We start from the raw sequence: 275,005 nt of genomic DNA on the forward strand, positions 1-275,005 counted from the left end.
ACATTAAATTACATTATGTGAAAAGTTAAAATGTTCTGAAAGCTGTATGCTGATCTTGACCTTGTTCTACAGAATCATTCATTCAACAGTCCTTTCCATTTCCTTCTCCAGATTAGAAAAGAAAAATCTATACATTTAAAATATTGGTGTATTGTGTATAATAGCAAAGAAGGGGTTGATTTAACAGGTATGATCTTAATTGCTTCAGTGTGACTTATTTTTGTTCCAAGATTAATGTGTAACAACACAAATACACAGAACCGTAAACAGGCTGGCAATAACCTCCAACATTTTTCATTATTATTATTATAAAGTATTACAACTGCTCCCTCCTGGTGCTTCCTATGCCACTTTGTTGCTTTTTAATGCCATCCCACTGGCAAAATTTTCAGGGGGTAACTCCGATTCCCACAACAGGTCCCTCTTAACTTGCAATTAGTGGACCAAAGCAACTGGAATACTTTTCAGTTGTGGAACTACAAAACTCAGCATGCATTAAAGATTTGCAGTCAGTGACTCTCCAGGCATTGTGGAATAACATGTTTCAGCATATTGATTTGTAGAGCATAGGCCTTTAATTGCTAATTGTTTTGCTTGCTTGAGTGATGAGTAGTGAGTGTATGCTTATGTAATGAGGCAACCTGAGACAGCTGTCTCAGGCAGTACGTTTTTGGGGGGCAACAAAATGAATGGAGTTAATTAAAAAAAATAATGCCATTTTGATGCAAATGTAGAAATTAGTGGTATAGTATTTACCTGGTTGGCAGATATAATAACGCTTACAAATTGCAATATGTATTATTGTTTATTGATATAGTGCCATCATATTACGAAGCAGTGTACAGATAATATTTAACACCCAGTAACTGCGCCAGTCCAAATTCTTTACCACATATGCAAACGTACTAGGGTCCATTTTTTGCCAGCAGACAATTAATGGGAGGAGAACATACAAACTACACACAGATAGAGTCCTGGTTGGACTCAGACACATGAACCAGCAGCGTAAGGCAGCAATGCTAAACACTGTGCCCCTGTGTCCTTTAACATGCACACAACTCATATACACATTTTTTACAGTCCTTTTTTTATAAGGGAAGAAAATGGGCCCATTTCAGTTGCCACCTCAGGCACAGCCGAATGAACTGCCTTATTACGAACACCACATATGACATTCTATCTATATATTTACAATTCTTTTTGTCACAAAATTCTCTTAAGTCGGGAAAATATAAAAAAAATAAAAATCCAAAGATTCCATTTAAATATAAACGTAATATACGTCATAGCAAGAAATGTGAATAATACTGTACATCACATGCTCCAGTTCTGGGACTGTAACATCTGCTGTTCTCACATAAATAAGGACGTGGGAGATAACTTGTACCATACAATTACATACACAGTGGAGGACGTAGAATGCCATCATCTGGTGAAATGCTACACGATGACTGCCAAGAGCAGCACAGCTATATACACACATTTGTCACAACATGTGACACACAGAGGAGTACAGGCAAGTGCATCAGAAACGGCAAAGACCTAGTGACCGTCATGTGTAAGATCCCACAGATTGGGGCAGTAGATAATGGAGTCTTGTGACAAGTTGTATAAAATGTTCTCAAACTTTCAGTGACAAAGGCAAATAAATATAGATAGAAAACATTATTGATTTTAGTAGGTCAACAGAGTAATCACGCAAAGTAAATAAGGTCTTACCATTCAGTCTTCTGGTGCTAAGAGCTGATATTGTCAGGTGCAAATGTATGTAGAGAATAGTTCCTCTCCCAAAATCATAATCAAGTTAGATTTAGTTCATGGAGTGCCAAAGTGGAGGATATCTCCTGCAGAACAACAGTTACTCATTCCTAGATGTTTTAATATTTGATATTTTAAATAAGTCATGTTGTCTAACATAAAGTATTCTGAAAAATATTTTGTTTGTGTGCATATATATTATATATGTATATATTTTAGTTCTCTGCTTTCCCATTTCTCTTCCGTATTTTGGCCCCGATTCATTTGCATGCCATATCTTGAATTAGCTCTGCACATGCTACGAAACTAAATGTACGCCAGTGAACACAACCGCATACAATTCACGTCTGGATGGAAATGACACTTATGACTCTGTGGGGCATATTCAATTCCGATCCGCGGTAACGCGCGTTACCGCGGAAAATGCGCACTACTGCCGGTAATACGGTATCGCAATAACACGGATTTTCGTACGCAGCCCTATGCGAACGAAAATCCACGTTATTGCGGTACCGCAGATTATGTTCGCGGCCGCTACGGCGCGATCCCGCGAATCGGGATCGGAATTGAATATGCCCCTGTGTGTCTTAAAGAGGCAGAACTGGGGTGGAAAGGAACAGACAGACGTGGGCAATGTACAGTATAGGTGTACCGTGGGCGTTCTAAAAGCAGATTCGATTGATTCAAGTCCTGGCTTTTTCATAAGTTTGCTTGTTTTAGCCGTATCATTTTCACCAGCTACAGGGAAGGGGTAAGTGCTAACTGATAGTGATGACTGACACTTCATTGTCTTTGTATTAAAAACTGCACGTATGCCGCCATTTTTATTATTGATTATAGCAGTGGATCCCAAACTTTCTCAGTTTGAGGCACTCTTAGATTCTCCATATTTTTTTCAAGGCACCCCTACGCCAAAATAATTACCAAGTAGTCCCCCGCCTTGCTTACCACAGGCCCTGGCCGTGACACCCCTGTGAGATCGTTGCGGTACCCCATGGAACCGCGACGCAGTTTGGGAACCACTGGATTATAGTATTATGAGTTGCTCATTTATTTTCTAAAATATTTTATTTGCATGCTTTCTAAAGTGACTTTACTTTGCACATATTAATGTGCGTATCCTGCTCTCTGTTGTTTCTGCAAGATATCAAGACTCCCTGGACCTTCTGTTAACAGACTCATTTGATTGTGGAACTTTTGCGTGGCTCAGGTGGGTGGGGAACCTTGCTTTGACTCCTATTCTCACTGGTGATCTGCTGAACTATTGTTTAAAGTGTGCAGTTGTAAATCCTGTTGTTTTACTATACAAAAGGTAAAGATAGCATTGTATCTTTCCTTCGCTTCATTGCCAGAGTGATTTCTGAATCTAAGAGGGGTCGGGTAGCCTAGTGAATTTCGGTTATTAAACCCTGGTATTCTCACATATGACAATAAGTGTTTTTACTCTTTCTATGTTGTACAAGTATGAGGATAATGAGTGTCCATTTGCTCATACTTCCATACTTGTACAACATAGAAATGGAACATTTGACAGATTTTGCAAACTGGAATATGGATGATATTACCTGAACAGTTTAGAATGCCTTGTTTATTTCAGAAGCTTGTTTAGTGGCACATAGCATTCAGTGGAAACAATGTTTATGGGTCAAATGACAGCATTCCAGCTATAAAAGCACTGCCTGATGCTTGTAATGTAACAGGCAAATAGCATTTCACATTGAATACTACATGTCATGAAACAAGGTTCTGAAGTGTTTTTCCGCCAGAAAACCCATCTTGTTGACACCTACACTGCCACTAAATAATACTTCTAAAAGGTATTATTTAGTGGCAAATGCAAATCTGCAATCTTCATTGCAATCACTAACAAAGATATTTACATAAATGATCTTTGACTCAATACTTTACCCACTTTGTGTGCTCTGAATACACAGTGGATAAAGCACTGACTTAAAGGACAATCATGTAAATTAAATTTCTATACTGGTGATGTAGATTTGCAAATTATTACAAGTAAAGAGTTTTAGAAGTTACCCTATTTTTGTTCCTGTTTTCAATGAGGTTGTTTCCACATGGTGAGCAGAAGATCTCTATCCTACACTGATGAGCTCCAAACAGGACCAAGCAGTCTAACCAGTGGGCAAGACATTGGGGTAAATTTACTAAACTGCAGGTTTGAAAAAGTGGAGTTGTTGCCTACAGCAACCAATCAGATTCTAGGGGGTAAATGTATCAAGCTGAGAGTTTTCTGGCTGGTTTGAAAAGTGGAGATGTTGCCTATAGCAACCAATCAGATTCTAGCTGTCATTTTGTAAAATGTACTAAATGAATGATAGCTAGAATCTGATTGGTTTTTCAAACCCGCCGAAAAACTCTCAGCTTGATACATTTACCCCCAGATGTCATTATGTAGATTGGTTGCTATAGGCAACATCTCCACTTTTCAAACACGAAGTTTAGTAAATATACCTCATTGACTCAAAGTATAGCCATATGAAAGGTGTTCTCAGAGCTGAGAGCAATATGGATTCCCTTTACCTTACAAGCTTAATCTACAGAGCTTTCCATGTTTATTAAAACATTACCCAGAACTCCCACTTTTGCATTATTAGGTCGCAGACCCCCGACATGTCTGCCAGACATGATATGCAGTGCAGTGTAATCTAGCATGCCAGAAACTGCTTTCGGCAAAGTTGAAGACGGATGAAATGGATCTGTTACACATGCGCAGCAGACCTCCCCAGGTTCCATTATGGAACTAAAGACACATGTGAATCGGGGACACTTATGTGTGGCAATGTGAATTGGGGCACTAGTGTATCATAGTATGAACTGGGGGCAATACTCTGTGGCATAATAGGAATTTGGGGTACAAACACATGGCATAATATGAATTGGGAGCACAACTATGTGGCATAATATGAATTGGCATATTAATTTGGGGCATTTCTGTAGTATAATATGAACTGGGGGCAATTATGTGTGGCATAATGTGATTTGAGGGCAGTACTGTGGCATAGTATGATCTGGGGGCAATACTATGTTGCATAATATGAATTGTGGGCACAACTATGTGGTATAATATGAAATGGGGCACTTATGTGTGGCATAATATGAAATGGGGGCATTACTGTGGCATAATATGAACTGGGGGCACTATTGTGTGGCATAATATGAACTAGGGGTAATACCAGGGCCTGATCAGCCAATAGGTTGATCAGGCTGCAGCCTGGGGCGCTGGAGCCTGGGGGGCACAGCGTTGCTGAGATTAATTTTTTTTCCCTGACATTTCTTTTTTTTATTATGGCAGCGACGGTCCTGGAATCATCGGGACGGGGGGCGGTCCAACTGTCACTACTACATGACAGGCCGTCTGGCAGCGATCACTGCTAGCTACCAGGCTGCCTGCCATGTATAGCACTGGGGAGAAGACTGCTGCTCAGGAACAACAGGTAAGTCCTAATGTCTGGGGGCGGAGGGGCTGGTAACAATGCTAAAGGGAGGTAGGTGAAGAGGCTAATGGTGGCAGGTGAAGAGACTAATGGGGGCAGGTGAAGATGCTAATGGGGGCAGATAATTCTAAAGGGGCAGGTGAAGAAGCTAATGTTGCAGGTATCAATACTAATAGGGCAAGATTACAATGTTAATGGGGGCAGGTGAAGAGGCTAAAGGGGCAGCTGACAATGCTAAAGCTGCAGTTGAAGAGGCTAATGGGGGTAGGTAACAATGCTAATAGGGGAAGGTAAAGAGGCTAATAGGGGCAGAAAATTCTAAAGGGGAAGGTGAAGAGGCTAAAGGGGTCAGGTGACAATGCTAAAAAAGGGGACAGGTGAAGAGGCTGAACTGGGCTGATGAAATGGTTGAGGGGACTATTTAAAAAAAAAATAGAGCAGCTTTGGGGGTCATAATCCTTGTATTGTGTGGCGGTTATGAGGATGGTCTCTGTGGTTCTAAGGTCATTAGAATGTTAAATATTAGTCAGGTGGGGCTGATAAAGGTTTATATTTGATTATAGCTCTTTGACAACAATTGTCATTTATTGTATTGCCTACATATGCCTGTGCTATGGGGCAGTTTTATCTGGCCACAATGGTTTTGGAGCCTAATCATTCAGGATTTGTTAACATTTTGTATTATAATACAATTGCTGCATATTTTCAAATCAGGACCTCAACCTTCCAGAAGCCAGCTAGAAGCAAAGCTGCAAGAACGGAGAAGAGCAAGAACAGGTAAGAGAGAATGCACAATATGTCTAAATTTGAATGCTGGCAAATTCTCCTGAATATACATATTTAGGAGTATTCCTATAAGCTTATATTGCGGGGGAGGGGGGCTGCGTTGGTAATATCCTAGGGCGGCTGGAACCCTTATTTGGGCCCTGGGTAATACATGAATACATTTTAAACTGCACAACTATGAATTTTGTAGGTATTAATTACATAAATTAAAAATATTCATTATGTTGGTCCCATTACAATAAATAATTAAAAGTAATATAAAGAATATATATATATATATATATCTATCTATACATATATACATACATATAAAGTATGTCCAACGGGCCCACCTGGGCTTCACTAGATTTTAGCTGGCACACAAATAGAAAAAGGTTGCTGACCCCTGGTGTAAAGAACACTATATTTTACTTACTTAGCAAAATTCTCCAATTTTTTTTCAATATTAAGCTATGTTGTTCTTTGTATAACCATATTCAAATTCATCGGATTAATCTTGCTGATAATTTCCGGTGTAAAGAGAAAGATGGTTGATTTTAGGCAAGAATTTCGAAAAGAACGACAATGAGTTGTCTACTGTCTCTATGAGCAGGGAAGCTCACCCATCATTCTCCAAAGCAAGAGACTCCTTTGCCTAAATGAAGAATGTTATCCCATGGCTCACTACCAAATTCATCTTTTATCTACCTAGTCATACTATTTACATCCCAGAAAGTCTCATAGTTGCCAAACATTATTGCAGTCTAAAACGTTACAGGCACCCTACAAATCTAAGTTGTTGTGGAGAATCCATTTCGTGTCATGGTGCTTTTAGGATACAGGTGCTGTAACCCATAGCAACCAATCAGATTAACTGTTACTCTAGCACAGTTTAGAACAGTGTTGGCTAACCTGTGACACTCCAGTTGTTGTGAAACTACAAGTCCCAGCATACCCTTCCAGCAATAAGATGCTCTATATTGGCAAAGCATGCTGGGACTTGTAGTTTCACAACACCTGGAGTGTCACAGGTTAGCCAACACTGGCTTAGAAAGTGCAAGCTGAAATCTTATTGGTTGCTAATGATTACAGCTCATGTGTACACATTGTATGTTATTAAGTAGGCACGCAAATATTGTTTTAAAACAACAGAAAAAGATTTGCCTTACAATTCATTCATCCTCTAAATCAACAATAAAGTGACAATATTCCTACTGGCGCTCTATAAATAAAGGATGATAATGCCAATCACATGATGACAAAGTATAGGGAGGATACAGGTAATAAATAATATAAAAAAGTGAAAAAGTTTGTGAATCAAATTGTTAGTATAAAAATGCATGCTCAGCCTCACCCAAATGCCGTGCCTTTAATCACACAACACAGAGGGTGGGATAACACTGTGGAAATGGAGGAAGTCCATTGCTTTCACCACATTAAACAGGCATTTATTCAGAGAACATAAAATAAAAACATAGCACATTCCACACGGAACATCCGGTCGTGTTCGACGCATAGAGGTATTATGACAGGTTACTGTACTTACTGTTACTCTACATGGTGATTAACATCACACAAACCATTTGCTGACAAATCACATTATTAGGAAAGCACCTACAGTACAAAAGTGGTATCAGCAAAGACGAGCAATGTGAGATCTAAAGTCCACTTGGTCTTAGCCATGTATTATAGGAGATTAGAATATGCAATAAAGAGAACAAAGTATCCTACTTAAAAAATAAGCAAATTAGAAGTCACTACAAACACAATAACCTAACTAAAAATGATGGAATCCATCACAGAACAATTTTAAAATAAATCAATCGACACAAGTGACATCTCCAATTACCAGCTATACATTTCTCTATATGTCACCTGTGTATTGAAACCTCACCAGGGTCATGTCATATGTAACAGGAAGTTGTTGACAAGTAACATTCATTTGGTGTGTCCTCTCTTGTACATCATCTCACTCAGAATTCAAATCACAATAATGTGGCACTATTGATTTCGAGTGTAGTATTTTAGTAGGGTGATATTCCACTAAGGTTGAGTACACACTACAGAACATTTCTCCCGATTCAATATCATTAACGATTCTACCAACGACTGAAAGTTCCGATCAGCATCATTCATGTTTACAAACTATACACATTTTACAAGATTTACCTTCAGATCTGTGCTCATCATGTGTCATACCATGGGCTAAAAAGATCACGACTCTGGAGATATGGTCGTGAGTGCATACACACTGCAGAATTGGAGCGACATCGTTCCATCGTTGAACAAGATTTTTGGTCAGTTTATAAAATAAAATGATACGATGCAGTTTGGAACAATAATCGTTCATTGTTTGAGCATTACACTAATGTAATATTGGGCCGAACGGTCGTTTATCATGTGATTGGCCTGATAATTGGGTGAATAACCTGTTGTGTGTACCCAGCCTCACCTATAGAGCAATTTAATAGAAGTGGCATTTATCATGTTCGCTGCATGTACAGTAAGTCATTAATTATTCTTCCCACCCAAATGGGCTTTATTTACATTTCTATGGGTGAGGCTTTGTTTTGGTGTCATAACTGAGTAAATAGATTTTTCATTCATGAGCACTGTATAGGGAGATACAGGAAAAAGAAAAAACAAACGAAAAAACCCACCCAAAACACTTCCATTGTTCTTCTCATAGCAGCTTTTACACAATTACCTCTATGTAGTTTAGGAATGCTGAATATGTGTACTGTACAAGAGGTTGGATCTATGTTTGTGGGTTACAATAAGGGAAGTATATACAGTCATGGCCAAAAATATCACCAGCCTTAACTGTATATTAGAGCATGTCGGTGTCCCACAAAGCTGCTATTGCTCTGGGAGTATTTGAAGAGCTGTGTGCAGGTAAGATTCTGAAAAAGTGAAATTCTTATTGAATCTTGTCTATATTGAGAATCAGGACTGACCAGCAGGGAAGGGCTTTGGTATGTTATTCAGGTTAGCATTGTAATATATGGGGTATACCGAGCACAGGCTTACTTTTCCTCTGGTTTGGTCTCAAAATTTTGCCTTATGTTGTCTTGGCAACTGTCCATCAAGCTTATTGAAGGCCCATTTGGGTGTGGCTCACAAGACAGCCCTCGTTAGATGTAATCCCCTATACATGAGAGGTGAGTATCTGATTTTACCTGCATTTTACTGGTGTTTAAAGCATATAGGTCAGAGTAGGACCTACATATAATGAGGTGCCCCTGACGCTGGGATGCAGGCTTAAATGTTTTGATCAAAATATGAACTAATACCACGTTTTCATTTTGCTAGATACACACAGATATGCAGTGTTAAGGATAAGCACTGACAACTGTCTTGTTTTGTAATACATGGATCTAACATTCCCTGTTATAATTCAGAATGCACCGTGAAGTAGCGATAATAGGAACACAGAATGTAAGCCTACTGTGGTTTCAATACCTCTTTATCCTCGAGTATTATGGTATTGTGAGATGCTCTCAGCTTTCCATCAGGTGCAGATGTGCTGTTTCTTCTTAAAATGTGAAATTCCATTTCATCCATTGCAGCTGATACTACAGAAATAATCCGCATACTTGCTGAAGACAGGCAGTCCCTAGCCAGGATTTGCTTTTATGTCGTTATGGCTAAACCTGGGGATAGAGACTCTCTTCACATTAAACGCTAACTGATCCCGGTCCAGGACAAGAGGCAGTCTGTTACCCGCAAGGACTCAGGCAGGTTAGCGTTCGAGGGAAAACAGACATTTTGAACAGTATACAGAAACACAGGATACAAACATAAGACATAGGGCAGAGGACCCTATCTGTGAGATTTAATTAGTCTTCCATCCAGAACCATATTTAGAACAATTATTTCTCAGAACAGGAGAGCTTATAGTCAAAACTGCGTACCACACACACCCAAGGCAGCCAATTAACTTACCCATGTTTTTGGAATGTGTGGTAGGGAACACACACAAACATAGGAATATACAAACTACACACAGATAGGACCTTTGTAGGAATCTAACCCATGACCCCAGCATTGTGACGTGGCAATGCCAACCACTGTGCTGTCTATATCTCTAATAATAATGATAATAAGTAAGCTTAAGCTTATGGCTTAAGTAAACTAATAATCACCATGAATTGTATTGCTAATTTAACTTGCTCTTTGGTATCTGCTGCCATGGAGGGATAAAAAGGTAACAATTATTACCTGGTAACTGAATTTCATTGCGTTCCTCAATGGCAGCCTAAGGTCCACCCCTTTTTACACACTACTATTATTGCTATTTATTTTATTATGGTTATTATGCATGACTTGGTGTTTTCTTATTATATGCAGTGTGTGAGACACTGGAGGAGAGGAGGAGTTAGCCTTTTATGCTTCTACTACTTGTTCCTGTCTACCCTTCAGCAAGTATTAACCTTTTACTATATGCTGCCATGGAGAGACACAATGAAATATAATTTGCAGGTAATAACTGGGGCATATATTTTGATTCTATGGGAGTGTAATTTTATCAGATAAATGTATACATAACAATGACTAGTCACAAGTACACAGTCATCCACATGCCTGAAATCTATGGTTCGGCCAAACAACCAGATCACAAGTTGCCCTATGTAGTGCACTCAACATTTGACCTCATGCACAGGTCAACGTGTAATCAGATTTCCAATTCTATGTGATGCAAACCTAAAGCTATGTTCCACTGAAGAATTTTCCGACCGACCTGTTATCTGAAACGATTGTACCTACGACTGAAGGTCCGATCAGTCTGACGATTCATGCGTACATACTGACACGATTTACCTTCAGATCTGTGCTCTTCATCTGGTCCTCTGGTCTTCAGAGAATGACAGCACAATAGTCATTCATTCCTGTCACATTAAACCGGCCTTGTTATAGCTATCCGCATTGTGACGAAATGTAGTATATCTAATGACTGATTGTTATTTTCTGTTGAATCTATACATAACACTGTGAATATTTTATGTAACCTTCCAAAGTGTATTTTTTTTAACTGACCAGAGTCTGACCTAGGCAAGTGTCAATGGTCTTTTGAAACTAGTCAGGCCCAGAGACAGATCTGGGAGTAATTTGTGGATGCAGAGGAGTTGGACTTAGCCAGGCAGAAAGCGCAGAGGTGAGAGATTCTCTGAGGTGCCCAAACATATATATAAGTGATATATAATTTACTTTGGAAAGCTCTGTAACATTTGGGAGATCAATCTGTCTTTATTGACAAACTAAATTCCTAAGGTGGGGTGTGAAGAGCCAACAAGGAATGGTTTAAAAATCCCTTGTTTCAGACATCAGATTGTCCATTTCTTTGCGGAGGGTCTACCACGACTGAAATGTGCCATACTTCTAAATGTGTACTCCTCACACACCGATTCCTGTACTTGTAAGTAGGGATTCTGGTTTTATTTCCTATTTTATTTTCTGAAACTCATTTGTGCAACCTATTGTATGTCTGTTTATTACCTTTTTGTAAATAAGCCTTGGAAACATTTTTTAGATTAAACATATTTTATCTAGCATACTCTCCGTGATTCTTTGTGAACTTACAAAGCCCAGGGAGGCTCATACTACATATGTATGTGATTTAGGTGTGAAACATTAATAATTGGTTCTGGTGAACGTAAGGACACCATAATAAATCCTTTGGGGTGGCAGAAAAGGTGTATTCATTGTTAATTAACGAAGGTAACACCAATCACAGCCAGCTGTTCCGATTGCTGTATCTGGGACAGGCTGGGCGTTTGTGACACGCATGTCCTAACGAATTTCGTTGGCTTCTGTGACTCTGAAACGAAACATTCTGTCTCAGAACGGACAAATGAATTATTCCTTCTACAGCTCTCTCTACTTTTATTCACCGGGACATTCATTGCTAGCATCAGCTGAAAAGAACACAACTCTGTAAACTCTATGGAGATTGTGAGCATGAGTGCATACACACTACATGATCGGTCGGAAAATATTAAACAGTACAACCAACCAAATGACCCGACAGTCGAGACTTTGGAACGACTTTCGACTATCATGTCCCTACACACACTAACCCGACTTCCGATCGCACAATCGCATGTTGGCTTATTTGCCCAATTATTGGATGAAACCGCTCCAATGTGTACCTAACCTAAGTTAGGCACCTGCAGGCTATAAAGAGGTACATTTGAGTTTTTAATGATTTATTTGATAAAGGGCAGCAGATAGCATCATGGCACAGTACATTTTTTAAAAAGGTATTACACAGCTTTTATTTTTTAATAAAATCCAAGCAGATAGTCAATAATTAATTTAATAAATGAATAAATATTTATAGTAACACTCTAAATAATTAGCAGGTATTTCAAGATGAGTGTGCGCAACCCCATATGAAATAATGCCATTTATAAGCCCTTGGCATCAATGGGAGTATGACAGGCCTTCACTAAAGGTTATGTATGACCTTCAGTGTAACTCGATGAGTGGAATAACCAATTAACTTAGTAGTCTGCATTTCCTTGACCAATCATAATTTTAGCTCTACACATACTTCATCCATGACAGATATGCCTACATTGTAAACATTTCTCTGAATATATTTATACATGCTTTATTTCAGAAAGCCTGTTTTGTTTTTGTTTTTCTCTATGGATGTTTAACATACTGCCAACTATATTACAGTGTGTCCCATTTTTGGTGATAAACAAATAAATAGCAATTATATCAGTGAAACAGGCACTCTTCCCCCTCAAGTGCTGAACCTGAGCTATAACCACCTCCCACAGACAGATGCCTCTGTAACCTCTCTCTCTGCAGTCCTTCTGTTGCGGTATTATTTTTCCAAAATAAGTGCGCACAAGGAGAGCATCTATTTCAGAATACAAGTGTTCTTTAACGGAACTAAAAATAATTTTGGTTTTGTGGCCAGGGGAAAAAAAAGGTGCTATATTTACTGAAACTTGTTCCGTGAAGCAACAGCATGTAAGCAAGATGTACAGCAAGTTAGGAGAATTTGCTGTACTGGAAACACGTACTGCACATCACAAGGCTTGAGGGTGGTCACTAATCTTTATATAGATAAGCTAGGCAGAGGCTGATGGTACTCTCAGCACGTTCTGCCAGCTGAAAAACAGCAAAGTGGATCTGGCGCTACTCAGTACCGCATGTGCAATATGTCATGATGTAAAATATGATCAAATTCATAAAATGGAAACATATTAATGAAAGTGTGATAACTTGGCACCAAGCAAAACATTCACATAAAGTTAAAAAAAAAAAAAAAAAAAAAAAGGGGAAAATGTCCAAATACACCAATATTTGCACTGTGTACGGCGGGTTTTTCTATTAGTTTTTGAGTTGAACTGGGTATAAACAATTAGTACTCAGAAGAAGTGACAAAGCATGTATGTGAAAGTACACAGAGATCTAATGGCAATAAAACAGTGCTTTCATCCTGAAAATATTTTTACTTACTTTTTGCACACTGAAACACAATAAAATGAATTGAAAAAGGTCTCCCTAAACAGAGTGGTAGGACTCCTACCAGAGATCGGTAGTCAACAGGCAAGACAAAATGGTATATAGATGTTAAATCCCGGTTATACTGGTTCTTTCTGGTCTATTCATATCCTCATCTGATAGAAAGGCCACTCCTACAGCCATCCAACGGGTTTCAATTAGTATATAGTCTTTAGCAAGGTGGTGAGGACAATCTCAAACATCACCATTTTTAAAGCAGTAAACGCCCATCATTGTAGTTCAAAGTGGCGCCAAAAATACAAGCCATAAAATATAATAATTCATATGCATACAGTAACAAAATATGTATACAAACATTACAAATATACATAAAACAATATCTTAAGTATAAAAATATGATGTGCGTTTGTACTTCTTTCTACATAGATGTAAGATCTATAAATCAGAAGAGATTTAGAAATAAAATCCATATAGGAAAAGGGAAAAACCAAATTGGATCCAACACTCAGCAAACATCTCAGTACTTCTATATACCAAGGTTCCAGCGATACGTCACTTCCGGAACATTAAGCGGGGGATCTTCTTATTTTTCCTCCAGTAATATGGCCACATTTCTCACTTCTTAAAATCCGGAAGAGACATATGTAGCTGGAGCCTTGGTATAGAAGTACTGAGATGTTTGCCTTCAGTAAACTGGCTGCAACAAACAATCTGCACATATGGCTCACTGCGGTGCCTCAATGTACATTAGTATCATGGCCTGCCTTATCCTGGACTCATCAGCTCTGTAATCTCATGCTAGGTGCAGGAATAAAACACTCATTAAAGAAGTGTCTGCTGTGGGCAAAATAATTACAAATAGATTATTTATAACAATATGAATTGCAATTAATTTAAAATCTCCATTTTGCAATTATTCTGTGATCCAGTATGCTCCACTCCCACGCTTCTATTCTTGTACACAATCATGATTATCACGGTCTGAGCTAGTTGGGTTAAAATGGTTTATTCTGTTTTCTGAACATAGAGTCATAAGTTATGGCTTGAGCAGATACTCCATCAAAGAAAACCACCACATATACAACTTTTGATTATGAATTAGATAGATATTTTAATAAAAAAAAACCTCAATAAAAACAATTTTAATACAAAGTTTAACATGGAACTCCTCTTTATTTTAGAAAAAAAAACTAAGGAAAAATACAGCATCATATAAGTACAGATACAAAGAAAACAACATATGTCTACAAAACTTCCATGTACCTTCACTGTGGAACAACCAAGTACAACTTATGATAGTGTTCACTTAACATCTACATAAGGTTCAGTCCCCTACTACACAAACATGTAAACATAGCCAGGACCATCCATCTACTGCTCCTGGGCAGTCTAGACACAGCTTTACAGATGGATTGAAAACAGAGCAAATGTTGCATGTGCTCAATGTATTCTAGAGTAAAACAATTACAAATATTTACTGCACCAATTGTATCTGCATATGAAATATATACATTTCTTCTATTTTCCAAGCTGACAATGGAGGATTGATGTTACACTATAATCGATTTGTTTTTAGCTACTTAAAGAACAAAATGAAGATATGGTTTATTTATTGAAGGGATTTTGTTTTCAGCCCTTTGCTTTGCCAGCTTGGCAGAAGACCTTATCCAAGCAGCAGACAGCGTGTTCACTGTACAATGTCAGACACGGGTGTTTGAGTGTCCCCCACAATGGTCACTTTCCTCCTGAAGAAGGGGTGAAGCCCAGGAGCTGCTCTATCGGTGTGTATCTCCATTCATCCGCCTCTAGTTCCTCTACTAACCCAGCCAACTTCTCCATGCGAGTCACTTGTTGATCTGAAAAGATTAGACCTAAACAAATGTTACTGCAATTAGAACAGGATCCACCCCTTTCTCTCAAGGTAGCTCCATTATTTCAGCTCAGTTCTGCAGAGAAACAGGATGAATCACAGCTTTTATCAGTGACTACTCCATTAGGTTTACTAGCAGCTCTTCAGCTGGTGACAGTCTGAACAATCATTAGAGAAACTCGCAAAGAGTGAAGGGGTGGAAAGAGATACAAGTAACCACACACTGCCTGTTCCTATAGCTCCAATGATACGGACAGCTCTTGTGCCTAAAGTATCACAATCAGGGAAAAACAAAGCTTAAACTGCATTTCTAGAGTTATAGAATTGCATGTTGTTTGACCTTAGCAATCATCCATATCTATAACAGAAATAATAATTACTTCAATAATCATTAGATATAATGCACACACAGAACATGAACAAGGGAAAGGGTTGGTAACTGTAACATTCCTTTGAATTTGACCCAACACTTTGGTACATTAATTGCTGGGTAGACGGATGGCCCAGATGCATCATACCTTGATTTCTGATCTGGCTGCTGTGCAATAAAAAGCAATTGCTGGAACTTCTCTTTTGTTTCTGGCCATTGAATGGGACCATTTAGGAACATCAATAAAACAAAGCAGATCTGGGGTAAATGCATTAACCTGCACTTTTTTGCAAATCACCGATATTCAGCGACTTTGCAGTAGAAATATAAAGCAGCAATGGCTTTAAAGGCAAAACATGCAAATCAGAGACTTGCAAAAAGCGCAGGTTAATACATTTACCCCTTGGAATGTGTTTCTTTATCCTGCAACAAACTGCAGTTTTGCTATTATCAGAATCTACATAACTACACAACACGGTGGCTCAGTGGTTAGCACCTCTTTCTCACAGCACTGAGTTCAATTCCCAACCATGGCCTTATCTGTGTGGAGTTTGTATGTTCTCCCTGTGTTTGCGTGAGTTTCCTCCGGGTGCTCCGGTTTCCTTCCACACTCCAAAAACATACTGGTAGGTTAATTGGCTGCTATCAAATTGACCCTAGTCTCTGTCTGTCTGTCTGTCTGTATATATGTTAAGGTATTTAGACTGTAAGCTTCAATGGGGCTGTGACTGATGCGAGTGTGTTCTCTGTACAGCGCTGCGGAATTAGTGGCGCTATATATATGTATATCATCATCATCACCATTTATTTATACACACACACACTATTTGTTTACTATTTCATGGTGATATTAACAAACTCCTATGGATTTTCAGATAACCTGTATTTGATAATACATTATGTAAATTAATCCATCATTGTACTAGGTGAATATATATTTGGAGCATTGCTATTTAAGTTTTTTTCAGTGAGACCAATGACATGTTAGAGGCCACTCTACTATGTCCATTTAGATTGTCATCATTATTTTACTGCAAAGGTATTGTAATTTCTTCACAGTAGATTTTCTCCCACACCTGCTGAGGGTATACGTAATGTCTGCCACACAAACTATGATGTTGCAGACACTAGCAAACAAAAGGCCGTGTGTGTGTGTGTGTGTGTGTGTGTGTCGGAACAAATGAGACAACAGTGAACATGGACCTTTTTTTTTTTTATTTTTTTTATTTCTTTAAGCGTAATGACAACTCTGCGGTGTCACATGTTTGTTTTATTGCAACGTTTATAAATATCAACAATGGGCATATAATGGTGTAAAAAATCCAGAAATGCCTATGGATCTTGGCAGTAGGATTTAAGTTTATTTTCCTGTACCAGAGTGTGTGGTTGCTAGGAAACAAGTGGCCATCCCTGTTACCGTCACCGGTGTGACAGGAAAAACTATTTGCATTGATTTTATTAGGCAAACAAAATGGGCTAACTGCTGATTTTGCTTTGTTGGCTTTGTGGTACTTCTATAATTGTAATGTCCTTTCCTGAACCTTATGGAATTGACTAATATTTTCTCTGACACTTCACCCCCCTTGTGTGTTTTTTTTTTGGAAACATACATGCTTAAAGCAGCAATCCCATGGAAAAAAACAAAAAAGGGTTTCTTTTTTGTTAAAAGTAATCACTGTGGTAGGCTATAAGAAGAATCTTGGTAATTACCATCCTCCTCTGTATAATTCTTTAGGTTGCTTTTAATGATTTAGAATTATGCAGGCTTACCACAGTGTTACTGCCATGACAACCACACGCACATGATGTAATAAGCAGATATAAATCAATGGTGATGATGATGGCGATAAGCAGAGTGCTCAATCTGCTGTTCCCACTGTAACTCCCCCCCCATCACATAACATGCTGAGAGTTATGAGTTTGTGATTGGCAGCCATACTTGTCTGCCCTGCTTGTGAAAGTAAACAGGACTGTGTGGGATTGCTGCTTTAAGAATGTGTACTATATGTGTTACACTTCCATGAACTCACATTAAATTACTAAAATATATGTTTCATTATCACTTGTGAAGAAATATAGCCGTTTGTAGCTCTTTGTAGCTCTTTGTTAGGGAGCACGCTATATTCCAGTTCGTTTCATATAGTGAGTGCGACTAGGACAGTGTTGGCTAACCTGTGACACTCCAGGTGGTGTGAAACTACAAGTCCCAGCATGCTTTCTCAATATATAGCAGCTTATCGCTGGAAGGGTATGCTGGGACTTGTAGTTTCACAACATCTGGAGTGTCACAGGTTAGCCAACACTGGTCTATGATGTGTAAAGAAAGGTAAAGCAAATAGTTGCTAGTTTTGAGTTATTTTAAAACAGCCTCCACCAAAATGAAAATTCATAGTAAGTTTTCATAGCAAGGTATACGTGTCCTGATTCAGGGATGGTTTTGCTTTCTAACAGTGTAAAAGGAATCAGGAGACAAGCTTCTGTAACGCAGGTCTAGATTCTTCAGTTCCTTTTGTCTCGGGAATCAGAGAAGAAAGCAGGGAGACTAGTTCTAATCCATTTACATTTAATTATACCCATCAGGGGTGTTGTGTGAAAATGTGCTGCCCTCAAGGGAATGAAAAGAAATGAAAGTAAGAGAGGATACAGTTGTTTCCTGTGTCACTTTCTAGAATGAGTCCTATTACCAATGTGCAAAGTCATGGAAAGTCGAAGATGGGGGGGGAAGATTTAATTTTCTTACAAGAGATTATACCTACATAAAATACGATAGGGATCCATGTGAGAAATGCATTACAAATGTCAATGCATCCTTTCTGTGTTTGTGTGGCCAATAGAAAACAATAAAATAAATGTCTGAACTGCATGCTAAATAAGAAGTTACATTTAATCGATCATTAATAAGTGGCTCAAAAAAATCCCAGAAGCCAGGAAACAAAAAGCACCCACAAATTACTGCTGGGCCCTAACTCTTATGGGTCATTTCTTTTTTGGGGAGTGGAAGCCTATCATCCCTGGCTCCTAGAGATTTAACCCACTGGCTCCGTAATTCTACGCAGGGGCGGATCTAGAACTTAACTGTCAAAAAGGGGGTGGGGTCTAAATCCCCCCTCCCCCCGTAAAATTAAGGCTGCGGGCGGCTCCACACTATGTGCAGGTCTGTTCGGCAGAGACAGGTAGGGAAAGTGTGCTGCCCGGCCGCTCTGATTGTGTTTAAACACTCTCCCTGCCTGTCTCTGACGAATGGACCTTCCCATAGTGTGCAGCCGCCGGCAGCAAGCCCCTGCTAGGGAGGGCAATCACCCGATCGACTCCCCCCTGGATTAGCCACTGATTCTACATGATCTTACCCACGACTGTTTAAAAGGACAATTAAACCTAAAATACAAGTCCACTTCTACTGTCATACATAAATATATTTTAGTCTTCACACCTTGACAGAACTGGAGAGGTTTGACTTTAAATCTGTTAGGCAGATTTCTACAATTTGTAACCTGCAAAAGATTGAATAACTTGAATTTTCTTCTATTAACATGGCAGTGTGTTTACTTCTACTGTACCGCCAAGTGCCAGCCAGTGGTCTCTGTGGGGTCATTGTGTAGAAAAAATAGCTAGTGCTCAAGCTATGCATCTTAGGTTTAGTGGACCTATAACTGACAGGAGAGAAAATGCGTACTACCATCTCCCTCTTTGTGGAGGGCGTTCAGCAGAATCCTCCGGGGGGAGGGGGTGTCTCCACATGTACAAACTCCCCTTACAACAATACACACCTTTACTATTTCTAAACCAAAAGAGCCACTTTTGGGGCAAAAAATAAATAGATTAAATGAAAATAATAAAAAAAAAATCTGTTGCAAGAGATCATTACTGGAATGCATGAAGAAGGACCGTATTAGTGGAGTCCCGAAGCATCAGCATACATGGGACCCATCATGAATTAGTTACAAGAAAATGGCCTGGATTTCAGTTTTTCCTTTTGCCAAATTCAATAGTTCTCCAGCATCACACCAGGGGGAGATCTTAGGAGGTCCATATTATATACGCAACAATTTTATATATATATATATATATATATATATATATATATATATATATATATATATATATATATATATATATATATATATATATATATATATATATATATATATATATATATATATCCTCAACAATTTTGCAGCGCTGTACAGAACAATCCTGAATATGTATACGCACAAAAATAACCCAGTTAGGACCTTTAATATTATCGTTCCAATGATATGGTGTGCAATAGACAAACATAACTATTGGAATGCTTTGCACACTAAGTAATAGAAGTGATTTGTGGAGAATATAAAGCTGGGTACACACCTATGCAATTTCTGTAACTACTTCATCAACGATTGAAAGTCGCAATGAGCACAAGTACACACCAACACAATTTACCTTCAGATCGGTTATCTTCATTGCATAACCATCCGCTGAAAAGTCTGTGACTCTGTGCACACTATACAGATATCTGCCTATGCTGCTGGTCATGTGTGGATACGAACTTCCTAAAAGTCACGATCATTGATGGAACGCTATTGATTAAATGTGGAAGTTTGCAAACCAAATTTAACAGAGGCGATGTATTGCGGTATGATAAAACATGATCTTGGGAGTGTACACACACTCGCAATACATGAACAAACGGTCATGAATCGTGTGATCTGTACGATACTTGCACAGATGTGTACCCAGCTTAAGACCAGGCATGAGATGCTGTTTACATTAGCTTACAATTAACCTTGTTCAGAGACAGGACTTCAACATAAGAATCTGTCTACAGTCATCTACTTACCATGCTTCACCTGCTTCAGAGTCGATGCTACTTGATAGCTGAACACAGACTCGCACAGGAATCTCTCAGAGCCATCTGCAAACAAGAAAGAAAGTTTAGTCAGAAAAGGACCTAGCACTATTATTTTTACTCTGAAATGGGGCCTGATTCATTAAGGAAAACCATGTTGTATTAGAGGGAGAGGTAAATTTAAAATGTGGGAAACAGATTTATAGTTGGGGTATAGCATGTCCTAGATCAACTTTCACCATCATTTATTTATACTTTAAATGTCAGTGCATAAAACTATTTCCTTATGTGCAAAATAATAAACTAAATTTGCACCTTGCTTTGTAACATGGTTTGTCCAGGAGCAAACTTACTCCTTTTTTTTTTTGCTTTGTTTTCCTTAACGAATGCGGTCCAATCAAAATCACAATGTATGTTCTGACTGCAAATTCAATAGCAAAACTGGAATCTGGTCAAGCTATTATTTTTGTTATCATACTTTATTCATATAGCACTACCATATTCCGCACCGCTTTACAGGGAATATTTAATCACTTAAATCATTCTCTGCTCCATTGGAGCTGACAGTCCAAGTTCTCCACCACACAAACATCTAGGATCAATTTTTTCAGAGGCTTAATAACCTACGAGAGTGTTTTTAGACAGTGGGTGGAAACAAAGCACCTAGATCCCTGTCTAGCCCCCAGGAGACAAGGGTTGCCAATCAGGTAGCCAGCGGAGATAGCGCCCTCCCTGTACCCAGAAGCCAAGAGCGTGGGGACCAGAGCCAGGATAAAAAGATGTGTCTGGAGTCTTCAGTGGTGGAGATCCTGGAAGCTAGACATCAGGAACGGCTACAGGTTACAGCTACTGCTGGACTGATCAAGTTATAGTGAGGGACTGCAAGGACCAGCAGTCTTCTTCTTTCCTCAGACATGCTCTCCCTTGCTAAATTAGCCTGTACTGTAACCGCTAAGCTTGAGCTTATCCCTGAAAACTCTACTCTTCAGAAAAACTTACACCATTTCCACACTACGCTATTTATCTCTGTGTCAAGACAAAAACCAGTGGAGTGTCCTATATTAAAACTCCTGAAAACGTACAATTTTACATCCTCATAGGCCCAGTAATTAATTTTTTAAATCCCTTACTAAAGTTTCCCCTCTGTTGCCTACTCCCCTGGCTCAGTTAGAAGCCATGAAGGAGAAAGAGAGGTTCTCCACTGACAACTTACCACATCTTCAGCTCACCAGCCATGCAAGAGATGACTGAGCAGAGACAGGGAATAGGAGGAACCTATTGGGGTTAAATAACAATAACTGAAATTTGCATTTACTAGTCCTTTAAAGTTCAGGTGTCTGTCCCTTCTGTATAATTCCCTTGTTTCCCATTACAACATAAGCTCTTGAGAGCAGGACAGTCTCAGGTTATGCCCCTGTATTGTGATCAGTGTATCTTTGTGTTATCTCTCCACTGTACACAACTATGTAGGTGGTTTATAAAAATTGATGACCATTATAATATTACAATAATATGCTTTTGTGCAACAGTATGGTTATTACTGTCACATCAATACAGGTAATTTCTCATCTAATAGCATGTGCACAGTCATTTTATGTTTTAGCCAACATCTATTTTTATTAAAATTATAAACAATATGAAATGAAAGCAACATGAATTTACTGAAAAATAGGAGATATCATTGAGCTACAAGCCTGCTTTCCCTTGTACATTTGTAAACACAACAGCAGTTGTGTGCTGTATTCCCTCTCCCTGAGACTCAGTCTTTGGGAGAAACTAGTCCTGTTTCTCCTTAGGCAGACACCCATTACACTATAACGGGGGCATTATTCTAGTTGCCAGACTGGCAACCACAGCGCAACGCAAGACTACAATATCTGGTCTTAGAAATTGTCTTGATTTGCATTAGCGATTTTCTGCACCTCCAGTAATTCTATTTCAATGGACACAACATGAACACACACGTCTTTGGAAACACGCATGTACAATTAATCTGCTCCTACGTTTGCAGGTTTGTGGATCCACCACGTCCATGATGGAAGAATGTGACAACAAAGGGAAACCTACTTTCACTTTAGGACCATCCCTTTGTTAGTTTCAACTTGTCAGTTTTTTCTCCTAAAACCCGTGAGGACGGCCTTTGTTACACACACATTTAGGTGGATTTCCAGCAGCTCAGACCTTTTGCATGGAGGAAGCTGTGTCTCTACCCATACAATAGGTAACACTTTCCTACCGCCACAAGTTCATTTACATTATACTATACCGCAAAACTAGACTCATAAGTGCTCCTAATCCACACTTAGCAAGGAATGCCCCTGATCTGTCCAACTTCTCACATCAGACTATTGCACCCCTGCACATGCTGCCATCTTGGTCCACAAATTCATGTGCTTACCTGTAAAACGGGTGCAAGACATCATAAAAGAGCATTTTTACTTTTGCAGATGGTACTCATTTATCAATGTTGTTCTAGGGTGCTCTGAACCATAGCAACCAGACATTTGTTTTCATTAACTTGCCTGCACTACAGATAAAAGCCAATTGGTTGCATTGCACCTAAATTCAATGCGAGTAAATATAAAAATGTGACACTTCAGTTTCTAAATTGTAACATGCTTGATGAAGAGACCCATGTTGTCTGAAAAGACTGCAACAGAAATTTGCTTAGTTAGCAATGTTTCCTTTGCTGTCCTAACAGACATGGTTGAGCTTTAAAACTTTCTTGGAAATGATGGCACTGCTCTCTAGTGGTAGATTAACTAACACACATGTTGAACAGAAGTAAACTTGACTGAAGGAATGGAACAATGCATAGTTATGGATGAAAAACACCCCCCAATATACTGCCTATAAATAAAGGCCAGATATGTCAATGGAAACCAGAAATCCAGGTGACCCATTTTTAAAACCAAATGATGCCTGTACAAATGACACAAGTATCAATCAGCGGTCACTCTCCTGAATCAAGATCAGGCAATGGCAGAAATACAGTGTCTATTCTTTTATCGGGTGGCTCTGTAACCGGACTCTGTGCTTGCTGCTAATATACTCAGGGCTCTCCGATGTCCAGGGCTTTGCTGTTAGGCTAGCAGATCACCGATATTAAACTTGGCTGCGGCTAGTGGAGTAAATTAAGGTGCAGGCATTTATATATTGAGGCACATTGCACATATTCCAGCCCCTGCCTCCCCCTTTTTTCAGGGCTAAAGTGTTTGACATTTCAAGTCTAAGTATTCCTGCTCTGCTCTGCTACATCAAACCAGCGACCGTTACTAATCTAGGCAAGGGCTTTTGGCCTACTTGCCATCTGATGTCTTCTGCGATCTTTGCCTTATGTCTCAGCTCCTGGTCTGTTTTCTTCACCCTGATGCCCTCCTCCTGTGCTCTGACTCTGCCCTCAGATTCTCTTACACTGGCTCATCTCCATGTGTCAACCATTTGTCTGCCCCTTTCCCATTAGATTGTAAGCTCTAGTGAGCAGGGCCCTCTTCCCTCTTGTTCTCATTACCTATAACGTTTGCTCACCAGCTACACTGCGCACCTCCTCCTTGGGCTCTCTGCCCATTGACACCACTCCTCTATTGTCTTTACACCTCTTTCAGTGGCTCTAAGCCTGTTAATTGATCCCCCACTAATGGGCATAGGTTTCAGCTCGCATTGAATATACCTCTTGCACCCCATTACCCATACAGGCTATCGGTAGCTGTGTTGAGCGTTGGTCTTGTTTACTGTACTGTACTGTCTTTGTTGTTTGGCCTCTACAGCGCTGCAGACCACATGTTGCGTCCAATAAAGGATAATAATACCTAAACAGCATTATTAACAAGCACTTTATTGTACTTGTATATTTTAACTAGCAGTTAACTGTGTTTTAAGCAATCTTTTTGCAAATGCAAAAATATGCTATATGATCCATCATAAATTGACAGATGATTACATGCTAGAGAGAATGTTCAGAACTGAAGGACTTAAGGTCTTAATTAGGTTATACAAAACGTACAGCTGACACAACCTGTAAATTGTTCTCTGCCACAATTTCAATGCAGTGCTTTGAATTGTTGTATTTATATAGCAGGAAACAATCCATGTTGTTACTTAGTGGAGATGATCAACTACTGTCAGACAACATGGTGTGGATCATCTACTTTTCACAGATCACTTTCTAGCTTGTGTGGGGGTATATCCAGAGGATGTTTTATTTATATTGTTAAAAACAGGTGTTCCCCCTCACATTGTGTTCTGATGTGTGGAAAAGCTAGCAGATAAGGCACTTCACGAGAATGGCAAACATCCCTATAGCCTTGTTTTGAAAGACGTTAGTGCTTTCATCAACTGTTCCCTGTACCTCCCAAAGAGCTCAAGGTATTTTTGGACACTTGTCATATCCAGTTTATTAGTAAGTTAAGACATCTATCAAGCAAACCTGACTGTGCAATCTTTTATATTGTGCACAGCTTTCAGTGTTCTCCTCGGCAGCCGGGTGGGGGCAGTTGTAATACTTTGCAATAATGTTGAAGAAATGTTGGAGGTTATTGCCAACACCTTCCAGGACTGGTCAGACTGGTGGTCAGTGGTGTAACACACACTGCTGGCTGTAGTGCTCACATTGTGCCTATTCTAATAGGAGAAACAATGGTTTATTCTATTATAATAGGACTCTGTTGGACTCCAAGAACTGGGTGACAAGTAACAACAGCGGGGTGGAGCACCTGGGAAAAAGGTGCTGGGGAGAACACCGGCTTTACATTGTATATAATCTTATGTTCAGGTAAAAACCTTCAAAAAATCATATATACATTTCTGTTTGTTCCAAGTTTACAGTTCAAAAGCTTAAAACATCATGCACTACAGGTGCACAAGAGCAGCAATAAGACGGTAAATTTGTTATGGTGTTGCTGCAGTAACAAAAAAATAAAATAATCCGTATGTCACGATTCTTACTATTAAAAAAACAAAAACTACTACATTTTATAGTACACACCATGGATCAGAGATTGCTTTCAGATTAAAAATCCACTTACCGTTAATTATTTGACTAAATAACTATGTTATATATTGTAATTCTTATGATGTGTTAAGAGGCTCCTTATATTTTCCATAAAAGTAAAAAAATTAAAGTCTAGAATGTAGCTCTATATTAATACAATAAGGTTCTTAAACAATAACTAAGAAGAGTAAAGACTTTAGATGTACAGTATGTGGCTCCTAGTTGGGAAACATGTTCTTCAGTCCTTTGTGTAGTAAACCAGGTTTGTGGGCTAGGATCAGATTCATGTTCAGGCTAAGTAGCTGTCATTAATTGGGTGTAACTGGTGAATTGTCAACTATATAACCAATTAGTTACCAATAATTACAATGGATAATGATAATAGTGAAACCCTATGATCAGCGCATTGGCTGACAGCAGTAGAAGAAATGCTGACATTAACATATGACAGTTTTTACGAGGACTGTTTACCTTCCAACATCTCCCCTGCTGCTTTCGGGCAAGTGAAGAGCGCTTTACGTGGAGGAGCCAGATCTGAAACACTGAAGCCAGACCCAGTAACAGAGCTCCCGCTTACACCACCGGCTGAAGAGGATGAAGACGAGGCAGCCATGATAAACAGCCTTTAAAAGAAAAACACAATAAATAATTGCAACCCACAACTTGACTAAAGTCCAAGGCAAACAATTTATCCAGCAACATAAACCTAAATTGTTTCTTGCATTAAGAGGTAATCATTTTACCTGTTTTCAAATGAAAAAAATTGTCATTTTCCTGTTAATGCTGTGCTCCACTAGCCAATGATTATGATGGCATAAGAGCAAATACAGGAGTTGTACTCCAAGCAGCTCATTCTGTAAGATAGTGGCGTTCATGTTAAATCTATTGGCTATAGGCAACATCTCCACTTTTTCAAACCCGCAGTTTAGTAAATCTACCCCTATGAGTGCTTTAATTTCCCCCCAGAATCGGGTTAATTTCGATAAGTCCCACCAAATATAAAGAATGAGTCCAGACTAGAGCATAAACGCCAGCATCTGTCAGAGGAGTCGAGTAACATTTCGTGAAGGCGAGTAGGGACATAGTACCAGCGAAACAAGAGTTTGTAAACATTTTCTTTTATTCAAGCACAAATTGGGCTGGAGGCGGCGTTATCCAGAATTTCAGTCCAGTCTTCGTCATCAAATGGGTTTCTCAGGTCACTTTCCCAACAGTATTCCCTGATGACAATGTCCTCCAGCAGGATAATGCACACCGCCACACTGAAAACAATTGTCATGTTCCTCGAACCATTCCTGAACAGAGTTCAAGGTGTTAACTTGGCCTCCAAATTCCCCATATTTCAATCCGATCGAGCATCTGTGGCATGTGCTGGAAAAACCGAACCATGGAGGCCCCACCTCGTCACTTACAGGACAAAATCTGCTGCCAATGTCTGCAAGAAAAACACAGGACTCCTTCACAGGTCTTGTGGAGTTAATGCATCAGCGGGTCACATCTGTCTAGCGGTACGAGAGAGACTTACACAATATTAGGCAGGTGGTTTTAATATTGTGGCTGATCAATGTATGTAGGTCTAATTATTAGAACCATATACCTTGCATATATTATTGTAAAAACAGAAAATGTATTAAAGTGCTGACTTTCTGAGGCAGAAAGCCTACAGCATGTTTGCATAATTATGCAACACAGGATATGGCTGTTTTAGCATCTGGTCTGAGCATGGGAAGGGGGATGGTATTACCTTGACCACCACATCCCTTTGCCAAACATATTGCTGTATTGAAAGATTTCATGTTTGCAAAAGGAGAGTCTGTCCTCATGAGTTACCAGGGGAGAAACGAAATGCACATGAGCAGGGACTTATGAGTGGTTGGCCCGGTGCAGTCTATCCCCTCTCCCAGAACCACGCTGTTCACATCCACTGCAAGGACTGGTAGAGTAATTCTATGACCAATTCAAATTATTGTAGCAGTGAAAACTGCTTCCGCCTCTGAATAAAAAGCACACGTCGCCACAAATGGAGCACAGGAGCAACAGGACACTGTCAGCAGGAAGGAGCCTATCCCAACAGCTGAAAATAAGCCCCTTGTTTTACGGATTTGAGTTAGTTAGCTATAAGCAACACTCTTCCAAACTCTGTATACTTGTATAGCTTGTGGAGGGGGAGAAATAAAGTAAAGCCAACAGCATCGGATCTGTGGAGCATGTGAAAAGCCATTATTTATTAATTAAGATGGAGTCTTTTGAGCAGCATGTAATTTCCAGCTCTAAGGAAGTAATTTCCAGCCCCCTGCGCAATTTATGGAGCTTATAGGTTGGGTGGTGAAATCATTTATCACTAAAGAAGATTTGTATGCTACGCAGGGGTGAAGAGAGCGAGGTCCCAGACAAGTATGGACTTAGAGAACACGTTTTTCAAGTCAGAATTGGATTCTTTGGAAAATGTGGATGAATCTTCTAGTAGTGAATCTAGGAAAATAAAGAAGAACTCAGACTATTTAATGTGGCTATTCTGCTCAGACACATCAATTAATCAATGGGGATAAATGATGCATCAACATCCACAGTAGGTCAGGAGTCCTTTTTTGAGGATCGTAGTAAAATAAGAAGTTTTTCCCGTGCACCAGGCAGTAATGTATTTATTTCAGAAAGAAATTAACCAAGTGGAAAAATGTCAGTCTAACCAAAGCAGATTAGAACATGAAACATGGATCCCTTCAGTGAGGAAGAGGCACAGAAATGGAGCTCAGTTACAAAACTGGATGTAGCAGTAGCCAGTTTACCAACCAGGACCACTATTCCTTTAGAAGACGGTGGTCCTCTAAGAGATCCTATCGATAGGAAAATGGAAAGTCGTTTTAAAAATCTTCATATTTTTTCTGGAACTACCTTGAAATCAGGGGTAGCTATGGCTTCAGTGGCTAGAGCACTCAGACTATGGAGTTAGAGGCTTCATACAGATGTCTAGGAAAGTATTTGCTGAAGTTCATTGTTTGTATACCATTCCCTTTTCAGACAGAACTATGGCTTCAATGGCGTTAGATAGAATAACTATCTGGCTGCATCCATAGGCAGCAGATGCTCAATATAAAATTACTCTAGCAATACCTGCGTTTGAAGGCTCTTTGGTAATACTAGAAACCATGATTAAGTAATTATCTAGGGGTAAATGTAACAGACTAACGCAAAATTGAAATGTGGAGTACTCCCCATCCTCCTCATCTTGCCAACACTTCAAATATGTAATAATTTATAAGCCTGGGAGACAATACACCTGACAAGGTGGTAAACCTGCATCCAACAAAACCTTTCAGGCACAAAGAGGGGAGATCAGATCAAAAGACCTGGCAATGACTACTGCCTGGCTCAGACCCCACTAATACCTGTGAGTGGCAAGATAGTGCTTCATCATGCTCCCAGGGGAATCTGCTTTAAAAGATCCAGACCCCTTCAACTTCAGCAGAGTTGGCAGCTTTACACTTAAGTCTGCAAATATTGCAGGAAGCTTGTGAGATTTCACTTGTTACTTCGACCCAGATGGGCACAGGCTTTTATACCAGATACTTCCTAGTAAAAAAAAAAAATCTTTGGGTGCTTTTAAATACATATACGTATGGAATCTGTAAATTCAATTCTCACTGCTTTAATTGAAGGGGATTTTCTTGTATCCATAGATCTTCAGAACACTTACTATAAATTCCAGGGGTTCTTTGTCTTAGGACATCATTTCCAGTTTCATTTGGCAACATCCCTAAGAACTTTCACCGAGGTATTAATTCCACTGGAATTTCACCCAGGAATTATTGGCAATTCCACTGGTGGTAGAATTCTGGAAATAAGGACTTAATCTCTGGTCCTATTTGAATTACATCCGAGTGACAATAGTCAGAACACAGCATCCAAATCCAGGAGAGTTCAAGGAATGACCTTTCTGCAGGAACAAGCCTGGATTATAAACAAGGCAAAGAACCATCTACCATCACAGCAGATACAAATTCAGGATCCAAATAGACACTGTACAAAACATCTACAAAAAGAGAAGCATCAAGATCCAGTCCCTGTAATGTCAACTATAAGCCCAACATCATATTACAGTGTGAATGGGCCTTTCCTATGCCATGAAAACTCTCCCCCGGGCAAGGTAGCACATGTGAAATGTCCAGTTAAACTTACTCACTCAGTGGGATCACAGACAAATATCACGGGATCATGACATTCAATTAAGAAGAACCACCAGGGAAAGTTTCAGAATTCAAAACTAAGAGAATGGGGATTCTCCTTTTCAGAACCACAAGACACACTCTAGTAAAACATAAATGGTCATTCTCACTTACAGGGAAAGCACATCAGGGTATTCTTGGACAACAAGACAGCAGTTGCCTTTATAAATAGCAGGACATATCAGGAGCAGGACCGTGGTGGAAGAAGTAGCTAACGTCATGGGCGGAGAGACACCTCTTAGCACTTCATGTGGCAGGCAGACAGGATATCATAATAGACAACCTCAGCTGTAAATAAGTTTATCCAGGAGAGTGAACTCTACACCAGGAAATATTCCAGTTGCTTACAAGACAGTTCAGTCACCTTTAAGTAGACATAATGGTGACAGATCAGGACACCAAAGCGCCCAGGTTTTCTGCTTGCCAAAAAGGTCCAAGAACAGGGGGAATAGATGCTCTTGCAATCCCATGGACCTTTCAACTATGTTATGTCTTCTATTACGGTAAATCTCATGACTTGCACCATGAAAAATATTAAAACCTCTTCTACCTCTTCAGCTGGACCTCAAGCAACATGGCCCAAATCTTCATCCAAATCCAAAAGGACTATCTTTGATGGCAAGGTTATGAGCAGGCACTGTTCAGAAATAAATTAATCTCAGAGAAGGTGATTGACTATTTCTACAAGCAATAAAAAAAAGAATTAATGGGTGTCCCATTATAAAATTTGGAAGAAGCTCATCGTTTGAAGAAGCAAAGAGATGCTGCAACAGCTACAACCCAACCCAGAATAAGTGGATCCAAGTGCTGGCAACAACTACTCTCCTACAACAACGGTAAGCAGACGAGGCTGAAGTTCGCTTCTTATTCACGCTACAACTTCTTATTCAGAAAAGGATTAAATCGAGTTGGATCACGGATTTCACATCATATTAACACTAAAAGGGGTCCCTTATACAAACTACAATAGTATTAAGCCTGACCCAACAAGGTTTTGGACATGAAATCAGGGGGCAAATTGGGCAAAGTCACCATATTTTATCATTTTGAATAAGTAGCTGCAGTTTTACAAGGGTTAAATGCCGTTGGGCCACCAATTTGACAGTGGGAATCAACACAGGGTGGTCAGATACATATAAAACACCGGTCTTTTGGCTGCCCCAACACTGTTTTGGGCATACAATCAGGTGGCAAAATGGGCACAGATAGCATTTTGAATAAGTAGCTGTAGTTTTGCTAGGGTTGTTTTTTTCTTTTTTTTTTTATTAAAAATTTCAACAAAAATAAATCCCAAATCACTTTGCCCAAAATAAAATAGACTATATATAACATCAAGGGGTAAAATGGATCAATACGACTGAAACTTCACATTATCATAACACCCAATTCTCCTACAATCCCTCCACAAAAACTACTGCATCATTTCACAAATGAGAATAATTATATACATCAAAGAAACAGGACATCCTCTAACACAATACTCTGCATTTTAACAACCCCGTCACCAATCTAAAATAGCACCCAGACACCCTTTACATTCAGGAAATGAAAATAAACTTTAAATGTATGGAAACTTTGCTAAAAAAAACAATTTCCACAAAATCTATTAGTGAAAGATGTTAGCAACCACTTAGGGATGTCTCAACCTTCGTCAGAGTCTACCCCAGCTCGCAGCATCTATCCGACCCCTCTCCATTTCCTTTATTTTTCAAACCTCAGGCAGAATACTATCCACCACCTCACTACAGGGAAGGGTTTTGCCCCTATTGGGAACTAACCACAGTGCATTCCACGTGTAAAATCTAATGTATATAAGTATTCTCATTTGAGAAATGATGCAGTAGTTTTTGTGGAGGGATTGTAAGAGAATTGGATGTTATGATAATGTGAAGTTTCAGTCGTATTGGTCTATTTTACCCCTTGATGATGTATATAGTCCATTTTATTTTGGACAAAGTGATTTGGGATTTATTTTTGTTGTAATGTTTAATTAAAAACAAACAAACAACACTTGAAAAACTACAGCTACTTATTCAAAATGCTATCTGTGCCCATTTTGACACCTGAATTCATGCCCAAAACAGCATTGGGCCAGGCAAAAGACTTCAGCCTCGTGGAAAGCAGTTGGTAGAGTAGCACCAATAGGAACCAACAGCTAACTGCAGCATGTATGTATGGCAACTGTCATCTCATATGTACAAATTAACAACAATGAGCTAAAAACAAAACAAAACAGAGAAGTAAAACTAATTCCAGCCTCAAGTAAGGAGAGCCATGCCAACCTTAACCATTACAGAAAGTGATAACAATCTTCTCCCATGTTTCCCATTGCAGTCATTACAATCATTTCATTCAACCAAATGAATTGCAAAACAAGTGTGAAAAGCAAGATCAGATTATTATACGACTATGCAGAAATGTAATCAATTATTAAACAGACTAACGTAAAAAAAAAAATAACACTTGATGAATAATGGTCCAAATACTTAGAAACACTAACCCACCTGACCGCTCAGCTGTCACAAACACTTCCAGGCCTTTCTCCCCGCTTTGTGATAGAATCTGCGCGTCCCACCAACTACGTCATCAGATGAGACTCCCCACGCTGCCATCTTTCATCTGGGCAGGATTCTGTCACTCAGTTGTAAATATTGTGTTGGAAATAAATTAAACTATTAACCGATCAGATTAAACTGGATAGTAAAGTATAATAGCATTACACAGTTGAAACGTACAAATTAAACTATTGTATTACATTGTAGGTCATCTAAGGGAGATTTTCCAGAAACAAATATGGCGGCGTGGTGCGCCTTTAGCCTCAGCCGAGGGTTGGATGCTCTCATTAGATTCCGGCTCTAGGAGGTGACGTTGTGAATGTGTCATTAGTCGGTGAGCATGTATGGGGGTTATTAGTGTGTAAAAGGGGTAACGTGGTCTGACTAGGTTTATAAATGTGAGACATCTACAACATATATGTATTTTAATTTTAAAACTACATAAAACTAGTTATTCGGGTACGTATTTCTTTGAAAACATGGGGTGTTTGTGTTACTAATTTCATTTACCAGTCATTGTTAGTCTTGTTCTGTTAAGTGATATTATAATTGCATTTAGTTCTTCTTAGTGCTATAGCAGATTAGTCTGATTCTTCAAGTTATGTAGAACTAAAAGCCCAATTATAACCTTGTAGTTACTGGTAAAACACCATGTGACTTTTATCAATTGTGAGACTACAATTCCAGGGATGGAATTATAGTTCCACAACTGCAATGGAGTCACGGGATACAAACTTATGAATCCATTTTTTATAATAACACCACAGCATTTTTAATGATTCAAAATGTGGTTCTGACCGGTTCCTTGCTAAAGATGACATCATGTTAAAGTATTGGGGTCTCCTAAGTTTTGAATGGAGGGCTGCTTACACAAAATGTCTTTTTGCAAATAAAGGAACCCAGGATGCTTAATATTAATTTATTGTCCCTGATATACCAGACATGCCAACTGTAATGGTCTCCACTTTGGAACCTGATATATTTCAAGGGCTAAATGTGTGTCTGTCCAACCATTAAAAGGGGTTACCCTTAATTTCTAGAATGTAAACATAGCCCACAAACGACCACCGCATCCACATGTACTGAGTCTCCCACATGCCACGAGTGGGGGAGAGCTTCTCACACTTCCCCCACATGTCTTTCTGAGAGGAGGCTTTGGGTCCTATGAGCTATCCGAGCACAGCAACCCGAAGAGTCAATGATGCAAAGTTTCGATTCATTCATCTCAACATGATTTGCTAAATGGAGCCATGGATTTGGATTGCAGGGTTATAGTTAACTGTGTATCTGAGTAGTTCATACACATTTCAGTTGTCTGGGCAGCACAGTGGCTTAGTACTTAGCACTTCTGCCTCACAGTGCTGGAGTCATGAGTCGATTCCCAACCAAAGCTTTATCTGTGTGGAGTTTGTATGTTCTCCCCGTGTTTGCGGAGGTTTCCTTCGGGTGCTCCAGGTTCCTCCCGCACTCCAAAAACATACAAGTAGGTTAATTGGCTGCTATCAAATTGACCCAAGTCTGTGTGTCTGTTTGTGTGTGTGTGTATTAGGCATTTTTCTTTCTCGCCCCAGGCGCCAAAATTTTAAGTTACGGCTCTAGTGTTAGGGAATTTAGACTGTAAGCTCCAATGGGCAGGGACTGATGTGAGTGACAAATATCCTCTGTACAGCGCTGCGGAATGAGGATGGTGTGGCAGCAGTGGACTCTAGGGAACATTTACAAGCTTCCATTAAGCTACAGCAGTGGTTCCCAAACTTTTGCAGTTCGCGGCACCCTTGGAGTCTCCATAATTTTTTCAAGGCACCCCTCCAAAATAATTAAGCGAGTAGTCCTGTTTTATAAGTAGCTGGGTCAAAAAACCTAATAAGTATTTAGGTCAGGACAGAAATATTTATTTAGTTGTATGCAAAAATACACATAAATCCAAGGGAAAATAATATTTTTAGATATTTTTTTCAATTAGATTTCTGTCAAAGAATAATTTACAGCTAACTGACACTGTTCCCTCCTTCATCTCCACACACTCTGCCGCCCTCCTTCTCCACACTCTGTGCCCCCTCTGCACATAACACACTCTGTGCCCCCCCCTGCATCCACACACTCTGTGCCCCCTCTACATCCACACACTCTGTGCCCACCCTGCATCCACACACTCTGTGCCCCCCTGCATCCACACACTCTGTGCCCCCCTGCATCCACACACTCTGCGCCCCCCCTGCATCCACACACTCTGCGCCCCCCCTGCATCCACACACTCTGCGCCCCCCCTGCAGCCACACACTCTGCCCCCCCCTGCATTCACACACTCTGCCCCCCCCTGCATCCACACACTCTGCCCCCCCTGCATCCACACACTCTGCCGCCCCCCCCTGCATCCACACACTCTGCCCACCCCTGCATCCACATACTCTGCCCCCCCCCTGCATCCACACACTCTGCCCCCCCCCCCCTGCATCCACACACTCTGCCCCCTCTGCATCCTCGCTGTGCCCCCTCTGCATCCTTGTTTTGCCCCCTCTGCATCCCGCCATGGCCAGGAAGAGAGAAAAAAAAAACACAAAAAACCCCCCAAAAACGTACCAATCCGGCAGGGCCCGGGACACAGCATCCTCTCTCCTGCCGCTTGTCACTGAATGTCGGGCGTAATGACATCACGCCCAACATTCAGTGAGAAGGGAGGAGGATGCTGGGTCGCCAAATTTATAAATTGTTTTTTGTTTTGTTTTTTTCTCTTCTTGTCCACGGCACCCCTGGGAGACGCGGCGCACAGTTTGGGAACCTAGGAGCTATAGCAATTAACCAGCCACTTGCTTTCATTGCCTCACTTTCAGTAGACTGATGAAATCTAAAATGTTTGAAGTGGTTCAGTGCAAATTGTCACCTAAATATTAGTAAATCAACAATATAATCCGCTTAATTTCATGTGATGTTATCTTCTTTATAACACTCTTTCACTAGAGTGGCAGTTTTGACAGCAAGGTTACTTAAAGATGTATTATAGTATGAAACTTTCAATAGGAATTTCATATTGATCATCTGTGAGTGGAATCAAAACCAGGGGCTTATTAATATAAATTAGTCTCTCAGTTGAATTAAATTGCAGTTAAAAATAAAGTCCACAAAACTATATTTCCATAGTCCGTTAATATTTAATAATAGATGTAAGGAATAATCCTTAGAGGCTTTATTAAATAAAACAAACTAATTTAAATGCTTACGCCACATGTTCTTGTCTACCTCCTATAAATGAGTTTTTAGTTTTCTTAATAGCACCCTCCCAATTTAGTTTTCCAGTTAGAGGTACCAAGAGGTAGTTGTAAATGTCTCCGGATTATAAAAGGCTTCATCCTGTTTGTTAGGACAAACTTGTTTCCCCTGTATATGGCTGTGTATTGGACCCATCCTCTACTGTGTTATTCACCCAACAGTACTGAATGCAAAGTCCCAGTTCTATTGGCTATTCAAACTTTGAATTTTTTGATGTTGGGTAAATGATACAGCGGGTTCCATATATATATTCATATGCATAAAGAGCGGATTTTCTGTGTCTATTTTTAGGTTCAAGTAGAAAAGCTAAATGAGCTCCTGTAGTTAGTGGTTTTCTGTTTGGGAAGATTAAGTAAGCTAACTAATAATGGATCTGTTAGTAAACATCAAATACATATATTTGATGTTCATTTGTAAATTGTAATGTGTCTTTCAATTACACATACGGCAGCCTTTAAAAAATACAGAAACCACCTACAGGTGAGCATACAAACACTGTGTATAAGTATCTGCCATAAAATCATTGAGAGAAAATCCTTGAAGCAAATGACTTTATTGTGGGTTATTTGGGCTCTGGTATTGTCTATATAGTTTATAGTCCTCTCGGATTGTTTACTTTATGACAATACAGGCAGAGTTATTTACCTTCATTTAAACACTGGTCTACCATCATATTTTATGGTTTTGGTCTTCAACAATGTGAAATTGCCTGAATATAATGGAGTGTTTATGATGTTTTGCTTTATTATTTTGGTGGTGTTTTTTTTTCTTCAAGACAGTACAAAAAATGTATTGTGAAATGTGTGTATGTGTGGGAGCAAGACAAGGTGAATATGGTGTGAGCAGCCCTTGCGATCACAGAACTTGTGATTGAGGTCCATTCTTGAATGTAAGTTGAACGGAATGCAGCTCAAATAGAGGGGATAACACAGGCCTAACACACGTGTGGATGCTGTTTTCAGATTGTATTACAATGCCTCAGCGGAAATTATTTGTAACACATTTGTATCTTTTACGAATATGTAGTCACTTGTGAGGTAATCGGTAAAACATTAACCATTGGAGGTCATTGTGAACTGGTTTGGAAACCTACGAGTTTACATATACAGTGTCCCCTATACCACCACAGCAAACTCCAAAACTGGTACTATATAAAAAAAAATATATATATATTTTCTGTTTAATTTAATTTTTATTTTTGTGAAAGCAAGAAAGGACATAACACACATCTAGGGGTATATTTACTAAACGGTGGGTTTTAAAAAGTGGAGATGATGCCTATAGCAATCAATCAGATTCTAGCTGTCACTTTGTAGAATGTACTGAATAAATAACTATCTGGTTGGTATAGGCAACATCTCCACTTTTTAAAACCCGCAGTCTAGTAAATATACCCCCTGAACTGCAAATGCAGAGAGTCATTTGTAAATGTCTAACCTTGTGATTGAGGCCAGGAAATTAATCAACCAGTCCCCTGTGGCGTTGGCAGGTAGGAATACTGTACCTGGAGTCTCTGTGCAGTGGTCATCCTCGTCTGTTTTGTTCCCTTGCAGTTGGGTACTAATATATAGGTCAGAGGCTCACTAATGCCTAAAATATACTTTATTGTTTACGTGGTCAGCAATGCTTTACAATTAGGGACACACAAGAATAGGTATTAACAAACAGACAAAGAAGTAGGATAATGTGAGTTTGATTCATGAGGTTAAGTGCCATAAACAAGTGGCATATATTAGCCCAGCTAGATAACAATGGAAAAAGTGCTTAGTGGGGCTATGTGATCTAGTCAACAGTCAGATGGTTTTGTAATATGGAAGAAGAATAAATATAAGTTTGAGTGCACTGTGTAGATTAATTGTAGTGTTAATTAGGTAGAAAAGTTAGGATTATAAGGGGGGAATTCAATTGGCCACGTTACGGGTAAAAGTAACGCGGCCTGTGCATTATTACCATTATTACGGTAGTTTCAACGCCAGCTGAGCAGAAAGCCAGGTTAAAACTACCTTAATAACGGTAATAGTTTTAACACAACGCAAATTCGGGGGGAATTGAATTCCCCCCTAAGAATGTGGCTGAGGAATTTAGTAAGCTTGCCTAAAGAGCTGATTTTAGGGAACTCTTGGAGGCAAGGTTAGGATCTGGTTGTATGTGGGAGGGAATTCCACAGTGTGAGTACAGCCCCCCCAAAAAGTGCTGTAACCAGGAGCAGGTAGTGTAGTGTGGATGAGTCGAGATGGGAGAATGTTTGCGACAAAGGAAGAAATGTATATTGTTGCAGGTTTGATGATGGCTTTGTATGTAATTAGAAGTACGTATTTTATATTTGAATCGGTAAAATACAGGCAATCAATGTAGGAACTGATGAGGCGGAACAGCAGAGGAATGTTTTGCAAGGAAAGTTATTCTTGCCACTATATTCACAGTAGATTGTAAGGGTGAAAGTTTGGTTAGAGGAAGACCAGTAAGGATGGTATTGCAATAGTCAATGCGGGAGATGAGTGCATAAATTACAGTTTTTGCAGTGTCTTGTATGACATATGTGCATGTTTTGTAAATGTTTCTTAGAAGAATGTAACAGGATTTGGTTACAGATTGGAGGTGGGGAACAAATGACTGTATCAAGCTTGGATGGCACCTAGGCAGCAAGCTTCAGGGGATGGTTTAATTTTGTGTTGTCCACAGATATAAAGGCATCAGGAAGGCAGCTTCTGTTGACTGTTTGGAATATTAGCATCTCAGTTTGTAAAAATTGAGTTTTAGGTGGAGCGAGTACATCCACGATGAAATGGCAAAAAGACATTCAGTAACGCAGGCTAATACAGATGGTGAGAGATCTGGAGGGGATAGATACATTTGGGTATCATCTGGATAGAGGCGATACTAAAATCCAAAGGAGCTTATTTATTTTCCAGGATTAGTGGTATAGGTAGAGAACAATAGATGGCCTAGCATCAAGCCTTGTATCCTTCATTCAACTGATGTGGAAGTGGAGAGACGGTAGATATAGAGACACAAACAATGAAGGAGCGGTTGAGTAGGATGCAAACAAGGATAAAGCCATGTCCTGAAGACCTAGGGAATGTATAGTTTGTATGATGAGAGAGTGGCCAACAGTTCCAAATGAAGCAGAAAGATCGGGAGAATCAAAAGTGAGCAATGGCCTTTATATTTAATAGTGGAGTCTCTGTGGAGTGTTGGGGAGGAAAGCTTGGCTGAAGAGGCTCCAATAGGTTGTATGATGAAAGGAATTGTGAGGCAAGTGTAGACAAGCCTTGGAGGTGCATGGAAAGATATTCTGAGAGAGTGTTCGGGTCAGAATATTTTTCAGAGTAGGGTTAATTACTGCATACTGCATGATTGAATAATGATTGAAAGATACCAGTAGAGAGAGAGAAAGAGAGCGATTATGGATAGTTAAGGCTGCAGTGAGCGCAATAGGCAGCAATCATTTGTGAGGGTGGAGTGGACAGGTAGTGGAGTGGGAGGAGAAGCAGAGAGTGGATACTTCTTCTCCATTTGTGGTATTGAATAGGTGTCCAAGGATGTGGGAAAGGAATTTAGCAAGTTATTGCTTGGGAAAGAGGATACAATTTAATATTAGGTCTTGTTAATTTTATCCTTGAAGTAGGAAGCAATATCCTCGGGCAGGTTGGGATGATCGTCAGAAGTTGACGTTTCAGTTTAGAAGTCTGAGTAAAGATGACCAGTGTCTAGATATTTTCAATAGCAGTAGTAGATAGATTTTTTGCCAATGATGTTCTAGTCTGATGGAGAGTTTTTGATGGCAGCACGTTTCTTTATTGTGCAATGGCTGAAATTGTGAGACCTTGTTTAAAAAAATCTAAAATATATATAATATAAGAACATAAACGCACCCTTCAATTAATAAACGTTTCACTGGCTGTCCTATTCTCTGTTTAAACTCCGATTCCAAATAATTTTTAAAACTGGGAAATGGTTCCATTTTTAAAACTGTGCCCAGTATTTGATAGGTTTGACAGTTCAACTGACGACCAATAGAATGCGTCAGCACAGCTTTAAAATTAGTCCCGCCAGTTCCAAAGGCTCTGGTTGAATGTTGCTGGACCAAGAAAAATATGGAATGCTAAGTTATTTTTGAAGAAGCCCTTGTTTAATCGTTTACTAGTCCCTGGCAATGCTTTCAGATCATTGACTGCTTATCCAGAGGACAACACAGTCAGTAAAAGGTGAGGTCACAAAACAAATAGATGGTGCTGCTCAAACAGGGAGAGTTATTGCTAAGGGTAGCCAAATGATGTTAGTAAAAAATTGATAGGTCTAGTGAATTGTTTGTGCCATAGTAAGAACACCATTTCTTCAGAAGCTTGGAGCTACAAGCCAATTCCTAACGTTACTATGTCAGTAATACATATATGAAGGGCTTTGTACAAATTACAAACCATTAGTATACCTAGGCATAAATAGATGATTTGCTGATGTTTTTCGTGACTTCATCTCTTGCGTTTCACATTCCAGTTTCCTCTGAACAATGGAAGTTTTGCGTCCTACACTGATCAACATTGGAGGGCGTATATACAGGAAGAACACAGTCCGAGAGGTTTCCTATCAGAATGAGGAAGAGGATGATTTTTACAGAGGTAAAATGTTTTGGATTGTTCTGTAAGGGCTGCATCTGACATATTGAACACAGGCACTAATTATCTGTTACCATGTATTCATATGGGCTCCATGTATAAATATAATGTCTTTTTCTGCAGAATCCATGCAGTGTCAAGATGAACCCTGTGATGATTTCATGGTGAAGGAAACGGAGAAGGGATTCCAGTGTTCTATAGATCTTCCTAGTCAACTTTTTAAGTGAGTTTATGCTTATTGTGTTTCACCTTTTTGATTTATAAATGAGTATTGATTTCTACCGTCTCAGTCTTTGAGAGATTCTGCCAAGTGAACTAAGTTTACAACTTTGATATCCTTAGAGCTGTAAATAGGCCAATCCCCCTCCCCCCCAAAAATAACTGCTGCAATATATAGTTGCTAACATTAGAGTTTATATATTGAGATATGGCAACATATTGTGATCAGGAAGGTTAAAGTAATATCTGGTTACAGAAAGCAATCCTGTCAGGAAATGAAAGATACTATCATTTACAATGTGTTATAGAACGAACACTATGTATTCCCTCTCCCTCTCTCTCTCTCCTCCTGCCCCCTCCCCCAAAGTATTTGGTCACACCTGTTAATTATTGAATTGAGGTGTTTCAAACAGACCCATTGTCAGAGGTGTATAAAATCAAGCACCTAGCCATGTAGTCTCCATTTGCGATCATTTGTGATACAAAACGGATCGTTCTGAAGAGCTCAGTGACTTCAAGCCTGGATGCCACCTTTGCAATAAGACGGTTCATGAAATTTCATCCCTACGCACTGCTGATTCCATAGCTGAAGAGTTCTTAACTTCCCCTGCCATTAATATAAGCACGGAAACTGTGCAGCCTGAGTCTAATGAAATGGGTTTCCAGGGCTGAGCAACTGCATGTAAGCCTCACATCACCAATTCCAAACATCGGATGCAGTGGTGTAAAGCACACCGACACAGACTGTGAATCAGTGGAAACGTGTTCTGTGGAGTGACGAATCACGCTTCTCTCTTTGGCAGTCAGATGGGCGAGTCTGAGTTTGGCCGATGCCGGGAGAATGTTACCTACCTGACTGCATTATGCCAACTATGAAGTTTGGTGGAGGAGGGATAATGGTATGTGGCTATTTTTCAGGGTTTGGCCTAGGCCCCTTATCTCCAGTGAAGAGTAATCTTAATTCTTCACCACACCAAGTTATTTTGGACAATGCTATGCTTCCAACTTTGTGGCAACATTTTGGGAAAGGCCTATTTCTATTCCAACATGACTGTGCCCCAGTGCACAAAGCAAGGAGGACTACAAAGACATAGTTTGATGAGTTTTGTGTGGAAGAACTTGACTGGCACACACAGAGCCCTGACCTCAACCCCATCGAACACCTTTGAGGATGAACTGGAATGGAGATTGCGAGCCAGGTCTTCTCGTCCAACATCAATGACTGACCTCATAAATGCTCTTAAGAATGAATGGGCACAAATTCTCACAGAAACCCTCCAACATCTTGTGGACGGCCTTCCAAGAAGAGTGTAAGCTGTTATCACTGCAAAAGAGGGACCAACTCCATATTAACGTATATGTATTTGAATACAATGTCAACAGTCCCTGTTTGTTTAATGGTCAAGTGTCTGAATACGTTTGTCCATATAGTGTGTATGTGTATATCTATCTATCTATCTATCTAGAGAGAGATATAAACGACAAAGAGAGTAGTCTAGGACAGGAATTACATATTCAGTTGACAGCCTGCACAGCGAGGTTGCAGACATTACATACTTAAACAGCAGTGTACCTAGTTCATAAAGGGGAGGACATAGGTATGACAAAATAATATTATAGACTGTGATTTAACTTACATGTTTTGATATGGTTTAAAAGTGTCTTTTCCACAACTAACAGCAAAGCGGACAGGTGTGTCTGCAGTGAATAGTAATTACAGAACAAGGCAAGGTGGGAGTGTCAACTGTCCATCAAACTAGGGCTTTGGGAGGAATGTTAAGTATATAAACCTGTCTTTTCCTTTGTTCAGGGTGACTGATGCCAAATAGTGGACGGTGTCTAGACAGAAGGACTGTGTCTAGTTAGTGTCAACTTAACTGGTGTCATCCTGGCAAAAAGAGTGCTCTCTATATGTGATATGAACAATAAAAGCACCGTTGGTTCAACAAGAAGTTGTTTGTGTGTGCATCACCAGAAGGGTGCTTGTGTCAAAAAAATAATAAATATATATATATATATATATATATATATATATATATATATATATATATATATATATATATATATATATATATATATATATATATATATGGCGATTGGGATACTTTGCCACCTTCTACTAGAGGAAAGAGTGGTGATTTCCCTGGGAAACCACAGCCTATAGGTGCAGAGAAAGTTAATTCTGCACACGCACACCCATCCACCACAGGAGACCAGGTGGAGCACCTGGGTTTAAGCAATCAAGGAATCAGCTAGAGTAGTGCTGGGGAGTAGGCATAAATAGCTATCTTGTGTTGTAGGTGGGAGACTGGTGACAAAAAGTGGCCAGTGACTAGTTAGGGACCTACCTGTGATAGCCAGTGTTTAGGGCTATGTGACTGTTTATTTCTGTGAATGATTTTATTTGATTGCTGAAGACACTGCCAAGACTGTTTATCTGACAAGTACATAAACGTTAAGTGGTTCAGCTGAAACCTGTGTGAGGAGCCATCTGTTTGCACGCTTTTCACTACATATATATATATATATATATGTGTGTGTGTGTTATTGTCCATGTATTTACTTTTCTTTACAGCTTTAGCAGCTGTTGCACATTAATGTTCACTAGTTGCTTACTGCAACATGAGATGTTTTATAAATATTCACTGCAGTGGATGGAATTTGTGCTGCACTCTGAATAAACTGTACCAGCCATATTCACATACCTACACATTTTCAAATCCTGTAAATAATATTTCTCATTGAAAGCACACATTGTTATCTGATTTATGAACATCATAATTATTGATTTCAGGAGAGTGACTTTTACAAAATGTATTTCATATTTTCTTCCTGATTGTCTTTATTCCACAGATACATTATAGGTAAGAAAGGGGAGACAAAGAGAAATCTGGAATCAGAAACTCGTACCTCTATCAATATTCCCAGACAGGGGATGGAAGGAGAAATTGGTGAGTTTAAATTTGAAATTGTGTCTGAAATTGTTATACAGCGTTAAAGTGATTTCCAACTTCAGATCGATTCATTGGCTCGTGCACACCATTGTGCAAACTTTATTAAATATTTTGCTCTTTCTTTCCTGCTTCTTGGTTAGGGGCAGCACAGTGGCTCAGTGGTTAGCACTTCTGCCTCACAGCACTGTGGTCATGAGTTCGATTCCTGACCATGGCCTTATCTGTGTGGAGTTTGTATGTTCTTTCCATGTTTGCGTGGGTTTCCTCTGAGTGCTCCGGTTTCCTCCCACACTCTGAAAATATACCAGGTAGGTTAATTGGCTGTTATCAAATTGACCCTAGTCTGTCTCTCTCTCTCTCTCTCTCTCTCCCCCTCTCCCTCTCTCCCTCTCTCCCTCTCTCCCTCTCTCCCTCTCTCCCTCTCTCCCTCTCTCCCTCTCTCCCTCTCTCCCTCTCTCCCTCTCTCCCTCTCCCTCCAGTGGGGCAGGGACTGATGTGAATGAGTTCTCTGTACAGCGCTGCGGAATCAGTGGCGCTAAATAAATATCTGATGATGATGCTTCCATCCCAGATTTCAGTCATATTTTCATATAAGCAATCAAATTGGTCTATATATGTATATTGTATGTTCTCCCATTGTTTGTGTGGGGTTCTTCCTGGTGCTCCTGTTCTCACAGTCCAAAAACATACTGGTATTGGTATTGTTAGTGTGGTAGAGAATGTAGACAGGGACTTGTGTGACCATTCCCTGTACAGCGCTTCGGGCACTATATAAATAAATAAGATAAAAAGCTATTCTCTGAATGTAACTGCGAAACTGGGTCATATCCCAAAGCAATAAAAATAAATTTATGCTCACACAAAGAAAAGCACATAAGGAACCACATTAGGAAGATTTAGAGAAAAATGTAGTAAAAGTTGCAGTAGGGCACGTACAAGCTTTTATAACATTTAATGTGATAAAATCCTCAGATTTATTTGTACCTTTTGTGCTTCTGCCCAGTTTGTACAAGGTGTAAGGTGGTTATGTCACTGAAATAAACCAAGGAAAAATCCCACTGCTTCCCCCTGCAGTTACACACTCTGTATTTATTGATTCTATGTAGTGCCTGCAATAATGATATACACTCTGAGTGGCTGAAAAACCCAATTGGGCTTTCAGCCTAGTTTTTGGGACACACAGAGACAAATGTCACCAGGTGCTCTCGTCGGGAATCGAACTGGGGTCTTCAGCATGTCTTAGCTGTGGTTTAATTGTTGAGCTACTCTTTTTCCATATTACACTTCTATGTTACACATTTGTAAGTTAAATATTTGCTAGCATTTCCAATGTCAAGGTATTTTGCATTCAGGCCTGACTCAACAAATGTGTAGCTTAAGTAATAAAAAAAATAATAGATACAATATAATTTAAAATATTTATATTTGCCTAATATGACTGATTTAAGTTAAAAAAAGAAAACCAATTAAATTGATGAAAATCACTTAACCTGATCAGGAAAGCTCATGGAACAGTGCTCAACCTACCACTGCAAAGCCATGCGTTGGTGTGTAGTATACTTTATATACGATAAGTGCCCATTGTTGGGCTTCACATTGTATTCTGGTCTTTCAGGCTACTGATGGGTTCCTCGCTCCCTATTGGCAGTGTTGTAGCTTAAATACCAGACTGCTGTATGAGAACCATATGTTCAATGTTTCACCAGCTGGTGGCAGAATAACATCACACATGAATCTATTTGTTAGGCTCATGGTGTATTTCCTCTCTTGCCTTTTCAGCCTGTTGTTGGGTTCAAGGTGTTACAGTAGTATATTATATTGGTCTGTCGATGCAGTTTTGATTATAGTAGCATATTGTATTGCATTTCACTCTACGTCGATAACATAATATCCTGTATGATTTTTGACATTCGCATAAAATATCCTATGAAATTGAGAGCTGCGTCAATCGGCAGTAAATGATGAGGTGGATGAGAACATTAGCAGACTATTATGAAGATTATTCAGTTTCTGCACTATCTACAGCAAGCACACATGTTGATGTATGAGGCTTCTGTACTAATTTGTTATGTAGGTCATGCAGAAAGCAATTAAGTGAAACTTTAAAATAAATGTTCTAAATTATTACATGCGATTCGCTACATTTCTCCAGATAGAAATTGTTTAAATTTTGATTAAGCTGTAAAAATGTAAGACAAAGCAAAATGTTGCATATTTAATCACAGAAAAAAATTATTCAATTAGGAAAAAATCTCCCATCCACCAGTGTTTTTAATAAATGATTTGGTGGATTTTATTGTTTCAGCAATAACCGTTCAGTAGGAGCCATCACACCAGTAAAAAGTTTCCACTGATCTTTTTTAATCCAGTTTTATAAAATCAGTATAACACGGTCCAGTTATAATCACAAGTTAGTGTTTTTGTAGAAAAATGTTTTTTTTTGTTTTGCAAAGAAACTAATTTTGTGCTGTCAGCACTAAAAGTATAATTATCTTCCGTCTGCTGCTGTCATGCGTTCTCTGCATTAATTTGGCATCAATTAAATTTCATTGATTTGCATACCTATTTAAATGTGTGTTATAACAATAAGCATTTTCTAAAGTATTCCCTTTTTTTATTTTTTTTAATAGCACTTTTGGTGACGCTGTTGATAGTGCAGTTATTGATAGTAGCAGTATTGTCTCTTGTAGCCTAGATTTTGAGCTGTCGGTGGGGGATAGTGAATGTGGTCATAAAAACAAGACAGTGATGCTCTGGTCAAGTCATGGTTGGTTAGCATTTACTGCATGGCTATACTATGCCTGTTGTACTCATGGGCATTTGTAGAGCTGGCAGCCGCTGTGCAGCATATCACAGTGGTAGTAGAACTCCCATTGAATACAAGCCCAGCAGCTGTGCAGCATATCACAGTGGTAGTAGAACTCCCATTGAATACAAGCCCAGCAGCTGTGCAGCATATCACAGTGGTAGTAGAACTCCCATTGAATACAAGTCCAGCAGCTGTGCAGCATATCACAGTGGTAGTAGAACTTCCATTGAATACAAGTCCAGCAGCTGTGCAGCATATCACAGTGGTAGTAGAACTTCCATTGAATACAAGTCCAGCAGCTGTGCAGCATATCACAGTAGTAGTAGAACTTCCATTGAATATAAGCCCAGCAGCTGTGCAGCATATCACAGTGGTAGTAGAACTCCCATTGAATACAAGTCCAGCAGCTGTGCAGCATATCACAGTGGTAGTAGAACTTCCATTGAATACAAGTCTAGCAGCTGTGCAGCATATCACAGTGGTACTAGAACTTCCATTGAATACAAGTCCAGCAGCTGTGCAGCTTGGTACACAGTAACTGTCTTGAAGAACTTGTGAGTATCATTAGGAAACCTCACTGTGTATGAGCCACTGTTATTGCAGGATGCGCACATATAATTCACATTAGGAGCTGAGCAGTGATCGATATACTAGCTCTATCCGATTGTAAAAGGTTATGTGACTAATTACCAGGATAAAATCAGATCATCCCGGAGAGGGTTCATTATTTCATGGCTTGCGAGGTTTATAGTGATCAAAACAAATCTAATTCCAAAAATGCTATATCTTTTTCAAATCCTACCTGATAGCGATCCAAATGAGGCGTTTAAGGACGTTCAATTAGCTTTTTCCACATTTGTATGGAATGCTAAACCCCCAAGAACCTCCTTGTCTACACTCAAAAAGCTGCTGTTACCCTTGCACCCCATAATACCATTTCCTGGCTGGATATTGAAGTCCAACAGACCACCCCAACTCCATACCATTCCTTCTCTTAAATTTTGTTTAAATATGTGGGTCTTTTGTATACTCCAATTTAACCTGTCTTCTGCAGTCTGCCTATTGTTCCTATATGGGACATACCAGAGTTTCTACCAGGATCTTCTACCCTTCACTTCAAACTATGGATGCAAGCAGGGGTTATATTTGTTTAACAATCTCACAATTATAGACATCCTTAGATGATATCCAGCAAAAATTCTCATTTAGCCCTGTTTATATTAGTTTTTCTCAAGTTAGACATGTTTCATCACTCTACAATCATTAATAATCATTTACTCTAAGCGACGTCATGAGAGAGTGGGAACTGGGCGATGGTAGAACCACTTGTTCCATCTCTACTTGTATTAAACAAATCATGTTACTACAGGCGGTATTACTACAAATCTGATTGTTGGCTGTCATATCTGAGGGACCTGCCCACGAAGCCGTCCCTTTTGGGATAGTGTGCACTTCTTTAATAATTCAATAATAAAACAAATAATACCAAAAGTCACATATAGTGATAATCAAGTAGATGTCTCAGAGAGCATTGTCCAATTTTGATCACCCAGTACTTAAAAACAATTGTATGACTATGTATGTGGACAGCTTGAACACTCTTAATTAAGTGATTTTTCTTGTGATCACTATATCCAGCTTGTCAGATTTAGATCATGTTATGTGTTTAAATAGTTTAATTACAAGTTTGCTTGAGAAGACATCTTTAAATTAAAATTCATAGAATTGGTACATGTGTGGGTACCTTTAAACTGGCCACACACTACAATTTTACAGACGCTATTGCACAACTGACCCAATATCACAGAGTGTGTGGCCGCAAAACAACTGAAGATGCAGATCCCATAGAAATCAGTAGGTGGGAAGACACATTCATTAAAGTCAGACCAGAGCCGCAGATGTGGCTTCAATGACCGGATTCTACTTTTATCTTCTTTTTTTCCTTCTTTTTTTTTTTTTTTAAGTAAAGTATTTTTATTGAGTTTTTCACAACAAACAAAGGACATAGACAAACTCTATAATGCCTAGCTAACTGGCTATGCATAGACAGGTCTAGCTATAACCATAACCAATGCCGTGAGAACATATCATAGCAACTGAATATACACGTCACATATATCCAATCAAGTCTGAATACTGGGCTTCCTCCAACATTATTATTATTATTATTATCATTTATTTGTTGGGCGCCACAAGGTATCCGCAGCCCCGCACACAGTACTAACAGTAGACTATACAGGGGGAAACCATACAGAACAATGAACAAAAAGTACCAATACTTCAGAAACTCCGGCCAGTCATATGCAGTAAAGACGGAGCGGAAGAACAGGTATGGAGACAGGAGGGGAGGGGGCCCTGCTCATACGAGCTTACATCCTAAGGGAGGGTAAACAGACCAGGCACAAGAGGAGCCAGTTGAGGCAAGAGGAGAGAAGGGAGGACGAGCTAAAGGGAGGAGATGGGGGTTAAGTACATGGTTGGTAGGCTTTGAGGAAGAGGTGAGTTTTGAGTGCACGTTTGAAGAGCACAGAGTAGGAGAGAGACGGATGGAACAAGGGAAGTCGTTCCAGAGAAGGGGGGCTGCACGGGAAAAGTCTTGGATTCTGGAGTGGGAAGAGGTGATAAGAGTGGAGGAGAGGCGCTGGTTGTTGGCCGAGCGCAGGGAGCGGGCAGGAGTGTGAATGGAGAGGAGGTTAGAGATATAAGGGGCAGTAGAGTTAAAGAAAGCCTTGTAAGTGGTGGTGAGGAGTTTGAAAAGGATTCTGTAGGGGAAGGGGAGCCAGTGTAAGGCAAGGCAGAGGAGGAGCAGCGTGAGAGGAAGATGAGTCTTGCGGCCGCATTGAGTATAGAGCGGAGGGGGGAGAGACGGGAGTGGGGGAGGCCAGTGAGGAGGAGGTTACAATAATCGAGGCGGGAGATGATGAGTGCTTGGATGATAGTTTTGGCGGCATCCTGAGAGAGAAAAGGACGGATGCGGGCGATGTTGCGTAGTTAGAAGCGTCAGGATTGTGCAAGGGAATGAATGTGAGGGGCAAAAGAGAGAGAGGAGTCGAGGGTGACACCCAGGCAGCGAAGTTGGGTGACAGAGGAGATGGTGGTGTTATTGACGACAATAGAGAGGTCATGGTGGTATGGAAGTCTGGGCGGAGGAAAGACAATGAGTTCAATCTTAGAGATATTGATTTTGAGAAAGAGCTCGGACATCCAGGAGGAGATGGCGGAGAGGCAGTCGGATACCCGAGCGAGAAGGGTGGAGGAAAGATCAGGAGAGGAGATATAGAGTTGAATGTCATCAGCATAAAGATGATACTGAAGACCGAAGGAGGAGATGAGAGCACCAATGGAGGAAGTGTAGAGCGAAAAGAGTAGAGGGCCAAGAACAGAGCCCTGCTGGACTCCTACGGGGAGAGGGTAGGGGGAGGAGGAAGAACCAGACGTGGACACAGAGAAGGAGCGATTAGTGAGGGATGAGGTGAACCAGGCATGGACAGAACCAGAGAGGCCGAGAGAGAGAAGAGTTTGCAGCAGGAGGGGGTGGTCCATGGTGTCAAAGGCTGCAGAGAGGTCAAGGAGGATGAGAGCAGAGAAGTGACCCTTGGATTTGGCTGATAGGAGATCATTAGTAACCTTGGCCAGGGCAGTTTCAGTAGAATGGAGGGGGCGGTAGCCAGATAGGAGAGGGTCAAGAAGGGAATTGTCCATGAGGTGCCTGGTTAGGCGGCTGCAGACAATTCGCTCAAGTAATTTGGAGGCATAGGGGAGAAGAGAGAGAGGGCGATAATTAGCAAGACAGGTGGGGTCAAGATTAGGTTTTTTTGAGGATAGTAGAGATAAGAGCGTGTTTAAAAGAGGAGGGTACTACACCAGAGGAGAGTGATAGGTTGAAAAGATGTGCTAGGTAAGAGCAGGCAGTAGGAAAAAGAGAGCGAAGGAGGTGAGAGGGGATGGGATCGAGAGGGCAGGTAGAGGGTGGAGAGGAAAGAATAAGGGAGCGAACTTCTTCACCGGTTGTAGGGCTGAAGGAGCACCAGAGTTGGTTGATGGGGGGAGGTGAAGCGATGAGGGTGGCGGGAGAAGGGGAGGAGGAGATGTTCAGTCTGATGGCCTCAATTTTGGAAGAGAAGAGCAGCAGTCAACCATAAAACAGCAGTATTCCCAGTACAATAACTCTTATAATAACCTGGCAGCACTGGACCGGACTGGAAGATAACACCAGAACAAGGAGAAGAAACACTGTGGGGGCAGTCAAGCGGACTCCAAGTCACACTCCTGCACCATCATCATCCTGGTGAAGATGGATGACAAAATTAGACTCATGCCAAGGATTCCACACCTTATGATATTTGTGTAGGGCCTCCCTACTCTCGTACATAAATCTTTCGCATTTTCAGACATAATTTACCAGGGCAATCCAAACAGGAACACTGGGAGGTTTTGGTGCCATCCACCCCATTGCTATGATCACCTTGGCAAGTGAGGTTAAATTGAAACAATGGCTTACTAAATTCACGGACAGATTCACGGACACAGAGCAGGGGCAGCATCTAAGGTAGACTAGATGCATCGCCATACCGATCTCCAGAAGGCATGTACATGTATACCAAAAAGTGCTAGAGGGTGCATTACATTTGGGACAATGAGAAATACAATGGCGCCTCAGCCTGTGCAATCTAGCAGGAATAAAACACACTCTGACCAATATAGAAATGCACCTGCTGTAAGACCAGATTCTACTTTGTAATTCGGCCAAACACATGCTCTTGGTTTGAGGGCCAGGATCAGCAAGTGTGTGGCCCCTTTAGTAAAGTAATGTACTGGCACAAGGTGCTCCTCCCATTTATTATGTATTTCAGGTATTACAGCACAGTTTGCCTCTCTGATCTTACTGGTCATATAGAGGGTAGTATGGACAAAAGGCAGATGAGCGCAATATTCAGCTCTAGACTCAATCGCAGGCATCACTGGTGCGGCTGCCAACAAAGGCTCTCGGCTTCACTAGCAATCCGGAGTAAATACAGTGGAGGAGAATATTTTTATCTTAATATAATATTAAACATCATTACTTATCTCTTTATGTTTCAGGCTGTGACCCTCTATGAGATACTGACAAAGGGCCATGATCTAAACTATATAATAAGAAGATTAAGGGACTAGGATGATCTACTGTAAATTGTACTGGTCACAAATATTTTTGCATCGGACTCACAAGTCAAATATGTTGTTTTAGTAATTACAGGGCAACACCGCAATGGGGTTATTTCTGCAAGAACTCGCATTGAACTGTTAGCAGAGACATTTCGGAAAAAGCAGCCATTCACCCACTTTCTGTCCTTCGCTCTCAACCAGCAAGAAATCCAGGAGAGGTTCTTACAGTTTAAAGAAGAGGTCCTGACAAAGTGCTCCAAGGTAGGAATGGAATGTGTGCGTGTGTGTGTATGTATGTGTGCGTGTATATGTGGGTGAGTGTGTATGTGCATGTGTGTGTATATGTATGTGTGTGCATATGTGTGTGTATGTACATGTGTGTGTATGTACATGTTTATGTGTGTGTATGTGTGTGTGTATATATATATATATATATATATATATATATATATTCTAGTGAGAGATAGCGATATATGTGTGTCATAGTGAAGTAGGCGATGCCTATTTTGTTGTGTGTAATATAAAAGGTTGCAGAAGACATTGATGTAAGTGGGAAGGAAGGATTCAAAAGATGTCCTCATTCTAAGCTGTGATACAGTGAAGTGCCACTGCAATGCCGCAAAATTCAATTATATATATATATATATATATATATAATATATACTGCTCTGCAATGCATTAAAACCTCTATTTGCTAAGGTGTGGTGCCCATTGCTGGCAAGACACTTGTGAGTTTCATTACTTTCAATACATAAATGGCCTGCTTCACTTGTCAATGTAATTGAGGCATATAATTGTCCATGTTTGGCAATCCAAGAAGAAAATGATCTATTGTGAATGTCTCTCAGGCAATGCTTCCTCAATACAATGAAAATATTAATTTGAAGGAAATCTTGTACTGGGCAGTCTAGACTATATAGTTACATAATCAATAGATTAATTCAGATAATGTGAAGGGGAGTCCCAATTAAAATTAAGTGGGAAAGTATAGTATACCGTCCAGGTATGGCATGTGCACACATTACCCCACTGATATAGTCTACACAATTTAGTCAACTGTTCTTCCTCTGTTGTCGTGATTACTATACTTCTGAGGGCTCTAGAGCTTCAAAATGCAATTTAAATCCTTGTTGATATTGTTTACATCCTACAAATATTTCACTTTATTAGTGGCAGTTTATTCAACAGATGAAATCTGAATGTCCAGCATCATGTTACTCATTCTTCTCTAGCAGTTTCACTGTGCACACTAGAGGCTTATCAAAGATATTTTAAGCTAAAGAAATATATTCTTTATTTAAGGAAGGTGTATTTATAGGTAGTGACCAATGGCAATGCTTTGTTTATAACAAACCTTCAGTAACAGTAATTCACTAGTCATTTACCTCTGGTAAGATATATTCTTCCATTGCTTTTGGTTCCTGGGTAGGGGATGCTGATGTCCTGCTATGGAAATGTTGCTGTTCTAGGTACTTTAAGATGGTTTTATGTCAGGAGAATCCTCACTGTACATCACTGATGAATATGAAGGTAATTTGGTCATGTTGTTTATAACTTAGGTGATGAACTGGATCTACAGATGACCTCTGTGGCCTTCTGCTGTGTGTTTGCATTCACTCCTGCTTTAGTTATTCTCTTCAGGGGCAAACTTTGGTCACCTGGTAATTCTTTAACCTGTGGCTAACTTAGTATGCATCTGGTGATATCTTCCAGTGCAGCTAGGTTCTTGCCCTATTTATACTTGGTGTGTTAAACACAGTCTCTGGTGATTTAGACTTCCAATAAATGCACAATCTGGTAATTGGAGTTTTCAGTTGTTAGTAGCTAAATGTCCAGAAATCCTTTATTCAGGATTTCATAGAATCTTTTAATAAATGAGCTCTCATCTTTCAAGCTGTTGGCTACCAATGTAACATGCAATCGTCGGATTATGCAATAAACCTTCACATATGATTCATTTGAGATGATTGGTTTATTATATAGTATGTAATATGTTCTTTCCTGCGTAAAATGTAATGTGTTCACATGAAGCATAGCTAAACTGATTTCTAATTGGGCCTGACATCCATGTCCCTAGATCCCCTATATACAATTTCTTAGTGATACATCAAAGAAATTCAAGACAAATATTTATGCACGTATCAAACAGCAGATGTAAAATGTATTGACATTTAAGGGTGATTTATATACTACACCTGTCCAGCCTTAGCAAGACCATATGTAGAGCAAGGAACACTGATCAGAATTCAGTATCCTAGCATACCTGTATATCCCTGTTGTTAGTAAATAAAATTCCTCTTTAGCCGCATTGACCATTGTTATACCCTACAGTGGAGCAGAGGACATATACTTTATATGATGTAGCTTCTAAAGCATGCACAGCGATTGTTGTATCCATTCTGATTCCCGTTGTAGCAATTAAAGTAATGCCACTCATATCATTTACACCGTCTGATGCAAGTATTTGTATTATTGCAGTGTACAATATGAACACTTCTTGTTACATTAATAATTTATCTATCTATGAGCATTGTGGAATCCTTTCATTCTGACCATAACAGCAAGAAAATGTGCATTTGTTTCCCTATACTGTTCTTTTGTGGCTTAAGGCCAGCTGCATTATTCTGCCTAAGTATAAGAGCATATATCTGCATATATTCTATATGCATAACTGCCTGCTTCATACAAAGTCAGATCTATTCAATTCCAACTCAAGCAGCTTTTGTGTTTTTTATGTTGGGTGTATCACTCATTTAGTTCAGCTTGCAGGTCACCAATAGCCACCATGGCCTGTTGTAACTGTGTATGTTGTAAATGTTTTCTATGAACCAGTAATGTCACACAAATAGCTGTAGTCAGATTATGTTAGTTATGTCTGTAGTGGAAAAGTATCATTCCTCTCCTAGTTTAGTTATGGATTATGTATCAGACATTCCTGTATTAGCCTGGCAGTAGATTGTTGGCCATCAGTGAACAACATCTCGGCAGTGTCACAGTAATGGAATACAACCATCATTACGTCTTCTGTTCTCAGGACTGGAAGGGAATATGTTGTACTTGATAGGCAAAATAATACGCTAAGAAGAAGCAGATTCACATGATATTTATGCAGGAAACCATATGTCTCTGATCCTGCTATTTGAGGGGAAATGGCAGATGGATACATGGGAGAGATAGCAAGACAGAATAAATCTGTAAAAGAAGCTCACAGCAAAATATCATTTACATCAACAGCATATGTCCAATGCTTGTTTATCTTTATCCAGCCGTGTTGTAAAAGATCAGGACAAAGTCTCCTTGGACCTGGTATATTTATTTGATTTATGGAAAAAGCCATCCAATCTTTACAGCACATGGCTCTATGCATTTTCTGTGCCCAGCGACAGAGTTTGTCAGTCAGTTCAATTCCGTAATAGTTCATTCTGTTGAACTGATTCATCCTACTGCCTTCTGGCTCCCTCATCTTGATGAATTGGCCTTGTAGGAAATGGCAAGATGTTATCACTGTTATAAAAGTCCCATGGCATCCAGAGAAATGTTCTCACTTCTTGATAAAGGTTTTGACACCTCATAGGTTATTTACTTCCTGTGATGAGCTACTTATTGTTAATATTTATACAGGGCCAGTGCAAGGTTTCTCAACACCCTAGCCTACCGCCCCTCCTCCCCCCAATTCTCACGTCCTAGCACCTCACACACTTGACATTTGTAAAATAAAAATAGTAACTCTTGCCTCCTCTTGGCTGACTGGTAAGGCTGCAGTCCAGATGCACTGATGACCAGATGTCTGACGCAGAATGCTGTCCAGGCTTCACTGCTGCCCAGGAGCCAACGCAGGATACCTAGATGGGAGGCTCTGAATGTTAGATTTCTGTTACATACTGACATATCCCCCGCTGCCTACCAGCTTTTTTCACACATGACCCCTGCCCACCAGCTAGACTTTCATATGCTACCCGCACCCATCAGCTTTAGTCACACGTTCCACCATTTTTTCCTCATATGCCCCCCCAGCCCACTAGCTTTTCACATGCACCCCTGCCCTAGTTGCACTTGCCAGCTTTTTTCACCCGTCGCCCTGCCCAGCAGCTTTTCTTTTAAATGGCCCTCTACCCACCAACTTTTCTCAAACATGTTACCATACCAAACAGCTTTTTTTCTCACATGCTCTCTTGCCCACAAGACTTTAATAACTAAATAGTTAAATGCTGTATGTATCATTTAGATTACCGATGCCCCCATGCGACACGGCCACACCCCTCCGATGCCCCCCGTGTGTCACGGCCACACCCCTCCGATGCCCCCCGTGTGTCACGGCCACACCCCTCCGATGCCCCCCGTGTGTCACGGCCACACCCCTCCGATGTCCCCCGTGTGTCACGGCCACACCCCTCCGATGTCCCCCGTGTGTCACGGCCACACCTCTCCGATGCCCCCCATGTGTCACGGCCACAACCCTCCATGTTTTGATTCAAAAAACGTGAATGTTGGGAGGTAGGCAGTGCCTCCAACTCCCATCTGCTGCCTTACAGCCCATGTTATACATGTGCTTTAATCTGCACCTTCTGTGGACTTAGAAAAAGGATTATGAAATATATACGCAAAGTCTATTACAAGATCTTTTCAGAACAACCAGTAACTAACTCTTCCATGATTTAATTTAAAGCCTCACACTAGTACTATGTTGTATGGTTCAAATGTCACACAATATTTTTTCCCCCAAAAACAGCTAGATTTGTACATTACTGTAAACTTGCAGTTCATGAGTATTTGGCTTGTGACATCTCCTAAAGATTTCTAGAGGCGTTTATGCATGAATATTGGATCTGTTAAAGGTGAAAAGTACATCTAAATATGTGCAAACCCATTCACACTTCCTTAACTGATGAGCACACAACTCATTTCAAATCACTGTATAAAGTACAGACTCGTGTTGAAGTGACATCTTTTTTTTTTGTACTAAAATACAGAGATTGCTGTTTTTGTTTAAAAAAAAAAAAGCATTCTGTAAAAAAAATTGTCCATTTGGAAAACAAAGCTCATTGGGCCCGATTCATTAAGGAAAGTAAAAAAAAAAATTACTGAACCTTGGCAAAATTATGCTGCATTGGAGGGGGAGCTAAATTTAAAATGCGGGGACAGATTTATAGTTGTGGAAGGGCATGTCTTAGGTCAACATTACATGTCAGTGTACAAATAAAGTTATCAAGTATTTGTGTGCTACATGAAAAATCAGCCAGTATTTAACTTATGTGCAAAATAATAAACTAATATGCACCCCTTCCATTGTAACATGGTTTTGTCCAGGACGAAACGTGCTCATCTTTTTGCCTTACTTTCTTAATGAATCAGGCCCCTTGTGTACATCCAGGAAATTTTTATGTTCAACAGTTATTGCTAGGAAATAAACAGTAAGCTCTATACCATTTTCTCTTTTTGTAAGGTATTTGGTAATGTCTCTTTACTTTATTTGCATGATATTTAATTTCACCCTGGAAGGACAGCAATATGACGCAGATCACTTGTATGATCACTTGTATCACATGCATGCTTGCCGAGTTATAGGGTTTTTTTCAGAATAATCTATAAGTGCATTCTTTACTGGACAATTGCAGGAAAATAATAGAAGTAGAAAAGTATTACTAACTACATTTATTTAAACTGTATTTATCACTTACACTTAGTGAAACGTCTTAAGTCACTTGCCCTTAAAGCTGCAGAGCCATCTAATAAGAGATTTTACTGAAGTGTTCCTAGCCGGAGCCCAGAGGGCTGCCCCGTTACTCTTACGGGTAGGGGAACAGATAGGGGACGGAGAGGACGAGTAGATGGCCCATCACAAGCCACAATAGAATGTGGTTTGGAAAGTTGACAAACAAAATTGATTTGCTGGTTCTGTATTATGGATTTGGCAGAGCCCCCATAAAAATCACTGCAGGGAGGGGAGGCACCTTGGTAAGTCTTGTTGGTGGTAATATAGCTTTAACATAATAGTTCTTACTTGCTATAACTACAGACACGTAGTGAAGGGCAATTTTTAGGGACAATACTTAGCAAAAAAAATGATTCACGCATCCATTAAGAGAACAAGTATGCTTGCTTAGGAATATCTTTCCATGTCTAGCTTCCACTAGAACTGGAGTGGAGATTGATTGTGATATATGGCCCATGGGGTCCAAACTTTGTAGAAGGAGACGGAGGAGCTCCTTAGCACACTAGTAATGTGTTCCATCTGGTAAGTGTGCCAGATCCGACTGCAGACCATCTGGAGTGTTGGTGGTGTGGAGCTTTTCCAAGAGGCCGCTATTTGACATGTGGCAGCACTGATGATGTGCCTAAAGAGTTTGTGAACAGATTTAGTGAGGTCTGGAATGGGTAGTGGCAGTAAGATGTACTTAGGGTCAGGTGGTATGTGAGCATTTAGGATTGTTGAGGCTAGAGCAAGAACTGCTGCCCAGTATGGGCGGATCCCGGCACAGTCCCACCATATATGCATGAATGTTCCCGTCTGACCACAGTTTCTCCAACAATCAGCGCTGGTCTGTGGATATATTTTTTGTAATCTCGAGGGGACATAATACCATCTGTGCAACAATTTTCTTTAATGCGAACATTTATAGAACAGTGAGCCGTACCATCAAATACATCTGACCATTCTTCCTCATCCAGTACAGTCCCCAGGTCATCCTCCCACTGCGTCTGAAAGCGATCCTTAACAGGCGGAGTGGTAGGAAGTAAAGTATTATATAGAATAGAAATGAGTCCTTTGGAGGTTGGGCCCAAAACATAGATTCTCAAATGTGGTGGATGGTCTGGAAGAGAGTTGAGCTTTGACTGTTTGGTGGTAGTGCCTAATCTGAAGATACTGATGGAACTGCCTCGGAACAAAACCACACTGTTCCACCAACTCCGAGAATTGTGGAAATATTTCTGTTCTGGTTATATGGTTGAGTATCAGCAGCTTGCCTCTACCTGCCCATTCCCAAGAAATGTAGCTATTTTTAACTGTGGCGAATGATTGCTGAAACTTTATTTCCCTCATAACGTATTTAACACTGACCGGTTATGTGAAAACAGCAATATTATCAACCCCGTCTACAGATAGACTTCATATAAAGGTCTCGTGTTAATGGTATAATTTTCATTTTCAGAAACCTGTGGCTGTAGTACAAGAAAGCATTGCTTACTTCTCCTTGTTTACTGCTTTGTTTGCTGTACACAACCAATTTGAATTCTAACATGGTGCACATACCGGGGCCACTATAAATCTAATCATTGTTCTGTGTCCACTTCTATTTCTGCTTTCATGAAAAGATTATGGTCTATCCTCAACTTGACAAAATAAAAGCCAATGTATTATTTAGGCCCCAAGACAAGGCATTACAGCCCTTTAATTCGTACATTATAATACCGAGCAATAAAACCGGTGGGCTGAGAGGCACTCACTTTGTTTGTTCTGTGTAGTATTCCTCTGGCAGCTGTTGTAGGTTTAATATTCTGCAGACTAATCATTCTCAGTGGCTTCTTGGGACTGTGCTGGAAGGTATGTGTAAGCCTGCCATTGTAAAGCAGAGGTAATCAATGATCAGCATCTCCCTGCTGAGAGGTGAGAGAGCAAGCTTGCTGCAGTAATGCATTGTTTGTCTTTAATGGCAAAACCAGCAGCAAAGCCATCATATCACATTCATTGTAGAATCATTCATTTGTAAAGCAACATATACTACTTCTCACGGTGCAACAGTGTAACACCGTAATATACAAAGAACATTCACAAGCTGTTCCCCAAGAGACCAGCTTGTCAGATTTCACTTCTCAAGAGTCACCACTATCAGACTGGTTAAGCAAAGAAAGAATTTGATTTTGTGATAAGGATTTATATCTGAAACATAGGTTTACCCTTTGGATGTGCTCTTCTTTGTTTTGTTTGCATACTGTATTGTTTTATGTATAGGTGACAAATGACTGGAAATAATAAAATATGGCAGAAAACAATTGAGCATCAGGGACAGGGAACTGATGACAAACCAATGGCATCATTTTAAACAATTTCTACTGAACCAATTACTGTTAAATGCAAGTTCTGAATATTGTGTGAATATTGAGGCTCTTTCTTAATGTGTTTCATAAAACCCATATTATTTATGAAGTTGTTACCTTCCATATATAATTTATTTTTTTACCTGGTGAAGGATTCCATGGAAGGGTCTGGCTGTAGATGACCTGCCACAAGTGGAGACCCTGGCAGAGGTAGAGGAGTATAGTGCCAGTATAGCTTTCAGAATAAACCCCACAAAGGCTCATTTTCTGAGTGTGTTGGATAAGAAAGCTCAATGAAGACGATCTGCATTTAGGGACATTAGTAGAGAAGGACTTTGTGTGACAAAAGCTGATGTAATTAATTTGATTATGCTTTGAGTATTTCTGGGGGCTTGTCTAGCAGAGAGAGATAAACCCCACTTGATTAGTTGGGATCAGGTCTGGTAATTTTATCTGTTAACAATAACCTTTGCATAGATTTTGAGGTCAGTGTTTAATATTGTAATTGGTCTATCGTGTGCACATATAGTTGGGTCTTTACATGACTTAAGAATAGTAATTAATATCTATTAACATTAAAACAATATTAGTGTTTATGCTGGGAACACCATACATCTGGGATCAAAGTAAAGTTTTCCAGGACCAGGAGAGGCCCTTTCTTATGTGTATCAACCAAAACCTATTGAAGGAACCAAACTGATTTATATTCTGACAGTATATTTGTAAACATTTATATAGCGCCTAAATCTTATGCAGCGCTTTGCAGAGAATATTTAATTATTCACATTAGTCCACAAGAAAGTAGAGCTTACAATCTACACTCCCCACCACCCGGACATATATTCTTGCTTGTTTATTGCTTTGTTCTGGTTAGTAAGGATCTCCATCTCTGGGGAAGAAAACTGTTTTGATGATCTTTGTGGTTATTCAACCACTGAATGCTGAGTTAACATTATCATACAAAATAACAAGATAAACATTGACATCCAAATGACAAGGAAACATAACGGTGTTGTGTAAGAGACAACATTGTTAGAGCATTTTAATGGCTGCATTGGATGACCCCAAGCCAAGTCCTGAACAACAAAATAATAGAATGAGAGAAGTATCTTGTTGCTCCCTGCATCCCATATTTGAGGTGAAAGCCCACCACACTTTCTGAAACACAAACCCTGTATGACTCTTTTTTCCTTCCCTGGGTCAAGAAGAGTTTTGTCAGCCTGTGGTGGAGGAATGTTCCATTTCTGCACAACCTTTAATACTTCTTCTGGCAAAAGACTTGTGGGCATTCGGTTATTCCATGATACCAATAGTTTCACTGGGAAAAACATTTATAGAAGATGCCTGCTCTCCAAAGTGCCTTTGTCACCTGGGCAAATTCCCATCTTCTAAAGATTTTTTCCTGTGTTGGGTTTGGATATAAAGTCCTTGAGTTGCCCTTCAAATATGTTAGCCATTTTCATGAGATCATCCTTAAAAGAAGGAGAATTGGATCTGTAGAAAAACATTGTTTGGTACCTTGTTTTTGGATATTTTAGTTTAGAGTTCAAGTAAATTCAGTTCAAAGGCCTTTTGTAGGAGCTTGACAAATAATAGGTGGGTAGGGATTCCAGATCTTTCATTAACATGCTTTCAGGGGCAATTAATTTACGACTATTATTTCTCCTTGCTCCATCTTCCAGATCTGAGACTTTATCTCTCAGAGTTAGAAATGTATCTTTACCTGCATTTTCTTCAATTAGAGCATTGTGATCTACATTTGGACAATTCGTTCTTCAGGTGCTCTGTGCATTCACCCAAGTCTTATTTGTCAATGCTCATCTATTTGAGCATGGAGTGTATGTCCTAATTTATCTGATTCATAGTCAGGGGAGACCTGAGAGGATTTGTGTTGCTGGGTGTCATTTTGTGCCTGCTCATGTGCTCCCCTACTTTGGGATTCAAAGGATTGCTCTTGTTTCTTCTGATCTCTGATTGATGATGTTCTACAGTGAGAATCATTGAGTCTGGGTGCTGACATTCCTAGTTTCTTGACCACTCAGCAAACATGGTGCAGAGAGCTGTGATAGCAACTATCCATTCTGATCAGATGCTGGCTCTGCCCTAAATGCATTATTTTAACATTGTCTCTTTAAAATCCGGTCAGTATATATCATTTTGTTAAAAAAACAACAACCCTGTTTTAGAAGATAGTATTACAAGAGGAACTAATATGACATTTCTTCTCCTCCTCTGCGGCATGTTTCCGCTGCCAATAGTTCATTCTTTACACAATGACAGCTTGAATAGTTTGTTTAACATTATCCCAATATCTACACCTCAAAGGGCTGTTCAAAAGAATCTGCCTGTCGGAGTTTATATATAGGGCAATACAAGGAATACCACAGTGTGTGGCATTTAAATATTGTATTTTAAAAGCATACGTACAATTTCACGTGAGAATTCCTCTTCACCTTGATGATGATGTATACCCTTTGTTTTCATGTCTGTGTTTATTTTGTCTGCCTTGTATGTCCTTGCCTTGTTCTATGTATGTCCTTGTTTTATGTATGTCCTGTTTTCCCTACTGTATGGCGCTGCAGAGCACGGTGGGGCCTTAAAATTCTACAATAATAATTTATGCAATTATAGATTTCAATATCCTGAAAATCAACTATTAATTTTGTAAGACTACTAAAATAGATGGAAAGTCGCACTTTATGCCTAGTTTCCCCTAGTAAATAACCAAAGTGTGATGGATATGGTATCAGAGTAAGACATCTAGCTGTCAGAGTGGAAGGAATTGGGAGTATAGGCAAAAGTGGAGTCGGTACACCAGGACCAATAGTAGAAATAGCAAGGTAAGATCACAGGTAGAAATCACCATAATCTGACAAGGGATAATAGAAAGATCCTGAGAATAAAATGTGCAATGTATTTTATGATTTGCCACAGATTAGGAACCGGTGAATCTCACTGAGTATGTAGCCCTCTGTCTGTTGGGAAGTGTACTTTGCCACCAAGTCTAGCTAAGTCCTCTTCTTCCAGGATACCGTGGGTAGTTAACCAGACAGGTGTAGGTGACACATGTAGGTTTAGTAACAAGTAAAATTTAAATATGTAGCCTACGCAGGCATGGTAGTGCAGTACAATTACATTTGAGAACATGCAAATTATATAACCTAATACATAGCTCTATTGTTAAGGGAATTTCAGTTGGAATTCTGCGATTCTGCTTTTAGCATCTGCTTTTGTTTGGATTGCTTTGAATTGTAGCATTTTGTGGAGGATTTAATGTGCTCTAGTCATATCATACTTGTAAGGTAATCTATAGATAATTTTGCACAAAAATTAAAAAGCATAGTAAACATACTGTAAGTATAATAACAAATTCTATCAACTGTGGTTCTCTTGTTTCCTGAAGAAGATTTCTTCTTGCCCACTCTGGAAACCTCTTACGAGTGTCTGTACCCAGGTAGAATTACAATTTTGCACCCCTTCTGTGTCACTGAATGGTTGGATTGTACTCTTCAAGAGCTAATTTGTAACTCAAGTTTTACTAATTATAACTTAAGAATGAATTCATGCTTATCTCATTCCAGTTGTCATACAGTTATACTTCATCTTTTATGTTATTGTTGTTAAACATGTCCAAAAGGCTTCAACTTCTTCTGGAAACTGTGCTGCTTGGTCCAGATTATGTGTGTAATATTCTCCAGATTTTGCTGGAAAGGTCAGACTCTGTGCACTCTCTTGACCACACAGTCTTGATGGCTTGTGGTAAGCCCAATTCATGAGGCAGAGTTTGGTCAAATAGATGTTCCAGTGACTCTAGTTTTATGGATTCAGACAGCCCTATAACATGTACATTGCTCATGCAGTAATACATTTTCCTGCTCCTCCATTTCTCTCAAAATACTTTATTCTTTGTTTTATTTTTAGAGCTCTGTAGATCATTTTCTCCAATTCATCCTGTGACTGTCAATCTCTGTTCAGCTTCCCTCAGATGCTCTTCATAAACGTGTGGTTTAGTCGTGATAACTTTGTCTGTTTTGTAGTATTTTTTATTGAACTGGTAATGTTGGGCCTTTTGTTGCTTGTGTACCCCAATGAACACAATTGCATGCAATTCATGTCTGAATGCAAATGACATGACTGCCTACGACTTGGGCGGTGGAATGGGGGAGGCATGGGGCGGACTAATGTAGACCATGTATAATAAGGCTTTCCGACTTGACGCGGCATAGTCTTTGAATTAAAAAGTACACATATGCATGTCGGTAACAGTCACAGAACAACTGTATGCAACTAAGGTAGACTATAAAAGTGGATTGTATGTAGAGTACACATTGAAATCATCTTTATGTAATTAATGTAAAAAATATCTTTTTGAAAATAAATATTTCTATAAATGATTATATTGTTAAGAGTTCTTTTATTTTATGTTAAACCATTTCTTATGCATTCAGATGTGAGCTTTTTTTGCAGTTGCGTATTATGCAGTCTGTTCTGTGTGTTTATGTACAGCAAGTATTGTTTAGGGCAGTGATGGCTTACCTGTGACACTCCAGGTTTTGTGAAACTACAAGCCCCGGCATGCTTTGCCAGTAGATAACTAGCTGATAGCTGGCAAAGCATGCTGGGGCTTGTAGTTTCACAACACCTGGAGTGACACAGGTTAGCCATCACTGGTTTAGGGTGAGCATACTTGCATTCAGATTCAAATCAAAACGTATCTTTAAATATGATTGGATTTGAATATGGTCGGAACTATGCACAAGTTCTGTGCTCTATTTTTAAAATGCAACTTACGTACAAGTTGTAGTCAAACTTGAATCAGGCCCTTTATATTTTTGACTCTTTTCTATGCAGTGCATAAAATGACTATACATACCCCCTAGATCAGTACACCATGCTTCTAACTTACTTCCACCGCCACTTTACAAGTGTGATTATATAACATTATTTTTGAAAAGTTCTATTTTACAAAGATTATATTATTGGCTGTTCAGAGCTTGTTAGCTGTTCTCACAGGCTGGTGTCAAACCAGAAGTTCTTTTCTATTATTAATACCCAGCTAACTAGAAAATAAATAACAATGCATTAATAGATCACCTACCGCTGCAGGTTTTGGGAGAGAGTATAGTAACACTGTTACTTTATGCTTCTAAAATAAAGTTCAGGGTCCTCATGCTTATTATGGTGGATTTCTATTTTTGCAAACCAATTATGTATTTCTAACTACTAAACTAATTGTTAAGCATATTTTGATTTTTTAAATTGTTTCCTATTTATTATATGTATTTGGTTGTGGATTATGACAATCCCTCAAAGTTTCTTCGCAAGCTCACTGCTTGTATCTTAATTTGTTTAGATGAGATGGGGTTGCTGCTCTCTAATAAAAATGTAAACTTAAACGTGGTGCAGAGGGCTTCAGAGAGGATATTAAACAACTGTGAGTGTTTCAGTTGGTGGACAGACATATGTGAAATGTATTTAAGTAGTGTTCAAGATCCATGACAGTATCCATGGCCACTGTATGTATTAACAATGATATACCTAAGTGACCACATAGTTAATTCACAGACATATTTTGTGTCCCTGTTGAAAGTGGTTGAGAACTCCTGATACAGATAAACCATTATTAGATGTTTTAAAAGCACCAATGTAGTTATCTGAGGATGACCGGTTCACCTGACGTGCAATCACATCATCTACGCTGCTTTGCCAAATAGGAGATAGAATTACCTTTGTTGAATTTATATTGCACTCTATAATTTTATTTTATGCTTTTGAATTTATGTGTAGACATTATTATAAACTGTCTTATTTATCACCACTGTGCAAATAAAACACGTGTGCGATAGTCCATATAAAGCTTAACAGATATTATTATAGAGCTTTATAGCTTGCACCAAACGATGAAATAAAATGTTTGGTGGATATATAGCATTGGTTCTAAATTGTGGTGAGAGGCCAGATTTTAAATCTTTATTTAAAACTAAGCAGCTCAGCAATATTACTGATTTAACTCTTTAGAGTCCAATTAAGAGTATTCCAAAAGCCTTACCTGTGTGTGGACACCAAGGACTAGACTTTTGGTTTGCAGCAAATTGTGTTGCTTTTTTCTTTTATGTAAATAAAAGCCTTTAGGTGTTGGCTCCCACAGTCCATCTGGAAAGCAAACCAGCCAATTAATCAGAGTAACAAAAATCCATTTTAGTGAAATGTAGCATTACATTTTGTATTGGACAAAAGTCTATACAGTCCAAGGAGGTGCAGCATCAAGAAGAGGTTTGTTAGCAAAGAGCTTGACTGGATATCTCTGAAGATTCCTAGTGAAACTCCTAAGGCTGGGGGGAAGAATGGCAGACCAGTGCACCCATAGGGAACTCTTTTTGGATCTGCTATGTCACCTGACACACACACGCACATGCCCAGTTTGACCATGCTACCAGATGCACATTGAAAGTGATACTTGAAGACCATAGGGAAGCGATACTGTCTATTTACCTTATCAGGAAGAGAGTTTGACCAGACTGAACAAAGCATTCATGGTAAGAGCTTTCTGGTGATATGAACTTAATCTGTGTGACCTTGTACTGAATGTGTTTGGATTGTAGCTGTGCTGATATATGCTTTAAGCATAGGGTGACTGAGAGGTCAAATTTTTATATTCTTCACTTCTCAGCACCAAAATGACTTAATTTCAGATTCCCCTATCCGTTGTGCAGCAACGCCTTTGACAACCATTTGTAGTTTATTGACAAATGAAAATACAGTGCAGTGCTGCATTTTATTGTGTATCTACTATGGCGTCCTCTTTTTGTTGTCACTAATTGATAAAGTGGCATATTTTTGCTAATCTTAAGTGCCATCTTTAGTTTCTCATCTGGTTTGAAATAGTCAGTGTTGTAGTAGAGTAAGCCTCCACATGTGTACCTATGTAATGGAATCCTGTTCATTTAGTGTTTTGTTGGTGTTTGATATGAGGTATTTCATTAGTCTAGACAGGATATGATAAAAGTGTAGAACAGTACTTTAGTTGTCTGCAATTTGGACAGCCAGTTAGACTTTTTCAGGCCCCATTGGCCACAAATGCAAAACACTGCCAATTCCAATCAACATCTTTTCCAAATCTATCGGATGTCAGTCAGGATGTTAAATCCACTGGCATGATAACCTCGTCTGACAATGTATGTGTTAATCATCCAACCGTGCTAATTATGTCCCATATTTTGGCACGTTAAGATATGAGGAAGGGCTGATATGGAAGTTTCTAAGTTGAAACAGAAGGTTTTAAATTGAAAATAACGTCTAAGCAGCAAGCTTGGAGAGATGAAAAATGTGGTTATGTTGTCAGACAGGGGAACATGTATACAAGTGTCACGAATCACCCTACTACAGTGTTTCTCAACTCCAGTCCTCCCCTAACAGTGCACGTTTTCCATATCTCCTTGTTTAAGCACAGGTGTATTCAGATATGTTCGCCGGTACTCTGTTGTCCCCAGGACTTATTCTCAAGTAGTGATAACTCAACTCTGGTAGGTAGGCACCACAGATCACTTGACAGTGGGATGCTGAGCAGAGATAGTCCTGGACCAGATAAAAAGCAGAAACACTGTTACCAACAGGATGCAGTACCAACCTCCACCAGTATAACAGATTGGCAGTGTGGAGTAGAGGATGGTGTAGTACCAGCTGTGGCCTGAGTAAGATGGAGCTAGAGAGCAGCACAGTGACAGGGAAAATGCTGGAGCAAGATAGAGCAGTAAATCTGTACTGTGAAACACTGAAGACAAAGGTGAGTCTGATGGAGCGAATCGCTGGCGCCATGATCCTGCGGATGAGAGGAGAGATCTCAGATGAAAAGGCAGAGTTCGAATCCAAGTAGAAGTCAGGGCCACAAGCAAACAAGCAAGGTAAGTATTCAGGCAAAGGTCAGGGTCACGAGCAAACAAGCAAAGTTGGTATCCAGACAGAGGTCACGGGTATCAATCAGGAAATTGGCAGACTAATCACAGAACCAGGAGCACGGAGAAGAAAGCGTGTGAACGCTATAACCGGCAAAGGCAGAGTGAAGCTGACACGTATTTAAACCAGTAGTAGCCAATCAGGGCAGGTGTCCGATAGAGCTGCAGGTGAGAGGAGTTCAGGTGAACACACTCCGGCTGAAAACAACACTGCATCAGCCAAAAAGGAAACTGCAGTTACCTGCTGTTCCTAACAACAAGGTGGGTAAATAGCAAGTTTTGTATTTTCTAAGTTTTAAGCAGCAAGATAATATATGAGGAGACAGCTGGAAGATGAGTAACAGGAATCTAGAGTGATAAAAATTCTCAAGAGGAGGGATAGATTTATGTATAATCAGTGCATAGATAATACAGGAAGTCAGAGGAGTTAATGAGCTGTCTAAGTCCAAATGTGTAGATGAGAGATTCCAGGTACCAGGGCAGAGTCTTTTATACACCAAAAATAGAGAGGACACAGTGTGGTGGTAGAGCTGGAGTAGCAGAAGTTTTGGTCAGGAAGAGAGGAATAGCTAGCACAGTGTAGTCCCCGGCACTGCTTTAGCAGTAAACATAACAACACTGTGTAAAGCTGCAGATGGGTCTAGCAGAATCAATAGGGATTAGTTCACTTATGGGATGTAGTAATAAGTCTTCATCTCATTGGTCCTTCCTTCACGTCTATCTTTCTAATTGTTTTCTCTTTTTTTCCCATGCGTTTTTGTCTCCAGTTGGTTTTTTCATTCCACATTTTATCCTTTCTGTAAATGTCTTCGCTTCTCTGTCTCCATTCTTATCAATTCAGGACGGTTTGAGAACCGCTCCTTCCTCCAAATCATCATTACATGAAGGTTTATTATTGCATACAGGTGCTTGATGACTCAGCAGCTGTACTATTCCCAATCACTCCATGAAACAGAGCAGTGTAAAGCTGGGTATACGCTTCAGAAAATTACTGCAGATGCAATTTTACCAACGACTAATAGTCCTAATGTGCATGCAGATTGATGTGTACACATCTACACATGGAAACATAGAATTTGATGGCAGATAAGAACCGCTTTGCCCATCCAGTCTGTCCAATATTTAACCTATGGTAACCTCAAACACTATTTGATCCTTGCATCTTTGTAAGGATATTCTTATGTCTATCCCAAGCATGTTTAAATTGCTCTACACAAATTACTGTCCTATCTGTGCTCTTCATCTGTCATAACCATCTGCTGAAAAGATTGTGACTCTGCACACTCTATAGAGCTATGCCTACAATGCTGGTCATGACTGCGTACACACTTCAGAATTTGCCCAACATCGTTCCATTGTCGATAGTCACTATCGAACAGTGTCTGGCAACAGTGGAAGTGTGTATGCACTCATGACCAGCAGGGGTTGGGCACTATTTTACAATGCTGGATATGCCGACACTACTTACCCCGGCAGGATTACAATGAAGACTGCATCGCCGACTCACTGGAAACACAGACAACTTGATACGCAGACTTTACTAAATTGCGCCAGCTCAAGAACCTGGCAGCAGTCCATAACATCACATTGAATTGAGTCACACTGTCATCCGAGGTCTTAAGGTAGTAATTTAAGGAGGGCGCTGCCTGTAGAATGTACATGGCTTAGTAAAGAACCTTGTACAGAAGGCGCCTCCTTAAATTACTACCTTAAGACCTCTGATGACAGTGTGTCTATTCAATGTGATGTCATCGGACGCTGCCCCGTTCTTGAGCTGTCGCAGTTTAGTAAAGTCTCTGTTTCAAGCTGCCTGTGTTTCCAGTGAGTCGGCGATCAGGTTATTCGCTGTACTCCTGCTGGGGTAAGTAGTGTCGGGATATCCAGCACCATAAAAGTGAGGACCACCGACCAGCAGTGTAGGCAGATCTCTATAGAGTCACACTCTTTTCAGCAGATGGTTGACAGATGAAGAGTACAGATCTGAAGGTAAATTGTGTAGGTGTGTACACATAATCGGCATACTCATCGGGAATTTCAGTCGTTGGTAAAATCGTTACAGAAATCATATATGCAGTAATTTTCTGTAGTGTATACCCAGCTTTAGCCCATTTATAAAAGCAAATGATACAATTTGCCTTGATACAATAAAACTAAAAGAGTATACACTAATGCCATATAGTGCCTAACAGCCATTTATCCTGTAATCTGCATGATAATTGGATGAAAAACCTGTAGTGTGTACCTAGCTTTCAGATTACTGCTCTGTCACTGCACTGACTATGTAGCTAGGATCTAGAGCTGCTGCATCTTAAACAGTGGGAAATAATATATCAATTTCTCCATTGTTACTCTTTCTAATCATAGCTGAGCAGAGGATACAGATGAGATAGAAGAGAGAATTATCATTAGCCAATGTTCAGAGAAACACACAATAGAGTAGAATGCCTACCTACATTGTTTTTCTTTTAAATTGACTTCAATAGCAGTTCTAGATTAGATATGCGCAGGAAATCAACAGGCAGGCTGGCGCTTTCACTTGCAGAACCGGTCCTTCTGTTGGAAACTCATTTCTCTGTCATTTATTGTCATGGAATCTGTAGACTTCTTCAATTTCCATACTAATAGAAGATAAAAGATATCCCAGACCAGAGCACAGCTTTCATCTGCTTTGAATGTTGTTGATGGGAAGGCCAATCAAAGTGGAGACAAAAAGGGAAGAAGGGAGGCTGCTGTACAGCATAGCACTAAATGATTAAACAGACTTTGAAGACCGATTTTCCTTGGAAATAGAGCCTTGAAATGCGGCTTCTCAGATACAGAATCTTGAAATTGGGGTCACGTATGAGAGGGCTTTGGTGGGAGAACTGCATTACACAGCTACACCTAAGTCTATGGACACACAATTATTTACAGTACATGCCAAGTGCTTATACTATGATAATCTCTTGTCCATGATATTGATACATTTGCAGAGTAATTATGTAATTGATTATCAAACAGGAATAAAAACAACCTACCTTAGATAATATATCACAAGCCACAACCTTCCAAACATAGAATTCCTGTTGTCCTCATGTTATATGCAGGTAGTGGGGATCATTTTATACTGACAATTGTGGGTAAATGGAGCTATTTATTCTATCTTTATATATGTGCATTGCACATTCTAATGTGATGATTTTTCTGTTTCCCTTTCTGTGTAGGACATTAGAATATTTGACTTCCTTTAACCCTCTCTATGTATCCACAGACATACACGGGGCATTATAGTTAGCCTCTCTCATATTTCATGACGTCCCCTTCGACACAAACACAGTTTGTGTGTGAAGGATGGGAGGGATTGCAAATAATTAATAAAACTATGGAATTGGTGCTGAAACAAGTTGGCATGTTTTAGTCTTATGCAGTGTAGATGGAGCCCTTAAGATGCATATTCTAGTAAACCCATATTTTTAGCTTATTTAGTACGAACTTGACAATTTGTTTGTTCTCCGTTCTTAAAAAGTAGTCTTCCTTGTCGTAGTATGGTGTGAAGACAAGGAACCCTAAAGGCTAAATGAAATATATATATATATATATATATATATATATATATATATATGTTAACCCGTGCATGATACTCATGCATTCTAGTCAAATCAAGCTACTTAAGGTGTTAAAAAGGTTGTTGTCATGCATTTGGGGCTAGGCCAGGCCTCCTCAGGGGAAGAGCGTTACTTCCCGACGCAAGCGCCCTTTTTTAACGTGGTTTTGTCCACATGTCACCACCTCATCATTTTTCTCCATCACCTCATCCTTAATCTTCATCGCCACATCCTTCATCGAGCTACTTAAGGTGTTAGAAACTCCCCACTGTCACCCCCGGCAACCACCAACCACTCCCAACTGTCACTTCTCCTTCAAGAAATATATAGGTAAGTGTATAACTCTGCCCAGCAGGTGGCGCTGCAGCTTGGTTTTTCTTTTCCACACACGCCACAAGGCATTTATATAGTAGATAATGTATGTATGTTTATAGGTGCATCGTTTTGCACACTGCGCACACAAATAGACTAACTCTATTTTTACATTGAATTGTAGAATTGGGCTAGGCTCTACTCTATCACCTCACTACTCTAAATTAGGATGTGTATTTTGCTCCTATCTCTAAATCAGCCCATATGACTTTTTTATTCATCTGATTTGTGACTGTGGAAGAAAAATCATGGTTAACTAATTGCTAGTGGCAAACTGCAAGTATAGAAAAACAGGGGTAGGTGCGATAATCCCATAAAAGGATAATGGATAAAAGCTCCATCACCTTTAGAACCATAGCAAAATGAAACCTGCAGTAGTTGCTCCCATGTAACGCTACCTTACTAACACAAGCATGTCACACCTCTTCCTCATGTTAGGAGCTGGTCACTCCCACTTTCCTGCATTGTACACCTCACATTCAGAATACCAGTCTCACTATTTAGCTATAGATATACACTATATGGACAAAAGTATTCGGCCACACCTGTTATCGAATTGAGGTGTTCCAATCAGATCCGTTGCCAGAGGTGTAATCTTGATGCAACAGCACACATTGATATTCTAGAGAATTGTGTGCTTCTAACTTTGTGGCAACAGTTTGGGGAAGGCCCTTTCCTGTTTCAGCATGACAGTGTCCCATGGACAAAGCAAGGTCCAACATAAAAATGGTTTCCAGAGTTTGATGTAGAAGAACTGAATTGTGCCCAGACTCAACATCATTGAATACCTTTGGGATGAATTAGACCACAGACTGTGAGCCAGATCTTATCGCCCAACATCAATGTCTGACCTCATAATGCTATTAAGGCTGAATGGATGCAAAATCCTCGAAACCATGTTCCAGAATCTAGCGGACCACTTTCCCAGAAGATTGGAGGCTGTTATAGCAGCAAAGGGTGGGACCCACTCCTTATTAATGCCCACGGTTTTGGAATGAGATATTCAACAAGCACATATGGATGTGATGATCGGGTGTCTATATACTTTCGATGATGTTAGTGAAGGCTATATTCATAAAAAATAACATTGTATATTTAGTTACATGAAGTGTAACTAAACTGAACAACTCTTTGGGACAAATGACAATGAATCCAATTGGTTACATTTTATGATTAATAAAAGGACAAGACTAGACTCTCAAACCAACCTACATTAATAGTGTATTGTGTGATGTGATTGGATGTGCTATGTTAGGTAAGCAAAGGATGAATCACATTGTAGTAAATCTGTATGTAAGTCTTGGAGAAGGAGCTGACTGCATGCAGCAGTGGATGCTTTCCTGACTTAAAATTGCTCCATATTTAGCTCTTTGCGAATACATATTGGTCCTTCATATAGAGGTATATTCCCATTATCTGATATCCAGGCACTACACATGCAACACCCCAGTAAATCCCCACCAAGCTGGTATTTGAGGTACACAGCTGTTGCGAGAGATGTTCTGTGATAATGTGATGGATGCCTTGAGGTCTCCACAGAGGCCTACGTCTGTTGGCCTTGCTTCGATCTTCTTGTCACTGGACTCTGCGGCACCTCACCCCACAGCATAGAGGCACTTCCAGACGCCCAGACAAACAATATGATACCATAAGAAGCGGGGAGTTTTGGACAATCCGATAGGCGGCTTTAGTTGCTAAAAAATGTATTTATTTTTTAAAATTATTTATTTAATAAAGTTTTGATTTTAATTAAGTTTTACCAAGCTTACTAATACTACTGTTATAAATTATCCTCCCTATAACCGATTGCACTATTCTCAAAAAATTAATCATACTAAATTTCTATAATTTAAACACCCCTATTTACCCAAGCAATTGCACCATTCCTTATAAGTTATTTAAAGCCGTATCTTATATCATATATACACCTTTTCCAACATATAAGATTTCCTTCCTGTTACTCCTTTCCTCAAGCAAATCAATATGATTTTTAACAATACAATGCTTATATTTAGAACACTGTTCTCTTGAGTGTTAATTCTTTTGCATTTATTCCATATAACACAAAGTTACTCAACAATTTGTGAGTAGTACTATACAGGTATAAAGGTGGCATAAGTGTCTGAGATGTAGTGCTTGCAGCATTGCTTTTCTGTCTGTCTTTTCTGTAAATCTTTCCTGGAAACACACCCAATTTCTCTTTATCGCTAGATGTTCTGGATTTTGTTTTAGCTTCAGTTCCGTTTCTGTCACACTTGACACTGAACACTAGTATATGTAAAGTTGCAGACTCGGTCGAATAGTAATTTTTCATTTCCACTCTGCTTCTTCTGTGCTTTTATTTGTTGTTTGTTTTTTATTATATAATAAAATGCTTAACGGTTTATAACATAACCATAGACCCTTCTTGGTCTTAACCTTAACCTTTATGTGCTATAATAAGACACCACAGCAACTTGTTGGCAAATAAGAACTTCTTTATGTAAATAACTGCATACTATTATGGTGGTCGGGAGAACACTGTACTCAGCCTTGTCTATACAGAAGCGCACCCTAGTATCTGCATGTTAATAGGACAACCGTCCCCAGGCAATCCGGAAACCACCCCCTTCTGGGCTAATCGTAATGTACCGCAAGTCAGCCCAGAGGAGCTGTACTTGCACCGAACCTAAGCCGACTTTTCGAAGGAAACCAGTTCTTAACGTCCGACTACCATGAATGTGCGCTTCACCCACCTTGCTTATCCTGTACAGTGCTCTCCGGGCACGGCAAAAGCTGAACCAGCCTCAGTACTGCGATCCTTGGATTGCTCATGCTTACCAAGCGACTCCAGAAATACCTCTGGGGCTGAACCAGCACTCGTACCATACCAGTGCCCCCCGCATCAATTGGCAATCATACCTCTGGTGCTGAACCAGGACACCCGTACCTTACCACGGCCCGTGCTGCAGGTTGGCCAAACCTACCTCCGGGGCTGAACCAGCACACCCGTACCATACCATCATACCTCTGGGGCTAAACCAACACCCTGTACTATACCATGAGCCCGTGCACCAAGTGGCTCCAGATTCCTCCATGTCTGTATTGGCACTCGTATCAATAGTTCACTAAGATTTAGTAATCACCCCTCTCACTACAGGGTACTTAATCCGCAGAGAAGGATACCTTCACCCAGGAAGTGAACACTGTACAGGAATCGATCGGGACTGGGAGGGAGGGTTGCTTTCCCTGGAACCAAGAGAGCTCCCTAACTCCTCCCTGCTCTTTTAAACCATTCCCTTTACACCTGCTCCCTATGACACTTGTCCAGATAACATCACACCTTCCTGCTTTGTTAACCCTTAGTGATCCAAATAGTTATGCATACACCTCAGATTTTATTTTCCTTCTGGCCTAATCATCCCTCAGTTCTATTTCATGCTGTTGCTCTGAGAAGCTTTATAATCTTTATTAATACCTTGTTACTTTTATCTTTACCCTTCTCACTGACACCTCCTTTTAGTACTTGACTCTCCAACCACATTTATCAACACCCTCCCATCAACTGGCAACAACTGAGCTGTACATACTACCTAGCTGCCATGGCTCATGCTATCTCCTCACTCCTCTTCTTCCCCAAAGCATATTGGGAGTTGTAGTTCTCAATTGTAGTCCTGTATCTAGTTCCAGCCAAGACGAAAAGGCACTTGTTTATTATGCCACATGGTACCAACAATCTTAAATAAGTGATACCACTGTTCCAGGATATCACACAGGCATGGGGCCCTGCTGCATTTACTGATAGTCTCTTATATTGTTTTACCTTGTATTTATTTAAAACTGCAGATTCACAGAGTGTTCCTTTGTGATATTGGCAGCCTCTCTGCAATATTGTCATTGTGAGAAATGGAGTATAGTTATCATCCAAAACAAAAAACTGCTAAACAATGATATTTAGTATTCTCCAAACATAGTGCCTTACAGTTTCAGATATTTCGTCTTGTATTTATTTCTTTGGAAAAGAGTGAATTAATGGGGAATCTCTGCCAAAGCATTAAATAATGGTCTGTGTTTGTGCTTTGAGAAGGGCACTGGCAGGAGTCAAAACAGTTATGAGCTATGCAATTACTTTAATAATTTTTCTTTAGAAACTTACTGTTCCTGGAGGATTCTATTGGGTTATTTGACTGATTAATTTGCAAAATGTTGCACAATGAAGTAAATATACACTTGGAATACCCCTCCGAGCTCAGGCACTGTAAAATGCTCCCCCCTCTGCCATCACAGTTAAATTTGTTTAATCTTTCCAGCTGTAACACTTGCATTTTTAATGTCCTGAATACCAAGGAGCCTTGGATAGTGCGACTCCAAAATGTGGCTTGTCTCCTGGGGTATTAAAAAGATTAAAAGGCAAACTATCACTTTTTTGTAATGGTACATAGAAATACATAATACAGTATATGGAAGACATCACTTGGGATAATATATCATTAATATGATCACTATACCAATGGTCCAAAATGCTAATGTCAGAGCAAACAGACAGTGTCCTAGGCTTTTAATGACCGTTGGTAAGGCCATATTCTACAGCAGAGTTGCTAAATCTTTGTTACATGGAGCCCTAAACATATTTAAGAGGAATATAGATAGATAAATGATACTCAAAATAACACATTTCTATATAGGTAAAGAATAAAATATATACAAAATATTAAGAGTCTATAAGCATTTGCAGCAGGTTATTTAGTACACCTTTGCAGACGCAATGGTTTATAGTACACATTTAAAGACATGAAAGATTATTAAGTACATTTGTAAATACATTTAAAGGTGCTTTGAAAATAAAAGGTTGAGCAACTGCACTAGTGATACCTTCCAACAATGATCATACAAGGCAGAACAAAACATGAGCCCCAGTTTACTGCTCCAGCTACCCAAAGAACAAAGCCGCATTTAGAGATGTATTCCGTTCAAAATATTACATTACCTGCATTTTTCATTAAATCCACAAGAGGCTTAAAAGCTACTTCTGTTTAATGCTGGGTACACACTACAATAATTTCATGGAATAATCGTGCCGCTCACACAATAAACAACTGTTTGGTCAGATATTGCATTAGTGTGTACTCTCCCACGATCATGTTTTATCACACCAAAAGCACATCGTATCATTTGATTTGTGTTGTCTAAACTTCCTAACAATCATGGTCAACGGTGGAACAATGTCGTGCAAACGTGGAAGTGTGTATGCACTTACGACTAGCAGTGTAGGCAGATCTCTATAGGGTGTGCAGAGTCACAATCTTTTCAGCAGATGGTTATGAGCGATGTAGAGTACAAATCTGAAGATAAATGGTGTATGTACACATAATCTGCATGCTCATCCGAACTTTCCGTGCTTGGTAAAATCATTACAGAAATTGCATCTGCAGGAATTTTCTGTACTGTGTAACCAGCTTAACCCACATTCTCATGTTTCCCAAGGAACTGGAAAAACATTCTGCCAGCCCAGCTAAATATATTGGAATTTATTTTCAATATACCTCAAGGGGCATTCTCAAATATATACCGCTCATGAAATTGTTTTTCTTCAACAAGGTTGTTCTCTTGGGCTGAAGAAAATTAGCTTGTAGTGGCTTCATATGAAGTATGGCCCAACTCACAGGGTCTATGAGTAAAATAGAATTTTGTGTCCACCATAAATCTGTTGTCACCTTGAAAAAGATGAATCTTTGTCAACTCCCAGGAATTTAATTTGTTTGGTGAGTTTAGGTTCCTCCAGTACTTCATCTGCTCTGTTACAAATTTCAAAGTGAGCTAGATGTTCTGCTCTAAAGCTTACTTTGTCTGATCTTTTATTAAAACATTGTACAGACAGGAAGATAGCTACCACTCTGCCAACATTACCACCACCACCTAATTAAGGGTGGAGAAAGCAATTGAGAAACCTCAAATCCAGAATCACCCTAAAATCTCCCGCTGTGTTGTTTATTGAGAACAACAGGGCATATGCTTATTTTTCCAGATGTTTCCCTTGAAGCTCTTCTATGACCTAATTGGTGTGAAGATCCTGACGAATGTTCTCCAAAACTTGTCTTGCATTGGACCAGATTGGATCCCTGGAATTGATAAACCTTGATTAATGGTTTAACTTTCTCAATGCTGACTTATTGGACTGGACGTGACATTCTCATTTCTTCTCTATTTCCCTTTTCAGAATACCTCATTTCCACAGTGTCTTCTCTGTCAGCCTCTGTTTGTTCAATTAATTAGTATGGTTCTGATATATTTTCCAAATTAAAGAATAATGGCAGTGTCACCATAGTTAATGCATTCTCCATTATATACACATTTTCATCCATTCTGCCAGTGAGGTCAATTGATTAGAATTCAGGAATTTCTTCCCGGTTAAGAGCTGATTGTCACAGGAGAATTATTTCCTAGAAGTCCTCTAATGGCCATCCTCATCCTCTTAATTGAAGATGTTCTTTGAAATACAACAGGGGAATTAATACATCATCCTTATTCAATGCCCATAGCACACTCCTACTGATGGGCTAACTCTCTGGACCTTAAATGTGATTTATGTCTGGAGGTTGACCTGATGACTTAATTTTTTTCTGGAAGAAGGATAACATGAGTTTGGAAAATATTTAGCCTTTGAAGGTCCTCTAAAACCTGCATATTTACAGCAGTATCAAACTTCAATAGCAAATGCTTAGAAGGCAACACAGGTCAACAGCACAGTGGCTGTACATATCCATCGACCACCAGAAAAACTGAAGAGGAAGCAAATATATTTGTATTACAGTGCGCTCTCTCCTGGGTCACCTTATGGAAAGAGTCAAAAGCGGCTAACTGCATACACAGAGCAGTTGTCTTGTCTTACTGTGCACCTGGTTGTTCCTGTCATCGACCTGATCATGTGGGTGTCTCCTAAGCAGTTTGAGTATCCAAACTCATGCAGGCTTTGGAGTGGCTGAGCCTTTTCTGGCTGGCTCAGTGGAAGGTGAAACAAAACTGTCCTCCAGTGAGGTGCAGGAAAGGTGAACAGCAAAAGGGATAATAATTTATGGGAAAAAAGCTTGTGATTTTCCTGTCCATTGCAAGGTGAGAGTGGACTAATACTTAGGTACCTATTGCCACTTTACAAGAATCAGGAAATGTAAAGGTCCTTGACATTGTATTTACAACTTTTCCACATGAATTGATTTGTTCTAAATTGAGAGCCAACCACTGGGGAATGAAAGCACACTAAAGACCTATTGATCTCTATGCTGTACTGCGTGTGCTAAGCAAGTGGACAGCAATGACACAAAGCATTGTTTCTGCATTATGAACTTGCATACAGCTTGGTTTACTGAACGGAAATCTGCCATGCATAGAAAAATCTATTCCCCTACATTTACAATGTTCTCTCAAATAGCATCAGTTCCGATAAGTACAAAAAAGCTTCCATAACTATGTGAGAATTATGCTAGTAGCAAAGCTTTTGCATTACAATAGAATATGGTCAGATATGAGGTATGAATACATGTGTTGAAGCATGTATAAGTTAAACAGCCTTCATCCACTTTAAGGTGTCGTATTCATGGAATGTTGTAACTGAGTATCATCATGTACAATGAAGGTCATACATTATTGGATTCCTGTCAATGATTCTCAGAAGGGCTTATCATATATGCCAGGCAGGCGGCCAGGGATCTAAACTGTGGTGTTATGTTTGGGAAAACATACTTAGGTCATGTAGCTGATAAATTGTTGTTTGTCTTGTTAGTAATTAAAGAATATAATCAGTTTGGGTCATTAAATGCCATTACATCTGATTAAAAGTGGTAGATGGTCCATTTGGTATGCTTTAATCATTCTTGATTTAATTGTATTTCTGTTTGAACAGTAAGTGTTTGCACACTCAATTCAATTATAATCTTGTGGTATGTATATCATACTTAAAAATTAGAAAGTAATGTGTTCACTGTGGAGACTGAGAGATATATCTGAATACATTATGAGCATGAATATAATTTTTACAAATGATAATATTTTTCATTTTATTGAGAAAATTGGATGTAAATTTTAAATCCTAAAAAGGGTTTTGTTATCTATAAAATAGCTTTTCTTGCTGGGTCTAATGAACAATACAAACACACTTCAATAAAAATATAATATTGAAAACAGTGTGGCTATTGATTATATCTTTACTCCTTTCTAAGCAAAGATTGTAGGATTTTTTTATTTGGATAACTCTTGTTCTAGTACTATTGTTTTTATTTTTGTTTTGTACAGGACCGTGGGGTGGAAAGCACCATTTTCCAGAACCCAGCAAAACTTCACCTGACAATAGGGACCCTGGTTTTGCTGAATGATAATGAAGTGACACAAGCTTATCAGCTGCTACAGAACTGCAAAGAGGAATTTCTGGAGTGAGTATATGACTCTACATATTTGTTTGAATCTGTGCTATAAATGTGTGGTTTGGGATGCATAATTGGCCTGCAGGGACAATAAAAATATGATCTTGTGTTTTTTATTGTACTTAGGTAGGGTAAAAGGAAAAAAAAGAAAAAAAATTCTCTGTGAAAATGCACCAAATGGTGCAAATGTGGCACAGACCGCTAGCAGTGACTGGGTTGTAAAGCTTAGGCCAAATTTGTCAGTTATAATTATTATTGTTTATATGGCATCACTGTACTGTGAGGAAATAGAACATAAAAACCAACAGGAAAACACTGAATAAATATGAGTATTCATGCAAGAGTAGCAAAAAATGAAGCATAAGAGCTTTAAAGGAAGGTATTTAGCAAGTTATTTTTGTACAGAGCATGCAAGAGGCATGATACAAGGATGCATAGGTAGAAGTGGAAAAGAAGACAGCTGTAGAAAGCCTTGGTCTTGTGTGCTTACAGTCTAATAGGGAAGGATGATGTTCAGGCAGGGTGGTGACATAGAGTAAGAATGTGGGCATATTCAGGCTGTGCCAGCGAGAGTAGAATTCGGTGGTAGACTGGTAAGCTTTGATGAACAGCTGCTTTTTTAAAGAGTGGTTAAAACTGCACAGGGACACTGGAGAAGTTTTGAAGCCAGGAGTGAAATTTGGTTATAAAAGGGGAGGTGAGAGGGTGGGTTAAGGTGTTGGTTATTTGCAGAGCGGACAAGTCAGCTGGGAATGAGACAAGTAAACAGTGGAGGGGTGGATGAAAGTTTTGTAGGTGAGGGCGAGGTGCTTGAATTGGATTTGGTAGCAAACACAGAATCAGGGATATAGGCAGATGTGATGCTGAAGCAGTTGCAGTTGGATTGAAGTGGGAAGAGACAGGGGAGCAGAAAGGCCAGACAGGAGATTGCAGTAGTCAAGGTGTGAAATGCCAGTGTGTTATCCTGGCAATGTTTCAGAGGTGAAAGCAACAGGCATGTGAGAGAGACTACATGAGGGGAGTGAAGGAGAGGGTGGATTCATGGGCGACTCCCAGGTAGTGAACATGACGATCAGAGGAAAGTGTAATATTGGTCCTTGGTGTGGGTAAGGAATTCAGACACTCTAGAAGGATGGAAGATGATGAGCTCAATTTTAGAAATGTTGAGCTTTTGGTAGTGTTGGGACATCCATGAGTAGATAACAAAGAGACAGTTGGACACTCAAGATAGCATTGGAGAGGTAGGGGGTTGTAAGTTAGATTTGGGTCATCAGTGTAGAGCTGGTACTGGAGACCAAATGAGTTGATTACTTCACTAAGGGAGGATGTGTATAGTTAGGAGTACAGAGATTCACGGATGGAGCTTCGTGATAACCCAGCAGGTAGAGGGACAGACGAGGAGGAACTGAAGGTAGAAACTGAAGAGGAATGTTTGGAGATGTATGAAGTGAACCAGGAGAGGGTGGTGCCATGAAGACTAATGTAGTAAAAGGGTGTGATAAATTGGTCAGTAGTGTTGAGGGTGCCAGAGAGGTCCATGTGGATGAACACGAAGTAATGACCCTTAGACATAGCAAAGAAAAGACTGTTGTTGGTGAATTTAGTAAGGGAACTCCCGGTTGAGTAAAGGGGATGGAAACTGGATGGGAGAAGGTTAAGGAGGTTGTGAGAGGAGAGAAAGATTGTGAGCCTGTTATTTAAAAGTTGTTTGTCTATTTGGAAGGTGAAATAGAGGAGAAAAGTTGAGTAGTAGGTGTAGCGAGACGAAGGGTCACAAGAAGGTTTTGTGAGGGTAGGTGAGGCGAGAGTGTGTTGAGAGGAAGAATGCCACTGGAGAGGGCAAGTTGAAGTGATAGGCTATGTGCAAGCAGGCAATGATGGAAAGGGAGTGGAGAAGGTGAGAGGGGATGGAGCCGAGGGATGACAAGGTGACAGAAAATTTTTAGTTGCGTTTAGGTGAGAGGGGATGGGTCAGAGGGGGAAAAAGATGACAAGAGGAATTATTCCTCGTCCCCAGAGACGTGTGTGTGTGTTCCTCTTAAATGTCTATGATTCTATCCATTACAAGTGCAGAAGGACACAGAGTATTCAATTACATCAAAGATAGTATAAGGTTTTTTGTTTGGTTTCCCTCAGTCATTAACTTTTTATATATGATCATCTCTCTTTCAAACTAAATTTAGTTTGTTTTTTTAATTATTTAATTCTAGCAAAATTGTTGCTGGGAAGCCAATACAGGTGAAAATGTCTGGAATAGAATACATGAACGATGACCCAGCAATGGTGGATGTCCTATATGCCAAAGTGCAAATGAAGGATGGATCAGGAAGGTTAGTTATAGAGCCGTATAGTGTGTCATATATATATAATATATAATAGGGGGTGGGGTACATTAATCCGTCACTGTGAACCTCAACAAGATTTAAAACGACAGGGGAATCACGATTTCTATAATTCCTACACTACTGAACTGACTACTTACCAAATGTCAGACCTGCATTTTCTTCAGCTTTCAAATCGCCGTCCATTGTATAATCCGATTGCCCTAAACATGTACACTATCAAATGACGTGTTTTACTGTGGAGAGACTGAAAATGCCGGCTTTAAAGTGGCAGTACCCGGACCCCATGCCTGTATAATTTAATACAGGCGTAGGGTCCAGGTATTGCATATATATATATATATATATATTAGTAAAATCAAGAATTTAAGAAAATAAAAGTAAGCTACCGATGATTTTCATTTGTAATGAATAATAATAATGGTTGTAAATGTATTTGCCTCTCCGGCCTTACACATGAGCTGACCCTGACACAAAACAACAGTCTTTTACAAGCGACAAAATGTGCAGTGCTGTTGGTACACTAGGTTTACTCTAATCTAGCAATAGGCAAAAGATAAGTTGCTTAGATGCTGCTTACCATTAACGTAAAGTTATTTACCATCAAACGTGCCTTCTTTCCTTTTTCACACATTTCCCCTTATTCTTAATGAAGAGATCCACTTATCCACTGTATTATCTGTCCCATATTTAGTACACAGAGGGTAGAACTTGTATTGAAATTTATCTATTTCTTCAGTATACCAGCTGAATGCCATATTATTCAGAGATAATGTGCTGTACAAGAAGATCTCTATAGAATACACCTGTCTACATGCCAGTAATAATCTATTTATCGTAAGATGTAAAGGTGTGGATGTCTCAAATGTATTTGGATTCTTTACTTCTAGAAAATAATGCTGAGATTGAAGTAGACTGTTAACAAGATCAGTATCGGTTAGATGAGCATTAAAGTCTGGGTCTCAGACAGCAGAAATTTCATCCCAACACTTTTGACTCCTCTGCTATACTTCCAAGAAGTTGACATCCGTCTGTCCAGACAATCACGGTATAGAGGTTCCCTCTTGCCTCTAGATAAGAGTATCGTGTGTTTAGCAAAAACACAGTCCTTTCATGGAAGACTGAAGGCTCCCAGTTTCTTATTTAAATGTAAAAATCCATTGTTTTGTTATGCTCAATTGAAAACCAATACATATATGTAGTACTTGCTGTTTTTAATGTACATATTTAAATCCGAACAGCATTTTTTTTTATTACTACAAATTTCTCTAATTAATATCATCATCATCATTTATTTATATAGCGCCACAAATTCCGCAGCACTATACAGAGAACTCATTCACATCAGTCCCTGCCCCATGGGAGCTTACAGTCTTAATTCCCTAACACACACACACAGATGGAGGGAGAGACAGACTAGGGTCAATTTTGATAGCAGCCAATTAACCTACTAGTATATTTTTGGAGTGTGGGACAAAACCGGAGCACCCGGAGGAAATCCACGCAACCACGGGGAGAACATACACAGTTAAGGCCATGGTCGGGAATTGAACTCAGAGGCAGAAGTGCTAACCACTGAGCCACCGTGCTGCCCATATGAATTATTGTAGTGGAGAAGTAGTATTCGTGCCAAGCTCTGTTTTCCCAAGTCTATGTCTATGTACAGACACATCATAGGTTACCAGTATGAGTAAATGATATCTACTAACGTGCCATTTAAACTATAGCATCTTATAAGAAATGATACTAATGTGTGTGCCCTCTTTTGAACAATGTCAATGTTTCTACTCAGCATTTGGGCGGATCATTAATTATTTAGTAACTAGTTAATGAATAAGTTCCTGCTCAAAGTTTGTACATATGTATGATAGTTGTTGCTCGGGAAGAGGTAATACGTAAATCTTAAATAACTGGTAATATGTAATATATTACATAACATTTATAAAGCGCACAGTTTATTTCATTCATTTAAACATGTTACATGTTACATGTTACCTAATGTATTGGTGGTATAGAAGAATGCCTTTTAGTGCACTCAGTTGACAAAAAGACTTAAAATAGTAAGGATGTAAAGCATTTAATTCTGCAGGGTAGTTTGAATTGTCATGTTTAATAAAATTCTAATTCTACCCATAATTAAAAAAACATGTTTTAAGTGGAATTAATTAAGATAAATTGCCAAATGCTGCACTTCCTAATTGTCTAACACTGTCGTTTACACAAATGGGAAGTTCATGGGGAGGGGGCCTAGAGAAGGCAATAAACACTTTTAAATTTACTTTTTTGGTGGTGTAATTTTTTAAGGGTCCTTTTTGATTTATGATTAGCCAATTGTTAAATGACATAACATTGTTGACATTATTGGCAATATTAGATTTTTCCTTCTGTGTTGAATGTTTCTCCACTATGTATTTTTTATGACTGTGTTTTTAAGAAACTATAAATGTTTTTCTAATCTATTGGCCAAAGTTTCCCACAGTTTTCTGTTCCTTAAGTTTCCTGAAATCAAACACACCACAGGAGTGTCCCCTATCTTCCCTTATCTTTGTACGTACCTTAGATCCTTGGATGGTTAAGATTACGGATAAAATATGGGTACATATGTAAGAGCGACCATTGGAGAGACTAAACTGGAAAACTCAATCTGGCTCACAAAACATTTTTGCCCCTATTTTACTAATACACATTTTAACATTGGGACACAATTAAAATGGTTGAAAAGGAAAGAGGTAATAGAGAATCATTCTCTGTTGGCGTCTGCAATATTAACTGGTCTTGTTTATTAGTTACAGTCAGTGCTTTAACCGTGCAATTTACTACACATTCTTTTGTGTTTGTGGACTCTGCGGTTTTTAGGATGGGGTACGTATTTCCAACTGAAATAATAGCGACACTGAGTACTGCGCACAAAAAATTCCGAATACGAGGGCAATATGACAAAATTATAAACTTACTTTGAAAGAGACGCTGAACATTTCCGACCCGGCTCATATAAATTACCACCGCAGAATATGCCGGCACTTGAGAATGGCATCATTTCATATGGCGACACTGAGATTTCTTGTTTTAAAGCAGCCATGCTGGGACCTGGCGGCTTACGGTAATGTTAACCCTAGCCCTAAGCCTAAACCTTATGTTCTGATATCTAGGGGACTGGGTCCCGGCATTGCCGCTTTAAAAGCGGGAATCTCAGTGTCGCAATGTAAAGTGACGTCATTTTAAATTGCCGGCATATTCTGCGGTTGCAATTTATAGGAGCCTGGTCGGAAATCTTAAGTGTCTCTTTCAAAGTAAGTCTATATTTTTGTCATATAGTCCTCATTATATTCAGATTTTTTTGTGCCGCAGTACTCGGTGTCGCTATTATTTAATTTGGAAATACGAGAACCACTGGGTTTTCTAGGGCTTTACATATTATTCTGAAACTTGAAAAATGGTACAGTTGTTTGTGTGCTGCTAACATAGTCATTGTAGATACCATCTTTTCCTAACATGAAAACGTTGAAGAAATGTCCTTGATGAAATGTTTTATGTCAGGAATTTTAAAAATAAGACAAAGATCATAACAAATGTTGGAAATAATGTAGCTAGGTGTTGCAACTAAAAAAGTCTATTTCTAGGTAGGCAATGCCTAGTCGCAATATTCAGGTCTGCAGTTTTTATTTTTATTGTTACAGTAAGTGTATTTTATTTTATTTAGGATGAACCTCACAATCATCATTAATCTTTCTTCAAATAACATCTGTATAAATAGTTATACAGTGAAGATTCACTTTCCTACGTGAAGGATCACTTGAACTGTTTCTCTTGTGCTGTGTTATTGGCCACAGCAGTTCCTGAGTCCATGGATGCTACTGTGTTATAAGAAACAGATAGTCCTATCATATCATTGTGATGTCCTGTAGGCCTCATCCTCTGACTAACTTATATCTGCAGCCATAACAGCAGCACCTCGCATAATAGCAAGAAAATAAGTGGAGGTGGTGAAGAGGACTTATGTCAAACTGTCCGTTTCTGTGCCCGTGCATCAGTTTTGCTTTTCATTAAACTTTATAAGGAAATGTTGCCCCTACTTTAAATTGGAATAGATTTTGGAAGTTCCCTGACTATATAAAAACTGTTAAAGAGCATCTACATTTTTATATGGTCATGGAACTCATTGGTAACCTACTTTAATTATAACCCTTATCTAAACTTATGAAAAATGGTTTGGATAACTTACACAGTGTAACTAAAAAAACATAGTATTAGTCTCATCTTTCTCTAAATTGTGTTTATCTCTAGAAAGGCAAAACAACCCCCTATATTTCACCTACAGTGAAGAGGAAACATGGAGCTTTTCAGCTACTATCCAGTCTCCTCGATCGCCTGCCTGTTACATTCACCACGTGCACACAAACTTGCTCTATGTGAGCTGGTGCTGCACTCTGTGAGTTTGATATAGCCCCATTCACTCTAGTTTTTAGATATGCATAAAATATGCACAAAAAAAGATAGGGAAGGCTGAGATATCTCTAGAATAATCAGTGAAGTACTTAGACATAAGATCCAGCATATAGGATTATAACTAAAAATACACAACTCATTATCAAAGTTAGATTGAAAATGTTAATATTTTTTTTTCTTTAAATATATATATTTAACCTGTCTGAAATGTGTTTGTCTCCAGAAAACTATAAAAGATATACCTCAAAGAGACACCTCAGTCTTGTTGTATAGTTTATTTAGTTATTGAAGATAAATATAGATTTGACAGCTAGTGATGGAAAAGTTAATGTACATATAATTCAATTGAAGTATGTAGGTGATCTTTAATATTGACTTTATTACTATGTTTTTGAACTTAAGAAAATAAATGGTTTAATAGGCAGGGGTATGGGATTATCGACTGACATCCCAACAGTAAACGTCTTGATTCAATAGCAATTTAGAATGATGAAGGTCAAAACTGAAGGATGAAAATGTTTCTCTTTCATTGTAATTACGGTTTCTAATTACAGTTTCATCATAATTAATTTGGATACATGCTGTCATTTGCTTTCAAGATCTAGAATAGATTGCAATAAATGTATGTAACAGCCCTAATTTCAATTACTCAACAGTTTTCTCATATTCCTATGTATTGTTTTATTTTCTAGTTCTGCAGCTTACCCAAGCAATACATTTCTATATTGCAGCTAGTATGTCTTATTGTCTAATGTAAAGTTTATAACTTAATAATATGCCATCTTCACTTAATGCGTGGTTCTAAACTGGTATGGCAATAATGTAATTACATTTGGCTCATCTGTCTCCCTCCTTTTCTTCTGCTAATTTTAAAAAACCACTGATGTAAAACCAGAATTACTATGGAAAGCATACACTAATGTCTTCTGTAAGTAGCTTAGTGTTGGTATGGAGTGCATTTACTGAGTCAGCTTTTTATCACCTAAATAATTAGTGTTCGGTATTTTTTTATCATGTTTATTTTATGAAATTTTGCAATAAAACATAAACAAGAAAACAAAACAATATAATATAATATGAAAAGAAATATATAAGCGTTTATCCAATGTCCCCACCAATATTTTAGCTGAGATCATCACAGGTAGGGGAATATTCAATTAACTCCTGAGATTGCGTTTACACTTCGGAACAACCCGTGAAGTTAATCTGCGGTACCGCAAAAATGCTGATTTTCCTGCTCCCCATAGGGTTGCGAACGAAAATCTGCATTGTTGCGGTACAGTATTACTTTATGTGATGCACAGCCGCCGCGTATCCGCGATCTCTGGAGTTAATTGAATATGCTCCTAAGTATTAACGATGAAGCAAAATAGAAGTAAGGAACTAGGCGCCCAGAAGAATAATGTAGTTCTGTAATGCGTGTCTGGATTCGGTCAGTTTGGAGTAAACACTCAAGAATTTAGAGATCGCATTTCTGTTAGTCTATAAAAAATGCTTGTGTCCAACTGTTTCGTTGACCAAACTCATCCAGCCCTGGAAGCCAGGGCCCCAGAAGCCATCCAAGTCCTAGCCATACAAACCTTAGCCAAAGTAATGTGATTAATCACCTATTGCCTGTGTACACAGCAACTCAAAACTTCTGAACCACATGGCGGTTCCGTATTGTCAGAAAAGTAAGCATCCTTGTTCCACACTTATCACAATTTGTACCGGTCCTTCTACCGAATTTCCGTAATGCCCTATGAAATATCCAAAGCGGTATTTGTTGAAATGTAGTTGAAAGTGTGGATTCCCATGAATGCCCTAATATATAAGACCAATCTTCATCTGATATTGCCCGTAGGTCATCTTACCATTTTAAATGGAGCATCATCAAGTTATTTCTTTCTAGCTCTCTTATTAGAAATTCATAAATAGCAGAGATTCATTTATTTTGCCCCAAAGTTTATTGGTGTTTTTTTCATAGGTACATCTAACAGGGACCGGCAGCTCGCCTCCAAATTGCACTGACAATGCAGTCCAAAGCTGTAAAGATCTGAAAAAAGCTTCCTTGGGGGTTACCGTACATGATGTTAAGTTGTTTAAAGGATTTTAATTGATCTTGAGTGTAAAGTTCACCTGCTATATTAATCCCTTAGCTAAAACAAAATTCCACCTCCCAAGATTTACCACCTATAAATTCTGATAGTGGTGGATGGCTTGTATAAATTTTTTCACCGAAGTATCCATACTTGGAGACATAATAATACTGCTTAAGGTTGGGAACTGCCAAAGTATTTAATTTAATTCTAGATCTTTTCCACTCAGGCCAAAAATGATATATTTTGAGAAAAATACGCCTGGGTGTGAATATTGGAGAATGCTGGAGCCACATAAATGATTATACAACCCAAATTCTTATAACTAAATTTACCCTTCCAGTCATACTTAAGGGTAGCTTTTCTCCATGCATGTACTTTGAGTTTAAGAAACTTAACAAGGGGAAAAATGTTATACAAAATATAATCTATAAGGTTGTTTGAGACCTAAATACGCAAATACTTAAATTTAATAGTATGAAAATAATGTTTTTTGTGAGGTGTGTGGAAGAAGGGTTTTCTGGATGTTGGACTTTTTCTGGCCGTATTTATAGGAAACGAGGTAGAACAAATGCACCTTGTCCCCTACAGATATGGCCTGCTAGGACACAGTGGTCTTTTCCACATGATTTTGTATGGGTGAACTCCTTTAAATACCTAGGTAATGTCGTTACTAGGGATCTTTAAAAATCTTTTTCTGTAAACTTGACTTTAGTGCTGGAGACATAGATAAAAGCTCAACTCAGCAATTCTCAGAACAGGGCATCTGCCACCTACTAAATGATTTTCTATTATTATTAGCTGAAAAACAAAAAGACCTGGACAACAGGGGCTGCAGAAAGAACTTAAGGATTTTCAATTTCCTGGAAGTAATCATGATGCCTCATCTGGAAGATTACCTTTTCTAGTATGCTAGTCCCTTCCATTCTTGATGATATGTTCCTCCTTCATATGGTACATCTTACCCTCCGCCCTTGATTAAAAGACCCTTCAACCCCAAGAGATGTTATTTTACACCAACATTATTGCAAGACCAAGGAACATATTTGCAGAGAGGCTAGGATGACATCTGATATATGCATAGAAAGATTAAAGCTCCAGATATTTCAAGATTTGGCCCCTTTTATTTCACTGCGTTTGACCAGGTCAGAGGTAAAAAAAACCTGAGGTCCTATAAAATCAAATACAGATGGAGCTTCTCCTTTACCATCCAAGTTTGTGCAGAAAGCAATCTCTTAATAATTAACACCAAAAGATTCCCTTCACCTGTTACATAAACTAATTCTCTTAGGCCCCCCCATCTTATCCAAAGAATCAACCTCGCCCAAGCAGTGCAGTCCCACTGCCTCAAAGATCCCAAAAGAAGGAATGACACATGATCAATTCGAGACAGTTCTTTGTAGGATACATGAACTCTCTCCATTGTATATGGACCTCCTGATGTTCATCTCTGGAGGTCTCATTAATTTTATCAAGTTCCCTTTATTTTTTATATCCGTTTAGTTCCCTTTAATTAAAACCTGTGTTTATTTTGTTTTTTTTACTTCAATTTGTGGATTATTGTTAATTCACCTCTTTATTTTCCGAATTTATCCATACAGTAAAACTATAATTCCGTACTAATCTTACCTTTTTTTATTACCTAATCAACCACAACATAGCCTCATTTTGGCCTAGTACAATAAGTTTTCTCTCCTATACTGTAGCCGTAGCTTTTGGGTAAACCTGTGCCTGTATGCAGCAAAACATTATGTATTATGTGTTTGTTTCTTTTTCTTCTCCATTCTCACTATTAAGTTAAGTTTCTATTTGTTGATTGGTTATCTTCCAATTAAGATATGTTTTTAATCTTTAGGATTGCAAACATTTCAATCTATGTACTATCCACTCTTACTATTAAGCTAGTAGCTCCCCATTTGTATACTTCACATACTATTTAATATACATATAGATAGTTCCCCATGCTTTCTAGGGTGGTTAAACCCCGCAATTCTTCAATCCTAGCTCACTTTGGTGCTGATGACATCCACTCACAATCGCTTAGACTGACTTCAGACACTTTGGGGTGTTCCTGTCTATTTCTCCTATTGGTGTGATCAAATATGCAGGTCGTTATTATGTTCCTTGTCATCCTCTTCCTCTCCTCCAACCCAATTATCTACCCCCCCCACCCAACCACTTTAACAGGAGAGTTATAATAGTACTCTACCATCATATTTTGGGGCCCTGGTGGTCTTAACCTTTCACATACTTTACTATCTGTCCAAACCACTTTTATTAACTCGATTCCCATTAAACTGTTGATTGTGAACCTTAATGGTTTTAACTGTCCCCAGAAAAGATCCACTATTCCATACTTTAAAGCAAATTCAATTTGTAGTATTAAACTAAAGCACACATTTTACCAGTTTACATCAATCATTTTTTTCCAAATGTCCATCATACCTGTTTATCCTAACTATATATAAAGAAGGGAGTTGCTATCCTAGTAGTTAAACACTTTTTAGTTTTGCAGCATCTTATGCAGTCATGGATCCTGAAGGGAGATTTATTGTCTTAATAGAAGTACTTGACAGAATCCCTTTGGTAAATGTTTAATAAAAATGAATCCATGTTTTTCTCTATGCCCTCAATGAATACCTAGCCCAGCGCAGGAAAGGTAGGGTCGTTCTGGCAAGTTATTTTAACATAATCATAGAAAGCCACATAGATAGGCCCAAACCCGTTCCAACAGTGGCTTTCAAAAACTCCAAAGCTATGTTACTCTTAATTACACAACACCTTTCGTTTCACCCTTTGAGTGTGAGGGAACTATCCACAAGAGACTACACCATCTATTCTCTACATCATGTGCATACCAGACTAGGGGCTAGATTTACTAAGCTGCGGGTTTGAAAAAGTGGGGATGTTGCCTATAGCAACCAATCAGATTCTAGCTTTCATTTATTTAGTACATTCTACAAAATGACAGCTAGAATCTGATTGGTTGCTATAGGCAACATCCCCACTTTTTTAAACCCGCAGCTTAGTAAATCTAGCCCTAGATCTTTCTGAACCTGAAGCCCATTCTGTATGTTATCAATGCAAAGTTACTCCCTTGTAAATGGTTGGTCCATAGTCCAGTATCTATGCATGAAGTCAGAGGCCAACGTCCACCTTGTTTCCTTAAGGATAACCTCAATCCCCAACTGAAATTACATTTCGGTTCAGAATTACAGAATTATTTAGACACTAATTATACCCAGGAGATCTCCTCAATGTTATCGTAAGATGCCCAAAAAATCTGTGATCCGGAGTAACCTGCAAAGAACCTTTGCTTATGCCAAAAAATAAGGTTGCAAAAACTAGACAACCGTTCCCTTAAGGTCCTAGATATAAAACATAAAATCTTCAGATTCAGGGAAGAGCACATCAAGTTATTGGTTGGTAGAGGACATAAAAAGCCCTTAAATAGCTTAACCAAATCTTTTATGAAAAAGGTAGACAGATTTTTCCAGATTAGGGTCAGAATGTCACAACACAACAGTCCAACCATTAAAACCCCTCAGGCAGGGTTACCAGTGACCCCAAACAAATCACAGGTGAATTGCTCAGTTTTTACAGAAAGCTCTATAACTCTGTCCAAAACACTGGTTCAAGACTCTGGCACAGTACATACTACCTTGACTGGGTGAGCTAAACCCTAAGATCACAGAAGAAAAGGTAACCCAAGTTATTAAATGTTTGATATCCAAAGAGGCTCTGGGCCCAGGATGTTTTAATGCATCCTATTACAAAACTTTTAATAATATACTTGTCCCATCACTAGTGTCCCTTGGTGTTATGAAAGACAGTTGTTTTTTCAAAAAGGCCCTTGACACCTTAATCATAGTAATACCCAAAGAGATTAAAGACCCCACTAACTGCGGCCTCTATAGATCCATCTAACTGTTGTCCTCAAGACCTATGCAAATGTTTTGACAACATGATCTTGACCAAAACTGGTCCAAAGCGACGACTTGGTTTCATCCCTGGGCCTCACACACAACAATATCAGAAGGGTTATTGGCCTCACTCACTTTTTATATTTATCTTATATTAAAGCAAAACAGAATTACAGCAGTGGAGCACTACACATATATAAAACATAAGTAATGTTATCAAACATGTCAGTCTTAAACTAAGTAGCATAGTAAAAAAGCAGTTCAAATAGTACATTATTGATTAAGCAAAAAAAACCTCAGAGAAATGGGTCATTGAATCTCAGTAAAACAATTGATTGGATAATGCACGGCATGAAAGTAATAGGTAGGTCTCTCATATATACCCAGGTCCATACCATGTAGTGTAGCGTAAACAATTCCAGATGGTCGCAACGTGTTAGCAGACAAATTATATAAAAGGATCAGTTGGCCATTTTTACTTGAAACTCTCCACCAGTTTAGATTTTGTGATTTTCTGAGGCTTATTGAAGCACTTTATTACAATCTGTCTGCCAGGGTATTGATAAATGGCATCTCTTTAGACACCCTTGACGTAGCAAAGGGCATTAAACGGGTGCCCTGTCTCTCCTTTGAGCTTTACACTGGTTATTGAGGCTCCTTGGCAGCCCTGATATGAATTGCTGCAGACATCAAGGGAATATATGGACAAAAAACAAGAGTGTAGAAGGTGCACTATGCTCTCTAGTTGTTCGTATTTCTCATGGAAGGAGTATGGAACTAATCAATAAAACTTAACTTTTATTAGCTATATACATGAAGCGAAATATAAAACAAATTCCCATAAACCATAAAAACAAATGTATGCTTTAATATCTGCTGAATGAATTGTTAGCCTTATATCCAATAATAGTAGGGAATAGGTAAGAAATAGTGATCAGAACTAAATCCGATTGCTACTAAAATATCATGCCAAATCAGAAGATTATTCTGAGTTATTCTAAAGGTAAAGATGTCAATACTTGTAGCTACCTGTGACAACACAGGATATTGCTTCTTATAATTATTAGCGTGTCTTGCTAACTACCTATCTAATGCTCCATCTAACTTTGGATCTATTGGAGTGGATAAGTGTATACGCGATTCCCTGTAATAAAGTAAGGCAAGACATGCAGTCAACGGAATGCCGACGCGCGTTTCGCTCAGTGTGTTTAGTCATGTGTGCTTTGCTATTTCAGGAGTCTCCCGGACATTCCAGGAGAGTTGGCAAGTATGCAGTAAAGATACTTGTAAATAAACAGCCCATACTTTATTGGCAGTATAGAATAATGTACCATCCCTTCCCCATTGTCTTTCTGTTCCTTGCTCTCAGTCAGCACTATTATTTGCTTATAATCCTCTTTTTCATGTCCTGTGCTGAAATTTGGCAGCCAATTGGAGTTTAGTGCTGCTATCAGCCAATAATCACACTAACTGATAACAGTTCCTGGCAGCAGTGAAGGATAAAGAAGGACGTGCCGGGCATTGCAGTGCCTACCCGATTATGAGATTCCCTGGCTGCTACCACATTGTGTATATACCATCATTATGTACCATTCTTTCACAAACAACTATCACTTCTCCCCAATTCTCATGTGAACAAGAATGATGTGCAGGCAGCGATACATCAAAGTGTACACAGGGAAAATGATGACACAGTCTGATTGCCTCATTGCATTTCCAATTTACATTTTTTGATAAGTAAGCAAGTTGTCTTAACAGGGGTCTTTAGCTTTCAAAGATGAAAAGTACTGGTGAGAGATCATATTGGTAAGAAACCTGACACATTCATCTTGACAATAGATGCAATTTCATGTGCTGCGAGGCTAACATTTATTAAACACATGTTAGAAATGGTAAAATGCAGCAGCATCTGACACAACATTCCCTATGATTGTATGTTGGCTATTGCATCATTGAATATAGTTTGGACTTGTAGTTCTTGCGGCAGAGGTCATTTTTAAGTTTTTTTGTTTTTTTTTACTGCAACCTTGATCTTTACAATCAACTAACATTATTTCAAACTATTTTAAAGATTGTCTAAAAGACATGTTTAGATATTTTGATACATTGCTACCTACTGCCAATTGGAAGAAAATTGAGTACAGACTGTAATAATGTAATGGTTCAGGCGTCACTGTTATAGTATTGAGTCATTTGAATGAAATAGCTACATTGCTGCTGGCAAGGTAAATAGCTTGATAGAAAGCCAACTGCTGTCTCTCTAACATTCTTGATAAACTGCTGACCAATATGTGCAGAAATATAAATAAGTGACAGAACATTACTGACACACTATGATGGAGAGAGCTGTTATACAGAATAAACAGAGGATCTAGTGCACAAACAATGGGTTATAACCTGGTTAGGAATATTTTTCATGCGTTCCATGTTGTAGTATCCCTGTGAACTGTGTACACGTGTTCCTTCATAGCATCACAATGCCGGACTACATCAGGCATTGATGGCAAATTAAGGGGCCTGTTTATTAATAAATAGTTAACAATTATTTTTTTATCGCAGCAATGAAAAAATCTGGCATGGCTGCAATTTATAAATATTATTTATTAAAAACTTTCCCAATGAAAAATTATTATTTTTTCAATAATTTTCTTCTGAGATGGTGATAACAGAACAAGTACTGTATGTACCACTGTGATCCTTGTTAAATAGGGGCTTGCTGATGAATCTTCTGTTTGATATATAGTGCTGTCACCAGGGGTCCTCCTTGATATATAGGGTAAAGGGCTTCTTGTCCTTTTCTAAATATAACCCATAGACTCCAAAGCGCACTCAGCCACAGAGACAGACTATGACCAATCAAAATTGATGCACAAAGGGGGCCATGATGGGAGATGCTGTGTATTTCTGACTGGGACAAACAAGCAGCGCTAAGTATTTCATAAGGTGCATTACGCTGGTATAATGCCAGGACATAGTGCTTTGGCATAGAAGTGGTGTAGCCCTGGGGCACAGTGCTGATATAATGCTCAGTCACAAAGCTGATAAACTACTGGTATCCTATAAGGAGTTTCTCTCATGTTTTTAGGCACTGTTATTATCAGTTTTTTAATGGTGCATTGAGATGTTTTTTTGCTCTTTCAAAATAACAACATTTTGGCACACACTTACTAAGCAAATTCGGATCTGTCGGCGTTTTGTCTACACATTAAAATGTGTGACACAAAACACTAACATTAGATTGTCTATTATGCTTCAATGACTGCTGTTCCTATAACACACAATTTCAAACTGCTAAGTCATAGCAGTGTAAATGAAGAGGCAGCATTTTAACATGGTCTTTAGTTAGTCTGCGTATTAAACTCCCATTCAGTGATCCTTTAGCTCAGAGACCTTACTCTAAGGCAGGCCTGTCCAACCTGCGGCCCTCCAGGTGTTGTGAAACTACAAGCCCCAGCATGCTTTGCCAGTAGATAACCTGTTGATAGCTGGAAGGGCATGCTGGGACTGTTTCACAACATCTGGAGGGCCGCAGGTTGGACAGGCCTGCTCTAAGGGGTAGATTCAGTTTGACCACGTTAGTCTAGGATTAACGCAGCGTTAGTACTATCACCTTTAATACAGTAATTTTAACCCAGATTTTTACTCGCGGCCCCAGAAGGTGCAAGTAAAAATCGGCACTAAAATCACCAGCAATAAAGCACACTTTTACTATACCAATGGTAATAGTGTGCAGGCCGCGTTATTCTAGGAATAACGCGGCAGTCTGTCAAGCTATTTACCTTGCCAGCAGCAATGTAGCTATTTCATTCAAATGACTCAATACTATAACAGTGACACCTGAACCATTACATTATTACAGTCTGTACTCAATTTTCTTCCAATTGGCAGCAGGTAGCAATGTATTATAATAGCTAAACATGCCTCTTAGGGGCCAAATTGAATTGGCCCCTAACAGGCATAGTTAGTAAAAAAAAAAAAATAAACAAAACAAAAAAAAACAAAATGTTCTTTATTACGATTTTCATTTGTTGCAGTCTAAAGAAAAACATATCAATGGAATAAAGTGTTGTAGAAGGTCTGGGGTTGGCTGTACCCATTCACTTTGCTTTCCGTGACATACAAGTATGCTGTTTCTTATGCTTCTCTGGTAATCTCAGTCACTGAAAAGGCCATCGGGCATGATGTTCTGCAGATCGGTCCTTTTTATTATTGATAATTGTATAAGGTCTTGGATTTTACCTTTACAATTAATGTGCAGGCTCCCAGAACTATATATATATATATATATATATATATATATATATATATATATATATATATATATATATATATACATGCATCTAAGGTTTTTAATTTTTTAATGTGTACTAATGCACACACAGTGCTGTTTGTAAATCGTGTGGGATCCGTTTGAAACCACTTCTATGTTTTGTTACCCATTTGTAAGAAAACACGTGGAAGTCAACAGAGATACATCTGAGTGTCGGTACAGAGGTGACTGAAGCCTACATTATTTTCATTTTGCCAAACACAAACATTTCGTTTTATACTATAGAAATATTGCTAGTAATTCATACCATTACATTTTTTCAGCCATGTTAAATGCACTTAAAGTAACTTGCTAAATGCACTGACCCACACTCATTGCATCTCAAAGGATCGAACTTCTGTTATTCTGACTTGCCCAGGACCTTTTAGTGCAGTAAGGATTGCTCTATTGCTATTAGGATATCTTGCTTTTTCCTTTTTTGCTCTGAAACTGTTATCTATATTTTTGCAAATGCTTGATAAAACAGACATAAAATAATGTGTATCCTCTCTGTTTAGGTTGCAGCTTGTAGCAGATCGCCTCATGCAGAGATTTGTGGGCTCAGGGCTGATGCTAAAAGATTGGGACAGAGTAAAACTTCACGCTACAGTTATGAATACACTGTTCCGAAGAGACCCCTTAGGCAAGTCCTTATGTCATATAAATGTTGATATAAAGAAAAGAATGTGTATTGTGCATATGAATAATCTCATCTCTGCTTGAGCGTCATATTTTGTTGTCTTCACAATAGTAATATAATGTATTAGATGGAAGCTAAAGGTGTTCTGTTCAAATGCCTTAGCAATATAATTATGAAAATAATATGTTAGTGATGTCATGATCTATCTCAATATCTGAATTTACTTTGGTTAAAATGGTTTCCAGCAAATCATAAATCACTGTATGTAAGCAAAGAAGGGTTAAAGTATTTTGTTGAAGGAATCAGACATACTTAAGGGCCAACTTTCTGTCACTTTTACCTTATTACAGAAGGGCAAACAGCTTTTTTTTTTTTAACTATTTATTTTGAAAAATAGCAATCATGTACAGATAAGAATCAACAATTAGTACATTTGCAGGACAAGAGGCCAAAACAGAGAACAGTACATGTCATGGGCATAAGTCAAAGAAGCTGAAAATATTTGAGTAGCAAATATATAAAATAGCCAGAGGTTGTCAATAAACAAACAGGTAAGTATACAATTGTTATCCAGAATACTCAAGACACTATCACATTTTATAACACTATAGTGTGGGGAGGGGGGGGGGGGGGGGGCACTGGTCGCCACCGAGACTGAAAGAAAAAGAGAACAGTCTTCCCAATTATCCACACAGTTCCATAACCATATCCTTCCTTTTTAAGAGGAGGAACAAATAAATAGAAGAGGGGCAATGAGAGTTTCAGAGGAGATTACTGCTTAGATTCCCTGGGAAGGGAAACAACATCGAGAGTCAAGAGTCAGGCCACCTATGAACCTAGGGAGTCTATTTAGGAGGAAGGAGTTGGTACAAGAGGTATGGGGTTATAAGTAAAGCCAAGGGGCCCAAACCTGGTGAAATTTATCATCCTTTATCATGCAGGTGGTATGTAATCTGTTCCATCCGGGCAATAAACCAGATATAGGATCGCAAGGCCACCATAGTGGGGGGATCAATCCAAACAGCTTTTTTATGGTTTGGTTAAGATTTCTGAGGACTAGCTAAAATTCTTTTGGCCAGAAAGAACCATGTTTGGTCACACCAAATTCAGAGTTTAACGCAATAATTTGAATATTACATGTTTAAAAACCTTTCCAATGTCTGAAAGTAAAAATATAACATGTGTCAGTGACATATACATGACTCATATGGAACCTATAGGGATGATGTATCCCTCCCATTTGGAATCAATATAATGTAATTTTGCTTCATATGTATACGTGAAATACTACTGACTGAATTAAAGGGCTCCAATGAAGACAATTACAGTGCCTATGGGACTACATTGAGGTTGGGTGGGAATTGAGATACGTAGGGTAATTAGATTATATTGGTAATTACTAAAACATGGTCACTTTGGGGTGAGTTCCAAAGGTAGGAAACAGCACAGGAATAGTCTTGGAGGCAGGATTGATGAGAGGTAAGGTGAGGCAGCGGTCATTGGCAGAGCTGAAAGAACGGAAGGGAGTGTAGATTAGTGGATGAGGCTTTGTAGGTGAGGAGTTTTTACTGGATTCTGTAGGGGATAGTGAGCCAGAGTTGCTACTGACAAAGAGGGAAGGCTGATGCAGAGTGACGAGAGGGGAAGATAAATTGAAGGAGAAGCAAAAGATAAGAGATTGTATGTCAGTTTTAGTAGTATCCAGAGTCAGGAGGGGCCTGATCCTGACTCTGACCACTTCCCTTCGACTTCCAGGTGACTTTTTCCTGTTGGGTACACAACTATTGCATACCTATTAATATTTGTACATTGGGAGCCTTAAAAAGTATTAAAATCTGGTGATTCTTGCAACTGAGCTATAGGAAAAGTTGCAGCTCTCTTGGCAGCCTCATCAGCTCTCTTAGTGAAATTGGGTTGGTGTTATGTGTGTGTGCTTGGCACTTAATTACCGCTACTGCTTTGGTAGTTGTATTGCTGTAAAAGGCCCTTGTATGTGTTGTGATTGGGCTACTCGTGGTGCTGCTGTAAGAAAACCTCTAAGATATAATATAGCAGCAAAATCATGCATTACACCAAAAGTGTATCTTAAATTGTTGTAGATGTTAACTGATTTACCTTCACCCAACTCATATGCTCTGCTTAGTGCTATTAGTTCAGCTACTTGTACTGAATGCAGTGGGTCAAGGGGCTCTGCCTATGTCATCTACAAAAGCATATCTTGTGCATAGCTCTCCTGGGTCAGTCTGTTTATGACTGCACCCATCTGTATAGAACTTAAAGTCAGTTGTCTCAAGTGCGGTGTCAAGTATGTCAGGTCTCCCTGTAAAGGTCTTATTCAAATGCATGTCTGTAAATGCAAAATCCTTGCTCAGTCATGCTCTCATCCTCCACCTTCTGTGCCCCATGAGGCACATAAGGTAGAAAGTGGCTGGATTTAGCATGTTACATTTCTTGATTGTTATGTTTGCAGGTCCCATAATGGTGAGTTCCCATCTTGTGAATCCGGCAGATGAGATATGTCTAGTTTGAGCTGATTTCAAGAGGCAGACCCTTCATGAGGTGCATACAGGGTTAATTCATGATCTAATTCTACGTCCTTATTCTTGGTGGCAAGAATAGCTACTGCTGCCACTGTTCCAAGACATTTAGGGAGCTTTCTTCAATCGTATTCAATTGTGCATTGATGTATGCTACAGATCTGTTAGCTTCTCCATGTTTTGTGTAAGGACCCCTGCAGCACAACCAACAGCTTCAGTACATCAGAGATCAAGCGGCTTCCCATAATCTGGTATCCATAATGCAGGAGCATTTTTCAGACTTTCCTTGAGTGTAAAGAAAGCCTGCTCTGTGCCCTCTGTATGTTGAACATGGTCTGGTTTAGATGAAGAAGCTAACTCCTACAGAGGTAACGCCAAAATTGAAAAACCTAGAATCTAATGTCTACATTGCCTGCACATTCCGAGGAAAGTACGTATTTGCTGTTGATTCTGAAGCAGTGTCCTATCTCTGAGTCAGGCAATGCCCTAAGTATTTAACATTTGTTAGACATGGCTGCAATTTGTTCTTAGATATCTTTTGTCCTGTTTGTGAATGGTGAAGCAACAAATGTTCAGTGTCAGTTAGAGATGATAACAGAGAATCATGTCATAGTAATACATTATCCACATATCGTATCAGAACAGATCCACTAACAGGTTTGAAGGCTATCGGACAGTCATGCAGCGCTTAGGAAAATATTGTTGGGCTGTCAATGAACCCTTGGAAAGTATGGTCCATATATATTATACCCCTCTAAACGCAGACAGGTATTGGCAGTCAGGGTGTAGAGAAAAATGCCAAACGAAGATCAATGCCTGTAAAGTCTGTAAATGAAGGAGCTATTTGCATTAAGATGACAGCTGAATTTGGAACTAAAGGAAACAGACTTTCTTGATATAATTTTGCTCTCTGTTCCCCACCTTCATGTTACCATTATTTTAAACGCTCATTTTGTTTAATTCACAACTTGTGTGAACTTATTTTATATACTTTTTCAGTATCTCCTTATCAATAGTACCAACAGTAGGAAAATGTAGCACACTTTCTTTGGTCGTTTTTGACAACTTCTCACAAAATATGGTTGTGTTCGCACCATACTTAGCATTCATTATATGTAACCAATCAGTATTCTACTATTTGTCTCAATGAGAGTGCTGTAATTTCTAACAACACATTAGTTATTTATGTTTAGAACTATGGCAACATGAAGATGGGGAATGGAGAACAAAATTACATCAAGAAAATACGAAAAAGAGCGTCCGCAACTAGTGCCCCTCCACCTCCCTATATTTCTGTCACGACTGCGGATCTGTCTGTATCCGGGATGGTTTGTGTCGCTGAAGCAGAACTGGTGAGTAGTGAAAAATAGCAAAACAGTGGTCAGATTTAGCAAAGGAGACCAGACTGGAACTAGAACGCTGGACCGGACTGGGACTGGTTTGCAGACTGCACTGTCTGATCAGGAAAAACTGCGAAGACTGCAGATTGCTGGGAGCCAGGTTGGCATCTGAAGAATCAATGATACACTGGCAACAGGTTAAGGCTCCAGGAAGTCCTTTTATACTAACTGTCATCACCTGATTGGAGGCTGCGGTCAGCTGGGTTGAAGCAGCCGGAGGGGTTCACTGGTCATCTGTACAGAGACGGACTAGGTGGCAATGCGGAAGTGCGCTGCAACACACGACTGCACTCCGGTGGAGCCTGGCCGCTGTGCCTCACTTTGCTTCTGCATCAGCCTCCTTAAAACCGTCATTCTGACTGTGGCCATTGTAAGTGACGGCAATCCCCACTGCTGGCTTTTTTTGTAGTCCGACTTTATATGAGGCGTGTCCAAAATTGTTCTCTGGGTGTTTTATGGTATGTGTGTATTTCCTGTTGCGCTTATAGTAATCAGAATTTTTGTGTCACTATACTAATTCTCTCATTCTTGCAGTAGGAATAATGACTACCACCGCTTCCGGCTAGCACGGCATGGAGCCTTGGTTAACAATTGTGTCAGGCAAAAACCTGGTCCTCGATTCATACCATATTTCACTGGTGCACTGCCCTTGGTTCACGCCATTTTTGGACAGTAAAGACCTGTGCGCAGCTGTGTATGACGGTACCATCCCCTAGGGGCATCTTTGGAACGTCCCCAGGGTTAGCAGTGTCTCCTAAATGTGATGAATGAGAAAAGAGGATTTTTGTTCTTACCGTAAAATCCATTTCTATGAATCCATTTGGGGGACACTGTGATCCCACCACTTTTCTTTGCTTGGTTTTAATATTGAACTTTGTTCTTGGTTTGGTTATCTCACTCTTATCCTATGGACTTTGTTAGTAATACAGTCATATTGATTTAATTCATTCAGGTTGAAGAGATGGGCTCGGGAGAGAGGGAGCATTGGAGATGAGAGGGGATGTGGTTGAGGGGATCAAGTGAAGGGCGGAGAGGATGAAACAAGGGCGCTAAATTTGTAGCCAGAGATGAGGGGTGGGGGGAGACGGTGTGTAGGCTTGTTCTGGAGAGTGGGGTTTGGGCAAGAAGTGCTTGTTGGGAGAGGACATCATGACGGATGAACTTGGTTTTGGAAGTAAAGCGGGTAGAGAAGGCGGCAAAGAGACAATGGGGGTTGGAGGACTCGGAGGAAATGAAAGATTTGCAGTACAACTGTTTGGAGACAAAAATGGCAGAGCTGTAGTAGGAGAGAATGCAATACATGTTAAACTGACCATTTCACATCAGAGTATTCCCTTTCTACACTAAATATAAACATAAATTAATTCTGAATGTTTACATGATCATTACTATGCTTTTTGCCTGGATTAAATCTTATCTTCACACTACTTTTAAAGGTAAGTACTCCGCAAGCAATTGTTCCTTTATTAAAGTTCCTTCTTGCCCACTTGCTCGTTTTCTGAAGTTGCCATCTTTGCTGATATGCCATGCGGGTATCTTGTATGTGCTGTCCAAAGTGTGTAACTGCCTTCAATAGAAGGGGAGTGTAGAGGCAACTGTGGATCTAACATGAAAATCATGTAGCAGACAAATAAAGAGATACATAAAAAAACACTCTTTGAAGATTCTTTTGTTTAAAAAAAATTACTGATCGGTATTCTTTAAAATATGAGCCCACTTGATCTGGTATTCTTTAGATATTAGATTATGCTATTTTTGTTCTAAGCTTAACATTGGTAACCTGCCTTTTAGGGCCGTTTACAAAAAGAAAAGATAAAACTAATAACTGCAGTTTTCATGAATTCATATACTGCATGAATCAGATCAGAATCAGAACTGCTGTTCGTAAAATGAATGCAGCTGTAACAAAGAAGACATTATTACTGTATGCTGCACTGTGTTCTAAATAACCTGCATAATCACTACAATAATGGCATGTTATATTGCAGTAATACATTTCTGATGTATTCTTGATCACGAGGTTAAGATTAATTCATCAAGAACGTAGAGGCTCAAACAATTAGAAACCTTGTTATTGTGTGTGTTTTGTTTGGGTTACATTATCTCTTTTGTGATATGCTTTTAACTCTCTACCCTCACTACAATTAACAAGCAGCACTTGTATTAAAATTGTGGTTATATAAACGCTTAGTTATGTGTCTTTCTTTTGCAGCTGAAGAAAGAAACACCATATCCCCTGGAAAGCCTGGTCAAAGAGAAAGGGAGTCATTTGATTCCAGGAATCTTCTGAAGGTCAGGAAAAAGTCACACTTAAAAGACATTATATTGCAACTTTTCCTTTGTTTATGCACAGTATATTTAACCCCAGATACTTATTGCACAGCCTGTTGTTTTCTTACAATTCTTATATTTTTCCCTCAACTGCTCTGTGTTCCCTGGCATAATCATTTCCTAATATTTGGGACAAAGGGTCTGCAGAGTCTTGTCGTTGTCCTGGGTCCAACTTGGTGGAAGCTGTTCATGTGTTTCCAGCATGGTGCGACATTTTGCCGCATTGCAAAATTCTCCAGGTATTGTAACAACACCTGCGGAAGTCTGATTCTTACATAGAATGTAGACTTGTGGGAAAAAAATACAATGGTTGACAGTCTCTTCAACTTCATTTCTATTTCAAATGTGCACACATTACTTGATATGGATATAGGGTTAGACTGACACAGAAATATTCATCAAATGTCAAAAATAAGGAAGAAAAAGTTTACTTTGTCAAGATAGATCCGAATAGCAGCATCCTTTTGACATATATGATGATAGTTACACCCCTGCTAATTGCACTTTGTCATTTCATACATTTATTTTCTTAGGAGAGATATACATAGTAACTGTATCCATACTTCCAAACCACCTAGTACTAGTAAGTGTAGAATTAGTAGCAATAGAAAATGAAACCATATCTAATTAGTTATTCATATGTCATGTATCATACACCCATTAATTATCATCTGCATAATTTAATGTTCCTATTTATGTCATTTAGAAATGATTGCCTATTGTTTATATTGAACTATGGCTGAAACAGGTCTCTTCAAATGGACATAAATTAAATGGTTAGTTAATATTTATTGTTTAGCTCATTTAATAACCTGCTTCACATTGCATATATGTGCTCTACATAGGTTCAATTTAATAAATTACTGTAAGGAGATAATGCGATGCTGCATTGCTGTTTAGTACCTCGACAATACTCCCATTACCTAAAGTTGCTGTTTTTCAATACAACACCGCAACATCCAGTCGGATGCCTCCTTGTATCTATAGCCATGCCCCAGTATGGCATCATGTGTGAGTGCAGCTGTTTGCACAAGGTGACAGTCCCTTGGAAACTCCCATATGTACTGACAAAATTGGACAACATCGTTTAAGTGGTGGAAGTATTCAGCAGTGAGTGGCACCTATTGTATGCTGTATGGCTAAATAAAAAGGTGTGAATCTAGCACTTACATTCTATAGGGAAATAGGATTTTAATACATGAGATAAAGTGTCACATATTGCATATTGATGCCTCCAGATAGTATTGGGGAAAAGTGCTTAGTTGGGTTATGTGATCTAATTAGAGGGTTGTTGAATATAAAAAGATAATAAATGTAAGTTTGTGTGAACTGTGTAGAGTAGTTGTAATCAGAAAATGATCCTGCCTTGACAAAATAGCCAACTTTAATATGGACATTTATAGATGGGGGGACTGAAAAGCAATGAAATTAACTGCACTACTCCCATTAGAGCTAATATTTTGAAACTGGATGTTTCATTGTGATGGTCCAGTGAGTATTGGAAAGTAGTTTGACCTGTTTACTTTTGGAGTTTAGCCCGTTGTGAGTATTGTTAGTTTCATGTTTCATTTTCTAAAAAGAGATTTTGTAAAATAGTTCCCCAAACACCTTACCTGAATGGTGAGGGTCTCTCTGCTGGGATCAGATTTGCAGAGTAATAAAACACTATGGGTCTGATTGATTAAGGAACGTAAATGTCGATACGTGCTGTATTTTGTGTTAAATTGCACCGTGCATGCCCAGAAACAGACCATACGCTAATGAATGCACGTACATCCAATTCATTTTCGAACACAAGGACACTTCCCACAGCCTACAATTTCAAGCGTGGAACCCCCCCGTTCCACGCTTGAAATTGAAGGCTGTTGGAAGTGTCCTTGTGTTCAAAAAAAGAAGGGGATGGTGTATGTACATGATCAATGTAAAGTAAGGGCGTGCCAAAGCCAAGCACATGCAGCAGCACTTGATTCAAGCTTTGGGCATCTGGAAGATGCATATTTTAAAGTTGTATCATTTCACCACCTAGAGGGCTGAGTTATAGTGATGACAATTGATGGTACAAGAGCAACTAAAAAATGTACAGTAGACATTAATACATCCTGATAAATGTATTTAATAGGGGGGGGGGGCTGAAAAACACCCTTTTTTTTATAATGTTTTTAATGACTATATTATTAACAGGTGACAATAACTGAATATTTTTGTATACGCTCTGCTGAGACTTTATATTGCACATATATGTATTGTACGTATCCTGCAGTGTGTTGTGTCAGATCGTTCCTACACCCGTATTCAAGAGACTTTTAAAAAAAAAAACCATAAAGAAAAAACCCCACACAATACGTTTCTTTTCCATGCCTTAATGAATAGTCCCCATGTGTATTGAAATAATATGTCAGACTTGGAAGAAACTGTCATGTATCATTCAAAATATTGTCTCAAGCAATAAGTAGCTACATGATAGTCATTTTGAACGTGATAACACAAGAGTGGAGAATGATAAGCCAGTGAAATATCCAGCACTGCTGTTAGTGATGCCAGTATTGACCTCACTGGCCTTGTTGATGAATGCTGGTATAATGAATTTTCTGAAACGCTCACGTACTTAAAACGTCTAATATGTAAGTTTCACCCACTGTCAGGCTCCATTTCGGGTTCTATGAAATCTCGGTGAAAAGCAGAAGCAACATTGAGAGGTTATTTATAATAGAACATTGTATCTTTCAGAGGAAAAAGCTCATTAATTATTACAAATTGTCCCTTACGATGAAGCATAGGTCAGACATTACAGTCCGGGAATAAAACAAGATTTCAGTTTATGAAAGAAAACAGTCTCCCTTCACCCAAAGATATGTTTCAGTGTCTGACTCAGTCACCTTTAGTATAAAGCACTTCTAAGTTGCGCCATTACTGCTTCTTTCATTGAAGGTTTGGACTTCTATCTACAGAGGCCTTCTCGTCAATTGTTACCTGCCAGTTACATAACTTCAAATCTGTGGAAAAATGAAACTCTAGTCAGAGGCTAAATACCTACCAGTATATGACAATAATGACTTCAATGTAATTGGAACTTTATTCCCTCTCTTGTGACTATTATATGCAAGCCAACACAAACTCTTGTTTATTGAGTTGCCAGTTTATTCCAAGTCATTCATTAGGAGCCTAATTTGACCTAACATAACCTTAAACCCACTGGCATTATAATTATTTGCTTAGCATGTGGTTTTAGCAGAACTTAAATGCATGTAAACAGATATAAAACTACAAATCATAGTACAAAGTTAGACCGTACATAAGTGTTGCTGTGTGTTTTTTAGAATGCTACTTGTTTGATTTCAGTAGGTTTGACGTATTTCAACACATTTGTAAACTATAGTTCCATCCCGAGGGAAAAAGTAAATAAAAAGGCATATCAAATGCTGAAGGGCACGTGGCCTTAGGAAGCTGTCTTTCACATTTCCCCATTGTCATCTCATGTATTCTTAGATGTGTTTCCAACGACCGACTTTGTGTATATATGAATCATTGACGTGTGCCACAGTAATGAGGTTTTGGTACATTTATGAAAACAGATCCAGCGCACAAATCTCTGCCCTCCAGGTGCCCTGGATTTGCTTGGCTATATAATTAGCATTGGATTACTTTTAGTTCTTTAAGTAAATTGCCTTCTTAGGTGCATTTTGCAAGAGCACATATAGTGCTCCCCAATCCATTTGTCTATACTCAGGCTCCCTTATATTTGGAACGTGTGATCTGTGGTGGAAGCCTTATAGCTGTAGATCTGTAATATATCATTTTAACTTCTGAGTCGTGTTAATGTCTAATTCTGAAAACTTTAGTCTGTTTTAAACACTGATTGCTTTAGTCACGTGTGTGCTTTTATTGCTGGCTCACTATCATCCCATCTATGGTGGTCCCAGAGTAAGCTGCTTCTCCAAGGATGGTATAATTGAAGTTGATTAGTTCGTTATTGGGCATAACTGAAATGTGCCAGCAGCTGACCACTACAGGCCTGTGTGCAAACAGAAAAACAAACAGTCCGTAATTGAAGGCATTCACTTAGTATGATTTTTTTCCACAATACTGTCTGTCATTTTTGGCATTTTAGAAAGAGTTTTGTGCTGGAATCTTTTGATTCTGTAAAAGTCATTATGTAAACGTTGACCTACAGTATGTTGTATGTTTCATTCTGCCATAAGTGTAGATTTCTATTTACCTTCCTCCATTGTTTTAGAAATGTAATCATGTAGTACAGCAGACTGTGATTGACTTCTGCTGAGGGATGTTACATTGTTTCACCATGGTGATCATGACCTGTGGACTGTGCAGTAACACATCACATATTACACTTCTCTCCTACCTTATTCTACTGAGCTCATACCTACTGCTTAACCCCATCAGCATCTTCACAATATGTCACTGCAGGCCGGCTCAGTGCTGAATATAGTACTGCTTGCATCTTGGCAGTCAGAAATTACAACAGAGGGATGATCATCAGACCGAAGGAGATTAAAAGGCTGAGGTTTGGGATCTGGTATAGGCTCCTTTAATATGAAAGAGTTTAAAAAAAAAAAATAGGGGACACAACAGGATTACTTGGATACTCCCATGTTGTGTCACAGTGGGAGTTGCTTAGCTGATCTTGTCATAAATATCCTGTGAACTTATGAGCTTCCTCCTCATCTGTGCATGTATCCTGCCCTCCAATCACTGATGTCTTGTGGTTTTGGTATGTCCTGGTGCAGGAGGATTTTTTGTTTTTGTCTTGGTCAGTTCTGTTATGATCTGTTATGATAGGGCAGCACAGTGGCCTAGTGGTTAGCACTTCTGCCTCACAGCACTGGGGTCATGAGTTTGATTCCCGACCATGGCCTTATCTGTGTGGAGTTTGTATGTTCTCCTTGTGTCTGCGTGGGTTTCCTCCGGGTGCTCCGGTTTCCTCCCACACTCCAAAAACATACGTAGGTTAATTGGCTGCTATCAAAATTTCGGATTAGATATTGCAGGTAGGGAGGTGCACCCTTGATTTTGTTGGTTTGTCAAGTTGTGTTGCAGCTGGAAAGCTTTGGCAGCCAGAGGCCAGTACGGTTATGCAGCTGAAGAGTCTGCATCCCTTTGAAGTGTTGGGCTTTAGGTTTGGTTACAGGCACCGTACTCGGGGGCAGGTTTGTTGGTGCGTTACATCAGCCTAGGAGGGGATGCACGTCCTCTAAGCTTGTGGTGGATGGATACCTGGACGTTTTAAGGTTGCTCTCCCGGGAAAAAAACGACCCCCAGTTGATTTATACCGAGAGGGTGTGTAACTCTCATTGTGGTATTTTGGTATTGGTTCTAACTTGCTGCTTATGCTTTCTCCTCCACCATACATTTGTTTCCTATCCATAACTTGTTGTCTTTGTGTTTATTTTATGTTAAGGGGAGTTATGTTTTTCGGGAATTATGCCTTGGCTGACAATCAAGCGTTAAGCCTTTTATGTATGCTCGTTAATCAGGTCAAGGTTTTTTTTTTAGTATTTTATTTGCAGTGAAGTAACACAATAGTCTTTCAGGACAGATTAAGGGTTGTTATTGAAAAGAACTTCTAGATTTTGCAATATAATTTTGAGCTATCTTGAACATTATCTTTTTTCCTTAAATAAAGTGAGAATTTGAATTACCCAACAAATCACATACAGTGGTTTAACTATTTCTAATGAGCTGAGAATGAATGGTGAAATAGGAACAATTTAAACATCATTTATGTCAAACCCTATGTATTTAGTTAAGTATTTTAAAATTGGGTATTTCAGGTATATTCTTTAAATCTTTACTTCATGCTAACTTTTTCTTATCCTGTAAGGAAAGCGGCCATTAGTTAGTTAGAATGGTAATGCTTCTCTATCCTGGGTCACCCTCGTGCTTTGTTTTTGGATAAGCAAAAAATTTTTTATTCTGTGGGTATTAGCCTCATTCCACATGTGGGCACTGCATTTTGCATATTTCTCTGATAGGGTTTTCACCTTATGCATGGAATTCCCTACACCTACCCCATCCACACCATAGTGGAGATTGAATTGACACTGTTGTCTGGTCCTAGCTCTGTTTATAGACTTTAGCTTCCACAATATGTGAAAATTACACCAACTATGCAAAATGCTTTCCCACATAATTGCAAAGCAAAAGAAAAACTTCTCATGCCATGAAACAGCTTGTTCTGTTTTGACATGTGATCCACTTTAACTTCACTAATCACTAGTATTACAGTCTCCTAGGTAGCAGAACATTCCTGCACGGAATGCATATTATACAGTAATATATAGGCAGGACCAGTAGTGTCACAGCAAACACATCTAACATTCTATGTGCTCAATTGATTGCATTTATTTAATGTATAAGCACCACAACAGTGTCTAAGAGTTTTGGGTGAAACTATAACTGTTTGCAACAATACCTGACTGATGTATTTTGCAAGAGAGAAATACTCGAAGCAATATAACACTTAATTTACATCAAATGATAATAAAAATTGCTTTGTTCATAAATTAGGCTTATAAGATGGGACATACTCCAATCAGCAAAATAATAAAACCACTGACAAGTGAAGTGAATAAGATTGATTATCTTGTTACAGTGGCACCTTTCAAGGGGTGGGATAACAGCTAGTGAAGTGGACAGTCAGTTATTGAAGTTGATGTGATGGAAACAGAAAAAATGGTCAAACGTTAGGATCTGAGTGAGTTTGATAAGGGCCTAAACGACTGGGTCAGACTGGGGTGTTTCTGGTATGCAGTGGTTAGCACCTACCAAAAGCCGTCCGAGGAAGGACAATCTGTAAACTGGCAACAGTCATGGGTGCCCAAGGCTCGTTGGTGCTCATGGGGAGTGAAGACTAGTCCGTCTGGTCCGATCCCACAGAAGAGATATGATAGAAATTTGTCAGAACACACAGCTCATCACAGCTTGCTGCGTATGGGACTGCTTAGCCTCCGATCAGTCAGAGTGCCCATGTTGACCTCTGACTACCGATAAAAGTGTCTACAAGGGGCATGTGAGTGCCAGAACTGGACCATGGATCAATGGAAGAAGGTGGCCTGGTCTGATAAATCACTTTTTCTTTTACATCATGTTGGTGCATGTGTGTCGTTTACCTTCGGAAGAGATGGCACCAGGATACACTATGGGAAGAATGCAAACTGGCAAAGGCAGTGTAAAGCTTTGGGCAATGTTCCCCAGCAGAAACAACTACCTAAACACTGTTGCAGACAAAGTATTCCCCTCATGGCAACGGTGTTCCTTGATGGCAGTGGCCTCTTTCAGCAGGATAATGCGCCCTGTCACACTGCAAAAATTGTTCAAGAATGGTTTGAGGATCATGACAAGTTCAAGGTGTTGACTTGGCCTCCAGATTGCACAGATCTCAATCCAATCGAGCATCTATGGGATGTGCTAGAAAAACAAGTCTGAGCCATGGAGGTCCTACCTCACAACTTATAGGACTTAAAGGATCTGCTGCTAACATCTTGGTGCCAGATACCACAGGGCTTCTTCAGAGGTCTTGTGGAGTCCATACTTCGACTGGTCATATCTGTTTTATTGGCGCAAAGGGGACCTTCACAATATTAGACAGGTGGTTTTAATATTGTGGCTGATCAGTGTATGTTCCTCATTGTATGTTTGCTCTCCACAATTTAAATTGAACAAAACCTAACTGATATTTTTAAAATTGTGATCATGTCTCTCCCTAGTTTTTTCAGATTTTCTTTTGCACCTTAAGATGGTTTCAGCTTCAAATGCTTTTTTAGCCTTCTCTTTTTCATTAAGTGCAAAATTTTACACACAACTTTGCCCTAGTCCCTTTAAGAAATCCCAAAATAAATAGTTTTTTTGTGCCAAGTTTGACCTTGTAATAGAGTGGCATTGGAAGGTCAAAGTACGATAATCTTGTTCACACTCAAGATTCATTTATGAAAAAGTATTTTTGTAGTTTAAATGTTACTGAATCTTTTATCTAGTTCCCAATAGGACAAACTGACATAGCCATTGTGGAACATAGCCATTGTGATTAATATAAATCATCATGATAGTTGTTTCTTTGTATGGCACCACAAATTCTGTAGTGCCAGACATAAGGTTATACAGATATGAAATATATGAAAACAGTAGCAGGCACATGAACTCAAATACAAGTAAGGTGCACCCGTGGAGCAAACCACAATAATAATTGAATAATATAAAAAAAATTGATATATATAAAAAAAAAAGAAAGAAAGATGGCGGACCTTGTCTGAAATACAAAAAAAAATCTTTATTTTGACCGATACTAAAAATGTGTTATAAAAAATATTAATATTATAAATATAACAAATATATTTATATCCCATAATGATTACCTTCAAAATAATGTATAAAACGCTGACTCCATGAAAGGATTATAGTAGGCGTGTCTGATTTAAGCAGAAGCAAACTCATTTCAAATAATAAATGTCTATTGATGAAATCTTCAGTATAGAGACGGACACAACAATAAATGGAACAAAGTGTGTAGCCAGTACACTTTGTAAATAGTGATGTAAAATCCTGGATGTAAGTACAGTCTACCAGGATTGACGATCATAAATGTAGGATCAATAAGCAGATGGTAGTGAAGAAGTGTAAAACAGTCTCACCCAAAAGATGACACCTATAGTTAGTGCTGCTGTGCAGACTCGAATATCATTCTTCTATGTAGGACGTTAAGTGGCATGAATATGTTGTACGCGTAAGGGCGTACAGGCTGTTAGGGAAAATCTTTTACCTGTGAAGTTCCAACAGCCGGACAAGGTGTTTGTAGTCCCAATCAGGTGTGCTTCTGTTTGAATGGGTGAAGACAGGTTAAATTGTTTGCTTGATGCGCATATGATCCAATTTGATGCTCTAAGAAGATCTGCTTTTTCCAGATATGCAATAAAAATCATCCAACTGACGTGAATACGACTGAGCAGAATAAAACATGACTGAATGCGATTAACGGAACAAATCTCAAGGCTTACAGAAAAAAATCAGCATAAAACATGCCAGGGACTTACAAGAACGGCAAATAGTGGACAGACATGAGACATAGGGTAGGGGACACTCGCGTGAGAGATTGCAATCTATAGGGAGGGGGTAATGAGAGATAATAGGAGCAAGTGGGACAATGCGGGAAGCAGAGGAGAATTAGGGTAAGTAGTACATGTTTTAGGAGCGTAGGTTCAAGTGGTAAATGGGCAGATAGAGTGGGGAAGAGGGGAATAATGTAGAATAGGAGGGAGGGAAATCTTTGACTGCTCAATAGCTTCATTGCAAAAGTAGACCACAAGGCAGCACACTGGTATATAGATGCTGATTAAGTGTTGAAGCAGCATTTGGACGGGGGAATCCATTGATGTAAAGCTACCCACACTGGAGCTGGAGAAAGGAGGCCGTGGGTCTAGGCAAGCTGCCTGGTGGAGAGAGGAGGCTGTAGATCTGAGACTGGATCAGGAGCCCCCAAAGAAACCAGTAGAGGGATTAACATTATCAGAAGAGTAAGTAGGGCACCCGTACAAGGGTTTTGGTATGTGTAGTGACTGAATGGAGGCAAAACGTGAAGCTGAGGACGGGAGCTTATTGAGTATGGCTGGATACACACTGTGTTTTCAGCCGATTATCTTGCCAATCAAACAATAAACCACCGTTCGACAGATATTGCATTAGTGTGTACGCTGAAATGATGCACAACATATTTTTTCCTTTGATTTTTAAACTAAAAATTTTCACGCTAAAAATGTCCAACGATGGAACAATATTGTTACAATTCTATAGTGTTTATGCACTCATGACTGGCAGTGTCCATAGATCTCTATGGAGTGTGCAGAGTCACAATCTTTACAGCTAATGGTTATGACGGATAAAGAGCACAGATCTGAAGGTAAATAATGTCAAATTTGTTTTTATTGTGTACACATGAATCTGCATACTGAACGGGTCTTTTTTTTTTTTTTTTAATTGTTGGTAGAATCGTTAAGGATATCGGCAGAACTTTTGTACAGCGTGTACTCCGCCTTAGTGACCATCCACTTTGACTCCTTCTCCCTGCCTTTTGTGTATGTGAGCAGCTTGATAGATTCCTTTTTTGGAACCCTCTGCAAATAAGTTTGATGTGAGTTATGAGGGGGTTTAAAATTATGATTGAATGAATGTGATGGATGCTAATAGTAAGGGTGAAATAGGTGGGCCCCTAAATAAATTGTATGCTTGGCAATTCCTGTTTCCATCATATAATAAAGAATCTTTACTTTGCTTTGTTCTGTGTGTTATGTTTTCTTGTTTTTCTATAGCAGGAGCCTCACAAAATAATTCTACTACCGCTACTCACTGTCTAGAGGTATTATTCTCAAGAGCATTGATTCAAATATCACCAACTTTACTACCTTTGATACATTTGTGTTCTGCAGGTACCTACTATTTTCTGACACTTCCAGTTAGATCATTTTCTTTGGAAATGTGCCTTTGGGGATTTTGTGCAGTAACTTATTGCCATACTGAAGAATCTCTTACCTCTAAGCGGTAAGCTTGCCATGCATGATAAAATTATAGTATTCCCAGCGCTAAACTGGCACTAAGAATTTACTGGCCAAATGAGCCTGGGGTGCTTTTAATTGAGCATTAGTTTATAAGAAGATTATATTTTTGCAAATAATTTTGATATTTTTTTCTAGCCATTTTTTTAATCAGCGGCTACTAGTTGGAATTCTGATTTTCGGGAAGTAAACCCCAGAAATTGTTAACTTATGAGCAGTTTTTGCTGCTACATTTTTTTTCGATGTGCACATTGCAACCATATGAAATGTTTTAGCAGTGCTGAAGCACTGCAGTGGGAGCTGTTTTGCTTAGACTGAAACAATAAAGTAATGTGTTATGTACAGAGTGTCGTATTGGAAAACCAAATTTTTTAGCTTAGTTAATACTATGTTCTTTTCTTGGGTTAAAGACACTGTAATTACAAAAAATTACTTTACATAATTGTACAAGAGGATTCATTCTGGCCATTTAACGTACCAAAGTAGTTTCCAGTAGGCCGTAAGCTTAATGTTTAATACAAGGAAATTTTGGGAAACTTTAACTGTTGCCCTTTAATATTACTATGTATATATCATCATCATCATCAACATTTATATAGCGCCAGCAAATTCCGTAGCGCTTTACAATTGGGAACAAACATTAATAAAACAATACTGGGTAATACATCCAGACAGAGAGGTAAGAGAACCCTGCTCGCAAGCTTACAATCTATGGGACAATGGGAGTTTGAAACACAAGGGCATGTGCTATCATATTGCACTCTGGACCAGCTAGAACGCAAAGATAAAAGTACTGCGTGGGCTGTGTGTGTACCAATGTTGGTCAGAGGGTTGTTGTCTTGTGTTAGCTGTGTAGAGGGTGGTAATAGGGGAGATTAAGATGGTGGTTAAGGAATATCATAAGCTTGTCTGAAGAGGTGAGTTTTCAGAGAACGCTTGAAGGTTTGAAGATGAGAGGAAAGTCTTACTGTGCGAGGGAATTCCAAAAAGTGGGTGCAGCCCAAAAAAAGTCCTGTAACCGAGAATGGGAGGATGTGATGAGAGTGGAAGAGATCTTGTGCAGAACGGAGTTGTCGAGTCGGGAAATATTTTGAGACAAGTGAGGAAATGTATGTCGGTGCAATTTTGTTGACGGCCTTGTATGTTAGTAGAAGAATTTTATATTGGATTCGTTGAAATACAGGCAACCAATGTAGAGACTGACCGAGTGGCTCAGCAGAGGAAGAACGGTTTGCAAGGAAAATCAATCTTGCTGCTGCGTGCATAATAGATTGTAGGGGTTCAAGTCTGACTATATATTAATATTCATATAAAACTATGGTTAAAATAGCCCGTATTGTGTCGATTTTTGTGCAGTTGTGGTATAAAATGTGTTCTACATAAAATACTGTACATTAATACTGCATTTTGCACCCCAACACTGGTTACATAACGACACAATTTTATGCTACCACTATCTATAGACAAAGAATAAAAGTTGGCATGCATTACCATTGTCTGCATTCTCTTATATTTTGGCTTCTGATCTGCCAATGCTATTCCAGGCATCACACAGCAATACAATTGACAGTGTGAGTTTGTGAGGTTTGCATTATAGATATTGTACATTGTCTGAAGTCTAATTCAGGCAATCTGCAACAAGCCACACTTTTCTCTGGCTTCAACGGTACATTGCCACATAAAGTGTTTTTCCAACAGTTTGTATTGATGAAAGCCTTGCACAGGAGTAGGTCTTTTCTGTTCTCTCATCCACTGAATTCAGTTGTCTGAGACTACCTAATAAAATGACTGTAAATTTTATAATAGCTAGCATTAAACAGATCTAAATCAATCTTCCTCTATTATATGTAACATGTTCATTGACTAATGTTTTGGGAACATGTTTGGGGATTTAAAATGAAACATGGTTTCCTTGTGTCTAGTATGTGCACCATTGGATCCTCTGGTAAGTTTGGGCTCAGAAACACTCATACTTCTGCATGTATGTCTCCTCTGCATGTCCTTCTTCCACCAATCTCTATTATGCACCCCTCGTTTCTGTACCCATAAATTATACTATCAGATACAGATTTTCTTAAAAAGCTTGTTTCGATATCTCATGCAGACCTTTTAGTTCTCCGGTGGATTGGTTTGTAAAGGGTATATGGGGATGCGTGGGGTCATGTGAGGAGTTCTAATGGCATGTGGGGAGACCAGTATTGGCGGACTTCCTCCTTGGTTTACTCCTTCTCCCCCTAACCCCCCCTTTTCTCACCCTTCCCCACTTGTTTTATTTATAACATAGATAAGTTACTCTGAGAGGAACAGTATAAACTCCATTATTGCGGATATGTAAGTTTGTTTTGAGCTATTGACTATATTGTAACTTTTAATGTTATTGTAAAATTGTTTACATTCTTCTAATAAAAAAAGGTCCCTCCTCAATAAAAACCACGCACAGACACAGCATTTGAATGCCAGGTTGTAACAAACATTAAGGTACATATCTCGGTCTCTAACACTGTACAATCTGTGGCCTCAAGCATTCATTTCTGTTACAATATGCATTTATTATTTTTTTTTACCGTTGACATTTTTCATATTGCATCAGGATACAGCCCATTTAATGATTAGATTTGCTTAGCAACTATGCGGGTATATCTACAAGGCTAAAGCTTATTGCAGGGAACACTCTAAATTGATCTATGTCTGAAAGATATTAAGATTATGACATTTACAGAGTATTTCGTCCTAGTAGTTATTTACTTCCTGTTAGTTACTGTTGCAAGTCTAATGTTCATTTATCATATCTACAGAGTGCTGAATATTGCTTTTAAACCCTATAAAAATGTAATGCTGTAACGCAATAAATCATTTATCTTCTGTTAAATATAATTGCAATCAAAGTGTGTGATATTTCTACATTAAGAGATGGATCAGCATGTCAGGATCAGCACACTTTAATTTTGTGGCATAGCGACAAACTTATTGCCTAGGGGCAGTGTAATAATTCACTGTCAGTGGCTTCTTATCACTGCAAACACAAAGACACAATCTCTTGTGATCCATTGCTTGAGGCACAGAAATACTATTTTGCAGTACGACAATAGTGATTATGTTCCCTGAAGACACTTTTCCCTGGGAAATCAATTAATTGGGAACATTCTCTGACACTTCTACAAGGGTTCTACTCAGGGTAGTGATAAAGCTTCAGCATTTCTAACATGTGTTTTAATGTATATTATTTTTTTTCATACCCGATTAGTTTGTTTAATTACAGAGAACAGACACAATAAGCTGAAACCTACAGGCCAGAAGCAAAGCAAAACGCAAATTGCTCCACAAGTCCTCGTTCAAGATGAAATTAGCTAATGAAAATAAACAGATAAAGAGCGTCCCAAAACACTTTACCAGAATCTTAACGAATGAAGACCAAGTTACTATCCATACGACTAAAGCCAATTACAAAGTTATTAACGTTGAAATCTAGAAATGTAAAAATACAAAGACAGTAATACATTGAATTTATATTTTCATTTAAGTTATTGCTTTTATTATTGTTGAAGCTGCTTCAAATTGGTTTAGTTTCTCTGCTGTGGTTTTTGCTAATGAACTGTGGGCCTTGTTATAAACAGTGCCTAAATTAAGGCTTTTCTGGAGGTAATTGACTCTTATTTTGCCGTTTGCATAATAATTTGGCAGAGCATCCTGGCTTTATAACCGATATTTTAGTAGCTTATTGTGACTTTGTATCGACCTGTGCAAAAGTTACTGAATGTGTTATTCTGATTCTTTTATTTATCTGAGACTGGATTTTTGTTCTCAGCCAATAGTTGTATTAATACTTCTACTTAATTTGCAGTCATGGGGCAACTTGTAGTTTTGAGATGTAGACAGTGTATTAAAGATGGTTCAGAATTTTATTTTGTTACCTTTTAATGCTACTGCAAAAAAACAAAACACAAAAAAAAAACAAGCAGCACATTATGTTTCCGGGCTCATGTTTATGGATTTTACAAGTGGCAGTTGAATTTGCATCTGGAGGATAAAAATGAAAAAGTAGACAAAGAAAAAAATGAATGTTAGCCTAGTGCCAATGGCTAAAACATTATTTTCCTTTTTCTTAATCGCGAAAATGCCGTAAAAATAGCTATGAATTGTCCTTGCAGAGGAGAGTCATGTCACATTTTGTAAATTAATTTATTCTATCTATAATTATGCATCTACTGCTTTTTTAATCAAGAGAATATACCACCACCTATTTCCAGAACTAACCGTTTCTCCGTTCAGCCTGTATGAGTGATAGACCCCACCCACCAGAAGAGATAATAGTACAACATTACAAACATTCAGCCAATCAGGTTTTGGCAGCTGTGAAGATTTTATGCTCATAAGACATAATATATACTTACATAAGCATGATGCTTTGTATATATTAGTCTGATATCTTATACATACTGGCTATTATTGTGTAGATATCCGATATACCTTACATGCCAGTTCAGTTTTGTTGTAAGCCATATCTAATGACCACTCCCTTTATGTTCATTTAATGGGGGTTGAATGCTTTGGAGCATATTCAATTAGGGTTCCGGTCCGCGGTAACGCGCGTTATTGCCGGTATTACGGTACCGAAATAACGCAGATTTTCGTACGCAACCCTATGGGCTGCGAACGAAAATCCACGTCATTGCGGTAACGTGGATTAAGTTGGCGGCGCGATCCCGCGGACCGGAATCGTAATTGAATAAGCCCCTTTGTGTTTATTACTTGTCTAGTTGTTCACAACTGGTCTTGTAATTAATGATGTAGGGTCCATCCTGCATGCCATATATTGATGAGCTGCATCCATGCTGGGCTTTTCTTTGCTTACATTCCATTTCATGTTACAAATTTGCATACTTCCTCTATGTGTGTTCCCTTGAAAATTATGTTAATGATCAAGGCAAATGAACATGTTATTGACGTCACGGTACCTGGTTGCTCAGGCGACATGCAGTATTTTTATTTAATGTTTCTACGCACTTGAAATTCTTGTATGGCCTAATAGAATTACAATATTTGTATTTATGTACAGCGGACATGATCTCTTTCACTTGTGTTGGCTTTGCTGTAACTACTGCTAGAGGTTTCATATCTGCTACTGATGAGCCTAAGAACACAGATTGATTTTCTTACGGCATTAAGTAAAGGTATAGGATATATATGATCCTGCTAAAATAATGTACTATATAGCACTGTTGGGTTTGCAGTGTGAATGCATGCCATAGATTTTTTTCCAGAGCCTAAAAATGGAGGAACTGACTTGGTGTAGTAATGAGATTTTAGTATTCAGAAGTCGTAAGTCATGACAAAATCTGATGTGGAGTTTGAACTTGGTGTCAGGCATTGAAAGTCCATCTGTAATCTTTTTACTTAGTTGTTACTATCTCAGAATGCGAGGCCTGGGTGATTGACTTACCCTAGTTCTACGTGTTCTTCTTTCCTCCTGATTTCACTCCAGGTTAAGGAATAACTGTAGAATTGAACCAGCTAGCTTGCATATTTATTTGATTGCAACTCTAGACATTTATTTCATATTACCACCATATACAGAAATTATCCACACCAAAGGCTTTTTTCTTCCAGGGATGCACCTAATCCACATTTTAGTATTTTTCCTCATTTCAAAAGGTTTTCTGAAAGATTCTGCAGAATAATGATCTAGAGCCAAGCCCTTATTTGCATTTTAAAATAAAGCAGAATGAGCCTAAATTATATATACTTTTATGTTTCATTTTAGATCCTGGAAGTGTTGATTGTGTATATGTGACTTGATCACATATAAATAACTTATGGTGTGAATTTATTTAAAGGAAATAGCGTGGGGCGCTTATTCATATAAATTGCCAATGCACTTATTTTTAATATTGTGTATATTTTGAGATAGGAAATCGTTATTTCTGAGACCAGGGTAGAAAATGTGTTTTTTCGGTTTAGCCTCTCTTGAGGGAAATGCATTATGTCTGAAGTATATATCTGATACAATGAGCCTTTGTTTGCCAAGCCTTTGGTGTATTGTGATGTGGGGAAGTGGCTTGTTTTGGGTCTTTTGTTGTTCTGTGGCAATCTGTATTCGGCGACTGTCTGAAGTATTCATGCCAGTAAGAACTTTTGACTGGCTAGTGGGTCTCCTGCATCTGAAATAAGATCCAGGAAATCACAGCAAGGTTTTTAAGAATTACATAGCTAAGTGTAAATATTAGTGGCTTTGCAATGCATGTAAATCCATGTTTTGGTAAACAGGGTTACATCCTGATTCTAAAAATAGCCTGTGTCCAAATCTGTATAAAATGCACTGACTTGTACACTGAAATGTATCTTTCTTATTTCATCTGACCTGCTCACTGATATCTTCAATCAGTGTTTGAGCAAATAAACATCACTTGCTTCATAGACCTGCTTGAAAATATCTTCCATGCTGAAAATCCTGTGACCTACAGATTAGAACCAAACTCTAATCCGTTCTCCGGCTGATTCTGAGGTTGGACCCAGCTCTTCAGTACCACCGCTCTGCCTGCTGCTACCCATGCAGCCCTGGTCAGTGTGATAGGCCAGGGGAAACCCTGATCCATAGTAAGAGGTCAGGTACACCAGCGAGGTACACCAGCAACGAGGTACGCTAGCAGCGTCAGTTACCCAAAAGGAACGTGGTTCTGAGTGCCATAAAAGGAGCTCAGTGGTGGCAGCAGGCCCCTCCCACTGCGGCAGGAGAGGCGTATTCTGAATAACGAAAGGGAACGGTGGCAAAGTAAGCCCAGCCGGTTCCCAGCAACAACAGACAGGGTGGCATAGGCGGTCAATCCTGTCACAGTATACAATACTGAAATCATAGGGAAATTGTGATTTACATTTGAGAGGTCGGATCCTATGACTTAGTCAAACCCAAAGCTTCCTAAAAACCCTTTAGACATGGGTAAAGATTTGTCATCTTGCAGGCAATAGGTCACCTAACTTTGAAAACTTGAACAGTCATTCCTGGTATTAAAGTTGATGTGCACTGGTTTTAGGGTTTGTCCATCTAGGTACATATGTTTTTTTTTTTTATCAGTCCATTGATGTTTCTCAAAGACCAATGCAATGCATTTCCAGCTTTAGGAGTGATCAGGACTGTGCTCTTTCCTGTACAGTTGGTTACAAGTCGTTGCTCTATGCACCATGGATAGCAGTTAATCAATAGCAATGTTCCTGTGATTGTCAGAAAGCACCATGGTCATATGAGTACTAATCTTATCATCATAGTCGAAACCTTAAACCTACAGAGTAGATATGTATTATTATGTTTAATAGAAAATAATATTCAATCTTGGCAGGTCCAGGACTTCCAGTTTCTTTCCGGAATCACTTTGTATAAATGCTGACAAATTATTTTCTACTGTACCTCATTTTGCAGAAGTGATGACAGTTGGTAGAGCGTGTCCTTTGTTTTGTTTTTTACCAAATTCTGTAGTCATAGCTCCTCTCTATATACCAGACTAATGCTTTACCTAGATTAAAGTGAAATTTATAAATCTGTAGCAAATTTGGAACACTGACCACATAATACTTGCTAACATGGTATAATTATTTTTTATCATCTATGTAAATATATCATAGGGATTAGGATGTGTAAAGGAATGATCTATTTTAATGGAGCATGAAACAGCATATGCAGCTTCAAAAGATCTTTACACATTTTTTATATTCAAATAAAAAAATAATTTTGGTCAGAGGCAAATGGTTGTATTTTTTGCAATCCCAGCACATGAAACAAAATTCAAAGTAAAAGCTTGAGAAACTCCAACTTTTTTAAAAAGCAAATTTTTGATTGGTCTGTAAAGTAAAATAATATCAGGAGACAAACCATTGCTCCTTGCTCCATCTTGCCCAGGGCCTGTATTTAGTATTGAACTGTAGTGTGTTTTAAACTGGGATTAAACTTGAAAAATGTCACTAACCAGAAAGTGAGTGTGCAAACGTGCGCCTTTGTAGACTTGCACATATCTGACACTTACGCTTGCCTGTACCTGGAGAGGCGTTGCAGGGAGAGAAGGGACATCCTTACGTAGGCCGAGGGCAGTAAAAGTGTGTGTGCACAAATGCGGAAGCAGAACCATGTATGGGAAACATACCTTTTGCACGTGCTCTAGGGCAAGTACAAATGCACACAGTGATCAAGGCCTGGTGCATATTCTGCTGGTTGGAGATATTCCTCCCCCTGGATTCTCCATAAAATACCACAATAGCCAGAGGTTTTCATCACCGTTATTATGTGAAACAAAATGAGCTCAGTGTATGAAGCAATATTCCTAAACCAAGCAGCCATCTACTCAACGAAATTAAATAAGGAATGTAACAGTATTCCTTTCTCCAGTGTCCTATCTCCTTTAGTAACTTCCCCAGGGGCTATCAACATATGCGACCAACTCTGCATCAGGCGCATTGAGCACAATGTGAGATGTAGACCAGAAGTTAGAGAGCTGGAAACTTATTTACTCTGATTTTTCCACATATTTATTTTGTTCGCCCCCTAAGATGTATTTGAACCATGGTATCATTCTCAAAATAATCCCCTCCTCCGTAGGATCATAACCCACAGATATTCGAAGAAAATGAAAGATTATTACTGCCAAGTTGCAAAGATTAATCCAGGAAGTTTTTCTGTAACTTGAAAGGATGATTACATTTCTCAAAGGCTCCGCAGTGAAGAAAACATTCCTCAAGGTTATAGTAGCAATAAAAGAAAATGTATACTTCAATAATTCATATGGCAGAGAGAACAAACAAAATCATCAACCTACCAGTTGATGCCTCATTTGCATTAGTTTATAAGGTGAAATATGCATTAGCAGTGTCTGAGCGGCTCCATTGTTCCGCTCACTATTATACAAACAGGTGCTTGCGTGTTTCTCATTTGGGAAACTATGTGCACATTATCGTCATCCAGCCAGCCCATGAATAAAACAAAACCAGGCAATGACAGGAGGATAGTTCTGCATATCTTACTTGCTGTTACCTGCTTCTTTTTATAACTTAGTCATTAAAGAACACATCTTTTATGTGTTTATTATTGTAGAATTTGACATTAATGAATATCAATGAGTAACTTTGTACACATTTACATATTACTGTTGCTATCAAATTGTAGAAGTTTGCATTTTTATGTAATTTACCTCCATTGTAATAAGGATAGTAATATTGTCTCTTGTGCCAAGTAAGGAAACTGAATCCATACTTTTCTGTTCATAACAGCTGAGCAACAGCGTTCACTGAGTTGCAGCACTTCTATCCAACAAAGTGTCAAAATTAGTTGTCCCTCTGGCCAAATTACAGGACAAAGCTCATGGAAGGACAATACATTGGTATACTGGTCTTTAGCTTATGTGAAATGCTGTAGCTGGCTGCATGTCTATAACAGATATTTCATCATAGTGTGCTTCTGCATAAGATTTGTGTATGCCGGGAGCACCATGCTAACTGTGCAGACATTATGACAGCTGGATGTTGGAGATTGGTTGAATGGGGACAATAATCTCTTCTCTAATTTAAGTTCAGATCTTAAAACTTTAGAGCTGTTCTAGACAAAATGAGGCAGAAATCATGGGTGTACCCCCTACAAGGTGATTGCCCTTAGCCACTAGTCGAGCAATGTGACATGACTAATTAATAGCCATATTGCATAGTCCAATTGCATGCCACATTGCTAATACCAAATTGTTAGCTAAATTATATAAACCCAATTCACACAGACACCCCCCCCCCACACACACACACACATACACACACCATTTTTATATATATATATATATATATATATATATATATATATATATATATATACATATATATATATATATACATATATATATATATATATATTTTAACTATACCAGATTCTCCAAAGCATTCGAGAGAGTACGTTGCTGTATAAAAAAAAAGTGATCTGCAACTGCTGCAGCAGATCATATCGGCAAGATTTACTTGGAGCAGGGGTCAGGGAACTTTTTTACCTTTTACCCCAAAATATATTTAGATACGCCAACGTTTCCCCCTGATTTGAAAGGAAGGAAATCATATATTATTAATTATTGGAATTCCATACTTTTGTTCCCCCCTCTCTTGCTTCCCTCACCCTATGTGCCTCCATAGTTTTGTTCCCCCTCTCTTACTTCCCTCACCCTATGTGCCTCCATAGTTTTGTTCCCCCCTCTCTTACTTCCCTCACCCTATGTGCCTCCATAGTTTTGTTCCCCCCTCTCTTACTTCCCTCACCCTATGTGCCTCCATAGTTTTGTTACCCCTCTCTTACTTCCCTCACCCTATGTGCCTCTGTTATTTTACTTACTTTTCTATTGACTTTTTCTCTTCTTTTTTCTTCTTCTCTGTTCTTCTTGTCTTGTTTTCTTCTGCCGCTGCTCCTCTCTGCTCCTCACTGAAAATGACGTTGGGCCGCCCGACATTCAGTAGGAGAGAGGAGACTGCTGGGAAAAAAAATCACATGACAGCCGGCGGTGTGTCTCGGCAGCATTACCCCCAGGAAATTCATTTTTACCCCACTTGGGGTAATTTACCCCGGTTCCCTGACCACTGACTTGGAGACTCTCACATCCTGTCTTAATATATGTCTAATGTACCAGAGCTGGCTGCAAATACCTGTGCAGCTGCTTTCTTATTCAGCAGGACAGACTCTGCAGACACTTACATTATGAAGCAGGTCTTAACAAATATGTCTAAAATCTAGGCTCCATCTCCAAAATAGGACCTACAGTTTGCTGAGCCATATCTGTTGCCAAGTATATGTTGAACCATAATTAGTGTCTAGTAGATAATGGTAAACCATATCTGGTTTCTAATGTAATATGCAGTGCCATAATTTGAGCCAAATCTAATATATAGGGCCATAACTGGGGCCAAAAATAATATACAGAGCCATAACTGTAGCCAAATGTAATATGCAGAGCTCTATCTAGTGCCAAATATAATATGCTAAGCCATATCTGGTGCCATGTTTAATATGTAATATATATTTAAAATTGTTCCAAGTCTAATATCCAGAGCCATAGATTATTACAAGTCTAATATCCAGAGCCATATATTGTTCCAAGTCTAATATGCAGAGCCATACATTGTTCCAAGTCTAATATGCAGAGCTATGCCTCGGGACAAGTATAATGTGTAGATCCCCATCTAATAGCAAAGTCTAATCTACAGAGCCTCATCTGGAGGGATGTTGAATATGCAAATTAGTATCTGGTGTCAAGTTTAATATGCAGAAGAATATCAGGTGTGAAGCCTAAGATTCAATTTCAAACCTGGTGCTAAGTATAATAAGTTGAGTCTTACCTGATGCCTACATTAATACACAGAGCCTCACTAGTGCCACCCTGGTGCCAAGTCTTGCTGAACTATATCTTGTGCCAAGTCTAGTATGTTGACCCAGGAAAAAGTGCAGTATTTTATCTTTATCTGTGTATTCAGATTTTATTTATTATTAGGATTTAAATGAAGTTCAGATCAAATAAGATTTCAAGTCACAATGATGCATTAATACAGGTAGTTCTGAAGGTCTTATAAACCCTTTTTCATCACTGTACTTACATATCTAGTAATATGGTGACATATTTTAGTTAAGACTAGTATTTTGAATTGAACAACAGATATACTGCTTTTTGCTACATGATCATTTTTATGTAACAAGGAAATTAATATTAAGCTGGAGGAAAGCAAAGCATATAGTAAGATAGATGAGGTCAGTCATTTGATGGTCTCATCTGGCTGAGTAACAGCCTTGTCACTTCATCATTACGATGCTGTTATCCATCAAAGAAGAATAACTGAGGCCATTTTAGATTGGATTACTCATCACATTCCCTCTTGTTGCTGTGGGTAAGTGTGTTTGTGTGTTGGGGTGGGGGCGTGTTAAGTATTTTGATTTCAGGCAGATGAAAAATTTAATTTTGTATACGTTAGTTTTGTTTATCAATATTCTTATTGAAAAGATTTTCCATGTGTTGAAAATACAAAAGAAAACAAAAAAGGGGAATGGAAAAGTGGGGGTGGGGGTATAGTACATTATCACAGGAATAGAAAATAGGGGGGGGGAGAGTACAATGGGTAATCAGACACAAAATAATAACAGTACCAAGTATGGCTAATAACTATTATAATTATGTGCTTGGTTCAAAACATTCAAACCATAATGCCAATTTAAGTGTGTTGAGAGTCAGGATTGTCATTTGCTTGGTTTGCCATAGAGCCTTCACCATCCGTTACATATTTTTGTGCCATTTAAACCATTTAATAATATAAGTGAATGAGGTAGAATATGGCTTACCTAAGGTCTCCATGTCCAAGCTGTTTATAGAAATATCTGATGAAAGCATGCTGTAGGATGAGCAGTATAGTATATGAGTACAGATTGCTGATATACAGTATAATGTCATCCAGTGACTATAAAGCTGCCTTTCTGAGAATCTTATGGTTTGTAGTTCAATAAGTAGTTGGCCTTATGTTTCAACAGAGGTGTTAATATTAATAAGAAAGATCCTAGTTTAAATACTATGGTAATCTGTTTAATCAGTGTTATAAACAGATTTGTACATGCTATTTAACATGGCCCCAAACTGTATAATGTTGATGTCGAATGCAAAACTGAACCTTGGGTAATCACAGTAATTGCTAATTGTGACGTTATTTTCATCCAAGGTGAATTGAAGCAGGGCCGGATTAAGGGGGGGGGCACAGGGGGCATGTGCCCCGGGCCCCCCTCTCTCAGGGGGCCCCCCGGACCAGCTGTGGCTCTTTTTGCTGCCCCCAAATGTCAGTCTACAGGGGGCAGCACAGGGTTCCGTTTTTAAGTGCTCTGTCGGCACTATAAGCACAGGTAAGCTTTTGCTTTTTTTTTTTTAAGTGTTCTGGGCTTCCTTAGCTGCGTGTAGATGACAGTGTGAGGAGGAGCATAGAAGAGCTGCCCTGCCTGTCTGTGGGGGATAAGGTAAGTTAAGATCTGCTGTGTGTGTGACTTTGTGTGTGACTTTGTGTGTGTGTGTGTGTTTGTGTGACTGTGTGTGTGTGAGACTTTCTGTGTGTGTGACTGTGTGTGTGTGAGACTTTCTGTGTGTGTGTGTGTGTGTTTGTGTGAGACTTTCTGTGTGTGTGACTGTGTGTGTGAAACTTTCTGTGTGTGTGTGTGTGTGTGTGACTGTGTCTGTGTGTGTTTCAGCCAGAGGAGGAGGTGATTATGAAAATGAAGGGGATAATTGTGGACAAGGAGAGTGTGAATTATGGACAAGGAGGGGATGATTTATGGACAAGGAGAGGGGATGATTTATGGACAAGGAGAGGGGGTGATTTATGGACAAGGAGAGGGGGTGATTTATGGACAAGGAGAGGGGGTGATTTATGGACAAGGAGAGGGGGTGATTTATGGACAAGGAGAGGGGGTGATTTATGGACAAGGAGAGGGGGTGATTTATGGACAAGGAGAGGGGGTGATTTATGGACAAGGAGAGGGGGTGATTTATGGACAAGGAGAAGAGGTGATTTATGGACAAGGAGAGGGGGTGATTATGGACAAGGAGGATGTGATTTATGGACAAGGAGAGGGTGATTTATGGACAAGGAGAGGGGGTGATTTATGGACAAGGAGAGGGGGTGATTTATGGACAAGGAGAGGGTGATTTATGGACAAGGAGAGGGGGTGATTTATGGACAAGGAGAGGGGGTGATTTATGGACAAGGAGAGGGGGTGATTTATGGACAAGGAGAGGGGGTGATTTATGGACAAGGAGAAGGGGTGATTTATGGACAAGGAGAGGGGGTGATTATGGACAAGGAGGATGTGATTATACAAATAGAGGGGGTTGCAGAGTGACAACCCAGGAAGGGAAACCAACGCTGATGAGAAGGGGATTGAAGATGCTAAGTAGGTGGGGAATGAGGAGTGAGAGGGAAGATAGAGGATTAAGATGAAGAAGAGGATTGAGGAGTGGGATGTTGGGGATATAAATGGAGAACAGAGAAGTACGATGTGCTCAGACCTAGATTGTCTATTTATTGTGGACCCTCTCTCCATGCCCCAGGGAAGTAGCATTTCTAAAAGTGGGCATTATGGGAAAAATGACAAAATTATGGCCACTCATTCTGTTAGCTCTCCTAAAGAGGACATACACTTACTTTATATGGAAACGTATAATGTACAAAATGTAATATGCCTCCATGCTAGCTCTGTTGCCTTGCAACAAATCAGGCCTGCTAGTGCTTAGCTGGACTAGGCTGTTAGGGATAACCAATATATACTTACATATAGTAAGGTTATTTTGTTAATTATTTGTGGAGTGATTGTGAGGTATTTAATGTGTGCTTGAGTTTGGGGAGAAGGAGTGCTATTTATTAAATGTGAATATGAATTATAAAATGTTGGCAATGGTTTTGAAAAATAGGTTTATTTATTACATGTAAATGCTATTCATTTACACCAGGCTGTTTGGTGGAGAGGGAAATAAGTTTATTAAATGTGTACGCTATTAATTTAATGTCGGGGCTGCTTGGGGAAAATAGTTCTATTATTAAAAGTGAATGGTATTAATTTAATTTAATTCTAAATTTGGGGCTGGTTGCAGGGAGGGAGGCCTAATTATTAAAGGTTGTGCTACTGATTTATTAACCGGACTCTTTGGGGACTCCTAAACTTTATGTACCTGTTTTTGTTTCAAAATAGGCCCCGACATTCCAGAATCTACACAAGCAGCAACTGAGCTTAAGACACCAGCAGCCACAGGTGGTGAAAGTGACAACAGCAGGTAGGAGAGAGCAGGGCCATCTTCCAACTGTTCTCAATATGTTGGGACTGTCCAGAATTTGGGTGACTGTCTCACTTAGTTAGGATTTGGTCTGACTACAAGGACAGTTGGGAGGTATATCCTACTTCACACTGTTATTCTTGTGAAGGCAGAGTTGTGTGCATCTAACAGTAGTGCTTATTTGTTTAAAATGAATATCATATTCGACAATATGGGGCCCCCCTGTCTTAAGTGCCCCGGGCCCCCCAGAACCTTAATCCAGCTCTGAATTGAAGTCGACAAATGTTTGAGATTGAGGCAGGGTTTATGCTTCTTTATTCATATTTAAGACTGTATTTGTGTATTTTGAAAACACAGGCATAGGAAACACACTGTAACTACTGTTGTAATAACAAAAATATAGCAATGTACAACAACAAGTAGTACCTAATTACATGTTAGCTGGAAAGGTGGCATGAGGTTCGTTTTTAACGATCCTATCCCAAATCCATCCAGACCAGGGGCTAAAACGAGTTCTCCCAGCCCAAAGAAACCATGATTTAATCACAGTGATCTATCAAAAATAGTGCAAACCTAAACTCCAAATCCTTTTAGAAAGTATTATGCCTAATGCTGAATCTAACTGCAAGGGGCAATATTAAAAATTAGCTAGGAGTGGTCTAATTGTATATGTAATTTTCTCCTGGAAGATCTAACTATGACATCCACTGATTTGTGTGGAAATTATTTGATTTAATTATTAGGTGCCAGTTGTTTTGGGTCTACAAATGGGGCATCTATTGTTGTATATCCAGCCAGCATTAGGATTTGATGTATCCCTACATTCAGTGTAATTCCTAATTGGTATTATCGTGCCTAATTTAGATTGATCAAATTTAAATGTGAGTATTATTGGGTTTACTCAGACAAAGTAAACAGACTATATATAAGGCACATAGACAAGAACAGGTAACATTAAAACAATTGCAAAGTTTCAGTACACAAGGCAATACAAATCATTAGAACAGAGAAACATTTACCACATACTACAAACATGACGCTGTCTGTTAAACAAACAAACTATTTTTTGTGCAGAGTAAGCACTATTCTTGTGAAGATTCTGAAGAATATCCAGGTCATCAGACACACAAATGCTGTGGCTTAGATTCTGTACAGATTTAGGTAGACTGACGTGAGTCTCATCAAATATATAATATAGTGTCTCGAACTTGTAGTCCATGTGACGTCTATAAGTGGTGAATTGTTCCTTGTATCTGAAAATTAGTTTAAGAAACAAAGAAAGAATATTTGAGATATATTCATGTAGTGTGGGCTGCACGGACTGGCTTCAGCAGAACAGAGGGTCAATTTGACATTTATTTTGTTGTTGTACAAAGTGATGCGAGGCAGACAAATTATGACGGGACAGTGTAGGTTTTTTTTATTATTATAATTATTATTAATTTGTTCACTTAAATCTGGTTTTATTTGAAGAGTGAGGGTCCTTTCCCCTGAACCTGTACGCTTGCATCATTTTGGCAGCTCCCATATGTCACAGATGATTTCCCTATCACAATATAGAGAATATGAAAGTCACTTATGATATGACAGACGGCTTTGTATTACGTATGCCATGGTAGTACAGTGATGTTAGATCATATGTAATAGGTTGTACTCCTTTGGAAATTTGAGAAGTGACTTGGGGGAGTCTTTTGAGCAGAAGTCAGGCAAGAGGAGGGATGTATTATATACTGGGAATTTGGGCTGCATAACACAATATGCTTGCGTGTGTAATATTAGTGATGGTGGGGCTAAAATATTTAAACAGTGGATACCAGTTGTGAAAAGGAAAGTATAGTTTAGTTACAACAAGGAGAACAGCTGGACCATTCCAGGTTATTGGAGCACTGCTACTACTAGAGCACTAGAGCAATTGTGGAAACAGCTTTTTGCCACCTGGGATCAGACAGACCAAAATCAAGTACTACTTGCTTGTGCTTTTATTGGATAATTATCACACTATTGTTGCTTCATCTTTTAATGAGCATTTGCTTAAGTAGAAGCTTCAGTGTGATTACTTTGCAATAAGATTGCAGATTGCTATTGCCTGATCCTTCCTGTACCTGACACAGACAGCCCAATCCATGGTGAAAGAACCTCTTGGGTTTAAGGGGCCACTTTGTGGTCAGTAGTTCTCTCCCTGCTGCTGTGTATAATGATGGACATGTGAAGGCTACATTATATATCTGACGATCAAGGTTACATTATAACTGGTACCCTGCTGCATCTGGTGGTCCAGTCCTAAAATAAAATACTACTGGGATAAAGTTCACAATCTCAGTAAGTAAAAAACAGATGTCCAAATGCCAGATTTCCCACTCTGCTCCCTTCTACCTACGCCCATCCCATACACCTCACGCTATACCCAAAAACTAATAAGGCATATCCTGAACGCAGCCAAATGTCAAAGCGCTAGCAATTGGAAACGCTGACCTCCCTTCGTTACCCGCCACAATAAACAATACTTGACTAAATTATTGTATGGGGCAGATCACTGTCATCTTACATGATACACCGAACAGTTTCCCTTTGGACAGACTATTATAAGGTTGAACTACCGACGAATACCATATAATCTACCCTTCTCCTTCCTTTGCTAACTTCCCCTCCTCCTAACTCTTTCCAACGCAACATTGCCATTTCTCCCCCTCCCTTAAACATGTTTTTATTTGTATTATTGTTATGATTGTTTGCCATGTTTCTAATCCTATAAAACCTAATAGAAAAAGTATTTACTCCACAAAAAAACCATAGTTGCCAATATTTGAAAGCTGCTATGTCACCCAGTTGATTCATTGTACTTTCTCCTTTTCCTGGTGAGATTCCGGGGGCTGCGCTCCCTCATTTCTGTAATACAGAAACAGCAAAATTATTTAATTTGCTGCTTTAAAAATGTATGTGGATGGTGTGTGTGTGAAGGGGAGGACCAATCAGAAGTAGCAACCTCCACTCTTCCACACTCAGTTTAAAACCAGATCTTATGTCATACATTTGGGTGTGTTGGAATAACACAAATTGCTAATATATAGGTATGTAGTGTAGGTATGTGTCTGGAAATGTTGCTCTTTTCCAATATTGACCAACCATACAGTATACCTGTACATTGAGAAATGGAGAACCTGTACCGTCAGGCTAGAAAGAAATGCCAGCTGGAATACAGTCAAGTGAGGGATATCAACTATCAGAGATATCCTAAACGGGCGCCCAGCTGATCATTGCACATGTTTGTTTAATATATATGATGGAAAGGTGTGTGTGAGAATACATGATGTATGTTTGTATACAAAGGGACTGGGCAAAGCTGCTGCCAATGGGTGTGCAAGTTCAAGGGTCTGTGCATTAGGGGTTGGGGGGAGGAGGGGGCAGCCAAGTGACTGCTGATGGGACATATGTGCAGCCAGGAGTAATGCAATAATGGAAGGGTGTCTAACCAAAGTCTATTGTTACACTATACATCAAGGACTGGCTTAACAGCTTTTATAAATGTTCTCTTTCATAAACCACACATGCCTTTAAGAACGTATTTATATAAAATAGGCCATTTCAATATTTTATCATCCTCCTATTATCATGTTGTGCTTTAATTAGAATTCATTACATTTAGTAATAATAATAATATAGTTTGTTCCTGCACTCTACCTTTATCCTATGCATTTAGAATCAGCACATTGATTTGAATAGAAATATGCTGGGAAGAACAAACTACACTCTGGCCATTTTAATCTGCACAGAACTGGTGAACACTTGCAGTTCATTTAACTTGATTGCATTTCCTATTTACTTTATTCAGCAACTTAGTATCTTGAAGGAGTTCACCATCTGGCAGTATGAGCATTATAAAAATGAAATGCATCTTAAACGTGATAAATGTCTAAAGCAAAGACACAGTTGGGCTTAATAAAGATTTGGTATTGAATTGCATTTGAAAGATGTTTGACCTACTACTTGCTGATTTGTTTAAATGTGACTGCTTTAAATACATAGGCTGACAGCAAGCAAGTGCTGAATATCAAGTTTGTTTTTTATTACTTAGCCATATAAAGATCTCACATGTATCGTTTATCAATGGGATTGTCTGATAATGCACAGATTTATACACGATAATTGGCAACTGAGGAATGCTCGAGACATTTATTGTGGACAATACTGAAATGGTAATACACAAATCATACATTCGACGGGGTCAAATGAGGTAATGTGTGAACCGATATTTCTGTGCTGTGGCAAAATAAAGCATGAAAGGTTCCATGTGTAGAAAGTTCTGGGAGAATATCTGTGTGGTGAAGGTAAATTTATCATTGTTGGCCCTTTTGACAGAAAGCTACCAGGGCCAACCTATACATACAAGGTAAAATAGAATTTACTTATAACATAAACAACCATACACTAACTTCTGCAGTGTTGGAAATCTTGGAAAAATAACCCGGACCTTCCTATCTGTTTTCTATTCCAGTCATAAAAATAGCACTCATCTATTGTTACTGGCTAAAGGTCTTGTGCCGTTATATGGTGGTAGAATTCCTTTGTGACTTATAACATTATCATTTACGTTAGGAGATATCTTGGCCTCTATGCTACTTTTTGGAGATGGTCTAACAGTTTTCTTACACGTAATCATATAGTACTGATTATACAATGAGACTTTCACAAGCTAAACAATAAGCATTCGCTTTAGCATTGCAGCATGAACAATTACAAAATTGCGTTACAATATGCTTATAAATTTTCTTTGAGCATATGGATAACAGTGTTTTCTTATTGTACACTGCAGAAGAGGATTTTCATTTACTATTATAGTCTCCACAATGCCTCTGAATCACAGATGTAGGTACTGTACATAACTCAATTTGTTTTCTCAATCTGGTCCTACTTCTGCAGATGTGGGTCAAACAGCGGACATATGCTAGAAGCAATCTCAGCCAGACAGGTGTCAAACGAACAGGAAAAACGTTATTTCAGTTTAGGGTGTTTGTCATGCAATAATTAATATCTGAGGTTTAAATTCTCATGTGACTGTTGCATGAGAAATAACATACATGCATATTAGTGCTCAGGGTGAGCGGATAAAAAAATAGCCTTCTCCCCTTGGTTGGATCCTGCCCCTTAACACCTTCTCTTCTCTCCCCTGGGACCCTGTCCCCTGGCTTCCTCTCCTCTTTCCACTGGGACCCTGTCCCCTGGCTTCCTCACCTCTCTCCCCCGGGACCCTGTCTCCTGGCTTCCTCTCCTCTCTTCCCCCAGCACCCTGTCCCCTGGCTTCCTCTCCTCTCTCCCTTAGCACCATGTCCCCTGGCTTCCTCACCTCTCTTCCCAGGGACCCTGTCTCCTGGCTTCCTCTCCTCTCTCCCCTGGCACCCTGTCCCCTGGCTTCCTCTCCTCTCTCCCCTGGCACCCTGTCCCCTGGCTTCCTCTCCTCTCTCCCCTGGCACCCTGTCCCCTGGCTTCCTCTCCTTTCTCCCTTGGCACCGGGTCCCCTGGCTTCCTCTCCTCTCTCCCCTGGCACCCCATCCCCGGCTTCCTCTCCTCTCTCCCCTGGCACCCCGTCCCCTGGCTTCCTCTCCTCTCTCCCCTGGAACCCTGTCCCCTGGCTTCCTCTCCTCTCTCCCCTGTCCCCTGGCTTCCTCTCCTCTCTCCCCTGGCTTCCTTTCCTCTCTCCCCTGGCACCCTGTCCCCTGGCTTCCTCTCCTCTTTCCCCTGGGCTTCCTCTCCTCTCTCCCCTAGCATCCTGTCTCCTGGCTTCCTCTCCTTTCCCCTGGGACCCTGTCCCCTGGCTTCCTCTCCTTTTTCCCCTGGGACCCTGTCCCCTGGCTTCCTCTCCTTTTTCCCCTGGGACCCTGTCCCCTGGCTTCCTCTCCTTTTTCCCCTGGGACCCTGTCCCCTGGCTTCCTCTCCTTTTTCCCCTGGGACCCTGTCCCCTGGCATCCTCTCCTCTCTCACCTGGGACCCTGTCCCCTGGCTTCCTCTCCTCTTTCCCCTGGGACCCTGTCCCCTGACACATTCTGTCTACAGACGTCCTTCTCTCTTCCCTGTTTAAAACAAAAACAAGACAGACACCAAATTATATTGAATGTTTCCGTTTTGGATGATATTTATTTATTAGCACTGAAAAACATTGTTTTATTCTACCTGAAAGAAACAGAAAAAAATAAATAATAAACACGTTTCCAGAAAAATAAATACATGGGGACCCTAATTACAATATACAAGTAGACTTCCCTGACCCTTTGTAAACATATGATTTCAGCTGAAGCAATGGTGGTAACAAATGTAATAAAATGACAGTCTTTAGTCTTAAAGCTTGTACACACAGGCATTTTAAGAGAATGTTCGTTAAACGCTATTGACCAAGTCTTCTCTTTGTCCCTACTTTCCAAGCAAGTTCCCTGCAATGTTTAATGTGGTCAAAGGCATCCTGACACATACTTGCTAAGTGCTTTGCAAGCACTAAATGTGCATTCCCATGTATCTAAATTAGACTTTCAACACACATTTAATACTTCTGAACATTGCAGGCAATGGCGAATGCTTATCAGAATGCAGAAGTACAAGTCCACATTAGCAGCAATATCTGTTATATTTTTTTTATAATGCACATTGAACACTTTTAAATAATGCCAGTGTGTGAGGCCTTAAAGAGGTGTTTGTTTTAGTAAAGAATAGTCTTCTTCAGGTTTTCCATCAGAACAATACATTATCAGTAGCTATTTCTAAATAGACTCCTTTTTTGTTGCATTTTGAGACCTGTTGGGACTCCCTGCTGAGATTTTATATTTAGAAAGGGTAGAGAGAAATGATAAAATGACACCATAAATAAGGTGCTGCTTTTTACCTAAACACATACCTCCCAACTTGTGATGTCCTCCAATCAGTGCATAGAGTACATACCACTGCAAAGGGCTACTGAAAAGCTAGGCCGCCCTTAGTATGCACGCACCTGCGATACAATTTTTCTAAGCATTGGGACATAAGTGCCAACTATTGTGACAGCAGTACAGACCCCTCAAACAGAGACTGCCCCACCTAAATCGGGACAGTGGCAAGTTATGCTAAATAGGATGTCCGCTCAAATCACTTTTGCTAGTTTTGAATTTATTTAAAACGTTTTGTTTTTAGTTCTTGGAGTTCTATGGGAGTCCTCTGATTAAGTACATAGTACACTCTGCTGCAGAGAAGCTTTGCGCACACTCCTAAAAATGAGTGCAAGATTTTGTCTATGCTTTTAATTAATGTTGTTTGTCAATATCTGTATATACTGAAAATATATTTTCTAAATTACCTGATGATTCCCAGCTACGCTGAATGTTGGTAGCAAAAATCGAGAGTCGTAGCTGTTAGCACGTACTGTAACATATATTGAAAGAAAATGTATGAAGGTTAAAGGTGAATTAGAAACGTGTGAAATTACCTTATAGATGATAAAATATTCTAAATGGTAAAAATATATTGGTATCCCATTTAAAACCATTAAACTGTATACATTCAAAATGACTAATCTACTTTAGACATTAAATTTTAACAGCATCCAACACTTTATTTTTTAAGATATAATCATTTGTTCTGATAAGTTCCCTGTGGACAAGTAGTAGTATTGGAAAATGTCCTAGGATAATGATAAATTGCAGCTTGTTTATTTAGAAATGGATTCCATTAACGAGGAAACAAAATTTGCGAAAGATAACTTAGTGAGTTGGATAGGGATGAAACTGAAGGAGGAGCAGGGCTGTTAGCGGTATTGCCTTTACGAAGGAAGGTAATTTGTAAATGAGGACTAAATGAACAGTTATGTTTAATGCCTCCATAATGACTATGTGGAATACAAATTGGAAGTCCTGCTGCTTGTCCCATACAATTAAGATCATAACTCATGAATATTAGTGTGTAATAAACTGAGCAGAGGATCACTTGGGCACAGCTGTGTAGCACTATCTCCAGCAAACGGATCAGCCTTTGACAGAAGCTACCAAAAAAAGGACTTTTTATCCAAAACAGAAACTTTCAATCAATAGAATGCAAAAGGGAAACATGCTCTGTTGATTAGTAGCAATTATTTAGCTTCATTTTGCTGGAAACAGTTGGAATATGCAGTTTATTATTATTATTATTTATATATGCAAGTTTATTGTATCTTTTTACCAAGGCAAAAATGGTAATGCTAATGAATAGCAATGGAAAAGTGCCAAATTACCCTGAAAGCAGTAGAATATTTACTCTGCATTACTACATATACGTGAGTACACTTGTGTTACTTAGTACTAGAAAAGTGAGTTAGTTGTTGCCTACCTGCTACCCCCTGATCACAGTTCTGCACCTGCACACACATCCAGTTAGTTGGCCAAGCACCAGGAAATAAGGAGGATGCAGGGCCTATGAGTGTGTCTAGAGTTTACTCCCAGTCCTGGCTGTTTCCAGTGTGTGAGGAAGGGTTTATTTGCAGAGGGTGGAGAGCAGAGACTACATATACATTTTTACCACACACAAACACGATGATAACTCCAGTTTTTGAAGGAGGGAAGGGGCATACTTGCCAATTCTCCCGGAAAGTCCGGGAGACTCCCGAAATTTGGGTCAGTCTCCCGGGCTCGCTGGCATTTTTCCCGGATCCTGGATATCACCGAAATTTGACGCGATTCTCGGTGAATAACGCCATTTTTTTTTGGGGGGGGGGGGGCAATCGCGTCATTTTGGCCCCGCCCCCATGATGTAAATTACGTTTTCGCGGGGCGGGGCCAAAATGGCGCGTTTGGCCTCGTCCCGCCCAGTCACGCCCCCTCTCCCGTGTTTCCGGGAGTTGGCACGTATGGGGAAGGGGTAACCTACCATAGGTCGAGAACATGCAAATGCGGCAGAGGCAGACCAGCACAGAGACGCATATACACCTGTCAGGAGCTGTACATGATGCACCAGCTAGAGGGCATGTGCAAATACACGCTTATGATAACGGTCGTCAGCACAAGCTAGTCTAAATATTTTCTTTTTCTTTTTTGCTACTTTCATTTATACTTGAGAAATCATTTTATATCTGCCGTATTATAACTAGCCTGATGGTGAATGTGTTTTTTGCTTGCAAAATAAATGTTAACAAACCTTTTTGGTTCTTATGACCTGATTGTGTGTATGTGGATGTATGTATAGCTGACATAATCTTTGATCATATGTTACAGGTGCAGACTTGGATGATGCATCTTGATGCATCTTGCGATAGGTGTTTAAATACACTGCTTTTACTATTACTCCCAAGATGAGTCCAACTCTGCATCTGACCCCAAGTTTGCAAATTTCTGACAAGCATTAACCGCAAAATAATTATTTGCTTAATTGTGACAGGTGAATACATGTACTCAATATAAATTTACTGCAGGCACCAGGCCACACTCCAATCCATTGTGATGCCGTTACCTTATGGTTAACAATTAGGCATTGGGAGGTGATAATTGAATTATGGGATATAAACAGGCAACAAGGGTCATTTACGAGTCCCAAAAAATTGTGCTCCAACAATGGTTCATTTATGTCTACAAGTGCGCCTACTTCTGTCTGGCACATTTCAAGGTCCCTGAAAAACTTCAGTCTTTGGACATCCTCCCATATAATAGACATTACAGCACAACCCACTTACACTTTTGGACTGCAATCTTCTTTTAATTAAACATTTACATTTTCCTCCCTGGTTTAGGCGGGACAGTCCTGATTTGAGGGCTCTGTACCACGGGTGGGAAATTTGAGAGGTATGTCTTATTGACTGCTGCTCTGCATGGCAATGAGTGGCCTTTGAAGGGGAGGAGAGTGCTAAGCATGCCCAGTGAGTGGGTCATGCCTCATCGTGACGTGGCCACTCATCCTGTCCCAATGCTGGAGTCACAAAGGATGTATGCTTCCAAGTGAAGTGGAGGGTTGTTGGCATAATAACGTCAAACTTGCATGTGTTAGGGTTTGCTGCAGTGTCCAGGATTTGTCTGCATTGTATGGTGTGCACTGTTACCTTGATTATGTTGTGTTTTAGAAGCCTATATAATATTGTGTGCATGCTAATTTGTCTCCTGATTGACTTAATTGTTGTGTTACCATTAGCAAGAAATGTATATTGTATCTCTCATATTTTACATTTCGCAAATAGTCATTTAGATACCATTCATTACCTCATTTTTAGTTGGTGGGGCTTCATAAAAAATGTGTATGAAAAGTCATTTTTCTACTGATGTGACATTTCTGAGTTGACTGTGACCTTTTAAAACATCCAGGAGACATGAATAATTGCTACATCACACTCAGTACAGAATCTTAAAGCAAATAATTTCCATTTGACACTTGTAGCTGGTTGTCAAGTTATTTCATATATCCTCAGTTAGATTGGTTACCCATAAGAAAATGCCAGTGACACTGCATGTGACATGTATTGACGTTGAAATGCTGTGTGTAAACAGTGTTTAAACCTGCGTTTGGGACATTCCACTCTAGCATTTGTGGAACTACAAGCCCCAACATAAATCTGGGGCTTGTAGTTGCACAATAACTGGAGGACAAGAGGATGCATAATACTTGTATGTTTAATCTGACTGCAAATTGCTCCCCCCCGGAGACCTTGCATGCTGTCAACCGGGGGCATAATGATGATTGCAGACAGATACTGATGCAGTGCCACTCAGTGAGTTCACTGTGAAACACTCACTATGTCATATTAGGCCAAGTACCAAAACACTATGCTGAGTCCTGATTGGAAGAGCCTTAAGCCTTATAACAGGTGGCAGGAATGTGCAGTATGGTCTATGTGGTATGTGCTGCACTGTAAAGTATAGTCACCAGCAGGGGTGGATTGGGTGCTCGCAGCTCACCCTTCTCATGCAGATGGAAGCAGGACATCCCTAGCGGCTGTCCTCACTGTGTCTATATGCACACTCTCCACTGCTGTGTCTAATTTAAACATGACATGACATCAGAAAATACCCAATTAGCACAGTATCAGATCCAGTAACGAGCTGAGGTCAGACCCAGGTGGCACACTAACAGATCTAGTAACAAGCCAAGCTCAGACTCAAGCGTCATAGTATCAGGTCAAGTAACAAGCTGAGGCCAGAACCGGGCATCACAGTATCGGGTCCAGTGATGACCCAAAGTCAAAAGCCAGATGACACAGTAACCAGTCCAGTAGCAAGGTGAGTTTATACCCAGGCAGCACAGTATCCGGTCCAGTGACAAGCTGAGGACAGAGTTAGGTGGAACAGTATCAAGTCCAGTAAGGGAATTTCAGAGGCAGGTAGCACATCTGGGACTAGTGTTAGTGGACGAGACATTTAATACGAAACTAGAAGCTAGAGAAACTGAAGAATTATACACTATATATTGGGAACAAAATATGATAACCAACCAACATTAAATCTTGGGGGTGCAATTCATCAGTGTGTCTGGCAGGACCCTTTCTAAAGTTTGTAACATCTCCTATTCCTAATTCCCTTTACTCCCCAGATAAATTATAGTATAATTCATATTGAGTTTTGTTCAAAAATTATATGAATTGGCTATCTTTTTAAAGAAAAAAATAATACTCCACAATTTAATTCATGTAAAAAATAAAATACTGGTAGTGATGTCTGATAATACATTGGATATTAGGCAGTTACTAAATTTATTTGGAAACCTCTTACAGAAGTGATGACTGCATAATTTACACTTAGACCTTGTAACTTATATAACATTGCTTCACTGTTTTTTAATTATGTTAGTTACATCAGAACTGCATTTCAAATAGGCAGATGTGGATTCTGCACTACACTTGTCCTGATGTGGGCTTCAGTTAGATAGGCTACAGCATAGTGACACAGCATTTTTACATTAAAATAAATAAAATTTACATCTTTTCAGTTTTCTACAATTTCTTAGGGTCAGAGGTGGGCTAATGTAAAAGTCCTTTCTAAAACTAGCGCCACAGCGGGGAACTATGAATTTTTGGCAAAATAGAGAACTACCATAACTGGTGAATTCTGCAGAGGATCAAGGTCAGGGACTGCATTAGGACATAATGCTCATTTGAAGAGGCCGCAGTAAAACTTGACTTGCTTAAATATGTAAGATATATGGAATTTACTAGAGGAAAAGAAGAACCTCATTGCAGTTTTGTCATGTGTCTCAACATTTTTTAAAAGTTGAAGTGTGTACACTGCTGCTAAGCAGTGATGCATCCTTAGATGGGATGTGGCCATCCCATGTAGTGGGTGTAGTCACATCACGTTGCCTAGGAAACAAGCCACAAACCTGTTACACATTTGACTAACTCGCCCCTGTAGTAATACTCCCCCCCCAATCCACCTTTGTGGTAGTACAGTGCCTCCCTTTCACCTCTGTAGTAATACAGCAACTCCTCATTTCTTTAGTAACAGACTTCACCCTCATCCCTCCAGTAATAAATTTTTTCTCCCCGACCATGTAACACATCTCATCACCTCTGTAGTAACTCATCCTCCTATCTCCTCCTGCACCAAAACATTCTCCCCTCACCCTCCTCTAGTAACATATTTTTCCCTCCTCCCTCAGTAGCAACACATTCCCCTGCACAAGTCTTACCTTTCCTCCCCAGTTTCTCACCTTGTACAGTGGCAACAAAGCAGAGCGAAGCTCATTCACTGATAATTTTGTGATGAGTTTTTAAGCTTGGAAGAAGGCATTTTGTAGGTGTCTCAATCTGTATAAATAAATCAATATACAGGTTTGTCTGAAAAAAAGGACATTAATTATGATAAAAACCAGTGGTCTCATTATCTGCATAGGAATGGGTTCGCCATTGTAATGGTGGTATAAATGTGGAATTTGTGACCACATGTGGTGGTGAGGACATATTTGACTTACATAAAATGGTATCTGAAAAGAGGTCTAGAGGGCACTGTCAAGTCAGAGAGGAGGAGAGAGGCAAGTTCTAATTTTGTGCCCTTACTGTTAGCAGTGCAGGTGAAGCACACATAGCAGCAGGATAAAGCAAACAGAACCATGATGTTATAAGGGGCACATACTTATCTTATCGTGCTCATATTAGATAATGGGGCATTGGTTTAGATAGGGATGTTAAGTAACCGCCTGACACTGTAGCCTATCACAATAACAAACAGAGAGTTGCGCAGGAATTGCCTGATAAAACATTTATTAAATCAGATCATGTGAGAGCAACCAATGTAAAGCTTTCATAGATCAATAAATAGTGATCTTATAACAGTAATAGCATATAGAATATATAAAGATATAGATAAAAATTATGCTTATAAAAAGCAAGACATAAAACAATCATATTACATGGCTTTCAAAAGAGAAAAACATTGCTATCAATATATAATTAACCCTTTTTAGACAGTATCCAGTTAGATAAGGGTATCCAACAGCTGAATCAATAACATTTGCAGGTGCTAGTAACCCTTAGAAGATCCTAAGCAGCCGTGGAGAAAACCAATAGAATGTCAATTCCAATAAATCATCTGTAGAAACAGAAGTTGTCTCTTTTGATAAAGAGGAGTACAGTAACTTTAATATTGCGATGTTGCCTCTTTTAGTGAAGAGGAATACAATAACTTCAATGTCACAAAGGTAATTGTATATTCATATGTCCGTATACAAGTAATATCCGTGCAGCTGGGGTTTAAGAGTAGTAAGGATATGTGGTAGATGAAAGCTTCTTACCATCTGGACGGCTAAACATCGGCAGACATTGCGTCCCTCCACATAAGATATATAGATATATGTGTATTCTTACCCCCAGCGGATAATGTCCTCACATCAAGGAACAATGCTATATTAAGCCACTGTTTAATGGAACAATCCGGAGACAGGTTAAAGGTCCTCTTCGGTGCGCACCAATCCGGATAAGCTTTTCAAGTCACGTGACCAAGGGTTCGGTTTATGATACAAACTAACTTATCCCTTTGTTAGGCTCACGATAACTCAGGTGATATAAGCATAGCAAAAATAGCAGCTCAAATAGATAGAAGTTCCATCACAAGCAGAGAACAATTCTTTCCCATCAATGCACGAACAGTGTCTAATTGACAATTCAGGCAGCAAACACAAGGCGACGCGTTTCGTCTGATATACAGACTTTCTCAAGCAGTAGAACCCTAACTAGGGAGCTGCCTTTTAAAGAGGAAATCTCATCAAGCATAATTAAGAACACATGTCTGGATACTGAAGCTAACTAATGCATGTGTAGAAGACCTGCTAATTCAGCTTTCATATGGAACCCAAATATATACATATATTTTACATTAAAAGAAATCTGTGTATATTTAGATGTAAATGGCCAATTAAATTACCATTCTTATAGATCAACAAATGCATAAAAAATTAGTATTAATTAAAATTAAAAATTAAAAATTAGATCAATTAAATCAATACACATTGCACATATTGTTGGAAAAAAGTTTTTATACAAATAAATTAAAATTAAAATAAATAAAATAATAAAAAAAAAAAAAAAAAATTAACTAAAATATACATATATATATATATATATATATATATATATATATATATATATGCATAGATATATGGATGCGCATATAAATATGCATGAATACATACAAACATGCATACATACATACATATAAGATCAGACTTATATAAGCATGAACAAAACTATATATTTATATAGCAGATGACAAAAAATGTTAATATAAACACAGAAACCTAAATAGAAACAATCATGGTATGGATCAGGATTGCCAATCATTAAAATCCATAGTCTCGTTCAAGCCATCTGGGCAAAGGGTTTGCAACTTAAATATCCAAGACACTTCACTTCTACAAAGTTTCTTATAACGGTCACCTCCTCTCAGTGTTGGATCTAGTCTCTCTACACCAATAACTTTTAAGCCCTTTGGGTTATTATCATGTTTCTCACTAAAGTGTCGGGATACACTATGTTTCATATAACCTTTGATCACATTCTGTCTATGTCCTCTAAAGCGGCTTTTTAAAGAACGAGTGGTTCTACCTACGTACTGGAGGCCACACGGGCACTCCAGTACGTAAATAACAAATGAAGTTTCACAGTTAATGTATTGGGAGATACCATATTCTATATTATTAGCTCTTGATTTAATAAAAGTAACTGTTTGTCCAATAAATCTACATGTAAGGCAAATATTTCTATTGCACTTATAACAGCCTGGTTTCTTATTTGGTAGCCAGGACTGAAATGTCGTTGTAGTATGACTAGTATCATTTTTTAGTACACTTGGGGCCAACATATTTTTAAGATTATTATTTCTTTTATATACCACTTTAGGAACCTTATCAAGAATGTTGCTCAGGATAGTATCCTGAAGTAAGATTTTATGGTTGTTAATAATAATTCGTTTGATTAGATGCGACTTATTATTAAATTTGGAGATGTAAGTAAGAGAGTCACAGGTATCCTTTTTGTTGAAACTAGTGTTTAGAGAGCTCTTAGTCTTCGGTATTAACAAATCGCTACGATTTTTCTTTCGAGCAAAGTCTTTGGCTTTATCTATCAGATATATTGGGTAACCCCTTTTGGAAAATTCCGCCGACATTTTCTCAGATTGAAGTGCAAAATCATTATCCATAGTGCAGTTACGTCTAATTCTGCACAGTTGTCCCTTAGGGATGTTATGAATCCAGGGTTTATAATGGCCACTCTGAAAATGTAAATATGAACTACAATCAACGGGTTTATTGTAATTGGTTGAAATAATTTTATTATTGTCTTGATCTACTGTCAGAGTAATATCAAGGAAGTTCACAGTGAACAAATCAAACTGGTGAGTAAAAAATAAATTATAAGTGTTAGTATTGAGGAAAGAGACAAATTCAGAGGCCAATTGAGGGCCTCCTTCCCAGATGATAAATAGATCATCTATATAACGGCCATAAAGCACCAGGTTCGCCCCAAAAGGACCGCCCCAGATGAGCTCATCCTCCAACGCCCCCATGTAAATGTTGGCGAAGCTTGGGGCAAACCTGGTGCCCATGGCCGTCCCCATGACCTGTAAATAATGAACTGATTCAAACAAAAAGTGATTGTGAGTAAGAATAAACATAATTGCATCAGTTAGAAAGTTGCATTGGCTCCCAGAGACCCCTCCCACTTTCAAAAGGGCTTCTCCAGCTATCCGCGTTCCTTTATCATGAGGAATATGGGTGTATAAAGCTTGGACATCCAAGGTTAGAAAACCCCAACCAGGATGCCATGTGATGTCCTGAATCAAATTGAGAATATGCATGGTGTCTCTCAGATAGGATCTCTGGGAGACAACACAACCCTGAAGAAAGTGATCAACGTAATAAGATAGATTTGCAGTAAGAGAACCAATACCAGAAATAATGGGACGCCCGGGGGGTGTAGTGAGTGATTTGTGGATTTTGGGCAAATAATAAAAAACAGGTGTAATAGGGTGTTGGGTAAAGAGAAAATTGTGAACCTCCTTATCAATCACACCCTCCACTAAACCCTGACTAAGCAGGGCTTGAAGTTCCTTAAGATATGGTACAGTGGGATCTTTATCTAAAACTAGATAAAATTGAGTATCTTGAAGTTGTCTCATGGCTTCGATGTAATAATCCTCCCTATCCAACACAACTACCCCTCCCCCCTTATCAGCCGGCTTAATTACCAGTGTCAAGTCATTCTGTAAGGAAAAAAGTGCTTTCCTTTCTCTTTGTGAGAGGTTATTCTTACCCAAATCTCTACCTAAAGATTTATTACATAATGTCTTAAATTCATCCAGAGTGTTTTTATAAAAAAGTTGGATCGCTGGGCTCCTATGACTGACAGGATAAAATTCAGATTTTTTCTTGAATTTAGTTGGATTAATTTGAGTATTAATGTCAAAAACAGTAATGGGGTCATGAGTAGCTGAATCCAAGATATTATTCTCTTTCCACAGATTTTCCAAAATTTGTAACCCCTCAGAATCATCTGCATCTAGACAGATGGGGGAGCCATCTACTTGTTTCTTAATTAAGTTCTTAGAGGCAAAATACCTTTGACGACATAAGGCTCTAATGTATCGATTCAATTCAGTATACAGATCAAATAGATTAGGGTTCACACTCGGGGCAAATGACAATCCTTTACTTAAGAGCTGTAGCTGGCTGGTGTCTAATATTTTAGTAGAAATATTAAAAATTCCTTTTATATCATATAAAAGGAATCCCCCATCTGTCTAGATGCAGATGATTCTGAGGGGTTACAAATTTTGGAAAATCTGTGGAAAGAGAATAATATCTTGGCAATCCTGATCCATACCATGATTGTTTCTATTTAGGTTTCTGTGTTTATATTAACATTTTTTGTCATCTGCTATATAAATATATAGTTTTGTTCATGCTTATATAAGTCTGATCTTATATGTATGTATGCATGTTTGTATGTATTCATGCATATTTATATGCGCATCCATATATCTATGCATATATATATATATATATATATATATATATATATATATATATGTATATTTTAGTTAATTTTTTTTTTTTTTTATTATTATTATTTTATTTATCTTAATTTTAATTTATTTGTATAAAAACTTTTTTCCAACAATATGTGCAATGTGTATTGATTTAATTGATCTAATTTTTAATTTTTAATTTTAATTAATACTAATTTTTTATGCATTTGTTGATCTATAAGAATGGTAATTTAATTGGCCATTTACATCTAAATATACACAGATTTCTTTTAATGTAAAATATATGTATATATTTGGGTTCCATATGAAAGCTGAATTAGCAGGTCTTATACACATGCATTAGTTAGCTTCAGTATCCAGACATGTGTTCTTAATTATGCTTGATGAGATTTCCTCTTTAAAAGGCAGCTCCCTAGTTAGGGTTCTACTGCTTGAGAAAGTCTGTATATCAGACGAAACGCGTCGCCTTGTGTTTGCTGCCTGAATTGTCAATTAGACACTGTTCGTGCATTGATGGGAAAGAATTGTTCTCTGCTTGTGATGGAACTTCTATCTATTTGAGCTGCTATTTTTGCTATGCTTATATCACCTGAGTTATCGTGAGCCTAACAAAGGGATAAGTTAGTTTGTATCATAAACCGAACCCTTGGTCACGTGACTTGAAAAGCTTATCCGGATTGGTGCGCACCGAAGAGGACCTTTAACCTGTCTCCGGATTGTTCCATTAAACAGTGGCTTAATATAGCATTGTTCCTTGATGTGAGGACATTATCCGCTGGGGGTAAGAATACACATATATCTATATATCTTATGTGGAGGGACGCAATGTCTGCCGATGTTTAGCCGTCCAGATGGTAAGAAGCTTTCATCTACCACATATCCTTACTACTCTTAAACCCCAGCTGCACGGATATTACTTGTATACGGACATATGAATATACAATTACCTTTGTGACATTGAAGTTATTGTATTCCTCTTCACTAAAAGAGGCAACATCGCAATATTAAAGTTACTGTACTCCTCTTTATCAAAAGAGACAACTTCTGTTTCTACAGATGATTTATTGGAATTGACATTCTATTGGTTTTCTCCACGGCTGCTTAGGATCTTCTAAGGGTTACTAGCACCTGCAAATGTTATTGATTCAGCTGTTGGATACCCTTATCTAACTGGATACTGTCTAAAAAGGGTTAATTATATATTGATAGCAATGTTTTTCTCTTTTGAAAGCCATGTAATATGATTGTTTTATGTCTTGCTTTTTATAAGCATAATTTTTATCTATATCTTTATATATTCTATATGCTATTACTGTTATAAGATCACTATTTATTGATCTATGAAAGCTTTACATTGGTTGCTCTCACATGATCTGATTTAATAAATGTTTTATCAGGCAATTCCTGCGCAACTCTCTGTTTGTTGTCGTTGCATTTATATGGAGGTTTGACACTACCTCCTTTTTGAGTTGCTGCATTTATTGCCTAATATTTAATAACATATTGATTATTATTTGGGACCTATTAGCGCCAGAGATTTAGTTGTTTTTAGCCTATCACAATAGCCTCATGTTAGTGTCCTGTTAATATTGGAATTCAGCAGGATCATTACAACAGTGTTAATATCCCATTGTCTAGAAGAACAACTAGTAACTTGCCACATTTATAAACAAAGAGTCAGACTATTATCTGTGACCATAGAGAAAATGTTTGCTGCTTTTCACTATTAATTTTAGAGACCTATGCTTGCAATCAAATAAAATCTTGCCTATACTGATGCAGTACTGCTATGTATTGGTTACCAGGGCAATGAATAGTATTCAGACTTCCATGTAATACGCAAATATGTTAATGTTAGGGTATTATTAATGAACCTCATCTTTCAATAGCACAAGTGGCATTAGCACATGCTGTTTAAGTATATATGTAAAGCGAAACTGAATGGTTTTCATCCGAACGTGTTGCTGTCCCTAATCCTAGTGGGTTCAATCTATACTAGACATAAATAATCCATTAGTTGAGATAAATGAAACCGAGATTGAAATTTGAGGATTTATTTTTTACAGATTAATTTTCTCCACTCTGTGACCTTTTTCTTAATTGAGACTAATGACTGAAGGTATCACTGGTCTTTTGATAGTCATTCTTTTCAACATACCTTTTTCTAACTTGACACATCTATCATTTTAATATTTCACAATTTAAGGGGTTGCATTTAATATTTAAATTAACCTAAAAAAGTTTAGAAGTTTTAATTGATTTTTGTGTTCACAAGTGCACTAGGTTTAGAAAAACTGCATTTCTCGTTTTAGATACTATGGGCCTGAGTCATTAAGGAGAGAAAAGCATAAAAAAGGAGTAACTTTGCACCATGTGGCATTGGAGGAGGAGGTAACTTTAAAATGTGGGGACAGATTTATAGTTGGAATAGGGCATGTCCTAGATCAACTTTAAATTTCAGTGTAAAAGTAAAGCTAGCAAATATGTGTGTGCTACATGAAACAGCAGTCAGTATTTAACTTATGTGCAAAATTATAACACGGTTTGTTCCAGAGAACATTTACTACTTTTTTGCCTTACTTTCCTTTAGGACTCGGGCCCTATGAATGTTTCAGTTCCCAGGTAGCACCCCCCACCAATATACAGAAATGTCAGTTTGATATTAGAGGGGGATCTGTGGAACTACACAACAAAATTCTTTGGGTATGTGCGGTTATTACTTTGTATTGCATGTTACAACAACAGCATGCATGTCTGTATCTTGTATCTTCTGATGTTGTACTTGTATATGAATGTTTGAAAACACCTCATTGTCCTGTGGAAGTGTTTGACCAGAGACATATGAGCAGGGCCGGACTGGCCATCTGGCACTTCTGGCAAATGCCAGAAGGGCCGATGGCCAGAAGGGCCGGTCCGCATGTCCGCCGAGCAGCAGCACCCTGCGCGCTGCTCAGCGGACGGAGAGTCAGTGACTGGCGACTATGTGAGTAATCACATGGGACGGCACCACGTGACAGGCGCTGTCCCATGTGATTACTGCATAGTCGGCAGTCATTGATTCTCCGTTGGCTGACCAGCGCGCAGGGTGCTGCTGCTGCTGGATGTAACAAGGTAAGTGTCTGTGTGTGTGTCTGTCTGTGTGTGTGTGTAAGTAATAGTGTGGCAAACAGTGGGGCTGGCAAACTGGGGCAAAAAAACAAACAGTGGAGGAAAAACAGTGGGGCTAACAAACAAACAGTGGGGCTAACAAACAAACAGCGGGGCTAACAAATAAACAGCGGGGCTAACAAATAAACAGTGGGGCTAGCAAACAAACAGTGGAGGAAAGACAGTGGGGCTAACAAACAAACAGTGGGGCTAACAAACAAACAAACAGTGGGGCTAACAAACAAACAGTGGGGCTAACAAACAAACAGTGGGGCTAACAAACAAACAAACAGTGGGGCTAACAAACAAACAAACAGTGGGGCTAACAAACAAACAAACAGTGGGGCTAACAAACAAACAAACAGTGGGGCTAACAAACAAACAAACAGTGAACAAACAAACAGTGGGGCTAACAAACAAACAAACAGTGGGGCTAACAAACAAACAAACAGTGGGGCTAACAAACAAACAAACAGTGGGGCTAACAAACAAACAGTGGGGCTAACAAACAAACAGTGGGGCTAACAAACAGTGGTGCTAACAAACAAACAGTGGGGCTAACAAACAAACAGTGGGGCTAACAAACAAACAGTGGGGCTAACAAACAGTGGTGCTAACAAACAGTGGAGGAAAAACAGTGGGGCTAACAACCAGACAGTGGGGCTAACAACCAGACAGTGGGGCTAACAACCAGCGGGGCTAACAGTGTGGCTGTGGGGCTAATTTTGTGCATGTGTGGCCCCATGTTGCTATAGTGTACGTGCGTGATTGGCCATGTTCATATATTGTGCGCGAGCGCAGTATTTTAAATATAGCGTGTGTGTGCGTGCGCGCAGTATTTTAATATAATATGTGAGGGAAGGGAGGATCTTAATATAGTGTGGGAGGTAGGCTATTTAATGGTGGAGTGTAGGTGGGGGCTAATTATTTAAGGTGAGGTGAAAGAACCTTTGATTTAATGCTGGGGTGGTTTAGGGCTATCAATTGAATATGGGGCTGATTTTGGGGAGAAGGGCTATTTATTGAATGTGAATATGAATTATTTATTGTCGGGATTGGTTGTGGAAAATGGCTATATTTATTACATTTTAATGCTATTTAATTTATTGCTGGGACTGTTTGGAGGGAGGGAAATATGTCTTGAGTAAATGGGTATACTGTTAATTTAATGTTGGGGCTGGTTGGAGGGAAATAGGTCTACTTATTAAATGTGAATATTATTATTGTGGGGACTGGAGGGAGGCCTAATTATAAAACGTGAGTGCTATTGTTTTAACATTGGGGCTGGTTGGAGTTTTCTAAATCTCATGTACCCATTTTTTTTTTCAAAATAGGGCATCCAATATTCCAGGATCAAGACAAGAATGAACTGAGCTAAAGAAACCATCTGCTACAAGTGGTGAAAGTGACCAAGACAGGTAGGAGAGAGCAGGACAGTCTGCCAACTAACCTGAATCTGGTAGGGCAGTCCTGAATTTGGGTGACTGTCTCCCTTAGTCAGGATTTGGTCCGACTGCAAGGACAGTTGGGAGGTATGTCCCGCTTCACAACGTACTGCTTGTGAAGGCAAAGCTGTGTGCTTCTAACAGTAGGGCCTGTGTATTTGTCTAAAATGCTAAATGTAATGTATTATTATAATGTATGTATCAATGCCCCATGTTGGTCACACCCACAACACAATGAGGTCACGCCGTGTTCAGCGCCACCGCTACGCGGCGGCACATATTTTCATTCCTGCTGGAACTGAGGTGGGCCTGTGTACCTTAAATGCCAGGGCTGATTTTTAGTCCCAGTCCGGCCCTGCATATGAGCATGTGATTAGGATAGGAATCGTGCTCTTTTAACAGTAGCCCACCTGCAAGTGAATGTCATTATTGCACTGCTTGAAAGTAAATCTAATCGCTTGCCCATGTCTTTAACTGCTAGTGCTATTTACAGTCTCTTATGTGAAGTATCTGCTTCAATAAGAACCATCTTCCACTTTAATGAGCATTTCCTTTTACTGCTTATTTATATAAGCCGCACATTTATTAATAAAAGCTGTTTTTCAGACAGCACAGAGACAAGAAAATTGTTCCTGATGCATATTGTTTGGCGTATTTATGACTTACTGAAATAAACTAAAATAAAACGCATTATGTTTGTGTTTTTGGTGTTTGCCTGATTGCAGAGTAGCTTCTCTTGTCTTGAGAGTTTTGGATGGTTATTGCGTACTATAATAAACAACTGACTGATGGAATTCCTTTTAATATACATTTCTAGGAAATCAGACTCTGCAGAACCCATATTCATGTAATCGGTTTATAGTCAGAGCAATTAATTTGGGCAATAGCTAAAGCCATTTTGTGGCTTCCTGTACCACTCTACAGAGGGTCACGGAATTAGACGTTGTGCCACCTCTTTATGCACATGTTAAGTGGAGGCATGTTCAGGGTTTCAGTTCCACTATGATTATTCTTAAAAATTACAATAATTATCACAGCGGAACTGAAAGCCCAAATAGGGCACTACTGTGCATCTGCCTGTGGAGCAGTAAGTAACTACGAAATGCAATCCCTTACTTCCAACACCATTGTTATGTTGCTGTAGAACGTAGCGTATGCTAGTTATGCCCCCTCATGAATATTTATAACTCTCCAGTAACGGAGTACTGCAAAAAGATATGTAAAACTATGAATTCAGAAGAAACTATACGATTCAAACAAAAAAGTAAATATAACCTATGTTTATTTGTATGTTGTTTGCTCAGATATCTAAGTTTTGTGTAGTTGAATGTAGAACACAAGTACTCTTCTTAGGCGGTGAAGGGTGTAGGCTGCAGGTACTCTTCTTAGGTGGTGGGTGGTCAGGAGTGTAGGTCACAGGTATTCTTCTTAGGTGGCGGGTGGTCAGGAGTGTAGGTCACAGGTACTCTTTTTAGGTGGTGGGTGGTCAGGAGTGTAGGTCACAGGTATTCTTCTTAGGTGGTAAGTGGTCAGGAGTGTAGGTCACAGGTATTCTTCTTAGGTGGTGGTTGGTCAGGAGTGTAGGTCACAGGTATTCTTCTTAGGTGGTGGGTGGTCAGGAGTGTGGGTCACAGGTATTCTTCTTAGGTGGTGGGTGGTCAGGAGTGTAGGTCACAGGTATTCTTAGGTGGTGGGTGGTCAGGAGTGTAGGTCACAGGTATTCTTCTTAGGTGGTGGGTGGTCAGGAGTGTAGGTCACAGGTATTCTTCTTAGGGTGTGGGTGTTCAGGGGTGTAGGTTGCAGATACTCTTCTTATGGGTGTTCAGGGGTGTAGGCTGCAGATACTCTTCTTAGGGGGTGGGTGGCCAGGGCTGTAGCCTGCAGGTACTCTTTTTAGGGGGTGGGTGGCCAGGGATGTAGGCTGCGGGTTCTCTTCTTAGGTGGTCTGCAGCAAGGGGTGGTCTTTAAATGGTTTATTCATGCTGATAACGTTGCTTTTTTTTATTGCGCAATAGTTTGGAAAATTTTGTAATGTTAAATATATATAATATGCAATATATAATTTTAATTAAATAAAACATTACATTGCAGTCTTGGGTAAACTGCACATGTTTTGTTTAGGTTGTTGTATTCCATGTTTTGATTGAATATAAACTTTTACATTATTATCTAGTAAGCACATGGGTTTTTATACTTTGATTTAGTAAACACCTGCTATTTTTGTACCTTTTTTTTAAAAAAAAACAAAAAAAACCCCACAATAACATAAGATATAAAAAGATACATATGACATAAAAGTCACTGCTAGCAGGGCAGTATATGAGTAAGCTTACTTATGCTAACTAAACACCCTATAAATCAACAGTGTGCAACAGGCTGCCCACCTCATACCTTTAAAGATTTGCAATTGCAAAGAGTAACAATGCATCTTGTACAGAAACAACGACGCAGCTTCAACCTGTTAGGGGCACCCACCTGATTTGGCTTGTGGTCGCCTCTGATAAAAAAAAAAAAAAAATCCGAGGTTAGTGTTACCACAAGATGCAGGCCTGTAATACAACTGAGATCCTTTTAAAGTGAGTAGCAATATGAGCACCTCTTCATCATTTCTGGCTGTGTCAGATCTATTCTGGTGCAATTATACATCCAGTTTAGGCAGAGTAGGCTGGTATTGATGCAGTCTAGTACTTACAGCAGAGCACAATTAAAATAGACTTGTATAAAGGATTTTTTCCCTATATAATAAATATATTACTGGAAAATCTCCATTGACTGTCCATATTAACTGTAAATATTAACAACATGCTGATTATACACAAGATATTATTTACTTTTTATTATGTTGATATCCTTCTTTGTGCTCTATTTATCACTAAAGGAGCTCTTGAGTCCACATGTGATACTCAGCTCCGTGCAATACATTAAACAAATAACACTATGGGCTAGATTTACTAAGCTGCGGGTTTGAAAAAGTGGGGATGTTGCCTATAGCCACCAATCAGATTCTAGCTTTCATTTATTTAGTACTTTCTACAATAAGACAGCTATAATCTGATTGGTTGCTATAGGCAACATCCCCACTTTTTCAAACCCGCAGCTTAGTAAATCTAGCCCTTTATCTCTCAACACAGCTACCGATAGCCTTGATGGGTAATGGCATGCAAGGGGTACATTCAGCGCAAGCTGAAACCTGTGCCCATTAACGTGGAGTGGAGTTAAGGGTCAGAAAGCCCATGGAGGAGGTGCGTACTGTAGCTGGTGAGGAAAAGTTATACATAATGAAAACAGGAGAGAAAATGGTCACTAGAGCTTATAATCTACTATCATCTATATCAACTATAATCACTATATCCTGGGTCATGTGCAACTTAGTGTCCGTTCCTAATCTCATCATGTCTCATTGATGTTACTATTTTCCTGTTACCTTATGTCTCAGTGTTGTTACTAGTCACTATCTTTCAGGTAATTCGCTAAACCCTAGCCACTTAATAGTGTCACTCATTCCTAGTGAATTGCTATATTTTCTTGAATATTCGTTCATTAAACAAAATGTATGTAGCAAAATGTACTCTATTAGTACTCGATTAGTTATCCCTATATAGCCCAAAAATAAATCAGTGCAAAGTATCCCAAATTGATTTTCAGTCTGTCCAAAATAGGCATGTCTGGCAACATTTGTAAAACTCTAATCTAAATAGAAAATTAGATTAATATGGCTATTGGGCTATTTTGGGGATAACTAATGGTATACTCTATTAAAGCTGTTCTTTTTCTATGTAAATATTGTTACATGGATCTTGCTGTATTGGAATCATTGGATGATATTTTATTTTAGCTAAACAGAAAAATCAATGCAGGTATCTGCCATTTATACTATAAAAACAGACAGAAATAACGCTTACTATACCTCCCAACATTGTCCCTCTGGAAATGTGGACAGTGTATATGAACTTGCCACTTTGTGGCAGTGCACTGATAAAGAGTCCATAATAGGGACATGGCTGTCTCTAGGTGACCAACACTAAACTCCCTCCCTTCCGCTAAAACACCCTTGCAGTGCCATGTGCGCCAGTGGCAGGTGAGTGCGGCACAGTCCTGGCAGTTCAGGGGTATAACTTTCTCCGCAGAATTAAATGCCTATTTTTCAAAATTGGACCATTTAAAGGTGATTAATACTGTAGTTTAGTTTACCGAATATTCACATATTAAGATGGTTTTTTTTTTTCTGTGCATGAAAATATTATTTTTGTTGGGTATTATTTACTAGGTTTTTACTATTCAGTGAAAACACCCATATTTTAATATCAAATTCCCTGGATCATTAATTTCTTCTCTCCATATGTTTGTTCTCTGAACAGACTGTCAGTTAGACATGACCGATCTGGGAAAGTGCTTTAGAAAGTGTTTGTAATTATGCTGTTTCTGCAGGGTTGATAGGCCATGGGCTAATGACATGATAATTTATCCGTCCTACTTCAATGTACTAGTCGCTTGGGTCTGTTTTGTTAATCTCTGAGGTCTGTTCCCTGAGGCTATCTGTTTTTTTAATTCTTCAGATTTAAAATTCACTGCTGAGTCAGATCAATTTTAAAGTAACTCTTAAATATGGATTATGATAATAGAATGGAAGAAAATCAGAGTTAACGCTAATCTATTTTATATACATCTTACATCGCTGACAGCATAAAATTCTCTCCCAAACATAAAATCCTACTTTTCTGTGGAGATTACTGTAGATTTGTCCTCTTATTCACTTAGAACCATAATTGAGAGAGGATAAGAGACAAGACCTATTTTTTACAGATGACGAGTCACAAACCCTTTCTTGAATTCTATTACATTCCATCTGCAGTAGGGACTGCCCTGCTTCTGTCCTTACTCCTGATGATTTCAGGAAGGCGATGTAGTAACTTGTCGCCCTGCACTACTTTCTGCCATATATTATTGCAGTGTGAGTGCTTGGGGAGCAAATTATGAGCCATGAGGCGAGATTTGAATTTCGTACAGCTGGCCTAGTGGGAGCCATATTTTAACATAGAAAAATATAAATTCCATACTTCCCGTCATTACGTAATATTTTTGTTCCATACACACATACATTAGGGTTAAATTTTGTCAGAAGCGAAGTACCCATACATACAAACTCCAAAAATTGCAATGGTCATAATTGAACCCATGGCTGCAATGTTAGCCATCGTGCCGCCCATATGGATTTTTTTTTTAAAAAAGTATAATAATATACTGCATGTCAAGATGTACCCCCACATTACTGTGGTGCTATATGATATGCCTGTCTCATAGTAGAACCGTTCTGGTTGTAGTGAGAATGTTGGGTAAGACACTGGGTAGAACATCATTGATACCTGGTTTTATAGTGCAGCTAACGTGATTAAAAAAGAAAGATAAAAGCAATATAGCGTAGATCCGGATAGGTCTGTTCTCTTCATAGCTAGCTCTCAATTTAAAAACACATATGTATGGCCCAAATATATGGGACTCTCATTGTTTAGAGTTAAGACCACCCTATTAGCAAAAGCGCAGTGGAGTGGTGGGTGGCTTTAACATACATTTGCAAATGTGTGCAACTAAGACTTTTACATTTTTATCTACAGTAGAAATGGCAGATCTGTTGCTGGCTATAGCAGTATGCTGGGGGATCTCTCTGTGTGTTTGTTCCTTTCAGGATAACCCCACCCTTTCAAGCACCTGCTATATAAATTGATTGAGCAACTTTCACTTCTTTCTTTATCTGTTCTCTTCATATCCTGCAAACATGCCTACAATTCTTATAAATAAAATTAGCTATATAAATTAGGCATTGCATAAACTTGCCATTTCTTTCAAGGTTTGCTTTCACTTGGTGACATTCTTCTGTTTCAATATTTATATCTATCTATCTATCTGAAGTTGATATCAGCATGACTAAGATCGGGGCAAAAAGGAAAACTGGGATAACTTTTGGACAGCCCCCTAAATTTAACCTGTCCCCAATACACCCTCTTGTGTGACGCTGGGAGATGGCTTGTTCTTCTGCTTGTATGTCTCTCCATAACAAGTGACATATGATTGTGTGACTTTGTACTATATATAAAAACATTTTGTGAATAAAGATTTATATAGCCACCCTGAGCTAAATTTTTACTAATTCCTTTTAGTTGACAGTAATGATTTTTAAATAAAAGTAGTAGGTCATAAGTAAACAAAGTTTAAATGAATAGGTATCCCAAAATCCAAAGGCCTCTCTCTCTCTCTGCTGTATATTCATAACCCCAAACTTAAAAAATTGGTTCAAAATTATATTCACCTTGATCCAGTCAGTTCACACCCATAACCCACCTGACAATTCTCCTATCCCAGCCAGCTACACACCCCTAATATCCCCAATGCGCTACTGCCTTTTAGGGGTCAAAAATTGTTATGTACTGCCAAAAAGGGATTATTGGAAGGGATGTGTATATTGAATAGACTGTATCAAAGCAATTTGCATTTGGTGACTCTATCTACAAACAGATTACATTGGGCTTCCTCTCTACTTTGTGTTATAGACGCTGAGTGATTGAACTGAACTGTGTACTGCATTTCCAGTTATATTTAGTGCTTATTAAAATATTTGATTTGCCACAATAAAGGATATTTTCAAAACGAGCAGAATACAAATGTAACCTTTCTTTAGCACATTTTATTTACAGCTTATTTTTCAGATGCCACAGCCATGTTTTCTGTCAGGAAAAGTGTGTTAACAAATGTCAAATTATAAGTGTTTTTTATTTCTGTGTTTTACCACAATAAAACTCTTACAGCTACTTTAGAGAATATCTGCCAACATATTTCTCCTACATGTTTCAGGCTTTATAAAGAGTGGTGATTACAAAGAGCCTAGTTTAGCAGATTGTAGTATAGAAGCAGTGGCAGAACTACCATTGGTGCAGCAGGTGTGGTGAATCGGGGCCCATAGAGATAATGGGGCCTACTGCACATGGAACTAGGCGAGGACGTCAGTCAGTGATCAGGTGACAGTCTGTCCGGCGGCGCCTCGGTGGAGTATCACACTGTCTGTCACTGACAGGCAGTGTGAATAAAGTTCTTTCCCGACGCCCCCCTCCCCTTCCAGCATGACTCCTGTGTGAAGAAGGCAAAGAGCAGCCATAGAAAAGAAAGAGAAGAAAAAAGAAGAGGTTTGAAGAGCCCACCCCCCTGCATCTACTGACCAGGCTTCAGGAGAAAAGAGTGAGGTAAAAAAAATCTAATTATTTATTTATTTAGTGTGTTCGTTCGGGGGGAGGGCAAAATTTTGCCTAGGGCACCGAGAACCCTAGCGCCGGCCTTGCATCAGAGTATATTCACATTTGCTCTCTAGCAGGCGCAAAGATATGCTTTCTAACGGGCATGTTTCTGCAGGTCTGCATGAGCTGCATTTGCATAAAAACACCTATACTGAGCTCAGCTTACATTAAAACCTAATGTTCTGCATCTACAGGCATCTGCAGGTGCAAGTGCCAGATACCATTCAGATCTTGGCCAAACAGTGGCAGCTGCTTGAAGCAATATTGCACTCTCAGGTTTGCCACAGTCTGAGATTTTTAGATACAGCCATTTTTGGATGTATGTTGCCTTGGGCAATTGCCTCCATAGACCTATATGGTAGATGTAGGTCTGTCCATTCCAGATTTCTATAGTATATTTTTTCTGCCCATATAAATCCGTTGGGGTTAGCCGATAATGTTTCAATCAAGGCAAGAAAACCTACTTTTTGATGTCATTAGTATGAGGCTGGTTTATGGCAAGCACATAATAATTAAGGAAGAATGAATCCGTGATTAATTAATGAGCACAGAGAGATGAAAATTGCTGTCTGTTAGTTCTATCACCCTGAAATTCAGTTCATGGAAGACTTGTACACTAATCAGGTTACATTGTGGGAATGATTGGTGTGAATTAGTCATGCTGTGCACTGCTCCAATTCCATTGCTTGATGACTTTTACCCAGGGGAAAATTTAACTTCCAATAGTTGTTATGTATAGTTCTGATTACTGGAAGGCACCATATACAATAAAAAAAACTATGCTAATATTCAGCCAGGCATATAGCTAATGCAAATAATTTGTGGTCTTTAGTAACAGTATTTTGTATGAATATTTTTGTGGCACGAAAAACTGCTGCTGTTCTAAAATGTCAACCTCTTCCAAATGTCATATTTTTATTATTTTCTTCCTTTTTTTTTTAATAATAAGGGCTAATCCTGCCAACGGAGTGATATTTGTCTGTCATAAAGTGCCTGCTGTTCAGGACACTTTGTTTTTCAGTTGAACTGAATTCTGTTTTTCATTTAAATACTGTACTGTAATCATTGTCTTCCTAATCTACCTGAAGGTAGCCATGTCTGAATGTAGAAAGAGAGCAGTGCCTGATACATATTGGGACTTGGGACTAGAGGGCGGGCCAGCCACTAGGGTGAGGCCGACCCTGGCCTAAATATCCGAGGTCCACCAAACAAGGGTCTTCTTACCCACTGCCATCCTCATTTCCATCCTCATTGCACCCCAAAGTACCCTAGTCAGAAACCTAAATCACCTAGGAGATGATCCGGCTTTAGTTTTACTCATTACTCACTGTTCTATATATATATTATACATACACACAATCTGCTTACATGTCATTATCTTATTTATGTGATGGGAATAGGATTGAGTGACATGCATCAGGTTTATGGGGTGGGAATTGGCCTTTTAAGGCCCATGTGCTAAAAGAGAGAGTATACAGAGAGATCTGTATGCTGTACCTAAACAATAAACATAGCCAATACTGTTATGTACAGTGGCATTAAAAAGTATTCTGGATAAATCATAAAATATGATATCATCTGCATCTAACTAGCAAGAATAGACAAACACAAAATTGCAGTAAATGAATGAATAACATAATGAGGATAATAGCATAATAACATAAATGAACTTCAAGATTGCATGTGAATGTGACTCTGATATTTTTGCTTTCAACCTCATGAGGTTATTATTATAAATAACACTATGCCATACCTCCAAACATTGTCCCAGGATAAAGTAAGTGCCTCTCTCTCAAGGGTGTGTGGTTAGTGACCAGCGCTTCAGAAGTGCTAGGCTGACCCCAATTCTCCTTCCTCACCTAAAATAGAGTTGAATGGCCCCATGCACCAGTGACCTGTGCGTATGGCACCATACACCAGGGTGAGTGGGAACATACCTCCCAACTTCTCACAAGCTATGACAAAAAATTTGCCAACTGGTAGGGCGGCAGGACAGTTGGGAAGTATGCTATGCTGTGGAAACACTGTACACTGCAAAAGAGATGTGTTTATATCTTTAAGTAAACACAAAATGACTTGGACCTGCAATCAATCCCATTAAGAATTAATATGTGGATCAGTTACCAAGGACAATGAAAAGCTCAATAAAATCATGGGTTCTATATTGAAATGTTTATTTTGTTTTACACATCTGTACATGTAGTTGGTAGTAAGACCGACAGTACCCTGAAAACAAAGGCCACTTATTCCCTCTACAAATTTCCATAGCACAAGTTAGAGGTTACTGCTGTGGAAATGACATGTGATCATGTTCTAATCTCTGCATGTGTGATTGTGTTTCACACATCTATTGTTTATGCTACGATGGATATTGTATGTAGTGAAAAGCATATATTAGCTAATGAGATCATTGTTCTCATTGTCATATATTCTCTGTGCTTTATGTTATAACTTTATTTATATGTTAGTTTGTGTTTATAATTTCAACTTTGAATGTATATGTCTTGTTGTAATAGTGTCATTTTGTCTGTGATACATCTCCCTTGTATTTGAGGGGTTTTTCTTGTTTTTTTTTGGGGGGTTTTGTATACACAGCTTTTAAACTCTACATCAGTATTGGGCAAGTGGTCTGCTGGCCTACTGGGACAACTCCTGGTGAAGCCTATGACCCTGTCCACCATTCAGTCTTTAGTAGGATCCCAGCACAAATATTGCCAGACTTCTGACGGTCACTTTTGGCGGTGTTTGGATCTCTCAGGTATAACAAAGCAGACAGGCCACTCTCACGAGCACCAACAAACAGGAGTAATGTCCAGTTTGGCCAAAGAACAAAGAATGATCGTGGCCTTCTTAGTGCATTTACTGACTACATTTACAAAAATGTCCAATAATTATACTGCTGATTTAGATATTGAGCACTATTATCATTTTCAATATTGCAGCGTGTATAGCTACCGTAAGTCCTTCAAAGTACTTTTATTGGGAAAGTAGTGGATTTAGTACATGGGTTATTTAAAGTGAAAAAAAAAACATTTTTAATCTCCATATTCAAATCCAGCTTTTCTGTAACTTTATTAAATTAATTTGATTTTTTAAAAATAGTGTTCTTGCCAGGTTTTGAAAATCTGAAAATAATACAGCCTGAGTAAATTGCCTTGTATAGCTACTAAAACACATGATTTGTTTTAGTAATTCAGCTATAAACCTGTGCCCCTCCATCTCTGTCTTGTATGTCTTGCTATAAAGTCTTACGCATAGTTAGACTAACTGTTGGTGCTGGTGGTAATGGTAATTGCGATACTTACTATACTGACAATGACTTAACAGACAAAAAAAATCCAAAGCCTATGGCAGCGATATAAATAAAATGCATACATGCAATAAAACACACATAGAACTGGTGGAAGCACCTGTGATACTAATCTCAGGCAGGGGCAAACGCAGGATTTGAGGAGGGGGGGGTCCCACGCCACAATACCAGTGGGCTTGTCCAGCACGTGCAGGGGCGTGGCTACAAACACACACTGGGTTAAACACACAGACGTGTAAACTGTCCCATACACAGACGAGCACAGACTCACATATACACAAGCACGCAGACATGTAAATTGCCACGTACACAGATAAGCACAAACACACAGACATGTAAGCTGTCACATACACAGATAAGCACAGACTCACACATACACAAACACACACAGGATCAAACACACAGACATGTAAGCTGTCACATACACAGATAAGCACAGACACACACATACAGACGTGACTGGTCTGGCCGCCCGGTGGCCTCTTTTGCCCATGCCTGCCCTGTTGCCAAGCAACGGGACACTAGTTTGACAGCCAGCAGCGGCAGCTGACATCACCGCCGCCGACGCTCCCTATTCCTCGCCACTATATAAGGGAGACTCTGGCACCATTAGGGTGCCAGAGTACTAGGTCTGCTAGCTCCAGGAGCCCATGTGCTTTATTGATTCTCGGTCTCTCTTCCTAGTTCTGATTTCGGCTGTTCCTGATGCTCCTCTTGGATTCTCCCTTCGGTTCTTTAACCCTTCTCCGGTATTTGACCTGTGCCTGCCTGACTATTCTTTTAGAACCTCCTTGTGTACTGCATTGACCACGTGGCTAGACCTCAGCATCCTTGACCATCCGATTTATCTTCGCCTATCTCGCTGATTACCGTCCTGGAGAACTGCGACCTGAGTGTCCCTCACAGCTAAATCCAAACCTCCTTTCAAGAGTAGGGCAGTGCCAAAATCAGCAGATAGCCACAGTTGCTGACAACTGCTCCCCCTGTTTCTGTGTGACCAATAGCACTGAGACTGGAGAGTGACAAGAACACTGCTACCCCTATTTCTGTGTGACCAACGGCACTGAGACTGAAGATTGATAAGAACAATACCACCCCTCCTGTTTCTGTATTAGCAATGGAACAGAGCAATGTCACTGGAGACTTATAAGAACACTGCCATCCTTATTGTTTCTGTTTCAGCAATGACAGTGAGCAATGTCACTGGCACTGTAGACTGGCAAGAACACTGCCACCTCTCCTGTTTCTGTGTAAGCTATGGCACAGAGCAATGCCACTGAAGATTTTTCAGAACACTGCCACCCCTCCTCTTTCTGTTTCATTGATGACGCTACCTAACTTCACTGGAGACTGCCAAGAACCCTGCTACCCCTTCTGTGTCTGTCTGTGAAATGGCTCCGGATCTCTGTGGAGGGCGTTACATATAGAATCCCAAACCAGTGAGAGCCAACAATGCCACAATGACGTTTTGCCTCGTTTTCATTTCCGAGGGCAAGCGAGAGTCCCGAGCCATCTCCGAACTCGGATCTGCGATGTTTGGGTGGGCTCGGTTTTTGGAACACAGTCCGAGCATCTCTATTCTGAAGTAGAGATATTTGTGTGCAGAGCCGGATTTAGACCTCATGGGGCTCTAGGCAAGATATTGGTTTCCCCCCCCCCCCTCTGAAACAATTCATAACACTATATTTTTTTAGCATAGCATATACCCCTATAGTTAAGTAGAAAGGTAAGCTATGTACCGCCGCACATCATGCTGCTCCTCCTGCATAACCATGCAGCCTCTCATTACTGTCCCTCTCATTACACTGTGCCCTCCTTTATCATTACACTCCATCACACTGTGGTCCCAGCAATTAAAGAATAATGACCATGGATCCCATATTTTGTCAAAGGATCATATACTCCATACGATGAATATTAAGCTCAGTGGTCGAAGTTGAAATTTAGAAGTGGCGGTATAAAAAATGTAATGGGAATGGAAACAAGTGAATGGAATTTTATTATTTTACAATGAAGGCAGTATGAGTAGTAGAGATATGGCCTACTACCATATACACCCCACTTCCACCACTGCCTTTCAATTCACACAAATTGTACTTTATCTTTAACTAAACTTAGGTATTAATCATAATTAACTTGTCAAGAAACTGCAGTTCAAAAAAAAAAAAGCAGTCTCCTATCACTACCACGTCACAGACCGTCCGCCACTACAGTTACTGACTGCAGCCCTCTACCTACAGAAACATGAAAAAGTGCTGGAATGTAATAATCATATTAATATGTCAGACTTCTGCATGAATCCCATAGTGCAACATTTAAACAAGACTCATAATATAAATCCCACCAGATTCAGGATAGTTGGCAGACTGTCCTGCTCTCTCCTACCTGTTCTCGTCACATTCACCACTTGCGGCTGCTGTCTCTTTAGATCAGTTGCTGCTTGTCTGGATCCTGGAATGTTGGAAGCCCTATTTGGAAAAAAAAATGGGTACATGAAGTTTAGTAAACTCCAACCAGCCCCAGTGTTAAATCAATATAGCACCCACATTTTATAAGTAGGCCTCCCTCTAAACAAAACATTTAAATTAATAGCATACACATTTAATAAATAGACCTATTTCCCTCCAACCAGCTCCAACATTAAATTAATAGTGTTACCATTTAAAAAATAAACCTATTCCCCTCCCACAAACAGGCCCCCCCCCCACACACACACACACACACACACCATAAATACACTGGCTCCTCACACACACACACACATAATATACATACACTGGCCTCTCACACACACATAATATACATACACTGGCTTCTCACACACACATAATATAAATACACTGGCCCCTCACACACACATAATATACATACACTGGCCCCTCACACGCTTATGACATACATATACTGGCCCCTCACGCAAATAATATACATACACTGGCCCCTCACACGCACATAATATACATACACTGGCCCCTCACACGCACATAATATACATACCCTGGCCCCTCACACGCATATTATATTAATATACCCCCCCCCAACTTTTGTAGTCTTCTTTCTCTTCACACATGGGTCAGCTCCTGTCATGTGGTGCAAGTCCCATGTGATACAGAACAGGCCACACATAGAGGAAGTGAGGGAGGGGACCAGCCACCTGGCTATAATACCAGCCCCCCCCCCCCCCTCCCCAACTCGTATGTATGGCCACCGGAAGCTGTCATTAGGCAACAGGTATTCAGAGTGTAGTGTCTTTCAAAACAAAATGGGCTAGAACAAGACAACGTTTTCTAAAGCTTTAAAGTGATTTTCTAAGGGTTCATTTTTAGGATGCACTATTGTACTATAAGGCTGTTAAATGCTCAAGAAAATGTAAATACAAGTATTACATACAAAAACTGTTAAATAATGTATTGTTGATATAAGCTTGAAGTGCTTCAACTAAGCTTAAGACTACTCTAAAAATCAATTAAAATGAGTAACCGCACTGTACTACACTGCACATAAATGTACTACAGCTGACTATAGGAGCTTGCTTTTCTTCATCTACCACATTTTTGTTTGTTTACTCAATCACCTACTTAGCAGCATTTTTTTATTAACTACATGTACCATGTATTTCTGTTATTTCTAAGTGATTTATAAACCTCCTTTAAGTCGTCTGTACATGTCAATATTTGGTTTTATGTATCCATTTTCTTGTTTTCCTGTTTAGTAAATGCTGACAAACATATTTACCAGTGTGACAGTGTTCTGTGTAAACACTTTCTTTTTGGGGTTGATATGTTTTGTGAAGCATGTGCTACGAAGCCTGATATAGGGCGATAACATTGAAGGGAATGTTCGCTTCTCCCAGAACATAGAATTTTGCTTATCATGTGGTTGCTAATACATGGTTTATCATGTCTCACACCAGTGACCACATATTTCTAAAGCATGTCAAATGTTTCTCTGTAGTTATATCTGTTGGCAAATGTTTCTTTGCTTGTATTTCATTTTGGAAATTGTAAGCGCTAACGTATGTATGTCTGAGGGGTTGTAGCATGGATGATCGGCTTTCAGATGCAAGTATTCCTTGATTTACTTTTTTATTGCATTTTAGATCTAACACTATTACTAAAGGGCATTACCACGTGTAAATTGCTTATTATGCTGATGAATACTTAAGAGTATCTCCTTGTTTCTGAAGTGGGTGAGAGCAAATTAGCAGAAGCAGTACCGTTGACTCCCTGAAGACGGCACAGACATTGAACCTGTTTTCCTGTCCTCAGACATTGTTCTTTTTATGTTATATGTTCAGTGGTAATTGGGCTGAGTACCATCAGGGACATTTATGACAACTGATGCTTCGTTTTCCAATACAGATGCTGTGAGGCAAAGCAACCAATCATATGTTTCGAATAACAAGAATAAACAATAAGAAATAAAATATGTATGTTTTTGTTAATTATAGTGTCTTTCCAGTAAGTTCTCAAAATAATAGAGATAGAAACAACTACTATAAATGTCCCACTTGTTTGTTCAAAATGGGCAATAATTGTAATAAATTAGGTATTCTCAACTTTTTCTTTTGGCGTCCAAATACTATCCAGGATGGATTATCGTAGGGCACATTTACAAAATGTGAAAAAAACATTAGGAATTAGTAAAGAGTACATATACAAAAACTAAATAACTCGCTCTAAATGGCATGTCAACATCTGGGTTTTTCCTGACCCTAAGGTGAGGAAACCCTGTGGTAAACTAATATAAGTGTTAGGTAATAATATAAAATTGTCCATTCCAATTATGTGTTGGCTTTGCAGTTTTGCACATTGCTGCGGTGGAGTTGCTAGATAATGTGGCCGGTGTACTCAGTGGTAGGCCTAGCCAATTTGCTGCTTACGATAACTAGCAATAAGGTAATCACCATTATCATTTACAAACATTTTTTACATAAATAAAATTGGTGTTTTTAGATGAGACTGCCTGAGACAGGTAACGCATTAGAGGCACATTCCTGGGTGTACTCTACTAGCTAGCTGTGACATTACTGATGAAAAGAACACTCCGAAGACGATATAGCATTTTATATACACTGCGGAAATAGGCCATGCCTCCAATAATACTAACACTTGTGCTGCTGGTTTAACATACAATCCAGGGAATTGAAAAATTACTGTTGTTTTTACTGCTACCCTTTCACTTCCAGAGTGTAAACATTTTCCTTCTGCCCTAACCTGCATGCCTATGTGATTAATGGCTGACATTCTGTAAGGCTTAGAAAAAAGCATGGCCTTCTAATAGGAAAACCATCATGTGCTAGAATGACAGGATTTCTCATGTTCTGAGACCTAGTGCACAGGGTGTGCAATTGCTGTGACCGTCTCCCACCAATGTATTAAATAGATATGTCTAAGAAAACTTGCAGAATCCAACAGAGGGGAATGTGAAGTAAGATTTCTTTAGCAGCGTATATATGTTCTTGAATACATTTTTTTTTTATTTATTTTTTTTAAATGTGACCAGTTGTGTATTTCTTTACCTCACCATATCTTCTAGTAGTCTTCGTTTTGGTGATGATGGCTGTTTTTAGTGTGGGTATAGATCTTAGAGCAGGGGTGTCCAACCTTTTAGCTTCCCTGGGCCACATTGGAAGACGACGTGTTGGTTTGGACCGCACATAAGATACACTAACAATAACGATAGCTGATCATCCAAAAAACCATAGAAAACAAAATTAACATATATATATATATGAGAAAAAAAAGTGATATATATATATATATATATATATATATATATCTATTACTTTTTTTTCAAATCCCCCTATACTTACCTTTCAATCGCCCTGTTCAAAAAATCCTCTCTAGTTATTATACTATAATCACTTTTTGTATTGCTTCGATGCAATATCAATAAAGTGCATTTAAGCCAGGCATTGTATATCAGGGTGTCCTGACCAGGCCTGCGGTACCTGACATATACATCACTGTGACCCCAAATTGTGACCTGTTTTGCTAATTACACCACTATGTTAGTTAAGGGATAACAACTTATAATGGGCCAAAGAGAATAATATATAATGCCCCATTAGTATTACAAGTAGAAGTATGTAGCAGGGAGATAAGGTCCATGATGCTCCAGGACAAGGTGACTTTTATTCACTGGTCAGCGTCCCTTGAAATAATAAAAAAATCCCCCTTAACTTACCTTTTAATCGGCTAGTTCTCCTGTCCTCTTCTCCTCTTTTCTCCAATTCTGTGCTGCTGATTGTTCTTCTCGCGCGGGTGACTCCTCTGTACTGCTCTCCGCAATGGATGTTGGGCGTGATGACATCATGCCCGACATTCACTGTAAGCACCGCACGGAGGAGGAGACAAGGGAGGGAGCCGGAGTACCAGCTGACGTGACCGCATGACTGCAAGTTAAGTATTTTCTTTTCTTTTTTTTTGCAGGATTTTTTTTCCATTAACAGTGCTGCCCCCTGTCTTAGAGTACAAGGGATTCTCAAAATTTGCAGTCCAATTATACTTTGTTGTATGGTATGTGTGTTTTGCAGAACTCCTGTTTCGACACATTTTTAATACCACCCAAAAGTCTTGATTTAGTAAAGATAGTCCAGACTCTGGAGGACTGTCTGACAGCCAGAACTTTTGTGCTCACTGTCGAGTATGATGGTAGGTATGTCTCCCCTGGGTAACATGATCATGCCCCATCCAGATGCGACCACTGCCTCAACATGGTGTGGCTTTGCCTACATCACTAGATGGCCATGCCAACTTATTCAGTGTCCTAATTCCAAAATTTAAATGTTGGAATTTAAGCATTGCTATTTCCAGTCTGCAGCTTGTCAGCTACAATATGCCAGCATTTACCTTCTCTTTCTGCCAGCATGTACAGGCAGCTTTAATACAGTCTTCCTGTCATTCTCGCACTGCAAGCAGAATTCATAGTGCATAATCGCTGTAGTGTTTCAGGAATCTGGCATTTAAACTGCCTGAACATGCTGGCATGCAGATATATGCTGGGTTCTTAGGGATGATATGTGCTTGTTAATGAAAAGCATTGCACTTGCATAAAACCCCCCATAAGTGAACACAAACGCTGTGTGTCTTTGCTACGTGGCTCACATGCGGAATACCCATGGTTGAAATGCGCTATATGTACTCACATGCATTTGCGATGCATCCAAAATACAAGAAACGCTAATTTTTCCATTCGCCTCAAGAGCCATTTAATTTCATTGGGGCCTCAACCATGTGCACTACCTATAGGAATCCTATGAAAGTAAAGAGGCAGTTGAAATGAATTTGAGATGCTCTGTACCTTAAATAAACAAATACAATTGGACAGTTTTCCCGCTTCCCGAATCACTAAATTCCTCCACCAGGTCCAGAGCTAGACTATTTTGGCTAGTTTCCACAAGAGTTGTGTGGCTATTACAACCAGAGCCGTTACTACAAATGTTAGTGCCCTGGACGAGAAAGTGCACTAGCCCCCCCCCCATCTTGTAAGGTGTAGGAGTTCTTTCCCAGGCATTACAAACGCTTGGCAATGTCCCCTGGGATGTCACACTGCCCTAGCTGCAGCCCAATGTAACCACAAGGACAGTACATTGTATAACACTACAACTAAACAAAGCTACTGGGGTGCAAGAGGTATATTCAGTACAGGCTGAAACCAGTGCCCATTAACATGGGCGCAACTAACAGGTTTAGAGCGACTGAAAGAGGGGCAAAGACAATGGAGGAGTGTAGTAAATGGTCAGTGAGCCCAAGGAGGAGGTGCGCAGTTTAGTTAGTGAGCAAAATTTTGAGGTAATGAGCACAGGAGGGAAGAGGACCCTGCTCATTAGAGCTTACAATCTAAAGGGAAAGGGGCAGACAAACATTTGACCCATGGGGGTGAGCCAATGTAAGGATGATCTGAGGGCAAGAAGCAGAGATGGAGGATAGGAAAAGGTGAGGTATACTACATCATTAAATGGTTAAGTGGAGGACTGGTAGGCTTTTCTAATTATTTAGAAGTAATGAAGAAGTCAGAAGAAGAGGGGGATCATCAGTGTCTGCTCAATAAAACAAAATAAAACTCCAATGATTATATTTATATTGCCTCCTGTTTTATTCCAACAATCCATGCAGCCCTGAGCTTCCACTATACAATGGCCACTACAACTACTCATACAGGAAGCTCATTCAGATCCTATAGTAAATGTAAATGGCAGCATCACAGGCGGCGGATACTGGCAAAAAGAGACCATAAGCACCTCTGTGCAGTTTCGGGACATAAATGAAAACAAATACAGTCACATAAAATATGAAAGTACCAAGCACCAGCCCTCGGATCCCAGATCACAGCTCTCCTCTCCACAAGTGTGCAAAATCAGGATAACCCCCAAACCAGTCATGTCCCCTAGGGAGGTGGCGCTCCTTATACTGAGAGTCCCCATGTCCCCTGGGGAGGTGGCGCTCCTTATACTGAGAGTCCCAGTACACCGACTCCTTGTACATGATAGACATACAGTGAAGTACACACTAACCATGTGTCATGAGACCCTTAATGTTCAGCGCTCCACTCTCAGTATTCTATAGTAATTATACAAGGCATTAATCTGACAACAGCTCAAGCATGGCAGATGTTTTCTGAATGTTTTGATAGATGCTAATTAGCGCTACCATTGATTATCATTTTACTTTTTAACACATAGAAACCTCTAAATGCTGCAACAAATGTTGAATTTGACACAGTGCAAAGTGAACTCCTGTCAGAATGGGCGAGTGTGTAAATGTCTGTCTACTTTCATTATTTTCTGAACAGTGACAGAAAGTGAATGCACACTGCAGTGCTGGAGAGAAGCTGATCATTTTAAATCATGTTTTCAACCAAGACAGAAGAAGTAAATGAATGTGAACGTTTGAAAAATCATTACATTATTAGTGGGAGGAAATAAATTTAAACAAAACAATATGTCAATTACTGGTTTCCAGCGTGCTCTCACCGCGCTCCCAGCAGCAGATGTCTGGCGGTCCTGCCACTGCCCTGCTCTCTAGAATGGTGATCGTGCATGTAATTATAAAGTAGCAGTCATGTGACTGCTGACATTAAGCCCGTCCAATTCAAAAGTGCTCTATCTATATCTATATAATGCTAAGCTCCTACCTATACTCCTTCGGTCCAGTACATATTGGGTATTCCTGTGATTTGTGTCCCTAATCTCACTTTTGCTTATGATTTGGTACAGCTTCCTGTTTTCGGTCGAGCAAGTGCATGTGGGGCTTTAACAGATCCCCAGGTGCTGATGTCCGGAGGGGAGGTCCCGCTACACCCTCACACAGACCCTGCGCCGGGGATGGGAGTACATGATGCAGCTCCTGACCGACCCTCAGGAGTTGGTACATGGCATGTTGCACAAAGTTGTATAGTGCAAGTAGCATGCAGCCGTGACGCCCCCTTGGCTTTGCGCCCTGTGCGGTCACACCGCCCCCGTTATGGCCTTGATTACAACCTTACTTACAGGCTGTAAAACCACAGGGAAAAGGTACAAATGTCTGATTAGTTGCAGTGTGTCCAGGAAAATGTTACCATTCACTGTAGGGGTCCTTGTATGATTATAAAAATAATATGAGCGAATCCTAAGGTCCTGTTCCTCCTACTGTAAATTACTAAAGCATATACTGTTTGCAAACCTGTAGATGTTTGCTAAGCCCTCATCTTTACTCCTACAGAACTTGCCAAAACATACAAGTAAGATGGAAAAAAAAAAGGGCAAGAATTTAATAATATAGAATCCTAACTGTGGGAAATCTATTGTTTCATGTAGTAAAACATAGGAAGGACGACTGCCTAACACACACCTAAACCACTTCATGCTCGATTAATAAGACATGACATTATCAACGCTTAATTTCAAGAACTGTGAATGGTGTCTGTAAAGAAAATGGCATTTTCATGAGAACACTGATTCCTAGCAGCGGCAGCTATCTATTACAGTCTGAGAGCATCACCGCCTTCAATCAATAAAACTGGCTGGAAATCCTCATTGTTTCCTAATGACCTCAAAATTCCACCTCCTCCTGGGCAACAGTGAATTGCTGTATAATATGATAGTAGAACTGATGGTGTTTGAATGACCTACCTGTAAGATTTGCATGGCTGTTTCTTCAAGCCCATGAGTATTCTTGTCTCGGGGGATCTGGTCCTTTCCATGTTAAAAGAAAAATTAGAGATACTGGCAGTGGAAAAAGCTTTAAAGCTTTTAAAGTGCATCAACTACATTACCACAAAAATCAATAGTGCTCAGCATAATTCTCAGTAACATAAATAAATAAGGTTATATTTGTAGGACGTGTTCTGCAATCACTTTTGCAAAGAGCAAAATCTTTGCTCTCTGCTTTCACTGAACATTATATAGCATTTATAAGCCAAGTGAAAAATAATTATGATCAAATACATATAGATAATACACATTCATGCTATAACTTGAGTACAATAAAATGCTTAATGCCATCCCCTTTCTTGAACTCTAGAAAAACCATTCCATGTTAGATCACGGTGGAGCCTATACAGTCAGGTCAGCAGATGACCTCCCACACACATTAGTAGGCTTGATCCTCGCACCTCCTCTTTTTTCACCAAGACACAGCACAATTATTATTATAATTATTATTATTGACAGTTTTTTAATAGCATGAAATTATCATACAAGTTGCTTGGCGAAATTAATTCTCAATAGTACATTGCTATTAACTTCTTGTAAATGAAAATAAGTGCCTATATTTACAAATGTCCAAAGTTGTTGTGTGATAAGATAGATTAATCTAATATATCTAAAAGTTACATTTAACAAACCTTAAGCAATTATTTGCACGATTTGTGCAAGTTTGTTTACCTTGCCAGTTGTTATAGTATCCTAGTTGTGTTTATCCTTCGATTCAGTAGTCTATATGTTCTGTTTATTTAACTATCACAATAAATGGTGTCGCCTTCTCGAAATCTTTTACAAAACGCATAAACCTATGACCATCTTGTTACAAACATCCTGCTGACTTCAGCATCAAAAGTAGAAACAATATAAAAATGTCTACCAAAACAAAAAGGAAGATCATTTTATAGCAGATGCAGCCAGTGTAATAGTAAAAACATGAAGTATATTTGTCCTTGTACAATGCAGAGAGCTTACTAGTGGCTGCCATACAATACAGAAAGCATGCTAGTAACTGCTATACAATACAGTGATAATGCTAGTGACTGCCATACAATACATAAAGCATGCTAGTGACTGCCATACAATACAGAAAGCGTGCTAGTGACTGCCATACAATACAGAAAGCGTGCTAGTGACTGCCATACAATACAGAAAGCATGATAGTGACTGCCATACAATACAGAAAGCATGATAGTGACTGCCATACAATACAGAAAGCATGATAGTGACTGCCATACAATACAGAAAGCGTGCTAGTGACTGCCATGCAATACAGAAAGCATGATAGTGACTGCCATACAATACAGAAAGCATAATAGTGACTGCCATACAATACAGAAAGCATGATAGTGACTGCCATACAATACAGAAAGCATGATAGTGACTGCCATACAATACAGAAAGCATGATAGTGACCACCAGAAAGCATTCTTGTGACCGCCATACAATAAAGAGATCATTCTTGTGTCTGCCACATAATATCATCCCCATGATCGTTAATGAACCCCTCCTCAAAATCATTAACTCCTTCAGCATTATAACAACCCCATTCAACATCAGTAACCCCTTTATAATAATTAACTCCCATATTCAAATTGTTCATTAAGCCCTACATCATCAATTAATTCCATTCATATTCATAAACCCCCTCGTTACATCCCTCAGTCCCAATAAAATAATCCTTTCATCATAATTAACTTCATTAAGAGTCCTTTAAGATCATTAACCCCTGCACCCTCATAATCAAACCCAATCTTAAATAATCCCTCTATTCACAATAGTTACTTTATTTAATTATACTCATTCCTCTCTCACACACACACACACTTGCTGATCAGATTCATCATCTTCTTGTTGCTGCTAACACACAGCACGACGGTAGTGTGGAGAAAGGGGTTGCAAGGAGAAGATGATGATGAATCTAATCACCTCTGTCCACCTTTTTTATTTTATGATATTGAAAACTATATCCAGTGGCCAAGGATCGCGCACAACTCCTCACCACACACACACACACACACACTGGCCAGTGAATTATTAAAGGAAAGGAAAGTTAAAAAAAGATATTAGGCGGCCTCTTGAGGCCTTCAGACTATTGGGAAAGTCCTGGTAAGGATTATGCCCAATCTCCCCCTGCATGTTTCATGTTATGAAGGGAATAAAATAAATAGTACACATACTTTTTGTGTGTTGTGAGAGTCCATTGCTTTGAGCATCTCTGTGCTGTTAAATGCAGGACTTTTTCTATTGTCATAATAATAGGGATAATAAATAAAAGTAAAGTATTCAGTTGAGGGTACAATCTGACTTCAAATGAGAGATTTAGGAAGTGAATGGGGACACTTTTATTTATTTTATTCATATGTACAATGGTCATATACAATTAAACTACCCCCCCCCCATCCCCCCAAAATGAGCTTTTCTCCAGCAGAGCTGTTTGCACAATATAAATTACATGTTGTATGGGTGTATTTTGGTGATTTGTGGGCTTAGGAAGGGAAAATAAGAGAGGTTAGTGGATCATATTAGAGACAATTTGAAAGGTTGTAATGCTGTACAACCTGTAGACCTGTGTGAGGATAATCTAATTATAGTAGAAGCACTTAAGGAGAGTGGATGGTATTTGTCATGTAACTAATGTGATAGTTACTATTAAGCAGCATCCTGATTGTGGCCCAGTTTTGTTAAATATATCCGTTTCCTGTGTACTCTATAAATAAATATTTGTATGTAAATATTGAATTAAAAAAAAATCTGTCAAGTGGGAGAAAAAAAACCTCAGTTTTATGTTAAGTTCAATCACTGTGGCATTTCTACTGCTCTGTGTAATTATACATGTGGCTGTAAAGCTCATAATAAATATTCACCTGCATCAGTCATTCACCACTCCACTGCTTAATGAGTATGAAGATATGTGAAATAATAGACTGATATAGAGGAGCTCAATTCAGAAATGTGCTTGGTATAATAGTCTATAAACCCCATCTGGTGTAGCCATCACTTCTACAAATCAAAAGGAAAAAGTGTACAGTATATTGTTTGTAGGAAGTGTTTATAAACTAATGTTGAAATGGTTTTGTCATCTTGTCATGTCTTCCAATTTGCTTTTCACACCATATATTTTTATTTTAGTTTCTATGCTGTTGTGTAGACAGAGTGATTTCTTATTAGAATCATTGTTCCCGTATATAGGCACATAAACAGATAATGGTATATTGAGCAACAGTATATGAGAAATGGGGTCACATTGCATTGTGCATGGATTTACAGGATGAAGTAATAACTAGTTTTTGCATTAAATGGTCACTTAATATACCTACCTGTTGTTGATGAACAAATGCTGTGTATTTTACCTGCCTGAGATCAGCATGAGTGTGGGGGCTTCACTAACCACCAAATATGGTTGCGAAAATCTGTCCTTTGTAGAACTGATCCTGGTAATGACAGTAGGCGTTTGCCTTTATCAGCCTACATCACCAATGTAGTCTAATGGGATCCTGCAGTCTGCTGACCGTAGAATGGCCGGACAAGTTCAATTTGGCCACCCATAATTAACTGTCAAATGTCCATATGTTATGGTTAGCTTTAGGCTCACACTTTATATAAAGGAAGACTGTGATGTTAAAATGTAGCGGTTTGTAAAAGGTTATTTGCAAATATTAAATGACAACTTTTCAGCTTTTAGTCTAAATTTGCTTCAGGGCTATGATGAAAAAATGTAAGGTGAAGCTCAAACCAATGGTTTAGGGATTTTTTTTATATAAAGGACATGTCTACTTTCAAACATGTGGCTTCCATTAAATATAGAGGGTCAAAACTTCCATATTGTCCAATATATGGTAACCATGAGCTTTAGTTTAGAAGATATAGCAATGCCTGCCCCCCTGTGGGAATATTGTTCAGTACGCTTGCTCCTTAGTCTGGCCTTCCCATTCTCATTTCATATTCCATCTTGTGTTACCTTGCCTGCATCTGTTACTTCTGCTAGATTCAAAAGCTAAATGATGTAACCAGGCTACAGGCAGCGTGTTGATATCTCAGGGGAGCCACATAATATTGTTGTTATTGGATGCATGCATGTAATGGCTGATGGGCATTGTAGTATAATGCTAAAATTATTGTGTACACTGCTGTGTTGTCCAAATTGCTGTGTTAATAATTTTTCCAAATATAGAGTTGTGGAGATGGAAGAGGGTGCGGCATGACGAATCGCACCAAAAATGAGACAATTTACTGCAAATAGCGTCATGGAGGCTCTCCTCCTGCCTACTTCACTAGGATGCGGGAGAACGTCCGTACACATCTTACGATGCGGCCGCCTCTGCATCAGCAGCATATGTGCCTAGTTTATGATAAGTCATTATCCGCAGCCCGTACTTGCACCTGCCCTATAGCAGGTGCAAAACATACGTCTCCTAACAGGCATATATGCATGTTCCTGCAGGTCTGCATGAACATCTTGTATATGAACACTCCTTTAGTGTACTCTGCCTTTACCTCACCTGTCCCGACTTTCCATGTGCAGCTTAAGGGCCTGAATAACACAAGTCTGCATAGGAGCATTTATGTACGCCCACTTTCTGGACAGGCGTAGAGCAGTTTTACCAAAGTTACACTGAAAACTGGGGGAGTTCTCTTTCTCATGTGTCAGCAGACAGCAGAGGTGCTGTCTCTCCAATGACGCTCCACCTCCTGGATTTCTTACTGGATATTAAAGTCATGTGTCTTTTGTTTACTATTTCAATGGGCTTTAGTATCAATTCTGATTGTATTGCATATCTGTATTAAATCGTCCCTGCCTTTTTTAAATAGAACCCTTTCAATGGTTTATATTTTACTACTTTATTATGTTTCTGAAATGTATTTTTCTTTTTCTTTTTTTAAACATATTTTATTTGGTTTTCAAGAGTAATGATTTGGAAGGGGGGGGGGGGTACAGAAGACAAAACAGACAGAGGGAAAACAATGTCAGTTGAACAATAAGTACATTTGACTTGACTTGAGAAGACATGAACTCTATGTTAAGTAAGACTTATAGTACTATGACTTAAGCACTGGGAAACTTTTATTAAAGGCAGATATATATATATATATATATCTCACAGGCTTCTGTCTTGTATGTTTTAAAACCCCAGGGAGATTGTTGTGTTTGGGAAAACTCAAAGTTTGGTTTCAGCTTTAGGAAATGCTGGTAAGTCCATGGGGCATGAATTTAGAGAGAAGGGTGGGCTTCATTCATAAGATCCATTCTGGGTTTTCCAATTTACCAAAGTGTGTTGTAGTTCACTCTGCTGGTAATCAGGAGTTGCACCTGCACAGTGCTAGTTAAAGGCTGCAAGGCAACTCAATCAGTCTTTCATTACCTGGGGGGGGGGCAGATGCTTCCAGAGATACTGCAATCACCGGTAAGTGCTGTTATTTTGTGTGTGTGACATACATAAGGTCTTTCACTCGGGAGAGGGTGTTCTTGTGTACTAGTTTGAAGCCAGACAGACTAGGATTTTGTTTTATGTTTTGTTTATATTTGATGCTGGTGAATAAATCTAGCTGAGACTAGTTAAACAAAGACACCGGTGTGGTGTGGTTTATCTGGTGTGTGAAGTGCAGCCATCTAATCCCAGGAGACGGTACCCTAACCTGATCTTATGAGAGAACATAATAATAATAATAATATGAATAGTCAAATAAACATTGAAAAATTGGAAAAAATACAATCTGGGAGACATGGGCTCAGAAGAAGAAGACCAACAAGAGGAGAGACAACTGGAATGAAAATTAGGAGAGGGCGTAGGATACAGAGGCTGATCATTTTTCATGGTAAGTGATAGCCTGACAGCATAGTGAGTGGTCCAGGCAAGCCAAGTATTGGAGAATTGTCCCATAGATTGTAAGCTTGCGAGCAGGATCTTCTCACCTCTTTGTCTGTTTTACCCAGTTTGTTTATTAGTTTATTATGTTTGTCCCCAATTGTAAAGCGCTACGAAATATGTTGGCGCTATATAAATAAATGATGATGATGATGAAGGGGTGATCATGTATTCTACTTGTGTTATGTTCCAGTTTGTGCATTTGTTGATAAGTGCTTGAATAGTTGGGGTGGTCCACTTTTTTCCAATAAGACACCTAGCTGCAGTGAGGATGTGTCCTATCAGATTTTGTATATGTTTTGGCACGTCAGGGATTGGATGTGGGAGAAGGTGATAAGAAAGGTTGTGGGTAAGGGTGTAACAAGGATGGTATGGCCATGGCCAGCCTGTTTGCTAGCAATTTTGTGAATAGCTTAAAGTCTAGGTTAAGTAGCAAGATGGGCCTGTAATTGGAGTATAGGCTGAGGTCATGACCGTCTTTAGGTATCAGTATGATGTCTGCCCTGGTGGTGACTCTGTCAATTTTTTTGCCTGGAAAATAGAATTGAACAAGTTTAGAAGGAGGAGCATGAGGGCTGGACTATTTTTGTTTCTAATACACAGCCATGTAGCTATTTGAGCCTGGTGCTGATGAATTCTTGAGCGTTTTAATTGTCCGTTTGAGGTCTTCTCATAGAGAGAGAAGATATAGGTGACATTTATGCAATTAGTACTTAATTCTATTGTTATGGTGTTCTGTAGGGTCTCTCCAGCCTCAAAAATCGTATAGATCAGGGTAAAAGGCATGAAATGATCCACTATTTTTAGGGGTTGGAAAGTAAGATTCAATTGGTAGCTTTGATGGAGACAATTCTGTTACACGTTGTCTTGGATGTAAGTTTGTGGGTCAGAATTGAATCTGCTTTGTCTCCCCGTTTGTAGTAGCGCTTTTGGAGACATTGAGTTTTAGCTGCTTTGACTGATAAGATTTGATTGAGCTGTCTATGGAGCGCTAACAACTTAATGTAAGTTTTTCATTTGGAGAAACGCTGATGTTTTGTTGTGGTCAAAGCTAATACACTCTCAAGTTCGTTAATGTGCGGTTTTAGTTTTTTTCTTTTCACTAACAGCTAAGCTTATGAGTGTACACCTAATAATCAATGTGCTGGAGTAGAGTGGGAAGTAAAAACAACTGGGGTTATTGTAGGGAATGACTTTGGTGATGATGTGGGAAACGAGGGTAGGGAAGTCATTGTTGGGAATGACTTTGGTGATGATGTGGGAAACGAGGGTAGGGAAGTCATTGTAGGGAATGACTTTGGTGATGATGTGGGAAACGAGGGTAGGGAAGTCATTGTAGGGAATGACTTTGGTCATGATGTGCGAAACGAGGGTAGGGAAGTCATTGTAGGGAATGACTTTGGTGATGATGTGCGAAACGAGGGTAGGGAAGTCATTGTAGGGAATGACTTTGGTCATGATGTGCGAAACGAGGGTAGGGAAGTCATTGTAGGGAATGACTTTGCTGATGATGTGCGAAACGAGGGTAGGGAAGTCATTGTAGGGAATGACTTTGCTGATGATGATGTGGGAAACGAGGGTAGGGAAGTCATTGTAGGGAATGACTTTGCTGATGATGATGTGGGAAACGAGGGTAGGGAAGTCATTGTAGGGAATGACTTTGCTGATGATGATGTGGGAAACGAGGGTAGGGAAGTCATTGTAGGGAATGACTTTGCTGATGATGATGTGGGAAACGAGGGTAGGGAAGTCATTGTAGGGAATGACTTTGCTGATGATGATGTGGGAAACGAGGGTAGGGAAGTCATTGTAGGGAATGACTTTGCTGATGATGATGTGGGAAACGAGGGTAGGGAAGTCATTGTAGGGAATGACTTTGCTGGTGATGATGTGGGAAACGAGGGTAGGGAAGTCATTGTAGGGAATGACTTTGCTGGTGATGATGTGGGAAACGAGGGTAGGGAAGTCATTGTAGGGAATGACTTTGCTGGTGATGATGTGGGAAACGAGGGTAGGGAAGTCATTGTAGGGAATGACTTTGGTGGTGATGATGTGGGAAACGAGGGTAGGGAAGTCATTGTAGGGAATGACTTTGCTGGTGATGATGTGGGAAACGAGGGTAGGGAAGTCATTGTAGGGAATGACTTTGGTGGTGATGATGTGGGAAACGAGGGTAGGGAAGTCATTGTAGGGAATGACTTTGGTGGTGATGATGTGGGAAACGAGGGTAGGGAAGTCATTGTAGGGAATGACTTTGCTGGTGATGATGTGGGAAACGAGGGTAGGGAAGTCATTGTAGGGAATGACTTTGCTGGTGATGATGTGGGAAACGAGGGTAGGGAAGTCATTGTAGGGAATGACTTTGCTGGTGATGATGTGGGAAACGAGGGTAGGGAAGTCATTGTAGGGAATGACTTTGCTGGTGATGATGTGGGAAACGAGGGTAGGGAAGTCATTGTAGGGAATGACTTTGCTGGTGATGATGTGGGAAACGAGGGTAGGGAAGTCATTGTAGGGAATGACTTTGCTGGTGATGATGTGGGAAACGAGGGTAGGGAAGTCATTGTAGGGAATGACTTTGGTGGTGATGATGTGGGAAACGAGGGTAGGGAAGTCATTGTAGGGAATGACTTTGGTGGTGATGATGTGGGAAACGAGGGTAGGGAAGTCATTGTAGGGAATGACTTTGGTGGTGATGATGTGGGAAACAAGGGTAGGGAAAGCGCGCTCCATGGATGGAACAAGACACACCTTCTCTGGTGGTGCGCCATCTTTCAAGTATGGTATACAGTATGTGTACCTTTTTTCAGCTGTGAAATGTTGAAGGGTCTGCTATATAAACTTATTTTTCTCCAATGAATTTGCTCTTATGTGTTTGAATAGATGTATATAATTCATATGAATGCTGTTAGCATTAATGCCAAAGATTCTTTACTCGCACAAGTCAAAGAATAAAACTTGTAGCACCACATATATCTCTTCTCTGGTTCTCATGTTTCAGAAAGAATATCTATTATTCACTGACATGAAACACAGGGCTGGTGTGATGCCTTGGGAGAGATAGCACATCATACAAAGTTCACTATTTATTTATCAGAAGAGTTCTTTATCTTCCAACTAACAGCATTAAGTCATGGACTGCCCCAATGGCTACATGTCCATCAGTTGTTGCATTGGAGTCTAACTTAAGGCAAATGTGTTTGTATAGATTCTCTGTCCGTTCTCTGTGACTTTTGTGGACTTTACATTTTCCATTAATCTAGTCATTATATCTGCTGTAGTTGACAGTGATATAGTAAAAAACTTAGAATCTCAGAAGAAACAGTATGACGGGGCATCTGTGATAAGAAACATATTAAATTCATTACACATGATGCTTGATAAATAAGGTTGTTTCGCAGTATCTATAGAGAATTAAGGGGACATCTCTTTTGTACAATGTTGTACTGAATGCCGGAGATATCTCTAACATTTCCTGGGTTACAGTATTGTTAAATTGATGCTATACTATATTTTGTGATAATCCTGCAAAAATAAGGCTGTTTTTGCAGGCTTCAATAAAAAAAGAATACTTAATTTTCAGAATACCTAATTTTCTGCTTGGAAAATCCCTTGTGTTCTAAAATGCACTGTCAGGCCTTAAAGCAGGGTTGTCCAACCCGCGGCCCAGCACACCTGTAAATGTGGCCCAGAAGGAGTTTTGGTTGTGGCAAGGGGGCAGCACTGTTAATGGAAAAAAAAATCCTGCAAAAAAAAGAAAAGAAAATACTTACCTTGCGGTCATGCTGTCACGTCAGCTGGTACTCTGGCTCCCTCCCTTGTCTCCGCCTCCGTGCGGTGCTCGCAGTGAATGTCGGGCATGATGTCATCACGCCCAACATCCATTGCGGAGCGCAGGACAGAGGAGTCACCCGTGCAAGAAGAACAATCAGCAGCACAGAATTGGAGAAGAGAAGAGGACAGGAGAACAAGCCGATTAAAAGGTAAGTTAAGGGGGATTTTTTTATTATTTCAAGGGACGCTGACCAGTGAATAAAAGTCACCTTGTCCTGGAGCATCATGGACCTTATCTCCCTGCTACATACTTCTACTTGTAATACTTATGGGGCATTATATATTATTCTCTTTGGCCCATTATAAGTTGTTATCCCTTAACTAACATAGTGGTGTAATTAGCAAAACAGGTCACAATTTGGGGTCACAGTGATGTAAATGTCAGGTACCGCAGGCCTGGTCAGGGCACCCTGATATACAATGCCTGGCTTAAATGCACTTTATTGATATTGCATCGAAACAATACAAAAAGTGATTATAGTATGATAACAAGAGAGGATTTTTTGAACAGGGCGATTGAAAGGTAAGTATAGGGGGATTTGAAAAAAAAGTGATTATATATATATATATATATATAAAATCACTTTTTTTCTCATATATATATATATATATATATATATGTTAACTTTGTTTTCTATAGTTTTTTGGATGATCAGCTATCGTTATTGTTAGTGTATCTTATGTGCGGCCCAAACCAACTCGTCATCTTCCAATGTGGCCCAGGGAAGCTAAAAGGTTGGACACCCCTGCCTTAAAGGGTAGAACGCACTGTGACTTGTAAAATGATGGATGTGTGCTGTGCACTAGATTGTGTTCTATGAGGAATTATACAGGAACAGCATTGTAAATGTCTCTGTCCACTGTTGCTCACAGTAGCAGTCTGGAGTGTTTTTTTAGTCACAGGGGATTTTCATGTAAACAGTTCAAGTTAGCAACTGATCTCTAGCTAATCTCCCATAGAAGAAAGCCCTGACTGATATTGTAGCTAGGTAACCACCATTTTTTCAGCTCAGGTAAACTCATTCATGTGCTCCAGTCCTTAAAAATGAAAGAGATAATAAAATGTTCTACATTCTAATGCTATAATGAAATGCAGGAAAGTAGAATTGCAAATTAGAACAGGACAAAACAAAAGCATAACATTAATTAGAGGTTGTGTCTAGTGTGCTATTAAAACGGAGAACTGCAGAATCAGCAATTAGAAGTAATTCAGAATAGTGGCCAAATAATCATTAAAAGTTGCAAAAACTTGCTTGATTATTCAGAGTGTTGGAACTAAATAAATATTTGTGACAAGGTTCTGCTTTACATCATACTTGCTGACCCTCCCCGAATGTCCGGGAGACTCCCGACATAGTGGGTTATCTTCCAGACTCCCAAGAGAGTCTGGCAATCTCCCTGAAACCATGATTTGTACTGTCGCTCTTCTGAAAACTGATGCGTACAGGCATAAGGATCAATGATCCAAATGCCTGCATAATTTTCAGAGACGTTTCTCATGTAACATTCCTTTTGGTCCACAGCTTCAGTAAATCTTCTCAGTTTGTGTTACATACTTCTTTTCCCATGGGAAGATTTAAAAATGGTGAGAGGCTTGACATAACTGCAAAGATGTTCCGCTTTTCCTCTATGTATTTTACCCATTTATGTTTTATTTCAGCCCTTTCAAATGAATACTATCTCTTAAGACGGCTCTCAGATCAAAATACACCCCTGGTTTATAGTAATTCCTATAGTCGACACTTTGCTTTAACACAAATTATTTTTACGTTTTTGCATATCGGCTACATAGTGGATGGAAATACAGGAAGCATAAAACCACAATAACTAGTGCTTTACATTTCTTCCTAGAATCAATGCTCAAAGTGGAGCGGTATGTGCCTGTATGAAATACAGTCACTTCTTCGACCTGCTGTCTTTTAAGTTGTTCAATGCTGTACAAGCAGGCGCTTACAGAGCATGTGAGCCTAGAAAAGCAGACACTGCAGTGCCACAGGGCTGCGGGAAACATAGGGAGACACCAGAGAACAAGTTGATGTGCTCGTCAGTGTGGACAGAGCTCTAAGACTCAGCAGTGAGGCAGGATCTGCCAGTGACAACTGTCATACTGATCTCTTGTCTGTGCGGACTGATCAAGCATACTGCATACAGGTAATGAATTAGTGTGGAGCAATTTTAACTAAAATTTAGTATTAAGGCAAGGATATAATTAGAAGTAATTATTGACTGTTAGTGTAAAATGAGGGGTGTCAAGTCTAAAGGAAAATATCTGCTGAGTACAGTCAATAGAACCCATAGCTAAGTTGTTCTGCTTCTAACCTATAATAAATGACTATGTGAAACATTTTAATATCTGCAATGAAGCAAAGACAGTTTAGTTTGTGTAAATAGACAGAAGAGTTAAGAGGGAGGGAGAGAAGCAGGTGATGAGGCACAAAAGAGAATAGGTAGAGTTAGAAAGAGGGTTACCTGGGATGAAGATAGGGGTACATGGGGAGTGTGGACAAAGAAAACAAGTAAGGGAAAAGAGAAGGAAGAAATGAGGAACATGTGAACAAACACAGGGGAGACCTTAGAGAAATGTTGGAACATGTGAGATGTTAAGGAAACACAGGGCGGATAGACTTAAATGTGATAAGTTGTATATTATAACATATATAGTGTTAAAAACCACCTAAAATTATTATTTTTTTATTATTTTTTTTGAAAAATAGGAGTGATGTACAGATAACAATCAACAATTAGTACATTTGCAGGAATAGAAACAAAAACAGGGAACAATACAGATCATGGGCATATGTCACTGGTGCTGAAGGTAATTGAGTAGCAAATATCCAAGACAACAACAGGTTGTCATTAAACAGACAGGTAAGTATACAATTGTTATCCAGAGTATTCAGGATACTATAACATTTTTTAACAATATAGTCGGGGGTGGGGGGGGGGGGGGGTACTGGTCGTCACCGAGAAAGGAAGAGAAATAGCACACACTTCCCTTTGTTGTCACATTTCCTCATCACTATCCTTCCCCTTCCCCTTTTTAAGAACAGAGACTAATAAATAAAAAGGGAATTCTTCTTAGAAGGGAGGGGATGTTACCACCTAAAATTATTTTATCACAATCACTTAAATGTCCACTTAATCTGTGTGCAACTCTTATAGCAGGAATCACCGTCCATCCATCTGACTCCCGTAGCTCTATTAGCGGTTTCTACACACCGCCCACTACAGCCGCTTATCGAGTCTTCTGTTCCACAGTCTAGTAAACCATAAACTTTTCCACAGTGATCTTACCCTCTGTTCTCGTTTTTAGTAGTGATCAGGTCCTTGTAACGATTGAAGCATTCAGCATATCACATCCAGTAGCGTCAATTCACCTCACGTCCTTTAATATTTGGCTCTGATGCGTTTCTCCACTATAGAAGTGTGGTTTCCTCAGAGAAAATTATTTTCATGCTATCAAAATCCCTACAACATCTGTGGTCCTTGGCGGCCCTGGATAATCTCTTCATATTTCTATACCAGCACTTCTAAATTCCCCCTTCAACGACTGGCTAGAATGCTGTAAAAACTGATCCAAAAATTTTCTAGACCATGTGTTCAGTAGAGATGGTAAAAATTGATCCAAAATCTTTCTAGACCATGTGCTCAGTAGAGATGGTAAAAATTGATCCAAAATCTTTCTAGACCATGTGCTCAGTAGAGATGGTAAAAATTGATCCAAAATCTTTCTAGACCATGTGCTCAGTAGAGATGACAAGTTTTATTCTGCAACTGTCCAATCTGAATCATGTTTTATAAGTAGAAAGTGATTTATTTTTAGATTTACACAGTATACAAATCTGATTTGTATACTGTTTTACACAGTATACAAATCAACTACAAATCTGTGCTCTGCATTCTCCACTGGAACTTGCTTAAACTAGAATTATACACAAAAAAAGGAAATTGAATATATTAATACTCCATGTAAGAGATAAATTTATAAATGCGTAACACACAGAACAAATAGAAGAGATCCAGACATTCAGCAGTTACCCGGAACACCCGGATTCCATAGGGCCTCAGTCTAATCTGTAGAAAACTGTGTAATCTTGGTGCGCCTGCTGTACACCCTGAATTTGAATGTGATGGGTCTTAAGTAGCAGTGTTTTATAGATTCAGCTGTAGAAATGAGGACAGTTCAGCTAGCGTGGACTGACAATTTCCTGTACACATACACTTTTGAAAATTATTGGAGCCAGCAATGAAACAAATTAATTGGTCTGTGAGGAATTCCTTGTGACTCAGTATGGGAGTGTGAGGTAAATCTAGGCAGAAGTAGCACAGTTTCTTGCTACTTAAAAATATATATTAGGGATTGTGTCAGTTACAATTTGCCAATTGCTGCAGGATTTGGAGCATGAATCAAAAGTGAAGAGCAACAGATGTTTTTGATGCTTATTTTATTATTTACTAGACATACCAGCAGAAACCAGCAGTGCGCAACATTTCTTTTCATGATACCCATAATCCTTTTCTTTTGTCAGAGAGGCACCCAGCAGTTTACCTGGCATGAGCAGTGAGCTATTAATAATGTATATTGCACTATTTTATTGGTAGGAATTATAATTTCTCACTCGAGTAAGAAAAAGGATACAGCAACTGACAGTGTTCATTGCAGAAAAAATGTTTCAGACAGAAGATAATCAAGACTTTATCTCAAGTGAGAATGCAATCTGTTCCCGCAAGAGCTTGCAATCATCTTAAGGGCAAGAATATAGAGAACATCATATAGCCGCTAACAATCACTGTCCTTTTTTCTATACATACAGTATATACAACATGGTCACAATACAGGAAGTGTGATGGATGCCATTGTATCAAAGGTTACAATACCTGCAATATTTCTTTTTTTATTACTGGGACAGCATATATTAATAGTTCAGCCATGCTTTATGAAATGAATGGAAGGGAACTGAAACTGCTTATCAAGAGCCACTCATTTTAATCCATTCAAGTCTGCCATGCATCGCCAGGCACACATCATCCGTTTCACAATCCTTCAATGACACTCTCATCTTTCCAGGCAAAGTCTTGAAATTGTATTGTTGAAAGCTCATTATTCCTAGCAGCCAGCTGGTTTATGCTGGCATGTTCTTCATGAGTAGCTCGCATTGTTTTGCTATGTCTGTTTGTCCAGTTCAGTGTTCATGACATTTATTTTACATGCTACCTTTCTGTTTAAGGTTATGTAATGTGGCCACTCGGGCTTCTCCAGCTTAGAGCTTAAAGAATTCACCAAGGCCCCACATAGATGTTAATATATATATATATATATATTTTTTTTTAATTTTGTTTTCATCATGCATTATAATTATAAATTAAAGAAAGTTAGTTATACGTATTGTAAATGGGCACTGTGCGTGGTTGAGTTGCTGCATCAAATGGAAATAAAAAATGCTCCATGAAAAGGTTCTAGGAGACAGAAATTTAAAAATGCATCAAAGTAGTTGACTAAATGCTTTTAAAACCACATGAACCCACACTTTATATTCAGAATGTATTGGCCATCCATGTGCACTTATCCTAATTAATCTGTTTACTGTGTTTTCTTTTACTAGGGTCTTAGCACTTTTTTGCTTTCAATCTTCATATCCTTCTCACCTGTTTGTCCCTAGTTTTGATGTGGGTGGTACACTTGAAGCCAACCATTTCATCAGAATTCTCCTTCACGACAGCACACCCCTCCTCCAGGACACAGCTCCCTCCTTGCTGTGCCTTCTTTTCCTGTCCTTCGTTTAAAGTCAGACAAGGTAGTTCTTTTTTATGTGTAGGAGTTCACCTGTGGCTGTGTCTGATGCCAGGCGGAGCTGAAGAAGGATAGTTTGCTCCTCTTTTGAAGTCCCAACATATGTTCCATCCAGGTTACAAACAGGGGAGAGTTAGCGTGACTGGCCTCCATCTGGAGAGAAGCCTCCATCAGATTGCATTCTCTGGTGACCATTACAAATTGTGGGCACTCTGTACCTTTTGAAGAGGTGCATTGTGGGTGCCAGGCAAGGGTGATGCAGTGCTAGGAAAAATTGTTGGTTTTTTTTTAAGCCTGGATAAATTTCACTCTTGCCAAGGAGCAAAGTAGTAACAATTAGACATTACCAGTTCAGGATACACAGAGTTTGGCACAAGTACTATCTTACAAGTATGGAGGAAAAATGGTTCCAGAACAGAAGTTAGTGTAAGCCCCAGGGACAAAGTTTATTTGGTTCAGTTATCAGTTGGGGATCTTCTATTCTTCTATTTGTTTAACTTCAATCTGCTGAAACTCAGGATAAAATTGATAAAACTGCAGGTGATATAACTGAGAAACCAGCCAAGAAACTGAAAATCCTAAATTGTGCAGATTGTGATGAGAATCCCAGAGGGATTTTCTGGAAAAATGTGTGCTACTTGCAGCTATAATGAGCAGCAGAAATCACCCCCACATATAATAGCTCACTAAGTGGATGAAATTAGTTTTAGATGATTTTTTTTCTACAAAGGATGATTTCCACTAGTTAAAGCCCAAAAGAACACAGCGTCTGATTCAGAGTGGAACGTAAGCATTACTTGAGATTGAAAAATCCACACGCAAGTGTATGTATGCTGTATTCAGAGTTGAAGATGCGTCCAGGTCTGAGTGAGTAGCTGATGCATCCACTTTACAACAAACACATCCCTCAGACACTTACGTCTGACTTACAGAAATGTACAAAAACCTTTTATTTTATATGTTATAAACTTGAACAACCTAGCCAATGCATCAGGAACAACTGTGTACAATGTGTACAAAAATGTCTTTCTCAGTGGGAAAATAAAGCAAAGATACACCACGCAAACAGGCATATATCACACTCTAAATCAGGCTCACAGTCTCTATTTAGTAAACAGTTGTAATCAGAGGAAGAACACCTAATTGAGTCTGATATGTCTGATTTGCAGACGTAGTGGCGTCAGAGGAATGAAGATTTAATGCCAACATTGTAGATACAATTCAACTCTTGGCCACGATCATGGACACATCAGTGGCTGTTAGATGGGCCTTATGGTTATGACCTTGGACAGTGGATTCTATATCAAAGAAGAAATTAGCGTCACTTCCATTCGAGTGAGAGTATCTTTTTTATCATAAACTAGATGCATAAAGGGGGCAAGTCAAGTTGGTTACCCCAAGACAAACCCAATAGTACATACTAGGGTCATCTAAATACAGGAATTCCAAATAGAGACATTAGGGAGGCAAGGTTGTGTAGACCTGGTAGAAGCTATGGGGAAGCGCTACTGTGCAGTGAATTTGTGACAGCTTTCTCGTCCGCAAAAAAACAAGGAGTCCTTCAAATCCTAGTGATGCCAGGGAGGTCCACACTTCAGACGAGACACATGTAGGAGGCAGGCTTACAAAGTTCCTAGAAGAGTGAACCTCAACAGCTATAGAGTGGGTTGTGGCAGTAATGAAAGTTGGATATGTTGGAGTTCCTAAGCCGTTCTCCAGGGAACTTCTCTCAGAAATCTCCACTCCAAAGAACTTGTAAGGAATAGTTAGCTATGTAAGAGAGTGTGGAGATGCTACTAAATAAAACAATTATTTGTTGCCCAAAGAGAAACGTGATTCTTCTCAAAGAACTTTATTGTGGAGTGAATCTGAAGGATGCATATCTCCAGATTCCAATAAATCAAGCTCATTAGAAGTTCCTGAGATTCACGATTTTCAACCAGCACTTTCAGTTGAGCTGTATCCCCGTTAGGCTGTCTCCAATAGTATTCTTAGTGAAATTAAGAAAAGGATTGTCTCTCTGGCTTTATCTGGACATATAGTCACAGCAGCAAGATCCAAAGACAGCTTGTTTCCGGTCCCAGCCCGGGTTTTGCATGTATTTAGAAAACATATATGGATTGTCAATGTAAAGAGCCAGCTATGTCAATCTCAAAATCTAAGGTTTCCAGTAGTTTGTCTGGAAACATGCACAGTTGAAAGCATTCCTAACACCAGAGAGCAAACAAAAGTTAAGACAGCAGTTTGGGACCGATAAAAAACCCTTAGTTGACGGCAGTTGTGTTTTCATTTAAATTGGGAGAAGGAAGATAGAGGTCAGTTGATCTTCCCAACAAAAGAGGTAATGCAGGACATATAGTGGTGGTCTGCAGGCAGATCCTTAACAGTTATAGTAAAGTTTTGGCCAATAAAGGAGTTACTGGAAAAAGGGCACTTTGGCTCTTTGCAGATGAAAAGAAAGATAGCCCTGTGACCCCCACAAAGTCTATGAAGAGGAAGCGTTACAATCCACTGCCACAGAACATTGCTATGTGTTCGTTCAGGTATTATCTGTATTTTGGAGCAAGGCAGGGTTCGCAGATGACATTTTGGGGCAGCAGGGTCTCTGCCACCTCTCCCTCCTTGGCAAGGCCGCTGGAGTTTAGAAGCACTATTGCACATACATGTCAAGGTGGTGTCACATAAGAGCTTTTTGTTTTGCATCTTTTTCCACTAGCAGATTTTTATGGGGTTTTTTGTTGTTGTTTTTTAAAAGCAGCCATCCCAGCCTAGTGGGGGTCACATAAAGCAGATTTTCTGCTCTGACCACTTTTCAAAAGCTTTAAGCAGCGTTTACGGCCATCAGCCAAACAGCTCATACAAAAGAGTGCTTCTTAGAAGTCTATGCTACTTCTCCAGCATCTGTCTCACAAGTGATTGATTAAGCGGTATCTGAAAACTATGCCATGTAGACATTTTCAAGCTTTTTCTTTTGGCAGGAAAGCGCTATGAAATATTGAATAGCTTATTTCCCTAGTTGTTCTGCTGCGTGGAAATCTCTTGTGTGATACCCACAAGAGTACACAACCTAATAGAGATACACACAGAAGAAAGGAATTAAAGGTTATTTTTGTTTTATTAACTTTGTTGTGGGGTGGATAGTTATGTATTATTGAATTAGCATTCAATGTCATAAATTCCTGGCGTGTGCCAAGCCATTCTTCTGTCACAGTTGGCAGCTGAAATATTGTCTTCGTCCTTTACATAAAACAGCATACATTTTTTTTATGGTGTACAGTATGCAACAGAAATCATGGAATTGGTGGCCAGCATGGTGGCTTAGTGGTTAGCACTTCTGCCTCATCTGTGTGGATTTGTATGCTCTCCATGTGTTTGCGTGTGTTTTCTTAGGGTGCTCCAGTTTCCTCCCACACACCAAAAACATACTTATAGGTTAATTGGCTGCTGACAAAATGAACCCTAGCCTATGTTAGGGAATTTAAAGTGTAAGCTTCAATGTGGGCAAGGACTGATGTGAATGACAAATATTCTCTGTACAGCCCTGCGGAATTGTTGGCGCTATATAAATAAATGGTGATGATGATGATGATAATTGTTGTCATTATTAGATCTATTCACAAGGTAGAAAGCCATAATGTAGCAGGAAAATTTGCTTTTTTGTAATTCCATAGATTTTCCTTACCCTCAAAACCTGGTACCTTGGACAGCTGCCTCCGTATGCCACATAATAGTCCCACCTCTGTAAGTCATAGTCATTCAACTTTAATTGAGCTTTTATTTTCTTTAAATTCAGAGTTTCACTGAAGCTTTATTGTACAAGTCAGTTTTCAGTGATTTATCAAAGGATAATGTAAAATCAGTTTTTAAGATACCTATTTGAACTTGGAGTGACCATTTAGATGGCATTATAGAACATATTGGTATACATGTCTTATCATGTTGTAAAGAATCACAATCCATTAATGAAATGTCAGACAGTGACGGATATCTGCCCAGTCTACTCAGACTGTATTAAAGGCCAACTCCACAACTCTTGGGAATCCTGTAAGACTAGCTTCTCTCATCTGTGTGAAATGATATGGATGTCTTCAAGAAACATTCTTATCACATTTACTTGATCAGTTCATTATAGTCTAACTGTTCAGCTATTACAATGAAGAACCTGTATTTATTACTAATAAAAAGACCATTGTTTTTTCCAAGACCATTGCAGTACACAACTACGGAACAATGTCCATTTACTAAACAGGTCAAACCTCAAGCTTCCAAACGTTTTGTTATATTTCCTATTAAAATTGTACAACTAAAAATACAAATCATCACCAAAACACATTCTTTAAATAGGTTTTACACCATTAAATAGGATTGAATATTGCAGTGTGTATGTCCCTCAAGTGACACACAGTCTGACATTTTTTATGTTTGATTATTGGCCCCAATCATTTTAGGAATCCTTATCACTCACGTTTATTGCATGAAAATAGCCACAGATAGCCAATTATCTGCTGTTCCCAAAGGACATTTTTTTTATCATGTTATCCATGCCACTCTGAAAAAAATCCAAACCAACGATATTTAGTTTGCGCATGGCCCTTTACATAATGTATGGCTTTTATTTTTTAAATCAGGATCTTTATTGGTGCTTGTATGGCTGGCTGGCTGCGATGGATTAGTAGCAGCTATGGCAATTTCTGGTATTACAAACAAACAACATGAAGAGCTCTGAATGAAAAAAGGCCCTAACTGCTTGTAGCATTATTGCTTACAAATCACCCTACAAGCTCTTGATCTATTGTGAGACTTTTTTCATTCAGAGCTGTGTGTCTGCAAATTCTGCACCCTTTGCCCAGTGTTAACCGGGTCTAGAGCCTGTTGATACTGCAGCCCTGTTACTGTTCCCTACCGCTCTTGCCCTTTTTGGAGGTAAATTTCCATCCTTATCTGACCACCACAGAATACTTAATTGTAATTCACGATGTACTTCATGTTCACCACTACCAGGACCTGACATATTGCTAGTAAATGTGTAAGTAAATAAAGATCAGTGTCTTGGCTTTATAGAGGGCATGATAGAGATTCACAAGTCCCATTATTATATTAAATGCCAACATGGCCTAGTCCAGTGTTGGCTAGCTTGTGACACTCCTGGTGTTGTGAAAATACAATTCCCAGTATACCCTTCCAGCAATAACCTGCTATATATTGGCAAAGCATGCTGGGGCTTGTAGTTTCACAACACCTGGAGTGTCACAGGTTAGCCAACACTGCCCTAGCCAGTCTATAATTTCAGGTATTTAACTCATAACTACAAAACCACTGCTTCAGATTAGGCAAAGTTTCTCACTTTTGTCGGGGGTACTTTTATGGCAAGCAGTCATCCTCAATAGATAGACAATACAATAAATTTTATATAAAATAAAGGCCTTAATCAGAGGGTATGGACTGACTGATTAGTAATAGTAACAAATGCAGAAAGAAATACACCAGTTGCGCCAGTTAGTACCAGTGTATTAACCGGGTAGTTGTTCCCTTAAATGGCCCTAATGACAAGTGCAGAAAAATAGAGGGTTTAGTTCCAATCATCGCATTGTAAAAAATACACCATCTCTAATATGTAAGGATGTTTTCCTGAGAACAATCAGTGCCAGAATGGCTGTAAGCTCCTTTTATTAGGCTATAAACACGTTACATTTGTTTGTTCTTTGCTGATTGTCTTCTTTATATTCCATACATAGTGATTGGTCTGAGTCTCCAGGAAGGGTGGGTGTAGATTATTCAGTGAATTTCTAGTGCTGATTGTAGTAGCAGCTAGTAAGCCTGTTGGACAGAGCAGCCTTGTGTTTGGGCACTGTCAGACTCTGGCACTGATATTAGAGTTGTTTAAAATTTGTCGCCTCACTCTGTACCCCTGAAGGCCAGCACTTTAGACCAGAAAAATCAGCATAGGGTGATTCTAATGTCTCCCAACAAGTCTCTAGCTGTCTGTTTCAGGACATGCTAGCACATTAGTTTATTGATTTGTATATAATCTCAACTATCCTTGTCAGGACAAGTAGACAGGGATATAAAGGGCTTCAGGAAAATGTGTTGTTATTTCAGTTCAGAATAGTGATTCTCAATTCTTCGTGTTGTGATTACTCAGATTAAATTTCAGACTATATTTCACAGTAACAGCAGAGCAGTGATCATAGAAATACCAGACTCTGATTGTCCTTTCCAAGACATAAGTGAGATTGTAGTAGACAGCTTTTCCATGAATAATTCCTAGGCTCTGTCACTCTCTAGATGTCATGTAGGAGATGTTATATGGGACATTGAAGTGGGGACATATAGGGCCTAATTCACCAAGGCACGTATCTGCTGATTTTGTGCGTATCGTATGCAAAATCACTCTGCACCTGCCCTGAACTGGGAGATACGGTTGTGAACGCAGCCCTGTCTGCTGCGTCTTCGTATGCAAAAGACACTTTCTACAGCCTACGATGTATGAGTGAGCTGTACGGGGAAGGGGTGTATTGCTGTAGTAAATTTACAGTAGGGCCAAACTCAAGCACATACAGCCATGTCCGAATCAAACTATGATCGTCTGAAAGTTACTTGTTTTTATGCCATATCTCTTGCTCCAGCTAAAGAGCTAATCTAATCTAAGTCCTGATCAGTAGTGTTGACAGTCTTGTATGCATGCTATAACATGTGTTGCAATCACGTGCCACTGTAAAAATGTATTTTATGCTCAGTAGACTTTAAGATCATCCTAATGTATTTAATGGAAACATTTTTATTTTTTAAAAACTTTTTGTTGTAAATGTTTTATCGTTAATGTCTATATTATTACCAGGTGACATGAATTCAATATTTATTTATATTTTCTGTGCATTCTTTTGCGAATTTATGATCCACATTGGTATTGGATATATCCTGCAGCGTCTTGTGTAGTAGATCACTGCAGACCTGTCCCCAATTTCAAAAGTACATGTATCTTGAGATCCGTGTTTTGATGAATTCGGGAGTGCGCAAAGCCTAAATACATGCGTATAATACTGAATGCGGGTTGAGCTCAGAATATGGGCTTTGATGAATCGGGCCCATAATGTGTCTTTTAAAGCCAGCAAAAGGAAGCATACATTTATAATACATGCTAGTGGAATTGAGGGTGCAGGAATTGGAAGATAGAAAAACTCCCAATGGATCCAGTGATTTTTCTTTTTTTTTTTTCTTTTTTTTTTTAAATTATACTATTTTTATTTGGTTTTCAATAATGTAAGAGGGAAATGATACAGAAGAAAAAAGGTATGGGAGTTGGGGGTGTTACAATTACATTATGTTCATATAGGTGAGATGAAGTGACTTTTTTGTGAAAAGTACATAAAGTTCAAAATTGAATCTTCTATTTACAATTAAAATGTTATTATTCTCAAAATATACTCTGTAAATAGCTTGTATAAGTATAATACTCACAATGTGCATTTTTAAATCCAACACTGTTTTTCTCCTATCCCCACCAAATGTGCCTGTGTTGGTAACATCTTCTCTGGGCATGCAAACTCTCCTACTCACATCTTAGGCATCACAGACTTTCCAAAACCTGACAGCTTTTGAGTGATATTAGAGTGACATAAATGGTCCCAATGTCACCCTTAAATTTCTTTTTCATAGTAAATGTTCTTCTGCTTAGCTAAAGTTATTATGTTTGCCTTTGTTTTTACAGAGATCATCTTAATAAACCGCGTATAATACAGAGAAAAAATTATTGACCTCTATACAATACAAAGGGCATTGACCACTTGTCAAAACACAACATATTCTTACGGCTACTATATAATGGCAGCTCTGTCATGGAGACCACTATACAATGCATGCCCCACAAATCTCTGGTGGCTTTCCTATACAGTACCCAGACCAGTGGTAGCTTTATAAGACAGGCCCTCCTAATCTCTGACATATCAGACCCCAGATCTCTGGTGGTGACCCATTATTTACTCCTCCACTGGTCCCACTGTGACCCTCCCCCCCATCCTATGCGAGGTAGCACTTCTCAATAGAGTGGCCATCTTGGGCTCTGGAACTACATGTCCCAGAATGCAGTGGAGCAGAGGAATGTCAGTTAAACAGTGAGAAGGGGTTTTGATGAGGAGACAGAAGTCAGAGAAGTCTTCTCACAGGACACACAGAAGGAGAGAGATTTGAGGCAAAGTAAAGTGACCGAGCACTAAGGAGAGTGGAGATTAGAGAGGACATTGATAAAAAGAGAGATAATGCTGGAGAAATCAGACTGAGAAAAGTGCTGACAGTAACAGTGACTGGAAAGAGAACTGTGAAAGAACAGGAGACACGGGTGGATAAATGAGATGGCTTTATAAAATATAAAAACAGGAGACAGATTTATTATTACTATTATTATTGTCTATAATTTGCCTCAAAGAAAATCTATATTTCGCCAGCCCCTCAGTTATAGTGAGAGCCTGTGGTACGTCAATAACAGCCAGCTGCCATTTTGTGGACAGAGTCCTGTCATCCATGGCGAGGTCCAACGGACACTGTCCTCCCAACAATACAGAAACATATTACCAGAGTCCGTTCTGGGGCATTGAAAGCACACAGACCCACCAGCTGCAGGCTCCATGCAAAATATTATTGTAAGCTGTAGCGGAATGATATTCTTTACAAAACGTTGGGATTAGTTTAACACAAAAAAGGGTATTACTGACATAAAAACAAGTATTTAAAAAAAGCAATTACAAATGTAATAAAGAAATCAAATAATATGCAATTCAATGAAGGTAAATGCACAATAAATGGGTATGATTTGATTACTAGTAAACCATACCTTCCAACTATCATCCGCGTCGCGGCCCGCAAATGGGCAGGCCTTAACAGAAAAGTGGGTGGAGTTTTTACAAAATGTACACATTTGTCGGTGGAGTTTGACAGAACAGAGGCGGGACATATTATGTCCCTCTTTCCAGATTCATTTTGGGTTTTTTATGCTTCTTTTTTTAGATATTAGATGTTATTGGTTGTCTATATCCATAGTGATTAGTTTTGTATGCAGATATTGTCCCTTGCAGTGCAGCTGCCAGCTGGTATACAATATATTGGAATTTTTCTCTACATTTCTCATATATAGTGAGGAATCTGGGGAAAAAAAAGTCAATCATTGACTGCAGGGCCCGGTGACTAACCGGTGAGAGTTAGGCAGTGATGGCCCTCTGCCTCCCGGCCCTACTGGCATTTGCCAGACGGCCAATCCGGGCTTGTAGTCAGAAGAACTTGTACCTTATGTTAAAAGCAACAGATTTCAATTGAAGCAGAGAAGATGTTATTATTATTTTTCTCACCAGCGAACAAAAGAAAAGGGCAGCCTTAAAGGAAAGAGTGAACAGCAGTGCTGCTACGCTCTATGGACCGGTCACTACTGAAACTGCATCATAAAAGACAGTGCCTAAAACTCTATCTGCACTACAAAAGTAGAGTTATCTTGTATAAAATCATTCTAGCCACAAAGACCGTTGACCTCAAGTAATATTCATAGTGCCATTCATCTATCTATCTATCTATCTATCAATCTATAGATATATTTATTTTTATTTTGGGGGGTCATGTTTGACTAACTAAAAGTTGGCTAAATAAAAATCACATTCTTGAGCCCAAATTCTTTTCCGGCATCTGTTTTCATTTAAGTATGTGTTTTACTGGGGGAATCTTAGTCTCTCTGTCGTAGTGGGTGCTCTTGCAGATCCAGCGAGAGGAAGGCCAGAACAAGGAGGTACTACCTCTTAGCCCTAGAACCTGTGAGCCTTCTTGTCACTACAGGCTTGACCATGAACTGCGCATTTGCAGGTAGACCGGACCAAAATTGTACTGGCCTGGGGACAAATTCCCTCTGCCCTTATGTTCTGGCAACCACTCCACTTACATACAATCATGGGGCTGTTATGGTGGCTTGTGGTTATAATTTCATGGATCTGTAAAATGGTGGGTACTAAGCTGTATTTAGCGGTCATGGGACTAGTTTGCTGGCATATGGGGAATTTGAAGTTATGCACGTTATCGAAGTAGGGATCGGGAAACTTATTTCCAACAGTATGTCCTCTTTTACAGGGAAACAAAAAAAATCAAGTCACATCTCTCCCTTACATTATATTTCTACTGTGAAATTATAGAACAGTTCCTCCCTCTCACAAATTAAAGCATTGCTTAATTTTGCTCAGCGTGAAAAAGCTATTGTTCTTGTTTTGTTTTTACATTTGACAAAAGCAACAGAAGGATTTGAAAGCACAACAGCCAAAACCATTTTTATTCAAGTTTCCACATGTATGAAATAGAAAAAATATTAACTAGTTACAATACTCTGCAAGAAGAGTTGTAGCAAATAAAATGACAACATTATTAGCAACAGATTTTGATGAAAAGTAAGATGTAAATTCTAGTTAACATGTAGTAAGATGAATTTGCAATACTAGTAAACACATATGCACATGTTCATATAGGTAGTCAAAAATTATGTGATTGAAATTAAATGTGTGTTAGAAGGGACACAATGGAGCTGTGGGAGTGAGAACGCACTGGCGCTGAGCTTCTCTGATATTATCCACAGGTTTTCACATTTTGGCATTAAAATGCTGTATTACGCCTTCAAACCTGCTGGCACATCTCTGGGGAACACTTATTCTCCATAACTATGGCAAACTTAAATGCTATAACTGCATCACCAAGGGTCATGTGACTGTTGCTCAAACTGAGGCACTGGTTCAGATGTAGCTAAGGTGGACGCCCTGATTTCCTGAGTGAAGACGGTGAGAGCTGAGATAGGTTTGATCCAGAGTGACGTTCCTGACATGATGTCAGGGTCTCTGTCAGATATGCACATATCTAACATGGAATCCTTGCTGCAACCTCTAACCTGGAATGTCTTCTCTAAAAGAACTCATAGCAGCTGCTGAGGCAAAGAGTTGATGCAAGTCCTGGATTTGAGACATCTGCTTATCCCTGTTGTTGAGAGGACCTGTCGTTGTTCCCACTCATCCCTCCGCACATCAGCCCATGCTGGCAAAACGGCTCCATTGCAGAGATTGAGATGCCATGCTACACACTGCCAGAAAAGTAGCATATGTGTTGTCAAAATACTTAGATTTCCTAGAATTCTCATTTCTAGTACAGAAAGAAGGTTCATTCGTGCCTTTCAAAAAGGAACTTCAAAACAAAGGCCTACAATATGTCATGCTGTTTCCCTCATGTTTACGTGTACAACGCAAAAGATCCATCAGATGCCATCATTGGTTGTAGCACAAGCTTCAGTTGTAATACAAGCTTCTGTATTCCTCTCTGCTGCTCTCAGCATCAGCAGACATGTGTAAACTTATACAGGTGTACGACAGCTGTGAAATATATAGTTCTCTTCGGCATATTCTGATAGAACGTGCTGAAGATTAAGGATATATTTTACAACTAATGAAACTACTAATCTAGTCTAATCAAAGTTGTGTAACATATTATGCATCAAACATGATTTATACAGTAATATTTACACAGTAATCTACAATCTTTGTTTCCCAGAATCCCAGGTGTTTTGTGACAAAAGCCACACATTTGAGTAGATTGACCATAGTGCAAAATGTATTCATCCCAGTAATCAGATGGTAGGAAGTCAAGTAAACCAGTTGATATATAAGAGAAAACTGGAAGTGGAAATCTTAGGCACTTGCTTTGTGGATCTAGGGCTGTTTATTTCCCATATATATCTTTAGTCCTTGTGTCTTCAGTGCAATCGGGATGTAGGAATACAATAAAAAAAAACTCCTGATGGTGCACAATAGATATAATCAAAGTGGTGAAATGAACTAATTTCACTGCTGCACAAGGAATATGTAGACTTCCAAACAATTCACAAAAAATGACAATAGATAGTACAGCGCTGAGATTGGCCACCAACACTTTTACTCACATAAAATAACAGGATGTTATGCTAAAAGGACAAATTTTATTGGTGACAATATTATTATCTTTTATTTAAAACGAAATTCATTTATAAATAAACAAATAGCAATATATTGCTGTATGATATGTCAATAAGGAGAGCAAAAGAAGCACCCACAATAATATAATGGATAATACAGAAAAGATACAACATGCTGGCATGTGACACAAGTGACTGGATTTTAGGTGGAAAGCAAAACAGTCAGTACCCTTTTCTCTGATGGTGTTGAGAGAAACTGTACAGAATGGGATAAAATACAAATTCTTTTGATCAAGAAACAGCTAACGACTGCATTGAGGCTCTAATAGTAGTTAAACATGAATCCTGACTTAACATCCAACAGCAGATCATAAATGAAGGAAAAGGCTACCACATAGATGAAACATACGCTAACTAGCAGGTAGCAGCCCAAAAATTAGTGTGTCCTATATTCCAAAGAGACTAGATGAAACCTGCAATGCATCCCTACACAGAGGGTAATGAGCACGGGTACACAGTTCAGTGGACATATAATAAAGACCAGTCTGGAAAGTAACAAGAACGCTGAAAATGTATACCTGCAATTTAGATGATAGCTTTCCAAATAATGAGTGAATCAAATGAACAATTCACACCATGTCTTCCAAGTGCTTCTAATCAGATGGTTCAAGAGCCGTAAATGATTCTGCAATGATAATAGTGGCCACGACGAATGTCGGGAAACAGATAGATGACTAATGGTAGCACTAATCCTTTAAGTCAGCCACTGCATATAACCCAATCAGTGGGTAAATATACGAATCCTTATTGAAACATTCACATAGTTCGTATAAGTGGTTATGTTATTCCTCACGCGTTTCTTCACTGTTCTGTGATTTCATTAGAAGGGAGAACATAAAATTTTATGTCCGCAATAAGAATCAGCTCATGGTAGAGAGCGTATTTAAACACTAGCTTGATTGATAGGCAAACACTGACCGTTGTATACTCGTGGTCTCCTACAAAGGTACCAATCAAAATACGGATATGCACTGGATTTAATGCACTGGATTAAAACTAAAATGGCTATAAAATTCATCCATAATAATAGATGAATATCAAAAGTCAAAAATATATACACCAATCAAAATGTGTGTATATTTTTGACCATTGATAAGTGTTTTATGTGAATATGTGTTGGTGGCCAGTCTCAGTGCTGTACTATCTATTGTCATTTTTCGTTTATTGGGATGTAGCCTTGCGGGTTGGAATCCCCAAACACTAAAGGGAAGAGCCATCCACAAATTCTGTAAAGGGCAGAAACCAATATATAATACACCAACTAATCTTTTTTTTTGGGCTAATTGAGGAGCTTTTGACCAAACAAACAGTTCACCATTTACCATGCTTCATATTAAAATGCTTTGTAAACTTAAAACTGTTTTATGATTTAATGTGATTACTGGAACTTATTTGTATGATCCTATATACAGTCTCTCAATTCTCTAGACATTTGTGACATCAAAGATGTTCTAGTTCATAATAAATTGATAGGATTATGGATGTTAGTCATGTCACAGAATGACTGAATCAATTTTGTATAGGTGAGGAGTGTACTTTAAATTAGACTAAGGGCCTGAGTCATTAAGGAAAGTAAGGTAGGTCTGAAGCTTGTCAGAATTGTCATCATCGGTAAAACGATTACCACCGTTTTAAATTTACCCCCCTCTCCAATGCAACATGGTTTACTCAGGTGCAAAGTTACTCCTTGTTTGGTTAGAGGCTTCTACAGTGTAAATTCAGGCTTCAATTGAATATAATTTTCCCATTGCACTCAGACGTAACATGTCAGAAAGGTGTGTAATGTGTAATGCAGTTGCTTCACAACTGTGCTTCTTTAGTAATGCAGACCACTATAATATATTTTAGCTGCTTACAATGCATTTGTTTGCTCAACATGTTTTCTGTTAAATTATATATTCAGTACTATTCACTTGCCTATCATTCATGTAATAAAACATTGGTTTGGGGTTGACTTAGTCTCTACTTCTAGATCTTAGATCTCTAGGTTATTTCATATATTTGCACATACAGAGGTATGTCTATGTTCTGAAATATTTCCATTATAGTTACTGAACATTTTAGATTTGCATAGTACATTGAAGTGATGTATAAAATCAATCAGTTTTTTTTTCTTGGAAGCCAAAATGTTCTGTCATTGCTGATCAAAGGCCAATGCAACCATTAGGCAAACCTAGATTGTTGCAAAGTGTGGCGAATTGTTTGGGAAGCACGAAGCAAAATATCTCATTGAGCGGAGAATGCTGTAAGAATTGGTTAGTAGCATGTGTCTGCATGCCATGATGTCAGTCTAGTTCTATGAATGTTGATAAGGTTTTAAAAGATATTCTTCCATGAGACCTTGATTTATTGGCGACATTACTATCCATCAATGTTTCAGAGATGTCTTAAGCAAGGAGTAATGAATACACTAAGGGCTAGATTTACTAAGCTGCGGGTTTGAAAAAGTGGGGATGTTGCCTATAGCAACCAATCAGATTCCAGCTGTCATTTTGTAGAATGTACTAAATAAATGACAGCTAGAATCTGATTGGTTGCTATAGGCAACATCCCCACTTTTTCAAACCCGCAGCTTAGTAAATCTAGCCCTAAGTGTAATGTGCTTTGATCCAAGTAGCCATAGAGCGCATATAACATAACCGATGTCAGTGTTTGCTATTTTGCTCTAGAAATTGTGTACATTTGTCTTTCAGAATTGTTTTTGCATCTTATTGTTGACTTTTATTTTTAACATATTTGTATCCTTATTAAATTAAAAAAAGGTAATTAAACGCAGAAGTGCTCTATAAAGCACGAAAACTCCAGAGTTCTATCTTTTTCCCTTGTATGAATGTTTTAGTTTTGGCGAGAAATGATGAGCAAAGAGTCCTGGGAGTACATTGTGTTTCTCTTCTCTTTCTTTCAGGTTGATTATTGTACTTGAGTTGATTGTAGCTATTGAAGCAATTTAGTTGTTATATTTTGCTACCTAGAATATGAATGAAGTCAACCAACATAGCGTAGTAGAGTACAGCCATCATCATAATGTATCTGTTCTTTTTCTTCATTAGTGAGAGTTCTTTGGGTTTTTTTTGTGTAAGGCAATTTGTAAGTTGCTGCAATATTTTAAAAAAAACTTCTAATAGGAAATTCATTAGAAAACTAACAGACATTAAGGGGGCTACTTAAATAACAGCACGGTTCTGTAGTAGCTCTGCATCTCACGTTTTTGCACAAACAGATTGATAAAATCTCAATTTTTTGCACTCATCCTTATGAGGTAGGGGTATTGGAATAGCACACACTAGAGAAAACATGTTAAATACTTCTCTGGGCACCATTTACAAATGTACATGTGAAAGAATACACTCTGCAAGTATGACCTGTACATGATTTTCAGATATCTATGTCCTCTTTTATTAAATATGAACAAATTATTTACAGTATTTTTCTACTTTTAAAAAACCCAAAGACATTCTAACCCCTGTTACAGTTTGGCGAGGGTACCATCTGTCCTGAAAGCGCCTTCATTTGTACTTTTGGTGCCAAAGATGACATTGGGCCTCCACAAAGCAGAACCCAATCTGCTCCATAGTCCTCGCCTTTGTATGTGCTGTGTCCCTCTTTCTACTGCATTATTGCATTGTCTCTCTTTTATGCTTGAAAATACCAGCGTGGCTACTATTGGTGCTGAGACACCAACATGTCCTAACTAGAATTATACTTTATACAATATTGTATAACATAGTAAGTATAGTCATTGTATCTGATGAAGCAGTTTTATGACAGTCATTGGCTGGATTACATCCTAGGACCTTTTTTTTAGCACTAGGACTATATTTTTATTTTTAACTCTGGGACAATCTAATTTTGGTCACCCATCGATAATGTGAAGTCAGCCAGTTTAAAAATACTTAATCTTCATATTTAATTCATATCTGTGTAATATAAATAAATACAAACAGATACAACTAAAATGCCTGATGCTGGCCATGAACTTCCTCAGACTTGTTTTTGTGTATGCTGCTATTATCTTATATTTTGGGCTTTGATTCTTTAGTGCTCTGAATCTTTCACTTTTGGTATGTGTAAAAATAAAGTGCATTAAACGAATCCAGTATGTCTAGGGTTAAACTAGACTTGCAGTTTTGTGGCGCAGTATATGAAGAAAAAGTTATTGCATGTTAAATCAGTAAATTGTGAACCGTGCGCCAGAGCTGGACTAAGATCTAGGCAGAGTAGAATTTTGTGAACCGCCCTCCAGTCCTGTCAGTACCGCAGCACATGCACTGTGCACTCCTCAGTATTCTACTGAGTACCCAATTGCACTGACCCCATTATCAGTGCAATCATTTTGCACATATAGCCTATCGTGCATATATTTTTTCAGACAGCTCCCCTTCTCCCCATTGCAAACCTCATTGTACAAAACCCTCATTGGCAGGTACATTGTACATTGCACCCATTGAAAATACACAATTTACAGCCACTTTATAATGGACCCACTGATTGTACAGAACTCCCACTTTCTAACCACTGGCACACACCTCACATTATTATCTTTCCTTTTTTGTATTTATATGGCGCCAGCATATTACGCAGAGCTGTACGTTGAAGGAATCATGATACAAATATTATAATTATATATAATTCAGTGCAACAAAATATAAAGAAGGCCCAGCCCAAATGAGCTTACAATATAAGAGTTTTGGAGAACAATTGGTTCATAAGGTAGCTCTTTATAAGAGAGAGAGAATGGATTCTGCACCACATGACCTCCTCACATGCAGCACATCCAGTCGGGGGGAGATGAGGGGTTATTTCAGTGCATCCTGCACTATTGTGGATATACAAGTCCCAGAAACTTGGGCAAGGCAGACTGTTACTTGTAGTTCACAGCAGCTGGTGAGCCACAGGTTGCCTAAATCTAAATTATGCAAACACTAATAGTCTAATATCCTAATCCAAACATATCTGAAAATCATCAACAGATTGAGGCTGAAAGCAACGCAGTGATTAGCATGCAAATAGCCAATTAGTATTTAAAGAATCTAAATTTTCCCATAGGAATATTATTCCCTTGGTTCTTTGCATGCGGAGAACTAAAAACCGTACAAAAAAAAAATCATCTTGCTAAATCTACTCTAGGGCTTCCACTGCTCTGGCAGTGAAGAGTTGCATACATATTTTGATGTGTTTCTCATGTTTGGTTCCTGATGGAAGTGCATTTTGAATGAGCACAGATACAAAATAAGCCCTCAGGGGAGTCTTCATGCTGAATCCTACGTATCCTCAGCAGCAAAATCTGATTTGACAGCGCATTGTAGTCTGTTTAAAAATAATAAAATACGTTGACATTATTGAGCTTTGCCCTTTATCAAATATATTCTGATGATCACTTATGTGAAACATTTTGTTTTTGCAGCTCTTTGAGAATTTCTACTTTGGAGAAGTCAACCTGGATATGGTTCATCTTTCTCAGAGGTTCTCTGCTGATAATTCTGGCTACTACACGTCAGCTGGACAAGTCCGATTGCTCTGAGGGAACTACCTGTCATTAACTCCCAGAAACCTCTGCTGCAGGATGCAGAGTTACCGATAGTAAACTAGAATATAAATTCAGATCTGCTTATTTAACATTGATGATCTGGGCTAAAAATCTATCATTGTTGCCTCTGTGGTGACCCGAAAGCTTGCAATGTAACTTGTTCTTGATAAACATTAAAGGTATCACTTTTATATTACTTTTGTTGTTTATTTCACAGAGCTACCCAGTACCACATTCAATGTATATGTGTCAGACTTCACAATATAATATGCTCATATATTGATAAACTCTTGTAAATAATAACTATAAATGTTGATTTCTGATGTCATAACTTCAGTGTTTAGTAGGAAACACTGTAGGAATAATACACCCCCCTACTGTAAATAATTACACATATTCGATGTCCTCTTATATTTCCATAACCTGTATAAAAGCATACAACCTGCAAACTTTAGCCTTTATATGGTTAGGAAACTTCTTGATGACTTCTAATATCTCTTCACTATACAGTATCAATATATAATCATATTATTTCATACTTGTTCATCTTTAAAATACATCTATAGTGGAGCATGTTGTCTCCCCAAAAGTGTACAGTGTTAAAACTTTTATATTTAGCTGAAGAACACCTAAGCACAAGACAACGGTCATCTCGATATCAATTGGTAACAGGGAGATGCAAGAGAATATCAACCAGCATCTCATAAGTGTGATAATAGCTCAGTACAGTAATTATGTCTGGGGGCACAGAGCATAAAACATTGTGCAGGTAATAGGTGATACTATTTCCTGAATTGGTGAAAACAAGGGTGATTTTAAGGGACCACTCCAACACATTTTTATTCTCCTTAGAAGTTTATTATTTGGAGGGTTAAAATAATTCAATAATAAAATAAATAGTGAGTTAAATAATGGAAATCTTCCATAAATACTGTACACTTGGTAATATTGGCATGCCAGTGTTTTTGTTCAGTCTGTTTTTATTGAAGAAGTCATCAGTTTACATTAAAACATTAGGATCACTAACGATTGTTACAGATGAAAGAGGTAAGGCGGGATGCTAGTGTATGCAGATAATGTTTTACTTCATTCCGATTGCATATTTATAAACACAAATGTTCAAACATTATTTGAAACATAGTTATATAAATTAAGCTGATAATACCAAACCACATAGTAAGCCATTGTGAAAAAAATAAAAGATAGATTTGTATTGAATAAAAAAAGAACAGAAGCTGTGTATTACAGGTGTCTGCCTGGGTATCTGTATCAATGGAGTCTCCACAATCCGACAAGATGACAGATAAACAGAATTTGCAGGACTTATGGCCAATCAACCATTGCTTCCTTTTAAGTCAGGTTTGTTTGCTAAAAATTAGAATTGTGCAGTAATCCATATCAACCAATCAGCAATTATCTGTTTTGCAACTTAGACAATTGAAGCAATTATCTGCTTGTGATGTGTTATTGCACATTTGCACTCGTATTTATATAACCCTTCCACTGTGTGTTATACTTTAACATTTATATGTGTCATTTTTTAATTTGTAGCATTTTTGCACCTCACATACCCAGGCTCGAATTAGATAATTATGACAGGTGTGTCTATATTGTTAGTAACTACCATTTTTCTGCTAACTGGGGAATGCACCACTGAAATAGTATCCTTCTCGTCCCGTATACAAACTACAATAAACATTTGTATTTGAGTTGTATGCACTTCAAAAAACAGTGTAACTTATTCATACTAGTGAGGTAAATACCACTAATTCAGACATTTGCATCAATAAAATTGTCATTTTTTACATTCTCTTTATTTTGCTATTCCAGAAACTTGCTCAAACAGTTGCCACAGGTTATATCATTGTAGGAACATCCCTGTTGACTTACATCAACTTGGAAATCAAAATCCTGACTAGGTTTAAAACCCACTTCATTAATTTGCATAAAAAATATGCAGATTGCATAATTGTATATTAGTGTGAAACATTAAATTTTAGTTAAAACAGTTTGTTTATTCAATTAGACCATTTAATCTTCTGTATATCCTTCACAATATGTCCAAAAGGTCCTTTATGAACAACAAAAATTCAATTCTTCTCTGTTTGCACTTGTGCAGCTAGTTGTTCATCCAGCCAGTTTTAAGGTGCATGTCCACTTCACAGTGTTTGGAAACTCCTCCATAAAAGGGTATGCACCTCTATTTGTGGATACTCTGGAAAGTGCTAATGGTTTAAATGGTAAAAAACATCACTACAAAATCCAACCTACTTCCACTTTTGGACCATCACCTTCATTTATTTATACTCGCCCCCCTAAAATATTGTAATTTTAGCGTCATGTATATCATAAATTAATGGAACATTGCTATTATTTTTATTGTATGTGTCACTTTTGTGTGTTTTGTATGTTGTTTTTTTTTACATTGGACCAAGTGTGCCTAAAAATTCCCACAGAAGATGGGTCGTTAAAGGTACTGAATGTAACAACATTAGGTTTCTGGCCCTCTGATCAGCTGGAGCATTCAAGTCCTCTGGGCAGAGATGAGACTACTGTGCTCCCACCTATAAGACGGGGATGGCCTCTCTCAATGTGCCTTCTCCACCCCTGCTCATTTATATACCCATCCTGCAAAGTGAAAACCTTATTCCCCACTTTAGTACATATTAGAGCAGTCTTTCCCCATCTTTCAATAATGGACTCAGAAACTGGTTTCAATATAAAGTGTTGCCTACAATTTCTGAGTTTGGAAACATATCTGAGCATATCTATCAATTCATCATGATTCCAATTACAACAACATGACAATACCAACAACAGAAACAGGAGAAATGATGCAACAATCAGAAGCTTCTCCAAGCAATCAGTTCATGGAGCCTTGTGTCTTCTATAGCAGATCCCACCTGCACCAGAGATGTGCAGTATCCCTTTCTATAAAAAAAAATAAATGTATCATGAAAAACATATTTGGGACCTGGACTTTTAAGGGGAAAAATATTTTTTCCCCCTGAACTATCCAGACGCACATTGTCACAAAGGGCAATTATCAAACTGCTACTATCATTGGGGTTTCTCCTTCATCTTCATTACAAGATCATCAAAATGTCGTGTCTACCACAAGTCACCATTCTAGGCACGATAGCTCTCTCAGCTGAGACCACTGGCACAATGTGAATGGCTCCAGACATAAGCATTCTAGAATAACAGAACAACAACAGCAACAAGGGCTATAAAGACCGTTCTTTCTTTCCCTCAGTAAGATATAGGAGTGGCCCAGCTAACATGTTCTGCTGGAGTCTGTGGACTCCTTGATTCATAAGGTGATTGCTATCTTTATATATTTTATACTTTTCAGTTACCATATGGTATTTTTTAGATTTGATATCTTGTATGTGAAAATTGTGCTACGGGCCCCCAAATGCTTCAATCTCAGGATTATCCACATTACATCAGCTTATGCAAACTGTTATACTATACTTCATTGGGATGTTCCAGGTTTAGTGTTCCTTCTTCTGTCTTGATTGTAAGGCATAACCCCCATTTAGGTAATGCCTAAATATAGGCATTGAGGCTTTACCCAGAGCCTATTGGGGTCCTCAGCTTCATTTCATGGCAGTCTTTTGCCCATTCCCACTATTTACAGGTTTGAAAATATTGTCCCACAATGAAAGAGGCATCACTTCTCAGCAGAAATGCTTCCAAGCTATGTACTTCAATTAGAAGTAAAACACGAATAGCCATAGTTTTTTTTTTTTTACCTTCCTTCTCTTTAAAATTCTAGATAATTCTTCAGGTAACTTAGGCAGGTGTTTTTTTCAGGAAGCAAAACTCTACAACAAGGCTAATCATTTTCAAATGTCTATGTCCCTATTGCTAATAAAGTTTTGTTCACTTTATATAAGGGGTTCATCCTAAGGGTGACCCTAACCTGTGCCTGGACCAGCTCTTACAGACATCATCTGCACACCCCTTTCATATTTGTCATTAAAACATATATGCAAATCTTCCCAAGATTCCCATCAGTGTCTGGTGCTTGTCTACCTAACAATCACAGGTAAAGAATTACACCTTCTATTAACACCCCATTTCCACATATGCAAGAATTGATTTTATAGACTATTTTTATTTTAAGCTGGCTTCATTGTGATGGAAAATTGTTACATGGACGTTGAGGGGGGGTTGAGATTTTAGAAGATTATTAGTATATTTGGAATAATGAAAGGTATTTTGATACAAAAAAAAAAAGTCATAAAGAGGGAGAACGAACATTTTTTTTATTTCTACGTAGTCTTCAAATAAAGCCAACAAAATTGTAAATTTCTGTGTTATTGCTAATATCTTAACAAAAAATAAACTTTTCATCTAAAATCAAACTTTTAAGTTGACGTAGGTATGAGATGTTTGAAAACTAAAACAATTCAAAATCATTCTTACAACCAGTCACTTTTACCAAGCTTATCACTACAGTCGCAATATGAAATCAGATGTTCTGGGCATATAGATTTGTAACTCACTTGGCATGTATGAGTGGTCTTACGATATTTTTTAGCGGGACACAGTTGACATCTTTTTCGAACTCCTGGGGGTAAATGTATCAAGCTGAGAGTATTCCGGCGGGTTTGAAAAACCAATCAGATTCTAGCTATCATTTATTTAGTACATTCTACAAAATGACAGCTAGAATCTGATTGGTTGCTATAGGCAACATCTCCACTTTTCAAACCCGCCGGAAAACTCTCAGCTTGATACATTTACCCCCTGGTATTCTCTGAAGATTCTCCAATGAAATCTCTAATTCTTTTGCACATTTCTCTTGGTTAACGAAATACATCTTTGCAAATGTTGAAGTGTTCTCTTAGGAGAGCAAGACCCAAGGTTTTGATGAATTTACGTCGTCTTTGCGACACACTATTATTATTACACAGATATATTGTGATTGCATTGATTCCAGCCATATCTAGCATGGCATAAAAATATGGGCCATTTTCTCAAATTGCGGCTCACATCATATGTCGAACAAAGCTCATCTGCAACAATCTACTCAAAAGAATAAATAAAGCATCACATTCTAAGTGGCACAAAATTGTTACACTGACATTGAGATTGGGTCATAATAAGCTTTTTGGAGTTTGTGCTCATTTAGTTCTCTGACCCCTGGTGACTGAGTGGTAGCGGGAAACGGGTAAGTCTTAACTCCAGCTACTGAAAGGTTTGGCTACGTTGAATAATAAGTAAAAAGATACATGTAAAACGCACCGGGTCATTATGACCCAACCTCAATGACGCTGGGTTAATATTTATATTCTTCTACCATAGATTCTATAAATTGGTGTGACAGGGCTCCTCTGTATGCCTCATCCTTCCCATCTGTGCAATGAGGTCTTGGACCTGACGCTCGAATGAGTCACTCTTCTAGGAGCCCCTAGTTGTAAACTACATTAAGTTCTCAGTACAGTCTTGCTGAAAAATGCTATGGGAAGTTCATAAATGTAAAAGGGATTCTAATTTTTCATGATGTCCGCAATTAAATGAGAAGCCCAAATAAACCATAGCTTGGCAAGTCCTGGTGGAGATTACAGTTTAGAGGGCTGAACTCCAAGATTAGGAAACAGTTATATTTAATAACCTCCCTCAATTGAGCCTTCTTTCTCCTATCCACAAATGCAGAGAAAGTTTGTGACCAGGTGGCCTGGGGGTTATGTTTGCAATTTTAAGGATTTTAGATCTGCTTGACAAGATGATGGCGAGGATTCTATATTAATCTCCCTCAGTTTAGGTCAGGGTCAATGGCTTTTCGTGACCATTATTCCCGATTACTAACAGCAAAAGACAACAGTGTTCACTCTCTGTTGATTTATGTGCTTACCCTGGATGTGTTGCTTATAACACCAGTTGCAGCACTGTTAATGATCTAGCTTTGCCGATGATCTCCTCTACAGAACATGATGCCTTATCTCATTGTGAACATGTTTAAAGAATTTGGCCTACTTGGGATGCTTTTGATCTTAAAAATCAATCACTCAAATTCTGAAGCTAAAGCATATTCCTTCCAAATACTAAGATTGTCAGTGCTCCAACATTTGTTCTAATTCAAATGGCAAACCTCCCAATTAAAATACTTGGGGGGCCATTTATCTAAAGACATGCCTTTTGTTCTCAATTTTATTCCATGCTAACTAAACTTATAGAACTTCTGACTACACTATTTTACCTGGTTGGGTAAGATGAACATAATTTAAGAAAAACATATTTTCCAGATTTTTTTTCCAGGTGCTCCTGTTCTCTGTCCCAACTTCTTCTTAAAAAACTACCAAGTATTGATTTTATCGATTGATACGGGGATACACAGTCGCACACAGTACATTCACCTTGACACCCCAACATTCTGGACTGGGACTCCTGACATTGAATTATATTATTACTCAATTGTTGTGAATTTTTGATTGAATTTACCAGAAGTTGCACAAGTTATAGGTGTTCATGTAAATAGCCATTTGCCAAACTGAGCCAACGGTAATCTCATGGGTACCACCAGATATGAGGTGGCTTCCTCCCACAGCTTCTTCCATTACAATTTCCACCCTTAGCTTTGAAGACATTGACCGCTAACCCCTTCCTGCAACTCCCCCGTTCCCTAACACATTCCACTCAGTTCCCACCTGGCCTAGAGTCTAAACCCTTTGCTCAGTGATGCTAAAGCAGTAGATTGCTTCTTGCTCATTTGTTGAAAAAAAACAAGTCGAAGTCCCTTTTTTGGATCCCTACGTGCTTTATTGGATCCTATTGTGCTCAATGCTCAGTTAAGGGAAGCAAATGCAGGTTTTCTCACTTTTATTGGTAATTACGTACATTAATAATGTATGATGATAAAATAATTGTTCTACAGTCTGCATTGTTTTCTTGGCTGCCTTCCAATCATACGTGCCAACTTTTCCTTCCTGCCTTCTTGAGGATCCTGGAGAGGAGGTAAAGTAACAAGTGTTGGAGGCAGACGTGGTGACGCCATTGCATCACCATAGCCCGCCCTCTATCGCGACTGATGGTATTGCATGCGGGGGGTCATTTCTTAATAATGAAAATCACATCTTTAAGCTCAGCCTTCACCCGGGATCCAAGAGGGTGTCTGCTTGTCTGGGAGGACTCTCTGAACTTTGGGAGCTTCCCAGACAATAAAGGATATTGGGAAAGTTTGCTTTCTATTCTCATTTACCCAAATTATTGTTAACCACCCCATACCTTTATTTGGAAAAAAAATACAAAAAGCAAATACTGTAAAATAAATAAATAAGGATATATAATAATGAGCAGAATTCTAGAGGTGTATTTAAGAAATGGACTTGGGGAGCACTGTCAGACTACTATATGTGAAAATATAGTCCTGAAATTAGATGTGGCCTCTGGAGAGATTACTGTATTATTTATCATTTAGTGTATTTTTTTTGTAATGTCACTATGATGACAAGTATTGCAGTGCCATGGTATATTGTGTGTTGATGAAGCTGAACATGTTAAAAGTTGTCCTGTAATAAACTTATGCTGGTTTTTCCAGAATTTTGTCATCATAGCTTATTCACACAGCACGGGTCTTCATGTACAGTATTTCACAGTCCTGCTACAGATTCTGGTTTGTTATCTAAATGATACATCAATAAGTCATTTGTCTTTGTTAGCGGGAAGGAGAACTCTTTCATCTATTCTTCTTCTTGCCTCCTGACACGTCCGTCGCCACCAGCACAAAATATGTCTGTATTTGTTGTCCTCATACAAGTCACCTTAAAAGATTATTGCAGATTTTCAGCACCCTGTAAGTGTCACACAGTCTGTGCTTTCTGGGACAAACATCAAAATGGATAAGGGGAAAAAACACAAAAATGTAGGACACATGATTTGCATAGCACTGTAGGCGGTAAACAACATTAACTTCAAACCATCCTTTAGAAGCCTGGACTAATCTTTTAAGGTTTGTAGAGGTGAATAGCACATGCTGTGATATACAAAGCATACCAAGGTACACACTATCAATCTATGCTTTCCTGAGCAAGTATCTACTTTCCTTCACCTCGGGTAACCTGGTAATGAGTTTGTCTAGGCCTTAGAAAACTCACATAAATTTCTTCAAATTGGAGCCATAAACTTATCACATGTGTTCTTACTTGTGAGTTTTATGCTGCTATTTATTTTTTTAAATTCAGCTGAACAAACTGATACGATTTTAATTGCCTACAAATGGATCCCTCCATGACAGAGGGACACAATGTCTTCATCTACAACAGAATATCCAGGACCAGGTACTGAAGTAATATGTGTATACTGGATGTGACCACTCCTCACTATTATTATATTGCTATTGTTTAATGCAGATGTGTTAGGAAAATATATGCAGCAGGAGAGATAAGTACATCTGAACAATTTGGCTCTGAGGTATTTGGACATACATTCATCCGAACAAATTAAACCAAAAGTTAACTTAAGAACTTCAGACATTCTGAACGTTCAGATTCAGATGACGGCCTCTTTAAGTTTTCATATATTTAAGCAAAGAGTCTGATGATATACTCACAGAGCTAAGGTTGGCCCTCTATTATATTATTCCTTATTTGTGCAGTAGACACTTAGGGCTAGATTTACTAAGCTGCGGGTTTGAAAAAGTGGGGATGTTGCCTATAGCAACCAATCAGATTCTAGCTGTCATTTTGTAGAATGTACTAAATAAATGATAGCTAGAATCTGATTGGTTGCTATAGGCAACATCCCCACTTTTTCAAACCCGCAGCTTAGTAAATCTAGCCCTTAGACTTTCGCCAGATGTTTTATCACAGCACTCTATTTAACTCAGTGCACAGCTAGGCTTGATGTTGACTGTTCTGGCTGTATTGGCACGTTGTGATAACCCACAGCCCAGAATCGGCACACAAATAGAGTGTGATCAAAAAGCATCTGCCATGAATTAGTGTCCTGAGAGCCTCTCTACAGTGCACATGCATTTTTGTTCTATATGTAGATTCCATTTTTGTCCTGGATAAACATTGGGAGCAATGAATCTGAAAAATTAGCATTCTCTTAGGGATCACTCATAAGCCAAAACTAAGCACTAGTCGGTTTCAAGTAGGTGGCAGAATGATATCTGAAACTCTCACCATGGTTACTGGTGGAGCTGGAGAAGAAGGAATTACTAGGATTGCCATATCTTAAAAATTTAAATTATGTAGTTTTGTCAACTGTAAAAGAGAAGGTTTTAATGAGAGATTTTAATTTTTTAAAAAAAAGTTAAACTAAAAATATATACTTCAGATATATCTAGTGAAAAAAAGCAAGAAATCAGGACAGGTTATTTTAATGGTTACCAGGAATGACTGTCAATGTGGTCGGAAGATGCTAACATGTGGTCCAGAGTCATGTTGAATGCTTAGGGCGTTATTAATATTTTGGTGTACATTCATATGTGGGGCATAAATATACGCATTTCTGTATTGCCCATGCATAACAAAATATGTAGCTATCTAGATTTCAATGTATATTAGGCTTGAGGCACCTTATGGTTGAAGAGGTGGAATGTGGTCAATCAAGAGTAAGTTAAGTACAGTAACGGTGTGTACACATAAGTGTTGCATTTCCGCCAGAGATGACTACAGCTGTATAATTGATTCTCATTTAGTATATAAGCAGTAGACCACAGATGTTGGGGTGTTTGTATTTCATTATATTTTATGCGGCAAATGCAACTTTCACAATTATTAATAACATCTCATGACACTATATACACTCTTCTGCATGACACTTCATTACATTTCTATATTCTATACAAATAGGGTATTGTGAATAACGCATTTACTATTAACACTGTCAGGTTGTTAACTGAGACCCAAAATGTAGTCTGTACATTTTCCTTTGAAATAAACAAGAACATTCAGTTAAATTCTACACTTATTTCTTTATAATATAATGATGGTTCTGCTTAAATGGAACATTCTAAAGTCAATTTAAGGTAAACATAAACCCAATTAATAACTATAAATTGACATATAAATTATATTTTTCCATTATATTTTGTCGATCTTTTAGGGGTAAAGTCTCTTTTTACCCTACTATGCCTTGCCGTTATTACTTCTACATTGTTCCTGTTTTGGGGCTGTTGCATAGATAAACTCAACAAGTAAATCCATATACCGTATATTTAAGTGAGGAAAGTACTGAGAGGTGGAATCCAGCATTAGGGATAGAGGATTATGAGAAGAGGACAGTGCTAATTGATGTTCTTTAGTACAGCAAAGAAGAGAGTACAAAAAAAAAAAAAAGAGTTGAACATTTTTGGGAAGTCAAATATGATAACATGACTGTTATTTCGACAGACTAAACGTTTGGCCTGTTATTTTTTAATAAAAGCCTATGATAAAAAAAAAAAAAAAAAAGAAGAGAGTACAGACTAGTGGGACACTGAATACATTACACAGTGATGGGATTCTGCAGGGTTGGATAGGCAAACAGTACTGATAGAAAACATACAACATGATGAGGGAGGCAGGCAGTGCTGGCTGATGACATTAAGCAGGATTTGGGAGGCAGACAGTGTTGACTGATGGGACTTTGGTACTAGTGGAGTGAAAGACAGTTCTGACTGATGTCTTTCTTCGGCATGATTAGAGAGACAGGCAACATTGTTGTATTTACCAATAATGAAGCAGGTCAGGCAATGAGATAAACCCTAGACATTGGATCAGAATAGAGGCACATGGAGGCTGAGATCTTAATTGCATTATAAGTGTTCATATGGTAAGCAAAGTGCCTAATGATACTCACAGCTTTACGACTGGTCCGCTGTTATTCCTAATATTTGCAGTAGATGTTTAGATTATAACATAGATGTGCTGACATGAGGGAATAAACATTTTCTTTAGATGTTTTATCACTGCAGGACACCCAATTATACATCACTGCAGGGCTGAACTTGGTGGCACAAGTTGGCACATTGTAATAGCTTCCAGCCCATACAGGGCACACAAATGGAATTCTATCAAAGATCCTCTGATACTTGAAGGGCATTGAGTCCTTGAGAGCTTTGCTATGGGGCACAGGCATTTGGTGTCTTACATGTAGATCCATGGCATCTTTGTGCAGTGTGAGTGGTGATAGTATTTTCCCAGTCTCTGTCTCTCCTCAGTTAATAGCAGAGAAGAAGGGCTGTTCTTATACATTGTCAACGACCCCTAGATGGAGGGTCTCTTCTTTGCACAGGAGCTTTCATTAAATGTGCTCAGTTACAGGGTCAGTTAAACCTCGGTATGTTGTTTCTTGTTCAATAACCATTGTCTCTATTTCTGGAACTGACTCTCCAGGGAAAGGGTGTTCTCCTATGATTAATATATACAGAATTATTCCACATGCGAACCAGTCTACACCTGCACTGTATGGCTGGTCTTTTATCATTTCTGAAGCACCATAACTTGGTTTCCCACCAAAGTCTTTGGCATTGGGTTTTCCATGCACATTTAAAAGGGCCAGACCAAAGTCTGTGATCTTAACATGATCCTCTATGGCAGTGTTGGCTAACCTGTGACACTCCAGGTGTTGTGAAACTACAAGTCCCAACATGCGTTGCCAAAAAATAGCAGCTTATTGCTGGAAGGGTATGCTGGGACTTGTAGTTTCACAACACCTGGAGTGTCACATGTTAGCCAACACTGCTCAATGGTCAATGAAATATTATCCAATTTTAGGTCTTGATGAATGATTCCTCTAGAATGTGGAACTGCAAGCCACAAACCAGTTCAGCAGTTAGTTTTATGGTGGTGACGTTGAGCTCCAAGGTCTCACACATTAAATGAAATAGATCCCCTCCACCAGCCAGCTTCATCATGTAGTATACGTAGCTCTCTGTATGAAGGCTGCATAGCTATGGATCAGAAAAATGTTCTCAAGGACATGACACTCAACCAAATCATCTTCATATTCTATTACTCCTCTCTTTCTGGATTTAAATTTCCACTCTTTCCCTACATATGGAACCTGCTGCCAACATCACTTTCCTATAGCCTCCCTTTAAAAGTGGAAAGTAAATTTTTCTACTGTTAAAGGGAATGTGTCTTTGTTTTGGAGGCTGGTGAGCAGAGTGCAGCTTTTTTCTGATGGGACAGTATCCAATTTCTTAGCTCTGTTTATCTGATATTTTGCCATTTTTCTTTGACGAGATCGGCTGACCTTCTTAACTTGCTTGTGAGGTCCACTGTTTTGTTTTAATGTTTTCATATTGCCCAGCAGTACAATTTTACCACATCCTTGAAGACCTGCACTGACTTTTATGGATTGATCTATTTTCTTTTTTATAAGTCTTACAAACATGGTAATGTCTCTTCACAGCTGCTATGAATTAATTATTTTTGTTAACTGTCTTTTGGAAGGTTTTGCCTGGCCTGCCCCCTCACCAGTGTCGGACTGGCCCACCGGGAAAATCACCTGTGGGCCCTTGCTTTCAGTAGGCCCCCAGTTACTAACTGTGAAGGAGGGGAGTCATAATTGTCTCCCTTCCTAACTGCATAGATGTGCTGGCTCCAGCTGCCACTGCACAGGAAAACCAGGAAGAAGGAAGGCAGAGGTCACAGGTTGCAGCTTCCCCACAGCAGGAAGTAACACGTGTAGACTGAAAAGCCAGTGGAAGACATGGTGCTGGGAAGGAGAAGAGAAGAAGAATAGATAAGAACAGCAAATTCCAGTGGTTGAAGGGTTAATAAACACAGACAGAGAACTAGAACACAGAGCACTATTACATTCCAATTCTCCTATACACACCCCTTAGCTGTTAATAAGTGTTAAGGAATAAAACACACACACGTTGAAGTGATGGCATGATAAATGTAAGTGAATGGAATTTGATCATTTTACAATCAGCAGGAAAAGTGGAGGACTGGCATACTGCCATCCAATCCTACTTTAATAACTGTGTGTATATGTATGTGTGTATATGTATATTCATATATATATAATATATGTATATTTTATACATATACATAGGTACATATAGTGGTCGAAGTGGACTGGTATACATTGGTATACAACACCGTCACTTCTACTATCAAATTCCATTCACTGACATTTTACATACCACCACTTTTAAATTTCCATTGCAACCACAGTGTGTGTATATCTGTGTATGTTTCTGTTTATGTATATATATATATATATATATATATATATATATATATGTGTATATATATATATATATATATGTGTATATATATATATATATATATGTGTATATATATATATATATATATATATATATATTCCGCAACATCTTTTATTGGTTCTGGGAAATAAGGGGAGAGAGGGCAGTAAAGTTAACAAGGGGCAATGGGAAAAGACATTAAGGCTAGGAAGCAGGGACGACAGAGGGGAAGATATGAGATTTAAGGGAGGTAAAGACTGAAAACTGGGAAAGGAACTGGATCAATAGGAAAAGTCAGTGATCAGAGAGAGGTGAGAGTGCGAGATGGGAGGTACTGAGTTGCATCAGAGGCCCTGGACCAGACAAGTCTGAATCCAGGAGGAGCACAGACTGAGGATCAAGAGGTCACAGATAGTATTAAGAATACATTTCTTCATTTTTTTTTTTACACATATTTGTATATTTCCCTTTAAATGTGTTATGTAAATATAGATTTTTCATTTGGCCATGTATCCACAGCAATTTGCAGAGCTAAATGTCAGTAGGTGGCCCCAACCATTGGTTTCCCTGTGGGCCCTTTATGGCCCAGTCCGACACTGCCCCTCACTGCATCCCTCCTCTGGATTTTCTTCATTTCAATCTTTCTATGCTGTTACTTACTTTGTCTGCTTTCCTTGGTATCTCCCTTTTACTCTGTCTGTTTTCCTGGGTTTACTTTGTTTCTCAATCTGTTTTTGTATGTATATCCCTTGACAAGCTCCGCTGTCCTTTTTATGAGGTCCACTGTGTTTTTCTGTCATTTTCAAAATTTCTGTTCTAAATTTCTTTTTCTTATGTTTATGAGATCTACCGTGTTTTTTTTGCCAATTTTTGCTTACTTGGGCGGTGATGATGTCTCCTTTTTTTTCTTAGTCTCTTATTTTATTTTTTTTATAAATGCAGCACACCTGTTCCACTGTCTTTGTACAAATGACATAATAGAATTGGAAATTGTTGCCTGACCTGGTTGATCTGCCCACTTACTGCATCTCTCCTCTGGTTTGACTTCATTGTCAAACTATATCCTGTTTCTTGTAGTTTCCTTTGTCTGCTTTCCTTGGTGTCTCCCTTCTTCCTCTGCCTGCTACCTTCTGCATCTCCCTTTCTTCTGTTTGTTTTCTTGTATATTCCCTTTCTTCCTTTCCTCTGTCTTTCTTTTTCTACTATCTGTTTTCCTTAGTGTCTCTTCTTCCGCCCTCTGCTTTCCTTGCTATTTTCATTCTTGCTCTATCTGCTTTCTTTAGTGTTTCCCTTCTCCCTCTTTTCTGGTTTTCTTCCTTCTTTCTCTGTAGATTTTTAATTTCTCTCTCTCCAACTTAATGCCATGTTGTGCCACACAACAACAGTAGAGTTATTAGAGAACATATGAAACCTCACTGATTAGCTGCTAGTTGAAGTTTAGTAAAACAGAGATTCAGAGGTTTCAGGAGCTGTATTAATCTGCGTGATGTCAGCTGTAGCTGTAATGTCACCAAATATCACAGGCTCAATTTTGTGATACTTTTTGTTTTGCATTAGAGGTAAAATTGCCAGTAACAGATCAGGCTTCATTTTCCCTATTTATCATGAACAGCCCCTTCATGGCCATAGGTGTTATATGTTAATCAGCTGAATATGTCTGGCAGACCGAGACACTACGCCGGGGTCCAATAGGAAGCTGCAAGCAGAGAGACTATTGGTCTGTACAAGCACAGTTCCACAGGTTGCATAGTCAGCACTGCAGCACACATTTCAGTTTACAGTTCATGGAGATCTACTACAGCAGGGGTCAGAGAACTTTTTTACCTTTTACCCCCAAATATATTTAGATACACCGACGTTACCCCCTTGATTTGAAAGGAAGGAAATCATATATTATTAATTATTGGAATTCAAAATGTTATTGAATCTATTCAAAATTTCTTTGGAAGCTTCAAATTCAAAACTTCAGGTTTTGGAGAAATTATGTTGCTTCATTTTTGATACAAGATCATCAATATTGGGGCATTTTGATGTCAGAGCAACTTAGATACAGTCTTCAGCGTCCAATCGATTTCTCTGCTTTGTTTTTATGTTCTTTAGAGAGGAAAATTCTGGTTCGCAAAGGTTGGTTGTTGCAAAAGACAGCAACTTTTTGACTGCCTCCTCATGTGTAATTTTGAATGCATTTGCAGCTGTTCACATACAAAATATGACAGATCTGCTTTGTTTTCAAATGCAATACGTGCTTCATTATTGCATCGAAGCTCAAGAAGTGCCTCTGCCAACCCATGAGGCTCTTCTGGTACAACAGCAATTTCACATTTAAAGGCATCTACAATCCAACTGACAGCATGTGAATCGGCAGCATTACCCCCAGGAATATCATTTTTACCCCATTTGGGGTAATTTACCCCTGTTCCCTGACCACTGTACTATAGGGTAGGAGCAGCTAAGTTAAACTTTATTGTTTAATTGGTAGAGGTCATCTAAGAGGCAACATGTACTACTTTTAAAAATGCTTGGGAGCTTTCTTTGGTTGGAATTCTTTAATCACTTTGGAGTGATCCAGTTTTTTAGCCATGTCAATCTCCACAGACAAAAGAGCCAATCTACTTAAACAATCTTGCAAGAATGGGGAAATGTTTTGATTAGCTTAAGTAGTGACAATTATGTACACCTGCTAGAACATTTGTGTGTACTCTTTGCAAACTGCCAAGAAAAGTGCATGATAAGGTTGTGTCACCCAAAATTCCAACTGTGGCAAGTGCAAGGTGTGGAAAAAAACATGTGGGCTTTGCAGCACTATGCTCTTTTGTAGATCACTACTCAACATATTTTCACCAGTTGTGAAATCAACTAGTTACAGTCTTAAAATGTTTTCTTCAATCCTACCAGTATTCTTCACAAAATTAATAATAATTGGCATGTTTTACACATCGTAGTATCACATCTTTCAGATATTTAGCCATTTTCACTTACTTAAATAAAATACATTGAATGCATACTAATAAATAGTTATTTTAACCTATATAATGGTGCATTTTATCAAAGAAACCCCTTTTTTACTTTGTAGTTTACTTATGGGCCAGCCTAGGCTAGATCTTTGGCCCAGTCTATTAGTGAGCACACACAACCCACCCCCATGGGGTGGGCAAGGAGTTCTTCCCTTCCGCCAATTCTGGTGTAACCTCTGTGAATGAGTCAGTTCATTTAAAGGAATTTCCCAGGGGTTATTGGGCTCTGTTATTGCTCCAAATAAGGAACCAGTTTGGTGACAAAATCTGGCAGGGTGAGTCCAGTCTTTTTTAATAGAATTCTTAATTCCACCTCTTCTGCTAGGACTCGGTATGTCAAAGTCTTGCGGTAGGCCTGTACTGTCAAGGTGAGGTGGATGTAGCTCAGGACAGTTCACGTTTCAGTGTTCTGTGCCCTTCCGGTGTTGAATAGTGAAGTTATATTGTTGCAGAATCAAACTCCGCCTTAAAAGCTTTTCATTATCCCCAGCTACTCTATTCAGCCAGCTTAGAGGATTATGGTCTGTAATTATGGTGAAATCCTGTCCATACAAGTAGGCTGTAGCTTTTAAAGTGCCCACACGATGGTTGGGCACTTTCGTTCAATGGTAGCATAAGCCGCCTCCCGTGGGAGTAGTTTACTACTTAGAAAAATGATAGGGTGCATCTCCCCCTGCTCTGTCATCTGGCTAAGGACAGCTCCTAGTCCATAATTAGACACGTTGGTATGTACTATAAACCTCTGTTTGAAATCTGGGGCCTGTAGTAAAGGGGACTGGGCCAGAGCAAATTCCAGAGTTGGAAATGCACTTTCACAATCCTCTGTCCAATTGACCACATGTAGTAATTTATTTTTTGTTAAGTCAGTCAGAGGTTTGGCTAGGGTGCTATAATGGGGTATGAACTTCAGTAATACTCAGTCGAACCTAAAAAAGACATGACCTGCTTTTTAGTTGTATGGGTCAACCACGCAGTGATAGCCTCTACCTTGCTTGGCTCTGGACAGAGGGAGCCCCCCCTTACACGCATGCCATGCTGGCACTGCTCTGGTTTGATAGTCAGATCTACCCCAATGTCATCCAGATAGGCAACTGCATGTCCCTCCTGGCCCTTCAGCAGGTCATTGGCCAGGCGCTGAAGGGGCGCATGGGCATTTTTTCATTTCAATGGGCATAACCAAAAACTCAAACAGCCCAAATGGGGTGATAAATGCGGACCGCTCACGGACCTCGGGTGACAATGGGATCTACCAGTACCCTCTACTGAGATGCATGATGGTTATGTAGTGTGCATGGGCAAGCTGATCTAGTAGTTCATCTATCCTGAGCGTAAGATAAGCATCAAATATTGCGGCTTCAGTTTTACTCTTGGGGTCAGAACTGGACACATGTAAATTGATTTGACTACCTACAACATTAGACATGGTATCACATTTAGACACAATCGCACAAATTTTGTCCTGATCAAGTTCACAACCCAGGGGATTTAAAGCATTAGTCTCTCCAGTAGAAGCATTACACTCAGACACATTGGCACATAACCCCTCCCCCTACATCACAGGTACCTGTAAATCTGTGTGAGTATTCTCAGCAGCACATGAAATTGCATTACATAGTTTTGCACTCATGTTATGCTGGTTAGCAGGGTCCACCTGGGGAAGAATAGGTTTAACTTGCACTAGTACATCAGAAATAACATCACTTTCATTTATATAGGCAGCATACATCCTTCCTAGATCAGTCCCCAACAATACCGTGTTAGGCAGATTGTCTAGTACCCCAATGTCTTATAATCCTCTGCCAGATAACCAATCTAGGCCACCCACTTCTCGCACAGCAATAGTCTTCCTGGGAATAATGTTCTCTGGGTCCACTAGGGCTGGGTGTACAAGAGTCAGGTCTGCGCTACAACCATAGTGTGTCTTGGTGTTCTACCTTAACCGCTTGCAAGCATCAGGAGTTATGTTGAAATGAAGTAACAAGGCTTACTTAATTGTGGCATAATCACCATTCAGTTCCTGAGGAAGATCTGCAAACGCTTCCAAAGCTTTCCCTCTCAGTGCAGAGGTTAAATAGCTGGCCCACTCACTGGGGTCCAGAGCAAACTGTCGGCAAGTCCTTTCAAATCCCCTCGGGAATGTATCAAGGTCTCCATCTTTTTCCAACATGGGAAATTGGTCATTTCTGGGGTTTTTCCTACCCGGGCCTCAGTCCGCCGACTGGCTGCTGAGCCTGGCTAGCTCCAGCTGGCGTTCACGTTTGGCTTGTCGCACTGCAGCCTCCATGTCTGCAGCAGCGCACCGTTTGGCAGCCTCCCTGTCTGCTCTGCGGTTAGGCGCAATACATAATCATCACAGTCCTATAAAAATGTAAAACTCACATGTTTTAGCCATCATTTCCCTGTTGAACTGGCTGCCTCCTGAGACATTCTGCAAAAGGTGAGTAATTGCCTCTATGTTTAGTAAGGGGTCCCTCAGGGGAGAGAGGGTCTTTCTGTGTGTTTAGTTAGTGCCAGACATGCAAGGTGTATATTTTGTAGTACCCAGAACCCTGGACTTGTGTGACTTGATTTAATTCATTTAAATCTTCATGGTGAAAATGCAAAAAGGTAGATTTTGACAGGGTATGATTTTTCTATAGGCAATAATATATATTATTGCCTATAGAAAAAAAAATAAATAAATATATATATATATATATATATATATATATATATATATATATATATTTTAGTGATAATATGAATGATTGATGTTAAAAAAAAAATGTCCAAGAAATAATGGAATTTACCACTGAATTGTGAATCCTGCTTCTAAAATGGACTCAAAACTAAAAGTTAAATAGGAAATGTTAAGTTTAATGTGAAGTTTAGCATTTCTGCGAAAGCTAGTTCCATCACATGCCAAGGCACTGATAAATAAGGTGGTGAGTCTTATTCCTGCAATGTGCACAGAAGGACGTACTTGTCATGAAACAAAGGAAAATACAGATCAAAAGTGGACAATTTGCGTATATGTCACAGAGTAATTTACAACCAGTATATATCAGACACAAAATAATTGATATGGTGCCCCCATGGCAGCTGTTTGCTGTATAACTGCTTGGCTTTACCAAACAATAGCTGTTGGGTATGCTGTCACAGAGACCTGATACTACCCTTGCATTATTCCTGAATAGCTCTACAAAACTTAAGTGATACAGTGAAATTGTTTAACCCCTTGAATGCTAAGGACAAATGTTATTTGTCCGCTCCATGACCCCCTATAGTGCTAATGACAAGTCCATTCGTCCTCTGCTTTTAATGGGTTAGGAAAAAACCACATATCGCTCCTCACCTTAATCTGGGGGTTTTCTTATGATCCTGAATTGAAGTTAGCTTCATATCATTAATATTGTGTGTGTGCATACAGTCTATTAAACCCAATAAGAAATGCCAGGGGTAGGGAAAGGACTTTCTACAGCCTCTATCTCCCCATCCCTGGCACTTAGAAAGCTGGGCCTACCCTTGGTTGCAAGAGGAAAGTCCCCTAATGGTACCCCTGTTTATCTATTGTCTATTCATTTTTGAGCACCAGGGTGAGAAAAGCCTCAGCTGTGGAGAGTTTAAATCACTATTTCTAACTGTGCAAAATAACGATGATTACATTTCATTTGAAGTTACCTAAGTTGAATTAATTAATTCATGTTAAAAACAAAACAAAAACAAAACAACTTTAATATAAATTTTTAAAAGAATGCATTTATATCACAAAGTATATGCTTTTGCCTACTGTCACCCTTTGTGGATGATGCTATGTGAACAGAGTACACATTTAACAGTATTACACAATGCACAGACAGCTATGAATAATTCATAACTACACAATCAAAAAATGATACAACCAGTCAACATTGAATTGACAATGAGTATTAACAGACAACATAGAATTAATATTTTGTAGTTTTGATTGCTGGCTTTTCTGTTTTTGTGGACTGATTGGAGATATATATCTTAAATCAGTAGTTGTATTTGACATTTTGACATAATTTGAAAATGGCAAGGTTAAAACACTATATGTTGTTTGTCGGTTTTCTTAACACTTAAAGGTCAAGGACCCAGAGGCTAGATCCAGTGACAAGTGATGTGGGTTCTAGGATAAGAAATTGTCATCTGCTATTTGTTGGCTTTAAATGCATTCTTATTTTATTTCCAGTGATTGAATTGGGAAAGAATTTCTTTGTACATCTATTGGTCTTTGTGAAGAAACAGCCATAAATCACCACATACCACTTCCCTTGAGTTTGGTCACTTGTTCTGCTCAAATTGACTTATTCACCCAGATCACATTTTTGTGAGCTAAGTAACACAAATTCTACACTTCCCTAATAAACAATACTCCATAAGATCAACTGGTATTCTGACACCAGCCATATACATTTTTTTTGTTACATTTCATGTTAAGGGGTCTATGTATTAAAATAGGATCAGCCATTAAAACGTTTTTTTTCTCCATAAAATGTCAATTGCAAAAAGTATGAATGGTTTATGGCAGGAGAAAGAAATCAAAGATTTCTCCTGCCATAACCCACTTAACCTTTTGGAACACAGTCCCCATAGATTAATATGAGGACTGCGAAGTTCTGCAATGCATCAAGCTTTGAAAAGCTTTGCATTTCGCAGCAAGGTACCGTCAGCTCAGGTTGGCTTTACCTCTCATTTTCTATGGGATCCAGCTGAAGCCTCCCTGGTTTCGCTGGACCTCTAATCCATACAGCTAATTTTCAGTGTTTTGCTGTCATTTTTTTAAAACAGCAATTTTATTAAAGACAAAACTCGATGGGCTCGCCTTTAATAAAATTAAAAAATTTATAAAAATTGCGGCAAAGCGCTGAGAATAATTGGTTCATAAATATACCCCATAGTGTTTTCCTTTGCAGAACAGCATTTTGTCTCAACGAGATCACCATTATATCTGACCTAGATTTTCTTCAAGCCTCCTTCCTCTCATTGGCTTTCTGTGGCTGTAAACTTGCAAACAAAGCAGATACTTTGTGAGCCAATTTGAGAAGAAGTGACAAAAGCAAGGCCCACTGCTTTTACTTCTCTGATTGGCTGCTGGTGGACATGAGCAACTTAGCCTATTCCTTTTATGGAATTTCCCTGATAGTAATATAGATATGTAAGTTTTACATCACAGTTGACATGTATTGTTATATGCATTGATTTAAAAGCAACATATGACCTGCAGTGCAATTTAACACCAGCCAAGGATATTGTGCCTTTACTTAAAACTGAATACAGCAGAATAATTCATGTGTAAATATCTGCTAGCACAGACATTTTAGAAACAAGTTTTAGATACAAATTAAAACACAGCATCTGTAATAACACTACACAGCTTTTTTACTGGTAATAGGGACAGAAGAGAAGAGAGTGATCGCTTTCCTCAGCAAATGTCTGTCAGAATAGATCTGCTCTGCTGAATTAGACATAGACAAGTGTAAATGTCCAAGCTCTCTGCACAAACACACTCAATTCCATGGGCTGACTGACTCCTGTTGACAAATGTTGACAAACACATCTGATAAAAGCTCAGTTTTTCTTCTCCCCGCTGGATAATAATTTTCCATGTGGATAGTAAATGCAGACAGAGTATTCTAGCACAGAGTCTCTCCTAAATGTAAGTCATTCGTCTGTTTATCCATTCATCTCCCGCTAGCGGCTCTTTGTGCTATGTCTATGTCTGTTACTTTGTCAGACTATCCTTGTATTTCTGCAAAACATCTCATTAAAGAGCTGATACCCCTAGACCCCATTCTAGAATTCATATTCTAAACAAATCAGATAAAACTGAAAGTACATAGGCAATAAAATAGTTGTTAATGTTTTGTTCTGAGTGCATTAAGGATGTCACATACCTACAGATGGAGAGGATTGCAGTGAACAGTTCACTATGGGTAAGGACATAGATTGACTGGCCCACCAGGGGGCCAGAGAAATCGGATTTGGATCCCTAACTTTTGTTCCATATGATGATACAAATGTCAAGACACCTGGTACAGAAGGCAAGACAACTGTACATGAAACTGAAGTTGAGTCAGATAATCATTTGCCACACATAGACATCAACACACTAACATTAGGGGAAAATCTGTCTATTTATTAAATGTGAATGCTTTTAGATGCTGTGCCTGGTTGCAGGTAGTGAGGCCTATTTATTTATTTTTGTTAAAGTAATTTTTATTAGGGTTTTTTCAAAACAAAACAATTTGTTTGAAACATACCAAGAGAATGTATAAACATACTGTATACATATGAAATTCAATAGAGTTTACACACAATAGTAAGAAAGACTTAGATTAATTATCTAAAATCCGGTATGTTATTCATGGAAAAGAAAAATGTTGTTTGTTTTTATTTTTCAGAGGGAGGGGGGAGACGAACAATAGGGGAAGGAAAGGTTTTAGGGATGGGGAGGGGAACAGGAGAATATTCTACTCATTGTATTATGCAACAGACTATAGGGAAGAGAGGCATTAACCCGTGTGGCTATATGAAGAACAAATTAATTTAGGATTTTCCAAAACTTATATGCGTAATGATCCTTCTTAAACCTGACGGGGGCACCTATCAAAACAACAGAGATTTGTCAACCGGTTCTCAAGGGAGGTTCAGCATCATAGTAATTCGTCCAGGAAGACTGAGGGCTAGATTTACTAAGCTGCGGGTTTGAAAAAGTGGGGATGTTGCCTATAGCAACCAATCAGATTTTAGCTTTCATTTATTTAGTACCTTCTACAAAATGACAGCTCAAATCTGATTGGTTGCTATAGGCAACATCCCCACTTTTCCAAACCCGCAGTTTAGTAAATCTAGCCCCAAGTGTTCTTGAAATTCACTGGTTTGTCTTTAAGATGAGCTGTGATGCTTTCCATCCTATAAACTGACCAAACTTTGTTGATAGTGGCTGAGAGCGAGGGGGAGAGGTGTTTTTCCATAGAGCGGCAATTAAACATTTAGAGGCATTTAATATATGATTGATAAGTTTTTGCGTGGAGCGACTAGTGCCCGGGAGCCGTCTAGGAAGAAGCGAGTATAGGGGGGACTCGGGCATTTTAACCAGTGTAATATCCTTGATTAGATTATGAATTTGTTGCCAATAAGATCGTAATTTAGGGCAACACCACCAAACGTGCAACAGGGTACCCCGCAGACCGCACTCTCTCCAACATCTATCGCTAGTAGTCGGAAAGATAGAGTGGAGACGAGAGGGGACCAAATACCATCTGTAGAAAATTTTGCAAGAATTTTCCTTTATCCTAACTGATATAGATGACTTAGCTATATTAGCTCTCACCTTTGACCATTCTTTAGGAGTCAGGGTCTCCCCGGTGTTCCTCTCCCAGGCAAGCTCATGAGGATCTTTGTCGGGCTGGCCAAAATTGTTAATCAATTGATACAAAGTGGAAATTAAGCCTCTAGTAGTCGGGGAACAGCGACATAAAGATTCTAAAGAAGAACAATGAACCGAGGGGGGGAGGGGGCGCATTTAAGGAACGATAAAGGTGCCTAAGTTGAAGGTATTGATAAAAGATTTTTTGGGGCAAATTAAATCTTCTCTGTAAGTCTGCGAAAGTAGGAAAAACCCCAGCTGGGACCAGATCCCATATAAAGAGCAAATTATGTGCGGGCCAGTAATGAAACATTTTATGATCTAACCCTGGCTCAAAGTTTTTATTATTCCAAAGTGGGACGAGGAGTGGTAGGCCTATTTATTAAAAGTGAGTGCTATTGGCTAAATATCGGGCTATTTTGCGGTGGGAGGTCTAGAGAGTTCACTCATTGCTAGACTTTCCATATTTTGTTTTCTAAACAGGGCCCCAACTTTCCAGGATCCAGGCAAGCAGCAACTGAGCAGCTTGTGAAAGCTACAGCAGCAGTTAGGAGAGAGCAGTTCAGTCTGCCAACTCTCCTGATTCTAGTGGATCAGTCCCACTTAGCCAGGATTTTGTCACCATTGCAAGAACAGTTGGGAGGTATGTCCAGCTTCAAACGGCTTTTTTCATGACGAGAGAGCTGCATGCACCAAACAAAAGTGCACACAGCTTTGCCAGTGTATTTGAAGTGAATGGAAAGGGTTGGCCTAAAATGATATCACAATTTTGCCAAAGAACACAGCCATGAATAAACCATGAATAAAGAATGGTACCAAAACATCCTCCAAGAGCAACTTCTCCCAACCACCCAAGAACAGTTTGGTGACTAGCAATGCCTTTTCCAGCATGATGGAGCACCTTGCCATAATGTATCAAGCTGAGAGTTTTCCGGCGGGTTTGAAAAGTGGAGATGTTGCCTATAGCAACCAATCAGATTCTAGATGTCATTTTGTAGAATGTACTAAATAAATGATAGCTAGAATCTGATTGGTTTTTCAAACCCGCCGGAAAACTCTCAGCTTGATACATTTACCACCAGGTCTTATGGGGTACTTTCTCCTCAAAGTTGTCAATTTTTTGGATGTTTTGGTTCAGAGATAGACCATTTTTCAAGGTTATACAATCTCTATCTGAACCAAAACATTGGTGTCTTGCAAGATGTATTCCTGAATATAAAAGCATACAGAAAACTGACAACTCAGATGATCAATGTCTTGAGAGATCAAATACCTCTTTTCACAGACTTTACCAGTTATCATCTCGTAGTGCATAGACCACCAACAATAGGTTAGTGTATCTTCAATATTTAAAGATAATGGATGACTCACACATTGTACACCAGGGGTTAGCAACCCCCGGCACGCTGACCACTTTTGTCTGGCACGCTGAAGCTGCTTCAGTAAAGCAGCCGATGATGGCCGAAACGAAGCTTCTGCACATGTGCAGAAGCTCCGTTTCTGTTGGAAGACGAGTCTCCAAAGGTAAGTAAGAGCACCAAATTGAGGAGCACATATACTTGGTATACTATGACTTTCTGGGGGCAACAGTTGCATACTATGAATTTCTGGGGGCAACTATGGCATACTATGAATTTCTGGGGGCAACAGTGGCATACTATGAATTGGGGGCACAGCTTTGTGTCAAGATATGAATTGGGGGCACAGTTATGTGTCATGATATGAATTGTGGGCACAGCTATGTGGCATGATATGAATTGTGGGCACAACTATGAGCCATGATATGAATTGAGGGCACAACTATGTGGCATGATATGAATTGTGGGCACAACTATGAGACATAAGAGGAATTGGGGGCAAAATTATGAGGCATGATGTGAACTGGGGCACTACTGTGTGGCCTAAAAAAAAATATTTTTATATTTTTGTTTATTTTTTTAGCTCGTGGGTGCTGCTCACAGGGGGTGCAGGGGGGATCAGTAGTGGCTAAATCCCCTTCAGCTCAGGTACCTTCAGATGCCAGGTCATGTGACTGCAGCAGTCACAAGGTACTCAGTGCGGGTGGGCTGCTGGATATCTTTCCGTCCTGTGTGCTGTGCAGTGGAGAATAAGGTAAGAAGAAGTTGTGCTGGAGAGGGGGTATTTGTGACTAAAGGTGATGGAGAGGGGCATGTGTGCCTAAAGGTGCTGGAGAGGGGCATGTGTGACTAAAGGTGCTGGGCAGAGAGGGGGCATGTGTGACTATAGCTGCTGGGCAGAGGAAGGCGCGTGTGATTAAAGCATGTGGGCAGAGGGGACATATATGAGCAAAGCTGCTGTGCAAGAGGGCATGTGTGAGTAATGCATTTTTTTTGTAAGAGGGTGGCCTAGTGCTTTTCACCTGCTAAACACGCCCCAAATGATGCACCACCATTTCCCCAATTGTACAACCACTCGCAGTTTTGCGCCACATTTTTTTTACCATGCTCAACTATAAGGGGGGCCCCATGAAGTTGCTGTACCGGGGCTCTGAATTTCTCTAAGCAGCCCTGTATATATATATATATATATATATATATATATATATATATATATATATAAATTACTGTTTGCTCCTGAGGAAGTCTTGCCGTGATCAAGATGAAACGCGTCGAGCCTTGCTGTTGACCAGCTGTGTTCCTTGAACTATATGTGAGTTCAGTGTTTATCATTTTATTAAAACTTGTATTGTATATCACATTGTACCCTCTTCTATTTTATTATACCGCCGTTGGAGGAGTGTCTCTCTATTTGGAATACGGCTGTCTTCAGAGAAACATCTGATTATTACCTTTGAAGTTATTTGAGCTTCTGTTATCTGGTACGCATATGATATATCCTTCACATATAGATGTGTTTTTTTGGCTTTCCTGGCTAGTATGTATGCACCCGGGTTAATATTGGATATCACGTCCTTTTAAGTTGCTGTGGTGTTCCTAGCCTCACGTGGTGCATTACTTTTTACATTACAATATTACGCTATGTCTGCCCTTTTCCACATTTCTTTGTTGTTTCTGAGTTGAGATCCAGAGTTACAGTTCTTGAAGAAGATCCACTCGATTTTCAAGACCTTACATCCTAATTTGACGGTACACATATATATATACATATTCCGTCCACTACTATCTTGGTATTACACTATGAGGCGCCCTGCCTGTGCTTTGTTTTATATATATATATATATATATATATACATATACACACACACCCAAAACTGGCACACCTGGGTTTGACTAGATTTTAGCCGGCACACTGATAGAAAAAGGTTGCCAGCCCCTGGTGTCCACTATTGCTCTGTATCTATTGTTTTCAGTTTAATACTGGAGTTTCAAGGATCAACACGTGCCAGAGCAACTTTTTCATGTATTAGATGATCCATAGAAGCAATGATGTAGGCTTCTTCATCTCTTAACGGTTATCCTCTGATGCTGAGTATGTGCCCTCTTTTGGCACTAGTCAATTTTCTTCCCAAACCTGATACCTCATGCCTATATATATTCCTGTTGATGTGACTATATGTCTGTATGTATTTTTGTGGATTTGATTATATGCCTATATGTATGCCTGTGGATTTGATTGTATACCTGTATGTATTTCTATGTATGTGACTATATACCTGTATGTATTTCTCTGGATGTGATTAAATACTTGTATGTATTTCTCTGGATGTGACTAAATACCTGTATGTATACCTCTGGATGTGACTATATACCTGTATGTATGCCTGTGGATGTGACTATATATCTGTATGTATACCTGTGGATGTGATTATATACCTGTATGTATTTCTGTAGATGTGACTATATACCTGTATGTATGCCTGTGGATGTGACTATATACCTGTATGTATGCCTGTGGATGTGACTATATACCTGTATGTATACCTCTGGATGTGACTATATACCTGTATGTATGCCTGTGGATGTGACTATATACATGTATGTATGCCTGTGGATGTGATTATATACCTGTATGTATGCCTGTGGATGTGATTATATACCTGTATGTATTTCTGTAGATGTGATTATATACCTGTATGTATTTCTGTAGATGTGATTATATACCTGTATGTATTTCTGTAGATGTGATTATATACCTGTATGTATTTCTGTAGATGTGATTATATACCTGTATGTATTTCTGCGGATGTGACTATAGGCCTGCATGTATTTCTGTGAATGTGATTAGAAAATGCTCCCTAACTAGATTACTAGTAATTTAAGAACTGAAATCCTCATCACCTATCTTGCAATAACTTTAAACATAAGACAGTTAAGACAGCTCTTCCTTTAATTTTTATTTGCAAAAACTGTTCTCTTTCTCACCGTCTAAGCACAGATTATGCACCAAATTCTTTCCCAAGTCACGAAGGGACCAGAAAGGCTGTTGTGTAATGTTTAATTTATTACCCTCTAAATTCAATCATGCATATGTAATTGACAATATGAGTATAGCATTAGAATTGCTCATAATGACCATGGGGTTTTTGTAATTAAATACAAATCCATTGAAATCTGTGAAAATAATACGGTTTATGTGTCTAGGCAGTCATTACATGTCGTATAGAGTCTTTGCAAAACTGACATTTAACACACGAAAAGGTTAATATCTTGCTTTACCATGAATCCCTGGTGGTATATTGTAATCTTGGTGCTGTAGAGATTAATTGAATCTATTTGTAAACCATTGCACACCAGAGCTCAAGTGGAACAAAGGAGTTAAGCTTTAAGGGTCATTTATGAACCGGAAAATGTGTGGACCCTCACTGCTGCTTTGTGTGCACAAGTGCACCTACTTTTCTGCAAATTGCCTTTTGACGGTACATGCCCATTTCACAGTCTTTGGAAACAACCTTTTGAAAGCAATATGCAACTGATTTTTTGCAGTGGATTAGTGGTTAGCAGCACAGTGGCTTAGTGGTTAGCACTTCTGCCTCACAGCACTGGGGTTATGAGTTTGATTCTTGACCATGGCCTTATCTGTGTGGAGTTTGTATGTTCTTCCCATGTTTGCGTGAGATTCCTCCGGGGGCTCTGGTTTCCTCCCACACTCCAAATACATAGTAGTAGGTTAATTGGTTGCTATTAAATTGACCTTAGTCTCTCTCTCAGTCTGTGTGTATTATAGGGAATTTAGACTGTAAGCTCCAATAGGGCAGAGACTGATGTGAGTTCTCTGTTCAGCACTGTGGAATTAGTGGCGATAGCTGATGTTGATTTTGACATAAAAAAGTGCAGGATGGAAACAGTAAAAACATCACATCAATGTCTAACCTACCACCACATTAGGTCCACCTCTTAATGAAAACTTCAGTTTTTCTCATAAAATACTGCATAGTTTAGTTTCATTTATTACATAATTTAATCATAAGAAGCTCATTTATGAAACATTAAACAGCAGGTCCACAACATAAGTCCAGTTTGGACTGATACTGAGCCTTGTACTGCAGAAATGAACTTAGGGTGAAAAAGTTTGCTCAGGCAGAAGGGAGGAGTCGGGGGGAGTGAAGCAATGCGGAAAAGAGACTATTTTGTGGAACAAGATTATTTGAAAAGGTGGAGAGAGTGCATTTCCATGAGTTCTCCTTGCAGTGCATAGCCATTTCCACTCTGCAAAAGGTCTTGAATCCTGCACCACAAGTGTAAAAGAAAGAATTAAAATACAGGAACCCAGGTTTCCAAATCATCAACCAGCCCCAGTGCTGCAGAGCCTGGGCTGGATTCCACTATAAGAAGGAGACTATGGGCTAGATTTACTAAGCTGCAGGTTTGAAAAAGTGGGGATGTTGCCTATAGCAACCAATCAGATTCTAGCTTTCATTTATTTAGTACTTTCTACAAAATGACAGCTAGAATCTGATTGGTTGCTATAGGTAACATGCCCACTTTTTCAAACCCGCAGCATAGTAAATCTAGCCCTATGAGTGTGGGAGGCCTGAGAAAACAGCCCATCCTCTCAGAGGTTACCAGGCCCATGCTGAAAAGTAGTGGAGCTCTTCCCAACCCTTAGACTGTGGGAGACAAGGTAACTTACAGGATTGAGGTCGTCAGATTGGTAACATTGCCATCCCAATGGACTAGGTATAATAGACAGGGGTCCCTAAGACTCAATTATACCAATGGAGCAGGGGAAAAATATAAATGCTATGAAGACCCACATGAACACCAACCAATATGAAATTACCATAATTGGAAGTAACCGGAACTTCCCTTTACCGGGAGCCAATCACAAACAGTTCTCCATGCTGAACACTTGTGATTGGCTGGCTGGTGAAGGGAAGTACTGAATAAACAATCACAAGCAGCAAGCATGGGAAAAATCTTATGATTCACTGCCTGGTGAAGGGTACCCCGGTGTCACGATATTGGTGTGTCTGGTTGTAGTCCGATGGGAATGCAGAAACTCAGACTTAATAATTTCAAATGGAAAAATATATATTTTGGTCCATAAATACGACTATAAAGGAGGATTATACTGTGAAATTATGTTGTGCAATATTCTCCATATGTGTTACAACACAATGCTAAAATAGTTGCAGTCCCATTAATCCTATTGTAAAACAGGGTGAACATTTCAGCCTCTCAATGAGGCCTGTAGTTAAGGCCTAGTTGAGAGGCTGGACCATCCACCATGTCTTGTATGCCATTCTAATAAAGTGATTTGTTTTTTCATCTATCAAGTCTGCACTATTTCTTCTTTCACATGCTATTCTTTATGAGGATAACATTCAGCAAATATTTCTTATTAACATTAACAAACTAAAATTGTATTTATGTATATATATTTAGTATGTTGGATATCCACATGATTTATCTGCTTTTTTTTTTTTTACCTCTGAATGTACCCACTAATACCTCATATCTCCATCAGACCTTTCAATGGATCTTGATGAATCCAAAATATAGAGCTCACTATCCCCCTTGCAACAATAGAAAGCAGTAAACAACATTCTATATCTCAGAAATATATGTTAATGCTCTAGCATAGTCCTTTACGATTCATCTTTGTACCTGGAATTCCTGTTCATAGCATTTATTACATAGATCACTCTGCTGCTGTGTCAGCTAAGCCTAGCAGAAACTGATTGTGCTATCTTGAAGTAGACAGTAATATTTTCCACTGAAGAACCGATTAACTTTTCTACATATTCTATCCTCAAACAGGTATTCCCTGTCCCATTGCTAAAATCAGTGTTGAATTTGATGCCTGTAACTCTGGAAATCAATATGCTTCCCTCCCATCTTCAGAACTCACTAAACAACTCCTAATATGTCATGGCATGCTAGATTATTTAGGCTAGACCATTACTTGACTAGTATAACCCATGGGTGCAGCACGGTGGCTTAGTGGCTTGCACTTCTGCCTCACAGTTCTTGGGTCATGAGTTTGATTCCCGACCATGGCCTTATCTGTGTGCAGAGTGTATGTTCTCCCCGTGTTTGCGTGGGGTTCCTCCGGGTGCTCCGGTTTCCTCCCACACTCCATAAACATACTAGTAGGTTAATTGGCTGCTATAAAAAGTGACCCTAGTCTCTGTGTGTGTGTGTGTGTGTGTGTGTATGTTAGGGAATTGAGACTGTAAGCTCCAATGGGACAGGGACTGATGTGAGTTCTCTGTACAGCGCTGCAGAATTAGTGGCGCTATATAAATAGATGGTGATGATGATGATTCAATAAGGCAAGTGATATCATCTTCAGACTCATGACTCTCAGTTGGTATTATTTTTAAAGTAAATATGTTACCTGTGCACAGTAGAAGCAGTCATTATGTGGGCTGAAGTATTATTCATGAGAATATAGCCTACCTACCACATAACTGTAAGTCAGGGATCAGGAATATTAGCCAGACAATCCCACAGCAATGTTGCTGGTTCCTAGGAAACTGATAGGCTGCATTGTTATTCAGCTCATAAAATGGATATCTTCTGTGTGTAGGTGATGGGTCCACTTTAAAGCATACACAAAGTGTTCTGCCATAGCAGCGGTATTATCCCTATAACATAATAGCAAACTGGTAAGTTCTAATAAGTTCCTTTGGCTTTCAGTATCATCTCTATGCGGATGATACCCAAATCTATCTATCCTCTCCTGATATCTCGACATCTGTGTTGTCCCGTGTAACTGACTGTCTTTCTGCCATTTCATCTTGGATGGCCTCTCGTCAACTCAAACTTAATCTTTCTAAAACAGAGTTAATAATATTCCCACCCGCCAACAAGAGCATACCTGACATTTCTATCTCTGTTGATAACATGACCATAAATCCCACCCCACAAGCTCGCTGCCTAGGTGTAATCCTTGATTCACGCCTATCCTTTGTTCCCCACATTGACTCTATATCTAAATCATGTTACATACATCTAAAGAACATTTCCAGAATCCGCACATATCTCACACAAGACACTGCTAAAACCTTAATTCATGCACTAATCATCTCCCGCATTGACTATTGCAATTCCCTCCTTACTGGTCTTCCCAAAAACAGACTCAAACCCCTAAAATCTATTTTACATGCTTCGGCAAGACTGATTTTCCTTGCAAATAGCTATTCCTCTGTTGAATCACTCTGTATGTCTCTACACTGGCTGCCTGTCTTCTACCGAATCCAATATAAAATACTTTTACTAACCTACAAGGCCATCAACAAAGCTGCACCAACATACATCTCCTCTCTTGTCTCAAAATATCTCCCAACTCGGCAACTCCGTTCTGCAAAAGATCTGCGTCTCTCATCCACCCTCATTACATCCTCCCATTCCCGGTTACAGGACTTTTTTCGGGCTGCACCCACTCTATGGAACTCTCTCCCTCGCACAATAAGACTCTCCTCTGTTCTACAAACTTTCAAGCGTTCTCTGAAAACCTACCTATTCAGACAAGCTTATAATATTCCTCAACCACCATCTTAACCTCACTACCTTTAGCCTGTTACACAATTTCACACAAGACAACTACCCCCGGAATAACATTGTTGTGTGACAGGATCATTTAGCTTATGAGTCACCCTACCTTTGCAGTCTGGCTGGGCCAAGATGCAAAATGTATACTTAACCTCATGTGTCAATCTCCCATTGTCCCATAGATTGTAAGCTTGCGAGCAGGGCCTTCTCACCTCTTTGTCTGTTTTACCCAGTTTGTTTATTAGTTTATTACGTTTGTCCCCAATTGTAAAGCGCTACGGAATATGTTGGCGCTATATAAATAAATGATGATGATGATGATGATGATGGTTTCCCCTTTAAAAAGCTGCCAGTCTAGATGTACTTATATTACAGCAATTAATTCATATATAGTTTACTAATAGTTCTAGAAATTGCAAAATAATGAATAACAAAATAATAAGCCATGTGGTTTATGTCGGGTGGGGTACGGAATAATGGTTGCCATTATTCCGACAATACTTACCCCGATGTGGTGAACCCGAACAGCTACTTCTCGACCTGGCTTCAGGATGACTGCTGTGACCGGCGACTACAAGGGATCGCGACCTATGAAGATTCCGAAAAGTCTTGATGACGTCAAAGCCGACCGCGACGCTCTTTTCATTGCTGTTAAGGTGGAAACGTAAGTATGCGGGCATAGACAATGTACTTTGGTTAGCGCTGTACAAGAGGAGAGCTCCATTGCTAATTGTCATTGCTGAAATTCAAATACTAGTGCTGGCAGGCTTGGTGTAAATCTGCAGTCAAATTGTACGGTGTTATATATGCTACACACACAGAGAGGAGAGCTCCATTGGTCCATTATTAATTGTAATTACTGAAATACAAATACTAGGGCTGGCAGGCTTGGTCTTCTGAATTTGCAGTCACATTGTACTGTGTTATATAGGTAAAACACAAATAGTAATAGAATAGGGCTGGCAGTCTTGGTCTAAATCTTCAGTTACATTTTACTGTACCATAGCTCACTTAGAAACAGGAGAGGTGGCAGGGTTCAGTGCTGAAACAGAAATTGTACTTATAGAGCTGTCAGTGTTCTTAAAAGTCTCCAGTGACATTCTACTGTGCCATAGCTCATACAGAAACAGGAGGTGTGGCATTGTTCTTGTCACTCTCCAGTCTTAGTCATGATGATACTAATCCCTCTACCTCATGTACTAAAGTTTATGTTCTAGTGCATAGCAAGTCAGGGAAACAAAAATGTAAATAAAAAGCTTGTACCTTTTTAAAGAAAAAAAACACCTTTCTAATAAAGGTGAAAGTTTACTGTAGAAAAACATAAAATTGCCAACATGCCATTCTACCCAAAGTATTACCAAGCATACCAGAATCAGCTAGCTCCCTTCTCTCAGCTAGATCTCAGCACCTGCAATCTACACTGTCAACGGAAGAGTTGTCACGATTTTAGGGCAATTTTTTTAGACCAGACCAAATGTCAAAATGTTGTGCAGACTCATCTGCATCACCCTGGGTGTCTTGGGACACGTTTTCTCCTAGCAGCAATTTCCAGAGAAACTGAAGGAGGAGATGTCATTGTGTCATGTACCACTTGAGCTGTCAGCTTGCTGACCAGGAGCTCTCTTGAGAACTGGGTCAGTTGGAAAGAAAGAAAAGCCATAGCTCTTAAACCTAGGATCAAGCACAGTTACCAAAATGTAATGATCCGATTTCAAGATGTTTATAACTCTTGGATCCTGGTGAAGCGAATAAAGTACTAAATCTACAAGTCCAACATAATTAGTGGAATTGCTTTATTTCATTTCCTCCTTCAATTTCTCTTGCTGCGTTTCAAAAAGTCTAATTAGGCTAATCACTTAACTCAAGCTAACAGTGTCTACTCTCTCTTCACAGGTGACTACTTTGAGTGGTTTCAGCACCTTGCACAACACGGAAAGAATCCTCCACTGCGCTGGACTAAAGTACATTCCCTCTAAATTCTATTCTTCTTGCAGCTGCTGCATTCTCCTACATGCTGTTGCAGAATCCCGAAAATGACCCTAAATATTTCGGGACACAGACAGTATCGCCTACATGTCATTGTCATTTTTTAAAAAGTTCTGTACCATCAAGTTGATTGTGTGAGAAAAACAGGGAATGTGATGGAATTCCCCCCGCTGTAATGCTCTAACAATATTGGTGGCTCAGAAATCACATATCCTCAGGAGAGTCCAAGCAGGATAAGCCATGTTGCAAAGACATCCCTTAGTTTTTCAAACAGGCTGTCAGTGGTATTACCTCTGACCTGCGCCTTGTCAAACTCCCGCCTTCAAGACTTCTCCCGTGCTGCTTACCACTTATGGCATTCTCTACCATGCTCAATCAGACTTTCCAACAGCCTTCAAATCTTTAGATGCTCTTTGAAAACCCATCTCTTTTTTAGAGGTGACCTTATCCTCGATAACACTATTCACACTAATGCACCCTCACAACTATCCCAATCTCAACTCTGATCCACACTCGCTCCTTTTGTTTCAGCTGTGCCCTCTTCCTTTTAGAATGTTAGCTCTCTAATGAGCAGGGTCCTCCATACCCTTTGTTTTCATGTATCCATTCATTTTGTTTGCCTTGTTTGCTCTTGTTTTACGTATGTCTTGTTTTATGTATGTCCTTGTCTTTCCTACTGTACGGCGCTGTAGAGCACTGCGGTGCCTTACAAATCTATGATGATAATAATAATATGCCTCTTAGTGAAGTAGATGATACACAGAGTAAGTACATTAGTGTTATTGAGGTTAATAATAATGTAGGAACAATAAAAACAAGCAAAATTATGGGATTTTAGCATATTTTAGCTATTTTTCTAAAAAATACAGATCCAAACCTAAAATCTAAATCAAAACACACAAGGGCGGTTTTGACAAAACCAACACCAAAGCCAAAACAAGAAGTGAATCCAGATCCAAACCCAAAACCAGAACACGGGGGGTTCGTGAACATCGCTACTATTAATCTGTCTCCACATTTTACATTTACCTCCCCCTACTATGCAACATGGTTTTACCCAGGGGCAGAGTTACTCCTTCTTTATGCTTTGCTCTCCTTAATGACTCAGGCCCATAATGTACAGGTGCTGTAAAGTTGTATGCCCGTTTTACTATGTACACTGGAACATATGTCACAGAACTGCTTGCATTTCAAAAAGAACCCCTTACATCTTATTGTCCATGTACACATTAATGCTACAATAGCAGTGCATATGTCTTGTGTACTGTGACATCCCCGTTTGCAAAACAAACATTATTTTATACCTTGACTATGACCAAATTCATATGTATTTATTGATTGTCTCTATGTACTGTATTTGAGAATATCTTGCTACTTCCCTATTTGTAAACAATAAACACTTTCTACCTTAAGTGCACTACTGATATTTCACATTATTCATATGGTTTAATAGTAATTAATTTCCTTAATTAGATTAAGCTAATATGTGCCCATAGATAAAAGCAGATAGAAACACCAAAAATTAATTTATAAAGTTACATATTCCATGGACTGGCCCAAGGCAAACCGGATGACACCCATCTGCTGCTGAATGCCCTCCAGGTATGCCTGGGCCAGTTCCATGTGCTCTTCAGTGTGGAAGGGCTGTTAGTCCTGTCTGTGGAGGAGAAAATTATTAGGGTGGCAATACTCAGCTTTTTAAAATGTAAATTTAAATTAAATTAAATACAGAGTTCAACCATCATTGTTTATAACTGGGGTTTAGACATAAGTTTACTATTTCCTCATTATATTTAGGCTGTTTTTCCCTAGGGGGTGGTTGAAGTGTTTTTTGCAAGCCCGATTTTCCCCCAAAAACTTGATGATGACTGATGGCTCTAGTATGCCGCAGCATCATGATACTCCTAAAGTGCATATTGATCCACTTTAAACATATGTTCATTTAGACGCATTTATTTTAAGTTGCACATATCATATATATAAGATATGTTCAACTCAATATAAACTTGTAAATGCGCCATTTTACGGCACGTTTTACATCTAGGTTCTGGACACAAATGCTTCCAATTGTAAACTACTCCCTATGTGTACAGTGCACTGTGTGGTATCCAGCTCTTCTCCAATGTAGCAGCTAGCAGTGTCACAGGAGAGGCGGTCCATCATATCTGTCCTCACTGTAGACCAAAGGTGCACACCTTTCTTTCTCCCGGGAGACTCATTGATGGGGCTGCAATAAAATTTAACTTTCTTAAACATGTAAAATACTTACAGAAAAAGAAGAACCTCTTTGCAGTTATGCTAAACCTCAATTATGTCATACTTTTCAACATTTTCAAAAAAATAGTATGCATGGCCATTCCATGTCTCAAGAATAGTCATATCATATAAGTGGCACAATGTCGCATTGTTATTGAATTGCGGGGCCAGGGCCAAAATAAACCAATTCTCTGCGCCCCACTCCCCTTCATCCTCACACCCCACCTCTCCTGCAGAGTCTCCCGGAGGGGAAGAAAACAAAGTTGGACAGTATGCCTTTGTAGTAACATATCCTTCCATCAGCTCTATAGCAACACCACCCCATCACCTATGTAGTAACACATCCTTCCAATCACCTGTGTAGGAACACATCCCTCATCACAAGTATAGTAATACATCCCCCCATCACCTGTGTAGTAACACATCCCTCCCATCACCTGTGTAGGAACACATCCCTCCCATCACCTGTGTAGGAACACATCCCTCCCATCACCTGTATAGTAACACATCCCTCCCATCACCTGTTTAGTAATACATCCCTCCCATCACCTGTTTAGTAATACATCCCGCCCATCACCTGTATAGTAACACATCCCTCCCATCACCTGTGTAGGAACACATCCCTCCCATCACCTGTATAGTAACACATCCCTCCCATCACCTGTATAGTAACACATCCCTCCCATCACCTGTTTAGTAATACATCCCGCCCATCACCTGTATAGGAACACATCCCTCCCATCACCTGTGTAGGAACACAAAACCCCAGAACCTGTATAGTAATACATTCCCCCATCAGCTGTGTAGTAACACATCCCTCCATCACCTGTGTAGTAACACATCCCCATCACCTGTGTAGTAACACATCCCCCATCACCTGTGTAGTAACACATCCCCCCATCAACTCTATAGTAACACCTCCCGCAGCATCATGATGTGTAGTAACACATCCCTCCCATCACCCCTGTGGTAACACATTCCCCCATCACCTCTGTAGTGACACAAGCCCCGGCATCACCTCTGTAATAACACATTTCCCCTCTCCGTACTGTATTAACACGTTTTTTTCCAATGCAGCAACATATTTAACTCTCCTTCCCCCTAGCAGCAACACAGTCTCCCTCCTGTACAGTGCTTCCCACCTGTATCAACACATTCCATAAACCTGTAGCAAAACATCATCACAGCCACAACGGTGGCGGTCACATTTCCAACACTGGAATTGTCTGCAGTATCTGCCGGACCCACAGGCATTGGTCTTTTAATGTTGGCATTGTGACTGTCGACATTCACAAAGTCGACAATCACACTGTCAAAATTTTCAAGCTGTCCCCACAATGGAAGTGTCAGCATTTAGTCTGCCGACATTTTCATGTTGACAGGTTAATTGCTGACATTTCCAGTGTCGAAAATGAGTACCCAACCCCAGCAACACATTCCCCTGCACATCATCCCAGGCAGTGAGACTTGGCTTCTCTTGCTAGACTAAGCTCTGCTGTAATAAAGGCACAGTCTGACAGCGAATTAGAGTGAAGCTTATTCATTCTGATGCACTGCCAGATTGACCTTACTGATGAATAGCCAGACCTCACGGTTGTAGAAGTGAACCACCACAGTCACAGAATTTTTGTTAATGTGCCCTGGGTCTCCTTGTTTCTGTCCTGCTTCTTACAGGCCTCAAAAAATGGCCTTGCGGAACATATGTTGTCTGCCAGTTCGAATAAGGGTGAACTGTGTGAAAGAAGCGGCCATAGCATCACAGTGTCTTCTGGATTAGGGATAGAGAGACCACTTTTACAGGGTAGGTTGAGGTTCCCACCTTGTGAGAAGGCCCACACTCTTCTCATTGCAACAACTTAAATTTTCCACCACCTCTGAGGTCCTGAATATTGGGTTTCATGGTAGAAGCCATGTTTCCTGAAAACAAAATAATTAAAGAACCCCTATCAGTTACATACAAAGGAGGCAGTAATTTTTTGGACTGAACCAGTATTCATGAAAATACAACCTATAAATTCATTCAGGAACTTCTAGCAATTTTTCACCAGTGTTCAAAATGAACTAGTATCTAGCAAATTGATATGAACAACATGGATTGCTTCACTGTGTATGCGATATGTTATTTTTAAGGGATGTCTAACAGGTCCTATCAGCTTCTGGATCTTGTAACTGTTAGGTATATAAATAAACTCTCATACTTTAGCAATCGTTTCCTTTAAAATCTGTTACTGGCCATTTGTGGAATGGATTTTTAGTACATCAGCAGGCATGTTTTATTGTATTGCTACTGTTATCATGAATGTTTTATGTCAGCATGCTGGGGTAACAGAAGAGTGACATGCAGAATACAATAACACACATCAATAGTATTGAGAGCCCGGCACAGAAGCTTGCTCCTTATTATATTATGTTTATTCTCTGAGGCATGTTTGCTTCATACAAAGCTGGGATTTATGCTAGTTGGTTGTTGGCTCTGCAATTATTTCTGCTTCCTTTCAGAACACAGGAATTGAAATATGGTAACTTCAAAGGCTACACAACATTCCCGACAGATACTGTGACAGCTTACTCTGGAAAAGATCCCGCAATGAATCTCAGAAGATGGAAACTGCATATATAATGGTAAAGGGACTGTAGATTTTAAACTGCACATACAGCATCCCAAATAATGCGGCTTTCTTCAGCAACAACACAGAGTGGTGCTTTATCTACAGAAATAATTAGATGCCATTTGCTGAATTGCAACTGTACTCACTGATCATAACTATATATGATCCGGCAATGACTCTCTGAAAAATCTTGGCTTCACCAGGTCTATTGCCCTTGTGTTTGTAGGCCACGAAATATTCAATGATTATGGTACATAGGCAAATACAAAGGGGGGTGAGCTATCAAGACTGTGTTTAAATCTGAAATAATGAGTATTCACCTGCATCATAAAGGACCCTTGGAATACACACTGCGGAGGCATCCATTTTGAAGCCTGAACTGATATTCTTGAGCTGTCAGGTTTCATGAAGCTGACAGACTGCTTAAAGATGATACCTGATTGTTTGGTTGTTTGGAAATGGCACAACATTGCTCCTTACAAATATCTCTTTTATTAGTTTTGCCAAATATTCAATCTATACTTGGATCAAAGAAAATTCACGTAAATTTCTGTTTTGAAGTTATATGGTACCCGCCAGACTATGAGCATTACATCCGACAGCCTCAAACCTGTGCTGGCAGAACTGCGGCGCTCAGGGCACTGTCCCACACTTGGTGGAGTTTACCAAGATAGAAAACTTTTGGTGGACAATCTGCGCCCTAATAAACATGGTTTCCTGGGTACAGCTCCCTCCAAACCTCTCCTTTTATCTTCTGCCTCGACCAGAATCCCAAAGTAGTCATGGAGACTTGCAAGTTACTTACAGCAGCTAGCATTAAAGTTGCCCCCCGCCCCCCTCCCCCCTCCACACGCTCCCCCACATGATTCCTCTCCTAATTAATAATGTCTGGTAAGTATACAAACTAGAGCACATCACAAGTATAATTCATGGCCAGCCCAACCAATTCTGCTCAGTCCAGTACGTCGACTGGGCTTTTCAACTCACAGAGCTCTCCCTTTCCTAGTTTTCTAATATATATGCAGCTTTGGAATTCAACCTCTCAATCTCATCAACTAACATCCCCACGCATCGCTTACCCCTATTTTCCTTTCAGACTCATCTATATAATGTTCAATAATCTAGATTTAGCCTTATTCCCTCTTTTTTATGATGATATCAGTTATAAGATTTGTTTTAATTGATGAATGATGTATACTCACATCATGTGTGAAGCTTTGTTTTACATTGGGCAAAATCCACCTAGAAATGTACTTCTTTGTTGAAGTGCAAAACGAAATGTACAAAATGTGTCTCAACAGAAGTCCAAATTTCCACCAGCTCAGGACTGGTACAAAAATGGTCATTTTACAGAGTGGAAATTACTCTCCACACCCTCTCCGTCCACTTATCTCATATTAATGGGTGCACTTGAGCAAATCAAGGTGCACTGCCAAAGGAACTGCCTTGGCCGCTTTGTAAATTACTTCAACTGGGCTGTGTTGCTCTGTAATCTTAATATTTGAAATGTGATTTGTAGAATTTTCAACAGCAGACTATTTGATCAAGTCTTTTTGTTATATGTAAATGCAAAACCTTTAGTGTCTCCATATGCAAATAAGGAAATTTTGGTGAAAGACAAAGGGGATTTCAGTTTTCTATTTCAAATGCAATTTTACAAAGGGGATTTCAGTTTTCTATTTCAAATGCAATTTTATGTTGCTCTAATGTGACAATAATATTTAGTATTTATTATGTGAACAAAGTATGTCTTATGGTGATGTGGGCTATAAGTAGCCGATCAATATTGCAGTCTTAATGATGTAGTAAGATCAATCTTGGAAGAAGGTTTTAATATGCTAACAGCCGGTTGATAACAATTTGGAAAAAGAGAGGAAGGAAAATAGAAAATAGCTGAACTAAAGTTTAAAGGAAAAAAAACTGAATAATACAAAAAGGTTTTATATACATAAATAAATAGAAATTTAGGGGGCAAAATCAATCATTAGGAACACTCACAACTCAGAGAATAACACATCCACTACACACAAAACAGTAGAGATTTTGGCTTTGAACAATTAATAATGTCTGGTAAGTATACAAACTAGAACACATCACAAGTATAATTCATGGCCAGCCCAACCAGCCCAACCAATTCTGCTCAGTCCAGTTGGCAGGAGAGCTTTACAAGGACATGTAATATGTAAAGCATATTAGCACAGAGCAGTTCATAGAGCTATATCAATAGATTAATTAAATTAATTCTACATGAATTAATTAGAAACACTAAGCTGCTTGAATGATGGAAAAAAATAAAGCTCATAAAAACTTTTATATTCCTTAGGAATAGGACAGGTATTTATACCTGTCTTCACTGCTGCAGTGCGTGGCTGATAGGGTTATAATGTTTAGAAAACACAGATCTAGAGGCCACTTTTCTCTGGCTGGCAAAGCTGCCCTCTGTGCCAGGCTCTTCCTCTCCCCTGGAAAGACGATATACCCCAATACTCCAATCCTTTATGGAAACAAAACACTAATAGAACTAACACGTGAAACATATATATATATATATATATATATATATATATATATATATATATATAGTGATCGCGTGAGGGGAACAGGTGCCATCCTGGGGTAGATGGTAGTGAACAGCAGCAATGAAGTCACACAAGTTTGGTGTTTTTGGTATAACTGACCTCAGACAGTTTTATTAAGCATATTCAAAACAAACAAAACATAAATAAAAGGCCTTGGTTTTCCAGCACTAACTAAACATTCAGCTACATTCTCTCTCAAGTGTGGGAACTTGTATTCCAGACACATACCAAGCATAAGGATATTTGCTCATCATTAGCGGAGTCTCTCTCAGGAAGCATCCAACCTCCTCCACAGGTCTGAGAGACTGAGTGAGCTGCAGCTTACAGGCACCACTTAGGTGCAACTCCTGATGGCCAGCAGGTTCATAGGTAACCTGGAAGATCCGGTTTGTAGGTCTAATGGATGGAGCCCGCCCTCTCTCTCCATCCATGACACCAGGGACTCTTACCATATTTTGCTACAGCTGGGAGATGCACTTTGGGTAGCTTTTCCCATACACAAAAACAATCTCTGGTGTTTTAATGAAAGTCTGGGACATATCCCTCTGCCACTAATCCAGTGACTCTGTCGCAATATGTCTATAGCTACTTTGTATCTTTTTGAATTCTGCTTGATGGATTATTTTACACCATTGCACAGATTTGCAGACAGACTGTTCTGCACACAGAGACATAAGTATTTTTCTAATAGAAAGAAAAATGAAATATAAAAGATGAACGTGTTTGTTTCCACTCAGTAATGCCGTGATTTGACATGTATAAGTTGGGTGGCATATGCTATTAAATTTGATGAGAGCATTACAATTCAGTGTAGATGTTGCTTAGTTCATGTCCTGTATATGTAAATCACTCCTTCCCACACCCACGGTCTATCTCCCTGATCTCATTCCACTCCAGATCCTATTCCTTTGTCAGTTCATTCTTTAGTGCCTTATGAGCTTTGGCTTGTGATGTCCTTCTAAATTATTCTCAACCACTTCATAATTTCTTATTGACTCAGCAACTTGTTTTCAGATCACATTTCAAAGTACTAACAAACATGGCATCACTGTCAATGTATATCTCCAAGATTGTTATTAGTTACTAAATTAAAGTAATGTCCTAAACTGTTCCTCTCTGGTACATAATGACAAAAGAACCTATTTATATTGATGTTGCATTATGTGCAATGTTTATTCCATAAAGGCAGTCTACAAATACCTACAATTTTACCAGCAAACATGTCCTAAAAATTGGTTAATTAAAAAGTCAGAAAAAAAACAGACTGTTTTTTAAAATCATTTTCTTTGTTCTTCATTTCCCTCGCTTCACGCTAGGTTTTATGGCAGAGCAAGGTCATTAGTCTGAGGCGTCATGTATTTATTTATTATATTCTTTATTTATTGATTTTCAAAATGCTCCGGAAAATATTCCTCTGACTTTGCAAGCCACAAAAAAATGTAACTAAAGAAACTCAAGTTAAGAAAATATCGACTGTAAACTATTGACTGTTAACCAATATCTCAAATACTTTAGACAGCACGTAGCCCAGTGACTCAGCCCAAGGTAGCCCACTATGGGACCGGCCCATAGGGCATATGCCCCCCTGCACCTCAGACCAGCCAGCTCCTGAGCTGTGATCTGGGAGTACTATCTTAAAAGGTAGTCCAGCATAGGCCTGTGTCCCCTATAACAGGGAAACCACACTGCAGGTTTTCTTATAATAGTGAGACCAGCTCAGCCTGTCGTAGCCTGGTGCTGGGTGAGGCATTGGGGTGAGAACTCCTATTGGTCATGCATAGTCTGGGCAGTAACCAGACCAGACTATGCGCTATGGTGCTTAGTTCACTTTAGGGAGGAAATGCATTTTTATTTTTTTATTTTACTTATGCCTTAAATGCCAGCCATTATCATTTAGTTGCTGAAGATGACTGACTCTTAAACGTATCTTCATGCAAACACATTTAATGCACTATGCAGAGGTGCCTTTAACGTGTATGTTTTGGACACTAATACATTCACCTCTGATGGAACAAATTGTTGATTGGTTGCTGTAGGCAACATCTCCACTTTTACAAACCCAGAGTTTAGTAGATCTGGCCCAAAGTCTTTTTCACATTGATTACAGGTAAACTATATTTCACCAATGACAACCCCCATGTTTAAGATTTTTATGATTGTTCTCCCCATTATTTAGTAAACCAGACTTATATTTACTTAAAGGTATCTTTCTTAAAGAGTTTCTTATCTGGTTTCATGTTCACACTGGATTAGTGATAATATGCAAAATAATTGAGGAGGATCACTGAAGGAGGATCACTGAAAGTGGAACAAAGAAAATCTGGAGTAAAAATGACTTATTTTAAATTACTATAGAGAGCATTATGGAATTCTCACATAACAACATTTTTTTTATACAACATAGTGATAAATATTTGCTGTTTGTGTATTGTCATCATTTTCATAAATACAATACACTCACAGATCTTTTGTGAAATGATGAGATGCACCTTGTCTTTGGATACATGGTATTAGAGAAGTCTGGATTACATATTTGTTACTATTTGGCTCTAAAGACAATTTATTTTTTTCATATAATGAATGTTACATTTAGAAAACCTTAAATTTAGCCTCTGGCCTTTCTATGTAAAGGACTAGACAAGCTCTCTTGCTGCGCCTTTCATTGTATTGTATAGGACACTGGGATCCCTGACTTGACATGCTGCAATCAGCAGTAGAAGCAACACTACACTCTTTGGACATATCCAGTGAACGAATAGTGTAGCCTGACAATATACTTGCTAATGTAACCTTGGCACAAATGCTAATTTTATTAGAATCCCTTTAAAGGAGATTTTATGAAAAATGAAAGGAAAAAAGTTAAAAAAAATAACACACTCTCAGGGGAAGGTTTACAATCACAGGCAGGGACGGCCTTAGGCAATAAGGTGTTAAAAACCTTCTTGCCATTTTAATTGCTTAAAAGATTATCTCTCAACCTCTTTTCTCTGAGACAAGTTCTGTGTCATTTATAGATTGTTCCCACCCACTATTTTGGCAATGGACACCTAGGGGTATATTTACTAAAGTGCGGGTTTAAGTGGAGATGTTGCCTATAGCAACCAATCAGATTTTAGCTGTCATTTTGTAGCATTTACTAAATAAATGATAACTAGAATATGATTGGTTGCTATAGGCAACATCTCCACTTTTTCAAACCTGCAGTTTAGTAAATATACCCCTTAGTAATGCTCTACCTGATCTTCTCTGCACTTTGATTTAAAACAGTTGTGTGTGCCTGTTCACATTCTCTTGACATTAGTGTTGACATATGTCCCCTGTAACTCTTACAGCCCTCTACTCCAAAGGTCTCTAACCCTTTTATCATCAGAGGTATAAAACCAATTATAATGTTTTTCAAGTACATTTAAGTTAAATGTACTTATTGGTTTTTCATGTGGTAGGATATCAAAGGGAATTATATAATGTATCTCATACTTGCCTACTTTCGGCAAGTGTAATCCAGGAGAGGGGCATGACTAGAGGGGGCAGGGTGCGGCCAAACGCATGACAAGATTCACCGCAAATTGCATCATTTAGGCTAGGCAGTTGCGGGATGCAGGAGACTTGCCTACTCTCCCGGGAGTCCGTGAGACCGACCCAAATTTCGGGAGTCTCCCGGACATTCCAGGAGAGTTGGCAAGTATGATGTATCTTTTAACTTGCTTACGTTGGGTTGTTAAAGTTTTGTAATAAATGCTTTGGAGATTGGGTGAGGTAGTTGTACTAGATGGCAGGGGGTCCACATGTTAATTTTGCCACTGGCCCCAGGTTTTATCGAACTATCCCTGATAATAGTCTATCATGATGTAATATTATTGTCTCTACAGCAGAAGACCTCTGCACAGAGTTGTGTTCAGTATAACCATTCTTCTAATTAATAATTACAATCCAACATATTATTATGAATGACAGGCTGCACTTCATGGGGGGAATTCAATACATCTCAAGTTTTTTTTTCCTGGGGAAGACTTTTTTTTCCATGCTTTTTTCAAGTTACCAACATCATATAGTAATCACACAATTCAAATGTGCATTTAACATAGCGACGTGCTGACTTTTACCTTCTATTTAAAGTATAGGCAGGCAAGTTATTCAATTCGACAACATGTCGCCATTAACGAGGCAATGTCAGCAGTAACATCACCTGTTTTTTCTTTCACCTCTGATATGGCTGAATAATTATTTAAAACATAAGAAAAGTAATAAAATGAATAATATGTGTTGTGTTCTATGTATATTTGGCATCGGATGTAAGGACCCATACCAGTAAGGGATTATTACAACAACAGTTACCTACATATTTCTTTTGGCCCTAAAAATCCAATTTAGTAGATTTAGTATGACAGGGCACCATTATTTTTTTGACAAAACATTGAAACACTTTAAAGTACATTTGGAGAAAGCAGAACGGTGCAGACAGATAGACTGTACACAATACATCATTTTTCATGCTGTGCTTGTGAGCCAAGTAATTTAATGGATTTATAATTAGTGAAGTGAATAGACATAAAGAGAACTGAGTGGAATGATATTCTCATTAGTATAACCCATCATGCACAGTCCTTGGGCTCCACATCTACTGCAGCAATATATTTAACAAGATATATTTTTCTACTTTATTCATTTGTTACAAGTGATGCAAAGGAAATATTATGCATGCCAGTGGAATTATTTGGGAAATATTGCTAATATTTTCGGCTGTGTTGGGTTGAGTATTAAATAGTGGCAAGAACATTCTGTAACACGCCACCTTCCTTAAAATATTATTCATAATAATTGTAGCGATGTAGCGGACTCAGCATAAGATATTTGTGGCTAGCAAGGTGCTGGGATAACAAAGGATAACACTCCACAGTTATCTGCAATGCAAGTCACAGAGTGAGGCTGGAGGTTTATGGAAATCTTCTACTCTATCCGACGTAATTCATTGCATAAAAATATAAAGCTAATCATAGTTTTTTTTTATTATATAAATCCATGTTATTGTCAGATAGGACTTTTTGATTTTATTGTATGTTAGCAGCAAATAAGTCAAAGGGCTAGATTTACTGAAGGGCATTTGAGGAAACTGGCGTTTTTTTGGCGTTTTTTCCGGTGGTTTTAAAAAACCGCCGGATTTACTAAAGGCCAAACCACCAGTTAATAGGCTGAAAACCACGGTTTAACAAACCACCACTTTACAAATCATGTTCCTGATTTTTAACATGATCAAAATACAAAGAGCCAGATTATCTAAGGTGCTCCTGGTTTTGAGAGGTGAGAGTTCTGAAACTGCTGCTGGTTGAGCAATCTTGCCATTCAGAACACAAGAGGAGGCACTATTGACATATAAATTATGGGGGAGGGAATCATTTATTAAGGGGCAAATTTAATTTATAATTAACTTAAGGGGACAAATTTCATTTTTCATTATAATAGGGGTACAATATTATTGTATTATATGCATACAAGTGGCAGTACATATTGCCAGGGCTGCCATCAGAAGCTTTGGGGCCCAGTACTAATTAATCTGGCTTACAGAGCTGCAAGAAAAAAATCAGTGTTGAAATTACCGTAGTACCGGTACTAAGGTAGATCCAAGGGAGAGGGAGTATTTTGATATGAGATTTAAGACATATGAAGGAGGGGGGTGTTGTTGTGGTCTGTGTAGGTAAGGGTGAGTCATTTGAATTGGATACAGGAGGACATGAGGAACCAGTGTAGGGATTTACAAAGTGATGCAACAGCAAGATCAGTCATGTTGCACCTTTTATGGTGGCAGGTGTCTTTAAAACACTTTGTTATTGTTCCTCTCTAGCAGAGTGTATTTAACTGTTACTTTTACAAGTCTTCATATTCAGTGGGCCATAAGTGTGTGCGTTTAGGGGTAAGCACACGGTCCTTTTCTCCATACAAAAGCTCTAATTTGAGTGTAATCCAGTACTTTTATAGGGTCACATTGTGCACACTCCCTTTCTGCAGTACAACGCTCACAACATGAGGATTTCCCCAATTTCACACCAAAGCGTTTGAACTCCACCACTCAGAGCTTTGAGGCCTTTAAGTGGTCTCTGAAAACACATCTCCATAAGCAAATGTATAATCTACACCAATATCAACTACATTCAATAACCTGACCTCTTAACACTTCTTCCTTCCTACAAAAGGCTTTATAATGCCCACTAACATCTACGTTATCGCATTCCAGATTTCTTGCACCTTCTTTTCCATTCAGATTGGAAGCCCCTTTGCTCAGGTCTTCATTCCTGTTGTTTCTCTGTGAATTGCAGTTTTTATACAATCATATTTTGTAAATACCATCATCATCATCATGGTCACCATTTATTTATATACCGCCACTAATTCCGCAGCGCTGTACAGAGAATTTATTCACATCAGTCCCTGCCCCATTGGAGCTTACAGTCTAAATTCCCTAACATACATACACAGACTGACACAGAGAGAGAGACTAGGGTCAATTTTGATAGCAGCTAATTAACCTACCAGTATGTTCTTGGAGTGTGGGAGGAAACCGGAGCACCTGGAGGAAACCCACTGTTTACTCTGTACAACACATAGGGAGATGTTGGTGCTATATAGATCTGTAATAAATGTCTTAAAGACTGTTATTGGCTTTGTTTTTATTATTGTTCATCTCAAGATAAATGATACAGCTATTTAATTGGTAATCTCTGAGCCTATACAACTTGACTGTCGACCTTGTTGAGTGTAGAAATAAGCTATCAAGTATTTGTGTGCTACATGCAAAAACAGACAGTATTTAACTTATGTGCAAAATAGAAAACTAATTTGCACCCCTTACATTGTAACATGGTTTTGTCCTGGAGACTACTTACTCAATTTTTTTTACTTAACTCCCCTTAATGAATCAGGCCCTCAGTCTCCAGGTTTCTCTCCCAGTTTTAATATAACTGCAAGGCAGCCATTTTTTGGCTCCTGGCAAACAGGAAACATTTTGAAAAATTGGCAGCAATGTACTTTCTGAAGCTACATGCTGACTGTACTAAATAAAAATAAGAAAGAAAAGAAATAACACCAAGAAGGAAGATTGATTGTGTGAAGGTGAAAATAAACTGTAGTTTCTGGAAAGCCAGAGAGCGATGTTCACAAAGCCTTTTTAATTTTGCTTGCCTCTGGCATCCCTGATAATGTTTTCCTAGTGATTTATTATTTTAGCACCATCAATGCATTGGATTAAACTGATTTAATCCAAAGATACTGCCTGTAACATAGGATGAAACAGCTTTTTGTCATATCTCATGAATCTGGTGGCAACCACATCAGGGGCAAGCGCAGGATTTGTAGAGGGGGGATTTCCACATCACGCCGCCAGTGGGCGTGACAAGCATGCATGGGGGCGTGGCTATAATTTTAGACAGTGCTTGGCTGCTCTCCAACTCTTCCTATCCCCATAATATACATGGGCAATGCTGCGTGGACTACTGTTAGGTGCACGCAGCTCTCCCTTTTCAAGCAGAGCGGTGTGAAGCGGGGGCAGGGTCCAGCCACCTCAATTATACAGTGACCTAAGCTTAGAGGGGGTTTCCAGGCACTAGGAACCCCCCCCCCCCTCGGTTTGCCTATGCACATTATAGCATGACTAACTATGATCTTTTGGACACTCTTGAATGTGGACCAGTAGCATCTATTTGTTTTGGGGGAAACCATAAGCACAGTGTTCCAATATCCATTCTAAGACAAATTTGCTCTTCCTGTCGAAACTTTGCCATTTCCCATTAGAATGTAATCTGTCTCCTGATAGGCCCGTTCCTACCCTTTGTGTTCAGTACTGCATTTTTTCTTTGCCTTGTATGTCCCTGTTTTATGTAAGCCTTGTTATCCCCACTGTCTGGTGCTGTGGTGCAATATGGTGCCTTACAAATCACTGACAATAATAATATATTCTTAGAACTGTATAAATGGACCAAGATTAGGTATTAAAGCAACATTCTCTTGCTGAGTATGATAATAGATATTGAATTGATAAATGGTGAATTTATAAATGATTCCAATGTTACCTGTCTCCTATGCTAAGTAGTAGCTTAGGTAAGGATATGCTGCCATTGGTTGGTCTGTGGGCCCCTTGCAGGCCTGTTGCGGTGAAGATATGGAACCTGCTGTGAAACACTGACACTGATGACACTGTAGGGTATTTCCCAGGGTAATAAACCATCTTGACCTCAGATGGCTGCTTATTTTGGTCACTTTCCTGCATAGCTGGCAACATTCTCAATTAAAATATTGGGACACACTTTGACATGTCCATGATCCACCTTGTCCATACAACAATACACTCAATATGAACTGCTCTCGAAGACTGCTATGGTGTATGCTTCTGGGAGGATACATAATAAAGTAGCAGTACCTCCTACGTCTCTCATTTCCATTAGGCTTCCACAGGAGGAGTGGGTATGGGGCATTGCTGGCAAGCCCATCTTAGACTGGCAGTCAGGGATGGCACCTTAGGATGGTAAAGTCAAGGTGCTCTTTTACTTCTCTTGCTTCAGCCATGTTTGATCCATAGTGATTGTGGACACTGCTGCAGGCTGATGGAATTTGGCACAACACGTGGGTGCAGGATGGGCTGTTTATATCTTGTACAATGGATATTAAAAAGCCAGTGTGTATGCTGGCCTTGTTAAAGGCAGGAAGAGAAGTTGTAGTGTTCATAAACCTGCAGGCATTATATTTCTTCATATGACAATATTGTAAACCATTAGAATTCCATAGTTAATAAAACAGTGAAGCAAACAGGCAGCCTAGTCACCTGTAGAAAAGCCATGTAGATTTCCATTTCAAGCCCTCTGTATGATGGGATTAAACTTCTTCAGTCCTCATGCTGAGTGGTAATAGTAGCACTGGTATTGTCAGGATCCAGCTTGGATTTAATTAAGGCTGTGTGCAGTATTAAAAATGGAGGAATCTCCAAACCACTGATACTCCATTTATACTGCCTGAAAAACTTAGGTTTTTGCCAGGGCAAGCCCAGACGACCCGGTATTAGGCGCAGTATGAATGGTGCTAGTGAAAAATCCTGGGTCTAAAAACACGGGATTCATACCCGGGACTTTTGGTGGAGTAATTCCCGTGTTGGCCCTGATTAGCCTGCAGTATGAATGGTGAGACCCGAGTTTTTCAACCGGGGTCTCACATAAAGCAGCTGATTGGGTGTCTGAGACGGTGCCCTGAGGCATATACAGACGCCGAGTATTCTCCCTCTGTGCCAGAAATTGCTCCTTTCTCCTCCTGAAATGTCACTGTGCAGCTGCATCAAGCTCTCATTTGCTGTATAAAACAGCAAATATACGCAATTAAACAGGAACTCTGGGCTACCTAATAGTGACACGTCGGCCATGATTAAAGCAATGCTGTGAACAGTCACAACCCACTTTGACCTCATCTTTGTGTGCAAAAAACTATTCCCCTTTAAATGACCTCAGTATTTTTCATCCAATGAAAGCTCCTCTTGTGATGACTCACACTTATTGCCAGGGCAGACCAGTGTTCAGTATGAAAGGGGTCGACCCGGGAAATTCCCGGGTCCAAGGTGCAGTGTGAACGGGGTCTCTGAGCTGGGACGCTCTATGCCTTGGCAAAAGCTCGGCTTGAAAAACCCGGGAAATTGCAGGGGCGGCAGTATGAAAGCGGTATGAAATAAAAGTTATACCCCATTCATACTGCACCAAAATCCCGGGTTTGTGCTGGGTCGAGCTCAAACGACCCGGGTCTTGGTGCAGTATGAATGGTACAAGTCAAAAATCCCGGGTCTAAAAACCCGGGTCTTCAACCCGGGATTTATCGAGGGGTAATTCCCGGGTCTGACCCGGGTTGCCTGCACTATGAATGGTGCAACCCGGGTTTTTCAACCCGGGTTGCACAGAAAACAAGCTGATTGGCTGTCTGCCTGTCTCTGGAGGATGATGTCATCGGTGGGAGCCCGTGGAAGATTGGAGAAGGAGTTTAGGAGAAATGGTGGATGGTGGAGTGCAGATCAAGCTGAAGCAGAATCAGAGTTTGTTGGAGAAAATTGCTTTTATTTCACAGAAAAAGTGTGTATTAACAGCAATTATGACACACTGGATGGAGGAAGAGCTCGCCCCGGCAGAAACCCGGGATTTTGGTGCAGTATGAATGGGGTATTACTATCCCCCATACTGTTAGTTTCACTGTGGGTTTTTATTCTTAATTACTGGGCTAGACACTAGAAATTCAGACTTGGTGGTACCCGGTAAGGAGATCCTTAACTTTGTAGGAGATACAGAACCACAAATTCCTTTCATGATGGCACTGGTCACTTACATCCAGGGCTGGTGCAAGGTTTCTCGGCACCCTAGGCAAAGCTTCAGCCTGCCAGCCCTCCTTCTCCCAATTCTCACGTCCTAGCACCTCACACACTTGACATTTGTAAAATAATAATAGTAACTCTTACCTCCTTCTGGCTGGCTGGTAAGGCTGCAGTCCAGGTGCACTGATGTCCAGATGCACTGATGTCCAGATGTACTGATGTTCAGATGCACTGATGTCCAGATACACTGATGTCCAGATGCACTGATGTCCAGATGTACTGATGTTCAGATGCACTGATGTCCAGATACACTGATGTCCAGATGCACTGATGTCCAGATGCACTGATGTCTAGATACACTGATGTCCAGATACACTGATGTTCAGATGCACTGATGTCCAGATGTACTGATGTTCAGATACACTGATGTCCAGATGCACTGATGTCCAGATACACTGATGTCCCGATACACTGATGTCCAGATGCACTGATGTCCAGATGTACGGATGTCTGATGCAGAATACTGTCCAGGCTTCACCGCTGCCCAGAAGTAAACACAAGATATCCAGAGGGGAGTCTCCAAATGTTAGATTTCAGATAAAACAAAAAAAAATCCCTCACACTGTCACGGCCCTCGCTGCACACCAGCTATTGTCACACATGCCACCCATACCCACCAACTCTTGTCACACATGTCACCTCCATTCTATCAGCTTTTCTCACATTCCCCTTGCCCACTAGCATTTCTTTCATATGCATCTCTGCCCTAAGCGTCATAGACAGCTTTTTTCACACATGTCCCCCTTGCCTCGTTCAGGAAAATAGTGACTAATTTAGAACTGAAGAGGGCCTTATTAAGTTAAGTATAACAAGTACAAAGTACAACTGCTACACATCTGTTTAAAAAAAATACATTATTTATAAATATAGCTTTTATTTATAATTTTCTATACATTTTAAATGAAACATGCCATGTTGTGTTAAAAAACGTATTCATCTGCACCGGGCCACACAGCAGGACTAGGAGGTCTTGCAAAACCATTCTTGCCAGCATGACAATGAATACATGGTACTATAATTTATTTTCCTTTCATGCAGATGGGAGAGAGTGTAGGGTATGTGGATCACTGCTGTGATCATGGTGTAGGGGTGGTGAAGTGGTGACCCAGTGAGGGTGGAAAATAATATTGAAGCCTAATCCCCTTATTTGTATTTTGAGAGCTGCTGTGTTGTTTGCTATAATGTAAACTGAAATATCATCGATTCACTCTGCTTGAAAACTGCTCCCAAATAGTAGAACTACTTTTTTTAATTGTACAAATCGCTAACCTTTGAAAAAACATATATTGTTTGTAATCGAAGTAATGTTTCAGTGTTTTAAGGTAATCCTTTTTTATTACAGCAAAGAGGAGAGTAATCCTGCAGATGGATGGTGTGGCCTGATGTGTGCAGATTTTAAATTGAGAATGTTGGACGGTAAGCACATATCAATTTCAGATGTTTGCTGTGAGTTTTCTAGTGTCAGATAAGTGTTTAGTTTTCATTTAGGGTTCATACATATATGTACTTCTAATGTCCTGAGGACCAGTGTCCTACATGCGGCATTGATCATCCATCACTTAATTGAAAGAGTGTCCTTGTGTATACAACTCTTCTCCTCACTGGGATAACGATACCTATTTTTGGAAGCACACTGTCTGTATAAAGATGGTCTCCCCGTAGCGCACAAAGGTGTGACAGAAGTGTAAAATACAGTTTTAATGTAACACAATAGTGTAATGGTGCAATAATTTACATGGAAATGCAGGGTTGCAACCTTAATAACTATTAACAAACAGATGGCATAAATGCAAAAAATATCAATGGCTCAAACCTCTAAATCAGCAATAGTCCTATTGATTCGGACTCAAAAGTCCCAGGAAGCTGAATTGGTTAAATGAGTCCCAATGCAAATGAAATCCAAACAGTAAATGGAGTCACAATGCTGGTAATGCACTTGTACAGGGATCGGTTAGATGAGCCAATCATCTAACCGATCCCTGTACAAGTGCCTCTATAAGAATGGAGTCTCCTTCACCTAACCATACTTCCCTGATGAAGTGGTAAGCGAAACGCGTTGGAGGACTACTGTTACCCTCAACTCAACTCCGTTATTGATTACCTTCAGAACCGAGTGAGGAACAGCGATCTCTTTTATCCCATGTCGCATGCGCATGCTCTTTATGGTGTTAGTCGCGGCCGCGACTACACCAACATTTGGAGACTCTTTTTTCAACCTCTGCGTTCAGAAGATTTTCTCTTCAGGAGGACACAACAGTGCTCTAACCCTACTGGGGTAAGTGTAATCAATACCACGATACCTTCACCGTTGGATCCGTTTGTGGGACACCTCAACTCCGCCTTGCCTTATTGGCATCTATTGTGAGTACCGGAACTTTATTGCAGTATTAGGACATTTATGCCTGCACACATTAACGCTATTGTTTTACTGCATTCTTTGATTTTTAACGATCTCCGATTACACTCATATCTCAGTGTGGAGCATTACCAGCATTTGTAGTCAGAGACTGTGACTTCATTTACTGTTTGGATTTCATTTGCATTGGGACTCATTTAACCAATTCAGCTTCCTGGGACTTTTGAGTCCGAATCAATAGGACTATTGCTGATTTAGAGGTTTGTGCCATTGATATTTTTTGCTTTTATGCCTTCTGTTTGTTAACAGTTATTAAGGTTGCAACCCTGCATTTCCATGTAAATTATTGCACCATTACACTATTGTGTTACATTAAAATTGTACTTTACACTTCTGTCACACCTTTGTGCGCTACGGGGAGACCATCTCTATACTATCCACTTAAGGGCTGGAACTACCCCTACTGTACTCCTTTTTCCCCCAGGCAGCCTCTCTTCCCTTAACTCCAATAGGGAGCGCTCACCAACCCCCCATTTCCACACACTGTCTGTATGAGGCCACAAACTGAGCAAATGCACAATTGTGGAGTAGCTTAATAATGGGAAGGTAACATTTTTTTATATTAGATATTATTTTGATATGCTCCTGACAATTAAAAGCATTTTCACTATTATACCTTTGTAAGGCATATTTACAAAATAGCTAAAGCACAGTGCAAATGCTGTTTTCTGACATTACATGCCTACATTAGGTGTCTTATGTGGGAACCAAATGGTTGTGCTAGGAGGGGAAAGATATAGGGTTAAATTTCTTAGGGTTAATTTGTACACTTCTGGAAGAATGCTAGTCATGCAAGCAGTCAGTTTATGAAGCAGCAACTTACCAAGCACATTTGTGATTTTTCTGTAATTAGGTCAATGGGAAATATTATATTAAATCACATTCAACATTTTCTTAGGAAAATGTTCGTTGGTGAATTCCTGGGGGTTGTTGGGGAAAAAAATCCGCAGATAGTTGTCTTTTATTGATGTAGCAGGAATATGTGCTGTTGTTTTGGGGTAATACAGTCAACTATATACTGTATATGGCTGTCAATTAGGGGATGGGCTTAAAGATAGAATTGAGGATATAAAGTGTTACATATTGTTTCATAGAGAGCTAGTATATGGTTTTCAGAATTCCGGTAACATCTACAAGATCAGTTTTAATATGTCCATGCAATAATGTAACCAGATGTAGTTATTCTTCCACAAACCAGGCATTTAGTATTTTGATAGTTTGTAATTGGAAACATTCAGACATGGCATTGTCACCATTCTGCCATATACAAAAACATCAAAGACAGTCTTATTCCTATCATTACCCTTAAGCTTTCAAGGCCACTGTGACAGGATGGACCTGTTGGCTACTGAAATGAAAAGGTCTAATTAACATGAGATTACCTGTCTCTAGACAGTCACAGAAAACACAAACAAATTTCCGCTCCTGGCTCTGTCTCAGCAATAAATACATATCCTTCACACACAAGGCTATTGCATTAGAAATCAATACATGAATATGAAAATAAATACATTTATACTCCCAGCGCAGGGACTTAGCCCTTTCTTCAGCTGTGTGCTGGTTAGTAACTGGCACCACAGCACCCATACATTAAATATTTACATTTAAATTAATAAATATACCCTTTAATGCATCTTTAGTCCTTTAGTACTGAGGTTTAACCCTACGGCCACATCCACATTAGGCTCCTATCTCAACAGGAGAATACTCTCACCACCTGCCAGTCACTAATCTGCTCTGTACCTAACCAAACTCTTTCTAAACTGAAGACAACCACTTTTTATAAACTTTTATTTGTAAATTTTTGACACACAATAAACAGGTATCTAGCACGGTCCCAAGAGGACATAAACAAATGATATTGTGAATAGTAAACAGGAATAAAAAGAACAATCCCAATTGGGGTACTTACAAAATGTAAATAGATATAAAGAATACACAACAGTGAGCTAATGAGAACCCTTAAAGAGGTGTAAGGGAGTGTGACGGTGTATATGGTAGACTACCATTGGTAGTGAAAGAGGAGGTAAGAGGGGAAAGAGGAAGGGAGAGAGGAGGGGGAAAGTTGAGACCTAGTCCTGGACACCAGGTGACCAGAGGGCAGACAAAGTGGAGCATTATACGATGTTCAGCCTAGTCAGCACTGTTCACATGAAGAGGTCTGTAAGACAATTACTTTTAACTTAAATCAGGACAGTGACTGTCAGATATAAACCCCTCTTGCTACTCCCTGAGTTAATATCTTATCATATATTCCAACCGTCATACAATATATCACCTCTATTTTGTCAGGAAACTGCTACTGAAACCTTTTATCTGTCACAAACCTCCCTCTGCGCACTCATGATTTGGAAACTTACATAACGGAATACAGGATTCCAGCCTAAACCTCACACTCACCTCTTCCTCTAAGGCTACAGATTTCACTGGTCCCTTCCCAGGGCCGGTGCTAGCCTCCATGGCGCCCTAGGCATTTTTACAAAATCTGCGCCCCAGCCCCCCCCCCCCGCAACAATCGGCGCCCTCCTCCCTCCTCCCCCCTCACCCCGTCTTTCCTTACCTCACCACCGCCGCCTCTATGCTCCCTCTCCTCCCCTCCACTCACTGACACTAGTGAGTGGAGGGGAGGAGATGGAGCAGAGAGGCGGCGGTGGTGAGCAATAGCCTCTTCCCCCCTCCCCCGTGCATCTGAATGCTGTGCGGCGGCCGTGACAGGTATGGTCAGCGGTCGCTGCACAGTTTTAAAGTAATTTTCATTCTCCAGAGCCTGGCGCCCTAGGCAAGTGCCTAACCTTGCCTAATGGGAGCGCCGGGCCTGTCCCTTCCCAACACAGACGCATGCTTCACATCTCACAGCAACTGCCACTAGCTACGTATAAGACCTGTAGCAAACCTATGACTTAATCACCCAATTGCGCACACTCTGTGCTCTGGTAGCTAAATAGTTAACCTTTCACACACTGGTTTCTAAAGAGTTAATCCAGCCAAGCAATCTGTCTCTTTAAACAGGCAATGGATTTGTTTAGAGCAATAAGGACATGAACTATTAAATTTTTAGATTTATTATACAAAAAGTACAATGCTTATAGGTTAATAAAAAAACCAATAAACAATTGAAATAACATACACAGGCAAAACAGTTTAAAATAAAGGGGATCGAATTCATAGTATAAGTTAAATGAGTTATATAATCTGTGCCATGGGAAATTGGCGAGGAAGATGGACAGCTTATCAGTGTGGATTGATTTTCCCAAAAGACTGACAATTTGCCCCTTCCCAACACAGGTTTTTTATGCAAAATGAAATGGGACGGTCTTCATAGGGGCAGTGTAAATGCTAATAGGAGGGCAGGGAAGTCCCCGGGTGTCACTATAGTCTGCTCACAAATATTCCAAAAGTTTTGACCTTTGGTAACTCTTACAGATATATCCCAGAGACATAACTCCCACTTCAATAAACCGGTCATAATCTCCCACACATTTCAATACCAAATATGATGAAATTATGACAATGTAACATACCTTTCCCAAAGATGTGATTATAGCTGTTCCCTGATACCACTAGTACCTGTCATTCACAACCCTGGTGTGATTTCTGCTCCTCAATATGGAGTGGCACACAATTTTCCCAAAATATGAAATATGAAGACATTTTCCTTGAAGTTCATATTTCTATATACCTGTATAGGCAGCCTTCCAATACTGCCTTTGTCTGCAAGGATGTCAAGCTCTGAGCAGCTCCACAAAGTCTATTCAGGTGTCCAAAAAACTAATTTGTGCCAGGATATAGCTCATCACAGGGTCCTTTGAAGCTGCTACAGGTGACATTGCTATCTTCTAACACTGAGATGTGCAGAACCACCAAATAAACATACACCAGTCCTCCTGACGTCACATTTTACACTTTAGGAGCTGCAGTTATGATTTAGGCCTTATTCCCCACAATTATGTGATGGGTTAACCCTTATAAATAACTGTAAGTTCTCTATGTTCCCGAAAATGACCATAATAGTGCTACAGATAATGAGCATCTCACTATGTTAACTACTCTAAAATGGCTTCTATCATTTTAAAGGTTGTGGATGCTCTCACATTACAATAGCTGTCACACTCTTACTATGCCTTAACAATTGTGGGCACGTTTACTTAACACAAGGGTTTGCAGACTTTACTTTTCTCTTTATTTGTATCTGTCTCTATGTCATTCAAGAACTGTTCTGGAACCTTTAGAACATTGCTGCTGCATCATAGGATATTTGATATTGTACACCAAATAAGACACAGGGTGACAAGAACTGATGGAAAATTCTCCTTCACCCATCAGATGGTAAGTATAAGAGTCTTAGGGTATATTTACTAAATTGCGGGTTTAAAAAAAAAGGGGTTGAGAAAGTGGAGATATTGCCTATAGCAAACAATCAGATTCTAGTTATCATTTATTTATTACATTCTACAATATGACAGCTAGAATCTGAATGGTTGCTATAGGCAACATCTCCACTTTTCAAACCCACAGTTTAGTAAATATAACGCTTAATCACAGTCCAATCTGTCTTTCCAGATACTCTGAAAACACATGTTTAGCTACAGGTGTGTCATATTTAACTATCCTTTTAGACTGACGTAACTTAAGAGTGGCTTTGAGTGATATGATTGTAAAAAAACAGAACATCAAGGGTTAGACTTTTTTGTTGAACATGCACAATTGATATAAAAAAAAGGTGTCCTGTGGTATCTGTCACCAGGACATTAGCAGTAGATCCTTTAAGTCTTGTAAATTCCGAAGGTGGGGCCTCCATGGCTCTGACTTGGTTTTCAGCACATCCCACAGATGCTCCACGGGATTGAGATCTGGGGAATTTGGAGGCCAAGTCAAAACCTTGAACTCAATATTTTCAGTGTGGCAGGGTCATTATCCTGCTGAAAGAGGACACTGCCACCCCTTGAGAGCTACCATTGTAACGAGATAATCAATGTTATCCATTTCACTTGTCAGGAGTTTTAATGTTGTGGCTGATCGGTGTCTTCTGCATAGCAACCATTGTGAGTTTTGTGCAGCTAATGATGTAGTATGGATACATCAGATGTTGTGCATGCATATTCAATTTTTCATCATTTAATTAACTTAATCAACATCATTGTACTTTTCAGATTCTGAAATTTATAGCTAGACATTAATGGGAAGTTCCCTACATTCCAAGCTGCTACACACATTACTGTTTGTCAGCACAATGTTTATACAAGAAATGATGTGCAAAAGGATAGTAGACAAAAGACTTTGCACACAGGTGAACTATGTAATAAAATAAATAAATAATGATCAAACAGGCAGTGTCGCCTCCTCTGTGGGAGGTAATATCTCACACCCCTCCTCTGCAGGGGGTATTATATCGCACCCTTCCTTTGCAGGTGGTATTATATCGTACCCTTCCTCTGCAGGGGGTATTATATCTCACCCTTCCTCTGCAGGGGGTATTATATTTCACCCTTCCTCTGCTGGGGGTAATATCTCTCACCTCACCCCCCCCCCCTCTGCAGGGGTAATATCTCTCCCCCCTCCTCTGCAGGGGTGTTATCTCTCTCCCCTCCTCTGCGGGGGTAGTATCTCTCACCCCTCCTTTGTGGGGGTAATATTTCTCTCCTTCCTCTGCAGAGGTATTATCCCTCTCCCCTCCTCTGCAGGGATTTATGTCTCTCCCCTCCTCTGCGGGGGTAATATCTCACACCCCTCCTCTGCAGGGGTTATTATATCGCACCCTTCCTCTGCAGGGGGTATTATATGTATCCTTCCTCTGTGGGGGTAAAATATATCACCCTTCCTCTGCAGGGGGTATTATATCTCACATTTCCTCTGCTGGGCTAATATCTCTCACCTCACCCCCCCTCTGCAGAGGTATTATCTCTCCCCCCTGCTCTGCAGAGGTATTATCCCTCTCCCCTCATCTGCGGGGATTTATGTCTCACCCCTCCTCTGCAGCGGTATTATATCTCACCCTTCCTCTGTGGGGGTATTATCTCTCAACCCCTTCAATATATGCTGCCTCATCTTTCCATCATCCTGTTAGTTTCTGAGGTAAAATTATGTCAGTGATGTTGTACTTTGGCCCCTAGTGGCAGCAGGCGATGGACCAGCTCCCCAGATTACAAGGGGGGTCCCAGGGCCTCCTGCCCTCTGTCCAGGGTCCCTGACTGTCCCTTTCCACACAGGTTCTAATCACCTTATACCAGACAGATGTTGCTAAGCAACATTCCTGCTGTGTCTCCTGTCCTCTGTTATCAGTTATTAAAAAACCTAATATCCAAGTATGAAAATATTTTTAAATGTTTTTCTTTATGATTTTAACCATTAAGCCAATAATATCAATCCAATAATTTCGTATATGGGGCAAGTCCACATACAATGGAAGACATTAGCAAATAGAAGATAAGACTTTGAACATTTATTTCCAGATTCAGTAATGCCTTTTTCTCTCTGGTAAGGGAAAGTCAAAATGTTCCTCTATAGCCCAATAAACTATTATTATAGATATCATTGCTAAAATGGGAAGAAACATTCATATTGGACACTTGTGATATAAAATCACTATATACCTGGTTAGCCCATAAGATGTGTACCAAATGCTGTTCAGGAAAAAGGTCTCCAGGCTGAACAAATCCATTATTTGGATTATTATGGATAGTATTGAGTTTATACTCGCGCACAAATGTGATTGGCATGAAGGAACTGCCAAAAAATGGGTATAGCTATGGGAACATGTTTTGCCCAGAGCTATGTGCACCTTTTTATGTTGCAGTGGGAAGAGGATAAAATAGGGCTAAGAAGAAACATCAAGACCACCTTTTATGATGGCAGATTTATAGACTTTGTTTTCTCAGTTTGGAAAGGAGGTCAATAAACATTGGAAACATTACTTTTTTATAAAAACATCAATGAAAAAACGTGGATTTAACAGCAAATACTAGTACAGAGAAAGTCACATTCCTCAATCTGGAAATATACATAGAAGAAAGCACATTAAAGACACGTATGTATGTTAAACCAGTTGAGAGCAAAATTTATCTATATGCAAATAGTAATCATCATCTGAAGTGGATTAAGTGGTTAGCACTTCTGCCTCACAGCACTGGGGTCATGGGTTCAATTCCCGACCATGGCCTGTGTGGAGTTTGTATGTTCTCCCTGTGTTTGCGTGGGTTTCCTCCAGGTGCTCCGGTTTCCTCCCACACTCCAAATACATACTAGTAGGTTAATTGGCTGCTATCAAAATTGACCCTAGCCTCTCTCTCTCTCTCTCTCTCTCTATCTCTGTCTGTCTGTGTGTGTATGTTAGGGAATTTAAGCTGTAAGCTCCAATGGGTCAGGGACTGATGTGAATGAGTTCTCTGTACAGCGCTGCGGAATCAGTGGCGCTATATAAATAAATGGTGATGATGATGATACTAAGGAAGGATCAATTAAAAAAAAATTAAAAAAAATTGCTCAGACTTACACACCTATGAACAACAAGGGAAACTGATGATTGATACATTTCTATAAAGGAATCACTATAAAGTAATAGTAATACAGTACAGAAAGCTTTTGACTGGTCCAATAGATGGACAGGATGAACCTTTTGAGATACAAACAATCAGATGAATTTCAAACCTTGTTCAATGCCAGATTTAACAGCGACCCCAATATCATCAAGAAGGTTATCGAAAAACATTGACATATCCTACCAATGGATAAATATCTAAAAAGATAATCCCAAGGAAGTCAAAGATCATTTTCAAACAAGTGGAATATTTGAAGAGTACCCTAACCTGCAGTTTGTAGGAAAATTGTAATAACTAATGGAGTCCAATACTGCATGAATTGTGTTGGCTGCAAAAATCTTGAAAAAAACCAATTCAACAAAGCCCATTAACATATACATCAAAAGGAAGATACTTCAAGATAAATGAACCAATACATTATAATACTGAAGAGTCCTTTACATGTTGGAGTGTCCTTGTAGACAATATAAATTGAGAACTAAAAGGAAATTGAAAACAAGAATTGTGGAGCACATTCATAACATTAAAAATGAAATCACAACTAACAGTCTCTAATCACTTTGCAGCAAAACATGAGAAGGACCCCAGGGGCATATTTTTAGGCATGAAACACATTCAGAAAGATTGGAGAGTAGTGAATTATATAGTTGCAAAGTGAAAATTGGAAATGAAACATATTTATCAACTGAATACTCTCACATCATCAGGCCTAAACATAAAATTTGATCTATGGACCCTTTTGAGCTGGTGAGATACCCCATTCGCACCCCTGAACGATAGAAGAGACCAGGGGGTAAATGAATCAAGCTGAGAGTTTTCCGGCGGGTTTGAAAAGTGGAGATGTTGCCTATAGCAACCAATCAGATTCTAGGTATCATTTTGCAGAATGTACTAAATAAATGATAGCTACAATCTGATTGCTTTTTCAAACCCGCCAGAAAACTCTCAGCTTGATACATTTACCCCCAGATCTTTCTAGCCATGAAAATGGAAGGGAAATGCCTCCTTTCACTACATAGTATTCTTATTTGATTTTACCTTTATTTTATTTTTTATTTGTTAACCTTTTATTCATTTTAATATAGCTGTTAATATACACCATCCCCTATTATCAGTTAATTTACAAATTACCTTTAAACAACACCATGGGGTATATTTACTAAAGTGTGGGTTTAAAAAAGTGGAGATGTTGCACAATCAATCTACTGTATGTATCAAAATTCAACTGCTAAGCTCCAAACCTTATTACCAGAATTATAGTATTGCTTTCCACAGCATGCAATTCAAGGACTTGCGTGTGTAGCTTTTATAATCAATTTTAATGATCAATGATTAAAAAACAGCAGAGGGATTCAACATTCCTTGAAAGAGTCCCCAATGGATGAAACAAGTAACTTCCACCATAATAGAGGAAGTTGTCCTGCTTTCTATCTTGCGATCCAGACCGGTGGTAGTCATGTTAACGATACTTATAATACTGACACATTGTATCCTGATAAAACAATTCCGATTAAACAATGCCGATAACATGGAAATGAAGACTGACCATCAGAAAGTACATTACTGACACTCCTCCTTTATATTCCGATTGCACTAAATGCCGGCAGTTGTCATATATGTCACTTAACATGGTGACAGTGTAATTTTCGGATTTAAAGACAGGACCCGCCGTGTGTATAATTTACTTTAAGGATTAGGGTTAGGATTATGGTTAGGGTTAGGTTTAAGGTTAGGGCTACAATTAGGATAAAGCCTTCTAGATTATACACGCGGCGGGTCCTGTCATTGCCGCTTTAAATCTGGAAATCACACTGTCTCCATGCTAAGTGACGGAAATGACAACTGCCTGTATTTAGTGCAATCGGAATATATAGGAGGAGTGTCAGTAATGTACTGTGTCTTTTTCATGGTAAGTCTGCATTTCCATGTTATCGGCATTGTTTTAATCTGAATTATTTTGTCTGGATTCAATCTGGCGTGAATATAAGTATCGGATAATCGTACCCCAATTATCTAGACTGATAGGGGGAAAGTTTAGGGAATAAACATATAATTTTCTGCAACTGTTATATGTGAGTTTCAAAAAAGAAATTTTTGCTTCTTTGTAACTATTTAAATCTCTATTGTGTTCAATGTCTAATTTAGCTATTTTTACATAGTTGTGTATTCCCCAATTGTGAGTTCAGAAATACAGTATATAGTTTTACATAAGCACAGCAGTAGATCGACATCTATAACCATTCACAGAAAAACAAAAGAACACCGATTAACTATCCTTAAAGAGGGGTCCTGTGCGCATTACATTTTTATTTCCTAGTCAAACCTTATTTGAAGCAACAAGGACTCCCATGACGAAGTGTAGATTTTTACAACTATCATTGCTATATATATTTGTCTTGGAATTGATTATCCTTCAATTTGCTGCAATAAATTTTATATTTTAACAACAAATAATCCCAGTGTCCTATTGACAGCATGTCAGGAGCCACAGCTATGTATCTCTTGGTGGCGGCTCATACTGTAAAAATCCTCTGCTATACCTCCATTCCAATCTACTCTTAGGAATCCTACTATTAGACATGCTAGGGGTGTATTTACTAAACTGCGGGTTTGAAAAGATGGAGATGTTGCCTATAGCAACCAATCAGATTCTAGCTGTCATTTTGTATAATGTACTAAATAAATGATAACTAGAATCTGATTGGTTGCAATAGGCAATATCTCCTCTTTTTCAAACCTGCAGTTTAGTAAATATACCCCCTTACTCTCCTGTATACCATCACAGAGTTGGCACATATTTAAGTTCCTACTGCTGCGAGTGAAGTCCTGGGGGCATCCTAGCACCAGCAAACCTATAGCATTTTTATGGGAATGGCATTTACTATAGGTGAAGACCTCGCTTAGCGCGTTCTAGGAACTTATTTAGTGTCTACCGTCTGTTCAAACACAGAGAAGATTTAAAGTTAGTGGTTTCAACATTTCCAAATTAGTACTTATTCTTTTATTCATTGGAGATATGTTATAATTATAACAGATGAGATAAATCCATTGGGATATACATTCTGAAACAAAAAGTTAAAGGATTCATAGATAAGTAGATTCCCAAAGAGTTATTTATTTGTGTGGGAGTTTGACCTTCATTCAAAACAAAATCTGTTGAGATGTTAATTTTATGCCTAGAAAGCTGATTTTATATGTGGATAATATAAACAGGTAGGTAAGGATCTTTTTAAAGTTAGTAAACATCATTGTCCATCAATTGTCCAATAAATTGGCAAGGCCATGGTTGATGTAACCCAATGTTATGCCAGAGTATAAATAATTCATTCTTAAGGTTTTTGCTTGCAGTTCTAAAGCTAAATTAAATTAAATTGTTTATGGGCATCCTTGGCTTATCCCCCTACTTAAATAATCCGGTATGTGCCACAATAATTTTGGCCTGAGGGATTCCATAAATAACATTAGTTAAATTAATAAAGTTACCATAAATACCAAAACTATTTATTGATTTTTTTTAAAGATAATTTCAGTTAACAGTGTCAAAGACTTTCTCCATATTAACAGATAACAGAGAGCTTCATACTGAAAGCCTCCTTGCATGAGTTATCAATGCTATTAATCTTCTAATATTGTTGGTACCAAACCTGACCATAACAAATTCTAGATGACCTATCTGACATTATTTTTGTTATAATTTTGATATCTTGCTTTAACAGATACATTGGATGATAGGATGTTGGGGACTACTATTAAACAAAGGAGTAAAAACATTTGGACAACTAGCTTTACACCTTGTTAGAAACCGGCTGGGCTGGGGGGGAATCTGCCTCCCAGTCCGATCCCATAGTGGGCTACCTTAAGATGGGTCACTTGCTTTTTTTCCTTTTAAAATGTTCCTAATAGGCTGCTGAGACGAGTCTCTCGTCTAAAATTTTCCAGCAAGCCCCTGTTAGAAACCATCCCATTTTCTCTATTTTGCAAGAAGAAACAGGTATATTAAGAAGCTTACATTGGCCAATAACAATTTAAAAAATTTGCATTAAACAAAAAAGAGCATTGCATAGTTATGTCATAAGTATTTAAAGTTTCTTAAAATAGTATTTAAATATCTCATCTATTGTATCATAGGTATGATCAATATTGCCCTTTAAAATCTTTGAAATCTATGATCTGATTTGGGATCGGAATTTTTTTTAAAAAAGTATTTGGCAGATGTATTTGCTAGATTAAAAAAATAAGCTTTTTTGGAGATGTTTTCAGACTTCTCTATGAGATTTAGCCAATTTTAAATAAGGATTTTGACTCTAAGGGGTATATTTACTAAACTGCGGGGTTGAGAAAGTGGAGATGTTGCCTATAGCAACCAATCAGATTCTAGCTGTTATTTTGTAGAATGTACTAAATAAATGGCAGCTAGAATCTGATTGGTTGCTATAGGCAACATCTCCCCTTTTTCAAACCCGCAGTTTAGTAAATCTAGCCCTAAATATTTATTTTTATTCATTTATAAAAAATATTTTACATATTCAAAATATTTGTTTTTCCTTTGTACTATAACTTAGTAACTCTTTATTCAATGACTTTTGAAAGCATCCAATAAGCAATAATATTTACATTTTTAAATTCATTCCACAATAAAAAAGTTATTATCTTCATTTGCCTTATTATTTCCCATAAAAACTTCCCACTTGCGATATAAGAAACATTTAAAGTCTGGTAAATCTGATAAGCTCTCTAGAAATATCTATATATGATAAGTCAGTTGTTGATTTCGAACGATACATTCCAGTGACAGAGGAACGTAATCAGATAATGCAATTTTCCCAAATTTGAAGAAATAGTTTTACGTAAAATGCTTTCTGACGAAAAATATATAATCAATTCTAGATGTTGATTGATGAGCATGAGAAGAAAAAAAGAAATTGTAAAACATGCCAGACATCCAACAGATTTAAAGACTGTTTCCTTTCCACAAACAACCTATTGGATCCTCTTTACTCTGGCTTTCGTTCTCAACACTCCACAGAGACCAAGGTTGTCAATGATTTGATCACTGCTAAAACTAAAGGCCATTACTCTCTTCTAATTCTCCTGGATCTCTCTGCTGCAGTTGACACTGTCGACCACTCTCTACTCATACAAGTTCTACAAACCCTAGGTCTTCAAGGCCCTGTCCTATCCTGGTTCTCATCATCATCATCATCATCAATATTTATTTATATAGCGCCAGCAAATTCCGTAGCGCTTTACAATTGGGAACAACCATTAATAAAACAATACTGGGCAATACATACAGACAGAGAGGTAAGAGATTACAATCCTACCTTTCTAGTCACTTTTTCAGTGTTAATTTCTCTGGAACAACCTCCGCTTCCTTTATCAGTTGGAGTACCACAAGGCTCAGTACTAGGTCCTCTGCTGTTCTCTACCTACACCACTTCTCTTAGAAAACTAATAAGCTCCTTTGGATTTCAGTATCATCTCTATACGGATGAAACACAAATGTATCTATCCTCTCCTGATCTTTCACCATCTGTGTTGTCTCGCGTTACTGACTGTCTTTCTGCCATTTCATCTTGGATGTCCTTTCGCCAACTCAAACTCAATCTTTCTAAAACAGAGTTAATAATATTCCCACCCACCAACAGAAGAATACCTGACATTTCTATTGCTGTTGACAACATGACCTTAAACCTCACCCCTCAAGCTCGCTGCCTAGGTGTAATCCTTGACTCAGAACTATCCTTTGTTCCCCACATTGACTCTATATCTAAATCATGTTACATACATCTAAAAAACATTTCCAGAATACGCACATATCTTACACAAGATACTGCAAAAACCTTAATTCAAGCACTCCAAGTCATTAAGGAAAGTAGGGCAAAAAAAGGAGTAACTGTGTTCCAGGATAAAACCATGTTACTATGCAAGGGGTGCAAATTAGTTTATTATTTTGCACATAAGTTAAATACTGGCTGTTTGTTCATCTAGCACACAAATAATTGGTAGCTTTAATTTTACACTGAAATTTAAAGTTGATCTAGGATATGCCCACACCAACTATAAATCTGTCCCCACATTTTAAATTTAGCACCCCCTCCAATGCAACAAGGTTTTGCCCAGGTGCAAAGATATTCCTTTTTGATGCTTTGCTCTCCTTGATGACTTAGACCCATCATCTCCCGTATTGACTATTGCAATTCTCTCTTTACTGGTCTTCTCCTAACCAGACTCGAAACACAGTGATCTATTTTGCACACAGCGGCCAGATTGATTTTCCTTGCAAATCATTATTAACTCTGCTGAATCACTCTGTCTGTCTCCAGACTGGTTGCTTGTTTTGTTACCGAATCCACACCTAACTTACAGGCCATCAACAAAGCTGCACCAACATACATCTTATCTCCTCACTTGTCTCAAAATATCTCCCAACTCGACACCTCTGTTCTGCACAAGATCTGCGTCTCTCATCCACTCTCATTACATCCTCCCATTCCCATTTACATGACTTCTTTTGAGCTGCACCCACTCTATGGAATTCCCTCGCTCGCACAATAAGACTTTCTAATGGTCTACAAACCTTCTCTAAAAAAAACTCACCTCTTCAGGCAAGCTTATAATATTCCTCAACCACATTCTTCACCTCAATAGATTACCACCCGTTACACAATTCACACAAGACAACAACCCTCTGACAAACATTGTTGTGTGACTGGATCATATTGCATACTAATCAATTTTGTTTTTTGTTTTTTTACTTTTGCTATCTGGCTAGACCAAAATGCAATATGTAGACTTAACTTCATGTATCCGACTCCCATTGTCCCATAGATTGTAATCTTGCGAGCAGGGCTCTCTTACCTCTTGGTCTGTTTTACCCAGTTTGTTTATTGTAAAAGGCAACAAAATTTTCTGGTGCTATATAAATAAATGTTTATGATGGTGATGAAGAATGGACCATCATTTTTAATGAAGAATCTACAGTATATCAGGTCTTTTATATAGTAGTATATCAAGTCTTGCCTGATAACCTGCTGTTCATTAAATCACTCATGACTCCACCTAGAATAATATTTTTTTGTTTAATTGGGGAAAGTATATTAATTATACAATTGTTACACAACATTTTTTGTTACACTCTTATCTAAATAAGGAAAAACACTACAAATATGGACAGTGTTATGAACAGTTCTATTTTCATAAATTTCAACTTAAACATATCTACCGTCATTATCAACTTCACTAGAGACTATTTCTTTATGAATTAATATGGCTGTGCCCCCTTTTCGATAGTCGATGAAAAAAATAGTTGGCCAACCCAAGATCTAATTAGTTTTAAGTTCTCTCTCATTAAGATGTGTTACTTCTATTTTCCATTTTCAAGAATTGAAGATGTTTTATGATCCATGTTCTCTTAAAAGGAGAATTTAGTCCATTAACATACCACAAAACTATTATTAATGACATATCAAATGTAATATGTGAATATATATTTAAAGGGAGTACAGTCATACTTCATCACAATCAAGCAACCATTCTATGTCAGTTGGGAGAGACACAAGAAACTGTAAAAGAAAAATAAGAAAAAAGGATTTGTTTTATTCCAATTTGAGCCACACATGATTAAGAAAGAAGAAAGATTTAATTTTATATTTAATGAAATGGTGAATGTGGGTCTTGGGATTCAATTAAAGGTAATTTTGAAATAACGTATGAATTAATGGGCAGGTGTATTAGGAGCTCAATGCATTATTCTAGGACCACTGTGGTCTGAGCAGTGGAAGTTGTCAATCACTTGCAGTTCTCCACTCTCCAGTGTCACCAATTGCTCTGCTCAGATCAGCATATGCTCACCAAGAACTATAGGACAGCAATATGACTGCACAAAATATTATATCTGTGATTTTTGAGGTGTAAATG

The 275,005-nt window shown here is 39.1% G+C and overlaps 2 protein-coding genes across 8 annotated transcripts; one reads left to right on the forward strand and one right to left on the reverse strand.

The window, feature by feature from the left end:
- Positions 1 to 14,610: 14,610 nt before the first annotated feature.
- Positions 14,611 to 32,339, reverse strand: ANAPC16 (anaphase promoting complex subunit 16). Of its 2 annotated transcripts, none has more exons than XM_075216586.1 (4): positions 32,243 to 32,339; positions 25,987 to 26,138; positions 20,517 to 20,591; positions 14,611 to 15,313 (listed from the first exon to the last, which is right to left on the reverse strand). In XM_075216586.1, exons 2-4 carry the CDS (start codon positions 26,126 to 26,128, stop codon positions 15,192 to 15,194), a joined length of 339 nt encoding a protein of 112 aa, XP_075072687.1. In that variant the 5' UTR covers positions 26,129 to 26,138; positions 32,243 to 32,339; the 3' UTR covers positions 14,611 to 15,191. The 2 variants fall into 2 exon arrangements, with proteins under 2 accessions (XP_075072687.1, XP_075072686.1); XM_075216585.1 differs by having other exon boundaries at positions 14,611 to 15,328.
- Positions 32,340 to 32,550: 211 nt separating this feature from the next.
- ASCC1 (activating signal cointegrator 1 complex subunit 1) lies at positions 32,551 to 205,045 on the forward strand. 6 transcript variants are annotated; one of them, XM_075215196.1, is made up of 11 exons: positions 32,551 to 32,627; positions 40,058 to 40,179; positions 40,300 to 40,399; positions 43,249 to 43,346; positions 51,386 to 51,564; positions 79,514 to 79,650; positions 81,852 to 81,971; positions 97,258 to 97,382; positions 103,529 to 103,608; positions 116,129 to 116,151; positions 116,619 to 116,688. In XM_075215196.1, the coding sequence occupies exons 2-11, from the start codon at positions 40,071 to 40,073 to the stop codon at positions 116,671 to 116,673; spliced, it is 1,026 nt and encodes a 341-aa protein (XP_075071297.1). In that variant the 5' UTR covers positions 32,551 to 32,627; positions 40,058 to 40,070; the 3' UTR covers positions 116,674 to 116,688. The 6 variants fall into 6 exon arrangements, with proteins under 6 accessions (XP_075071297.1, XP_075071295.1, XP_075071299.1 ...); XM_075215194.1 differs by lacking the exons at positions 116,129 to 116,151; positions 116,619 to 116,688 and adding an exon at positions 204,732 to 205,045; XM_075215198.1 differs by lacking the exons at positions 116,129 to 116,151; positions 116,619 to 116,688 and adding an exon at positions 165,823 to 166,015.
- The last annotated feature ends 69,960 nt before the right edge of the window (positions 205,046 to 275,005 follow it).

This window comes from Mixophyes fleayi, chromosome 6, assembly GCF_038048845.1.
Source record: "Mixophyes fleayi isolate aMixFle1 chromosome 6, aMixFle1.hap1, whole genome shotgun sequence".
Taxonomy (NCBI): Eukaryota; Metazoa; Chordata; class Amphibia; order Anura; family Limnodynastidae; genus Mixophyes; species Mixophyes fleayi.

Coding starts and splice junctions, on each gene's coding strand:
- ANAPC16 (XM_075216585.1), bottom strand. CDS start 26,128: ATGGCTGCCTCGTCTTCATCCTCTTCAGCCGGTGGTGTAAGCGGGAGC. Junction 20,592..25,986: donor AGCAGGGGAGATGTTGGAAG/GTAAACAGTCCT, acceptor TCTTGTTTGCAG/ATGGCTCTGAGAGATTCCTG. Junction 15,329..20,516: donor TCTGAAGCAGGTGAAGCATG/GTAAGTAGATGA, acceptor ACATTTGTTTAG/GTCTAATCTTTTCAGATCAA.
- ASCC1 (XM_075215194.1), top strand. CDS start 40,071: ATGGAAGTTTTGCGTCCTACACTGATCAACATTGGAGGGCGTATATAC. Junction 43,347..51,385: donor GGGGATGGAAGGAGAAATTG/GTGAGTTTAAAT, acceptor ATGTTGTTTTAG/TAATTACAGGGCAACACCGC. Junction 81,972..97,257: donor ATGAAGGATGGATCAGGAAG/GTTAGTTATAGA, acceptor CTCTCTGTTTAG/GTTGCAGCTTGTAGCAGATC.